The following is a 288358-nucleotide window of genomic DNA, read 5'->3' on the forward strand; positions in this document are numbered from 1 at the left end:
CGCAAAACTCTTTCTTCTTTACTGTCACGCGCTGCTTGCTCCTCTGCTCTACTAATTCGCAACTCGTCAGCTTGTCGTGCCCATTCGAGAGAACTTGGCCCTGTCGGGATGTGCATCTCTTGCATAAAGGCCAGCAAGGCAAAAGAACCTTCATTGAAAGTACATGCAGCTACATGAGCTGCAATTTCAACGATTGTAGCGGTGCCACTGACAGACTTTGGCTAATTTTTCGGGGCATTTTTCGATGTACGAACACGAACGATAACAAAGTAACACTTTCGATGTACGAATTGAAGGAAAACAGAGTCAAAATTTTAGCGTCACTTGTTACTGCTCAGCACGGCGTACAGTGTTTAACTGATGTATATACCATGCCTCGAATATTCTTGACTCTACCTGAACAGACCCGTTTGGTTTTAATTGGGCCGGGTGAGCGCGTCGCGTAACTGTCGGTCAGGTATAAAACCTCATCCCGGAGCAACGGACGCTTACTCATAACTTCCTCAATTTTGCTTCAATCGACTTGAAATTTTAACACAATATTCTTGACATATTGTGCAATCAATTAGAAAAATAAAAAAAAATTGAAAAAAAAAAAAATTTAATACCTTACCCCCCCCCTTAAGCAAATAACAAACTATGTTTTATAAACAATCGCCATTGTACTCCAGGTTAATAACGACAGTAGTCGACTATAATACATATGTAACTCTATATAGAAACAGCCATAAAACTAACAAACGACAGGTAACCAAAATGAAATATGGGCTTTGTAACGAGCAAGATAGCAAAAACATTAAGAGGTAGACAGGAAGAAGTTAAGTGGCTGAGGGGGTCCAGAAAGGGGGCTGGCGCCTCAACGAAAAGCTCACCCAGTTCGGAGAACTACGGAACAAAGCCCACGCACCTACACCACCGCACCGAGCAGCGTTATACCATACAAGACTCCATAATATATTATACCATACGTAAAAACCTACAATATAGTAATAGCTAATGGACTAAGATAACAGGGGTGCATGCACGAGGATGTCGTGCCCTAATTAGTTCCTAGGAAAAGGAGGGAGGTGCGCAAAGGTGACCAAAAAACTAAAGAGGGGGATCGTTCTGCGCAACGATCGCCCCCTATAAAAACGGCGACCGATCACTCGATCGTCCTCTCGGTTTCTACCTCCAGATTCGTGATCTTGTTCCGGTGCAGTCTCGCGGTAAAATCCTTTAGCCTTTTGCATTAAAACTTTCATACAACGTTACTCTGCCCAAAAGTTCAGCGAGCTTCAACTCCATTTTGTCATACTAAGTTTAAGATCTTACACTGTGTAACTCTGCGTTTGTGACTTTTAAATATCAAACTTATAAAATAAACCAAGTTAGTCAAAATATCCAAATATTAAAGTCAGTTATTCCGCTAAAACCTCTCACCAATCTACAAGCCATCGCATCCAGAATACTCTCAAAAAGGTAAGCCAAATTAAATCTTTTATCCAACAATTTCTCCCTCTTCTGTTCGTTCGACTAGAGCGACAGAATGCCCGTTGTCCGGTGTATTTCAATACTTAATCGGTAATTGGTGACCCAAACTACTGATGTGAGTCTAGCTGTAGCTGCGTGTGAATGTTTCCGGTGTCTAACATCTGGAGATTTCCACTAGGTACTGTTCCGACGTCACAGGGGGTCGCAGAGAGAGACAGCTCAACAGGGAATATTTGTCCTTTTCTGTACAGTCCCAACCAGAATGTTATCCTTGTAAACAAAACGCATGACCTGGCTATCAGCGGCATTAATGCATATGGCATGTGAATGTCACAATATTTCAAGCGGTGTACAATGTATTCAGTCATTCGCACTATTGTAAACTATTAGCCATCGTTCCTGTACACCTAAAACCACGGACTTACCCAACACTATCCTCACGCATTTCACGTGTACAAGTATGCGTTTTGATTACGAGGACAACTTTCTGGTTGGGACTGTACAGAAAAAGACAAGGATCCTCTGTTGAGCGATCTCTCTCTGCGAGCGAATATACTACCCCAACAGCGAGAGTAAGCGGTTCAGTATATCTCTATTTCAGTAGTTCTAACGCACGTCATTGCTAGATTTTCAAAGCACTAATGATCAGATTTGGACGTGTTACTTACAATGGATGGAATAGATTCCACCTGCGGCAGTTTACAACTAAATCATCACACGATACCGACAACTTCACTTTGGTTGTAGACAATAAGTCCATCGAACAACTGGAAAGGTTATCTTTGGTAAACTTCGGCAGCGCGGAAGGTATCGCCAGACTAGAATCCGCAATTACTTTTGCTAAGCAACTGTGGTTGGTAGAACTCAACGCCGACATCCAGCCAATGTATACCGTGCTCGAAAATCAAAAACTTAAACTTAGAGACGATCAAGTTTTCGATGGTGGTTACACCAAAAAGGTGTTGAAGAACGCCGCTTTAACAGAGGAAGATTACTTTATAGCTCCACCGGGCAACGTTCCCGTTAATCTCACTACCAACAAATACTAGCTACTGTAAATTCTATATGCAAACTGAAGCAGCGTGATGAAAGCCAATAAAATATTGTCTCTGCTAGGCACAGACTTTCTGACCGTTTCGGAAACAGAATTTATTTATGGCCCTTCTGGACGATTCCTTCTACGAAATGTCGAAGACGTTTGGTGGAAATATTGTGTTGTATCAGAAAAATACAACGTTTATCCAACTCAGATTTCTCAAGTCTCGAGAACCCTACGATATCTCAGGGACTCGAGATGTGACGGACTACCGTTCGGTCTAGCATCAATAGAAACAACTGAAAATGACCAAAGACAAAGCAAAATGCTTGACCTTCCGCTGCCTCCTTTATGCACAAGAATGAGTGTAATGACGTTCGGTGAGAAAACTTCGGCCAAAGATTTATTCTACAGGAAACAGAGAGAGCGCAAGGCTTGGTGGCGCAAGTTCAGCAATAATCCATCCCGATTTGTAACGACAAATTCTGAAAAAAATGAAAATCGTGAAGTTATGAGTATTCAAGCTCATTTGCCATCTCAAGATTTAAGTGTTGAAGTTGTATCATTTGGCAAAGTGGAATGTTATTTGCAGGTACGATGTAAATTCTTAAATCTTAACTATAATATCTGAATCTAATATATTTATTGCTATGAAGATGAAGTTAGTAACGTTACTGTAATGATGCATGTTTACGAAAAATCATTACTTCGCACGTTTTCGAATGTCTGAAATTTAGTCGACTATGATAAACAAGATATACTCATATTTTATGAAGCCAACTCCTTGCAAGTCATTCTAAAATGGCGCAATAATGATTTTTTCCCCGATGTTTTGTTACGTTAACGTTACTAACATCAGCCTCATTTATTCCTTTCTTTATACGTATATTCTTGATGTACAAATGATTTTTTAATATTATAAGGTATATTTGCTAGTATTGCAGTTATCCTAGTGCAAATATTTTTCTGAAAATTTCACATTTTGTGGAGTTTTTCAGAAAACTTTACATATTTTATTTTTAAAGTCAATTCCTGTTACATAAAATTGTAAAACTTTACTGCATTTTTTTACACTTTGTAAAATTTCACTTCAAGTCCTCGCAAGTGTTTAACTTAAAATCTATTCCTTTTTTATTTAGTAGTATAATATCTCAGAAAAGCTCTGCAGATTCTTATACAGTTTGCGTGATTCGTACAAACATTCTTGCAAATTCATCACTGTCGTGCAAGCTGTATCAACACTAAAAAATGTCTAACCTAATTGCATAGTCTCGTGTTCAACATGCACTTTTAACTCAAAGTGAACTGAAAATGGCCTTTTGATTGCTCGAGCGAATTGATTTAGTCGATATCCAATTGCTTCGGGAAAGTACACCAGTTCTTGGAAACCAAAATAATTATGTAAAAAAATTCAGTCAAACCAGGAGAAATTTGGCAGAGAATGCGGAGTATTTCAGTCATGGATAATCCCTCGGTATTTAAATATTGTAAAAGTATCTACAGAGTCAGTTGTGTAAAAAGTTACTATGGGTTTCAGAAAATTCTGGAGAAATGCAGATTCTATTTAGAATGAGTCCTTCAGTATCTGTTTAGCGTCAATAATTTTTCGAGACTTTCAGCTGATTATGTCATAAAATTACAATGTTGCATAGAAAATAAGGTAAAACATTGGCACGGAATTTATATAAATTAGCAGAGAATCGCATTTTTGCTGTATGAATTTGTTTCAGCAAAGTTCAGAGTGTTTGAAGACTTTTTGGAAAAATTTGAAGAATTTCAGAATTATTCTGAAAAATGTGTATCTAGAAGTGAAAACCGTGGTGTAATTAATTCTTTTTTTTTTTAATTTATTTACCATTTCAAACCTACATCAAGGTTTATATCTGCTATACAGAGAGGTAGATTACAATGTAGTTATGTTTTCTTTTGACAATCTTTTTATCCAAATTAATTTTTTATACTTTTAGAATACAATTTTTAAGAAACCTAATCATACTTTTACAGGTTTGTACATTGGGTTCTGTAATTATAGCTTCTACAGATATAGGAAGTTGTAGCTTTAGTTTAACAATTCGTTAATAAAATCAGTGCGTTGTTGGTCGTGAAGCGAGCATCGCCAAAAAATGTGATTGATGTTTCAATTTTCTTTACCATGTTTGCATAAACGAGATGCAACTACTTTTATACTAGCGAGTGATTCAGCTAAGTTATAGTAATTAGTGTAATAGCATTCTCTTTGAATATTTTGTAGAAATCTGTGTGCGGTATTTTAATTATGTTGCAAGAAGCTTCGTTCGTGGCAAATTTGGCAAGTGAGTCGGCATTTTCATTTCCTACCAAACCTATATGGGATAGTAACCAGGAAAACTTGAGAATGTAGCTAGAATATATGTTTATAACTTCATTATACTTTCTTTCAATATCATACTAGGATGGGAGCCCATCGTCGGAAAGTTTACGTCATCAAACAACCGGTTAATACATACTCTATTTGAAAAGATAATTACTAAATGATATTAAACAGTCGGTCTACCTAAGCATATCCTAGTGGGACATCCTTAATGAAGGTAATTTACCTGGCATAAACAGGTATGTGACCTACATTACAAAACATGCAGCGGAAATTTATACAGAATACACAGAAATATGAGTTATTTGAAACTACCTTGATCTGTCTTACTTCACCCTGGTGATTACCCACCTCAGCTAACCAGCCTAAAGGGGTGCATTTTTAGTATCTCACCTACCTCATCAAACATCCAGTTTTTTTTAAATTTTATTTCGAAGTTCTAACCATATACTATACAAATATCTTGGTCTGCCTAAGTAAACACTGGCGCACATGTGGGACAGACCAGATTTATAGGACTATTTGCCTTATCAAGAATTTCAATTGAAACACTGTTCATCATGCAATATTAATACGTAGTATAAGTGCAATATTACCATGCAATTCGGGTAATGAAAGAACATCGTTTTTTGTGTGAAATTTATTGGTTATAATAATAACAGATTAGCGTGAAATAATAATAGATATGGGGACATATTCAACAAGTATTGCAATATTAAAATTAATATTATGTATTATTAGATATGCAATGTGTACAAAACAATGGAAAACGTAAACATATAGTATTATGCAATTATGATTTGAAATTATTTTTTCACACTTATTTGGTAGTATTGGAATCGTAAATGTCTACCGCCGATTGTGAATCTTCATCTTCGCCTAGTTCTCCTTGACTGCATTCCTTATCATCTATAATTACATCATCAATATGTAATGGCGTTCGCTCTCCTTTACACCACAATAGTGTAAGTTCATTATGTTTTAAAAATACACCATGATCTTCTGCAGAAAGATAAATGCATCGCCGATTGGTAGCATTTTACCACATCGTATTGACAAACATAGTTCGTAAAATTTTTTGTTCCAAAAATCGCCAGTAAGGGAGGATGAGACTTGAATTAAATTTTTTTTAATTGTTCATAAAATTGTGGTCCTTAGTTGTCAAAGCCTAGAATTGCTGGAACATTTCTAGACGGGCAGCATTCACACTGATACAGTATTTTGCGTTATATAACTGCACTGTATATTGTTTAATTACTTCAATTTTTTCAGCGTCGAAAATATCATGAGCAGAAGTTAGAGTTAATCACGAATAGAAATATTTCAGCGATTTTATGCTTTGACAATTAAAGCCGACAATTTTATAAACAATTTTAAAAAATTTAATTCAAGTCTCATCCTCCCCTTGCTGGCGATCTTTGGATGAAAAAATTTTACGAACCATTTTTGTCAATACAATGTGGCAAAATGCTACTAATCCGCGATGCATTTATCTTTCTCCAGAAAATCGTGGTTTGTGTTTACAAGATAATAAACTTACACCATTGTGGTATAAAGGAGAACCAACGCCATTACGTATTAATAATGTAATTATACATGATAAGTAATGGCTTGAAGGTGAATTATACAAAGATGAAGATTCATGATCTGCGGTAGACATTTACGATTCCGATACTAACAAATAACTGTGAAAAATTAGTTTCAAATCATAATTACGTAATACTCTATGTTTACTCTATTTTTACTCTTCCATTGTTTTGTACACATTACATAATTTATAATACTGTAATTTTAATTTTAATATTGCAATACTTATTTAACATTTTCTCGTATCCATTATTATTTCACGCTAATCTGTTATTATTGTAACCAATAAATTTCACACAAAACATGATGTTCTTTCATTACTTGAATTGCATGATAATATTGCACTTATATTACATATTAATATTGTATGATGAACAATGTTTCAATTGAAATTCTGGATAAGGCAAATAATCCTATAAATCTTTACTGCCACGCATGTGCGCCAGTTTTTATTTAGGCAGACCAACATATTCGTATAGTATATGGTTAGAAATTTAAATTTAAATTAAAAAAGCCAGATGTTCGATGACGTAGGTGAGATACTGAAATGTACACCTTTAGGGTAGTTAGCTGAGCACTTCCACCAGGGTGAAGCAAGACAGATCAAGGTAGTTTCAAATAACTCATATTTCTGTATAAATTTCAGATACACGTTTCGTATCGTAGGTCACGTACCTGTTTATGTTAGGTAAATTATCTTGATTAAGGATGTCTTGCTAGGATATGCTTAGGCAGACCGACGGTTCAATATTCTTTAGTATGTTTCCGTTTTAATAAAGTAAAAATTAATCGGATGTTTAGTGACGTAAGCTTTCTGAAGGTGGGCTCCTGTACTACATGTTAAGTAGTTTGATGATTTGCTAAGTTTTGAATTTTTTAAGGTTTGAAGAGCACTCAGAAAATCAGAGAAAAGGAATACGTTACAATTGTTTTGTTGGAGAGCAATATCCATGGTATTATTCAGAGCGATACATTCAGCAATGTAGACCGATGCATTAGTGTTGCTACTTTTAGTTACACCTGTATGAAAATTTGCGAGTGAACAAGCAAATCCGACGAATTTGTTTTCTTTGTGTTTGCTGCCATCAATGTATATTGCTAATGCATTACTGTTGTGTAAGAATTAGTCGCGTACAGAGTACGGATTTGTACTGTTCTTAAGTGTTTTCCTAATTCTGTTTCTATAGGTAGAGAGGTTATTACAGTTTCATTATCATGTTCATATATAATGTAGTTGTTTTGTGTTTTGATAACTAACTCATTTTGTCAGGTCATTAAGGTTTGCAATGCATTCTAGTAAAATACGTTTTCTTTTGCATTTCATTGGGCAGGTTTGATACGCTATGTTAGCGTACATCGAAGAGTTTCTGTGAGCAAGCACATTTGTTACGTAACAATTGCCTAGAAGCTTTGCTCGTTCAATTAGTAACATTTTCATATGTCTCACCAGATTTTTGAAAAAATTTGCAAATTTTTCACAATAGATTTATTTTCTTCATTTTGCTAATTAAAAACAAATGCAAATGGTATAATTCCGAAAAATCTGAAACAATGAAATTGGAAACAGTAAAAAGGACTATCCACTCCGGCTCTAAGCTTAAAAATTTTGATTGCTGACACACGATTTTTCAGATTTTTAAATTGTCTTGATTAATACCATGGGTTCGAAAAATTGTAGAAAATAAAAACCGCGTCTGAAAATCTACAAAAAAAATGAGTGCCTTCCGACGTGAGAACAATCATATAAAAAATCGCGGGCCAAATCCGGAGGTCGAGGAACTTTTTTTTTCGAATGCCAAGATCTACAACATATCAAAAATCCAAACGAATTCACTGAAACCCAGTTCTCGTAAGATTATTGTGGGGTTCTTTGTCTAGATCATACTCGAAAGATGAAAAAAGGCTACGCAATGTAGAGCCAAATTTTGCTAGGTACTTTTAACTTGTCTGCAACAAGTTTTCCTTGTGAAAGTGACATGACATCTGGCAGTGGTTCAAAGATAATGTTTTATATTTTCGCGTACATATTCGTAATCTTGTTGACAGTCATTTTTAGAAATTCATATTTTTCTTCAAAATTCTACAGAAAACAATTTTTTCGTTTTCGAGTTGTAAATTTCCTTGATACTTCCAAAAATTCACAGTCTCTATTCGAAGCTATAGATTTCCATGGAAATTCGAACAATTCTATAAATTCACGAAATTTTACTTTCAATATATGATGGCTGGTGGACTTTTATATTTAGGTTTTAGAAGCTTGTTTTTAAGAGAATTCATGGATTTAAAAAAAAAAAATTTCAATTCATTTCTTTATTTGTAATATTTCATGGTTATACATAAATAAATAATCCACACAGAAACAACTATTTTCAATGACCTGCACTTTATTGTAATTTGGTGTAGAAATTAGTTTCACCAGGGTATCCCAATACATATTTATGTACACATGGTATTATTATGGAATAAAGTATGATGCGAATGTTAATATTTGACGAATAAGTATTTGTTTCTTAGATATGCAGGTCAGTGAAAAAATTTCAATTTGTTTACGTTTCGGTTAATATTTAATGTGATAACTAATTAATTTCCAGAAAAATTCGTAGGTATAGTAATTTCCACCAGGGGTATATTTTCTGCGAGTTTAAAAAAATCCGCGGTGTATTTGCATGGGTAGCGCCATATCATTTTTATTGCAAGATTGTAAAATGTATACTTTTTGCATAGTAGCTTTTGTCTTTCGAAACTTTGTGATATTCTATTCCATGATTTTGTAGCAGCCGCAGAGGACTCTTGCAATCTCGTACGAAATACTACGATTTCTATAGCGAGTTGTATAAATTTATGAAATTGGACAAATTTTTCTGAGCGAAAAATTCTGAGTTGCTTGACTAACGCGACTGGTAGTAATTCTTCTTAGAAAGCTGCAATTCATGTACTTTTTTCTCAAAGACTTTTATTTTTTACGCAATTTTATGAATTTGCATTCTATAATTTTTCAACTTGAAGACTGTCTTAGATTTTTCAGTTCTATTAAAGTGAGTATAATTATTCTCAGAATCCTACGAATTATTTATGAAGGAAAATTTTGTTTTGTAGTAGTAGCGAGGGATAGTTATGTTTCGTAGAAAATTTTAACGATTGCAGTTTTTGCTCAAAACATTGTATTTTATTTTATGAAATGTAAGGGTTTATAGGAAATTTTATGAAATTCTGATTCACGATTTTCACATTTCTTTAAAAATTTATGCAATATTGTAGAGAAATTTTACAGAGTTAAACAGAGTTTAATCTTTAAACGGTGGGACTAGTCGACATATCCACCAGCAGTCAATTCGGAGACTCTACATAAGAAATTCATTGTATTTATTTATAAATTTCACGTCTAATAAAAAGTCGATTTTAACTTACATTTCCTCGCCATCGAAAGGTTAACAGAAACATTTTTACCCGGGAAATTTTTAATTACACTTAAAAATTCCTGTGAGAGTGTTTAATCTTCAAGCACTCCTGCAATTGGCAAAAACACCGAGCATGTAGCACATACTTTTGTTAAAGGTAGTCGTTCACGATTTCTGTTGTCGATTATAGAAAGCAATTACACAAGTACTGCCTGATGAAAGAACATCACAGTTTAAGTAAAACAGTGAAATATGCACTTTTTCAGGTATATGCTTCTGAAAGTGAGCAGTATTTCCTACAGCAGTATTTGATAGTATGTGTTATTTGTATGCACCTATATCCTAAAAACTGGTTCAGGCTTCATGCTGCTACACTGGTAGATGAAGGTGAAGTTGGCGGCCAAATGTGTTAAACTTCTTTTCAACTTAATAACACCTTATGGCTTAATGCTTGTGATTCTATAAAAGTGTTGAATTTCTAGAAAATTTACTAATATCTTCAATTTTTGGATTTCGTCACCCTTTTTCGACCTATAGTAGCACGTGTGAGGCCACTTACTCTGGTTGCTGAGTTTGGCGGTATCACTGGCTGCACTGAACCCATTTTTCAGCAATGAGTTCGTTGTGTTTTTATAGCGACTAGAGCAATACATGTATTATCAAAATCCTGCAAACGTTGACTTGCAGGCCTTGAAACACATTATTTCTTCTTCAGATTCAATTTCAATTAGTATTTTTCATTTTAACTCCAAGTTTGAAAATTGACTGATTGTAACTGAAAGAAACTATGTAGAGATAGCCAAGAGTTGCATCAGTTGAGTTTGTTTAATGCGTCGTCTTGAAATTTTGAGGTTTGCTCTCTTGAGAAACTACGCAGTCTTACACGGAATTTGATATATCTTACTGTCTTGTTCGTCATGAGATTGAAGTGAGTAAGATTAACGAAACGAAATATTGAGAAAAAAATCAATTTTTTCAAGTTTAGTAGTTGACCAAGGTTTTAAAATGTGAGTATTCCTTGCTTCATTACAGTTTACTGGATTTCGAACAATTCTGTAAAGTTATGGAATAATAATTTCGCTAAATATAGACTGTTACACTAATGTTACAAACTTCAATCTCATTATTTATTACAAACACACGATGAGGTTGAAGTTCCTAACATTGATGTATCAAAACGTTTTTTGTTTCTACAAAATAATTCTGAAGTTGCAAAATACAGATTATTTTTCAGAGTTTCGTAATGTAGCATGTTACATGAGATGTGAAACTTTTACATTTTTTATCATAGGCTGCAGAGAAATGTTTCATCCTTTTATCATATTCTGTATACAGGGTATTCTATCTCAAATTATATTTTATGCTCTATCACATAAAGCATGCAGGCATAGGAAGTGTTGACCATGAATAATTTTTAATTTGTTTACTTAGCCACATATAAACAGAATAATCAATTTAAGGTACCACCTTGGATTTATTTGCTCCAACATTGATATTCCGCTTTACTGTTAATTTTTTATATTCTACAAATAATTCAACTAAGCAACTAAGTTTTTTTTTACTGAGTCGTTTTTCATGATAAACGAATACCATTTGGTTTTCATTTTACAATCTACATCATGCTAAAAGTTCAGATCATGTTATCTCAAAGTATGAAGTGGAAGCCACTTGCTGATAAATATAGTGTCGATAATATAGAGTTGCTAATTTACTGAAAAATCCTGAGAATAGACTGCAAACCATATGTCTATTTGACTTTTGATAGAGCTGTGTGATATGTTCTCGTTATTGTTTAACCAATATGTATTTAAATTGCAGAACTGTCAGAGCGGCAGTATCAGTGAGGCGTACATCGTTGAGCACACAACATCTCTAGAGCTTGCTGTTTTAACACTTTTATGTGACGGGTACGCGGAGGATAAGAAATCATTACATCTTCACCCAAAACTTGCTCCATACAAAGCATTAATTATGCCAGACAATACTGGCAATGAAGAGTTACTTCAGCTTGTCGTGTACCTCAATAATCAATTGAAGGCGGAGAGTCTAAACACAATTGTTTCTTCAACTAGCAATGATGTGCATGTTCTTCAAGTTCCATACATGATCTTAGTAGATAATGACAGTCTTAGAACTGGTATTGTTCAAGTAACAAATCAGTTGACTACTATCAGTGAAAGAGTGCACATAACTGATTTAGTCAAGAACATTGCCGCATGTTGCACTTGAATGATGAGCGATAATGTTTGTAAATGAACAATGTACTTGGAAATAATAATAGAAATAATGATAACGATGATGATGATAATAATAATACCACATAGCTCCAGCTGGGGGTGGTCACACAGGAGGTGGCGGTTTAGTGGGTAGGCCAATCGGGAGTCGCACATGAATGCCAGCCCATACGACTGGCGCGATTGTGTTACTTGGATTCCGCAACTTCACAGATAAAAAAAAAAAACAAAAAAAAAATCGATATTGATGGTGATAGCAATAATAATGATAATAATAATAATAATAATCACAACTAAAATCCCCTATATCCGATAGGGTATGACACCAGGAAGTTTTCTATACACTTGTGCGGGGCAAAGGAGGAGATGGATCAGTGACTATCATAATGTGTTTGCAGCCATCTTAAAATGTTCAATAGAAATACCCGCATGTATACAAGGGACAAAAAAAACTATAGAATATTCTGCCCAATAGCTGGACTGAATTGAAAACTCGACTCGTCGATCCCATGTCAGAATGGCGTATTTCACACAGCAACCATTAAAAAAACGTTTCAGAAATTTCATAAGGTTTTTTTCTTGGAGAATTTTTATGGAAACCATATATAATTCTCACTACTCTAAGTACAAAGGACTGTTACATCCTGTTAGTGTTTCTTGTTATGAAGCAGTGAGAATAAAAGTAAATCTGGAACTGTGGGAACAAATTGGTTTAATTGATTGAATATTAATTTAGAATGTCTGTGAAAAGTGATATATTGATAGCAGCTCAAGAGGACACAATCGAGATGTTATTAAAAATGGTATGACATACAGTAAAACCTCGTTTATCCGAGCTAATGTGGGAAGGAGGTGTCTCAGATAAGCGAAAACTCGGACAACACCAAAGAAATGAAAAATTTGAATCAGTTTTTATGTATTTGAAATGGTAGAATGAAATTTAATCACAAAAGTATATAAAAGTGAATATCTAACGAACGTAGATTAATCTTTAGGGTACAAAGCATTGTTACTACATATAAACAACAAAGTAGCAATCGCAAAATATTTCGCGCGTACAGCAGAGACACAGCGAATTATCCGAATTTTTCCGTATTATCCGAGCGTATACCTCAATTAATGCGGAGTTCTTGGATAAGTCTGTTACCTCGGATAACGCGGAGACTCGGTTCATCGAAGACCGGATAAACGAGGTTTTACTGTACTTGATGTTACCATTGTAGTATGCTTCTAGCACTAGAATTTTGGTGTATGATTTACAGATAATCTCGGCTCTTGGGGTACAGATCAGTAATCAGGGTGACGACAATTTTATTGAAATGATATTCCCTGATTTTTCCCTGGCTCTTCCTGCCAGAAATGTTAGTATTTCCTGATATTTTACCAACGAGCTTTTGAAATATCAAGCAGCTTTTACGTTCAACAGCGCCTAAAATTGTGTACCTGGAAAGAGGCAGGAGGTATAAAAGTTGAACACGTTTATTTTTAAAGGTAAGTGTGGCTCAATTTACGAAGTAAAATTGAAATTTGCAAATGACTGAGGAATAAAGCAAAACATGAATCCATTATTGCCGGTAGGACAATGTAACTCCCTGACTACTCCGAATGTTCCCGGTAAGTTGCCACCCTGGTAATTGAGTGATATTAAATTTTGTTTGTATCATAGGCTTCGTTTCAATTAGATGCAATTTGGTCGGCATTACTTACACTCTCGAAGCCTACGATTTTAGTATCAACGATCACTTATTAATTATTGTTATGGGCGCAATGGAAGCATTCAAAAAGATTTATCATTTACATTATATATTATTTGTATTTATATATACTATATTTTGGAAATTTTATATGATAGTTTTGAAAAGTATTGTAACAAGCGTTTGCGAAGACAGCTTTGAATCTTTAAATACTAGTTTATTTTTAGAATCAAATCTACAAATACGATGATTTCTTGACTAGGTAACGCAAGCCGCACGATTATCTTCCATTACACGCACTGACATAAATAAGTGGCTCTTGGATGGGTTCGTTAATCCAGCTATATGTCGGGCATTTTAAGCTTAATAATTGTCTTTTAATTAGATTACAACCGCGATTATCCGAATTATTATGTGTGGATTGTGGACCCACCTTAGATAGAATCATTGAAGGACTTGAATAATATGATTTACAGAAATAAAGCAGTTTTGTATAACCATGCAAATTATTGCTCGTGCCTGTCAATACTCACGCGGATACTACGGCAGCATATAACTCGCAGACAAGTGTGAATAATCGAGTAATCGAGGCTCTGATATACTGTAACGTGTGCGGTTTCCTAGAGGCTTGTACTTAAGAGAAAACCCTGTTATTGTGTAGTTCTTTTGCCTTAACCCTTGAAATTAAGGTAAATATGAATAATATGAAGGACCTCCTCTGATGAGCAAAAAGAAGGATCGGTCTTTCCGACCCAAATACACCCTGAATCATTAGTTATACGGACTTAGGTGATTCCAAAGCCGTCTTGGTTTATGAACAAGCACTTCCTTATGCTCCCTCACGTGAGACAAGAGCTGTATTGCTGTTGCTACCGATCGGAGACAAGAGAGTGAGGTGAGGCCACATTTATTATTGTGCATCCTTTGCATGATTGATTCAATGTGATTACCATTTTTTCTTTATCAAAAAAGCGTATCGATGGAATTTTAATTAATCTCTGGTCTTTCGATTCATCATGCATTTCATTTTCACTAATAAATTGTCGCTATAGTCACATACATTCATCATACAATTATTTTATTTTGTTAAATATTAATGTATTCATGTAATCTTCAGCAGCAGATTTGATTTTCCACATGCAAACGCCAAACTTTCGTGAATACTGTCTGCTAGATCGCCGCCATTATTGTTTACCTCATCCTCACCGACGCATGAGGTCTCTGGCGGATTTCCGTCGTACTAAGACATAATAATCACAGAGCTCAACGCAGGGAGTATAGGGTAGCCCTCTGACACTCACCACTGCTCGTATACTAAAAAATTGTACTCGTCTTGTCCCCATTTTTTAGTTCGTCTACGTGGCGCTAGTAGACTCCTGGTAGACTTCTGACACGCTCGCTGAGTTCCGTATAGTTAGCAGATAAATATAACAATTATTATTTTTTATTGTTGTTATATTTAGGGAATTATTTAGGCAATTTAATGCCACTATTATTATAATTTATGACATTATATTTTGTTAATAACAAATAAAAATCTGTTCAGCGTATAGTTAGCAGAAAATGATTGGATATTCAATTTTTTTCCCCCGAATCAACTGGAAATCATTTGGAAAACGCGTATATAAGGTTGAAATAATTTGCGAAATAATTGTTTTATCACAAAAACACGATAAATAAGTCGATCAATTTTTCTGGTATACCCAGTCTCTCAGTCGATATCGCATACCCGATGCGCGCAATATTGTGGGGTGTGATTTGGCTATGTTGACGCCGCTCCGTGAACGGCGTGAACTCAGCGGTTCTCAGTATTCTCACTCTCGGATCTCGGGACGTACGACCTCCGTGAAGTTGGCCCCCCGAAGTTATTATTTTTAAATCTAATTAATGCAATTCGTTTGAGAATCGTTTGAGAGGGTTTGAGAGTAAAGAAAAATCGTTTGAGAGTTGATAGTTTTTCGGGAAAATTGATTTTAATTTTGGGTGTGAAGTTGGCCCCCATATTTTCTATCTCCTCAAAAAATGGACTTAGACGTTTAATTTTTTTTTAATCTTTTGAGAATCGTTTGAGAGGATTAGAGAGTATAAAAAAACTGTTAGAGAGTTAATATTTTAATTGATATTCCATAATTATTGAGTGATTGATTTCCCCATGATTTCCCCTAGTTTCCGAGAACTTCCGACCTGCGCAATGGATATGCGCGGTGTACATGCGCAGTGTATCTAAAATCGGCTGGAGGCTGGTCGTGAGTATTCTGCGCCGAAGAAGCTGGCGTTTCTGTTTCATCGTGTGTTCTCCAGTAACAAAATCAATTAATCCTTCAAAAAATTGAGCAACATTCCAACGAGAGCAATAATGTTCAAAGAGCGAAAGAACTTTTGGAATAAAGTGGTATAATAAATTTATCCGACGTTTTTTCAATGATCTTGCCAAACATCGTCGAGTTGTGAACAAATATTGAAGCTTGTGGGAATTCAGGGGTTATAAACACAGGGAAACGATACGTGATATGGTGAGAACTAAAAAAAATGACGTTTATTTTATAGCTTTGTTGTGAAATTTTGAGTCAGAACCCTTTCGTCGACTGCTACACGACCGTCGAATATTTGATACTGACGAAGGTGTTCCGATCTAAAAACTTACGGGCACCGATCCTAGCACTTCTGACATTATTCCTTCTTTGCTTTTTCTCCGACGTAGGACTCTTTACTAACATCTTACACTTCGTTCGTCCAATATTTAACACAACAAAAACCACAACTGCACATTATTATTCATTCCGCGACCGCCATTTGCCAACTACGCTGTAACATACCATACTCTATCAATGTATGTTATTATACTGTCCGACATTATGCTCTCGGCTGCTAGAGCACCGAATATACGACTCTCTCTCCGTTCCCGACGTTTTTCTGGTCTTGGCCATCTCGCGGCTGATCGGTCGTTACGACGTCATGACGACGCACTGCAGGGATCTGCCGAAAGCGGTCACGACGTTCAGCTGTTTTCGACTTTTACATCTTATATTCTCATTTGTTTGTTTCGTTTTTGTCCCGAAATCAAACGATAGAAAACATTCCTTTTCTGTGCACTGTTTTCGACGCAGCGTGCTTTAGTAAGTTATGATGGTTGTGTCATTTGCGAATTTTGTTAAGTTATCTAGACGGATTCGAATTCTTGTTTCAGGCTTTCTACAGGTATTCACGATCACATCCGCAAAAAAGCCACGGATTAGTATCCATCGTCATACTCGAAAAAGCCCGCAAAGATGACTTGATACTAAATCTATGCTCGATACGTGTACCTCAACTTAAAATAGACAAATGACCATCACAGTAACACACATGAAGACTGGACTAAAGGAGTGGACACAGCATAGGAGAATAAGTAGTAACGGCGTCCTCAAAAAACCGTCCTTCAATTAGTTCTCCGCTCTGCCACTAGCATCGCATGCGTCGAAAAGATCGTAAATATAGTAATAAAATTGGTCCACACGATGAAAGTAACCGATCCGCGGTAGAATGAAAAGTGACGCACCTAAATGATAGTATTGTGACGTCGGAACGGTACCTAGTGGAAATCTCCAGATGTTAGACACCGGAAACATTCACACGCAGCTACAGCTAGACTCACATCAGTAATTTGGGTCACCAATTACCGATTAAGTATTGAAATACACCGGACAACGGGCATTCTGTCGCTCTAGTCGAACGAACCGAAGAAGGAGAAATTGTTGGATAAAAGATTTAATTTGGCTTACCTTTTTGAGAATATTCTGGATGTGATGACTTGCAGCGTAGATTGGTGAGAGGTTTTAGCGGAATAACTGACTCTAATATATTTGGATACTTTGATTAACTTTGGTTTATTTTATAAGTTCGATATTTAAAAGTCACAAAAACGGAGTTACACAGTGTAAGATCTTGAACTTAATATGACACAATGGAGCTGAAGCTCGCTGGACTTTTGGGCAGAGTAACGTTGTATGAGAGTTTAAATGCAAAAGGCTAAAGGATTTGACCGCGAGACTGCACCGGAACAAGATCACGAATCTGGAGGTAGAAACCAAGAGGACGATCGAGTGATCGGTCGCCGTTTTTATAGGGGTCGATCGTTGCGCAGAACGATCCCCCTCTTTAAATTTTTTGGTCACCTTTGCGCACCTCCCTCCTTTTTCTAGGAACTAATTAGGGCACGACATCCTCGCGCATGCACGCCTGTTATCTTAGTCCATTAGCTATTACTATATTGTAGGTTTTTACGTATGGTATAACGCTGCTTGGTGCGGTGGTGTAGGTGCGTGGACTTTGTTCCGTAATTCTCCAACCTGCGTGAGCTTCTTTGTTGAGGCGCCAGCCCCCCTTTGGCCGCCCTCAGCCACTTAACTTCTTCCTGTTTACTTCTTAATGTTTTTACTATCTTGCTCGTTACAAAGTCCATATGTCATATTGGTTACCCGTCGTTTGTTAGTTTTATAGCTGTATCTATATAGAATTACATATGTATTATAATCGATTACTGTCGTTATTAACCTGGAGTACAATAGCGATTGTTTATGAAACATAATTTGTTATTTGCTTAACATTATTAGAATCGCGCTGCTGCGAATATCCTTAGCTGTTTGTGTTATAATTATCTTAACAGATTTAGAGTATTTAGTAATTTGATAATTCATAGCTTTAGAGCAGGTTTACATGTGTGCTCTTTGTATATAATTCTCTTCTGTAATTGTTAATTCTTATATTGATATAAATCGGCTTGGAAGCTTCTAGAACGTTTTCGTTTCGTCGGTAAGTTTCCTAATGTATTCTCTAGGTGAAGCTCTGTATGGCTCCACATTGGAGATCTGCATTGCCTTCAAAACTTTGCGCGTGTTGCCTACAATACGGCGTTACGGAAGAAGGTCTAGTTCATGCTGGATAATTAGTATTCACGGTTTTGATGGTTTTGCAGTCTCTGGTTTTATGGGTTATTGCAGCAGTGCTATCTTTACATTATATTGGTTATGCATTTATCTATGGTTTTACAGTCTTCTATACTCCAGACTATATAGTAAAGCGTATGTTGCTTATAGTATAGCTCTCAGCTCCGAATGCACAAATGGCATTGTCGAGTGCTATATAATAATTGGGTATAATCGTGTTAGTTAATTATGGTGTTAATATGATAGTGAAATATAGTAACGTATAATAAAATTATAGTTCTCTGTAGTACGAAGATATCGTAACATGGTTTTTAAGCCTTGGCTAGTGAATTTCATAGTTATTTCCATCTAGGGATATTCCAAATAGTTAGACAGTTGTTTTAATTTCTTATGGTTACAAGATTCTCGTTCTTCGAGTTTGGTTAGTTGATAAAAGTAACATGCAGTAATAATAGTCGATAGAACATACGGACGTTCCGGTCGGATGTTACAGTATATTGGAGGTTAAGGAGACTATTTTTGTGTGTTCGTATGTTCTTTTCGTTTGTTGTCTGGGAGCATTACATCGATGTTTATCCTAATGTTTCAGCTTATTTTTATTCTACGAAATTTGATTCACCCATTTTAATAAACATAATAAATTAATTAACACTGCACATTAATAACAAAAAGTTTTACACAGGTAAACATAAACACTGCACGAATTTTGCCACATTGAGGTTCGGAAATAAGTAGTAACAGTATGTCTGATCTAAATATATATATATATATATATATATATATATATATATACGATCTATTTGATCGCAGCGCCGCCGTTTTAGCCGGGATTTCGTGTACATTTCTGAAGCACGCTGTGTCCACTCCTTTACTCTAGTCTCCATGGTAACACATTTCGTTTCAGACATAGAATAAGTCTATGGTTTCAAATCCGGAAACCCTGGGCTGAGTTCAGAAACCTCACCCGAGTGAACTCAGATATCATACTGTCTCTGTCTAACGCATGAGATTAAACAAAGACACAACGATACTCGAGTCACTCGAGTAAGGTTTCTGAACTCAGCCCTGGCGGTTGACTTTACTTTACCTCCGTGAAGTTGGCCCCCCGAAGTTATTATTTTTAAATCTAATTAATGCAATTCGTTTGAGAATCGTTTGAGAGAGTTTGAGAGTAAAGAAAAATCGTTTGAGAGTTAATAGTTTTTTTTTTTTTAATGAGCGAGCTCTACAACCAACTCCAATTTCCCGTCAAGGTAAGAATTTTCACATCAACTTTTTTCTTTCTCCAAATTATCGTCATTTTCATTCTGTCAATGAATTTTTTTCTCCCTATTTTTGCATATCCGCTTCATGGTTTTGCAAATTGCCAAAAAGAAATGCTCCACAACTTTTTTGATGGATCAAAAAAATCTCGACAAATTGCTCAATTTCGAAACGAAGTTTCTCGCGATTTATTAATTGTATCGTTTTTTTTTTTTGTTTTGTAATTTACGAGAGTTCGTGAATTCTGAAAGTTCTTGAAAATCCTTGGACGTACGAAATACTCAAGTGTTTACTTTTTTTTTTTTATTAACTTCATCACGCAGCCTGCCGACCTGAAGAAGCGAATCGCGTCGTTAATAGACAGAGACTACATGGAGCGTGATAAGGATAACGCTAATCAGTACAATTACGTTGCGTAGCCTCAACCAATTGCCAAAGTTATGTTGAGCCGGGTAAATCCGATTTTTGTTGGAGAAAGAACAACGAGAAAGGAGAAGCGAAAAGTTTCCGGTCCGAAAGCATCTTTTCAGAGTGATTTTCGGCTCGATTGGATCAGAAGAAAAAAACGAGGAACGAGAGACTTTCGAGTGATATTTTCTTCGATTTTTGGTGAATTTGAGATCCGTCAATTGCTTAGAAGCGATTAGAATGCACGATTATCATTTGTTTTTCCTGCTACGAAGGAACTCTAGTGAACGTTAAGAGGAATGAAAAAAAAAAAACAATTCCGAAAGGATTTTAGTACATTGGCTGGAAAACGACGAGCGAGTTAAATTGAACGATGAAATCGGTCATCGAATTCGCGAACGGTCAGTGCGCTCAGTGAAAAGCCATTTACTTTTTTTTCTTTTACTTATGCAGCTGATATGTTTGCCCTTCTGTATTATTATTGAGAGGATTGTTCTCAAGACATTCTCCTCGAGAAAATCAACAGATTTCAAAATAAAACAATAATTACGTGCTGTTAAGATTCATACGTGAAGAATTTTTTAATGCCACTTTTCCACAGCTCGTGCAAAAAACAAACATTTGCTTTTAGCTGTTCGTAGCAAAAGAGATTCGAATTGTCGAAGGAATTAAAAATAAAAGACTTTGGAGCGAGTTCAAGTGCACTAATCGTGACACGTCTTTTTGTTTATCTTTTTTTCATTCTCATTTCGAATAATAACGAGTCAATGAAGTTTCGCGCTTCGTGAAATATCAGTGACGAAAGATTCGAAAATTTTTTTCAAACAGCAAAGAGCCTGAAAGGTCGAAAACAGAGAGAAAAAAAAGATTGTGAAAAAAAAAAAAAATTCTGTGCTTGCATCTCAAAACTGGAGGCTTATCGTTGTCGATTAATTTTCAATCTAGCGAGAGAATATCCAAGAAAAAAGGAACAAGATAAAAAATGTGTCAAATAATTGGCTGTCACTGAATTCCCCTGGCCAATAACTGCGAAGATTACACGAAGCAACGATGGCCAGTTCTCAACGAATATTATCCGTGCTGAATTCGACCATTTTGTAAAAATAATGATGAATGATTAAATAAAAAATGAAGAAAATAAACAAAAATGCGCTCGACTACGAAAACGTATTTTTCTGTAATATTTCGTAGATTTTTCTCAACATTGTAAATAGGGCAAGGTTCCGTACTTGTAATAAATGACAACAGAAAAAGAAAAAGAACAACGAAGATGATGCGAAATTCGGAAAATTTCTTCATTGAATTTACAGCTTTTGTACATTGTCAATATTTATTATTTTTCATTACGCAGTCGATTTCTTTATCGATTTCCGTAACGAGAGACTTTGCAAAATTCGTCGCACTCGCTTCTTTGCTGAGGAAATCTGAGACCAATCGCGATGGCGGTTTTCCACCACCGTGAGCAAGACACTCGCGACGGTAACGCTCACCGCAACTTCTGCTCAATGGATCCGCTTGGAAATACGTTTGACAAATCCAAGAAGCAACCGCTCGTGATGTCAAATGCGCGTAATATTTTGCTCCGTATCCAACAATGTGGGTAAATCTCAATTGCCATGCCTAGTGAGAAACAGAAATTTCATGTTTTTTTCCCATTTTTTTTTACGCCGTTTTCTTGAATTATTATGGAAATTTTTCATTTTTATGGCGTTCGGTAAACTTCGCCTGCAATAAAAAGAAATGTTTTTTTTTTGGAAAAAATGGATATTTTGTTGGATGCGTTCGACTAAACTTTTTTTTTTGAAAAATTGCAAAAATTCGATCGAGTTAAAAACTTTCTCGATCTCGATTGACTCGAATTATTTATATTCCGGTGATTTTTATCGACTGTGAAGTTGGTTAATATTTTTATTTTCTCATTAATAAAAAAAAAATCATGCGTTTTTACCGTGTTTTCCACGTAAAGAAGTTCATAAAACTTGGATCGGATTTCCTTATAGATTTCTGTGCTCGAACCTTTCAATTCTTTCGAGTGATAAACTTGGTCCAGCATACCGTAAAAAACTTGAAGCTGAAGTTCCGAAGCTGGAAACATGTTCTTGGATGCGCACAATTTTTGCAACATATTTTCAGGCATTGGCTCGCCCGTTTCAAAATGTTTGGCGAATATTCGAACGACCTGAAAAAGAACCTTCTTCGTTTTTGCGAAGAATGAATCGATTGACCTTGTTTCAGTTTTCTCAATTTTCAATGATTCATCCCAAGAAATTCAAAATGTTCACTGAATGAAAAAAAAAAACAGAATTTCTAGTAACTTTAAAGAAAAAATGGAAAAAAGGAAAATGGCATTGCAGAGTCACGCTGTTTTTTAAAAATAGCCAAAAGTTAGAAAAAGAAAAAGTAACACGGAGCGAGAGGGACAAATTGTCACGTCTGATCCATCGCCCTGCACTTTGCGACACCATCACCAACTCGATATCTGCAAGACTAATGTTTTTTACCAACAACATTTTACCAAAGTGTAGAAAAATTCATAAGCGATAGTTCTAAGAAAAGTATTGAAGAATAATTTCGAAATTGTAATTTAATAAACGAACGACAGAAATGCAAGATTCGATGTACCTTTTCAATTCAACAAGTGCGGTATTGTAGTATCCCAACCGTTTTCCCAAGTTATCTTTATCCGTTACCGTTAACCGTTATCCAAGTTATACAATATGTTCGCAAAAAGCGAGATTTAATTTAATTCTACATTCAATTTGATGGAAATTTGTAAACATTGTTTTGGTCTGCTGTTACATTGTATGGTGCACCATACAATTTTCATCGCTTAGAAGAAGCGAGATCAGTCTTGGTTCTGACGCGACACGGTGATAAATAAAACTCCCTTGACTTTATTATAAAAATTTTGAAGCTTCCGTATAATCATTATTTCAGTGTTTCATTCCTTTTATGATCGATTTTTTAATTACTAATAACTTTGTTCACGTTCTTTTCGATCGCGTTTTTTTTTGTGTTGTTTATCCCAAGTTTTGTGTTGTTCTTCCCGAGTGTTCATGATTTTTTTTTAATTTTCGGATTGATTTATTTTTGATTTAATACTCGCGTATAAGACCACTTGATTCGCAATATGCCACGGAAAGCTGCTGTGACAGTGGAAGAAGCTGTGCGGAGCTTGAAGAAATTCATTACGCGCTTCGCAACATCGGAATTGCCGAATTATTCGGATGAAATATGGGGAGAAATCTCCGAAGATTTAAATAAGAAGTGGAGTTTCACAATGTTTATAACAACGTGGTCCAGGATCGCCGAAAAATTCTCTCCCTTGCACGAAAGGAAAAGGGCATAATTATTCCATCGTCGAAGGACAAAACCGACACGAATCCGAGCAATTCGTATTCGTCAAATGAATCGACAACGTTCGAAAGTTCCGACGAGTTTTACGCAGCAAATCATGAAAATGAACCGGAAGATGGTCAAGAATTCTTCACGGTCAAGCTCGCAAGCCAAGAATGGGATGCCATCAAACCCACGAGTACGTCTCCGATACTTTTTCTTTTAATTAAGCGAATAAGGCATTTAATTTTACAACATATTTTCATATTTTGAAGCTTGTTTCTTTTTTTGGGAAGTAAAATTCAAATCCTTTAAAAAAATAGTATTTTTTTGATATTTTAATATTTTTTTTAGCTCATTAAAAATATCTATAATTTCAAATTTAGTTCAATTTTTTATTTTCCTTTAGTTAGAATTGAAAAATTTGTTTATTTTTATTTTCAAACCATTTAATGTACGGAGTATAATGAATAAGGCGGACTGAGCAGTATGGTTTGTGCGAAATATATTGGTACAAAAATGAACAAAAAAACTAAAAATATAGGAATAGGTTGTTTATTAACTGAATTTTGTCGAACCAGGCTGTTTAGCAACGAGAAATTGGCAGTCCTGTAAAAAAAGTAAAATTATTATGATTCCGTAGAAAGCGTGTTCGCGGTTTTTATCCAATAGTTGAAATTCGAAATGTTATCCAATTGTACTACTGTTGTAAGCGCTCTCTCTCTCTCTAAAGCAAATCTTGAAAAAAAAATGAATTACTTGAATCAGTCAGTAAAATATAACTACAATGGCCACCTTGAAATTGGGCCAAAATAATAAGGCAAAATATTTTGTGATTCCTATTCTTCAATATTACTTGCACTTGCAGGTCTGTCCTCCGGATGCCGACCGACGCTACAGAAAGGAGTCTGGAATAATATCGTACCGATTGCCATCTCACGTCAGACGAAAATTCCATGTGCATACGTTTTCAAGCGTGCCAAAATTGCAAACGGTCCAACCTGTATCGGTAATTATGTCACAATTCAGGGTCAATGTAAAGGAAAGTCGTGTCAAAATAAACTAAAAGTGACTATCGAAAAAGAGCCAACCAATAATGACAGTGTTATACTGAACGTATTAACGCGGGATACTCGGAATATCACGCACGAAGTGGTGAAACGTCCTCTAAATGGAAAATACAGAGAGGAGGTCCAGAAAAATTTAGTACATGAAGGTGCATCCAATTTCCGAAAACGCACGGCACGGGAAGAAATGGTTTTGGGGGATGCGGAGCCACCATTTCTTGCAGATGCACCTGTTCTGCGGCAAGCAAAAAAATAGCGAATTGATAAGAATTTGGGGCTCGACCCACTGAACAAAACTAACTTGAATGCTTCGCTAGAAGCTATATCGCAACAACCAGAATTTCTTGGAAAAATTGAGTACATCGCATCAACCCCTTTTGTTGTTGTCTATCGCAGTCCATCACAGCTTCACGCATACAAAGAATACTGCAGAAACAGCACAATCAATACGGTAATGATTGATGCGACAGGGAGCTTAGTTACAAAAATCGATCGAAACGACAAATCAAGATGTGGTCCAATTTTCCTGTACACTATGGTTATTAATTTCGATAAATTGACTATTCCGATCCACCAGATGCTCTCGGAGAGACACGACGCGCATTCCATCATAAATTGGATCCATCTATTTATGCGAGCCGGTGCGCCCAAACCGAAGCTTGCGATATGCGATTATTCCAAAGCGCTCCTGTATGGAATGTGCAAGGAATTTAACGACAGAACATTGAAGAAATACATTCAGAACTGTTTTGAACTTCTGGTGGCAAAGGAACCGATAAAGGTAGATACTCACCTACGGGTTGACGTTGCGCACATAATTCATGCTGTGTCAAGGTGGAAATGTTGGAAAGTCGTTACGCACATCGAAGTGAAGCAATTCTTCCTCCGGTCCGTTGCGTTAATGATTCAATCTTCAGACATCAACCATTTCGAGATGTTATTGACGCGAACATTCGTTGTCGCAAGCCAAAAATATTTGGACTCTACCGTGGCGATTCCAATCAAGGACGACGAGGCTGCTGAAAAGGTTGAAAGTGTCCTCGCAATTAGAAATCATCTGGAGAGTATAATGGCAAAGACAGGCATTGCCCTAAGAAAATTTGGAACCGACATCGAAGAAAATAAACATCTCCGTCCAGTTGATAATCTCTCAAATTATGAGAAAAGTCAGTGTGATGGGTGCGAAATAAAATCCATCGCGGAATGGGTTGACAAAATTTTAAAAACAAGTGCTACAACTGGAAACGAAGGGCGTGAAATGAATGCATTTTATGTACCAGGGTTCATTGCGTCGATGAAGCCACTTGCCGTGGAATTTCCACTTTGGACCAATTGCACGACGCCAGAAATGAATAATAATACCTCATCGGCGTCCATTGAATCTTACTTCAATGACCTCCAAACAAATGTTTTAAAAAACATTGTGGTTACTCACTTACGAGACATAGAAGGTGGTAGTCTTCTCTGCGTGGCCAAGACTGCAAGACAATGCAGAAGCAGGGTTCGAACCGGGCGATCTCAATGTCTCTTCTTACTGCGAGGTTGATTCCGAAACTCCGCAGATTCCACAGCATGACCCTGACCAGTGGTCTGTGGAGAATTGGGGAGGCCAAGTGCCGAAGACCGAATTTGCCATTGGTGCTGTTGTTGAAAGTGCAGACGAAGAAGATGTTGTAGAAGTCGCTGATGCATGGGATCATTCGTATAGCCGAAGTGAGGACATTCCCGAAAACGAAGCACACGAACCACAAAATGAAGTGAAGACAGAAGAGACGTCGAAAAAAAGTACATATTTCGGAGCATTACCAGAAATAAGGTACATAAACAGCCAAATTCATAAAAAACCAACTGCAAGACAGAGAAAAAGGAAACCATGTTTTCTGGAAAATGGTTCGAAATTATCGAAGCCGGTTAAACTGAACAGCAAAACGTACTTCGTACAGTCGACGTGCCCTTTCGACTCTGTGGCACAAGTGCTGATATCTGGAGCTATTGACCACACGGCTTACGATTCAGCAATCAAAAAATGCAAGAACCCGACGCTCCAGTTTGTTGTGAACACGTTAAATACGGGAGTCACCAGTAAAACGTACAACGATCGAGCGCGCGTTCTTTTAAATTTGTATGTCCCGGAACCGAACGTAAAAACAGCGAATAAAGTTCTGTCCTATACTTTAAGCGCATACGACAGCGTATACAATTTCGTCGATAAAGCAATGAAAACGGCACCAAGTGTCCACATAACCGAAGAATGCTTGCAGCTGTGCAGACGAGAATATTCATCGGCCCTTCTGTCACCAAATCACGAAACAGTTGCGAAATCCGGATTTGGCGCCCTGGGAGCTACGCTCAACTTTTAGGCGCGTCTTACAAAACTCCGCTGTTTTACAAAGGGCTGTAATGGATCGATGACCCGTATTAGTCGACCGGGAATTCATCTGTTCGTCGATGCGGACATCCGTAAAAATAGCAGCGACAAGCAGGGAATGCGATGCAAGCTCTCCGAAATACCATCACTTTTAAAACTTAAAAACAACGAAGGGATGAGTGATGAGCAATACCGGTAAGATATTTTCAATACATTTGACGCAAACCGTGCGTATAATAAATCACTTATAATAATTTCATACCGTTTATGCTAATTTATTAAAACTAATTCTAGATTATGTGGGTATACTTCGGGGCACTTCACCGCATATTCATATCGCAACACCATGAATTGGGAGCAGTACGACGATTTGAAAATAGAAAAAAAACCTGAATCGGCTACGACAGAAATAGAACCCCATCTCATCGTCTACGTTCGAGTTTTGGGAGCGTAATTTCTTGTGAGGTACGTATAGTTACAATCTAGGGTCTAGTGCGGCAAAGGTTTGAGTTACTCGATAGAAAGAAAAAAAATTCGATATTGTCTTTTTTCTTTCATTTTCATTGATGAGAAAAAATTACAATTCAACCTCAGAGCAAAAATCAGGATCAAAATGATTTTTTTAAATTTTTGTCGAACAATTTCATTTTACCGGTCAAATCCGAAATCCATATGGCAGAATAAAAGAGAAGGAAAAGTAATTTCGTGACTTGAATATCGTAAAATGTAGACAATATTCTAAGGAACAACAACAATGTGGTTGATTCCATCTCGAGAAATAATAATAACAATAAAACGTGATGTGTCGTCGATCGAAAGGTTTAACCGTGTTTTGTTTTTGGTGAATCTCGTAAATGCAGGTGCAACCGAAGTAAGTGACATTGAAAAACTGTTACTGTCGTCGCGAACGATCACTTCCGTTTCCGACAACTCGGAGTTTCCATCGGATCTCAGCAAGGACCGGAAATGAAGGCACGAAATAGCGCGACAAGTAGAAAACTGAAAAAGGCAAAAAAAAAGGATGAGTGGTCATGAAGAATTTGTCGATTGTTTCATCGTCTCGTAACGGGATCAAAAAGAAGAAATGAGTAAAGCGAGAGTGCAATAAGAGAAAGGAAAGAAAATAAAGTGTGTACAGAAGCTCGATTATTTAATAATAAGTGGCTATTAACATTGTTTATTGTCGTATCTTTATGCTTCCTTCTGAAGTAGAAATTCATTCTAAGTATTCGAGCTAGGTGGGTCATCAACCTTTTTTAAATTGGAGTTGAAAAGAGTGATTTTCTATATTTCGATTTTTTTTTCATCAAAATATGTCAAAACACCAAATGTCTCGTTGGTGTAACTCCGCTCAGCGTCAATATCGACGTCTGATGAGGTGCCGTGGCCACTGGCGTTGCCGGTGTGGTGTCATCGAACCCGTCTCACCGTCGCTCCTCGGGGTCATACGTTTCTCGCGTTCTGGAAAATTCAATCAACCCCAAAATTTGAATTTTCTTCAAACTCCATAAATTTGCGAGGAGCAAAAAGTCCACTTTGGGTCAATCTGTCCCGAGGCTTTTTTGAAACCGTTCAATTCCGGAAAATATGAACTTTTCGTTTTGTTTTTTTTTCAGCGAATTTATAGGCCTGAATGTATTTTTCACAAAAAACAAAATTCAATGCCAAACGACCGGTGGGAAAAAATTCTTCAGGTCAAAATGACCCAATGTGTCCTCGAAGGGCTTAAGAAAAAGAAAAAAACCTCCTCAAGTCCACAGTGGATCAATCTGACCCGAGACGTTTTTCAAATCATTTAATTCCGGAAAACATGAATTCCTCGTTCTTTTTTCTAGTTGCGAATTTATGCGAGACTGAATGCATTTTTTCACGAAACAGAAGAGAACAAATTTAACGGGTCAAAATGACCCAGTGTGTATTCGAAGGATTTGACGGAAAAAGAAACAAAAAATCGATAAAAACTGACTGTGACTCGTGGTGATGCTTCCGGTATCGCTGCACGTGCTCGAGGCCGGCGAAGGAGGCGGCAGCATGTCCAAATGATCTGCGGTTTCCTTGTGGTTCGATTTGCTGCTGCCGCTGGCACTGGCGTTTCCATTGGATTCGCATTTATCGACAGATTCTCCGGTGTGGAGAGACCCAGCGGGCAAAATTTTAAAACGGTAAGTTGAATCGAGGTTCCAGGCGGCCAAGAGCAGCTGACTGACCTTGGGAAAGCCGTTGGCGATGGTGAAGCCTGAAAACGATCGAGCCAGCGATAAAATTGAAAGAAAATGTCGAAAAAACGATTAACATGGTTTTTTTTTAGAAAATTGCGAATTAACGATCGCTCCCGGTTGGTACATTGGACTGTTTTTCATGCAAACGTGCGTCCCGTAACTGATGTCCGTCGAGACGACCATCGAGGGTCTGTGTTTGCGAGATTTCGCCTTGTATTTGTCCCACAATTTTTTTCGCTGCGCAAAAGCTACACAGCTACAGCTACACAGCTACAGCTACACAGTTTATTTACCTTGTAAATGCGACAAGGGATTGTACGCCTAGCCGAGTAACATGGATCGTTCGCAAGATCGTTGCAAGCACGGTCCAAGATTTACAAGATCTGAGAACACAGAAATCTTGGGATAGACAAACAGGAACATCGCTGACATATATTATAAGCCCATCGACATTCTACGTTTCGTCCAATTATGAGTGCATTATTCCTTATCTGCAAGTAAATATCAATTTTGGCGTTCTATAAAAGATTCCACTTTCTGTTGCACTGCGTTAAAAAGATTTCGTCAAGTTTCCCGTTTTCGACTCTCGTGTCTTTTTCCAATAGTTTCATCCAATTCTTCTCTTACCATTGGTGTCATTGAGAGAAAATTGCTCAGCTTCGTCTCCATGTCCATCTCGAACCCGTTCGATTTACGATAATCCGCATCATCGAAACTCGTATTTCTTCGTCAATCTCGGTCGCTACATCTGATTTCAGACGCACTGCGCAGACATGTTGCGCATATACAGTGCGCACACACAATGCGCACACCGGAAGTGCTCTAATCCTAGGGAAGATCGCGCATTGAATAATTATTTAATATCAATTAAAATATTAACTCTCTAACAATTTTTTTCTACTCTAAAATCCTCTCAAAGGATTCTCAAAAGATTTAAAAAAAAATTAAACGTCCAAGTCCATTTTTTGAGGAGATAGAAAATATGGGGGCCAACTTCACACCCAAAATTAAAATCAATTTTCCGGAAAAACTATTAACTCTCAAACGAATTTTCTTTACTCTCAAACCCTCTCAAACGATTCTCAAACGAATTGCGTTAATTAGATTTAAAAATAACAACTTCGGGGGGCCAACTTCACGGAGGTGGACGTACGTATCAGCCATAACCTGTTCGTGTCAATTGATAGTAGTTTGTTATTTATTTATTTTTGATTTAGTTTTTGTCTAATAGTTCGCTAATCGCCTCTCGAACTTGAAGCACGCCAGCGACAAGTACGACAAGTTTCTGTACATTCCACGTTTCTCGTTTAAATCGATGATTCGAGAGAGCTCAGGCAAATGTGTATTTGTTTTTCTCGCGTCGTGTCACCATCGAAGATTTATTGTTCGTTGAAAAATCGATGTAGGGCACGAGGCAGTCGGAAAGGATGGAAAAAGATGCGAATGTTTCGGTGCACCGTTGGCTCGGAACTGTTTGCTCAAAGACGAGCCACGGCGAATTATATAGTTTCGCAGTGTCTTTACGTATGGTTTTCAGAAAGATGGTCGAGCAGGAGAGAAGAAGAGGAGAGAACCGACGAAAAACGTAACCGAAGCGTTAAATCTATGCTGGGCCTCGTTGCAAGCCTCTTGCTGCTCCACAGAAAATAATAATAACGTGTCAAGAAATAGTATGAAATTGAGTTGAGAACTCGCGAAACTCTCATTGTTGTCCCCAGGCCTTCTAGGGCAGAGCGCAAAGATACGAGGTCTCACTTTCTACCATTAAACTATATACGAGAAGCCCTCTGGCTAGCTGCTGTGAAAAATCATTGAAAATACAAACAAAAAAGATATAGAAACAGCTTCTTCACGCTTATACACACGTTTACAACTCTCTGCTGAATTTGATGTGACGATACACTTTTCAATTGACGAGGATAGTGCTTCTCGAATCACAGTCCGTATCCAGTTACGAGTGCCTAGTTTTTCAAGACGCGTTCCACGTTTTTTCCTCTTTTCCACACGCACCCAAAAGCAAACGATCCTCAAGAGTTTTAACTCTCCTCGCGAATCCACTTTCGTTAGATTTTATCATGATCCAACAAAAAGGCAATAAGTGGGTCGTTTCAAATAATTTATAAACAAGTTATATTCTAATGAAAGTGAAACTTTTCATCATTCATCTTTATAATCTGATTGTGTTTATATGCTTTACAGATTAACGTCGAAACCCACCTAAGGCTGTGTCGTGCTCGCAAACGATGTAACACAAAATAAAAAATACGAAATAACACCAAAACATAATTAACCCTCCGAAGAGATAATTAGCACACCTCCATAGACACACATGGGTCCAGGGTGCCCTATACCTTTTTTTAATGTACTTGGGCTCGTTGAAAAAATCGAAAAAAAATTCAGGAAAGTAATTTTAGATCTACAGAAAAAAGGCTGCATTCTGTGATGGATAAAATTGCGTTTTTTTATTATTTTTATTCAATGGTAATCGATACGAGAAACGAGAAATTTACGGCATTCGCTGAATGGGCATCCCAGACCCATGTGTGTCTACTGAGGGTCAAAAGTACGTAATATTAATTCCGGGTAAATTACATGTTTATTAAATTCAAGATTTATTGTTCCGCGATGGTTTTTTTTCGGCTGGTCCACGCCACATTGTAAAAACGGCCACGAAAAAGTCTTGGACTCGACGAAACAGACGCCAAAAGTGTCTGTTTGTGGCAATTTGTGAAATTCTTGGCAAAGGCATTCATCAGCCGGAATCATTGTTTACAATCAATCAAATCGTCGCAAAATACGCGGTGCACAAAAGGAGATTTTGTTGGATAATAAAAAAAAATACAATCGAGTCTCTCGTCCCCTTGGCTTACCAACAAAACTGCCGAAACACAGAGCCACTTTCACCAGTTTCTTCTTCTCGGTTTAATTCGCTTATCCTCAACGTGCCAGCACCAAAAACGAAATTATTTTTTTTCGGCCAGGTTGAGATACATTTTATTTCAATCGTCGAAGGAATCAACGAATTGGTGCAATTCTTTCTGTTGATAAAGTTATCGTCAGGGCAAAACAAATCTTAAAGAAATATCGTAGAATTTTTTGCTGTCTCTCTCAATTTATAAACGTACACTGAGTATTTTTGTCTAGTTTCCAAAGGAACCGAAAAATGGGTCGTACAACTCGAACCGCATTGAAATGTTGCTTGTCTTTTTAACTTTATTCTTCCAGGCACATTCCAATGCATCATGTAAAAAGGATTAAACGAAATACACAAATTTTATTCCTCCGCCAATTGAAAAATTTTATTCCTCCGCTATTAAACGAGGATTCCTAGACAAAACAATTAGTCATTTTCTCTCCGACACTGATGAACTCGTGAGTTTCAATGATTTTCGGCAATTTTGCCGAATATTCCTGCGTTTTAATGAAATAACCATTGTATTGGGAATTGCAGATTTTTACGGATTCGATGGAGCAACGCCGGCTCCATGAACAAGACATTTTATTGGTCGGCTCGGTCGTAACAGCTCCGAACTAGTTAGACCTGCTCCGTTTTTACGTATTTTGTGCGGAAATGTACAAGCTAATATCACGCAAGTCCGATAATATCGTATGAAACGCCAAGCGTGATATTTTCATCGGTTTTTGTTAATTTCACTTGCATCAATTCTTTGAATTCGTCGTTCATTACGTATATAAAATTGTTTGATTAGCAAAAGAGTGAGAGATTAATTGGCGGAACAACTAGTCGGAGCTTGAGAGAGCAAAGCTTAGAAGTTAGAAAAATCGAAGCAAAATTATCATGAATTCGAAAATTTGAATTATTTACTGACCATTTTTCAAATATAAAATTTTTCTTGCTCTCAATTATTTTGAAAAAATCACACCCCACAATATTCCGCGCATCGGGTATGCGATATCGACTGAGAGACTAGGTATACCAGAAAAATTGATCGACTTATTTATCGTGTTTTTGTGATAAAACAATTATTTCGCAAATTATTTCAACCTTATATACGCGTTTCCCAAATGATTTCCAGTTGATTCGGGGGAAAAAAATTGAATATCCAATCATTTTCTGCTAACTATAAGCTGAACAGATTTTTATTTGTTATTAACAAAATATAATGTCATAAATTATAATAATAGTGGCATTAAATTGCTTAAATAATTCCCTAAATATAACAACAATAAAAAATAATAATTGTTATATTTATCTGCTAACTATACGGAACTCGCTCGCTGCCCTCGATGACCGCGCGCAAGCTCATCGGGTAACTACTAGCGCCACTAGTGATGGAAATTGACGGGAGAATCGAGGGACATTTTGCGAACCACTTTGAGCAGCATGTGTCAAGGGGCTGGTATAGGGCAGTCGGACCACCTCTTATTCTTACACCATGCACGTATCCTAAGGTTAGATTCACGGTCTTATATACAGGTCTGGAAACTCCTATGCTGGGAGCCACGATTATTCGTGTCGCTTAGCGAGTGCAAATTTCGATTCTAGCGGTATCACCAGTTGTCGCTGCGGTCTAGTAACTAGTTACCAGGATAACAATAACCTCAATAAATACGATGAGCGAGCGTGAGTGAGCGAATACCATATATGTATATGGCGAATACCACGGTGTTGTTTGGACCCCCCCCTCACGGGCCAGCCACCGCTGTTGATAAGATCGCAACGAACCTAGTGGCGACTCGTGAACACAAAAATTTGCTTCAATAAGCGACATATCCCCTCCAATGGAGTTTCCAGACCTGTATATAAGACCGTGGTTAGATTCGACGGCCATGGGTTATATTATTGTTACGTTCCGAGAGGAACGTTTCGAGTCGATTCTGACTCGCCGCGTGATTTAAATTGTTCTCCTGTTACGTGCCAGCCGGTATCCACGGCGGCGCCCTCTCTGCGCTCTACCTGACCAGCGTGCAGTTACCATAAGAGAGCCGTACGTGCTCTTACCGATGGTCGTAGATTAATACCAACACACATAGTTACCATCATAACGTCCAAATTCTTCTATCGATAGTTCTCATACACTAGATTAACCGTTATTTCATCAGTCAAATTCATAACATACATGGTATACATATATTTTTTCCCATTCAACCGTAATAACCCAAAATAATAAAAACCCGCAACAGTTAAGATAACCAAAAAGACAAAAACACCGGAAACGTGGGAAGAGAAATCACGGATAGCTCACAGAGAAAGAAACCCCTATTCTTAGAATTCAGGATAGCGCCCTCATTTTAACGATAATAAGACCAATCAGCGATTTGCCGCTTGCTTCTCTAAACCAACTACCTCGCGCCAATCCACCACCGAGATCTCACACACGAACCAGAAACCTTACCCCCAATTATTTCATCATCCTTAACCAATCATCCGAGACCCGCGAGAAACCGCGACTCCTTTTGAACTCCTCCTACTTTCCCTCTAAGTCAACCTTTCCAGAAAACAGAATAGAACAGAAGAACTTCAGACATCATAGAGAACAGATCAGATCTCTACCGAAATCCTAGAATCAAATCATTATAAGTCATTCAGAACCTTCGAGACTTGTTAACAGTTTGTCACTGTGACAGTGATTAACACCAATCTGTACCACAATTGTAATCCCACCATCGAGAACTAGAAGGAGACCGTTAATAAATGTGTAATTAACCCAAGTGTTGTCATAAATAATTATTTCAATCACGCATAGTGATGGTTGGCACGAGCCTTACCTAATAAACTCTCAGAATTGTAGGCGAGTTGAACGAGAAGATCTGAGGAGCTGATCAGCGGATTCCCGAGATTTACATACACCAACTACGTAAGTCAGGAGAACAATTTAAATCACGCGGCGAATCAGAATCGACTCGAAACGTTCCTCTCGGAACGTAACACTCCTGACTTACGTAGTTGGTATATGTAAATCTCGGGAATCCGCTGATCAGCTCCGCAGATCTTCTCGTTCAATTCGCCTACAATTCTGAGAGTTTGTTAGGTAAGGCTCGTGCCAACCATCACTATGCGTGATTGAAATAATTATTTATGACAACACTTGGGTTAATTACACATTTATTAACAATCTCCTTCTAGTTCTCAATGGTAGGTTTACAATTGCGGTACGGATTGGTGTTAATCACTGTCGCAGTGACAAACTGTTAATAAGTCTCGGAGGTTCTGAATTAATTATAATGTGATTTGATTCTAGGATTTCGGTAGAGTTCTGATCTGTTCTCTATGATGTCTAAAGTTCTTCTTTTCTATTCTGTTTTCTGGAAAGGTTGGATTAGAGGGAAAGTAGGAGGAGTTCAAAGGGAGTCGCGGTTTCTCGCGGGTCTCGGATGATTGGTTAAGGATGATGGAATAATTAGGGGTAAGGTTTCTGGTTCGTGCGTGAGATCTCGGTGGTGGATTAGCGCGAGGTGGTTGGTTTAGAGAAGCAAGCGGCGAAGCGCTGATTGGTCTTATAATCATTAAAATGAGGGCGCTATCCTGAATTCTGAGAATAAGGGTTTCTTTCTCTGTGAGCTATCCGTGATTTCTGTTCCCACGTTTCCGGTGTTTTGGTCTTTTTGGTTATCTTATCTGTTGCGGGTTTTTATTATTTTGGATTATTACGGTTGAATGGGAAAAAATATATATACCATGTATGTTATGAATTTGACTGATGAAATAACGGTTAATCTAGCGTATGAGAACTATCGATAGAAGAATTTGGACGTTATGATGATAACTATGTGTGTTGGTATTAATCTACGACTATCGGTAAGAGCACGTAAGGCTCTCTTATGGTAACTGCACGCTGGTCAGGTAGGGCGCAGAGAGGGCGTCGCCGTGAATACCGGCTGGCACGTAACAGTTATATTATGTTTATTGAGATTGAGTTTGTTTCGTGCTCGACCGACTATCGCGCTGTAGGTTTCTCTGTGTTGCCAACATAACTGTCTAGTGTAAAAAATTAACCGTCTCAGCACGGTCTTACATACAGGTCTGGCATTATAACGACCACGGTCTTACATACAGGTCTTGCGACTCAATAGAATTCCAATGGTAGAGAGTGGCTCCTCTGTTGAAGAAAAATCCAGATGGAGCTGCGATCGAGGGATGCATCAACATAACCTACAATGTTTGAATAAGACCGTGGGGTTAGGATTCCACGCCCATGTGACGCGCGAGCGCGACTATCGTCATCCTTGTCGCACCGGGCATCCCTCGATCGCAGCGACGCTAGCGGCTTGACACGTTAAGAGGCCCACGTCGAAACTCAGAGTCGCAAGACCTGTATGTAAGACCGTGATAACGACCAATAACGACACTTTGCACACGAGCTAGAGGAGTGGTGTGCGTTTCCCATATTTTTCTCGACTCCGAGAAAGTGCTTCGAAAAGTGCTCCGAAAGTGAAAAATAATTACGCCGTTTGAAATAACAAGTAAGTAAGTTGAATTTTGCAGTAATTAGGAATTATCAATGCAGATTGACTTCAGAAAAAATTGTAGAATAGATTTCATTATTTTCTAAAAAAGAATAACATAACCTATAAATTGTAGTATTGCTCCGAAGAACCCACAAAGTTGCTTCCACAAATATAATTATTCATTAATTTCATTAATAATTCATTTCTACTATTAAGTCTATTATTTACGCTGTTTCTTTGATTATCTTCAATCTCAAAGGATCATGGCTATCGAATACCTTGCTTGGGATGTATTTGTTCTTGAGGAAAGATGACGTCGACTCGAACGTCGTGTGGAAAGAAGGCGACTGAGAGATGCTCAGAATCCTTTTCAGCTACCACGAGAAGAGTTTCTCAGCCTTTTTCGCCTGCCTCAAGAAGCTGTGATGAATCTCATTAATCTATTACGTGCAGAGTTGCAGAGTGAATGGGTTATTGGGTTAAGCCCAGAAATCAAGGTAATTTTGGAATTATTGTATTTTTTCACCTCAAAGAAATCGTGTCAGTAAAACAATGTTCTTAAAATTAATCTTTCAATATTTTTCGCAGGTGTTGGTCGCCATTCGATTTTACGCTCAAGGTTGTTATCAACGGAGTGTCGGCAACCAACAACAATTTAACATCAGCCAGTCATCAACAAGTCGTTGCCTGCATGCTGTTACCGAAGCAATCAACAGGCGCTTGCTTCGTAGATGGGTAAAATTTCCAATGACTGCCATCGATCGGCAGCAAGGAAGGGAAAAGTTTGCAACTGCTCCATAGCCATTTGAGGGTGCAATAGGCGCAATCGACTGTACGTTTGTACACATACTTGCCCCATCGGAACATGAGGAGGCATTCGTCAATCATCATGGCCGGCATACTTTGAACGTGCAAGCAGTAAGTATGAATAGAAGAAATATGTCTCCTTAAACATCCATGATGCAGTTCTTCCAAATAAATTATTTAAATTTTACAATTTTGCTTCAAATTTTATCATTGAAAATGATAAAAATGACGAGAAAAATTACAAATGAGAATTTCAAGTGAAATTGCCTAATTGTGTCATTCTTGTATAAGAATTTATTATAAATTTTAAAGGAATTTCTATTTTATTCCGTGCGTAACTGAATGTAATGTTTTGTCTTTCAACTTCTTTATTATTATTCTTGTTGCAGATTGTTGATCCAGATCTCACAATATTGAACATAAATCCACGATATCCAGGTGCTCGAAATGATGCGTACATATGGAGCACATCACCTATCCGGAGGGCTATGGAATTCCATTATAATCGAGGAGAACGAAGAACTTGGCTAATTGGTAAGTTATGATGTCATACAGTGTATTTTGCATATATCTGAATGCTGCATAAGCGGCCGAAAAATTGAAAAAAATTTATTTTCAACGACTGTGCTTAGGGTTTTGACCAAGCGGAGTTGTTGTAAAATATTGTCACTCGACTGCGCATAGGGTATTGGCCGAGCGCGGTCGATGTCGAAAAATATGACCGCGAAAATATGGTCTTGACCAAGCGCAGTCAGAGCCACAATACTAACACTACATCGACTGCGCTTGGTTAACACCTTAAGCGCAGTCAAAGCGAAAATATTTTTCACTGTTCAGCAAAGCAGCATAGGTTCAGTTTGAGTTTTATATACATAATATGCATATTATATTTAGTCTACTTTTTTCTAAATCAACATATTTTCCATCAGGTGATGCTGGATATCCGTTGGAGCCTTGGCTGTTAACACCTCTGGCCAATTTTCCTGAAGATACGCGACAACATCAATATACACAACAACTATGTAAGGCTAGAAGCGTCGTCGAGCGGTTTTTTGGAGTTTTTAAATCTGTATGGAGATGCTTGTCATACCAGCGAGTCTTGATGTACGAACCAGCGTTCGCAGCGAAAATTGTTAATGCGTGTGCAGTACTGCACAACATGAGAGTGCAACTACGATTAAACAATGAAGATGACGAACAACTAGCACCGATAGCTCATCCCGTAGAGAATGATGTTGATCCGATGGATCAAGATGAAGAATACAACAGACGAGGACCACGCGCTTTGGCTCAACGAATTCAACAACAAATTATGAGAGAAAGATTTCCCAACTTCCGTGATGCGGAAGAATAGAATACAGAATATGGAATGATGTTTATGGTTAAATTGCCAACAAGTATAATGTTTAAAGGTGATGAGAGAAATTAACGACAACAGAGTCAGAGCGGTGTTACGCCCCGACGTTCTGCCTTGGCGTACCTTTTTCAAAATTCCATTTCATTTCATTTCTTTAATTTCTTCAATGCACAGATATTATTTCATCAAAATCTCATATTCTAATAACGGCGAGTTCCACCCCTCCTGGAAAAAGTCACATAGAGACCAACAATGATCCCTAATATAAGGTTCAACTTTCTTCTATTTAACTGGTACCAAGAACGGAAATAAGGGACTGCTGAATTAGCATCAGTAGCGCTCAGTCTGAAAATATCCCTCTTTTTAAGTTAAAATTATAATCAATAATCGCGCTAATTCGTCAAATTTGAGCTTTCAGTTATTCTGTTAGCTGCAAAAGACTCACTATCTTCTACGTTTCCATCTTTTCTGTGCTTTACTAAATCTCATCATTTCGAGAATAGACATTTTTATGCCATTCCATTTTCCATAATTAAATTGAGTTCGGCCCTGATTCAACCGAATCAGGTAATTTTAAGTGCTAATAATAATAACTACATTAGCGTTTTGATAAATAATCGTTGGAATCATTTTTAACATGTATCAGAATCAGCAAATTGACACTTTCAACTATATCTTTCGATAATAAGATATCATTCTAAATCTACAAAGACTAAGTGACCGACGTTCAACATCGTTCGATTGATCAACTCTTCCGAACTTGAGGTGAGGCCCTGGTCCAGAATTCTACTGACGCAGACCGACACGATCCGACGCTCAGTACACTCTTACCCCCACGTAACAGCGGCTAGGTGGTGTAGTGGAATAAGGCTCCGGTCAAGCATCTCTAGACGCCAGGTTCGATTCCTGGCTCCGTCATTAATTTTTCGAAATCACCAATTTTTCGAATTTACATTCTTTCAACTATAATGGTTACAATTGATTGTACATAAAGAAATATTCAATTGTGTTTTTAAAGTATAACTTTATTTCATAAAAAATATTCACCTTTTTTAACCCGAACAAAAAATAAAAACGCGAAAAATCTTTATTCTAAACTAGACCTCAATTTTTTTTTCAAGTGGTATTGTTTTTAAATAGCTTTGCCTCCATGAAATTAACAAACTCAAAGACTTCTTGAAGTATTGAAAATATTACAGCTACAGTTATGATTTTTAGTAAAAAATGGGAGTAGTTATATAATTTTACTCTTCAGAATATTGGTTCTACGCGAAGAACCCAATGGTGGTCCATGCAAAAAGAATAGTGAGGAAAACGTAGAAGCAGTAAACGCTGCATGGGGATTCACGACACGTGGTCAAAGGGCTCCTTTTAAGAGTATGAATGCAAATAAATTTTTTTACTCGTATTAAAATTTATTAAAAGTATTAAACGGTGTTAAGATATAATAACAATGATGATATTTATATTTACAATGTTCACTATACGATGGATTTGCACTGACTGTGACCAGGGGGAGCAGTAGCGCGATTCTGTAACTCGTTATAAGAATAACGATTCGGAACGCTATCGTAACGATAACGAATTTCGCCGCGTGTAACGACAATCTCATAACGACGGTGCGATTCCGTAACTACGAATAGCGACACTTCGACGTTACAGAATGGGACGTATTGTGACAAATCCTTAGTAAGTAACTAGAATTTTATCGAAACTCGCCTTAAAATAGTTGAAATTCGTGCCGCGGTGGCGCGCATGAAGGTTTAAATCGAGGCGCGCACAATCACTCAGTCACAGGCAGTGCAAATCCATCGTATAGTGAACATTGTAAATATAAATATCATCATTGTTATTATATCTTAACACCGTTTAATACTTTTAATAAATTTTAATACAAGTAAAAAAATTTATTTGCTCTCATACTCTCAAAAGGAGCCCTTTGACCACGTGTCGTGAATCCCCATGCAGCGTTTACTGCTTCTACGTTTTCCTCACTATTCTTTTTGCATGGACCACCATTGGGTTCTTCACGTAGAACCAATATTCTGAAGAGTGAAATTATATAACTACTCCTATTTTTTACTAAAGATCATGACTGGAGCTGTAATATTTTCAATACTTCAAGAAATCTTTGAGTTTGTTAATTTCATGGAGGCAAAGCTATTTAAAAACAATACCACTTGAAAAAAAATTGAGGTCTAGTTTAGAATAAAGATTTTTCGCGTTTTTATTTTTTGTTCAGGTTAAAAAAGGTGAATATTTTTTATAAAATAAAGTTATACTTTAAGAACACAATTGAATATTTCTTTAGGTACAATCAATTGTAAACATTATAGTTGAAGGAATGTAAATTCGAAAAATTGGTGATTTTGAAAAATTAACGACGGAGCCAGGAATCGAACGGCGTCTAGAGATGCTTGACCGGAGCCTTACTCCTATGAGCCTATGAGATTTTGATGAAATAATATCTGTGGATTGAAGATATTAAAGAAATGAAATGACATGGAATTTTGAAAAAGGTACGCCAAGGCAGAACGTCGGGGCGTAACACCGCTCTGACTCTGTTGTCGTTAATTTCTCTCATCACCTTTAAACATTATACTTGTTGGCAATTTAACCATAAACATCATTCCATATTCTGTATTCTATTCTTCCGCATCACGGAAGTTGGGAAATCTTTCTCTCATAATTTGTTGTTGAATTCGTTGAGCCAAAGCGCGTGGTCCTCGTCTGTTGTATTCTTCATCTTGATCCATCGGATCAACATCATTCTCTACGGGATGAGCTATCGGTGCTAGTTGTTCGTCATCTTCATTGTTTAATCGTAGTTGCACTCTCATGTTGTGCAGTACTGCACACGCATTAACAATTTTCGCTGCGAACGCTGGTTCGTACATCAAGACTCGCTGGTATGACAAGCATCTCCATACAGATTTAAAAACTCCAAAAAACCGCTCGACGACGCTTCTAGCCTTACATAGTTGTTGTGTATATTGATGTTGTCGCGTATCTTCAGGAAAATTGGCCAGAGGTGTTAACAGCCAAGGCTCCAACGGATATCCAGCATCACCTGATGGAAAATATGTTGATTTAGAAAAAAGTAGACTAAATATAATATGCATATTATGTATATAAAACTCAAACTGAACCTATGCTGCTTTGCTGAACAGTGAAAAATATTTTCGCTTTGACTGCGCTTAAGGTGTTAACCAAGATTCATCACAGCTTCTTGAGGCAGGCGAAAAAGGCTGAGAAACTCTTCTCGTGGTAGCTGAAAAGGATTCTGAGCATTTCTCAGTCGCCTTCTTTCCACACGACGTTCGAGTCGACGTAATCTTTCCTCAAGAACGAACACATCCCAAGCAAGGTATTCGATAGCTATGATCCTTTGAGATTGAAGATAATCAAAGAAACAGCGTACATAATAGACTTAATAGTAGAAATGAATTATTAATAAAATTAATGAATAATTATATTTGTGGAAGCAACTTTGTGGGTTCTTCGGAGCAACACTACAATTTATAGGTTATGTTATTCTTTTTTAGAAAATAATGAAATCTATTCTACAGTTTTTTCTGAAGTCAATCTGCATTGATAATTCCTAATTACTGCAAAATTCAACTTACTTACTTGTTATTTCAAACGTCGTAATTATTTTTCACTTTCGGAGCACTTTTCAAAGCACTTTCTCGGAGTCAAGAAAAATATGGGAAACGCACACCACTCCTCTAGCTCGTGTGCAAAGTGTCGTTATAATGGTCGTTATAGCGTACCGAGGGGGTCTCTGAGCCTCGCTATCCGCTCGCACCGTAACGACATCATAACGAAACTTTTCGTTACTAATAACGACAAAACTCGCTAAGAATAGTGTACAGAATCGCATTTGTCGTTATAATAGCGATGCGGTCGGTAGCATAACGAAACTTGTCGTTATGAGTCCATAACGACAGCATAACGAGTTACAGAATCGCGCTACTGACTGTGACTGAATGATTGTGCGCGCCTCGATTTAAACCTTCATGCGCGCCACCGCGGCACGAATTTCAACTATTTTAAGGCGAGTTTCGATAAAATTCTAGTTATTTACTAAGGATTTGTCACAATACGTCACTTCCTGTCGGTATCCATAACGACGATTCGTTATCCCATTCTGTAACGTCGAAGTGTCGCTATTCGTAGTTACGGAATCGCACCGTCGTTATGAGATTGTCGTTACACGCAGCGAAATTCGTTATCGTTACGATAGCGTTCCGAATCGTTATTCTTATAACGAGTTATAGAATCGCCCTACTGTGAGCGACAGAGATAGAAAAAATTTCTCTCTGTTGGCGCAATGGCGCTACAGCCTACCCGCCAAAAATAACGAAATTTGAGTTTCTGTAACTCAGCCCTACTAGATAGTTGCGACGCAGTGCCGAAACCGTAAACTACAAATTGATTCAATATGTGAGTCACTCCTAGCCTACCCCCACCACCAGAGTTGCAAGACCTGTATGTAAGACCGTGCGCCATCCAGTGTAATATACAGATCAGTGAGCTTAACCCACGGTCTTACATACAGGTCTGGCAACTCGGTCAAAACTTCAGTGGTGGGGGTGTTCACCGTGCCTTGGTGCTTGTTGGAACGCTTCGAGGTTCTTAATTCAGTCACTAGAGTCCGCTCATGCATTAAACGAAAAATCTAAGATCATTGAGCGCTCCAGGACAAAAAAAAACATTTGTGAAATGCGTGTAGATTATCATTGCATTTAATAAATAAATGTAAACAATACCATGCGTCGAAAATAAAATCTCTAACTAAAAAATTGGCAGCAATGAATCCGACACAGTGTCCAACCTTGCTCTGCAGCTGTGTCCGGACGACTGTGTCGTTCTGTGTCGTTGTTGGAAAGCACCATGTTCGACACAGTGTCGTTCTGTGTCGCTCTGTGTCGTTGCTGGAAAGCTCCCCATATGGGGAAGGGGGTGAGTGCGCTATACGGGCTTACACCGCAAGAGGCGCTTAAATCGCACCTTGACAATTCTTACGCTGTCCCAAAAACTGGGCCAGCTTTTGAGCAAAGTGCTGCTCGAGTGTTGTTCCTTCCTACTACTCCGTGGTCTCAGATTCATTGTCCCCAAGTGTACACACAAAAATACATACACTGTTGTCATTCGTCAAGTAGCACGTGTCAAGCAAACATTTACGGCTTTCCGTGCAGTCTACTCTATTTAATGTCATTTGCGTTGGATACAAGACGTCTAGTTGATTTCTTTGCGTTGATTTGAGTATTTTTTGACTCGACTATAATGGAAAATCGCTTGGCGGAATTAGCTGTGGAACTATTCGAGATCAACGCCATGAAGTTCGGCAGCTTCGTAACAAAAGCCGGCCGGCCGACACCCGTCTGCTTTGATCTAAGAGTAATTATTTCACATCCGCGGTTGATGGTAGGTAACTTATATTTCGTTACTTCTGTTCCAATTATCAATTTTGTTTGAAAATAAATAAAGGCCAAAATATACGCGAAGAAAACATCATATAAAACGAATCAATGACTACGGATTGCTGCACAGCGCAGTTTCATGACTGTTTAAGTCCTGAAGTCTGCTAGAATCACGTGAAGCAGTTACTGCTATGAAGTCTCATAACAGTAATGTATGTCCAACTTCCAGATGGGTTATCCCTCAAATGTGGCTGCATTTCAAAAAAATGTGCAAACTATGAGTTTCGACCACCGATTATCTATACCCAGTGCAACATTGAATGTTCTGTTGAAACTAACGTTTCTTTATCTTCTTACGCCACACTTCTTTAATTGACGAAACTAAATATCACTTGTTGACTAGTATCCAAAATTTGCAGAAGTCTGTGTCCACCTTACTGTGGACCCTGGCAGAAAATGGCAAAAGTGCATCACAAATTTGTGGTATGCCTTACACAGCGTTGCCAATTGCTGCTTTGATATCTGCACAATCAAACATACCTTTGCTGATAAGGAGGAAAGAGACTAAATCCTATAGGACAAAAAAAATAATTGAGGGCCAATTCAAAGAGGGCGAAAATTGCATCATAATTGAAGACATTGTGACGACTGGGAGTAGCGTTTTAGAGGCTGTAAAAGACCTAACAGATGTAGGGTTGAAGGTTGAGGAAGCTGTCGTTATTCTGGATCGACAGCAGGGTGGTGATCACAATCTAAGTGCAGAGGGCATCCGAATGAGGAGCTTATATTCTCTGACTAGTTTAATGCAATACCTATTGAATGCAGGCAAAGTGACGTCAGCCATCGTCCAAGACGTCAAAAGTTATGTGGAACAAAGTAAAGATCAATTAAACAGCGAAGGTGAGTCGGTGTAATTGAAGAATTTAACCTGACCAAGGAAATTAGAAGCTAACGAACTAAAAATCATTCATATTCTGGGGGTTTTTTGATCAAATAGGGAAATAATCTTAGTATCCTTCAGACGCGTTATCATACTCCAAACATTTGGATTTTTTTTTTAAGCACAGTAACTAAAACTTAAATATAATTTGATTTTCTCTTAGAAAACTCGGTGAGTCGATTGAGAATCGACTTCGCATCACGGGCAAAACTTGCCAAGAACCCAGCGGCAGCAAAACTGTTCAATATAATGTCGGCAAAGAAAAGTACTCTCTGTCTAGCAGTAGATTTGACAAAAGCTGATGAAGTTTTAGATTTGGCCGAACTAGCAGGACCGCACATAGCTGTTTTAAAAACTCATATTGATCTACTTGAAGATTTTACATCTGAGTTTATCGATAAGTTGAAACAGCTGTCCAAAGAGCACAACTTCTTGATAATGGAGGACAGAAAGTTCGCTGATATTGGTCACACGGTATCCTTGCAGTACAGAAATGGGGTTTATAAAATAGCAGAATGGGCAGATTTTGTTACTGCCCATACTGTTCCTGGTTCGAGTATTGTTTCTGGTTTACAAGATGGACTGAAGGGGATTAAGGAAAGTCGGGGGATATTTTTAGTTGCAGAAATGTCTAGTGAAGGAGCCTTAACCATTGGAGAATATGTGAAACATTCTGTTCTTTTGTCTGAAACGTCAAACCTAGTAGCTGGTTTAGTGTGTCAGTACAATGTGTTCGACGATCCAGGTTTGATACAACTCACGCCAGGAATTAGATTGGAAAAGTCCCGTGATGATTTGGGACAGCAATACAAGACTCCTCAAATGGTGATCAATGCTGGGGCAGATTTAGCCGTTGTCGGTAGAGGTGTTACAGCCGCGCAGGACAAATTATCAGCCATCATTCAGTATAAAGAAAAACTATGGCAAGCCTACAGTGAAAGGATTAGTAATTGAAATGACACGTCAGTCTATTCGTTGTGATTAGAAGTGTGAAATACAAGTTGAAAAACTCATACTTGACTTGGATAAAGAGGTGATTTGTATTCAACAGGATTGGAAAAGCTAATAGTGTAATTATATGCGTCAATCAATGAAATATGTGATCATGTACAACATACGTAGCAACAATTAACTGGAAAATATATTTCTCGTAAAGTGTTGGATCAAATGGATATTCAAACGGTACACCAAGTAGAAGTTATTTTTTACAGAGTAAATCAATGGAAGAAATCACTCGTGGAAAGTATTAGTCATGAACACTGTCATATACACAGGTCTGGGCACTCCAACCCCTTTCCTATATAACGCGGCATGACCGTCTTGAAGCCTGTGTTTCTCAATTTGTGCACCAAAGATCGGAACGCTGCAATCCCCGAGGCCGGTGTGCAACGAAGAGAGGAATATAGGGCAGCCGTCTCTCTCCGTGCGCTTGCGTGCTAAGGCCGTGTTCGAAAATTGACTGACAGTACTGTCGGCAATCTTTTATCTCTTTTGCGCTTCCAAGTGCGTAAATAGCTCTGACTCTGTCCTAGGGAATTTTCAGTACTGTCAGTCAATTTACGAACACGGCCTAAGTCGGCCTCTCCCTCATTAGCGCTAGCGGCAAAAATTCACAACATCGGCTTCATTTTCGTGCACGGTTTTACAGCCGGAGTGCCCAGACCTGTCTATAAGTCTGTGGTCATGAAGTTACTCTGCTAATATGTCGCAAAACATTAGGATGAAAAACTTGAGTTATTCACATTAATTATTCTAACAATAATACGTAATGTTGAATAATGTTGAAAAAATTCACGATAGGATTTACAGTGCACCTCCTTCACATTACATTACAATTCTGCAGCATTATCTTAAATTCGACGTAAAATTTTGCTGGATGTATGCAGTAATTTTGAGCTTTAATTGAAAAGTAAATGTCTAAATTTACACCACATCGTTTACCACAGTTAGAAGCTAAAGTGAAATCACCTGTTTATAAACAACGGATCTCGGCGTATCTGAACCCAAGATACAATCAGTATGGTATAAGATTTCTTTTTTGCTTTTAAATTTTTTTTTACTTTTAAATCTCATTGTCATTATCATTGTTATTTTTACTATCCATTGTTACAATTTGTGCGCATATGAAATTGTTGAATACAATTTTTTTCATATCACTTATGGTATTCATTTACACAAGCTTTACAAGTAATCAAACAAACCTGCCAAGAAAGTAGAAAGTTAAGCGACTTGTTACCTTTGTAAGTACTTTCATATAATACTTGATATTCAACTTGAAAAACACTTTTTCGATATATTTTTGGGAAATACAAACGAAATAGAATAAGTAAACAGACAAGGACAAGGTTTGTTAGATGTATCATGACGTATCGTACCTATCTACGAGCAACAAGGTACAAATGAACAAGTTCATTGGGATAAGCAGAGACACGATTAAATGCTACAAAAATAAGTAAGTAGACAAAGCGTTATAACTATATTTGTTAAAACAGGGTTTATTCGCTTTTTGCAATCTGAAATTCCCTGACTTCCAGGTAATCCGACCTGAATATAGGATTTTTCTAGCAACCTCTTAAGAAATATGCCGCTGATTACTGACAATTTTTTTACAGATTAATATTAATACCTTAAATATTACCTAGTAACTAACTGTTTGAATATCAATTTACAAACTACAGCCTGCAATTTTCCGTAAGAAAAAAACAGAAGTAGGTATGGTCTGTAATATTATACATAGAATTTATGAATTGGTGGTATGAAATAAAATTTCAAGTGCAATTATTTTTTTTCTTAATTGATAGTACTATATATAAGACCGAGTTTGTTTCTTCCACAGATTCAAAATTCCAGTCATTTTCGAAAATCCCAGACTTCCTTGACGTAAGAAATCCCTCGAGTTTTCCCGTTTTTCCCTGTATACGAACCCTGTGAAACATCGACCAAACAAGGATAAGGATATTTAAATTTCCTCGAATAAAATTTCTATTTTACTCGTAAATGTACGAATTGTTACATGCAAGTGTTTTTTTTTCGTCAATTATATTTTATATTCATGTATGTAAATATCACCTTACCATAATAATATTACTTGCGTTTTTACTTTCAACCTTTGTTATTATAACTCAATGTCAATATTATTACCTTCGAAATAACACCCTTAAATGCTAGCGTCCTAGATGGGTAGAATATAATTGGCCAAATGAGTTTTACTAAATAGTTCCATCACCTAGTATTTGCAAACCTGTATACAAAACCGTGAATAACCTGTCATCTAGAGAATTACCGTTTATTTGCCAGAATACTTTTTTCCGAAAAATTGAGATGGATGATGTGCGTGCAAGTCAGGCATGAATAATCGATATCGTGAAGAGTTATTGGTTCACAAATTGAATATGTAAGGCTGATTATTAGTATGTTTTTCTCTTGAGTGACTATATTGTCTATACCCAGAGAAAATGGTGAAACACAGCGCATTGAGCAACCGACTGCTCATGCAAGAACTCTTTTGTCAGTTCATGCAGACTGGCATCTCAAGCTTTAGCTATCGAAAGTGGTTTATAGAGGCTTATGTAGGTGATGCACGTTCTTTTTGGTTAACAATAAGTACACCTTAAATATTTGATGTGGTGATTCGAAAATTCTTGGCAATAAGTTTTATTGTTAGCTGACTGATAATTGTTACTTGTCATAACATAATTTTAATTCGCCACTTGACGCGGAAGAGTTTGACATCTCATGATATGTTTCCAGTAAATTGGTTCATCCTGCCTTTTAAACTAAAGTATTCCTGCGGTCTCACCAACCAATGAAGTCCAATTAATTTATTAAGGTTCACTGTTTCCTCTCGTTATATGCAAGAAGACATCATTGGGAACCCACGCACCAACGAGCTTGGAGTAGCTTAAATCAGGCTTAAATCTTCAATGAAAAATTTTTAAAAAGAACCATTTTTCTCCCTGCGAATTCAAATTGTTTATTGACAAATGTAAACAGCTTGTGATTACATTTTTGTCGAATAATCGTCGTATTCTGCACAAAAAATGCACTCAAACACATCTGAGAAACAAAATTTTTGCGAGCAATTTATATTTTTTGTAAACAATTTTCTGTACCTGATTGTGAGAATCAACTTTAAATGGGTTAAAATCAGGTTTCTTGATGCAAGGGCTTTCATCGATTTAGGTCGTTAAACATTGACACATTAGTTTTGAACGATTTGGAGAAGGTTTGGAAGTTGTTGTGATCAAAATTTCCCCACCAACCCCAATTAAAGACCACCTGATGGTCACATGTTGGTATAAGTGCATTACACAAAGCCGTAGTCATCTTCAGTGCTGTTAATTATGCATTGATAAGGGGCTATGCTCAATTTTCTGCGAAACTTGTAGCAATTCAAAGCTGTTGAAAACATACTGGAGGATATAAAATGTGTCACACGTCGAAATATAAAAGGTACGTAATTATTACAAATTCGATTAGTATGATTTGTGAAGATTTGAATAATAGCAATCACAGCATTGAATTTGCTGGAATGAGCAAAAAAAATATAGCCTATGATCTATGTAATAAATTCTTATAATAGTATAAACATATATTATATGAAACACCTTTGGATTAGAGAGTTCCGTATACTTGTGCTATAGTACAACTTGTAGTATAGTACAGCTGGTAATTACAGTGATATATTATAGAATAATGATATTACAGGTCCGTGAATATTTGTTAGATCTTGCACGACACTTAGTAATCCAGTGCCCATTCATTTTCTTGAAGAAATGCATCAACAACTTCCTTCATGGATAGGTTGGGTATGAGCTGATCTTGGGTCAGGCGAACTCGCGTCACAGGATCAAAATGACCCACCCTCTGCAAATGCTCCTCGATATCTTTTCGTTCATAGGTGATACCACTCGGCGTTATTACTGGTTCCTGAAGGATTTCGAAACTGATCTTGCCACAGAGGTAGTCTGGTACTTCCCGCACCTGTTTCCCAACAATCAGTGTGACTTTATCGACTAATGCAAGTGCAACATTTGTTTCAATACACGAACTTAAAAATAATCTGAAAATATTACACGGTGAAAATGAATTAAAATAAATATAAAATAATAAAATCTCAAAAGTAACAAAAAATCGAAGAGATCTGAGGGTAGGCAGGTCAAAATTTATTTTTGTTCAAAACAAATATGTAATGTTGCATGAGGAAATATCCTGAGAGTATACCACTCAGGATCTTCACAAGAAGGCCAGATTCAAACAAAATATGTCGAAATATTTTTTCAATTTATTTTTTTAAAAGGAATGTTATAAACAAACTCGCAAGCAGTTGCAAGAAAAAAAAATACCCAAGGTCGAAAACATTGCAAGACTAATATTTGATATATCATCATTCCAGCTCTTAAGGGCATGCAATAGTCGATGCCGAACTTTTAATCATGCAATCAATTAAAAATAAATTTGGGGGGGGGGTCCAAAGTTTGACGATATTCGACACTCATGTTCAGGCATAAAAGAATGGGGGTACGAAGATTTAAACAAGGAGGAAACCGAAGATAGGGAATCCTATATATAGTGTGCTCTATATCATTCTATCTCTCCATAACTTCTTGGCCGATTTCAGGCGGTATTGCTCTATTTTTACTAAGTGAGATACTTTCCATCATTCCATTCCACCTCAGTAATTTACAGTTCTGGTTTAGATCGATTCCGTTCATTCGTTTATCAATGAAACGAAAAACTGTACTTAAAAGGCTGGTAAAGGACTATTGCATGCTCGTAATAACATTTCATATGTGGAACATACAATCACTACTATGTGAATCATTATACTGATAAAAAGTAAGCAATTTTATAGCGATACTAACTCTTCGTCGTTCATCCACTTTGGCGAATAAATCGTTCAGGTGAGCAATACAGTTGTCCCGATACTCTTCAACCTGTTCTTTCGTCGTTCCTGTTCTATCTGTTTCTTCCTCATTCTCTGTGCCTTCACTATCGTTGGCCTCAAGACTAGCAATGTTCCGGTCGGCATCCTGGATGATCAATTGATTAAGGTAAGATTGCAGTTCAATATCTTGCGCCACCCTTTGTTCTTCCCGCAATTGAAAACGCCGTTTTCTTGCCTGCCTCAGCATAGCTGTCACATCATCTCCATAATTCAACTTTTGTTCTTTGGCTAGATCCACCGCTAAACATGACACAACAATTGATGTTAGCCTTAGCATTTCTACAATGGTGTGAAGTATCATCGTGGAAAGAATACCAGGTGAGCCATTGCGCATGTCATCGATCCGGCCAGTGAGCGGTCAAATTGTTGAGCAAGAATGTAGCCAACGTTTTTAAAAATCATAGCATACACATAGCATATTTACATGCACTGAGTTGCGTGCTATAAGTTACTAATTCTCGTAACTTGCGCTATTTGCCAAAAGGTAAACGGGTCGCATCTTTATGAGCACGGAGTCACGTGTCATGAGTCCGTGATAATCGGTAATACTCTCTACGGATCATGCCGTGCACCTTATTCAAGCAACCGAAGTTACAGCTTTCATTTCAGGTTGAGCACTGTATCCCGCCACGACCATCTAAAACGTCAAAATAAATAGTATTCGGATGACTATGGCAGGTTACGATGTTCAATCTGAACATAAGCTGTACTCTGATTGCTTGAATAAGGCACACGCATCGTTCTAAAGATAGCAAAACTCATAGCATATCCAGCTATTGGCTCAGTCATGTGGGATGCATAAACCGAGTCGAATTTGGACCACGAGGCTGAAGCTGGCAGCTGAAATTAGCAGCCAAACGTTCTAATGTTCACTCGAATAAAGTAGTGAAGTCCGAAAATCAAAATTTTTTAAAATACCTTGAACCCCCAATATTTTCACAGATTTATGAGTATAAGACTAAACTATATTTTTCTATTTCCAAAAAGTTGAACACGTTTCGCTGCTAACTCTGACTGCTAGTTTCAACTTCATATTTGGACCCCGTATTGTCATACCTGATATTCTTGTTACTATGATAAAGTATGTATATGTGCTGAAAGGTGAATGGGGAAAGTAACTGAGAGGCTAAAGTTAGTTACGTTAACGAAAAGAAAAATCTGGGAAAAAATTGTCCTAGTAAGAATTTTAGAATGACTTTCAAAAAGTCGGCTTTTCAAAATATCAATGTGTTTTGTTTATTATAATTTATTGAATTGCAAACAATCCTGAATGTGCGAGGTAACGATTTTTGCTAATCATGCATTGTGTAGTACTGTTACTAACTTCAACCTCATAAGTAACTGACTGCCAACACTTGCAGTGGCGAATCTGATCCTTAACTCTTTGACTTTTAACGATGTGATAAATCGCGTACCTACAACAAATTTCAGATAATTTGGCTAATTATAAAATGTTACTCAAAGTATAAAAATTAGAAGAATATTTTCGAGGTAGTGAGTTTGCATGAGTATTATCCTCTCCCGTTTTGGATGCATACCCTAAGGCCGAACAGGATGTAAGATGAACCAAAATCATCATTGCAGTCAAATATTCTGATACAAATAAAACTTTTAATAGATTTTTATAAGTCTGAAATGCAAGGTGCAAATGATTCCAAAAATGTGAACTGCTAAGGAATTTAAAAAAAAAACAGTTTCTGGCACAGACTCAAATGTCAAACAATACAGAAAAATAACCACTGTAGAATGAAGTTACGAAACAATGTATACAGAGTTAACATAAAAACGTATAATTGACTTTTGAAATGAAAAATATATCTCCCAAATTATTGGACACTCATGTAGTACTTCCATGTGAAGTAATTCCTTTTTGCTTAGTTATCAACATTTTAATATATTAAGACACAACGTAAGGATTTGGTCTAAAAAATACGTAAATTTTCAACATTTTGTTGACAGCGGTGTTAGAAGGACAAGGTCGGATTTTTACACACAGATAGTACAAGGTCTTACAGAGTTTCAGTGTTTTTTATCGAAATATATGAATTGAAAATGGATTTATTGTTAATACAAAAAAAAAACATATTTGGCCTCGGTGTGGTCCAACAGCATGGACTATTGTAGCTGTTACAGTGATCAGAAATCAAAAAAACCGACGATGTACTTTTAGAAAAGCAATAAAACTGTAGAATGACCAAATATTGTGTAAGAAATTGGAAAATGGGAACAACATGGTGACCCAGTGAAAAAAAATTTTGGTTTTCGACAATAAAAACGACCTCAATAGTTTGTTAGTAACAAATGAATGAACATTTTGTAAGTCCAATCGGTCATTTTACAGAAAATGTTATAATCGTGGAACTGACCAAATTTGAAGTCAATCGGACAAATAAATTTCGGGATCTGATCCACGCCGTTGGACCACACGCTGTTGAATATCTTTTTTGTATTAACAATGAATCAGTTGTTAATTGATATTTTTTAATGTAATAAAACTGAAACTTAAAAGAAACTACAACATTATAATATCATACCATTATTGCAACATTGTGTGCTTCAAAACAGAATTTTTTCACGTGCAATATTTATGCAAATTTTAAGTATTTTAGTGAAAATACCACATGTACAGCGTAACTTTGTCCCACTTCAATCAGTAAATTGATTTTCGAAATTGGTTTAATGATAAGTAAAATTCATAATTTGAAAAGAAGCGAGAATTTAGAAAGCTACTACCATTTTTGAGGATAATATAATTATCTACACAATTATATCCATTTAATAGCGTACTTACGATTATTTATAAACAAGAAACTGGAATAAGTATGTATTTTCAACTTCCTACTTATCTTTTCCTAAGTTATAATAAACTCAAAAATGAAAAATACAGTTTTTACTAGATCTCCGCGTTTCAACATCTAATGAATTACCGGGCACAGGAAAACAAATTCGAACTCACTGGTGATGAGAGAAATTAACGACAACAGAGTCAGGGCGGCTAGGTGGTCTAGTGGAGTAAGGCTCCGGTCAAGCATCTCTAGACGCCAGGTTCGATTCCTGGCTCCGTCGTTAATTTTTCGAAATCACCAATTTTTCGAATTTAAATTGATTGACAAAATGATTCATTTTTGGATTGATGAAGAGTGTGCGTGCGTACGTATGCGTGTGTGAGTGTGTGTGAGAGAGAGAATAAAATAAATTGGAATAAAAAAATTGAAATAAAAATTTCGTTTGATGTTTTATAAGCTCAAAACATATCTGATCGTGAGTGAGGAATTCTGAGTTTGACCTGTCTAAGTCAGTGAGATTAACCACTTGTTTTATAAATTATTTAAATGGAAAATAGTTACATAATGTGAGGCACCTCCTACTCTTGAGCCGAGCATCCAGTACCTTGGGCGGATGTTTTGTACATCACTTTTAAAATTACAAAGGCACTCAATAAACTAGTCTGAGAGTAGTCATCCAGATTCGAATTGTAAGCAGAAACCAATAACTAACATGAGGTACAAATTATTCAAGAATATATCTTATGTACAGGACAATGCAAAAAACTGCATCATATCACGTACATTGGAAAAGAACTCAAGTACAGTGAGACAAGTATAAAAGTATAAAACATATGTAGGTCAATGATGTAAGAGAAATATGCTCAGAGACTGAGAAAATGACAGTGACACTGACAAGCGCACCAGACAAGGCGTTGGAAGAGGCAATATTAACTCGAAAATAATAAAGCATACATGGTACAAATGATCAAAAGCCTAGATAGTGTGCAGCAAATAGAAGAAGCTGTCATTGTAGGCATCAACGAAAACAAAGTGATGAAGATCTCGCTTAATGCTATAAAAGAATCCACCATGAAATTTTATTGTGACAAAATTGATTATTTCCTGTAGAAAATAACAGATTATGGTAACGCAAATAAAATTTTTTAACCAATGATCACAAAGCTTAAGAAGTGACATTTATAAACAACAAAAAGATGCCAGATGCTCATTGCTAAAGTAAAATGTATAAAAAATAACGAGATCAAAATAGTCAGTATACCAGTCGCTAAATTACAACTTGAGAAGAGTAATTTGCAACATTGCCAAAGCAATCCAGGCAAAGAATGTCAACACAAACATCGTCAATATGTAGTAGTCGGAGAGCTGGTGAATCAGAGCTACAAAAAAAATTGAGAAAATTTGAAAATATGTATGCAGCTGAATCTCGGTGTATATGTTAACAATCCTTAGTCAGTTAGCGAGATTATAGGATACCTGACCATGTTATCTAGTGAATATGCAAAAATGATCGGTCCAGTGCAAAATCCGAGGAGAGGCTGAAAATTGGTATACTGGTGTATTGAAACATCACGCATGCACATACACTAGCTAGTTCGTTTGATGCCAGGATAGGGCTTAGTCAGTCAGCATTTTGATGATGCGCGAAAGCAGACAACGTGCCAGGTATTCGTGTTGTAAGATTTCCTTGTAATATTTATTTTTAGTACAGTGTTATCTACAAGACATTAAATGAACAAAATCTTACTCACAAAATTATAACGAATGAGACGAAGTAACCTAAACGTTGGTGGTTATAAAGAGCAGTCAATGTAAGTTCTACTACTTCAAACAGTCTGGTTCTACTGCAGTTAATCTAAACTCTATTCACACAAAATGCATATTATTTCTATAACAATTATAAGATATCTCGTTTTTTGGTTATCGTTCAATAAAATCGGTACCGTTGTTTAAAGAGAAAGAATTAAAGAGAGAGAGAGAGGTGTAAATGTATCGCAGCCGCCTTGAATGGTTTTTAAATTGATAAATGGATTTTCAATATTCTTAAAATTCTTTATATATTTATTGACCGTTATTACTAATACCGCTTGTTACACCAAACTACTTATGCTGCTTCTGTAAGTATTAAATTACTTTGGATAAACGCCCGGGGGAATGTGAGCATGTTCCATGCCTTGCACTGTAACCTGTATGCATGCTACCTAGGGTGTAGCCTATTTTCGGGCATCATCAAAATGCTGACTGAATAGGTCGGGTCCCGGAATTAGAGTGACTAACAAGTGGATGTGTATCCCTAATGCTTCAATACACCAGTATACAAATTTTCAGCTTTTCCTAAGATTTTGCACGCTACTCATCATTTTTACATATTCAGTAGGTGTCCCAGAACATCGCTGACTGACCGAGGATTCTTTAAACTACATGAATTTATTCAGATTTTCTCAATTTTTTGTAGCCTTGAGCCACCAGCTAGCAGACATATAAATCTGCAAAAACAGCGAGATCTGGGAAGGAAGGAAGATTACTGAAACATGGTGCTTGAGCATGGATACACATCAGCGGTTATTACACCAATACACGAGACTGAAACAAGCAGTACATGTATAGATCACATATACAGGGTGAGTCAGTTAAAACGGCCAGAATGGGAGGAGCTCAGTTGACGGATCAGGCCGTACCTCTTAGCCAATTTGGAGCGAATCAATTGAAACACCGAGAATGGGAGGAGCTTTGTTGACGGATTAGGCCGTAGCCCGCGTGTTGATATCAAAGTAAAGTTTGCAGTCTGCGTACAGATATTCAGTGGTAATACGAAATAAAGTAACGATATGACAACAAGTGACGGATCATAATAAGAGTTTATTCCCTCACTTGGTGTCATATCGTGACTTTATTTCGTATTACCACTGAATACCTGTACGCAGACTGCAAACTTTACTTTGATATCAACACGCGGGCTATGGCCTAATCCGTCAACAAAGCTCCTCCCATTCTCGGTATTTCAATTGACTCGCTCCAGATTCGCTAAGGGGTATGGCCTGATCCGTCAACTGAGCTCCTCCCATTCTGGCCGTTTTAACTGACTCACCCTGTATGTTAAAAGAGACAATACCAAAGAAATAACAGCAGCAGTATTACCAACGAAGATTGAGTCCCATAGAAGCGTACGGCCTGCAGGCTATTTGAAGCAAGAAAAGTTGGGGTGCTCGGACGAGCTATCCCCCCAACAGCTAGGTGTCGCTAGTGGCGCCTTTGCTTGTGTGGCTCACGTACAGCGCTCTATACTAATGCGAACAGTGTCGGTGTGTTGGCTCCGACTGGCGAGTTGGGGTGATCGTGCTAACTCTCTACTGTCGACCGACGGTAGAGCCATCTTACGGATTTACGAGTCGTGGAAAGTTTTGCTTCAAGCGGCCCATAAGCCGTACGCTTCTATGTGACTCGATCTTCGTTGGTATTGCAGACGATGACCACGGATCACTACACGACCATAATCAAGATTGCAAATGATATGATGAAGTAACTTTATTATGGACTCATACAACCTATGATATAATATCGAACAACAGTCTGGGAAATTGTGTAAAAAATAAGCCATTGACCATCTGTAAGTGGTCCAAGATCTACAGAAAATAGCAAACATCCCAAACATCAGGTAGACATATCTAGCAAACATAATGATAAGGCTCAAAAAAAATCGACTGAAAACTGAGGAAAGAAAAGTACAGTAGGAATATATAACTCGGGCTAGCGTACAAGGAAATCTTGTACATCAAAGGGTTGACACAACCAGAACACATTGCCGTAAAAAAAGGATTGCAGTAATTTTTTTTTTCAGTTTTTATAAGGAGGATGAAGGTACTGAACGGAATATTTATTATGAGATTAAGTTTTTTAAAATAGTTTCAGTAAACAGGCTTCCGAATAGCTAATTGACTCTGCAAGTTAATTTACTGTGCAAGATTCGGGATGTACAATTACCTACATGTATAATAGGTCGATTTCTGTGTAACAGTCATGAATCTTTAGAGATAAAAATTACGCATGGCTCAAGAGTTCATTTACACGCTAGTCAATTGTGCTTAGTCTTCAATTCAACAATCATAATTTAAATATTCTTAGGGTACATAATTTTGAAAACGAATATGAGCTGTTACCTCTCTGAAGATGCTTGACAGCTTCGTCAAATAGTTCCAGTTCAAGAAGTGCTTGGCCTAGGAAAAAATGACCCTTGACTAGACAGGGATCTATATCAAGAGCTCTTCGACAGTCTTGACAGGACGAGTCCCATCGTTTGAGTTTGAGGTGGCACAAGGCACGATTTGTGAAATATGTAGCTTGAGTTGGATTTTTGATCTATAACAAAATATAGTGAATAATTGTCTTTGAGCACTGATGTGAACCTTCATTCAGGTGGAGACTCCAGTCGAAAACTGAACCAATGGTCACGATAAAATGTTAGCATTTGTGGTGACTATTGTACACCTCTATGTTTTGGAAGAATCCTCTGCACATCACGCAGCACAAAGCGCACAATTAACTGTGGCATAAGAACTTCGTCATCCACTTGATCCTAAATCAGGTTATTCCACTAATACAAAACTGCACATGTATTCAAAAGTCACAAGGTTCAAGTTTGCAACATTAAAATAAAACCCTGAACAAAAAATCACTCTTATGATCAGAATGATTTTATGGTAGCTAAATTTGCAAAATATGAACACGTTCCGCTTCATTATGATATATCTAATGTTAGACAATTCTAGAGCAACGGAATAATAATTTTTTCTCCAATTGTATTATTATATCAATGCTATGAACACCAGTTCATCAAAAGTTAGTCATATATAGTTATCATCAGCTGGTGTGTGTGGGATCCTTCTAAATATGAAGGCGTACGAAAATACGTACACGTGATATAATAATCCAATATCTCTTGCTTTTAGTCATCGAACAATACCTACGATTGCTTTTGTATAACAACTGGCTGCATCCTCATATTTGTGCAAATTGAACAAGCGGTTCCCCTGTTCTTTCAACTCCTTATCAGAAAGGTTAGTTGTTGAATACATCTTACTCATGTCGCTCGATATGTCAGAAATAGGGCAGATGCTCAATTTTTAATACACTATAGTGCTATGCGCGGTTCTTTTAAGGGAAATAAAACTGGATTTGAATTAAATCTGTCATTGTTGTATAACCTCAAGTACGTTCGCTTCCATTTTGGTTATCCATACAAACCACGGTAACAAACCATAAGTCACGGCCATCAGCATTATCAGCTCCACCCAGCCGCCGTTGCTTAAGGGTGCTATTTCATGAGCAGTAAAAAGCAGCAGTGGTTTAGTAACTTACAAGTTTTCACTAGCATCAGTCTGGTAAGTTTACGCAGCAGCAGCGCTGCTCATGAAGTAGATCGTGGCTTCTTGTGATCTTATGGTGCCGCTGACCTGGATCTGAAAGTTGTAATCGAACGAAGCGCCCTCTGCGTAAGTTTCCTCGGTTCCAAACCATTCGAAGGTGGTACTCTCCACCGGGGAGTAGCGCAACACAATATTAGACAAAACACGGTCGGTAAGAGGCCTGAATCTGAGTCGGTAACCATACCAACAGGATTGACCCGAATTTTGCATGCAAATGATGACGTCATGTGTGTAGCGATTGCATCACGACCGAACTGATTATTTTGATAGTTTTACGCTGAATATAGCAAATTCAATTTATTGTTCCGTGAAACACCCTTGAATATGGGACATTCTTTGACGAATCGGAGAGATTTAGATAAAAATCGACCGACACAATTTTGATGTAGCTTAAAATTTTTTCACGGGTTCTATATCGAAAAAATAGGGATACGTATTCGAGGATTTTTTTATTTTACATATTTCGTAACATAGAGGGGATCGAAAATTTGATAATTTGGTGTTTTTTGGCTTGGAAGACTCACTTTCAAAAATTCATAACGCCGGTTCAGTTTGAGCTGAAAAGTTCGTTTTTTGAACCCAAAGCTTATAAAATGAATTTTAATGCAACAATTGTTTCATTTACGATTATTCCGAAATTTATATTGTTATAAATAATTAATATGTTTAAATCGATTTTTAGCAATTGCCTTCACCTCGTAGCGAGTTCTCAGCACGACCATCGTATTCTCCATCAATTCAAAATACGTTATGGATAAAAAATTTGACGTAGAATACGATGGTTGTGCTAAGAACTCGCTACGAGGTTGAGCCAATTTTTAAAAATCGATCGGAACATATTAATTGTTTATAACAGTATAAACATCGGAATAATCGTTAATGAAAGAATTGTTGTAATAAAATTCATTTAATTAGCTTTGAGATGAAAAAAACGAACTTTCCAGCTCAAATAGAACCGGCGTTATGAATTTTTGAAAGTGAGTCTTCCAAGCCAAAAAACACCAAATTATCAAATTTTCGATCCCCTCTATTTTACGAAATATGTGAAATAAAAAATCCTCGAATACGTATCCCTATTTTTTCGGTATAGAACTCGTCAAAAAAAATTTCAGCTGAATCAAAAATGTGTCGGTCACAAAGGTGTTTGGTTGTAAAAGAATGTCCCATATACATTAAAACATATCGCGCAATATTAATTTTACACAGCACGAAGTATTTTCAAAATGATTTCATAAATATCACCATTCACCATTTGTAAATATTTGGAAATATGTTCGAAAAATACGATTGAAACAAAACGGGTACGAATCGTTGTGGTCTCGTTTTATGAAGTTACGCCATCGGTCGCCCCCCCCCCCCCCCCCCCCCCGCCCAACTCCGCTTCTCCTTGTCGCAAACTTGAATGGTCATGTTTATTTTCCGTCAGTGCATTACATTGTATTCGATTATTCGCTCAGTCTACGGATAGTGACTGTGCGCGAGAAAAAAAAATCTTTGTGTCGGCAGACGACTGTGCTCGAACATTTTGCATTTCCAAAATAAAGAGTATTTTTCATTCTTCTTCAGAGGTTTTCTATGAGGTATATACATGATTATCTCTGGTGAGTATTTATACATATATATATATATATATATATATGTACATTATACAGTTGTATAAAACGTGCACCCCGACTTACGTTTTTTTCGACTTACGCCGTGAATGCCGGAACGACCCATAGCGTAACTTCGGGGTATTACTGTTTCGGAATCATTCTGAAATTGTACATCACTTGTTACACACAACTCTACTGACAACAATGAAATAATTTTATGTTCGAAGCTATTTTACTAGTGAAAAGGGTTTCAAAAAATGATTATACATAATATTGGAACACTTTATTCATGTTACTATGGATATATGAAACAATTGTTGACATCGACGTTGAGGATTATTTTTATACCCTCTGAAATATTAAATGCAAGGAAATAGTATCTGAGATTCGAGGTAACTATGAAGCTGCGGGTTGTGCGAAACAGTTCCTTCTCCCGGTTGATGGGAGTTTCTAACATCCTTTGCGAAGTAATGTAATTTGAACATAGTTCACCACTCCATGAAGATATCCTCGCGGCATGTGACATTGCGTCCGTCCAACGGTTACGACGGCTTATCCTGTAAAATATAAGCGTGTTCATTTGGTTGTTTCGCTTTTTCAATGCAGAATCCATAACATGATTAGTACTTGTCGATAAAAATATACTTTGGCAGAGAATTCGTACCCTCCCCTCCTTATCTTATAAGGACACATACAAATACATGGGTCCTCTTCTGTTCTCTTACAACCATGTGTCGGCGCCATCTCACTATACCCAAAAATGTTAAAAGTGAATGGTCGAATCTGATGAAATGGAATAGTGTGATTAAAAATTTTGATCATCTTGAATAATCCGAAAAGTTGAGATAATTCTTTCGAAATTAAGATATTCATTTTTTACGAATCACTCTAAATTTCACCGTGTTCAATATTTTACTACCGATAGCAGATATCTAATGTACGGTCATTCGGAATGAATATGAATGGGAAATTCCTCGTCAAACCCGACGGATTATTTGTAATCGGAAAGATTTTTTACAGAATGTATAAAATGGTAGAAGCCTCGCCAAAAAATGGTATCATTAAACAATTCGTTCGTTAATAACAATTACAATGTTCAATGTTTCCGGATAAACCAAAGTTTTCTACGAAAGCTTATCCTCTCTGCTCGCGAATGTGCTGTGAATAATTTTTCTACGTTAAGTAGAACCGGAGATGAGATATTGATTCTTCAAGTTTGCTGCGCGCTCATTTTGCAACAAAATTGAATGACTCGGCGCTTCCGGAAAAAAAATCGTAGAAATAGGTTTTGACTTTTTATGCTCACATATTGTCAGAATAATATTTCTGACTCAAGAACCTAAATTTCGTCCCAACTGACTTTGTATGGTTTACATGATGAAATAATAACAGTCGTAATATTTATTTTCCTTAAGATTTGAAACTTCTCGCATATTTGCATCGTACTTAGGGTATATGTCAACACGTGTAAATTTCTCCAATTATCGGAAAAGAAAATTACCGTACGATTATAATAATTGAACTCTCCGAGCATTCGAATCTAGGCTCCGATAAAATTGTGGTATTCGCAACGAAGCATTCAGCAATTCTTATGTTCTGCACACTCCTAACGAAATATCAAAATGATTATATATGAAGAGAACAGAGAAAAGAAAATTTGAAACACGTATACAATTTGGTTACTCAATATTTTGAAAAATGTATAACAGAACGACGATCGAAACAAATGTCAACAAAACCACGATCTTTCGAACGCCACTCTTTCGAAGCAAACGTAAACAAGACGATTTGATTCCTACATTTTTTTTCTGTACTATGAAAATGCTGGAAGTCCCTCCCCACTCCTCAACGGTATACATTTTCGTAGAAATACAATGAGCATCATGGGTACAGTGAGAACACTCTGGGGCGAGTTTTTCCATACTTATGAACGGTAGTGTATATTCATTTGAAAAAAAAACGGCAATTTCTCAAATAATGAATTGAAAAATCTGAAAAAATTCACGCAGAGTACCTTTTAGTAGTACTTTGATGTAACCAATTATGTGGCAGATCTGAGATGGTCGAAAAAAAAGTGGCCGAGTTGACGGAGAATCCTTCCTTTTCGGGTTGAATTCCTAAAATATCGATTTTTGGAAAAAAAGGTGGGAACCGAAGTTGTTCAGAATTTGATTCTCAACAAGTTTGTTGCTATTAATTTATGCCAAAGTTGAAAATAAACGAGATAATGGTAATATTTCGAATTTGTCGCTTTTTTCAGGTTTAATTCCAAAAATCTTGATCCTAGAAGAAAAACTGTAAGAACTAAACTTGTAGGGAATTAAAATTTATACAACTTTTGTTCCTACGGTTTTTCTGTAAAATCAAAACCGGCCGAGTTATTCAAGAAAAACCATTTTAACCTAAAAAACCATTTTTCGAATATACGCATAAGCATGATTTGGTCGCTATTTTGAATTTACACTCCCAGTGACCTCTGCGAGACAGCTGTGAGAAAAAAACTTTCGTACAAAATTATTTACAAATTAACCGGGGAATTTCGATATCAATTCTGACGATGCCCAAGAAATTAAAAGGTTGATCGAAACAGAAATCCGAAAAAATTAAATTTCCTTTTCTTTGAATGAAAAAAGGCGTTTTTCCGAAAAATTTCTTAGGAACTTTCGAGTCCAATTTTGACAAGGATTCGCCCTGTCAAGTATTTGCTGTGAATTACGAATCACCCTGCATAGCAAGTGCAGATTTGGCAGGATTCTTGTAAATGATATCTATAATTGCATAACAGAAATTTGCAGTATAAAACACTTACCATCGCAACGAACGATTCGTTCGTCGGCGCGTCAAATTTAACCTTTTTTCGGTTCAGCCGTGGGACGTAACTTATCCATTGTTGCACTCACAAGATTATTTTTGTTTGTGACAAATATATGTATACACACTGGCCGCGTGAAAATTTGTACGTGATTAGAACTTGTGACACGGCAAATTACCAAAACACTCGCGTTTACTTCGTTCGCCGCGAAAAGTGGATGTGGACGGTACGCGAGGAAACGCAGAAGTAACGGCCGCGCGGATAGTGGGGACAGTGGCGCGTGAGGGATAGTACTTGGAATCCGAAGAAGTTGATTCTTACGAGAGTTCCAAATTTCTGTGAAATATTATAGGATTGTGCCGGACTTTGATGTACAGCAGTAACACATACCCTGACTTTTCGTAGGCCGTATACGATGCAGAAACCAACCCAAAACTCGCTAGCTTATCCGTAGCGTATACCATCTACGAGAAGTCACGGTATGTAGTTTTATAACGATTTCCACCTAATGAGTAACTTTCAGGTAATTCGTCTGATGTAAAAAAAAATTTTGGTAGCATCATTCAGAACTAGGCGTAATTGACAAATGAAACGAAGCAAATAAAGTATGAAATCCTTATTTGTTGAGAATTAAAAGCAGAAAAAATTGGCAAGCAAATATTCATCAGAGTTTTAACAAGGATCGGCCCTGTAAAATATTTGCAACGAATCTTGAACCATTGTATGCGGTAAATGTATGTATGTACAGTGACATTGATTTTTTGCGGGATGTATTTCTACTATTGTTAAACACATCCGGTTCAGAAACAATTTCATGTATATAATAGGGTAATCTTTAAAACAGGTTTGGACGATTGTCAACCGGCCCCCCCCCCCTAAATTTGCTATAAATAAATAAATAATGGTCTGTTCAAGAGCACAATTTTTTATCTCAACCCTAAACCCTCACGCCTATACTTGCGTGTTTTCTGCAATTTCGGTATTAATTTTACTGCCGCATCTAATCTTTCGGTCAATAATCTGTAAGTATGACAATTTTGCGGACATCGATGCTACTATTAGATGAGGATATCCGGAGCGTATATGGGGCATTCTATGTCAATTATTCGCCATTTATATCTGCCTTTTTGACGAACAGGAATTAATGGATAGGTATTTTCGTTTTTGTTAATGATTTTCTATCAAATCGATGAAAAAAGGCAGATTTAAGTGGTGCGTACTCGATGTAGAATGCCCCAAAACCCTTCAATAAAATGAAAAAGAATAATTTTTTTGCGGAACTACGACTCAAAACGAGAAAAGAAACAGTATGTTATTTTAATACCGGGTTTTGGAAAAGCCAGGAGCATATAAAAAAAAAATTGTGCGAAATTTTGATAAATTTAAGATGTTTGGATGGGTTGAGACAAACATCTAAAATATTTCAGAAAGACTGCTTTTGGCAGGTACAAGAAAGTGTAAAATTTTCGATAGAATCGAAATTGGTCGGGGTCACGGGTTGGTCGGTTTCGCATGGAATGCCTCGTTCACATACAGTCGGGCTACGTGCGATTACGAATAGTTACCGCGATTGTGAACTGATGTGACAATTTCCAAACGATGCCTTATGATGTGCACGAATTTCAAAATCTAGCGGTTATTCTGAGTGAGTTGTACATTTTTTCGTATCCACCTAAAAGCCTATGCTCTCGTCGGCACTGCAGATTGTTGCTTTAGCAGAAACATAGGACGTGTGCGTATTACCATGTCGTTTTACCATCTGGTACCGCTTCGGTCGACTACAGCGCTTCTGGAGGTTCAACGTTGAACTAAATTACAGACTTCTCGTGCATCAGACGGGCGCCTGTCACCTGAAAATCGCCCGCACAAATCGTGCCATATTTACAGAAAACTGACTGGTGCTATAGGTTTTCCCGGATTACGTGTGTGTTTTTGTACGTCGGTATCTCCCTGGCAAAAGTGATAGAAATTCTGATATCGTACAAACGGTGAATATTCAACAAGTCGCTAGCCCGATCGGCCATGTTTGACGCGACGTGATTTTATTGAGTTCATCATTATTTTTATTAGACGTTATCAGTGATCTGCGATAGTAGTGACTGAGATACAGACGTACAATTTTATTCAAGCTATATTTTAAAAATTTTCCCAGTCAGATTCCTACCCCCGTTTTATCAGGATTTGTGCGGGCGATTTCCCCGCTTCTGACGTCACGAAATATATATAGGACATGCCAGGTCAGCAGCACCTTATGGCTTGTCGCTCGAAAAACTACGTTTGTTCGTGCTAGCTACACTCTACACTCGCGAGTGTAAAAAGAACTAGGGTAGTGTACTAGGGATTGCTGGGGAGTGTACGTCGGCTTCTCGAGTGTAGTTAGGATAGCGCGAACGCAATAGTGTAGAAGGTGCAGAAAAGTGGGGACAAGAAAATGGCGCACGTTACGTACAGTCGTTTTTTTCCTCGAAACACTGATTAATACAACAAATTAATATATAAGATAAAACATTTTTGGAATTTGTTGACGAAATCTTTCATACCTTATGTTTTAAGTACACCGTTATCAAATTGAACGTTGTTTTTTAAGTAAAATACTGTACTGCTTTGTTCTGATTTGTAGTGAGGTTATGGGTTTGTTGTCACTCGTGAGTTTTAAGGTATATATCGCATCACAGTTCACTAACGTGGTGGAAAAACCTGTAGCATTCATGGTAATTGAACCATTCACACTTTTTACACTTTTTACACTTGGTCTCGACCGAGTGTAAAAAGTGTACACAAAGGCCGTGTTCGAAAATTGACTGACAGTACTGTCAGCAATCTTTTATCTCTTTTGCACTGCCGAGTTCATGGACAGCTCTGTCTCTGTCCTAGGGAATTTTTAGTACTGGCAGTAAATTTACGAACATGGCCAAAGTGTAACGAAAGTCTAGTGACATTTGTAAAACGAACAGCGCCATCCGACGTCACGTCCGCTAAAACGAACGCGCAAGTGTACACTCCCCTCGAAAGTGTAGAAAGTGTAACTAGCACGAACAAACCTACTGAACTGCGAGCAACAGAAACTTGCGTCAGAAGTGATAGGGGAAAACTGCTGCTGCTGCTTTTTACTGCTCATGCAATAGCACCCTAACAGTGCGTTTCCAAATTAGATCTCAGCGTTGTCAGCAATCTTTTATCTCTTTTCTGCCAAGTTCGCGACTAACTCTGCTCTTACGTATATATACATGATAAGAAAAGATGATGGGTGACGGCAGTGTAACATCCGACCGGAACGTCCGTATGTTTTATCGACTATTATTACTGCATGTTACTTTTATCAACTAACCAAACTCGAAGTACGAGAATCTTGTAACCATAAGAAATTAAAACAACTGTCTAACTATTTGGAATATCCCTAGATGGAAATAACTATGAAATTCACTAGCCAAGGCTTAAAACCATGTTACGAGATCTTCGTACCACAGAGAACTATAATACTATTATGCGTTATTATATATCACTATCACATTAATACTATAATTAACTAACACAATTATACCCAATTATTATATAGCACTCAACAATGCCATTTGTGCATTCGGAGGTGAGAGCTATACTATAAGCAACATACGCTTTACTATATAGCCTGGAGTATAGAAGACTGTAAAACCATAGATAAATGCATAACCAATATAATGTAAAGATAGCACTGCTGCAATAACCCATAAAACCAGAGACTGCAAAACCATCAAACCGTGAATGCTAATTACCCAGCATGAACTATACCTTCTTCCGCAACGCCGTATTGTAGGCAACACGCGCAACGTTTTGAAGGCAATGCAGATCTCCAATGTGGAGCCATACAGAGCCTTACCTAGAAAATACATTAGGAAACTTACCGACGAAACGAAAACGTTCTAGAAGCTTCCAAGCCGATTTATATCAATATAAGAATTAACAACTACAGAAGGGAATCATATACAAAAGCACACATGTAAACCTGCTCTAAAGCTATGAATCATCAAATTACTAAGTACTCTAAATCTGTTAAGATAGTTATAACACAAACAACTAAAGATATTCGCAGCAGCGTGATTCTAATAATGTTAAACAAATAACAAACTATGTTCATAAACAATTGCTATTGTACTCCAGGTTAACAACGACAGTAGTCGACTTTAATACATATGCAATTCTATATAGATACAACTATAAAACTAACAACGACAGTAGTCGACTATAATACATATACAATTCTATATAGATATAACTATAAAACTAACAAACGACAGGTAACCAAAATGAAATATGGGCTTTGTAACGAGCAAGATAGCAAAAACATTAAGAGGCAGACAGGTAGTTAAGTGGCTGAGGGGCGCCAGAAAGAGGGCTGGCGCCACAAAGGGGGCTGGCGACACAACGAAAAGCTCACGCAGTTCGGAGAACTACGGAACCAAGTCCACGCACCTACACCACCGCACGCAGCGATATACCATACGTAAAAACCTACAATATAGTAATAGCTAAAGAACTAAGATCACAGGCGTGCATGCGGCGAAGATGTCGTGCCCTAATTAGAATTCCTAGAAAAGAGGGGAGGTGCGCAAAGGCGACCAAAAAACTAGAGAGGGGGATCGTTCTGCGCAACGATCGACCCCTATAAAAACGGCGACCGATCACTCGATCGTCCTCTTGTGTTTCTACCTCCAGATTCGTCATCTAGTTCCGGTACAGTCTCGCGGTAAAATCCTTTAGCCTTTTGCATTAAAACTTTCATACAACGTTACTCTGCCCAAAAGTTCAGCGAGCTTCAACTCCATTTTTACTAAGTCTAAGATCTTACACTGTGTAACTCTGCGTTTGTGACTTTTAAATATCAAACTTATAAAATAAACCAAGTTAGTCAAAATATCCAAATATTAAAGTCAGTTATTCCACTAAAACCTCTCACCAATCTACAAGTCATCGCATCCAGAATACTCTCAAAAAGGTAAGCCAAATTAAATCTTTTATCCAACAATTTCTCCCTCTTCGGTTCGTTCGACTAGAGCGACAGAATGCCCGTTGTCCGGTGTATTTCAATACTTAATCGGTAATTGGTGACCCAAACTACTGATGTGAGTCTGGCTGTAGCTGTGTGTGAATGTTTCCGGTGTCTAACATCTGGAGATTTCCACTAGGTACCGTTCCGACGTCACAGCAGGTAGCAGTTTCCAAAAATTCCAGAAGTTAGTCCAGTTAGTCATTGGGATTCGTTGACAAAAATACAGTGGGTACTTTCCATTTACTAACACAAGTCGACTTGTGTCGCCTAAAGTGCTTTCCATTTAATTTGTGTCGCCGCGTGTTAGCGACACAAGTCGACTCTTCTAAAAAGTATTTTGGACCAAAAAAATACTTTTATACGTCAGAGTGCTTTATATATTAAAGCGGTTAACTCTTTCAAGACTGAATGTATTTCATAGTTTTGTTACAGAGTTTATAGTGTTTTAATACCAATAGTTTCATGCTTGTAGTTAATACTCATAGTTATGAACATATACTGTTATTGTATTCTTGATCAAAACAAGACTGTTATAAGTTAGAGTGCTTTATTGATTAAAACGGTCAACTCCTTCAAGACTTTAAATATATTTTATGGTTTTGTTATCGACTTATAGTATTTTAATATCTATAGTTTCATACTTGTACTTAATACTTATAGTTTTATCAATCCAGTTTTTATGTACTTAAACCCTAAGATGATATTATTGTTTCTGCCCAAAAACAAAAGAAAAAAAAAACTTTTGATACAAAATCTACTCAATTCATACCCCTACTATAACTTACAGATATGCAGCATCATATCTTTAGCATATACATTTAAAATTATACATCTATTGCTTAAATTTATATAATATACAATTTCATGAAGATGAAGTGGGGTTCATATGATAATTTTGGAAAAATAAGTTCCGTCAAATATTTAGCGGAAAAAATTTTGAATTATACATCTATTGCTTACATTTATATATTAGTAAATCAAGTCATCGGAATATCGTTGGATTCCAACTCTCAATTTCCTATTACAGATTTTCTGGAAACATATTGTTGAACAAGTATCCCCGAAGATTTCTTGGGTCTCTTTGTGGAACATCCCAGTCCTCATTTACATCTTCATTATCTGATATGTCATTCCATTGTTGATCAAGTTCGTCATTGAAGAAACCTTCCCCATTATCTCCGTTAATAAAACAAATATTGTGCAATACGCAACATGCGACAACAATGTGTATCATAAATTGAATATCTCGAAGTGGCATCATTTGCAATAAACGAAAACGGCCCTTGTGAATGCCGAAGGCTCGTTCGACTACTACACGTGTTTGAGAAATTTTCGTGTTGAACTCATCTTCTTGAACTGTTAAATTTCCGTTGTCCCGAAAAGGACAAACCAGCCACGTTTGTGCTACACCATTATATCCTTTATCGCCTAATAAAAAGCTATTGTTAGAAAAAATTCTTTCGCGATTCTGTTCGGCTGCTACAAATAGATCGGATCTTCTTCATTCTGGCATCGTGAAAAGAGCCCAGGTCCCCGCAATATAAATTCGTGAATTTTAGATCACAGTGAACCACAGCTTGCAGTAGAATAGAATAATGTTGTCTCCTGTTGAAATATACCCAACCATTTCCTTCTGGCTTATTAATATGAATATGAGAATCATCTATTGCGCCAATACAACCACGAATACCTGCTACATTTTCAAATCTCTCAGATATTCTCACAAGGTTATTTCCATGAGCCAATTAATGACTTCGCACTATGCGAAATACAGATGAAAATGAAATATCAAAGAGATTTGACAGTAACCTATGTGACTCTTTGTTGCCGAGAAACCAAAGTGTCATTAATAAACACAATTCAGCAGGTTTCTTTTCCTTTCCAAAGGTATGGGTTGGAATGAATCCACTATTTCTTCTAAACTTTCTGCAAATATATTGACGTATATGTATTAGCTTTATCCTTTAAAAATATCAGTATACAACTACCATGGTGAAATATGTGTACATAATTACCTAATAATATGTTAACAATTGGTTGCTCCAATCTGAAATCTTCCTTAAACTCCTCATTGCTTTTAGCATGAACTGTTTCGAGAAAATTTCGCACACACTGTCGTTCACGTCCATCATCGCTTGAAGAATCTGAACTGCTGCTGCTGCTATTATTGCTGCCGCTACTACTACTACTGGATTCACTCATCAGGATAGCTAATAGAGCCTCTTCCATCTAATAAAATCAGTAATATTTAATTTTGAAATAACATACAATTATAAATTGCAAAAACATATTTTAGCTCTTAAGAAATGAGCATGATTAATATGAATACGTTATTCTATGGATTCATTCATATTGTAATTATTTATGTAGTATATATCATGTTTGCTTCATTTAATTATAATACACAGAACTTTAAATATATAATCAACTTATTTTTACATTTTTATTTACTCACCGCAAAGCTTAAATTTGTTGAAACCACGCTTTTCACATTCTAACCTTACTGTGTCGTGCGCATCAACTCTCGCGCGAATGTGTGATGTTCCATTTATTCGTTTTCGAGAGTCGACACGAGTTGACACGAGTCGACAAAAAAGTCATGAAAATGGAAAGCACCCAGTTAGACGCACTGTGCAGTCAGTAGTTTTGGGTCGCCAAAAATTGATTAAGCATTAAAATGCACTGGACGACACAGTTTAATCGTTCGTTTCAAATAACCGGGATTAAGTCCTAATATAAAATTATTAATTATGACCACTTACCTTTTGGAATGTAGATCTCCGCTGGGTGTTGCTCTGTTTCCATGATGACGTGGAGGAAACAAGGTTTTGAGAGCAAATCATTTAATCTACAATTACTGAAAATATATTATAAAGTGTTTCTTCTGTTAATAAACCGTTTACAAATAATATATATTGGATAATTACTTAAAAGTTGGGATGGAGAGATTGACAGTTGTTCGGCCAGAACTAATGTTCGAAACAAAATGAATTGTTTTAAGTTCGTGACAAAGAATATTTCATCAGAATTTCTACGACGGCTTTTGAACTCGGAGCGTTATACGCGAATGACAAAGTACCAACAGACCAGGTAAGGTCAAGAGTCTACAGGTGGGACCTGAGGCACGATCCAAAAGTAACGTTATATGAAATGGGAGTTTTTAAAACGTAGTAACAGAATTTTAAATGCAGGCGAGCAAAAGAATTATGCCACAGGACTGAACGGTGAACAAGTTAGCAAGTCTGGGGGCACGAGTCGAGAGAGCGCTTTGACAAGTGGTGATATTATTTATAGGAAACGGTAGTGGCTCCGTATAGTTGGCAGGCAAATAAAACTATCTTGATTTTTTATCAATGCAGTCATTTGGGAATTGTTTGGACAAGTTTAGGAATGTAGTTTTATAGTTTAGGAAATGATACTGTATTCGTTATTAATAAAAATCTATCGAGCATGTAGTTAGCAGGTATAATTGAAACAAAAGAAAAATGTTGTCCACATTTAAGTCGAAATCGTTTGGGAAACACGTCTGTGATAAACTCAACGTTTGGAAAATTTTATTGTATTACATAATATAAAAACATTAATTTACCATCAGATAATTCACGAGAAATGCACGCGTTATCGAATGCGTGTGCATTTTCATACTCTATCGACTGTACTCACTGTACCGATTGAATTATGGAACCTTATTTCCAATTCCGGTTATTTCTATTACGTCCAACCATTTTGGAGGATTGGAGCTGATTGAAGCTTTAGGAAATGATATTGTTGCACATACAGTAAAGTGAAATGTCAAATAAAATTATTTTCATTCGTTTATTACCTGTAAACAGGTAGGGTAGACCGAGGCGAATCGGATCAATTTTTTTTAGGAATATGAAAATCATACTAAAGTGAAATATATGTAACTTTTATTGACACAATGGTAATCGGTACAATCCAGCTACGCAATAAACATTTTAAAACTTAAATTGTCGATAAATTCTCCAAAATATAAACCAAAAACTTAAAAGACAGAAATGTCCGAATCGCCCCAATTCTCGGGGCGAATGGGATCATAAATAACATTTAATTAAATTAAATGTTTTTAACACTATAAGCTTTGGAATCATTAATAAAACTTAAATATAATGAATAATGCGATCAATATTAATTACAAGCACATAAATCACATTTTTTGTCAGTCTTAAGTTTTTTCTTAGCATCATTGTTTTTCTTTTGTAGGTGCGAACCATCTACAATGAAATAAAAATGCATCATTAACCTCAAATATGAAATAAATCATTTTAAAAAAGCGATCCAATTGGGTATTTGTATGATTTTTATATTTCTTAACTTTTGATGTTTTTCGATTCTATAAATTTTTTTAGAATTTTTGAAAAAAAAATATTTTGTTTTTGTTTATAAGTATTTAAATAATTTAATAAATAAAAAAAAGGCAATATTTAAATGAATAAGTAGCTCCATCTCGCGTATGTGACGTCACGATGCTGAATTTTTTTGAAATTTTTAGCGCCAAGTTCTCCCTTAAGCACGCCGTACGTGTAATCAGCTGTTGCTCTGTGTTGTGATTGATGAAAAGAACGTCTGATAGTGCTGTTTATTATAAACTAAAGTTATTAAATTATTTAATATGTCATTAAAAAACGATTTTTGTTGGTGTATAGTACCAACTTGTGAAAATACTCAAACTAATGCTTGCTTAACATTCTTAGTATAATAACATTGACGTGATCATAACCTCCACACAATTATCCGTGTGAGTTAAAAAAAAAAAAACACCACACAAAAATTGATTTCTATTTTAATTATTTTCACCGAAGTCTGACATTAATTATACAATGTATCAAACTTAAAGTTTAAAAAACTTACTTAAAATTTTTTTAGCGCTAGAAAATATTGTACATTACTCTTTGTGGATTCAAATAAACGCGCCAGTAGCAGCACAATGACGTCAAACCAATCACATTCCGTTTTATGTCACGTGACTTTTATGTGATTTAGGACCACTTTTATCTATTAAATTATTTAAATATTTATAAACAAAAACAAAATATTTTTTTTTCAAAAATTCTAAAAAAATTTATAGAATCGAAAAACATTAAAAGTTAAGAAATATAAAAATCATGCAAATACCCAATTCGCCCCCGATGACGCGATCCAAATAACCCCATATTAAAGACTTATGAAATAAATATTTTACACATTAACCTATAATATTTTGTTTAAAAACTGAAATGTTTTGTAAAATAGACCTCTACCCAATCAAGATAAGCCATATAATTCAAAGTTTTAACACAAATCCTTAGAATAAAGCAAAGAAATCGTAAGTACGTACCTTAGATGAGCGCCAAAATTGTGACGCATACAAACACCCGGACTCACTCTCGAGAAGCGCTGACACTGATGGACTAGCCGAAACCAAATACTACCGATTGCTGGAGGTGCGGGGCGAGAGGGGGTCGTAAGACGCCAGTCGTTTGTTTTCTGTGTCTATGCGTTGTTCAAAATATTAACGGATTTCTTATTTTGATCCGATTCACCCATTGATCCGATTCGCCTCGGTCTAACCTATCGGATTATTCACGTCTTCATTCGTCCAACAGATATATTAAAACGAATTCGACCATGGCTCGCCTTGCGAAAACCTCGTTTTTTGTTCTTTTTGATTTATTCGAAAACTGTGCAGAAGAAATTTGTCAAAATAATAGAGCAACAAGGAGTAATTAAGCAGAAATTTAGAGCTCATCTTGTTCTGATGGAACGTTGAGTGAAGATGGAATAACGAAGGCAATGAACAAGTGTTTTGGCACCAAAATATATTTGAATATAGCGCCATTTTACTGGAAACGTTACCGACTCACGGTACCTGCAACGTTTCTTTGGATTTTTTCCAAAACCGTGAGGGAGCAAATAACAAAAATGACGGAGCAATTAAGAACATTTGAAGAGCAATTATACGAAGCACGGACTTGCCGGAAATTCCACGATTTTGGAGAATTCGTGAAACACCTGGCCGCTGCCGGATATCCATTTTCGTGTTTTTCGATTTTCTAGAAAACCGCGTGAAAACAAATTATAAAAAAAACATGTATGCAGTTCATACGTGATAGAAGTGCAACCTTCAGAAACTAAACTGCGAGAGAATGAAGAGAATGCAGTATAAGGAGTGGAATAATTACTTGTTTCATCGATAGTCGTTTCATTTCGTTTCATCGAGTTTCAAATCACTGCGGCGCTAATTAAGTTAAGTCTTGCATTTCCGTTTCATCGTTAGTCGTTTCATTTCGTTTCATCGAGTTTCGATTCACTCCCGTGCTTGAGAAGTTTTCACCAACGGTGCTAAAGAAGTTTTCACTTCAAAAATAGAGAGCAATTAAGAGCAATACGAGAGCAATTTTTTGGCATAAATTTTTTTACGAAATACCAAGTCGCAGACTGTTTCATATAAGGGTTTGGCTCGGATGAATCGGTTAAAGGACCAAACTGAGTCTGCGGGAAGAAAAGATATATTGTAAAGAGAATTATAATAACTGAAGTAAGATAAGAAAATTGTGGCAATTGGAAGAGTAGTCGTGGTGTTATAACATAGCGTGAGTAGTTCTGTATTGGAAGAATCTGAAAAGTAAAGAAACAGCGTTAGTTCGTTGTTGATTGAGGAGGTTTGTCCAGAAATGTAGGCACAAGTTGGTTAATTTTCAAAGGTAAGTAGACAATATCCAGACTTCAAGGAAATAGTACACATAATGGGTTTCATGAATGTAAGCGAACGAGTCGTCTAGAGAAAAGAGTCGCGCTCTAGGCGCAGCGGACAAGATTGCACGAACTAGGTGCAATCAAGTACAGTGCATGAATTAAATGCTCTCAAGAAGGTTGCACGAACTAGGTGCCTTGGATAGAGTGCAAGAACTAGATGCAATCAAGTACAATGCATGAATTAAATGCTCTCAAGAAGGTTGCACGAACTAGGTGCATGAACAAAAACCAATGCACGAACTCGGCGCGGTAGGGTAAAAGCACTGATATATATATACACTGGATTGGATATTACCGTATACTCTACGTGTAAGCTCGTGTGTCCAATTGAACACTTGAATTTCCGCCATCTTGTACAGAAAGTTGTCACAGAATGCGCGCTAGATTTGAACTGCGTAAAATATGCTATTTAAATCTAACGATATATTCGTCACACAAAAAAGTTTTTGACGAGTAAAATAATGTTTGATACATTAAATGAAGAACAAATCATTTTTTCGAAGGTATATTATTATTTACAATTATATGATGTAAAAGATCATTAAATAATATGACGAAAAACTTGTATTTAAGCGTGATTTTTCTTTATGTTCAAAAGAAGTCCTCAATTCTAAGAAGTTTCCGTCCATTATCCTTTATCCTATGGTGGGCTGAATTTCATACGGATTATTCAAAAATTTGTATAACACTAATTCAACCGTTAGGGAATTCATTTACCATCCATTGATCATCAAAGTGGAGCTTAAGACATGTAAAAAAAGTTTTGAATTAAACTATATCGAATTGGGTGAGTAAAAACTTTATTCAAAAATATGGAGAATAAAACATTCCTTGCAAACGTTAAGGAATTTTTATAGAGTTGCGTGCGATAAACCACAACAATATAATTAGTAGTATCAATCCACAATCCATTCACATGAAGAAAAAGTTACAAGCACAATCAAAAGAAAATAAAAAAGATGTACATATCTGAGCATGCAAATCAGGTACAAATGTGTAGGTGCTCATGTAATTTGGTTACATTCACTGTGGTGGGCCGATCGGATTCATCCTGAAATTCGGTCTGCTGCAAGTTTTCACCTACAGATAAGTTACTAATAAATAACGACAATGGAAATACACAGAAATGTGTCACACACGATTTTTCTGTAACAGAGCACTTTATAATCTGTAGGTAATTAACCGCTTCGACGACATTGACGCAATAGTGCATCACATCAACGTGTCTTTATGCACACTGAGTTTTCTCTGACCTAAAAGGGATTAATAGTTTCAGATCTTACCAAATAACGTTGGGATACTGCCTTTTCGTAAAGTTATATAATTTTTACTTTTCTTCTGAAAGCAAGAGAGTTCAAAGTGGTCGGAACACAGAAAGCTATCACTTGATGGAGACCACGGACCAATGTTTATATTTGCGATCCACTGCTTCATAATATCAGGTTCATCCAATGGGAACCTACATAACAAGCAAAGTTTAAATTTATTAATTCACACGTTATGTTGCATTGAGTAACGGTACTTACTTGAAGAATGAATAGCCACGTCCATATTCCCTTAATCGGTGACAAGATGAACACTCTGATTTTGGGTTGTCAAATATAGTTGGTACACTGTTCTTTTTCAATGTAATTAGGAATCCTGTCCTATCAAAGCAGTCATTTGTAAAAAGAGCCGAACACAATGTGCTATTTCGGTTTGGCTTCCAGTCCTTCCTCTTCATTTCTTTTAACCACTGCTGAAGGCGCAACACGTCTTTCACGGGAAATCTACATATCGAATTATAATTTAATCCCTGAGTCAATAATACCCGAGTTTTCAATTTCAATTATAATAAGATCGGTTCATAATTCAAATATTGTGAATTTTTACTGACACGATTCGTACGTTATAATACTCGTTAAATATAATTAGTAAATACTTCGTATGCTGACATAACCTCTGCAAGTTATCATTTGCAGAACGCTTCAGCGTTGTATACTCACTTGTGAAATGATCGCCCACAATATTTTGATTGCTTTGTTTTGCAAAAAACGCAGGTACTCATTGTTACCTCAATAATTGTTACTGTAATTTTCCAACACAATCGATTATATACACATACATATATCACGTATATATTTATATATATCTGAAGTGACAAGAATCTGTACAAAATGGCTACCGTTCAATTGGCGTGACGGCACCACGCTTAAATCCAATCCAGTGTATATATATATCAGTGGGTAAAAGAGAGTACTCATTGTCAACCTGTGATTTAACCAATATGGGTTCTTGTTACACTCAAAACTGAAGTCAACTCGGCGGTGGTCAGACTAGAAGTGAGCGTCGATCCGCGGTGGCGCTTTTGTAAGAAGTGGTTGGTCGTATCATCGAGCGTTCGGCAGTCGTTCGGTGACGTCACAATTGGGTATTTGCATGATTTTTATATTTCTTAACTTTTGATGTTTTTCGATTCGATAAATTTTTTTAGAATTTTTGAAAAAAAAATATTTTGTTTTTGTTTATAAATATTTAAATAATTTAATAAATAAAAGTGGTCCTAAATCACATAAAAGTCACGTGACATAAAACGGAATGTGATTGGTTTGACGTCATTGTGCTGCTACTGGCGCGTTTATTTGAATTCACAAAGAGTAATGTACAATATTTTCTAGCGCTAAAAAAATTTTAAGTAAGTTTTTTAAACTTTAAGTTTGATACATTGTATAATTAATGTCAGACTTCGGTGAAAATAATTAAAATAGAAATCAATTTTTGTGTGGTGTTTTTTTTTTTCACTCACACGGATAATTGTGTGGAGGTTATGATCACGTCAATGTTATTATACTAAGAATGTTAAGCAAGCATTAGTTTGAGTATATTTACAAGTTGGTACTATACACCAACAAAAATCGTTTTTTAATGACATATTAAATAATTTAATAACTTTAGTTTATAATAAACAGCACTATCAGACGTTCTTTTTATCAATCACAACACAGAGCAACAGTTGATTACACGTACGGCGTGCTTACAGGAGAACTTGGCGCTAAAAATTTCGAAAAAATTCAGCATTGTGACGTCACATACGCGAGATGGAGCTACTTATTCATTTAAATATTGCCTTTTTTTTATTTATTAAATTATTTAAATACTTATAAACAAAAACAAAATATTTTTTTTTCAAAAATTCTAAAAAAATTTATAGAATCGAAAAACATCAAAAGTTAGAAATATAAAAATCATGCAAATACCCAATTCTGGGAATAGCGACTTGACAGATTATCTGCTCCCTTGCCAAATTATACTCTTAGGTGACCATTCACTCAGTGTAGGCGGAAGCGAATTCGACAGCGTAAATCCACACATACAGAAATTTATTAGTTCAATCATAATAGAAGAAAACATACAACTGTAAGGTTACTAAACACAGACCCATTTCACATAGGTTCAGACCCGGCATATTGCTATGAAAAATAACCCAGAGTTATTAGTCTTTACATATCCTTAGTCGACGCTTTTGAGTCTATTCCTTGGTGATCGTGCAATATTTGTAAAGACCTAAGACATAATCTTTCACTTTTCACCTCAAAACTGGTATAAGTTCTGTTCACTTTAAGGGCTTCATTATTATTGTATTAATACATGATTGTAAGATTGTTTGGATTAATGTATGGTACAATTGTTTCGCCTCACGGAATCATGCCGTGAGTTGGATTATTTACAATCGTTTGGTCATTAAGCTTCCTGACATGCTGTCCTGTAGCGCGATTCTGTAAGTCGTTATGAGAATAACGATTCGGAACGCTATCGTAACGATAACGAATTTCGCCGCGTGTAACGACAATCTCATAACGACGGTGCGATTCCGTAACTACGAATAGCGACACTTCGACGTTACAGAATGGGATAACGAATCGTCGTTATGGATACCGACAGGAAGTGACGTATTGTGACAAATCCTTAGTAAGTAACTAGAATTTTATCGAAACTCGCCTTAAAATAGTTGAAATTCGTGCCGCGGTGGCGCGCATGAAGGTTTAAATCGAGGCGCGCACAATCACTCAGTCACAGGCAGTGCAAATCCATCGTATAGTGAACATTGTAAATATAAATATCATCATTGTTATTATATCTTAACACCGTTTAATACTTTTAATAAATTTTAATACAAGTAAAAAAATTTATTTGCTCTCATACTCTCAAAAGGAGCCCTTTGACCACATGTCGTGAATCCCCATGCAGCGTTTACTGCTTCTACGTTTTCCTCACTATTCTTTTTGCATGGACCACCATTGGGTTCTTCACGTAGAACCAATATTCTGAAGAGTGAAATTATATAACTACTCCTATTTTTTACTAAAGATCATGACTGGAGCTGTAATATTTTCAATACTTCAAGAAATCTTTGAGTTTGTTAATTTCATGGAGGCAAAGCTATTTAAAAACAATACCACTTGAAAAAAAATTGAGGTCTAGTTTAGAATAAAGATTTTTCGCGTTTTTATTTTTTGTTCAGGTTAAAAAAGGTGAATATTTTTTATAAAATAAAGTTATACTTTAAGAACACAATTGAATATTTCTTTAGGTACAATCAATTGTAAACATTATAGTTGAAGGAATGTAAATTCGAAAAATTGGTGATTTTGAAAAATTAACGACGGAGCCAGGAATCGAACGGCGTCTAGAGATGCTTGACCGGAGCCTTACTCCTATGAGCCTATGAGATTTTGATGAAATAATATCTGTGGATTGAAGATATTAAAGAAATGAAATGACATGGAATTTTGAAAAAGGTACGTCAAGGCGGTACGTCGGAGCGTAACACCGCCCTGACTCTGTTGTCGTTAATTTCTCTCATCACCTTTAAACATTATACTTGTTGGCAATTTAACCATAAACATCATTCCATATTCTGTATTCTATTCTTCCGCATCACGAAAGTTGGTAAATCTTTCTCTCATAATTTGTTGTTGAATTCGTTGAGCCAAAGCGCGTGGTCCTCGTCTGTTGTATTCTTCATCTTGATCCATCGGATCAACATCATTCTCTACGGGATGAGCTATCGGTGCTAGTTGTTCGTCATCTTCATTGTTTAATCGTAGTTGCACTCTCATGTTGTGCAGTACTGCACACGCATTAACAATTTTCGCTGCGAACGCTGGTTCGTACATCAAGACTCGCTGGTATGACAAGCATCTCCATACAGATTTAAAAACTCCAAAAAACCGCTCGACGACGCTTCTAGCCTTACATAGTTGTTGTGTATATTGATGTTGTTGCGTATCTTCAGGAAAATTGGCCAGAGGTGTTAACAGCCAAGGCTCCAACGGATATCCAGCATCACCTGATGGAAAATATGTTGATTTAGAAAAAAGTAGACTAAATATAATATGCATATTATGTATATAAAACTCAAACTGAACCTATGCTGCTTTGCTGAACAGTGAAAAATATTTTCGCTTTGACTGCGCTTAAGGTGTTAACCAAGATTCATCACAGCTTCTTGAGGCAGGCGAAAAAGGCTGAGAATCTCTTCTCGTGGTAGCTGAAAAGGATTCTGAGCATCTCTCAGTCGCCTTCTTTCCACACGACGTTCGAGTCGACGTAATCTTTCCTCAAGAACGAATACATCCCAAGCAAGGTATTCGATAGCCATGATCCTTTGAGATTGAAGATAATCAAAGAAACAGCGTAAATAATAGATTTAATAGTAGAAATGAATTATTAATGAAATTAATGAATAATTATATTTGTGGAAGCAACTTTGTGGGTTCTTCGGAGCAACACTACAATTTATAGGTTATGTTATTCTTTTTTAGAAAATAATGAAATCTATTCTACAATTTTTTCTGAAGTCAATCTGCATTGATAATTCCTAATTACTGCAAAAGTCAACTTACTTACTTGTTATTTCAAATGTCGTAATTATTTTTCACTTTCGGAGCACTTTTCGAAGCACTTTCTCGGAGTCGAGAAAAATATGGGAAACGCACACCACTCCTCTAGCTCGTGTGCAAAGTGTCGTTATAATCGTCGTTATAGCGTACCGAGGGGGTCTCTGAGCCTCGCTATCCGCTCGCACCGTAACGACATCATAACGACACTTTTCGTTACTAATAACGACAAAACTCGCTAAGAATAGTGTACAGAATCGCATTTGTCGTTATAATAGCGACGCGGTCGGTAGCATAACGAAACTTGTCGTTATGAGTCCATAACGACAGCATAACGAGTTACAGAATCGCGCTACTGGTATAATGATCTCGTAACATGGTTTAAACTCCAGTAATGTTTTTTCTTGTTATTTTTATATAGGAATGTTTTAAATAGTTGGACGCAGCCCCCTGACACACGCTGCTAAAAGTGGTTCGCAAAACGTCCCTCGATTCTGCCGCCACTCTCCGCCACTTGTGGCGCTAGTAGTTGTCTGAAAAGCTTGCGCGCGGTCAGCGAACGTGTCAAAAGTCTACTAGTGCCACGTAGAGGAACTAAAAAACGGGGACAAAACGCGTACGATTTTTTAGTATACGAGCAGTGGTGAGTGTCAGGGGGCTGGTGAGTTCTACGGTTTTTTGCTCTCCATACTATTAGTATGGCCGTGTTCGAAAATTGACTGACAGTACTGTCAGCTATCTTTCATCTCTTTTGCGCTTCCAAGTTCGTGAATAGCTCCGACTCTGTCCTAGGGAATTTTGAGTACCGTCAGTCAATTTACGAACACAGCCTATATTACTTATTCGCGCTTCTGTGGCTCACGTACTCTATTCTTATATCTCTACGGGTCCGACTGCCCTATACTTCCTGTGTTGAGCTCTGTGATTATTGAGTTTTAGTACGACGGAGATCCGCCAGGGAGCTCATACATCGGTGAGGATGAGGAAAATATGAGGAAAATAATAATGGCGGCGATCTAGAAGACAGTATTCACAGAAGTTTGACGTTTTCGGGAGGAAAATCAAATCTGCTGGTGGAGATTACATGAATACATTAATATTTAACAGAATCAAATAATTGTATGATGAATGTATGTGACTATAGCGACAATAATTATTAAAAATGAAATGCATTATGAATCAAAAGACCAAAGATTAAATAAAATTCCATCGATACACTTCCTTGATAAAGAGAAAACGGTAATCACATTGCAGAATCAATCATGCAGAGGATGCACAATAATGAATGTGTGGGTTAATGATAAAATAGTTACGCATTATGTATAATATTATCATTATTATAGTTTGTATACAGTATAGTTTGGCTTGATTTTTTTTCACCCTACTAGTCTTTACCATTTCCCTACTTTTTGTTTTAGTTGATTGACGCATTCTCATAACTATATAGTAAATTAGACAGTATGCAATGACTTCTTCCTTATGCAAATCACATGGAAACGAGAACTTACAATTTATGAGATCATCATCAATTGTCACTTGATATAAATTAGGTACGGCATAGTTAATTTGCATTTCGCGAATAAAATGATTGAATTTAAGATCGACGCCAAATTGTTTCACAGCACTGGACCACTTTTGAAATATACAGAACTGTTTCGTCTGCTCCTAGACATCCGCTTCGACAATTGGGCAAATAACAATTCACCATTTTCTTACCTTTTGAGTAAGTGACAGAAACCCAAACGTCGATCCCGGATTGCCTGTCAACTTCGTTATTATTACGCCCACACATTTATTATTGTGCATCCTTTGCATGATTGATTCAGTGTGATTACCGTTTTTTTTTATCAAGAAAGCGTACCAATGGAATTTTATTCAGTCTTTGATCTTTTGATTCGTCATACATTTTATTTTCACTAATATACTGTCGCTATAGTCACTTACATTCATCATACAATTATTTTTTTTTGGCAAATATTGATGTACCCATGTAATCTTCAGCAGCAGATTTGATTTTCCACATGCAAACGTTAAACTTTCGTGAGTACTGTCTGCTACATGGAGACTAGAGGTAAAGAGGCCGAACGCATATGGCGGAAACGTCAAAAAGTGGATCGTGAAAGTGATGAAAGATCTTGTAGTTCGGGATGTATCCGCAAGCAATACCAGCGCCTGGTTACGAATAGTATACATACGTGAGGATCGACGATTCAAAATCACTGCGCTGACGAAACCCGTAGTGGTAGCGCTGCCAGGCGGTTACAATCCGCGGATCGTTCATTACTTTCACCGATCATTTGGCTAGCATTCTGTTCGGCCACCTTACCTCTAGTCTCCATGGGGAGCTTTCCAGCAAGGAGACACAGGCCGTGTTCGCAAATTGACTGACAGCACTGTCAGCAATCTTTCATTTCTTTTGCGCTTCCAAGTTCGTGAATAGCTCTGACTCTGTCCTAGGGAATTTTCAGTACTGTCAGTCAATTTGCGAACACTGCCACAGTGCGACACTGTGTTACACGGTCGAGCACTGTGCCTTGGTGCTTGTTGGAACGCTTCGAGGTTCTTAATTCAGTCACCAGAGTCCGCTCATGCGTTATACGAATAATCTAGGATCATTGAGCGCTCCAGGAAAAAGAAAAAAAATTTGTAAAATGCGTGTAGATTATCATTGCATTTAATAAATAAATGTAAACAATACCATGCGTCGAAAATAAAATCTCTAACCAAAAAATTGGCAGCAATGAATCCGACACAGTGTCCAGCCATACTCCGCAGCTGTGTCCGACTGTGTCGTTCTGTGTCGTTGTTGGAAAGCACCATGTTCGCCACTGTGTCGCTCTGTGTCGTTGCTGGAAAGCTCCCCATATGGGGAAGGGGGTGAGTGCGCTGTACGGGCTTACGCCGCAAGAGGCGCTTAAATCGCACCTTGACAATCCTTGCGTTGTCCCAAAAACTGGGCCAGCTTTTGAGCAAAGTGCTGCTCGAGTGTTGTTCCTTCCTACTACTCCGTCGTCTCAGATTCATTGTCCCCAAGTGTACACACAAAAATACATACACTGTTGTCATTCGTCAAGTAGCACGTGTCAAGCAAACATTCGCGGCTTTCCGTGCAGTCTACTCTGTTTAATGTCAATTGCGTTGGATACAAGACGTCTAGTTGATTCCTTTGCGTTGATTTGAGTATTTTTTGACTCGACTATAATGGAAAATCGCTTGGCGGAATTAGCTGTGGAACTATTCGAGATCAACGCCGTGAAGTTCGGCAGCTTCGTAACAAAAGCCGGCCGGCCGACACCCGTCTGCTTTGATTTAAGAGTAATTACTTCACATCCGCGGTTGATGGTAGGTAACTTATGTTTCGTTACTTCTGTTCCAATTATCAATTTTGTTTGAAAATGAATAAATAAAGGTCAAAATATACGCGAAGAAAACGTCATATAAAACGAATCAATGACTACGGATCGCTGCACAGCGCAGTTTCATATGACTCTTTAAGTCCTGAAGTCTGCTAGAATCACGTGAAGCAGTTACCGCTATGAAGTCTCATAGCAGTAATGTATGTCCAACTTCCAGATGGGTTATCCCTCGAATGTGGCTGCATTTCAAAAAAATGTGCAAACCATGAGTTTCGACCACCGAATATCTACACCCAGTGCGACATCGAATGTTCTGTTGAAACTAACGTTTCTTAATCTTCTCACGCCACACTTCTTTAATTGACGAAACTAAACATCACTTGTTGACTAGTATCCAAAATTTGCAGATGTCTGTGTCCACCTTACTGTGGACCCTGGCAGAAAATGGCAAAAGTGCATCACAAATTTGTGGTATGCCTTACACAGCGTTGCCAATTGCTGCTTTGATATCTGCACAATCAAACATACCTTTGCTGATAAGGAGGAAAGAGACTAAATCCTTTAGGACAAAAAAAATAATTGAGGGCCAATTCAGAGAGGGCGAAAATTGCATCATAGTTGAAGACATTGTGACGACTGGGAGTAGCGTTTTAGAGGCTGTAAAAGACCTAACCGATGTAGGGTTGAAGGTTGAGGAAGCCGTCGTTATTCTGGATCGACAGCAGGGTGGTGATCACAATCTAAGTGCAGAGGGCATCCGAATGAGGAGCTTATATTCTCTGACTAGTTTAATGCAATACCTATTGAATGCAGGCAAAGTGACGTCAGCCATCGTCCAAGACGTCAAAAGTTATGTGGAACAAAGTAAAGATCAATTAAACAGCGAAGGTGAGTCGGTGTAATTGAAGAATTTAACCTGACCAAGGAAATTAGAAGCTAACGAACTAGAAATCATTCATATTCTGGGGGTTTTTTGATCAAATAGGGAAATAACCTTAGTATCCTTCAGACGCGTTATCAAACTCCAGACATTTGGCTTTTTTTTTTAAGCACAGTAACTAAGACTTGAATATAATTTGATTTTCTCTTAGGAAACTGGGTGAGTCGATTGAGAATCGACTTCGCATCACGAGCAAAACTTGCCAAGAACCCAGCGGCAGCAATACTGTTCAACATAATGTCGGCAAAGAAAAGTACTCTCTGTCTAGCAGTGGATTTGACAAAAGCTGATGAAGTTTTAGATTTGGCCGAACTAGCAGGACCGCACATAGCTGTTTTAAAAACTCATATTGATCTACTTGAAGATTTTACATCTGAGTTTATCGATAAGTTGAAACAGCTGTCCAAAGAGCACAACTTCTTGATAATGGAGGACAGAAAGTTTGCTGATATTGGTCACACGGTATCCTTGCAGTACAGAAATGGGGTTTATAAAATAGCAGAATGGGCAGATTTTGTTACTGCCCATACTGTTCCTGGTTCGAGTATTGTTTCTGGTTTACAAGATGGACTGAAGGGGATTAAGGAAAGTCGGGGGATATTTTTAGTTGCAGAAATGTCTAGTGAAGGAGCCTTAACCATTGGAGAATATGTGAAACATTCTGTTCTTTTGTCTGAAACGTCAAACCTAGTAGCTGGTTTAGTGTGTCAGTACAATGTGTTCGACGATCCAGGTTTGATACAACTCACGCCAGGAATTAGATTGGAAAAGTCCCGTGATGATTTGGGACAGCAATACAAGACTCCTCAAATGGTGATCAATGCTGGGGCAGATTTAGCCGTTGTCGGTAGAGGTGTTACAGCCGCGCAGGACAAATTATCAGCCATCATTCAGTATAAAGAAAAACTATGGCAAGCCTACAGTGAAAGGATTAGTAATTGAAATGACACGTCATTCTATTGGTTGTGATTAGAAGTGTGAAATACAAGTTGAAAAACTCATACCTGACTTGGATAAAGAGGTGATTTGTATTCAACAGGATTGGAAAAGCTAATAGTGTAATTATATGCGTCAATCAGTGAAATATGCGATCATGTACAACATACGTGGCAACAATTAACTGAAAAATGTATTTCTCGTAAAGTGTTGGATCAAATGGATATTCAAACGGTACACCAAGTAGAAGTTATTTTTTACAGAGCGAATCAATGGAAGAAATCACTCGTGGAAAGTATTGGTCACGAACACGGTCATATACACAGGTCTGGGCACTCCAACCCCTTTCCTATATAACGCGGCGTAACCGTCTTGAAGCCTGTGTTTCTCAATTTGTGCACCAAGGATCGGAGCGCTGCAATCTCCGAGGCCGGTGTGCAACGAAGAGAGGAATATAGGGCCGCCGTCTCTCTCCGTGCGCTTGCGTGCCAAGGCCGTGTTCGAAAATTGACTGACAGCACTGTCAGCAATCTTTCATTTCTTTTGCGCTTCCAAGTTCGTGAATAGCTCTGACTCTGTCCTAGGGAATTTTCAGTACTGTCAGTCAATTTGCGAACACTGCCACAGTGCGACACTGTGTTACACGGTCGAGCACTGTGCCTTGGTGCTTGTTGGAACGCTTCGAGGTTCTTAATTCAGTCACCAGAGTCCGCTTATGCGTTATACGAATAATCTAGGATCATTGAGCGCTCCAGGAAGAAGAAAAAAAATTTGTAAAATGCGTGTAGATTATCATTGCATTTAATAAATAAATGTAAACAATACCATGCGTCGAAAATAAAATCTCTAACCAAAAAATTGGCAGCAATGAATCCGACACAGTGTCCAGCCATCAGAGATGAGTAGGGAGATCTCCAACGCTCGGCTTTTCGTGATACCAGCTAGGTTGGAGCGTCGACGTGACACCTAGGCGGCCACGCACCGAAGGTGGCCCATTTCCGACCTGACACCTAGGCGGCCATGCACCGAAGGTGGCCCACAATCGTGCATATATAGATATACTCGGTCGCTCGAGCAAGCGGTTGCCAATCGCATCCTTGTCCCCGCTCGCACAAATGTTTCCAGGAATGCAAGAATTGGGATTTTTTTGTTTCAATTATGAATGTCAGCGAATAAAAGTATCTCCAGATTTGATAAATTTTGGATTCAATTAGCGGACGCTGAACTAAAATAATTAACCATTCCCAGCCCGAAAACTTTTTTTTTTTTTTTTTTTAATAAATATTATTTTTTTATTGATATGAAAATATGTGACGCCTGGTGTTCTCGAATATTTGTACACGCAGTCTATGGAAAAATATACGAAGCCAGCTCGATAACATTTATGCAAAATGTGCAATGGGCAAGTGGTTGGAGGAAATTTTGTTTTTTCTCGAACTGAATCTTCCAGAGAACCATCAGCGAATTCCAAGCAAGCTCCATAAACATACCGAACAAACGCGCGCTCACGGACGTAGCTGTGGTGTGGCTGAGTGGATACCGCATGAGGATGAATTTTCAATCACAGGTTTTTGCGCGAAGTTTTCCTGTATTTAAGTTAATTACTGCTGCATTTGCTATAATACTGCATTCAAGTCTTAAACAAAACACTAAAAAATTGGTTAACCAATTAATGTAAAACAAAATGTTAGATTGAGCTTAAAATTTAAGCCGGAGTTACATAAACTAAGATAATTACAAGTGCAATATTGTAAATATTGAGCATTTATTGTTCATCTAAATGAATATGGTTTCCTCCTCAAAAAAAAAAAAAAAAAAAAGAGGATGGAGTGATGCGGGACACGGGTTCGATCGCAGTTCACTCTTTTTTTTTTTTTATTTTTAAATTCAATCCCGGCTTTTTTTTTGTATTTTCGGAGAGAAAAAACAAATCAAAGAAAGAAAATTTCGAGAGCCGGTCGATTTTTTCCTTCTTTCCTTTTCCTTTTTTTTTACTGAACCCACCTTTTTTGTAGTGGGGGTAACCCAGAAGAGAACAAATAATTGAAACAATAAAATTCCGAGAGCGAATCGATTTGTTCCCCGTTTTTGGCGCCTCTTTTTTGATAAGGAAAAGTTTTGACAGTAATGTAAAATAGAGATTACTAAACACAAATGTGTTGTTTTTTAATAACACTGGCCCACAAACAAAAAAGTGGTCTGTACTTTTGACCGGACCTACCTATCTTTATGTATTTTGACGCGCTGAATCCGAATCTGAAGTCAGTTTTGCCCGTACACACTCAAAACTTTGAGTAAATTGCAAAAAACCATAAAAATCGCCAAAAATTAGCATTTTTGGTAAGAAAAAAATTTATGGAACAATAGACCAAGTATGATTTTTATGCATTTTGGTCCGCTAAACCCAAATCTGAAGTTTATTCAACCATAAGCCTTTTAAAATTTAATTGGGCCGGTGTTATTAAAAAACAATACATTTGTTTTTAGTAATCTCTATTTTCCATTACTGTCAAAACTTTTCCTTATTAAAAAAAAAACGCCCATTTTATATCAGTCTTGACGAGCATTTCTTAAGAAGTTTGAGAGATGCGAGATCGGAACGACAAAATTATTTCAGTAGCAACAATGTATGGACCCCTCTCCTTTTCTGATATTGGCAGCCAGTTAAGAGGCTTCACAGTGTTCAGTTTAGTGCCAGCAGCTCTCGAGGTAGCAAGATGGTAAGTGAATTACATAATTATTTTACATGTGTGGAAAAACCGGCAGGTTTGACGATCGTCTATTTACTTTATAGATTAAGAAGAGAAAAAAAGGGAAGGACCTGTAGTCGTATTTTATACTTTATTTAATTTTCCTTGAATTGTCAGACGTTTTTATTTTTGATTGTATTGGAAGAAGATGTGTGGGGATTTCCATTCTAGTGCCCAAGAATATAGTACACATTTTCGATCATTTTTTCTTTTTGGAAAACATTTTCCTCAATTTCCAAATTTCCTTAATTTTTTGGTATTCAAATCAATTCTTAACAATTTTGCGCACAGGTGGGATTTCTTTAATTATTTTTTCCCTAATCCTGAGGATATTTCCTATCTGAGACCACTGTCAATAGGCGAGATTCCGAATATCATAAAATTACCTTTTTTTCTAATTAAAAAGAAAATCACATAAGGCCACTAAGAACTCGAAATGAAAATCTGAAAAAATTAGAAATGTTTTTTTATATTCTAAGCCATTAACGTAAATAATCCGTTTAACGACCATCCTAATAGATATACATTGTATATAGGGCATTCCGCGTCAAATATGCGACCCTCTTCGATTTCGATAATTCTTTAGTATGATGTTAAAACCACGGTTTCAATCGACTTGTAACAGTGTTGGAATTTTTCGCAGATTTCTTTAGCCACCACTGAAATAGAAAAAAATTGTAAAACCAATTCCGAAAAAGCTTCTTTTAAAATTCTGAAGAAATTCACACTAATTTTATAATTAAGAATATTATTTGTAAGCACGACACGATAACGGGATCTCAACATCTACTACTTTTCTAGCAAGTTTTTAGTTTTCTTGGATCTTTGGATAACTTAAAAAAAAAGAATGAAATGGTATGAACTGTATTCAGGCCTTCTGGCATTCCTCTAAATTTCAGAAAAATTGAAATCCATTAATAATAGAGAAATTTATGACCGAACAAATAAATAGAAACTCCAATTCCGGCATGAGAAAAAAAAACTTGCTAGAAAAGTAGTAGATGTTGAGATCACGTTATCGTGTCGTACTTACAAATAATATTCTTAATTATAAAATTAGTGTGAATTTCTTCAGAATTTTAAAAGAAGCTTTTTCGGAATTGGTTTTACAATTTTTTTCTATTTCAGTGGTGGCTAAAGAAATCTGCGAAAAATTCCAACACTGTTTCAAGTCGATTGAAGCCGTGGTTTTAACATCATACTAAAGAATTATCGAAATCGAAGAGGGTTGCATATTTGACGCGGAATGCCCTATATACAATGTATATCTATTAGGATGGTCGTTAAACGGATTATTTACGTTAATGGCTTAGAATATAAAAAAACATTTCTAATTTTTTCAGATTTTCATTTCGAGTTCTTAGTGGCCTTATGTGATTTTCTTTTTAATTAGAAAAAAAGGTAATTTTATGATATTCGGAATCTCGCCTATTGACAGTGGTCTCAGATAGGAAATATCCTCAGGATTAGGGAAAAAATAATTAAAGAAATCCCACCTGTGCGCAAAATTGTTAAGAATTGATTTGAATACCAAAAAATTAAGGAAATTTGGAAATTGAGGAAAATGTTTTCCAAAAAGAAAAAATGATCGAAAATGTGTACTATATTCTTGGGCACTAGAATGGAAATCCCCACACATCTTCTTCCAATACAATCAAAAATAAAAACGTCTGACAATTCAAGGAAAATTAAATAAAGTATAAAATACGACTACAGGTCCTTCCCTTTTTTTCTCTTCTTAATCTATAAAGTAAATAGACGATCGTCAAACCTGCCGGTTTTTCCACACATGTAAAATAATTATGTAATTCACTTACCATCTTGCTACCTCGAGAGCTGCTGGCACTAAACTGAACACTGTGAAGCCTCTTAACTGGCTGCCAATATCAGAAAAGGAGAGGGGTCCATACATTGTTGCTACTGAAATAATTTTGTCGTTCCGATCTCGCATCTCTCAAACTTCTTAAGAAATGCTCGTCAAGACTGATATAAAATGGGCGTTTTTTTTTTAATAAGGAAAAGTTTTGACAGTAATGGAAAATAGAGATTACTAAAAACAAATGTATTGTTTTTTAATAACACCGGCCCAATTAAATTTTAAAAGGCTTATGGTTGAATAAACTTCAGATTTGGGTTTAGCGGACCAAAATGCATAAAAATCATACTTGGTCTATTGTTCCATAAATTTTTTTCTTACCAAAAATGCTAATTTTTGGCGATTTTTATGGTTTTTTGCAATTTACTCAAAGTTTTGAGTGTGTACGGGCAAAACTGACTTCAGATTCAGATTCAGCGCGTCAAAATACATAAAGATAGGTAGGTCCGGTCAAAAGTACAGACCACTTTTTTGTTTGTGGGCCAGTGTTATTAAAAAACAACACATTTGTGTTTAGTAATCTCTATTTTACATTACTGTCAAAACTTTTCCTTATCAAAAAAGAGGCGCCAAAAACGGGGAACAAATCGATTCGCTCTCGGAATTTTATTGTTTCAATTATTTGTTCTCTTCTGGGTTACCCCCACTACAAAAAAGGTGGGTTCAGTAAAAAAAAAGGAAAAGGAAAGAAGGAAAAAATCGACCGGCTCTCGAAATTTTCTTTCTTTGATTTGTTTTTTCTCTCCGAAAATACAAAAAAAAAGCCGGGATTGAATTTAAAAATAAAAAAAAAAAAAGAGTGAACTGCGATCGAACCCGTGTCCCGCATCACTCCATCCTCTTTTTTTTTTTTTTTTTTTTGAGGAGGAAACCATATTCATTTAGATGAACAATAAATGCTCAATATTTACAATATTGCACTTGTAATTATCTTAGTTTATGTAACTCCGGCTTAAATTTTAAGCTCAATCTAACATTTTGTTTTACATTAATTGGTTAACCAATTTTTTAGTGTTTTGTTTAAGACTTGAATGCAGTATTATAGCAAATGCAGCAGTAATTAACTTAAATACAGGAAAACTTCGCGCAAAAACCTGTGATTGAAAATTCATCCTCATGCGGTATCCACTCAGCCACACCACAGCTACGTCCGTGAGCGCGCGTTTGTTCGGTATGTTTATGGAGCTTGCTTGGAATTCGCTGATGGTTCTCTGGAAGATTCAGTTCGAGAAAAAACAAAATTTCCTCCAACCACTTGCCCATTGCACATTTTGCATAAATGTTATCGAGCTGGCTTCGTATATTTTTCCATAGACTGCGTGTACAAATATTCGAGAACACCAGGCGTCACATATTTTCATATCAATAAAAAAATAATATTTATTAAAAAAAAAAAAAAAAAAAGTTTTCGGGCTGGGAATGGTTAATTATTTTAGTTCAGCGTCCGCTAATTGAATCCAAAATTTATCAAATCTGGAGATACTTTTATTCGCTGACATTCATAATTGAAACAAAAAAATCCCAATTCTTGCATTCCTGGAAACATTTGTGCGAGCGGGGACAAGGATGCGATTGGCAACCGCTTGCTCGAGCGACCGAGTATATCTATATATGCACGATTGTGGGCCACCTTCGGTGCATGGCCGCCTAGGTGTCAGGTCGGAAATGGGCCACCTTCGGTGCGTGGCCGCCTAGGTGTCACGTCGACGCTCCAACCTAGCTGGTATCACGAAAAGCCGAGCGTTGGAGATCTCCCTACTCATCTCTGCAGCCATACTCCGCAGCTGTGTCCGACTGTGTCGTTCTGTGTCGTTGTTGGAAAGCACCATGTTCGACACTGTGTCGCTCTGTGTCGTTCTGTGTCGATGTGTGACGTCGTTACGGTACCTGGTGGAAATTTCCAGATGCTAGACACCGGAATCATTCACACAGCTACGGTTAAACTCACATCAGTAGCTTGGGTCACCAATTACCGATTAAGTATTGAAATACACCGGACAACGGGCATTCTGTCGCTCTAATCGAACGAATCGAAGAAGGAGTAATTGTTGGATCAAAGATTTAATTAGTTGGCTTACGTTTTGAGAATACTCTGGATGTGATGACTTGCAGCGTAGATTGGTGAGAGAATTCAACGGAATAACTGTTTCTAATATATCTCAATACTTTGATTCACTTCGATTCATTTTATAAGTTCAATATTTCAAGTCACAAAAACGGAGTTACACAGTGTAAGATCTCAAACTTAATATGACAAAATGTAGCTGAAAGCTCGCTGGACTTTTGGGCAGAGTCACGTTGTATGAAAAGTTTTAATGCAAAAGGCAAAAGGATTTTACCGCGTGACTCTACCGGAACAAGATGACGAATCTGGTGGTAGAAACCAAGAGGACGATCGGGTGATTGGTCGCCGTTTCTATAGGGGTCGATCCTTGCGCAGAACGATCCCCCTCTTTAGATTTTGTCATCTTTGCGCACCTCTCCCTTTTTCTAGGAATTCTAATCCTGACACGACATCTTCGCCGCATGCACGCCTGTGATCTTAATCCATTAGCTATTACTATATTGTAAGTTTTTACATATGGTATAACGCTGCACTGGTGCGGTGGTATAGGTGCGGGGTCTTTGTTCTGTAATTTTCCATTCTGCGTGAGCTTTGTTGCCGAGGCGCAAGCCCCCCTTGGCCCCTTGGCTACTGAGCTTCTTCTCCCGTCTTGTGCTTTCGGCAGCTATTTCTCAATATGTGGTAATCGCAGTGCGTATGCGCTAGTGGTGACTCATGTTTTATGTTAGTGCCGTGTGCATTTTCAGGGTCACGATGCGCCTAATTCTAGTTCCTGTTTACTTCTTAATATTTTTACTATCTTGCTCGTTACAAAGTCCATATGTCATATTGGTTACCCGTCGTTTGTTAGTTTCATAGCGTGTATCTATATAAAATTACATATGTATTACAATCGATTACTGTCGTTATTCACCTGGAGTACAATAGCGATTGTTTATGAAACATAGTTGCCATTTGCTTAACATTATTAGAATCGCGCTGCTGCAAATATTCTTAGGTGTTTGTGTTATAACTATCTTAACAGCTTTAGGTTATTTAACAATTTGATAATCCATAGTTTTAGAACAGGTTTACATGTGTGCTTTTGTATATAATTCTCTTCCGTAATTATTAATTCTTTTGTTGACATAAATCGGCTTGGAAGCTTCTAGAACGTTCACTTTCTATTTGTTGGTTGCCTGTCATTGGGCGTTGCCACGTATGCATCTTGAGTTTATTGCGAGTTGATTTTCCTTCAATCGTTTCGTCGGTAAGTTTCCTAATGTGTTCTCCAGATGAAGCTCTGTACGGCTCCACATTGGAGATCTGCATTGCCATCAAAACGTTGCGCGTGTTGCCTACAATACGGCGTTACGGAGGAAGACATAGTTGATGCTGGATAATTAGTATTCACGGTTTTGACGGCTTTGCAGTCTCTGGTTTTATGGGTTATAGCAGCAGTGCTATCTTCACATTATATTGGTTATACATTTATCTATGGTTTTACAGTCTTCTATACTCCAGGCTATATGGTAAAGCGTAAGTTGCTTATAGTGGGTATGTTCCGATATACACTGCGAGCACTGTCCAGTGCTCTTACTGGGGAGAAATTCGTTCCGTTATAGACTGACAGTATACAGTCGCAGTATCCTAGGGAAATATATGACCTCATAAATTGTCGCCATTTTTCTACTGTGAACACTGGTGGTTTCGAGGTAAGGTGCTCTCAGTGCTTTGATCACGTGATCAACAGCGTTCAGAAATTTAACAGCTTCCACTATTGATAATTATTATTATTGAATATTGTCATTTAAAAATACCGGCCGTTAAAACCAAAATGGAAAATTTGAAGAAATTGTGTTTATTGCAGTGTGAAACAAATATTATGTATGAAATGAAAGTAACGCCAAACATGTCGATCACAATATACTGTACCAGAGATGAGTAGGGAGATCTCCAACGCTCGGCTTTTCGTGATACCAGCTAGCACGGAGTATAGATACAAGGAGTCTGAACGGTATCGGGGTTTTCATAGTATTAATGTACGCAATAATAAACCTAAATCATAGTTCTCTTTTCTGCCACTGGCTGCGCAAGTACTCAGGACGTACCGTTGTTATTATTATTATTACACGTAAACATACACCATATACTAGCTCGCGAATGTTAAAATTAATTAAATTAAATATAGAATAAAAATTTATCTATTTAAAATTAATTTTAAGAAAACAATGGGTAGGTGTTGTGCTGTTCATGGTTGTCTTAGTGGCCGAAAGGCAAGTGAGAATGTAGAGAAAGTAGCTTTATTCAAAGCACCAAAAGTGAGTAACCTCACAATAATATTGAAAATTTGTGTTATTAACAAATAATTCTAAAATTTATGTAGTTTTCTAATATTTGAAAAATATTTTTATTTATGTGCTTAAATATAAAAATATATATTACTTTTAAGGATGTTGAATTGCGTAGTAAATGGAGCTCAGCTTTGGGACAAGAATTAAAAGCTAGCAGTTTTATTTGCAAATTACACTTTAATCCAGAGAATGTGATTAAAACTGATCGAGAGATTTTAAAAGACGGTAGTGTATATGTGTATGAATACCAGAAAGTTCATTTGAGGAAGAAAGCTGAGGCAAAATCACATACTAATGACGACAATGAAAACAATTGTAGCTTGCTATTAAATAATGATTCTTCAACAATCTCTGATATAAATGACGATACGACAAGAAATATATCAATTTTTGTTGGCTGTGACGAGCATAAAAAAGAATTAACAAAAAAAATAATTAACAATTTCATAATAATGCGGGGGCATTTTCTAGTCAAATGTTTTAATAAAAGTGCTACGGAGAGAAAAGTTAAATGTAAATCCTAAAACTTTGTATTTAATTCCACATTTCTCAGAATATTTTTTTCCAGAGAGGTGTCAATAGCAACAAGACTTCCCGCGTAAGAATTTAAACGAGTGCTTCTTAAAAAGTGGCGCACTCTACCGGCAAAAAAATCTGTCCCCTAAATTACGACCATTCGTTCAACATTACGTTCAGACTCCTTGTATCTATACTTCGTGCCAGCTAGATTGGAGCGTCGACGTGACACCTAGGCGGCCACGCACCGAAGGTGGCCCATTTCCGACCTGACACCTAGGCGGCCATGCACCGAAGGTGGCCCACAATCGTGTATATATAGATATACTCGGTCGCTCGAGCAAGTGGTTGCCAATCGCATCCTTGTCCCCGCTCGCACAGATGTTTCCTGGAATGCAAGAATTGGGATTTTTCTTGTTTCAATTATGAATGTCAGTGAATAAAAGTATCTCCAGATTTGATAAATTTTGGATTCAATTAGCGGACGCTGAACCAAAATAATTAACCATTCCCAGCCCGAATACTTATTTTTTTTTTTTAATAAATATTATTTTTTTATTGATATGAAAATATGTGACGCCTGGTGTTCTCCAATATTTGTACACGCAGTCTATGTAAAACTATACGAAGCCAGCTCGACAACATTTATGCAAAATGTGCAATGGGCAAGTGGTTGGGGGAAATTATTTTTTTCTCGAACTGAATCTTCCAAAGAATCATCAGCGAATTCCGAGCAAGCTCCGTAAACATATCAAGCAAACAGACGTACACGGACGTAGCTGTAGCGCAGCTGAGTGGATACCACATGAGGGTGGGGTATTGCGGGACACGGGTTCGATCCTGGGTCGCTTTTTATTTTTTTATTTTCTTTTTTATTTACTTATTTTTTTCTTTTAGAAGAGAACAAATAATTGAAACAATAAAATACCGAGAGTGAATCGATTTGTTCCCCGTTTTTGGCGCCTCTTTTTTTTACTTAATCCCCGCCCCTTTTTCATTACGGGTAACTCAGAAGAGAGAAAATAAATGAAAGTGAGAGTGGACCGACTTTTTTTTTCCTTACATTTTTTCTTATTTCATATTCTTGCTTAATCCCGCTTTCTTTTTTGTGTTTTTGATAACCGAGAAGAGAAAAAAAGAATGAAAAAAAACAATTCCGAGAGTGTGTAGATTTTTTTCCATTTTTTTTTTTCCGTTTCGTTATTTGGTAACCCGGATCAGAAAAATTTCAGCTATCTTTCTCGCAATCATGTGTCGGCTGATCAATCCTCGCGTGCTCTTAGAAGAGAATATATATATATATATATATTCCCGGTTTATTGTTTTTTGCAGTATACTTTGACTTCGCCGGTCGACTCTCGATTCAAATATTTATGAGAAATTGTGCATGTATATCTCGAAATATATCCCGAAATGATGAAGTTTACAATGTATTACCATAAAAGTTTGAATCAAATATCGAGGACCCTGACTTGTGTCTGGAATCAGTAGAATCACCGACGTATCATTAATTGTCATTGCAGTTGATTTCTACTTTTCCTAAATATCATTGAATACCCTGAAAATGTTCTGAAAATATCCTTGAATTTTTTATGGATTCTTTAGTAGGCACCACGAATAAAATGCGTATGCTCTATTCGAAAGGGTGACCAATGTAAATAATGTCGCACGAAAGCTGGTTGTGTTGGGATAATGGTCAACATGGAGTCGAATGCACCATGTCCACTCCTTGTGCTGTCATTTCAAACAGAACAATCTCTAGGAAGACGTGCACTTGGCCAAACAATCAACGAACGTACGTCAGAAAATAGAATAAATGTTGTCATTACCCAATATTATTATTATTCTTATTACTATCAGGAATATCATCATTATTATTATTAGTCTTTTTTGTATGGTTTTTATTTTTACTGCAGAAATTTTGGTTACATGCGATTGAGGATAGTGTTGACCACTACTGCCAACGCTCGTTCCTCCGTCGTCCGCGGGTCCGAAGACGTCTGCTTCGACGGACCGTCAGTCTGCTTTCGGAACCGCGGATTCCGAGACACTCGCTTGTCCCGCTTGTTCGAGGTAGATCTGGCCACCTTGTATAATTGTGGAGTATCTGACGCAGATGCGGACGTTTTTTCTTTTTGTTTTCTGGCCTTTTTTTTGTCCCACCATCGCCAATTTTTTTTTTTTTCTTATTCTCGTTCGGGGTAGCTGTAAAAGCAGAACAACACAACTGAGAGTAACCTATTGCAGTCCACTACAATCATCTACGCTGGTCCGGGTGGAAAATTAAAAAAAAAACCATATAAGGTCGTATACGACTTCACCCGATTTCTTTTTAACTTTCTTTGAAGTATTTGTAAAAAAAAAAATTGAAAGTAAAAGTTGTAGTTTTCGATCTTCTTTTTAATAACATTGGCATCATAATTTTGACGGCCCTGTAAACTCTATTTTCCATGAAACAATTTTTTTTAAATAGTTTTCTCCAGACAGACCACTTTTCCGTAAGATTCCATAAAAAATCACCAGATCGGGCCCGCCTAGAGTTCTGGACTTAAAAAGTAAAATCTAAATCAAATCATGCGACTGTACAATGTTTTTTTTAGAGTCCACAACCCTACACGACTGCATTCTGACGATTCTTTTACTGAATCTACACATTTCGCCGAAGATTTACTAAAGTTGGTAACAAAATAAGTGTATTCTTTTTATTAAAAAAACAATCTAAATATGCAAATTGCATAAAGTATCCATCCGCGAGCAGGGCTTGCTATACCTCTTACTCTTTCGCAATACCGAATGGAAAACTTACAACCTTCTCCAGCATTGTCTGTGTAAGCTATGTGTAAGGCTCCACTGTATGTTTGGAATGCCGATATTGAAATGGTGAGTAAAAAAGCGCACCGCATGCATCACACAAGTACTTACGATTCGGAGTTTTTGGGACCTCCGCGCTGTCCGAGGCAACACCAGGTTGAGGCGTTGTACTTTCATCCATCCTGCAATGAATGAAATATTCTTTGTACAGATGGGGTGTAGGGAATAAGACCGGAATAAGTCGGGATGCGAACATGTCGGGTCAATTGTTATTGAGGAAGGGGGACTCTGCATAGAGGCCTTAACATTTTTTTATTTATGGAAACAAAAGTCGTATCTACAATCCGAAACGATAGATTGTTCGAAATGCTTCAATCGGCGTGTTAGAAAAATTGAAATTGGTATGTAACAAATTGTCGGAAGCGTTGTTTAGGAAATATTTTTTTTTGTTTAAAAAAAAATGCATCTCCTACAATTTATTAGATTCCGATGTGAATATTTGATGACATGATTGTTGACCGGTTACCAACAAACGCTGATTCGGGATTTCCAAAGCGATTTGTGCGCGTACTCACATTTCGTCCTGGTTGACGATCCGATTTAACGCCTCCATCTCCGTCGCCAAATTGTCAACAGGATTCGTCTGTACATAAGACAAGGAATATGCGATAATTCTGTTTGCAGCATTCAGTTTATTACGACTGCCATTGTTTCGTCCTATGAACGATTAAAATGCTAATCGACAACGCATACTGAAATGTTGATACAGGATATTCTTTCTCAACTCTTACGATTTTGCGTACGCGGGTTAGCGATTTTACCGTTCGTCTGAAAATGACTTTCGTTTTACTATGTACACAAGGGTGGTCGTTAGATGGCTTTTTTTGGAATTTCAATGTTGGATGGTCGTAGATCAGCTTGAAATATATTTTTTTTAAATCTCTAATTTTCAAAAATTTTTATTCTGAGCCCTTAGTGACCCTGCTGGCCCGTAATTTTCTTCGCTCAAAATAAAAATCTGAAAGAGATTAAAAATTTTTTTTTTATATAGTTAAAGCCGATCTACGACAATCTAACATTGAAATTGCAAAAAAGCAATTTAACGACCAATCTAATATCTATGGGGCATTCCACATCAAATTGCAACCAATGTACCTCACCTCCTCTCATTTTGATAATTTGTTAGTAGGATCTTGCAACCGACCCACAAGGGTCTCGGAATTTTTTTCAGATTTTTTTAGCCACTGGTGAAATTTAAAAAAAAACGGAAAACCAATTTCGAGAACGACATTTTTAAAAATCTGAACAAATTCACACTGATTTTATGATTTAAAATACGATCCCATTATCGTGTCGTGCTTACAAATCATATTTTTAATTATAAAATCAGTGTGAATTTTTTCAGAATTTTAAAAGAAGCGTTTTCGGAATTGGTTTTTCAGTTTTTTTCTATTTCAGTGGTGGCTAAAGAAATCTGCAAAAAATTCCGACACTGTTTTAAGTCGGTTGAAATCGTGGTTGCAACATCATACAATGATCAAAATCGAAGAGGGTGAGGTGCATGGGTTGTAAATTTAACGTGGAATGCCCCATATACAATATATATCTATTAGGATGGTCGTTAAACGGATTTTTTACGTTAATGGCTTCGAATATAAAAAACCATCTCTAATTTTTTCAGATTTTCATTTCGAGCTTTTAGTGGCCTTATTGGTCAGTGATTTTCTTTTTAATCAGAAAAAAAGGGAATTTTATGATTTCCGGAATCTTGCCTATTGACAGTGGTCTCAGATAGGAAATATCTTCAGGATTACGGAAAAAATTATTTAAAAAATCCCACCTGTGCGCAAAATTGTTAAGAATCGATTTGAATACCAAAAAATTAAGGATATTTGGAAATTGAGGAAAATGTTTTCCCAAAAGAAAAAAAAGAAAAAATAATCGAAAATGTGTACTATATTCTTGGGCATTAGAAGGGAATTCCCCACACATCTTCCTATACAATCAAAAATAAAAACGTTTGCCAATTCAAGGAAAATTAAATAAAGTATAAAATACAACTACAGGTCCTTCCCTTTATTTCTCTTCTTAATCTAAGTAAATAGACGAGCGTCAAACCTGCCGGTTTTTCCATACATGTAAAATAATTATGTTATTTACTTACCATCTTGATACCTCGAGAGCTGGCACTAAACTGAACACTGTGAAGCCTCTTAACTGGCTGCCTATATCAGAAAAGGGGAGGGGTCCATACATTGTTGCTACTGAAATAATTTTGTCGTTCCGATCTCGCATCTCTCAAAATTCTTAAGAAATACTCGTCAAGACTGATATAAAATGGGCGTATGTTTTTTTAATGAGGAAAAGTTCTGACAGTAATGGAAAATAGAGATTACTAAAAACACATGTATTGTTTTTTAATAATAATTTTCTGTATCTCTTGTCGTTTACGAGATAAATGCGAAAAAACGCGAATTTCATGGAAAAATCAGGTTTAGTGGCCCGTACTACCACGCCGGTGTGAGTTACGACTTTTCCGCAATGGGCACTTTTGTAGAGCGTTTAATTCTGAGAAATACTTGTCTATGGTCAAAGCAATGCCATTAAATGCCGCTGAGCTACAGAAATTTAAAGATAAAAAATCCGAGTTTCCGTGTATTTTCAATGGGAAATCTTTACACGCCTTGGTCTAGGACTTAATATTAATATGAACGGCTCAAACTTTCAGGGAATTTTTTTTTTTGTCTTTCCAAAAAAATTTCCTGATGGGACCGAAGAAAAAAATAGTCGAAAAAAAGCACCCTAATATACCCCCCTTTGGTCGTTTACCCACCGAAAATGTTGGATCCAAAAATTGAAAGCTCATTGATTTTTTTTTTATCACAATCGACTCGGTTTATTGTTTTTTGCATTATACTTCGACTTCGCCGGTCGACTCTCGATTCAATTATTTATGAGAAAATTTGCATGTATATCTCGAAATATATCCCGAAACGACGAAGTTTACAATGTATTACATTGTATGCGATCACGGCTTCCCCCAAATCTAGCTAGCAATTTTTCGATCGTCAGTCGCAACTCGTGTTACGAATGCTCAACATCGTAATCTCGTAATAAGGGAGTGACTTCTGTATGTACTTTGCTGCGTCGAAAAACATACAAAAATGGATAAAAACAAACCGCAACGTGCGCGCGATCTCTGCGCTTACCGTGGTTGTAAGAATTCTAAATTTACGGGAACAAAACTATACAGATTTCCTGTGGCAGGAGATTGCCGCCTTGATGCGTGGGTAAAAAATACCGGTAAGTGTTGCATTGTAATTATTCGCATTTTTTCTCGAAATGGAAAAGTGCGAGAATCTCGGAGAACAGTGAAATCCAAAATAACTAACGCTATGCGAAAAAGGATGTACTGAAGAATGCTTGGTATATTTATTTCTTAATTTTTTTAAAAATTTTTTTTTTATTTTTTTTCGATTCTATCAAGCATACAAATTTTTTTTTTTTAAATTTCATTTCCTAAATGAAAAATGAGTGCTTTCATGCATCATGAGAAACGTCTGCCCTGTGGCAGACGTCTGCCGAGAAACGTATGCCGTGTTTCTTGATAATGCAAAAAACTTGTAAAAAAATTGTGGTGGGAAAAAATTGTTGAACAAATTTCCGTTCATGTTCCTTTCTTATATTATAGAATGAATTTGTTCTTTTCTCTGAACATGTATGAAATTGTTCAGAATTTTCACTCCATTTTAAATTCAATTTTTATAATTTTGGTAAAATCGTGAAGGGTGAATTTTTGATACATGTTAGGAGAAATATTCCGTGTTGCATCTAAGAAGTATGCCGGGTATTAAACGATCAGAAATTAAACCTATATGAATTCTCGAAAACAGAAATTTTCGCAAAGAGACAATTAAAAAAAAAATCATTGCACTTGCTTGCAAATATATTTACATTAATTTCATAGTAGAAGAAATAAAGTTTTCTGAAGGTTTTCTGAACAACATTTTTTTAAACGATTGATTTCAAACTTTTTCACTTTACGATGACAACAAAAAATGTTCTTCGCATCTGCAGAATGTTTTTTTTTTTACTGATTTTTACCTTATCTCAAAGTACTCAAAATTATCACCAAAACTCACTTTTGGTAGGAAAAAAAAATTCTTCTATCGAGTTTCAAAGTCAATATATTCACACGGCGCGGTTTGGCGTAGATGAGTCACTTGTTAATGCAGGTACATTTTTTCCGAAATCGCAGGCAATAAGTACTTGCTGACTTTATCACCGGAAACATTACGGACGTGGGGGTTATGCCGGGAGCATTTCAGCCCGATGTACTTCATTGGCAACAGACTTTCGCAACAGGCGATTCCTCTTATGTTTCTCGAGAGTGTTGACGATTCGAAGGCCAACCCGGAAGTCCGACCTTCATCCACATATGTGGAAGGTCCAGTGGATGATTGCGCAGTCCGTACAATGGTAAGTGATGCAATTTCTCTTGCAATGCCGCACCCGGTCGAGTTTGAGTCGTTGATTCTCAACGATTCTGCCGATGAACCGGTGCCGTTCATTTCCGCGTTTGCGGCGAACCACTCTGTCATACCGGCGGGTACCGTTTCCTCGGGTTTGACGGAAACGGTGCTTGTTATGCCTTGTGACTCTGTAGAGGTACAAAGCACAGGTGAGTCCGCCTTTGATACGGTTCACTCGTCGGCATCGGCGTGTATGCCTACGGGCGTAGGTGAAGAAGATTTGCACGTTTCGGAGCATGCGCGTAAGTATAGGAAGACAGTGGTGAGCTTTGCTGATTCGGATGACGAAAATTGCACGTGGATGAGCGTAGAACCGCAACCCGATGATAGTAACCCTGCATGTCAGACGCCTGAGGGACACATGTCATGTCCACACATGATCTGTCACTTCATGCAAAAGTGTTGCGTCATCTGCGTAAACAAAATGCCGCTTTGATACGGGAAAATGCATCGAAGACGAAAACGATTCGACAACTCCGTCAGAAGCTGAAACGAGCTTTGAGGACAGGTGCACGTGTGGAGAGAAAAAAATTGTCCCTCGATAGTTTTCTTGATCAGCAAAAGAGTTTGCGGCCGGCAGCAAAAATGATGATGAAGCTCCAATTGCACAGGAAAAATGCTCCTTACTCGGAGGAAGAAAAAGATCTTGCAAAGCAGCTTTTTTATTACTCAGCGTCTGCGTATACGCGTTTGAGAGATGCAGGATGCATGTTTCCGGCGGAAAGTACCGTGCGCAATTGGATCTCGGAGATTGACATAAAACCCGGCTTCTGCGATTTCATATTCCAGAAGTTGAAAGTCAAAATTGAAGAGTTGCCTATCGAAAATAGGGTATGCGCTCTAAAATGGGACGAGATGACAATCAAACAATTTGAAGAATATTCGGAGAAATTCGATTGCATCGAAGGTCTGGTTGATCTCGGCCCACTCGGTCGAAGGGATGAACGCGCGCGCTATGTCTTCGTTTTTTGCGTCGACAGTTTGAACGCAAATCAATCATGGCGTCAACAACTCGCGTATTTTCTTCCCGGGACTGGCATGAAGGCCGAGGAGATTCATACCTTGGTCGATGAATGCCTCCGTCGATTGCATGAAGCTGGAGCCGTAGTTCACCTCGTGACATGTGATCAGGGTCCCTCGAACCAAAAATTGTTCAATTCTTGTTTAAAAGTGTCAGAGGAGAGTCCGTGCTTTATGAGCGGTGGCCGAAATTACTTTGCGTCATTCGACTTTCCTCATTTGATAAAACGTCTTTTGAGCACGTTGCGAACACACAAAATACTGTACTGGAGGGGTCAGATTATCGCTTCGTACGAAGATTTTGTAAAAACTTGGAGATACGATAACTGCAGTACTACCTCGAATCTACTCTCTCACATCTCCGAGGCGCACTTGTTTCCATCGTCCTTTGAGGCGATGAACGTTAAGCGTGCTTTTCAAATTTTGAGCCGCCGTTTTGCAGCGGCAATAACAACTGCAGGCAAGGATCCGCACGGGCTCAACACGGAAACGTGGCAGGCTAGCGCAGCTTTTGCTGAGCGTATGAATAAAGTCATCGATTCATGCAATGCCTATGAGCTTTTGTGCCGAAATCCTGATAAGCGTCCGCTTGCCGACAAGAATCCCGAGATCGAGGAAACGCTGACAGAGTTCGTGAAGTTTTCTTCGGAATGGACGATTGCTGACCCAAGGAGAAGGCTGAAAATACTTCGCAACCACCGGTAATGAAAAAGGTGCCTTGTCTGAGAGGTCTGCCTCTGACAGGAAGAGCTATTCTACTTACGTATACGACGATAAAAGAGAAGTATCCTGGATTCGAGTTGGCAGCCGGACTGTGCAACCAAGATTCCGTCGAACACCTCTTCTCGAAATTTCGCCAGCGAGGTGGTCACAACCCAAATCCCACGGCTCGGATGGTTCGCTTGTCTCTGAGACACATCCTTTCTACCGGATACATCGGCAGCGGCAGCAGAGGAAATGTACAATGTCCTGACGCCGTTGCTTTGATAGAACCCTGCACGATGGTAGCTCGGGCTTTCGATACGCCAGAGAGTATGCCTGCGGATCCCACCGAACACGAATTCGACGAGGATACGGCAGAAGTTGAAAATGCTGTGGAAGCTCTGAGGCAAGAGCAGGAAACAGAAATGGCGAATGCGAAGACGTCGAAAGAAACGAAGTTACCGAGCTACGAACTTTGTGCAATCAATTATTTTGCTGGTTACGTAGCTCAGCGCAACCTGCGCAAATTTTCGTGCGATCGATGTCGTTTTGAAACCCTTAAAACTCCGATGGAAGCGTCATCGCCGAATGAGGTGTATACTGAACTTCGGGAATATGAACATGCTGACGCTGATGCGCCATCGGTGTCATATCTGAGCCGGCCCACAGACAAGTTCGAAGGCATCGTCAGATCGCAACTCGAAGCTTTTTATCGATTGTGGAAGACGCACTGGGCTTGCGAAGGTCTTTTGATCAATCTTATAGATGATATTATTACAGATACTGCCAGATTGTATCCTGACTGGTTTCACGAAGGTGATGAATGCCTTCAGCATCGCATAGAGCTTCTACGCTTTATGGTCAAAGTGAAGGTTTTCGCTCAGACTACATTCAACAATCGGGCAGTAGGATCATCTCGTACTATACACAAGCTGAACAGTAAGTTACAAAAAATTAAAGGTATTTAAATTGAATCGAAAGCTCTTAATGCGAAGATGTACCCTGACGTCAACCGGAGGCTCCATAGCTGCGCTTCATGACACTTTCTGTTGTGAAGACGTACCCGGGGAGGCTCAGTGAGTTGCGCTTAAGTATTCTCTTATTGAAGTCGTACCTGGCGATTGCCAGAGGCTCTATGAGCTGCGCTTCATGTATTTCCTTTTTTTGAAGTCGTACCTGGCGATTGCCAGAGGCTCTATGAGCTGCGCTTCATGTATTTCCTTTTTTTTTGGTTTGAAGTCGTACCTGCCGATTGCCAGAGGCTCTATGAGCTGCGCTTCATGTATTTCCTTTTTTTTGGTTTGAAGTCGTACCTGGCAATTAACAGAAGCTCTGCGAGCTGCGCTTCAACCCGCATATAAATTTTTTGGTTGAATATCGGAAAATGGCATACAGCCCTAATGGCTAGCTAGTTTACATGCTATAATAATTTAACTGGCGAATCACTGGCTCTATACGTAATGTTTCTATATTTAACCCAAAAATTTAAATACGGGAACGGGGGGTGGTGTTGATTGCCTTCTCGTGGTGCCCCCCGAAAACGAGTGCATTAATTTTTCTTGCTGAATATCAAGTTAAATGTTCATGCTTATTACCCTGATTCAAGAATAGTTTGGAATATTATTAATTTCATTCCAATTATAGTGCATTCGGCTAAACAATCAACAAAAGTATGATTCACAGAATTCTTTCAACACTTTTCTTATTGACGTTCTGTGAAATCCAGATTTTTTCTCATCCGGGTTACCAAATAACGAAACGGAAAAAAAAAAATGGAAAAAAATCTACACACTCTCGGAATTGTTTTTTTTTCATTCTTTTTTTCTCTTCTCGGTTATCAAAAACACAAAAAAGAAAGCGGGATTAAGCAAGAATATGAAATAAGAAAAAATGTAAGGAAAAAAAAAGTCGGTCCACTCTCACTTTCATTTATTTTCTCTCTTCTGAGTTACCCGTAATGAAAAAGGGGCGGGGATTAAGTAAAAAAAAGAGGCGCCAAAAACGGGGAACAAATCGATTCACTCTCGGTATTTTATTGTTTCAATTATTTGTTCTCTTCTAAAAGAAAAAAATAAGTAAATAAAAAAGAAAATAAAAAAATAAAAAGCGACCCAGGATCGAACCCGTGTCCCGCAATACCCCACCCTCATGTGGTATCCACTCAGCTGCGCTACAGCTACGTCCGTGTACGTCTGTTTGCTTGATATGTTTACGGAGCTTGCTCGGAATTCGCTGATGATTCTTTGGAAGATTCAGTTCGAGAAAAAAATAATTTCCCCCAACCACTTGCCCATTGCACATTTTGCATAAATGTTGTCGAGCTGGCTTCGTATAGTTTTACATAGACTGCGTGTACAAATATTGGAGAACACCAGGCGTCACATATTTTCATATCAATAAAAAAATAATATTTATTAAAAAAAAAAAATAAGTATTCGGGCTGGGAATGGTTAATTATTTTGGTTCAGCGTCCGCTAATTGAATCCAAAATTTATCAAATCTGGAGATACTTTTATTCACTGACATTCATAATTGAAACAAGAAAAATCCCAATTCTTGCATTCCAGGAAACATCTGTGCGAGCGGGGACAAGGATGCGATTGGCAACCACTTGCTCGAGCGACCGAGTATATCTATATATACACGATTGTGGGCCACCTTCGGTGCATGGCCGCCTAGGTGTCAGGTCGGAAATGGGCCACCTTCGGTGCGTGGCCGCCTAGGTGTCACGTCGACGCTCCAATCTAGCTGGTGTAACGTCCGACCGGAACGTCCGTATGTTTTATCGATTATTATTACTGCATGTTACTTTTATCAACTAACCAAACTCGAAGTACGAGAATCTTGTAACCATAAGAAATTAAAACAACTGTCTAACTATTTGGAATATCCCTAGATGGAAATAACTATGAAATTCACTAGCCAAGGCTTAAAAACCATGTTACGAGATCTTCGTACCACAGAGAACTATAATACTATTATGCGTTATTATATATCACTATCACATTAACACTATAATTAACTAACACAATTATACCCAATTATTATATAGCACTCAACAATGCCATTTGTGCATTCGGAGGTGAGAGCTATACTATAAGCAACATACGCTTTACTATATAGCCTGGAGTATAGAAGACTGTAAAACCATAGATAAATGCATAACCAATATAATGTAAAGATAGCACTGCTGCAATAACCCATAAAACCAGAGACTGCAAAACCATCAAACCGTGAATGCTAATTACCCAGCATGAACTATACCTTCTTCCGCAACGCCGTATTGTAGGCAACACGCGCAACGTTTTGAAGGCAATGCAGATCTCCAATGTGGAGCCATACAGAGCCTTACCTAGAGAATACATTAGGAAACTTACCGACGAAACGAAAACGTTCTAGAAGCTTCCAAGCCGATTTATATCAATATAAGAATTAACAACTACAGAAGGGAATCATATACAAAAGCACACATGTAAACCTGCTCTAAAGCTATGAATCATCAAATTACTAAGTACTCTAAATCTGTTAAGATAGTTATAACACAAACAACTAAAGATATTCGCAGCAGCGTGATTCTAATAATGTTAAACAAATAACAAACTATGTTCATAAACAATTGCTATTGTACTCCAGGTTAACAACGACAGTAGTCGACTTTAATACATATGCAATTCTATATAGATACAACTATAAAACTAACAACGACAGTAGTCGACTATAATACATATACAATTCTATATAGATATAACTATAAAACTAACAAACGACAGGTAACCAAAATGAAATATGGGCTTTGTAACGAGCAAGATAGCAAAAACATTAAGAGGCAGACAGGTAGTTAAGTGGCTGAGGGGCGCCAGAAAGAGGGCTGGCGCCACAAAGGGGGCTGGCGACACAACGAAAAGCTCACGCAGTTCGGAGAACTACGGAACCAAGTCCACGCACCTACACCACCGCACGCAGCGATATACCATACGTAAAAACCTACAATATAGTAATAGCTAAAGAACTAAGATCACAGGCGTGCATGCGGCGAAGATGTCGTGCCCTAATTAGAATTCCTAGAAAAGAGGGGAGGTGCGCAAAGGCGACCAAAAAACTAGAGAGGGGGATCGTTCTGCGCAACGATCGACCCCTATAAAAACGGCGACCGATCACTCGATCGTCCTCTTGTGTTTCTACCTCCAGATTCGTCATCTAGTTCCGGTACAGTCTCGCGGTAAAATCCTTTAGCCTTTTGCATTAAAACTTTCATACAACGTTACTCTGCCCAAAAGTTCAGCGAGCTTCAACTCCATTTTTACTAAGTCTAAGATCTTACACTGTGTAACTCTGCGTTTGTGACTTTTAAATATCAAACTTATAAAATAAACCAAGTTAGTCAAAATATCCAAATATTAAAGTCAGTTATTCCACTAAAACCTCTCACCAATCTACAAGTCATCGCATCCAGAATACTCTCAAAAAGGTAAGCCAAATTAAATCTTTTATCCAACAATTTCTCCCTCTTCGGTTCGTTCGACTAGAGCGACAGAATGCCCGTTGTCCGGTGTATTTCAATACTTAATCGGTAATTGGTGACCCAAACTACTGATGTGAGTCTGGCTGTAGCTGCGTGTGAATGTTTCCGGTGTCTAACATCTGGAAATTTCCACTAGGTACCGTTCCGACGTCACACTGGTATCACGAAAAGCCGAGCGTTGGAGATCTCCCTACTCATCTCTGGTATAGCTAACTATAAAGGAACGGCTTCGCAGTATACTAAATTGACGTCACACCTTACAGTGCTCGCAGTGTATATCGGAACATACCCAGTATAGCTCTCAGCTCCGAATGCACAAATGGCATTGTCGAGTGCTATATAATAATTGGATATAATCGTGTTAGTTAATTATGGCGTTCATATGATAGTGATATATAATAACGTATAATAATATTATAGCTCTTTGTAGTGCGAAGATCTCGTAACATGGTTTTTAAGCTTTGGTTAGTGAATGTCATAGTTATTTCCATCTAGGGATATTCCAAATAGTTAGACAGTTGTTTTAATTCCTTATGGTTACAAGATTCTCGTACTTCGAGTTTGGTTAGTTGATAAAAGTAACATGCAGTAATAATAGTCGATAAAACATACGGACGTTCCGGTCGGATGTTACAGTTGCTTAAAGCTCCCATGGTCTGCTAGATCGCCACCATTATCGTTTCCCTTATCCTCACCGACGCATGAGACCTCTGGCGGATTTCCGTCGTACTAAGACAAAATCACAGTAATCGAGTGCCAGTCGGACCACCTCTTATTCTTACACCACGGACCACGGATGCACACGGATGTGTACGCACGTGCAGTTGTTTATTATTATTGTATAGGTTAGGTCAGAAGGTAGCCGATCACGCACTGAGAATTCAGAATAATACAACATGCCTTATTGTGTAGCGTCTAACTGCAAAAACAGATCTTTCTCAAAATCACAAAAACAATGTGAGGTCGAAGTAGAGAATAAGGTTACATTTCACCTGTAAGTATAAGTAACGCTTCTGGAACTGTAAATAATGTGAATGCTGTGATACCAAGTAATGTATTTGTACCGATCTTCATTCAAGTTTTCCGAAAAATATTGAGAGGCGTAGGATATGGCTTGATACGATAGGGTTGACGAACAAAAGTGTGCCAAAGTATGCTTACTTATGTTCATGTCATTTTTCACCGGAAACATTCGATCGAACATCTGCCTTCAAAGTTAGGCTGAAAGATGATGCTGTTCCAAATGTGAGTTCAATTCATAGTTTTTGAATACAAATATATTTCAGCATGTGAATATAAATAATTTATTAATGTAGGTTTGCATTCAGGACAATGCTGTCTTGCAAGAGACATGCAGTGTTGATAGAGAACGCGAATGCTCTGAATGCATAGAATTTTTTCTCGCAGATGAAGCCACATTGCACCTTGATGCAGCGGAACCTTCATCTTCAATTGATCAAGTTTGTGAATCGGCTAATAAAAGGCCGAGAATTGATAGCCGTGAGTTGATATGAATTCTATGCTGACAATATCTAATTGTTGAGATGTATGGGACCGTTGTTAATACAAATATTCGTTCCATAACTTTCATCTTTTCAGCATCAAAGGATTTTAAGCAAAAAAATGTATCTTGTCAAACGCCACAACCGCCAAGATGTATCGATAAAGGTACGTGGGTATCGAAATCGTTGATTGCAACTTCTCCCACAAAGGAACGCCCACGTCACATCATCAAAGAGCTGATGGAATCACATCGAAACGAGATCAAACATCTAAAAGAAACAGCACAACGGACAAAGAAACGCATTGCTACCTTACGATATGTGATGGGTGAATTAGGAAAACGAAAAGATCTCAATCTTCAGGAGCTGGATGTTTTAATCGATATTGGTAAATCAAATGCAGATCTGCTTAAACGAGTGGTTAAAAAGTCAACGCATGCCACAGTACCCAAATAATTCACACCTGAGCTAAGAGCATTCGCTCTAACCCTTCATTATTACTCTGCATGCGTGTACAATTATGTACGTAAAAAACTTGACTCCTGCTTGCCGCATCCAAAAACCTGATCAAAGTGGTATTGATCTGTCAATTGTGAACATGGCTTTAATACCGAATGCCTGAACGCTATCGAAGAACGTGCAAAAATAGTCGATGATGTTTTGATTGGCTCTCTTGTTTTGGCCGAGATGTCCATACGTCAACACATAGAGTACGATGGACAAAAGTTTAGCGGGTATGTAGATATGGAACTAAATATTACTACCGATCATGGGACTGTTGCAAAAGATGCTCTAGAGTTTCTCTTTGTTGGTGTAAATAGTTCGTGGAAGTTACCTGTTGACTTTTTTCTAACCAATGGTATTAGTGGAAATTTATTATAGAATCTTGGTGATCGGTCAATTAAGTAAAGTTTACTTAATTGACCGATCACCAAGATTCTATAATAGATTATATACGAAGTTGAGGCTTCTTATTCATCAGTTTAAAATTGGATTACTTCTGAGAACATGGGCTTTATTCACAACATCGAGCTTACACACGGGAAAGCTACAGCTGATTACCTACGCCGTTGGATCCGGACAGCTGAAAAAATGTCGAGGATGAAGAACCACAGGATCTTTCTTCTTCGATGTAAGAAACAAGGAATAATGCCTAAACATTTAAATTTCTCAAAGACTACCTTTGATAGTATTAATTTTAACTTGTCAAGATCAAAAACCAAAGCCAAACAACTTACAACTTATTTCCAAATATCGCTACTGAATTTAGAAATCAATGAATAAAACCTATTTACTTAATTGACCGATCACCAAGATTCTATAATAGATTATATACGAGGTCGAGAATTCTTATTCATCACATTAGTGAAAATTGTAACGGTCTTTTCGTTTTCGCGGTTTGCTTCGACCAGGATTAACTCCAACTGCGGAGCCTCTCGCAATTAACAAAAATCATCCGTTATCAATTTACTTTTTATTGTTATTTATTTTTTTTTAATTTAAACCGGAATTTCGGATGTCGGTATGACCGAATGACATGCATCTATAAATGGAAACCGAATAAAAGAAAAGTATAAATATGAGAGAATAAATTGTATAAATAAAATGGGCACGGCGGACATCTAGGACAATAACAATTCCATAAACGGCATACTCGTAAAATTACAGATAAAATAGTACAGGTCAGAATATAAAACTTATCATAAGCGTGTCTTTGGGGATATTCTTCAAATCCCAGTTTCCATTTCCTCAGTTGCGCTCGCTAATTCCGTGCCCGGCCAATTTGACTCCCCTCGTCCGTCATATCTAGGTGGTTTTTCCTTGATCGGGAATCCGTAAAAGATGGGTCGCTGCTAAGAGTCCTTCGTTCTCGCAATAGAATCCGTATGCGTTTTACTTCATTTTTCGTCGGTTGGATCAATTCGTTCGTTATGATTTCTTTATTTTAGAGCGCACTCTGATGACGATCGATTGCTCACCCGTCGTCTCTCGCTTACACTTCTCGATCGATTGCTCATCCGTCGTCTCTCGCTTACACTTCTCGATCGATTGCCCATCCGTCGTCTCTCGCTTACACTTCCCGATCGATTCTATACATCTGTCATATAACCGCTTAGGTGAAAGCCCCCCTCCCTACGGACCTACCTATTACTGAGTCCCGTAGTCACTGCTTTGGCGGCTAAATTCAACTGTTACAAAATCAAAAGGCCACCTTAATCAATGAGTGCCTAACTCTATTGCAAGAGTGTAATGTTACTGTCAAATCGATAAAGTTCGACGGAGCTTCTGCAAATATTTCAATCGCAAAACTACTTGTAATGTACTAATGTACTCGGGGATTCGAGAATAACAATCTTAAACGGAAACGGTGAATCCATATTATGGGGTTACATTGCCAAAATTTATGAAATTCCGGAACAAGGCCTTCTCATCTGGGAAATAAATTACGATCAAGTCACATCGAGTATTACAAACAAAAGATGAAAGTCAAATTTGCCACCCAAGTTCTCAGCATATCTCTTGCTCATAGCATAGAATTTTGTAGAACTATTTTAAAGCTCGATTATTTTCAAAAATCAGCAGCCACAGAAGAATTTCTGAAACTGTTCAATGATCTTTTCAATATATTTAATGCGAAGAATTCGGCACAGTATAATTTCAAGAAACCAATCCATTTAGAAAATAAAGTCGAAGTGGTAAACAAACTGGATGAATGTCGAAATTACATCTTGAATTTGAAAGAAGAAGGCACCGGACTCAGTATTGTTAAAACACAATGTCGAACCGGCTTCTTGGGCTTTTTGATTTACATTGAAAGCCTGAAAGGTATGTTCTACGAACTGTGCGAAGAGGCTAAAGTGCTGACACATATACCCATTTACAAGTTGAGCCAGGACCACGTGGAATTGTTTTTTGGGTGCATACGATCGCATCGGGGGCATAATAACAACCCGACCGTTCGACAATTTAAGGCAGCATTTAAAAAAATACTGATACACTTCGAAATGTACGAAATGGATTCAGGAAACTGTATACCATTGGAAAACGTCGCTATCTTGCACGTTCCATCTGCCTGTAAGCCGGAGAATATAATTAATTCATCCATCCCATTGCTCAACTGGTCGGTAGCCTCGCAATCTCAAACCTAGAAAGTACAGCAAACGTGTTTGATGACCATTCTTATTTACCAGACATAAGAGCAATATCCGAATTTTCTGACAGGATTATTGTGTTTATAGCTGGTTTTGTGGTTAAATATTTGAGCAAAGTCATAATCTGCGAGTTTTGCGTGGGTGCTCTGTCCGGCAGTGTTTTTAATCCGCAAAGTGAGCTGATTGCATTAAAAAGTCGAGTTGTGTTACACTATCCATCTGATAGCGTAACAACGATTTGTCGTGTAGCGGAAAGAGTTATCCGGTTTGCGTTGAAAGAGAGCGGTGGAAATTTTTAAAGAAGATTTTTTCAGAAGATTACCTTACAACTTGCATTCCCTCTAATTTAACAGAAACGAATATTTTATTCCGTTATCTCAATGATCACTGCCATGACCAAATGGCTCTGGAAAACTATTTGGTGCATTTAACAACCGCAGTTGCACGTAAATACGTCAAAATCAAACTTTTTTATATCGGGAAGCAATCTGTAAACGCTGCACGTAGCGACAGGCATAAGTTGAATAAGCTCACGCTCTTTAGAGGGCAGTAGGAAGCTATCGATCGATACCCAAGGCTACCAACTAACACTTCTTCTTTTATTTGATATGGATGGTTTTGTCTCTGTTACTAATCTAAGTATTGCTATTTGTTTATTCGAACAGAACATTATTTAAGAAATATATTTAGTCATGTAGTATAAGATGCTGGTCATAATATTATTAGATTTGTTGTCTTGTCATTTCGTTAGAAAGATGCCTAGTCATTTCGAGTTCATAAGGTGTTGTTCATATTGTTGTTAATTTTGTCACACATCTTTAAATGTTTCAACATATTATTTAAAGTAGGTACACAGAGAGAAAAAAGTCGTTAATTCAACTAAATGAGCAATGACATGGGGCAAAATAAATATTTAATTGTATCAATTCAAAATTTGTTGGTCTAACAATATGTGTAGTTGATTTAACTAGTCCAACTAAATATTTTCTTAGACCAACAGATTTTTAATTCCCATAATTACATATTCATTTCACCCCCGTGACCGTTCATTTAGTTGAATCAACGAATTTTTTCCCTCCGTGTACGTATTAAATGTCATGTTTTAGTATTTTCCTTTATTGTAGTTGTTTCTTTCTTTCGCATAAGGCAAACGTTTGCAGTATAATTTTTTTGGTCCAATAATTTCAGTTACCCAAACCTAATAATTAATTCCTCTAACCATACATGTTTTATAGGTATTTCGTAACGGGAGCAGGTTGAACTGGAGCTGTTGAACGAGGGAATTTGCTGTACACAACAGAAACTGTTTTCATATTCTGTGTAGAAGACGTAATCGATTTGTATATTTGAATGTACCATGTCTCATTATTTAACATAATGAATTATTAATTTGAAGCTGAATCTGCTTTCAAGGGCCAGTTTTACCAACTCTGAATACCGTGATTCTTCGGAAAATTATATTCAACGAACGAAATTGAATATTTTCCATTCCATCGAACGACAAATAGCAACAATTCAGCACCTATTCAACAAAATTGGATTTAAAAAAAATGTGCTTATCTGTACAGTTTCTTATACAAAAAGAATTGAAACTGTGTTCGTAAATACCTATACAGTTCGAGGAAGTAGTTTGTGGCAACGATCTGACCGAAAAACTAATACTGCCTAAAGTGAATCATTTAAACGTGGCGCCCAAAACTTAGCTCATCAATATCGACGTGCTACCCATAGAGATATAAGAATAGAGTGCGTGAGCCACAGGAGCGCACATAAGTGAAAACCAGCACGCGATAGGAAAAGAGAGAGCAACTAGGGAGTCTGGTTGTTTTGTCTAATTACGCATACGTTGGCGTGCCGAAGGTTGTTGACACAAACATAACCTGCTTCCTACTCTATTTGAACATGGTTATCATTCCCTCTTACTTCGTGGTTATCATAGAGACTAGAGTACAGAGTCCAATCTCTGTATTGAAGATGTGTCCGCGAAATCATGAGAAATAAGGGTTCCGCTACAGCGGCGCTGTCGTCACTCTGGACCGATAGCTATATGTATGTTAAATATAATAGTCTCCATGATGCCGCACATATTTACGTTTATTATAATTATTATAATTTTGGTCATTACATCACTGTATTACTATATTTATAGGATCAGAACGTCCGGAGCGACGCTGGTGATAAAACCGTGCACTATTGAATCTCGTAGTTTCACGGACGCCTTTTCCGCCTCTCCGCCTTAGAGATTGGACTCCTGTACTCTAGTCTACATGATGGTTATACCAAAAAAGGAGGTTGGCGTTACACAGAATATATCGATGAAGTAGTCAAACATATTAGCGCGGTTCTATAGTATTTTCATTAACGAATAAAATTCATTGTAAACAGTGCGTTGCTATGATAGAAGGGAATACTGATAACAGCAGCAATTCCAAATTAACTATACTAAAAAATCGTGGAGGCTTGCACTTTGCATCTGACGACGCAAACTTTATTTGTATTAGTGCTGAAAAAACTTTACGTCAAAATCGACATTTAACATTTTCTTCAAATATTATGGATAGAGTTGTCTCGGAAACTCTGAAAATATCACCAAACACGATATTAGATGATGGTAAACATTCTTTGTAACAAGATCCCTTGTGTGACCACAGACATAAATTGATTTCACTTATATTGTATATTAGTTTATTTAAATTATAATAATACTACTATTCATAGTCTTACTACTGATTACATTATTTTTTTATATACTTATGTTTTCGTATTGAGTGCGACCGAGACTCGCCTGCTGCGCATGCGTGATTAGACAAAGACAACCAGACTCCTAGTTGCCCTCTCTCTTTCTATTGCGTGCTGGTCGTATCGGCTGACTCACGTACTCTGTTCTTACTGGTTCTTATATCTCTATGGTGCTACCACATGTACCATGGAGCCTAGAGTAAAGGAGCCCGAACCTTTGCCCGAACACCTCCGTGAAGTTGGCCCCCCGAAGTTATTATTTTTAAATCTAATTAATGCAATTCGTTTGAGAATCGTTTGAGAGGGTTTGAGAGTAGAAAAAAACTGTTAGAGAGTTAATATTTTAATTGATATTCCATAATTATTGAGTGAATGATTTCCCCATGATTTCCCCTAGTTTCCGAGCACTTCCGGCCTGCGCAATGGATACGCGCGGTGTACATGCGCAGTGTATCTAAAATCAGCTGGAGGCTGGTCGTGAGTGTTCTGCGCCGAAGAAACTGGCGTTTCTGTATCATCGTATGTTCTCCAGTAAAAAATCAATTAATCCTTCAAAAAATTGAGCAACATTCCAACGAGAGCAATAATGTTCAAAGAGCGAAAGAACTTTTGGAATAAAGTCGTATAATAAATTTATCCGACGTTTTTTCAATGATCTTGCCAAACATCGTCGAGTTGTGAACAAATATTGAAGCTTGTGGGAATTCAGGGGTTATAAACACAGGGAAACGATACGTAATATAGTGAGAACTAAAAAAAAATGGGTGCGTGTACTTATGTACGCGAGTGAGAAGTTATACTTCTTTGGCATCATTGAAAAATACACAACATGTCAAAATCTTCTGTCACACAATGATAAAGAAAAGAAGTATGTAATAAAAAACAATAAAACAAATAACGGGTGTCTTAAATTATATTTAAATAATCTATTAAATTTTTGTCACGAACTTTTTATTAAATGTTCTATTAAATTTATTTCTTTATTTTGTAAATATTAAAAAACCAATAATAAATACTCAACATTGATAATTTCAGAATATCTAGTATTAATTATATCAAATAATGATATTTCAATTTATATCAATAAATAATACATACGGATAACTAACCTCAATTATATTGGAGCACTTGAAAAAGTATTTTAGCACAATTTTTTCACTAATATTCACAAATAGTAAATAATATTAATCCAAATATTCAATTTAAATCACTACTGAATATATTTTATTGCCACATATATAATTCGCACTTGTATGAAAATAAAACACGCGTTGTGACTGTAAAAACTAAAACCATGTGGATAAATATTTAGCTTTCTTTCGAGACTTAATGAATTCGGTTGAGTGGGCAACTTCATCCTGTTAATTTTGGGTTACAGTGATGCGCGCGCATAAATTCGGTTGAGTGGGCAACTTCATCCTGTTAATTTTGTGTTACAGTTTTGTGTTACAGTGATGCGCGCGCATCCTGAAATTTCGCTCTCATCAGTTTTTCATAACGCGCCTAAAGAAGTATAACTTCAAAAATGACGTTTATTTTATAGCTTTGTTCTGAAATTTTTAGTCATGGTATTTGTCCCACAATTTTTTTCGCTGCGCAAAAGCTACACAGCTACAGCTACACAGTTTATTTACCTTGTAAATGCGATAAGGGATGGTACGCCTAGCCGAGTAACATGAATCGTTCGCAAGATCGTTGCAAGCACGGTCCAAGATTTACAAGATCTGAGAACACAGAAATCTTGGGATAGATGAACAGGAACATCGCTGACATATATTATAAGCCCATCGACATTCTACGTTTCTTCCAATTATGAGTGCATTATTCCTTATCTGCAAGTAAATATCAATTTTGGCGTTCTATAAAAGATTTCACTTTCTGTTGCACTGCGTTAAAAAGATTTCGTCAAGTTTCCCGTTTTAGACGCTCATGTCTTTTTCCAATAGTTTCATCCAATTCTTCTCTTACCATTGGTGTCATTGAGAGAAAATTGCTCAGCTTCGTCTCCATGTCCATCTCGTACCCGTTCGATTTACGATAATCCGCATTCTCGAAACTCGTATTTCTTCGTCAATCTCGGTCGCTACAGCTGATTTCAGACGCACTGCGCAGACATGTTGCGCATAGACAGTGCGCACACACAATGCGCACACCGGAAGTGCTCTAATCCTAGGGGAAATCGCACATTGAATAATTATTTAATATCAATTAAAATATTAACTTTCTAACAGTTTTTTTCTACTCTCAAATCCTCTCAAACGATTCTCAAACGATTAAAAAAAAAATTGAACGTCCAAGTCCATTTTTTGAGGAGATAGAAAATATGGGGGCCAACTTCACACCCAAAATTAAAATCAATTTTCCGAAAAAACTACTAACTCTCAAACGAATTTCCTTTACTCTCAAACCCTCTCAAACGATTCTCTAACGAATTGCATTAATTAGATTTAAAAATAACAACTTCCGGGGGCCAACTTCACGGAGGTTGCCCGAACGCTGTACTGCGGACGTGGACTATGAAAGCAGTGAAAATTTTTACTGAAATACCCGCTGGCGCTGCTGTACCCAAGAGAGGATGACAGAGACGGAATGAAAAAAGAGAGAGTAGAGAATATTCATATTCGTAGCGCATTTATACGTAAACAGATTAGAAAAACAGTAAATTGTTAGTTTGTCGATTAATTCTGTCATCATGCATTTGTTACTAGATAATATTTTTGGGCATAATTCAAAGTCGAGTTGACCTACACCCTAGAAATATTTATTAATAAACATTATTTTTATACAGTACGCGTCAAATCCAAACGAATTAAAAAACAACAACAAAAAGTGCGAATATTTATTATTTAGTGCACAATAGGAACGTGCTTTTTCATACAGAAAGGAAACAAAAATTTTTAAACAACAAAACATTACAATTTTATTAAAACATTATTATTTACTGCACAATAGGAATGTATTTTTTTCGTACAGATAGGAAACAAACATCTTCCAACAATAAAACAAACATTTTTTAACAATAAATAATATTATTAATGCGATAAACTGCGGAACATTTGGAAATAAATCGATTTTTACCTAAATCGAAGTTCATCCGCGAGCGAAATTTTCATCGTAGACCCTCGACAATTACCGCATTATCATAAAGAGTTGTCCAGCTCCGGATGGCCCGACGAACTCAATTGTTCTTCTAGCCGACGCGATGAAACTAATGTTTCCTCGGTGAATAATTTATATGGAGCATTCCACCCGAATTTGACCAGGCTCCGACCCTCACCCTTTTCGATTTGACTCGAAATTTTGTATGTCGTTCACTCGCATTGGTAGAGGCTAGCATATTTTTTTTACATTTTTTGTTCCATCCCGTTCTCGAGTGACAATTTTTTGAAAATATCTATGAAACCCAATTCAATCAGTGATATGTTCTAATTGAAAAACGGCTTTCTGACTCCAAGTGTATTGTCTAATGATGTCTTCGATCCATTCGCTTCCAGGCTCGAATTTCGTCTTGTCCTCGTATGGAAGACGTTTTTTTTGAATATATGCTGGAAACATTGTAACATCACGTTATGATTGTAAAAGCTTGTAAAGAATCCCTAAAAATTCTCAACTATCAACTTACGCTTTGGAAATAACAATCGAGGACAAGAATTTCCCGTTCTGAGTCGTAAGTTATATTAGGCGGACGAGTTTTTGTATCCACTCAGTCAAAAAGCGCCCGAAGGTCCATCTCAACTAATTGGTTGCACCACAGGATGCACAGATGATCAGTCGAGACACTGTCCAAGGACTTCGCTCCATCGTTGTTGCATATTCTACAGACAAAACAAAAATTTTATTGTAATTAATATGAAGATACAGGTAAAAACAAAGCGGATCAAAATTTTATATACGCCAAGTCATTGAACAAACATATTTTCTTCTATCGGCAAAAATTGGTATGCAATAACTTAATATTTCGTCAACAAATTATACGCATTGACTCATTTCACAAAGAGAAAAAATTGTGACCGGAGATTTACCTTTGGTACCTTGAAGCCAGACAGCTGCCGTCGTCCGAAGCGCTTGCAGTTTTCTCTACTGGCATCTCGCCCAGTTGGGCAGCCTAGGTAAGAACAATATTTCCCCATTGTGGACTCTGCTACCAGAAATAAACTTAAAATAAAATTTGTGATTACACATGACAATATATGAATTTTTACCTCACTTTCATGCTCGTTTTATTCAATCCGTAAATTACAATTTGATAAAGTATTGAAAATAGCATATGTATTTAAAAAATACCATTTTCTCACCTGTTTAGATACAGTGTGGGGCAATCACTCACTACACCTTACGACGCTGATTTTTATGACAATAAAAAAATCTTTGAAAAACTCGTTTATACGGGCAAAGACGAAAAGCCAAGAATGACGTGTAAATGCAAACCCATCTCCTATCTTCGTAGCACTAGCGCTTCCCGTGGCTCCATTTCGAACCCAAATTTTCACCACTTTCAGGGTCCACGCAAAGGGTCCACGTTTATAATATGGCGTTCTCCACTGGTTGTACTGAGTGCGCACTGGCTCGAACAAGGGGCACTCGTTCCGTGCATGCGTCGCTCGGCATCAGGGCAAACCAGTCCCCTGACACTCGCCACTGCTCGCATACTAAAAAATTGTACGCGTTTTGTCCCTGTTTTTTAGTTCCTCTACGTGGCGCTAGTAGACTTCTGACACGCTCGCTGCCCTCGCTGAGCGCGCGCAAGCTTGTCAGACAACTACTAGCGCCACTAGTGGTGGAAATTGGAGGCAGAATCGAGGGACATACGCGTTTTGTCCTCGTTTTTTAGTTCTCTACGTGGAGCTAGTAGACTTCGACACGTTCGCTGCCTTCGCTGACAGCGCGCAAGCTTGTCAGACAACTACTAGCGCCACTAGTGTTGGAAATTGGCGGCAGAATCGAGGGACATTTTACGAACCACATTTAGCAGCGTGTGTCAGGGGGCTGCTTTTACTATAGGCCTTCGGACTTCTTTACTCTAGGCTCCATGACATGTACACTCCCCAAGGCGCATACCACGGTCTTATATACAGGTCTGGCGACTCCATTGGAGGGGGTAGCTCGCTTATTCAAGCAATTTTTGTGTTCACTAGTCGCCACAAGTTTCGTTGCGAACTTATCAACAGCCGCGGCGGAGCCGGGGAGGTCCAGACAAGACCGTGTTATTCGCATATATGTATATGGGTATTCGCTCACTCACGCTCACTCATCGTATTTATTGAGGTTATTGTTATCGTGGTAACTAGACCGCAGTGACAACTGGTGGTGCCGCTAGAATCGAAATTTGGCCTCGCTGAGCGACGCGAATAATCGTGGCTCCCAGCATAGAAGTTGCCAGACCTGTATATAAGATCGTGGCGCATACCCCTCGCCATCAAGCCTAGCTTACGCTTCGTCCTCTCCGTCGGATCGGAGCTTTGAGTTTTCCCCGCCAAGTCACCGATTAGAGTGAGAAGGATGCTTGGAGTTGTTGATCTCTCTGTCTTATGACCGCTTGAGCTTAGTGCATAGAGCTCGTAGTCTATCTCCGTATGGCTAGGGATGGTGTTTATGGACGATTCAAAATGGTTACTGCACGTGTGTAACCAGTGCGTGCTGTCGATCGGTTTGCTACGTGGATTTTAATAATGAACAGTTTATTCATTTGATAAATAATAAACACTATTAAACACACAGTAGTAAGATGTTGAGGCTTTTGAGATGTTATGCGATACCTGTACAGAACTTGTCACTCACGACAGTGCAAATAAATTTACAACAAAATAATCACGTTTGTTCGTTCTGCAATTTTCATCACCTGAAGCCAATCACGTGTACGTATAAACCTGGAGTTTCCATGCATATATGTTTCAATTTTCACATTCTTTAACTCACATTTAAATTGAATAACTATTTCGAAATGTATTTTTACCCCTCTTTGAATCTGTAAATTTCCCGAATGTACCAACCGATTCTAACCTAACTACCTGACTAGACCTCGCGCTTTTTTTTATCATAAGTTTAATATTCACCCGGTGTGTTGAATTGTCTTTGATTTTAATTTGTATACAAAATTTGATCGTTCATCATCAGGTGCTTTGTTTGAGATTCTTAGACACATCAGAGTGCACTAATAGATAGAGACATGTAATTACATAGTAACTGGAGTCAAGTTCAGTTTGATGAATCTGTTTCAACTAAGGTATTGAGTACTATTCAATGTCGAAGCAAATATGGCCCACTGTGCTTCCTTCGTTTCACTTTGTATATAATGTTTACAAAACTACAATTGACTCTATAAAATCTGGGTTATAACGTGTCAATGTTTCGTAATGTTGACTTGTTATATATGCCTGAAAAAAATAACTGAGAAACGAACGTCATTAACTTTAGGCACTAAAAGTTTTAATTTACAAGCAGCTATTCAAAAATGCAGAATCATTGTTTTTTGAGCATTAACAGTACTAGAGAAATTTCATCCAAAAGATCCAACTGCGATGCAATATCGTTCTTTAATAATACGTACTAAAGGCCATTCAAGTATTGGGTAACGATAAAACAGAGGTAGGCCATTTAGAGAAATGTTATGAAATGTTATCCGCTAGTAGTAGGCATTCCAGGCAAGCGTTAGCTAACCTAGGAAATTCGATGTACGTACTTAAAGCTTGAGAAAAATAAAAAATTTTCCCTAAAAAGAGATGTTATTAACATTTAGACGGCCGGCAACACCACTATAACACCACGATTCGAACATATCCGGGGAACATTGGGGGATGATTATATGGAAGTATCCCACCAAAGTAGGCATGTATCAACGAAAAAAAATCCCGAATGACTCAATAATATGTTAGCAAATATAATGTTTATTGCATGCATTTACGAAGAAAGGTAATACATAATGTATTTGATACTCAATGAGTAAAAAATTCACGTTTTACTGAACATATTAATGTGTATTAATAATTAATAATAATTAATATTTAATAAAGTAGGGATAAATTGATCAGGATGTGACTATAAATCGCATTTCTACCATTTCCAGATAAAGAATCGATTTACCAATAAACTTTTCCAGAAGCGTTACCTAACGTTAAAAAACAGTAGTGGGCAAAACAAACCTCCATAAAGCTGGCCTCCCTACCTGCTCAAGAAAATTTGAAAAAATCATAGATTAAAGAGCTATTTATAAGCTCTGCAATGCCGCAGACCGCGATTATTGAGCTCGTTTCTGTTACGAGAAAATCAATTTTGAAAGGGGGGCGGATTGAAAATCAGAAATTGTCACTGTTGGTATTTAAAAGCTATGAATAAATGAAGCAAAATGCCAGTACTCATCATTTCGATTTTTTTTTCTCTTCTTGCCTCTCATCGCGATTGGGCATGGATATATCCATAGGGGTTGTTGTTACGACATTGTTTCCAACGTACATCAAGAGCTTCTAATTAGTTACTAATTCTCACGTGGTCAAAATAATTCTAAAAAATTTTTTCACTCTGGGGAGGCTAACTTTTCGGTAAGCCTCCCCACTTTTCAAAATTGGTTTTCTCGTAACAGAAACGAGTTAAAAAATCGCGATTCACGGCATTACAGAGCTCATAAATAGCTCTTCAATCGACCATTTCTTCAAATTTTTCTGAGCAAGTAGGGGGGGGGGGGGGGGGCAGCTTTACGTAGGTGCAAAACAAGCAAATTTTACCAATCGTTATCACTAAAGATAGAATGCAAAAATTTGCAAAAAATGAGTTAGCTAATTCTTGAATGGCCCCCATGTGTGTGAAATTCTTCTCATTTACTCATTTTTTTAGTCAAGAAGCATGGAAAAACTGTAGTGTTTTGCGGGTACTGCTGTCTCAATGAATACTGAGAACAGTGCTCTCTCTAATGCTATTTTAGATGTATGCAAAATATCAAAAAGTCGCACAGGGTCTTTTTTCGCATGGGCTCGCTGGGCTGAGCCTAGAGCCCTGCATTTCATGGAGTCCTCTGGGCAAGTAAGGGATGTTAGCCGCCCATTTTCAAAATTTTCGAATTTAAAGAGTTGTACTGGTTTGCTCCGAAGTTGCTCTATATTGCTCCACAAAAGTATTTCGGCAAACCCAAAATTGAACAAATAAACGTAAAAAAACCATTTTTCACACCAGCCCTCGTTTTTAAAAAAGTGATTTTTTCGCGGTTGCTCTCAGCTGCTCTAGTTGTTCCGAACATTGCTCCAGAACCACAATGCTGTCAAATGAATAGTGCTCAAACGTAAACCAAAACTTGACGGGGAGCTTATTTTTGATAGGTGAAAACTTGCTCTGCATTGCTCCAAAGCCGTAGGATTCTGAATCGAAAATTCATCCTGGAAATTTGGAGGAGCATGCCTGGAAGTGAAATAAATCAACCATAGAATACCCAGATACTGAACAACCCCGGAAAAATAGTAAAAAATGCCGTTCTTATTTTTGTTGACAATGGCGCACCAATGCGAAAAATCTGAAAAAATTAGAGGTTCTGTACTTTGAGCTCATACTCTTTCTAAAAAATAATGATTGGTGCAAGTTTATTTTATCATAGTGAAAACAGGAAAAGAAAACTTCTTCATTTTTTTCTACTCGGAATTAACGCGAAGATGGGTTAAAAAAATACTTTGTTTACGTATTCTGACCAGTTCCGAGTTTGTGATTTTTTTTAGTACGATAGCTCCAATGAGGTCGAAGAAAAAAGGAAAAACGCCAAAATGCACTACTTGACAGTCTGCAATAAATAGGAACATTAGAAGGTTCAAATTTCGCCGAAATGTGTTCCTTTGGATGACATATCTTTTGCCCCTATTCCCAGCTGAAAAGTTTCGGGGGCATTTTTGACATGCGTATTCGGTTAGACCCCTCACAGCTTTCTGCGTCTGATACTTGTCGCATTTCTTTATCCAGAGCTGCTCCAGTCGAAAAAAGGTTAAAATGTTATTCTAGAACAAGAGGCACTCCAGCCTGGAGTGCTAGGGATTCCAGTAATTTCCATCAAAAGCTAAGACTGATAGTTTCTCTACCATTCGCCTGTATAGTTTGCCCGTTTCCTAGATTTATAGGCCATGGATCCTGAAATGCTTCGTATTAACCAAACCAAGTTTTCTGTTTACACGTATGATCAGTCGCATTAGAGTCTATAAACCAGATCGATATTCTCGAGCTCTCAGCTTGCAACGTAGTAAAAGACATGCCAATTAAAGCTTCTTCTTTTTCTGTTATTTCATTTATTTTCTTCAATTTAAAAAAGTCTTGTTTCCTATGTCCTGGTTTTTCGCAATAATTAAAAGTACCTGGTTTGCGTTTTGAAGCGGTTGTGCTCCGATCTCTGTTGGTCCTTTCGTTTTGGGGGCGAGGTTATTGGTACCTTTCAGATCCGCCTGTCTGCTTTGACGCAGCGAATGCTCGACTCTCAGATTTCTCTTGATTGTTCATTCTGATCTCTTCTGCCAGCAGCCTTTGAGCCATATTACTGAGCGTGCGATGTTCTTCAGCCGTCGACTCCCACACTGTGAGGAAGTAGTTGAAAGACGCACGTAAAGTCATGAAAATTTTGGTCATGAGCATTTAATCAGAAATGATTTCACCTAATGCGTTGAGTTTATGCAACAAAACTTCAATTTTTGCTATATGGACTGCCATATTATCTGACGGATCTTTCGTTGTTTGATACTACTTCTGGTGCATCATATGTATGCCGGTCTGATTCTGTTGTTCATATACATATACTATGAAGTTTGCTCTACATTTCTGCCGGCAATCTACTTTTCATGATATGCAGCAATGGCGAATCCTCAACACTGGTAGCAATAATCTTCTGAGCTGATAATTCCTTTTTGATCCGTGTAGAACGTTCTCCCTCAGCTTGAGGTTGAGCTAGACTTCTATAAGCTACTTCATAAGCTCCAGTAGCTTTAAGCAATAAAGAGACTTGAAGTTTCAAGGTTGACCAGTTCTCGACGCCTTTTAATTCAGTTATTCTAGTTGATTCGTTCCCCATTTTTTTCTTCGATCATCTGCTCTTACACGCGGCCAGATAACCTCCAAAAGTATTTTCTCGAAATTTAGGTGCAAAACAGAACGCAATCCCGAAAATATCACACAGCGAGGCTGGGCCCATAACCTGTTGTAGGTCCGTGGATATTTTGAGAACAAATCTTGCAGGATGTCAAGATTATTATTAACAGATTACTTTATTAAACTCAGAACGAGCAGTCTTTTACATTTCTTTTTCTTATAACGGTATATCGAAACGCGACTACTTGGCGGCGTAGCCAACCTATCAGACGAATATTTCTTTAAATGGCTTCCAAACATTTCTTTAGATTCCTTATTTAGATGGCACTACAATAATTCTTCAGATGTCTACTTGGTGCCACAATAACTCTTCATATTTCACATTTTCAACAGTGATGTTCGACGGTATTGAAACTCAATAAATACAGAAATACATGATATACTTCAGTTTTTTCGCTTTATAACGTAGAAAACTTTGCTATAAATATATAATGGTAATTACCGAACGAGGTAACACAGAAAGGTTTATATCCTACAACAATCTGAATTGTAAATATACCGATATTAGGAACTTTTACTTGTATAATATGTTTTTATTTTCAATTACCAACTTGTCAAATAAGTGCGTTTGAAAATTGCAGGCGCTATCTAATTGGTGAATATTTTCTGAGGAACCTCACAATTGGTTGACTTTTAGTCTGTTGTTTTGATTTTTAGATATTTTGCTATCAGTCTTGAGATTTCGTCAGAGATCTTCTGTTTTTATCTAGATTTCGGCTTAAACTACAATATTTTTTAATAAGAAAACAAATTTTATTTTATCTTTGAACGGACTCTAATTTTTTTCGATCCAAGGAAATTTCTTTAGGGTTGGCGACGCTGCTACTTACAATTAGATCGAAAAGTGAGGGTAAGCAGGTACTCAATCGATATGTATCGCACAAGGCTAAACTTGCTCTTTTTTGGCGCATATATTCAAACTAGATTTTTGATCATTCATATTTAACAATTTTCTTCCGCAGCTATCACGTCTTCTCAGTTGTTCATTGTGGAATGCTCAATTGTTTACAATAATTCTTGTAGTTAATTTTACAGACTTTTAACCCATTATTCATATTTCTACCTAACATCAAAGTGATACTCAAAAATGTTGTCTTTAAAGTTTTCTTTCTTTAAGTAGTCAACCCATTCTGAAATTTTTTCTTTTAATTTTTAAAGAAATCTAAAAATGTGCATAACGTATGTCCTGGGTATTCTGAAGGAATACAGGCATTTCTGTTACCCTCGGTAGACAGGCAGCGAAATCGCAGTGTTCGTTAGCTTGGTTCAGAGACTTACATACACAAGTGGCATTTAATAGCTGATCATCCGTAAAGGTTGAAATCGGTGGTGATCATTCGAAAACGTAGTCTACTAAACTTGAAATGCTACATATGTCAAACATTTGAATATTTTTTGGACAGATTTCAGAAATGGTTCTCTTCATCGTCGAACGACAAGTACAAATACGGCAACTGCGGATAAAACAACGCCAAAGAAGATTAAACATAAGAAGAAAAAGTATGCAGAGCTCCTGGAAGGTAAGTTTCCTATTGGACCTTCATTCCTATTCATAGCCTTTTCTGAATTAATAATTTTATCACTACTATGAAAATTTGTTATGACTTCAAAAATTTCCACTCGTCAAGCCAAAGAAACGTTTCAAAAGAACCATGTGTTTAAATGATAGTGAAGTTTGTAACACTTGTGTAACGATGTATTTTTGGGAAACATTATTATTTTGCTACACTGAAGTAAAAAATACTCATAATTTGCTAACTTGTCTGCTTTAAAATATTTCTGAATCTGTGAATAATGATTTTTCTTCAATATTTCGTTATTTTAACCTTGCGAACTTCAACGTTATGTTTTGAACCATTCTCGTTGAAAAACGCCGCTCATGATAAAAGAACTTATCGAAATCAAAAAGAAATGAAGAATTGATTAATTAATAATCATAAAATGATAGTGTTGTTTGACTGGATAAACCTTTTCAGTTTCTTAATGAGTACGTTAAGGGGGGAGACCCAGTTGGAATGCCCCAAAAAAAGGGTTTGTTTCCGAATTTTTTTTTGGCCAAACGACAAAATAATTTATAACAACAGTTTGTTCATATGAAAGATATATATTTAAAGTACACATTACAATTGTTTCAAAGACAAATATTTAAAAATAAGCCGGTAGAAGGCAATGGGCGAGACGTCTGCAAAAAAAAGGGTGTTGCGGTGATCACTCTCGCGCTACAATGGATCATCTGAATCCAACAAAAGAGGGGGGGATCTTTAGTTAATGATATAATGCTCCACATGAACGAATGGTTTCGAAAAATTTCAATTTTTCAGAAAATAGCGGACGTTAAAAGTCAAAAGTGTTGTTTTGACCAAAACTTCACTCACATTTTTGGCTATAAAAAAAAATAATTGTCCAGAAAAAAAAATCCTTCGTTCATCCGAAGGACAACTATGTATATAATAAGTGAGACAAATTTCAAACCGATCGGTAAAGTCGTTCTCGAGTTACAGTGATCATCGACGTCGAAAACATGGTTTCGAGAAAAACGCGTTTAAAGTCTTGAGTACGATTTGCATGCAGATATAAAAATTTATTTTGTGACTTTCATTGAATCGTCTATTTCTGGGCCATATACTGCGCATTCCTCCGCTTTGTTAGCTGCATCTGCAGCAATTTTTCGTTGACGACGAGCTACCCTTGCCTCTCGAGTATTTTCGAGGGAGCGCCGGTTAGCTTTGTCAGACACGGCGCCCTTCAAATTTATATATCTTCACGAATAACGGTCCGATTTGCATGTAATTATTCGGAAAATACTCTTGAAATATTGTACTTTTAGAAAATGGAAAAAAATCGATTTTTTCAAAATGCTTACTGGGTCTCCCCCCTTAAATCATGAAAACGATATCATCAAATTGTTATTGTGTATATTTACATTTATAAAATGGCTGTTGAGTTGAAAATTAGCAGTTTAAATTACAATTAAATTAGCTGCCTTGTTGTTGTATGGTAATAAGGAAAAAATCGTTGTAATAAACAAAGAAATGCGACAAATATTAGCGATATATATGACGGTTTTTACCTTTCATCACCTTTGTGATGTAAGAAAAGTATTGGTTTCGGTCTAAAATCACTTTTTCTAATTTCGCCGAATCTTTACGTTTTCGAACCTCTAGAATCCGAAAAACAGGTTTTTAGAGAAGTGTCCGTGTGTCTGTCGGTCTATCGGTCTGTTCGCCAAGCTCCCGCGACGATTTCGGAAATATAAGATGAAAAAGTCTGAAACTTACAAGCTTTTACAACCAAATGATGGGCATGAAAAATTCTCACGTCACATTTAATTTGAACTTGCGATTCTACAGACAATGAATCGATTCTCAATGTTTCACCGAAAAACCTATACTTTTCCTCTTTATTACTTTTTCTGAATAAAGGATCATATTGCTTTGATTTTATTTATTAATTAAAAAAAAAAATTATAACTTTTGTTTTTCATGAAAATAATATAAAAGTATATTATGCGTCTAGGGAAGGAAGAGGGCGTTTTTTGTCGAGCGCTGATCGCGTCCTCGACTCACAACTCGTTCTGCGAATATCGTGCGAAACAAGAAATACTTCCTTCCCATGGTGCATACGATATTTTCTACGACAAATGTATTGAAAACGAGTGAAAACGCATGTTTGAAATTACGAATTACATATTGTTAGGTTATGCTAGGTAGCGAACTCGGAGCGAATAGAATATGGAGAATTCAATAGTATAGGTAGGAAAGTTTAAAAAGGCAACCAAAAGGGTCCAGGAAGCGAAGCCCTCGGTGGAGGGCTTAGGGGGGCTCCGCAAAAAAAAAAAAAAAAATTAAACATCCATCAGTGTTTCTTTTATTTTCCACTGATGCAGATGAACGCGAGGTTAGAATGTGTGTGAGGCCCAGCACTTTTTGAAAATAATAATTATAAATATTGTGCTGAGTTATGTTAGACTTGTGCTTACTTGTGCCGTGGATCCGCCTCTCCTAACTTCAACGGTTTATCAAAAAATCGAGAAAATTGTTAATTTGATAAGCCCAGCACTTGTGCTGTACCCTGTGTATCCGAAAAAATTATAAAAAATCGGAACGTACCGGAAAAATGCTGAAAAAAATATAAGAAAAAACGTAATAATCAGCACCCAGCCAAGCACTTCCAAAATTTCACAATTGTTACGATCGTGCTGATCATGCTGAGTTGTGCTGAATTTGTGCTAACTAGTTATGTACTCAGAATTGAAGTACGTGATTCTTGCACGAGTACAATTTGCTGGCCGAGCGAAGCGAGGGTAACAAAAACACGAGTGCGAGGGTCGTGTACTCGCACGCGTATTGTGTACTATTTTTTGTAACACCTGTAATGGGAAGTTCGAGAAAATTGTAAACGTAGTTACAGCAGACGTGATGGTAGTCACGATTTATCATGTCCGATTTACGTTTGATTTGCTCAGGTTAGTGTGCGGGAATAAACATTATCACATAGTTTTTCAACATTACCTAACAGTTTTGGAACTGTTGTGGAATCTGTCGACTTGCGTATCATAGCGCGCACCCTTTATTTTGCGCGATGTCGAACTTCCCATGCAGTTGTTACAAAAAAAAATTTCAAACTTTTTTTTGTCTCTATCATACATGTTAGTTCTCCAGACCTCAGATTTTGTTCCCACACTCTCACAGCTATCTCATATCCTGCATGCTCTTCTGATTATTACCTCACTACTTCGGGTCCCATACCAAGTTAGTAGAATGCTCCCTTTACTGCTGAATTTACTTCAAGAAGTCGGTTTTTTCAGAATAAGAGTATGGTATGTTTATCACGGTTTACTAAATTTCAGACATTCCTAAAGGTTCGAAGTAACGATTTGTTCTAAGCTGGTTTGGTTATAGTAACATTAGTTAGGTAACTTCATCTAGCCAACCAACTTATTGTTAGTCAACCTCTTATATCCTTTCGTCCATATACGCACTCTCAAGTCATCTTTTATTCGACCAACATCTAAATTCATCTCTCGTTCCGAATCTAAACTGATCTCTTGCCTTTTTCCTTCTACAATTAATTCCTCCACATCTTCTCATTGTATTCTTCAGATCTTTCACAATCAATCAATTATCTCAATAATTATTCAACTCCTCAATATTAGTTCCCTTCATTTCTCTTATCTTTCCTACGTATGCGTGGTCGACAGGTTACGAACCGAATATAGGCTGTAATACCATCACGGCTGCATCTGCATATTATATATACTGCAACGTACCGGTTACACGACATACTCGTATACGTAAACGAATACACGCATGATAGATCAACATAGCAGAACCAACCTAACATGAGCGGGATAACTTCTACACACGACGAGGCGACAACACCGGAATAATAGACCGAGTATACCGTGAGTAGATATACAAGGCCGGTTCTGGATAGAAACACCTTCTTTACCGACCAAGCCGACCAGTCCGCCTATACATATATGTAAGGAAAATCGTGCTCATCGAGCGGGGATCGATAACCGCATTACCGAGCGCACTCCGTGAATCCTCAGGCGTTCGAGCGGTCCCCGTGGATCCTCGATCGTTCGACCGAGAATCCTGGCGTGTGTCTGGTTTCGAGAGCTTCCGGAAGGTTCGAGAAGATTCTCACGGCGACGTTGAATTTGAGACAAACAATTCTCGGAATCGTCCGACGAAAACAATACTCGGAATCGTCCAACGGTGAGCGGCATGCGGTCAAAGGATTTCGGTGCGACGTTGAATTTGAGACAAACAATTCTCGGAATCGTCCGACGAGTTTCGACTTGACGGCGAGCGGCCTGCGGACAACGGATTGCGATGCGACGTTGAATTCTGGAAGGTTCTGAAATAAACTCTTAACTAGCGGGACAGAGGTTCTGAATAAACGGTTGTTATTGACGATGCAAAATATTTTATCGAAAAAAACAACTCAAGATTACAGTTTTACATGAAATTCGTAATGCTAATGTATGAGTGTTCTTACTCAACGGTATCGCACCCATGCTTTAGGCAATGAGAATGAATAACTGTTCGAGGAGATACCGATTGTCTTTTGTGTTTGAGTAAAAAATTTCGCAGTAACAATACGTTTTGGGCTGCACAGTTTGGACGTAATATAGCGTGATGCGTACAGTTTGAATTCGTGTCCGACATTTTATTCAACTTCTGCAACGACGGACAACCCAAATCCATCATTTCAACGACTTCAACTTTTTTACCCAGAAGTTTCTGCAGCCAACTTTTCTTCTCCAAACCTTTTACGTAAACTGTTGAAGCCTCACGCAGCGACATACATTCGATGGTGAAGTCGAGCTTCTCGAAAGGTAAATCACCACCTTCCCAGGATAGTCCATGATAATTCCGTGACAGCCACAAATTTTCGCTTTTGAACGGAGCGAGTAAACAATTCCAATCGTACGGAGGTTCGAAGAGAAAAATTGACGGGTTGGTCTCTTCGTCGAGTGACACAACTGCCAACTCTTTTGGTGTAAAACCGGGACCCGGTCTTCTGAATCCTTGTACGTCGACTATGAACTCCATCGTGAAAAAAATACTGAATCGATTGTCACAACGTTCAAGGTTTTTATACCAATTTTCTCACCCCACCACTCAGCGGGTTATATTCAATTATACGATCATGTAAAATCAAGCAGTAGGCAGATGTACCGGTAGGAAAGTTATTCTTCACCTCAAATTCGATACGAATATCTACCGGTCCAGATTTCAGAACCTCGTTTTGTTTCGAACAGTCGATGAAAATCAAAGGTTCGTACTGTAGAAATTCGCTCTTCGTCAACAGAGGCTCGGGTTCTTTGCCGTAATAGGTGGCTTGAAAGTTTGCGTACATCTAGTACAGTAATGCAAAGCGATTGTGACTCATGTCCAAGTTCAGGTTACCGTACGGATAATACTCGGAATTCAAGAAGAGCTTGACGTCAGTAATGTTACAGTGATCAAGATGACTGGCATTTTTGCCGGCTTTGTTTTTTCGATTCGTTTGAAAACCGAGCATGACAAATCGCGGTTTTTCCAAATGGGTGGACGTTTTCACAGTCCAAACGTGTTTCGTGGTTGCCGGTAGCAAAGGATATTCGTACAACTCCCAACTGCGGAAGCTCATGGAGACTGGTGTATCTTTCTCAATGAAATTCAACAGTGCGATTTTTCGTTGATCCGAGAGCTTCACGTAGGGTACTAACCATTCCACCTGATCGATCACGATTCTAAAGTCTTCGTCTTGATTTTGAACGATGGCATTCAAATCACTTTTTGATCTTGTAAGAATCAGCTCGTGTTTCGCGTTAACGACGATCTTGCGATAGTCTTCAGCGAAGCCCAATATCATGCACAAGGGAATAACTACGTCAAAGTTACCATCGGCATCAGTTAATTTTTTCGTTTCCTGAACATCGAGCCATCCAGCATTTTCCATAAGCCAACTTTGACCAGGGTTGAGCGAAGCGAAACCTTTCAGCAGGCTGGTTAGACCAACTTTTTTACATTTATCAATCTCTACGGCGTTGAGTTCGTACCGTACATCTTCGAACAAATGGCAGATGGCGTTATTGACCAAAGTTGTGATCGCTGCTGCGGTGCCGTCCGATTTGAGCAATTTTTCAGAGATATGCAGCGAACTCTTGCTCGGTAATACGCATAAATCCTGATGCTGAACGGTGATGCGAATCTCATCGCTGTTGTTGAAAGTTGACGATGCGTACGGTTTGTGTGCGTGTATTTCTTGGTGTGCGATTGATTCGTCAAAGACGACAGGTGTTTGAATGCTCAAGATTTCCTCCTCCATGGTACGTAGCATACAACGAAACAGCAGAATCGCAGTTTTATTTGTCGGAAATTCCTTTTCCAAAAGGTGTCAGCTTTAGACCCAGAGCTATCAGGAACTCCACGTTTCGACGTGTTAGCGGTTCGGGAATCGATCGATGACTGACTTGATCGGGACATGCTGACTTACTGATATAACACTTTTTGGCCAATCTGTTATATACAATACCCATCTTTTATTGCGATTTGATGGGCAGTCTCACAGTTATAACTTCTCCGCGAAAATTAACGATGTTCAGGAAACGAAAAAATTAACTGATGCCGATGGTAACTTTGACGTAGTTATTCCCTTGTGCATGATATTGGGCTTCGCTGAAGACTATCGCAAGATCGTCGTTAACGCGAAACACGAGCTGATTCTTACAAGATCAAAAAGTGATTTGAATGCCATCGTTCAAAATCAAGACGAAGACTTTAGAATCGTGATCGATCAGGTGGAATGGTTAGTACCCTACGTGAAGCTCTCGGATCAACGAAAAATCGCACTGTTGAATTTCATTGAGAAAGATACACCAGTCTCCATGAGCTTCCGCAGTTGGGAGTTGTACGAATATCCTTTGCTACCGGCAACCACGAAACACGTTTGGACTGTGAAAACGTCCACCCATTTGGAAAAACCGCGATTTGTCATGCTCGGTTTTCAAACGAATCGAAAAAACAAAGCCGGCAAAAATGCCAGTCATCTTGATCACTGTAACATTACTGACGTCAAGCTCTTCTTGAATTCCGAGTATTATCCGTACGGTAACCTGAACTTGGACATGAGTCACAATCGCTTTGCATTACTGTACTAGATGTACGCAAACTTTCAAGCCACCTATTACGGCAAAGAACCCGAGCCTCTGTTGACGAAGAGCGAATTTCTACAGTACGAACCTTTGATTTTCATCGACTGTTCGAAACAAAACGAGGTTCTGAAATCTGGACCGGTAGATATTCGTATCGAATTTGAGGTGAAGAATAACTTTCCTACCGGTACATCTGCCTACTGCTTGATTTTACATGATCGTATAATTGAATATAACCCGCTGAGTGGTGGGGTGAGAAAATTGGTATAAAAACCTTGAACGTTGTGACAATCGATTCAGTATTTTTTTCACGATGGAGTTCATAGTCGACGTACAAGGATTCAGAAGACCGGGTCCCGGTTTTACACCAAAAGAGTTGGCAGTTGTGTCACTCGACGAAGAGACCAACCCGTCAATTTTTCTCTTCGAACCTCCGTACGATTGGAATTGTTTACTCGCTCCGTTCAAAAGCGAAAATTTGTGGCTGTCACGGAATTATCATGGACTATCCTGGGAAGGTGGTGATTTACCTTTCGAGAAGCTCGACTTCACCATCGAATGTATGTCGCTGCGTGAGGCTTCAACAGTTTACGTAAAAGGTTTGGAGAAGAAAAGTTGGCTGCAGAAACTTCTGGGTAAAAAAGTTGAAGTCGTTGAAATGATGGATTTGGGTTGTCCGTCGTTGCAGAAGTTGAATAAAATGTCGGACACGAATTCAAACTGTACGCATCACGCTATATTACGTCCAAACTGTGCAGCCCAAAACGTATTGTTACTGCGAAATTTTTTACTCAAACACAAAAGACAATCGGTATCTCCTCGAACAGTTATTCATTCTCATTGCCTAAAGCATGGGTGCGATACCGTTGAGTAAGAACACTCATACATTAGCATTACGAATTTCATGTAAAACTGTAATCTTGAGTTGTTTTTTTCGATAAAATATTTTGCATCGTCAATAACAACCGTTTATTCAGAACCTCTGTCCCGCTAGTTAAGAGTTTATTTCAGAACCTTCCAGAATTCAACGTCGCATCGCAATCCGTTGTCCGCAGGCCGCTCGCCGTCAAGTCGAAACTCGTCGGACGATTCCGAGAATTGTTTGTCTCAAATTCAACGTCGCACCGAAATCCTTTGACCGCATGCCGCTCACCGTTGGACGATTCCGAGTATTGTTTTCGTCGGACGATTCCGAGAATTGTTTGTCTCAAATTCAACGTCGCCGTGAGAATCTTCTCGAACCTTCCGGAAGCTCTCGAAACCAGACACACGCCAGGATTCTCGGTCGAACGATCGAGGATCCACGGGGACCGCTCGAACGCCTGAGGATTCACGGAGTGCGCTCGGTAATGCGGTTATCGATCCCCGCTCGATGAGCACGATTTTCCTTACATATATGTATAGGCGGACTGGTCGGCTTGGTGGGTAAAGAAGGTGTTTCTATCCAGAACCGGCCTTGTATATCTACTACCGTGTGTCCATGAGGAAAGTGCGCATAAGGTATGCGCGTGCGTCAAGTCGTTCAAATTTTATTGACTGATAGTTACCGCTTGATTGAGCAGCTGACGCGATACCAATCGCGACTGTCAGAAAATGTCCCTAGGACCCCCCACTACCTGTGGGCTCTGACCATTTTCTGAGAGTTGCTATTGGTATTGCGTCGGCTGCTCAATCAGGCGTTAACTGTTAGTCAGTAAAATTCGAACGACTTGACGCACGCGCATAAGGTGCGCACTTTCCTCATGGACACACGGTATAAGGACCACGCTGAGCAGCACCGATCAGCAGTGTTCCAGTAAAGACCGGACCTGGCTCAATAGACGGACGTTAGGAGCAGTGTCGAGCATAGCGCCGCCTGACTCATTGTCAGATATAGTTGCAAGAGTAGAGCAGCCGAGGTAAAGCACCCGCCTGACTCAAGAGGAGGAGAATAGTATACACGATAATTTCGAGTCAAAGCGACTAAATTCATCAATAGATTAAAAAAAGCGGGAAAAAAGGCAATAATAAATAAGCCAGGACAGCTTCACGTTTGAACCAAATTTATTTTTATGTTATTTCTCTTTTGTATCACTTTTTGTTAGTCAAAACAACGCCATATTATTTTGTAGAATGTATAATTATTATTCGTCGTACATTCGGCGCGTTATAAACTCGGAAAAATAATAGAATCTCGGATAGTTATGGATTCAGCTACGGTGACATCATTGTGTGTGCGTGTGCGTGCGTGCGTGCGGGCGTGGGCGTGTGTGTGTGTGTGTGTTTTTTTTTTTTTTTTTTTAATATAGAGGTTTGGAAAATACTTTTACGTATCATCAGGCTAAATGTTTCGTCCGGTATGTTGGACTCAAGATATTAATACCGACTAAAACCGTCATCTTTCTCTGGCCTCTCAATCCCCGCGGAAACCGCCGTTAGGCATTACTTCACAGGGAGAGGATCTAGCTCTCGCTCTTTCTTCTAATTGTTGAAGTCATTGCTTCTATTTTCTAGGCATAACTGTTTTGGCTCTCTCTTTCCGTGGAGCGCAGGTCTTTGAGCACTTCCGTCACAAATGCGCTGGTCGCATTCCAGGCGTCCTTCGATGTAAGCATCGCACTTACTAATGTCTCAGGTTGAATTCACTGTTCGAGGACAGGTCCCAAGTCATCTCGCAGCATAGTGAAACAGGAGCACACAAAAAACACGTGCTGCGCGTCTTCAGGGACTCCTGGACAGGTTGGACACTCCGGAAAATCATCGTGCTTAAAGCAGTGAAGATATGCTCGAAAGCAGCCGTATCCTGACAACATCTGCGTTAGATAGTCGTTGACCTCACCGTGATTCCGGTTCAGCCAAGCGTCGATCCTTGGAATGAGACGGTGCGTCCACCTACCGTTTATTGCGGCATCCCCCTGCGAATGCCATCGAGCGATGTTATGTTGCCGTTCTTTTGTTCTTAGTTCATCAGGGCTCAGTGTAGTTGACCCCCTTCGTTGGTAAAGGGTCCGTCTTTCCTCCGCTAGGACTTTAATAGGCAGAGCTCCAGCAATAACGCACACCGCATCCTCAAAAACTGTGCGGAAAGCACTGGCGACTCTCAGAGCACTCAAGCGATGTATTGGTGCTGCTTTCCTTCACGATTCTTGGGTTCCTAAGGCATCCGCCCAAATAGGTATCCCATAGGTCAGCACTGATGTGATCACTGATGACAGCAATAACCTCTTACTCTGTTGAAGATATAAATTTGAAAAACTGGTAAATTCGAAAAATTAACGACGGAGCCAGGAATCGAACCTGGTATCTAGCGATGCTTTACCGGAGCTTTACTCCACTAGACCACCTAGCCGCCCTGACTCTGATGTCGTTAATTCCTCTCACCACCAGTTAGTTCAAATTTGTTTTCTTGTGCTGTTGTATGTGTGAATAGAAAGTGTTCTTCCTCTAGAGCACAACTGTAAGAATGTCTGTAAGTGTGTTTACATTTTGGAATCTTACTAGACGGTCATTGACTGTCTTACGGGCTTCGCATCAGAAGCGTAAGATTCCAAACTGTAAACACACTTACAGACATTCTTACAGTTGTGCTCTAGAGGAAGAACAACCTCTTACTCTGCTTCGGACCTCCAACATTCGGCATCAACCGTGATAAGCTTGTTCTCACGACTGATGCTTTGGAACTCACGTGTTCTACTTGCTGCTTGAAGTTGAGTCGGGCATCAAGCATCACTCCCAGGTACTGGATGTACGGTTGCGATGTGATTTCTTGCTCTCCAACTTCCAAACTGATCATTTCCACTGTTTTTCTACTGGTGATGAGCACTGCTTCGGTCTTGTGTTTGGCTAGTTGCAACTTCACCGTGTCCATCCATTGGTTTATTCGTCTGAACGTGATGTCGAATGCCAGGTTTATTTCCTCAAAGTGCTTAGCGACGATCACCACAGCTACGTCATCTGCATATGCCACCAGCTCGACATTCGTTGGTAATGTCAGTCTCAGTAGGCCATCATACATAATGTTCCGTAACAAAAGTCCCAGAACTGAGCCCTATGGTACACCTCCAGCAATATCATACTGCTTTGGGCCATTCTCCGTGTCATATTTCAGGACCCTATTTCCAAAGTAGCTAGCTACTATCCTGCGCAGGTATCCCGGTACGTTCTTCTTTTCGAGGGCCCGCATGATGCAGTCCCAGTTAGCGGAGTTGAAGGCTTTCTTGATGTCAAGTGTAGCCACGAAGCAGTACTTCTTCGTACCTCCTTTCCATCTTTTCCCTCCGATCGCATCCCTGGCTCTGTTGGCGGCAAGATTGATAGCGTCTAGGGTTGATCGTCCTTTTCGGAATCCACATTGGTTAGGCGCCAGGAGAGGCTCGACCACTGCTTCGATTCTCTGGTGGATTATGCGTTCTAGTATCTTACCTGCTGTGTCCAACATGCAGAGTGGTCGGTAAGATGACGGTTCATCTGGTGGCTTCTTCCCTTTAGGAAGCAGTACAAGTCGTTGTTGCTTTCACTTTCTGGGGTAGGTTCCTTCATCAAGGCATGCATTGTAAGTGTCTAGGAATAATGCTGGCGCTGCTTTGATAGCTGTTTTCAGCGCTATATTTGGGATTTCGTCCAATTCCGGCGCTTTGTTATTCCCAACACGATTACAGGCTTCCATCAGTTTTTTATAAGTGACAGGTGGAATGTCTTCTTCCTCACACTGCACTAGTGGATAGCTAAACTCACGTTGTTTCTGCTAAACGCAGAAACGATCCTCTGTAAGAGTATCGGGCATGTAGGTGACGGTATTGGCTGGCGTTTCAGGTGGGAAATTACCACTTTATACGGTCTTCCCCATGGGTCCTTTTCCACTTCGTCGATGAGCTCCTTCCAGCAATGTCTCTTGCTGTCTTTGATGGCCTTGTTAAAATTCCGACGTGCCTTTTTGTACTCTGCAACCAGCTTTGCAGAGCTAGGTCGTCGATAGGCACGCTGGGATAGTCTTCTTTTTTTGAGACACTCTGAGTGAAGAACGCTAATGGTGTCGTTCCACCAGTGCATCGAAGGTCTTTGATTCATGCCACGTTTCCGAGGCATGGTAGCGTCGCAAGCCTGGGAAATTCTTCTCATTAGTTCCTTCGTCTTCAGCACTCCTCAGCACTTCCAGTGGTGATCGGGTCGCTGTCTAAGGCCACTACCAAGGCACCTGAGTCAAAAGATTTCACTTTCCACCTAACTGTGTTGGTTTGCCTATTTGCTCTTCTGGGATTCTGGCCAGTCGATATTTCCTAGAGTATTGACCTATGGTCGCTGGCTGTATAGGTGTCCATTACTTTCCAAGAATAGCTTCCTCTAGTTAAACTGCTGCTAATAAATGTAAGATCGACAATTGAGCTTGCTTCTCCTTTAGTGTACGTTGGTGTATCTCCGATGTTGAGTAGGACCACATCAAGTGTAGCCATAGCCTCGAGTAGTGCTTTTCCCCGTGCATCAGTGACCTTGCTTCCCCAGTCTGCCGCCCAGGAATTGAAATCGCCGGCTATTGCTACGGGAGAGTACTGTCTCGCATCTTCCGTTAGTCGATCAAGGAAATCTGCATATTGTTCAGCCGTGAGACTAGGCGGTGCATAGCAACTGTAGAAACAAATACCGTCCACCCATGCTGCTACAAAACCAGCTTCTCCATTATTGACCGCACTCTGGAATGGAAATTTTTCACAAGACCAGATGACAGCCTTTGCGGTGCTGTCCGATTCCCAAGGTTGGGTGCTCAGGTGCTCGTATGGCTCTGCTATAAGTACTAGATCTAGCTTTCGTTCGCGCATAGTCTGCGTGGGCAAGTCGTGCGCAGCCTCACAGTGATTGAGGTTTAGCTGTAATATCTTCATGCTCGTCTGTTTTGTATCTTTAGATGTGCCTCTTTGAATACCGGGCATCTACTAGTGCCGGCATGGTGGGCGGTATTCTCTATGCCGTGATGTTCAGCACATAGTGCACATCTAGCTGAGTTCTTAACAATCAGCTACTTTGTGACCATCTTGTCCGCATTTAATGCAGTTTTGACCTGTCTGCTTTGCTGTTACATTGGGCCCCAACATGCCAGAAGTGGCACCATTTGTAGCATTGCGTGGGTCTCTTTACTGACCTCACTCAGCAATTGACCCAACCAATCCTGATCTTGCCATGCTCGCCAAGTACCTTCTGAGGTGTTGGTACTGCCAGTGTTACTAAGGCAGTTTGAGTACCTCTATAGGCCTTACGGATCTTGATTGCCGCAAGTGGTATCTCGCAGTTCTCTCTACCTATCTTTTGCAAGGCTGTCTGTATGTCCTCCCTTGTCGTAGTGTCGTCCAGGTCCCGGATATCAAGATCGTCTCGAGGCCCCTGCCTTATAACTTTGGCGTCCTGTTTTAGGACCCCTTCAATAGCCCTCTGCAAGGCCTGGCCTTTGTCGGTGCTCTTCTTTGAACGCGTGATAAGCACGTCTCCAGTCCTGGTCCTGTTGATCTTCTCTACCGTGGAACAGACCTCGTCACCATGAACTTCCTTTTTGATCCGGCGGAGTATCTCGGTATACTTATCCTTTTCAACTGGACGGATGATCAGTGCATCAGGTCGGGTGAATTTCCGCGGTGTTCTCGGCATATACACCGGCGGGTCCTCCTTTGGTGGTCGCTAGGTGTGCTGCTTTGGAGCCTGTTCCTTGTTTTGTTTCTTCTTGACCTTCCTTGTTTGGACTACTTGCCACGCAAACGCCTTTTTTTCTAGTTTCGGAGCCAATTTATGACCATCCAACATGATGTTATATTTAACGACCACCATATGTCGAGGATAACGAAATAATGGAGTTGCCGTCCGTCGTTGTCTTCTATTGCTCCGAAGGGCTGCTGTATTAAAAAAAAGAGGAACGAAGATTGAGTAAAACAAGCAAGCCCGGAATTGAATTGACGTGTCGATCAAATATTTAAAATATTGAATCTCTTTCAAAAGTTCTGTCAGTTGAAGTTTCCAGTTTTGTCTTGTTAATAAACGGTGGTTCAAAATGCGTTCCACACGCCAAACACGTAGTTTGAGAGTGTCATCCGGTCTTTCTCTAACATATATATGAGGTATTCCATACCATTTCGACCTGGGTCTGACCCTCGACCCCTCAAATCTGGTTCCCGATTTTTCCTATCATTACTCTCACTCTATCAAGCAATTACAATTTTTTTCAGATTTTTCAAAATAAATTTGAGCGCGTCATGAATTTAAAATTTTTTTTTTTTGGAACACCTTGCTGGCCGTAATCGAAAAATCTGAAAAAATTCCCAAAAATACAGTGTCAGATATAAAAAATATTGGTGCAAAATTCATAATGCTATGCTCGATTTATCTTACCTGGCATCGTCATCGATTCTGTCGAAGTGGTTCGAGGAACAAACTCGGGAATGGGGAAACATATCAGCAGCTAATGAGCGCTAAATCCCTATTTTAATCCGAATCAATTTTTCTGAGGTGGTCAACTTATGATTAGAATACTTTAATTTTCTGTCTCCAGTTTTCGTCAAATCGGTCAAGTCATTCACCTGGATTCGTGCTTACAAAAAACTCGTCCTCGCACAAATACACATATACATCCGTTTGTGCAAATACCTGCAATCGATTTCATGGATGATTAAACATATTTCCTATTAGGTTGTTTTCGATTTTTTTGTCAATCGAACCTTACGCAGGAATTAGTTGGTCTTTAGGAAGTAATTAGGTGCCCTATTTAAAAATTAGGTGCTCGATTCTGTTACCGATAAAAAAGAATTTACACTCTGAGCTGCTGATGCATGTCATACTAACAGCGCAGGATCTAAAAACGCGGAATATTGGCTCTGGAAAAAATTGTTATTTATTTAAGAGCCTTTAAATACCAGCGCGTAACAATTTTTGATTTTCAATCCTTAGTAAATAATAAAAAAAAATCCTTCAAATTCATCGCAGTGAATTTTTTTTACGGCAAAATGTTTAGCGAATTAAGAGCTAACAGGATATGTATGATTTGATTTTTGACCTACTGCCCCCGAAACACCCCCTGTTCCGATTTGTTTCCGATCATCAAAAAACTAACTTGAAAATTCAACGCAGTGAATTCTTTTTTACAAGTCGCACAACATGCTAGTACTCATCATTTTGAATATCTTTTTTCTCTCCTACCATCGCGATTGGGCGTGGATACATCTATAGGGGTTGTTTCCACGACATTGTATCCAACGTATATCAAGAGCTCCTAATTACGTCCTCATTCTCACGTGGCCAAAATTATTGACAAAATTTTTTTACTCTTGGGGGGAGGAGGGGCAAGCTTTCCGGTAAGCTGGTCCCCCCATTTTCCAAAATTGATTTTCTCGTAACAGGAACAAGTTTAAAAATCGCGGTTTGAGGCATTGCAGAGCTCGTAAATAACTCTTTAATCTATGATTTTTTCAAATTTTTTTGAGTAAGTGGGAGAGGCCAGCTTTACGGAGGTATAATGTTTCTATTGTTCTCAAAATAAGCGGGATTCTGAACTCCATCTGTTTCGTGGGGCGCGTCCTCTTTAATAAAAATGAGGCCGCGTATTTTTTAATTTGGTCACGATTTCCAACTCTAGAAAACAAGGATCTAGGGAATAGGAATAAATGAAATAAACACGTATTTTGAGCCATCAGTTCTATGTTTTATTATGGTTCAGAGAGAAAAATCTTTGAGGTATGAACCTCAGAGAAAAAACCCCTCGCAAATGTTGAATTTACAATGTGTATAGGATATTTATCATATGAAATATATTTCGCACAATGAATTATTTCGGAGGTGAAATCTACGATTATGAGACATTATATATATGTATATATATATGTGTGTGTGGTTGTATTGGTTGCTGGTTTCGTTTGAAACATCCGAATTGAATCTCTATATTTATATATAGTTGCGCTGGGCGTCTTGACAGTTTCGTGCAGTATAATCGTGGTAAATGAAGTCGCTGGCGACTTCGTATAAGCATTGCGCTTGTGCTCAGGTATCACCGCTTGATTCGGTGTACCGGAAGGATTACCTTGTGTGAATCCAAGTATGTACAAGCAATCGGTAGATTACTTGCGTCAAGCATTGCGCTTGCTCATTGGTACAACCGGGCTGCGCCGCGCCGGTGTGCTTGGCGGGACGTACCGCGCTTGTTGTTAGTGTACTCGTACTTACGAGGTTATTCCGGCTCCCCAGCATGCAACAATCAGGAAGGATTTGAAGATACAAGATACCACAAGATCCGAGTACCGATCGAATCGCAGTGAGACCCCTTAGATTTATCCATCTCTCCGGAAACGCACAGAGAAAAGAAAACCAAAAAGAATGAACGACTGACCCCGAGTCGCTCGACTACTTGACTGACGCGGCCGGGCCCGCGCTATTCCCTCCTCCTTCATGCTCGTCTAAACACATGCAAGACAAAACAGAGAGAGTCTTCAAACGGCTCATAAGAGCGCGCAGTTTATCTTATAAGTCTAAGGCCGCGCGACGCATGTGTTCGTATACACGCGCGAGCGACCATTCGTGCCTGGGCACCTCTGATTATTCGTTCGACCGCACACTATCCATATCTGACCCTCAAATTTCTGTACTCCTAAAGGCAACAGAAATGTTCAAGGATTTACAAAAATTAAATTTTTCAAAAAATCAAAAATGTTAATACATATCAGAAAAAATCATTTTCATGGCGATTTATAAAAATTTGGATGTTTTACTCTAGGTCAAGAAATCAGGACCTATACGGAGGTGCCCGTTCATGCTGGAACTCGGATTGGAAAATTAGAATTTTTTTGTTCAAACACCCATTTTGCACAACCTAATAAACGCAGAAGGATGGGGGTTTGGAAATAGATTAGGGATGGAATGAACCATTCAATCCACGATTTTCAAAACCATCTCTTGAAATTGAATATTGTTTCAAAGCCGCTAAAAAAACGATTTTTTATCTCTAATTTTGAAATTATAAGTTTGGAAATCATTTCATCTTGTAGGAAATTTCGTAGCAAACAAGAAACGTGTACATTTTTATGCTTACAGCCCTTATTTTGGAATTATTTCAATCAAACTGATTGGAAAACTTTAGTTTTGTACTAGTGGAATTTATTTAATAACTTGCCGTCGGATTCAGCCCAGCGCACATCAATATTCTCAAATTTTATATTTTTTGGGAAATATTCAACACAACAAACAAACAATGAGTTCTCCGATTTGGTCAAATCATTAGTAAGAAGCTGCTTGGATGACTGGTCTGAAACACACTTTAATCTGTCAAAAAACGTTTTAAAAGTTATGAAAATTGAGTTTGAGATTTACAACTTTTTACCTAAGCTTCAAATGATCATTCGAAGAAACCAAAATATGGATATTGAGATACCTTCATTATTTCGAAATTAAATAATTTAAAACTGTCTAAAAATTGAATATTTTTCACAGCAGTTTTCTGTGTGAAAAGTCACCCAAAAAAAAAAAAAAAAACACAAGGCGGGTGACTCTACGTTAGCAACCGTACGTAAACAACAATTGCAATTGATAGAAAATGGGGCACCTAATTTTTTAATAGTATACCCAATCAGAACCTAAAGGGCACCCAATTCCTGAGTAGACCAATTTTTTTCTACCGTCATTATTTAACGATTTTTCGAAGTGGATATATATTTTTTAAGATAATGAATTCGGGCACTTAATTTTTGAATAGGACACCTAATTAGCATCTAAAGAGCACCTAATTCTTGCGTAAAGCAATTTTTGCCATAGCCAATATTCCGCGTTTTTAGAATATGCGCCGCCAGCATGACATTTCGTCAGCAGCTCAGAATGAAAATTCTTTTTCATCGGTAACGGAATCGAGCACCTAATTTTTAAGAGTGAAAATTCTTTTCTTATAGGTAACGAATCGAGCACCTATTTTTTTATTACGGCAAATAATTAGCACCTAAAGAGCACCTAATTATTGTATCTGTAATGCTCGATTTTTCCAACATGGTTCTGCTAACATTACAGACGTGAGCTATATTTCGCGTTAGGTCTGTTCATCATTAACTGTTTATCTAATCAACCGATTTAGCTATCGATATAGAAATGATAAGTTGAAAGGGTCGATTAATCAATTCGTTGAAAAAAACTATTAATTCAAAGTACCAATCAATCAATTAATTGAAATTTTGATTAAACTCACGAGTGTGAATTTTCAGAACTTGTTCTAGAGGAATCAGATAATGATTTACATGATTTTATTATTGCAGTATCCGGTCAGAAAACAACGAATACAAAAGCTACCGTCCAAAAGTTGAACGCTGTCAGTGTATCAAAACTTGCTAATGAGCCTGAGATCAGATTGGATCAAGTTCACAAAATCAACAGTTTAAATAAACTACCGAGTTCCAAGACAGTTGATGCAGAATGTAAGCAAGACATGGAGCAAAAAGAATCTGAGGTATTTCCACTTTTTATACACCTGCATATAGCAATTAGTTGTCAGAAAGTAACTCCTCCGTTGATTCCAAACAAATGAAAACTGTCTATGTCTACGCAAAAAACTTTTTGGGCAGATGATCAATCATGTCTTCATTATGAAGGATGGCTGTTTAAAAATCGATACATTTTATTAATTTTCTTTACGAGTTAGTCGCACATTGAGTACTCGTTAAATTATTATAATTTTAAGCTAAAACGATCTCATTCAATATAAAAAAAATAAAAAATACTAAAATTATAATTAAAATTTCAGCTGTCGATGCTGAGTCGATTTCAAGTCGCTTCAAAATTGTTAAAAACTCAATACGGTCGTTGAGTTCCAAACTACGATGGCTGGTTTCATTTCGAAGACTATAGTCTACAAATTTGAAAAAATGATCTTGACCTTGTAGTATTCGTGTTTTTGTAGGATCTTGGAAATGTAGGTCATTAATTTAACAAGTTTTTGCTGTCAACGTTTCGACTTTGATTGTAGTCATCCTCAGGATAATTTAATGCATCTATTGAAAACATCTGATTGTAATACATTGTTGGTACCGGGTCGGAACAACATTATGATATATAATAAGAAATTAGAATAATAATAAAATTAACAATGAACTATGTATATAGAAACAAAGGGACACTAACCTTATATAAAGTAGTCAAATGTTATAAACAGTGTGAAGTAATTTGATAAAATAATAACGCAGTTATGATTTTTATTGTCACTTTTTTCTCACTTTCTTTATGTCCTGTCTCTATATTTTATTGATAGTTAAAAGGCGATCTGGTCAAAAGGCAACTACTCTGTCTAAAGATCGTTACTGAGAGGGGTTGGAGACAGTGGGTGGGTGGAATATAAACCCTTTGCTTGTGGAGAATGAGTGTGGATGAAAAGAAGAAAGTAAACAAATATGTATATAAACGTGTGAGCTAAGTGGGAGGTCGTTCACATCACACAAATAAGAAGGTCGTACGAATACCTTGTTGATGATTAAAATATAAACAATCAATTTTTCAAATACAATAACATTCTGTTATAAATATTGACGACAGAAAGTTGAAGGATATGAGTAAATAAAATAAACCGTTTCTTACGCCGATTGAACCATAGATAAGAAAGAGGAGTGATTAGATGTGTAACCGTGTGAGATAATTGAGAAGGTCGTTCTTAACTATATGATGAAGAGGTCGTTGAACTGCCTAAGCCTTCATATCCTTGATTAATTTAATATAAATTTCGCTTAAATTTTCAATGTCTTGTCTAAGATTGACAAAATTGGTATGATTGGCGATGTTACACATTTCTAACACTAGTCTATTATAATATCGAGGTTCTTTATGTAATATCTTAGCATTATCAAAGTCAAAATGGTCGCTTAAGGACATTGCATGTTTTGTTAAAGCCGTATAGTGGTCGTCTGAATCTTTGAAGTTGTTTTTAAGTTCATTGATTCTTACATTTAAGCAACGGCTAGTTTGTCCAATGTATGGCTTTTTGCAATCTTTGCAACAGATTTTATATACTAAGTTTGATTGTTTTTCCAGTGGTAATTTATCTTTCCCTGTATCAAAAAACAAGCTTAAGTCGTTGACATTTTTTCCTACAAATTGTACGTTGTATTTTTTAAACGTTCTGTTTAGTGATTCAAACAAACCTTTAACGTATGGGATAGAAATGAAGGTTAAGTTGTCTTTATCTGTTGGGTTTAAGGAGTTATTGTTGTCTTGTTCACAGATTTTTTTGTACCTTTGATTGGTGATTCTATGTAAAAGGCCCGGCGGATAACCATTCCTAATTAAGACATCTTTGATTAATTTGAGATTTTTTTCGTGATAACAACTGTTGGCTAATCTTATTCCCCTATCAACTAGATTAATTATTGTGCCGATTTTGTACGATCTGGGATAATGTGAATAGAAGTTCAAATATCGTTCGGACCACGTGATTTTATGGAACCAATCGGTTTCAATGATGTACGAGTTGTTGATCATTGTTACATCCAAGAAGTTGATTTTGTTATTAAGTTCAATTTCTATTGTGAATTGTAATCTTGGATGAAAGCTGTTGAAGATTTTCAATAGTTGTGGGATGTAATCTTTAGGAACTGCTGTTAATATGTCATCCACATATCTAAGGTAAAACGGTAACGAGAACGGCAGTTTTTTTGTGCAGTGGTCTTCAAGTTCATCCATGACCATGTCTGCTAGTATTGGGAATAAGGGAGAGCCCACTGGTAATCCAAAAATTTGAGAAAATATCTTATCGTCGAATTTGAAAATAGAAGCATCGAAACATATGTTTAAAGCTAAAAGAAATTGTTCAAGTGGTACAGGGATGTTCGGTGATAGTTCACGCCAACGTTTTTTTATCAAATCAATAACCAAGTTCAACGGTATATTAGTGTAGAGTGATATTACATCTAGGGACACCAAACTGTAATTTGGTGGTAATTTGAATCCCTTGATGGAGTTGACCATATTAAAGCTGTTTATTACATGTGAAGGTGGTCTTTTTAGGCCCATTTTTATCCATGAGTTTAAAGTTTTGGATAATTTGTAAGTTGGACTATCTAAAAAAGACACTATAACTCTCACCGGGACATCAATTTTGTGAATTTTAGGTAAGCCATAAGCTCTAGGTGGCACACTGTTGTTGGTATAGATACTACGTTTGACTTGTCTGGTGATTAAATTTTTTTGTTGTTGTACGTGTTTTCCTCTGATAGTTGTTGTGACATTTTTGTTCGGTAGTCATTACGAGTAATACAAACGGTTGCGTTACCTTTGTCAGCTTTTAAGACCAACAGACCAGGGTGAGAAGCTCGGAAGTCTTTAATAGCGTTGAGTGCTTTGGTGTTGAATTTACCTGTTATTCGTGGATTGTGTTTAAAGTTGGAAATTTTATTAGAAAAATCAATTCTAGCTCGATTGCGTGACATCAAAGAAATTTTATGAGCGTAAGATTCAAAATCAGCTATGAGATTAGATGTAGGTATTGCATTGATTTTTATGGAAATTCCATGTTTTGGTCCCAAACTTATAGTTTCAATAACTTGTGGAGGTATAGTGACATTCGTTAAGTTTACGAACCATTTTGATTTGTCAGAGCTGTTTAGTTTTCTTTCTGAGTTTGATTTTGACTGTAAGAGATTTTTCAACTTTTTAATGTTAGAAGCTTTCATTCTTTGGAATTGTTTTTCTAAGCTGCGATTTTGTGAACTATAGAACTCATTGATCATGTCTAACGGTAATTTTTTTCCTCTAATTGTTTTATCTAGGTTGTCAAGTGTTCTTTGTGTTTTAATGATAGTGGAGTGAGTGTCGCTTATTTCTAGATTTAAAATACTTAATTGAAAACTACGTAGATTGCATTTGAATTTATGTTTATAAATAGATGAAATGAAACCTAACCTAATAGGATTAAATTTTGAGAATTTCAAATGTGTAGGCAACAGGTCTTTTTTCTTACACGTAGGTAAAAAGATCCTTCTATTCTTCATTTCTATCAGTTTCTTTGAAGTGGACATCCATCTTCTGAGTAATTTCGTCGTGGTAACGCCATGAATCAAAGAAATGTTATGAACAAAGCCCATCTTTCTCTGTGGCAACTACTTTTGACCAGATCGCCTTTTAACTATCAATAAAACATGGAGACAGGAGATAAAGAATGTAAGAAAAACGTGACAATAAACATTATAACTGCGTTATTATTTCATCAAATTACTTCTCACTGTTTATAAAATTTGACTACTTTATATAAGGTTAGTGTCCCTTTGTTTCTATATACACAGTTCATTGTTAAATTTATTATTATTGTAATTTCTTATTATATATCATAATGTTGTTCCGACCCGGTACCAACAATGTATTACAATCAGATGTTTTCAATAGATGCATTAAATTATCCTGAGGATGACTCCAATCAGAGTCGAAACGTTAACAGCAAAAACTTGTTGTTAAATTAATGACCTACATTTCCAAGATCCTACAACAACACGTATAGTCTACAAATTCACTGAAACATTTTTTTTTTCTTTAGATGGATTGGCATCGTGGAAAAATTAGTCTTACAACATTGCATCGATTTTCATTACACTGATCAACAGTGATTTTGTTGTCTTTGATATTTGAGTTGGTCTTAGGAAGATTTGATGTCAACGACCTTAGGAGTAGGCGTATTTTTTCGAAATTGGCTCTAGTTATTTATTTTATCGATATTTTCATGTATGACTCAAAAACGCGATACTTAGATGAAAAAGTCAAATTTTTTAAATATCTCAAGTTAAAAAAAAATAGTATCATTGGCTTTAGTTATGCTTAATTTATTCAGACAAAAGTGAAATAAATATATAATATATGACACTTTTCAGGTACTTCTCTTATACAGTGTTAGGCCCTACTGATTACTTTGTGCAATTAATTACATCGAAATTACTAATTGCATTGGTAATTTGTTATTGTGAGAAAAATCAATGCTAATATATTTGTAATCAGAAAAAAAACTATTCTAATTACATTTAGGATGTGTAATTAGAAGAAAAATCGATACTAATGTTACTTCCGTGGACGTCGTTTATTCCCGAGCGGTAAGGAACAAACGGGTTCGCCTTCGCCTTTACATCCGGGGACAACCAGAACTTGGGATAGGGTTGAATAACGGTTGGGATGTTTGAGCTATCAACTATATATTAGTTTCAAGAATTTGTGGAATAGTTTAAACGCAGTGTGTAGTTCACAATATCGGGAAGAAAAGGTATACGTGAGGTTGTTGAGTGTTGAAATAGACTTAATCGTGTCGAACGTTGGAATAGGAACAATACTGAGGTAAGAGCAAAGTAGACGGAAGGTGCGCAAATGTTGGGGAATAGAAGTAGCAGAGTCGACAAAAAGCGAGTGGCATAAGTCAGAATAGAAATTGGAGGACAAGAATGAGATGATGATAAGGATCGTGGGAGGGTGATGAGATGAGGGTGACGTGTGGCGATATGCCGGACGTAACAATAATTACATTTCTAATTTGTAATTAGAAGCAAAATCGTTGTTATTTGCATTTGTAATTTGTAATTAGAAAGGAAGTCGATATCAATTACATTTGTAATTTTTAATTCGAACAAAAGCGAGAGTAATTATATTTGCGATTAGAAGAAAAATCGATACTAATTATATTTGTAATTTGTAATTAGAATATAATGAATTAAAAAAAAAACGCCCAACACTGCTCTCTAAGATTTTTGGGAACTATGTCTCTGTAGAGTCCAGCTATATCAAGCTGGAACTGCCTCATTCGAAAACCGATAAATCTCCTACGGAATAATTATGGTTTAATTAATGTCTAATTAAATGCTCTATTTTCGAATTAAATCCTCTCCATTTATTTTAAAAAACCTGTGGTGGTACCAGCTCTAGATAAACCTGAGATTGGATTTGCGAAATTCAAGATTGCAGACGAAATTTTACAAAACCAACCGATATATGCCAAATTTGATACACGGGGGTTATCGGGACCGCTGATTGCGAATCTGACGTTACATTTGCGAAATTCGAGATGGTGGATCCAAGATGGCGGACAAAATTTTAAAAAATGAACCGATTTATGCGATATTTTATATGCGGGGGTTTTTGGAGTCGCTAATTACAAATCTGACATGAAATTAGCAACATTCAAGATGTTGGATCCAAGATAGCACCTATTATTTTCAAAGTCCTAAATAAAAAATGAAATATGGCGCTTACTCTCCCTCTCAGCGTGACCCAGAACTAACGACGTGGACGTGGGAAGAAACTAGGTTTTTGTTTGGTTTTTTTTTAAATATTTTTTTTCTTGTTTTTTTTTTATTTCTGTAATTTTTTTGTTTTGTTATGATTTCTCATTTTTCCACTTAAATGGAAAAAACGTAAAGAAAAGACAAAGTTCTGTGCGACAATAGCTCTAGTTGTAAGTATTCAAGAGTTAGTTTTTGATTGCGGGTTCGTATTCACCACCTAGTGGTGGAATATGGAATCATTCGTCATTTGCCTTGTGTTTTGCCAATTATATTATTTACGTACTCAGCGCACCGTAAAACATGGGTATGTCAAATTTGATTATTGAGTTTTGGGGTTAACCAAAATTGAATTTTTTTTTTTTTAGAAAAAATCGGCCTATCAAAAAATTTGAAAAAAATATGTATAATAGTACTAGGCATAGAAAAGACTTATAAATTTTCAGAGCTCTAGCTCTATCCGTTTACCAATAGCCGATTTTTTCAGAAGATATTGATTTTTTTTAATTGATTGTTTATAAGCATCAAAAAAACTAGCCAGTGGCGTAATTCTTCATAATAGTTACATTATTTACCAACCTAAGTCTAAAAAATGCCTTAGTACCTACAGGTTAAAGCCACGAAACATCGAAGAAATAAAAAAAAACGAAAATAAAATAGGTAGGAAGTATACTCCTAGTACCCCTCAAAGGGTTCAAGGCTCTTGGTATACTGCCCGTGCGAATTAAATGCTCCACCTCCAAGAGGGGGAAACCACCCCTAAACTCGAAAATCATTGTAAAATTGATTGTTTAATACTATTACGACTTTCAGTTATAGCTGAGAGCTCAAGAAACGAGGAGATATTTTTCAGTATTTTGGGTATTATAAAGTTTTAGGTTGTTTAATATGCCGCAAATGCAAACGGCTCATGTTTACCTGTTGTGAAGCACAAAAAAAACAGAGTATGATTTCAGGGTAATGGCTTCCATCGCTTTACAGCACATGCTGTGAATCTATGTCGACGTATTTTCGTTTAATGTGCACACCACAGAATAAAAGTTATAAAATAGCAGTTTTGGTTATTTGGAAAAATCTTTCGATTGAAATATTTCTTGGGATGTGCGGTGCCGTGGTAGCCAAAATCACGGCCGCCTCCACACAATTCTCAGTCTATTGAAATTATACACGCGGTGTGTACAAATAGGTATTCTTCTACGATTCTCTGATATAACTGTTGAATAAATAAAATTGATTCTTTCCTATTAATGAAATTTAGTATTTTCAATGTGTAATATTAGCAATTGATGTGGAGTAAAATTGGTGAGTTTTTGACACATAATGAAATTTAATACAGGTTATTCGAATGAATTCGCTTCTAGCGTTTAGGCATTGACAAGTTCATTGTGCTAAAATTATTGAAGTACCCTTCGTTCACCTGCATTTTTATAATCATTAATAAATGATATGTTATTATTAACATATTTAATATAAGTTATCACTGATTCATGATTCTGATTCGTGAATGGATTCGATTCAATGGATCAGGGGGATTACGTCGGGAATAAACCGAGTTAACGTAGAGTGAAATATGGTTAGGATGACGGTGACTGATTTATACAGGTGGAATATATTATTGCAACAAATTTATGAGAGACGAACAGTTTTCAATAATGTTGACACCTATTCAAATAGCACTCCATATTGATGCACCGAAATAAAGTTACGGACAAAACCAGAAATCACTCCATGTCAATTATTCTCGGAGATCATGAATTGAATAGGGGTTTCATGATTTCTGATGGCGTCAAAATAGTAAACTATTCTGACGCTTGTGATTTTGGAAATTCTTCTGTTATCCGAGACAATTCAACAATTCATTGGTTTAGAGAAATTTAAAAATTAATATAGAATTACTTTAAAATTTGAATGGATTCTCTGGAACACAGCCTTTTAAACTGTACAGCAGAGAGCCTATGATTGTGAAATTAATTTAACGCACCTAGGAATCCTGTAACTTGTTCCGTGAAAGAGGTATACCGATTTTTTGGGTTCGGGAGTGGTTTCCCCCTAGGACTTGGCTTTCAAAAAATGTTTTCAACATGGATTCCTAGAGTCTTTAATAAACTTTTAATTTTGGCGCGAACAGTTTTTAAAAATTTCTCTTCGTTTTTAGCGTGGGGGTTCCAGGTTTATCTCGAGTTGGCACCGCCACTGGACTTTTTTAAAAAACGTGGAACAATTAATTTGAAGATAAGGCACTTAATGAGCTTTTAATTAGTCTCTAATTCCGACCTCAACATTTTTTCGAAATTAGTCTCCGCGTCCGTTGTTTTTGGCGTTTCGGTTCCAGCTTGATATAGCTGTAATCTCGTCCGTTAAGCTGGTTATGCCAATATAGCATAACAAGTAGATACAAATCGGAAAGTTAGTCGCTAATTAAACGCTGTTTAATTTATATTTACTACATCACTTGTGTTTTCCAGTGGCTCTGTAACTTTGATATGCCGCGTGTCAAATATTACCACATTTTATATTAAACATTGAAACGTTTTTTTCATTAATTCAAAGGAAGATGTCAATTTTACCCATTAGTATGCACCACACGCATTTTTCGAACAAAAATCTGGATTTCTCTACGTTCTACTGAAAACATACTAAAGTTTAATGTATTTTTACCGTTTATTCATACAGATGGTCTCTCAGTGTAAGTACTGTTTGATCGGCTATGTCGATAAAATTAAAAATTTTTGACCGTCACGTGATCAGTTTGCTTGTTCGACGTCAGGGGCGGAACATTCGGGGAGGGGGTGATTTCAGGCAAGTGGAACTAACATCTATTAGCACCGACTAATCAGTGAATAATTCACGCGTGGATAAAATTTTGAATTTCTGGTCGTCGTGTGAACAGTTTGATTTTTCGAGGCTGGGGGTGAAATATTCGGGGAGGGCTGGTTCCTGGAAAGTGGGACTAACGTCTATTCGCAGCGATTAATCAACGAATAATTTAAGCGTGGATATATCAACAAATTTACGTACGTACAAAAAGTTTTGCGTATTGGATTGGTTGCGGGTGGTAGAACATCAGGGGTAAATGTGGTTTTAGGGAGACAAAACTGATCGCAATTAACAGCACAGCTATTAATTAGCGAATAAAGCTTGCGTTGGATTTTTTTGAATTCAGCTTAACCTGCGCTCTTTTCACTACGTGGCGATGCTACCTTAATAGTAAACTGGATCTGTCGCGGTTTTTTCAAAAAGGGGTGAAGCGAAACATTTTTTTCTGTAGTTAAAAAGCGTTTAATTAACAACTAATTTTCCAATTTATATGTACCTGTTATGCTATATTGGCATAACCAGCTTAACGGAGGTGCAGTAATCTGCCATCATGTGACTATCACATCGACCCTGATATCGTTTGTCCTTCCGTTATCTACCTTCCGTTTTTTATTTGCAAAACTTACAGAAACTACCCCCTCCCCCCCTACAATACTACAATAACATATAAACTAGAGCCAATCTTATATTACCATGATTTTATTAGTAAATTCTACGTTCTCAAAAACACTAAAATTCATGGAAAAAACAGCGGCGGCTAAAATTTTTTTTTTATTTTGTTGAACTGTGTTATGATCAACAAATACCGAAACATACAATAGAACGTCGATTATCCCAACATCGATTACATAGGTCGAAAAAAAAATTCAATTAATATTTAAATAAATAAATTATGATTCTACACATCGAATAATCACCAAAATCTTCATTTATGACTTAAAAAGTTTGCTTTTGTCTTTTTTACATTGATGTAAATAACACTGGTCAACAGGAATTTTGAGTCTGGGTTCTAGATGTCTAATTTCTTCGACCCAACTAATAAAAGACGAAATAGTTTTATTATATAGTTTGCTTTTGTATAATATAAACCAGAACAATATTTCAGAGTTTAGGAAAAATTACCTATTTTCTCAAACATTTATTGTAAATAACAAATGAACAAACTTCAGCTTCGCACTTAAATCACTTTAATTGAAATATTTAAATGCGAAACTGAATTTTGTTCAATTGTTCAATATTCAAAATGTAAAACCCAAAATATCGTTTCGGTTTTCTATAGAAGCAAACATTTTCTAATGGAACTATTTATTCTTCTATAAGTTATGTGGAAGAAGTCAAAATTTTACATTTAGAATCCAGACTCTTTCATGTTAATTGGTGTTATCGGCATGATGGCTTGGCTTATCCCGTTTTTCGAAGTGATTAGTTATTCGAACATATGGATTTTTCATTCGGTTTAGGCTGTCGGTGAAAGTTAGAACGTTGGAAAATTGGAATAGGCAAACTGACACCTTACATCTTGTAATGTAATGATTTCCGATATACCCGACGTACACGCTCGCTTGCGTTTACCATCCAGTCTTCACTCTTCTGTTTCATTTCTTCACGTCACAAAGCCGTAAAAGAACGCGCCCCGGCATTGAATTTTACATTTTATTTCTTAATTTACGTTCTTAACTTTGAAGCCGCCTCTTGGCTAGTATACTGGCTAAGCTGTAGTCAAATAATATAAATGTAGGTATATTTGAATATACAATAAAATCACCGGTGGTCTAAAGGTTAATGAGTTCGACGTTCAGTTTTTCGAATTCGAAGAGCAAACCTCATATTCTTGCGCACCTCTTTCACGCGGAATATTGCTGTTCGGTTATCCCAATCTGCGATTATCCAAATGGTACCCGGTCCCAATCAGTTAATCTAATCGACACTCTATTATATTTAACCGTTTACAAAATGGTCTTCTGAATAATTGGATCCATTGCTCAAAGCGATTCAAAATGAGACGCAAATAAGTAAGCTCTTAATGATAATTCCATTATTTTCTGTTTTTGAATTTTCAAAGAGATCTTCGTAGCTTATTAATATGATACTTTGATAAATACTCAGTGTACAATTATCTCGTGATAAAATCTCCAGCCAACTTCCTTAAGCTACTTGACAGACTACAATAATTTCACTAAACTAGTATCGAGATTTTCTTTATCTCTCATGTTTTATGTTTAGCAAACTGCTCTTGATCATGATTAGCAAACAAGCCGATTATCCACAATGATTTGAAATTAAGGATGTACGGGATATATATACATTCTCAACCAAATGTGAGTCTCGTCGACGATATTGATTACTTTATGATAATATGAAAATCCGAAAAAATGAACTACAATAAAGACGAAAAAAAAATTAAATTTGAATAATAATAATGCTCAAAAGTTATCAATAAATTGCTTAAACAAAACATTGTTCGACAAATTTTCAGGGAGGTTTTTTTTATCATGTGAAATAAATTAGTAGATTTTTGGAATACACATGAATTTTCGAAGTAATTTCTCATTATTTTGAAATTTCCCTTCAAAAATTTCAAATTTCTAAAAATGGAGGAAATATCGTGAATTTTGGTTACGTTGTCGTAAAAATATTGTACATTACAATTAAGAAGTTTCCAGGACACTAAACGAACAGTTTTGTAAATACAGCTTTTACAAAGTTTCGAAAATGGGAATTTCACAATAATCAGAAAATTCTTTGAACATTCACGTGTATTCGGAAAAATCAATGAATTCAGATCACATAACGCAGAAAAAAAAATGTCCCCAAAATTTGTTGAACAATGTTTTGTTTATACGATTTATTGACAAGTTGTGGGCATTATTATTATATTATACAAATTTAATTTTCTTGTCGTCTTTAGTGTCGTTGATTTTTTCCGATTTTTATCTTATCATAAAGCATTGAATATTGTCGACGAAACTCACTTTTGGTTGAGAATTTATAACCAGTACATCCTTAACTCTTACTTGCCACTTAAGGGTGTAGACCACTCTAGGCCTTTTTTCCCTTAATTAAATGCTAAAAAAAAAAAAAAAATACAATCAAATGATTGTTACGTTCGGCGTATCGCCACACGTCTCCTTCATCTTGTCACTCTCTTACGATCCTTATAGTAACCCTATCCTCTCATTTCTGTCCTCCTAATTCCATTCTGGCTCACGCCACTCGCTTTTTGCCCACTCTGCTGATTCTATCCCCCACCGTTTTGTCCACCTTACGTCTACTTCTCTTTACCTCAGACTCATTCCTATTCCAACGTTCGACACGATCAATTCTATTTCAACATTCAACAACTTCACGTATAACTTTTCTTACCGATATTGTGAACTACACACTCCGTTTCAACTATTCCACAAATTCTTCAAACTAATATATAGTTGATAGCTCAAGCATCCCAACGGTTATTCAACCCTATCCCAACTTCTGCTTGTCCCTGGACGTAAAGGCGAAGTCGAACCAGTTTTTTCCTTACCGCTCGGGAATAAACAACGTCCACGGACGTAATATAATAATTGAAAGAAATTAAAAATTTTGATTTTTATTTTGTAAAAATAGCCATTGTGAAAAAATTTCTGTTGCGTGTTGTTAGTATACTTAAATTTCATTTTTCACTATATTTACTACATGATCCTTGAAAGTGAACTCTTAATATGTTTTTAAAAAGATTTTAAGTTAAAATGTTCAACAGTTTTTTTATAACAATTTTTGTCGGCGGGGTGTGAAGCACCTCAGTCTGGCAAGTACGTGATTCTACAGAAGTGTGGCAAGTAAGGGTTAAGTCTGTAATATTCTAGTCTTTGATTAACAACTTTTATGTCACATCAAATGAACTATTGATCAAAATAAACGTAGCTTCCACAATCCGTTTTTAATTTTGTTGCTCATTTCGAGTGAAACATGATAGTCCTTTTGTTTTCAAATTCAACTTTAGATTTTAATTTTCGAGACTTTTCCGCATCATATCGATTCATCACAGTCCACTTTATCGACCTCAAATCGCAAACACTAACACTAGTAATGTTTTACGTTCACAAAAATATGCATCAGTAAAATTGAAATCGGAGTGTCTACAATAGTTTTACACCGTCTAAAGGATGAAAATCCATCCAAGTAATTCACTAGGTTTCTTTTGTCTAATTATTCATGTGTCAGACTATTTTTGACGATACCTTCTGTTATTTACCAGTATCTTACTTATGAAATTTACAAACATATCTGATCTACACCACAGGATTCAGGCTATCAAAGTAATTTGCACAACGACGATATTGAAGAGGACCATATGGTATACGGTTCCTCGGATCAAACTATGCTGATCAAGAATGCATTGGTGTTAACCACATTAGAAGATTATTCGCAAGATGCAGTAGACGGAAGCACTTCCGATTCTCAACCTAGCAATGCGACGAAATCGAAAAAGTAAGTATGAATATATAGTGGAAGAGAGTATATCAACTTTTGTTCACTTAATTTTCACTGGGATCTCCTTTTCGTCACACACAATTCACTCGTTTTTGTTATTCAAGAATTGCCTCTCGTTGTTTAATAATTGCTGTGAACAATAAATTATTGTCACAGTCCTCAAGCAAGTCACAAACTGGGTAATTAATATTTTGAAAATACCTGATGTTCGATACCCTAATATTGGTTTTATAAAACAATGTCCATTAGAAATAATGATTCAAAGTTAATAAAATATAACTGCTATCAATAAATCAAGCCAACCTTCTTCGAACCGTTATGAAAAGCAGACGTTTTTGACAATCTACGAAAAAAGCTCATAAAGATGTTTTGTGTAAGTCGTATGCGAATCACCTGTACGAAATCGACGGAGAAAACCCTAGGGACTCACTCCACTTCTCTAATACTTTACCCAGATTCATGACTAATAGAGGATACCCGGAACGACTCAAAGCAAATAATACCGTTTGATGCCTACAGACCTGCTACTCAATTTAGGTTGCTGAATATTACAAACTTTCGGATAATTATAAATGCGGAAAAATATGCGGTACAGAATGAGAACCACTGTGAATTCTGTAATAATATCAACAATTTATTGCCGGTCATCGCGAAATGCGATTTACACACAAAAAAAATTAGAGTTTTATTCATAGGAAAGTCATAAACGAAAACTTCAATACACTAAATGTTCTGTGAAACCCAGATCCAAGCGAACTCAAAAAATTCATACTGATCGTGACTAGCCAAGCCAAACCTTCTCAAGAAAGGAGGTTGTATATTAGACCTGTCCTTAAGAAGGGCAAAATCGAATTTTAATGGCCTTACCCCCCAAATTGGTTCGAAATAATTAAAAAAAAAATGTCCGAATTTTTAACAAATTTTCCCTCCATATTTACCCACGCCTAGGAAGCCTTACTTTTTCCCATAAGAAAAGCATTGGTTATTCGGGATTTTTAATAGTTTTTTTACCGCTGCCGTAATTATCAGCTAAAAAATCGCAAATTCTCAGAAAATGTTGACAGTTATGTTACCATTTTGTCCAATTTTTTGGAATTTGATACAAGCATTTTTGGGCTAGATCGATCACATCTTTATTCTCTAAAAACGCGGAAAAGAGTCGATCGATCTAGCCCAAAAATGCTTGTATCGAATTCCAAAAAATTGGACAAAAAGGCAACATAACTCTCAACATTTTCTAAGAATTTGCGATTTTTTAGCTGATAGCTACGGTAGCGGTAAAGAAACGATTAAAAATCCTAAAAACCAATGCTTTTCTTATGGGAAAAAGTAAGGCTTCCTAGGCGTGGGTAAATATGAAGGGAAAATTTTTCAAAAATTCGGACATTTTTTTTGAATTATTTCGAACCAATTTGGGGGGTAAGACCATTAAAATTCGATTTTGCCCTTCTTAAGGACAGGTCTATTGTACATAGACGTAGGCATAAAATTAGTTATAAGATGATTGCAACTTCAAATTTTACGATTCATACTTACAACTGCAGCAAGAAAATCTTACGAGTATATTAGGCTGTTTGAAAAAAGCACCACCTTCCAATTTTTTTTCGCGAACGCCTTTTGAAATTTTCAAGATGTAAAATGTTTGCCACAGCCGTAAGGAAGACGTATACAATCAACTTTGTATCATAAAGAGCGAGATTGCCTCGATCGATATGTCGGAAGAATAAACTACATACATACACTATCGAAATGTGATACACGCGCGACAATTCTGTCTCGTACTTAGAGGGCGCCACCGGCAATCGAAGCGATCAAAGTGAAGATCGGAGCGCTCGGCGCGAGAGCATTGCACAATTATCACCCTGCGCAACAAATCGCTGTGCGCGGTACTCGGAGCAGCAGATACACCCATTAACAAAGTGGTGTCGAAACCCGGGAAATTATAGAAAGAATTCAGAACGGTAAGGGTGTGAGTCGGATAATTGTGCAGTGCTTCAAACGAGACCAGCACTAAGTTCTCGGATAAACCATGGTGCGTGGACGTCCGCGTGACCGACCACCTGCGCGAGTGCGCGTATGGCCGCGCGGCCGAATGGTGCGACGACTCCCAGCTCGCGAAATGGACAAAAGAAACTGGGAAAACGTGACTGACCCGACACAGCTTCACCCTCAAAGGCGCGCTCGGGACAGGGAAGACAACGAGCGGGACAGCATAGCGGCGGAGGAAATAAATCCAGCGCCCATGGACCTGTCAATAGAAGGGCATAACGAGGTCGTCGAGCATCGTTTAGGCCAGAACCAACTTCATCGAGAAGGGAGCAACCCCTAGATCGCACATCAACCGCTTATTGTCGTTACACCACGTGAATTGCGCGCTACAAGTGTGATTCCAGAAATGGCTTGTAAACGACGGCTGAAGCTAGACGCATCAGAACAACGCTTATCTATCAAACGCAGAGCCATCGATAAGAGAGAACGACTTAAGCTCGAGCTGGATGATAGAGGCTTGGCGGAGCTATTGGAGGGAGATGCTAAGTCAAGTTGTAGCGGAAACCTAGCAACGCGGGGTCCGACGGGCAATCATGTGAGCTCGAGCCCACTGTATATGACCTTGGACGACGCGAACGAAGACGACTGCCATAGCAAGGCAGGGACACCAGCTGTATCGGAGCAAAGCGCGCCAGCAACGGTGGGGAAACACGGGATCAGTATACGAATCCCACGATTTCGGACCAAGCTATACACAGATTGTCAACCGTTAAATCGCCACCGATCTTCAGTTGAGATTCGCGAGAGGCTCAGATTCAAACACACCTTCGATTTGTCGATCCAACTCGGCGGATATACCGATGCCGAAAACATCATCCGATCATACGATTGCCTGAAGAGAACAGCGATGACAACAGTAAAGTCGCTTATGTCAACGAAGATCGAGTCACATAGAAGCGTACGGCTTATGGGCCGCTTGAAGCAAAACTTTCCGCGACTCGTAAATCCGTAAGATGGCTCTACCGTCGGTCGACAATAGAGAGTTAGCACGATCACCCCAACTCGCCGGTAGGAGCCAACACACCGACACTGTACGCATTAGTATAGAGCGCTGTACGTGAGCCACACAAGCAAAGGCGCCACTAGCGACACCTAGCTGTTGGGGTGATAGCTCGTCCGAGCACCCCAACTTTTCTTGCTTCAAATAGCCTGCAGGCCGTACGTTTCTATGTGACTCAATCTTCGTTGCTTATGTTGACGGCCGCGAGCGCCAAGCCCTTAATGAAGCTCTTAGAGATGAAATACGGGAACCCGGACAGGATAGTGCAACAGATCATTGAGGATATGAGGGCCGTACCCAAAAGTGGAACGAAATCTGGAGATATCTTCGAGTTGTCGACCAGGGTAGAAGACTGTGTGGTGTCTATCAGGGCCGTCAATTACATCGGTTATTTTCATAGCACCGAGCTAGCGCAGAAAATAGTTGATAAAATGCTACACCCGTTGACGCTATTTTACAATCGATATGTGAGTACTTCACCGTTAGAGAAGCCCTGACTCATTACAATATCTCAGTTCCTACGGCGGGAGGTAGAGATGGCGTACAGAGCTGGCACGAGAGTTTCGAGAAGCGTTGCGAGTCGAAATGTCAAAGAAAACAGGGCAACAAGGGCAAGTTGTGGGCGTAAAGGTCCGATGCGACGCGCGCTATCGGTATTGCACTTAAATTTAGAAGCGAGCAAAAGCGACGCGCATGGATCCAATACCGTCGAAACACGAGGAATTGCGATTCCGACGAGCCCATGTGTGGTTTGCGATAAATTGGGGCATGGCATAGCAAACTGCAGAAATTCTGCGAGTGTATCGGTCGGGGATAGGTGAAAATGGGTCGTGAAACTCTGCTTCAGGTGCCCATCGAGCGGCCATGCTAAAAAAATTGCAAAGGTAAGATGCAACATAAGTAACTGCCGAAAACCAGACCGCAACCTATTGCATAAAAAGGTTACTCGAGCGGTAGACAGTAAGGAGGGCAAGGTCGACAAGTTCCAGAGTTGGGGAGGCACAGGACATGTGACTAGAACGCGTACGCAACATGTACGTGATGGAGTCAGGAAGAGAATTATTAAAAATACTCCCAGTAACATTGATCGGCCCTATCAATAAAAAAACTGACTTACGCGCTTATGGATGAAGGGTCTACCATAACGTTGATCGACGCCGCGATTGCGCGCAGTGTCGGCGTGACGGGTCGACGAATTAGAATAACGCTAAGTGAAGTGGTTGAAGTACAAACAAGATATCCCACAAGTGAGTCCGTGAGCCTGGAGGTCCGTGGTAAATGGCAGAAAGAAATTTACACGTTGAAAGGAGCGAGAACAGTCACCAATCTCTCGTTACTGCGTCAAAGCCTACTATCGGAAGATGCAAAGGATATTACCCTGGGCGGCGTCATACTAGACTTCTACGATAACGTCACCCTGGCAATACTTATAGGCCAAGACAATTGGCCTCTTACAGTCACCAGAGATATTCAAGTTTCGAGGAACAACTCATTGGGGCTCTCCTAGACACTATTGAGTTGGACGCTACACGGAGCCCCCCATAGACGCAACAGAGGAGCACCATCCGGGTGCGTAATGACGCTAGGCGGGCTTGCGAACAGATTCCCTTGCGTCAGACAACATGGATGATAACCGCGTACACGAATTAGTAAAGTCAAGTTTTCAATTGAAATCGCTGGGAATAATGCGGTTAGACAGAATCAACCGATGAGACGAACGCGTGATCCAGCTAATAGAAACTTTGACACGCGGTATACCGAACGGCTGGGAAACCGGGCTACTATGAAAAAGCGATTTCACCTCGCTACCATCCAGCAGATAAAACGCGTATAACAGGCTCATGACCTTAGAGAGGAAACTGGGCAAAGATAAGACTTACGCGGAGGCGTACTACGCTGAAATGCAGAAACTCATCGACCGTGCGTACGCTCTATTGGTAGACAAGCTGGAGGGTGACCCGAAGACAACCTGGTATCTGCCGCATTTCGGGGTCAAGAATCCGAATAAATCAGGCAAACTTAGATTAGTGCTCGACGCTGCCGCCCGATCACAGGGCGTATGGATAAACGACCGGCTGCTGCCGGGCCCAAACTTACACCCGTCTCTCTTTAGCGTGCTGCTACGATTCAGGCAAAGATCAGTAGCGCTAAAGGGAGACGTGCGAGATATGTTTTTACATGTAAAAATACGACCAGAGGATCAACACGTCCAACGATTCCTATGGCAAGCTCATAACCGTATGAAGTCGCTGATCTTCGGAGTAAAATCTTCTCCGTCAACAGCACTTTACGTCAACAATAAAAATGCAAACGAATTCGCGAATGAAAGACCAAAGGGGACAGCAGCTGTTGAAGCGAAACTTTACATGGACGACTATTTGGACAGCGTTGACACGATAGAAGAGACGATCGCATTGGCCAGGGACGTCATCAAAATCAACGACTCAGCCCGGTTTAAAATGCATAGCTGGGCGAGTAACCGATGTCCTGGTAGCTGCACCAGCCAAATCAGCCCATTAAAAAAAACCAGGCTGAAGATTTTCTTACTTTTTTATGACTAATTTATTACCACAATACTAAATTTATTACCCCTACTAGTTCAGCGTAATCGTCTTGTGGCGTGGCATTGGTCGAAGCTGCATCAGCCATATCGTAACTTACCTATATTTCACACCATCAAGGTGTATCCTGTCACAATTTTTTACTTTTTCATTACTTTTTGAGGATATCAATCTAACATAAGGAATGCGAACCCATAAGGAGGTAAACAACCCTTATTTCCTAATTCCATGAGTAAATCAATTGATTGCATTCGACGTTTGTTCGCACCTGCAGGCATACAGTTATGTGCACTGAGACATTTTGAGTTATTGGGGGTGCAGCAGGATCCGGTAATAAAAAACGTGCCCCGACAATGTCCGGTTTCACCGAATTCCGTCGACATCTCGCGCGACTGATATATTTTACCCACCTCTGAAGATCTTTCCAGTTTCAAAAACCAAAGTATCCTTTGCGAACGGAATCGGGTGAAAACGGATGTTACTGGGGTCAGTCATTTTATTACCACAACCCGCTGCACCCCAAACATGCAAAAATGCTTTCCGGCACAACTGAGTACACCTGGAAAAGAGGTGCTTTGGTTTCTGAAACTTGAGAGATCTCCATAGGTGGGTAAAAAATATCAGTTGCGCTAGATGTCTACGGAATCGGGTGAAAACGGATGTTATTGGGGTCAGTCATTGTATTAGCACAATCCACTGCACCCCAAACTTGCAGAAATGCTTCCTGGCACTCCTAGGAAAAGGGTGCTTAGGTTTCTGAAACTTGGAAGATCTCTATAGGTGGGTAAAATGTATCAGTCGCGCAAGATGTTAAACGAATTGGGTGAAAACGGAAGTTTTTGAGGTCAGTCATTTTATTACCACAACCCACTGCACCCCAAACGGCCGAAAATGCATCCCGACACAACTACGTACTCCTAGGCAAAAGGTGCTTTGGTTTTTGAAACTTGAAAGATCTTAAGAGCAATCAATTTCTGTCAGTACTTAGCCTGAAAGATGATTTATTTATGGAATTAGGGAATAAGGGTTCTTGACCCCCTTATGGGTTAGCATTCCTTATGTTAGGTTGATATTCTCAAAAAGTAATAAAAAAGTAAAATATTTTGACGTAAGGTACACCTTGATGGTGTGAAATATAGGCAAGTTACGATATGGTTGGTGCAACTTCGACCAATGCCACGCCACAAGACGTTTACGCTGAACTAGTAGGGATAATAAATTTAGTATTGTAGTAATAAATTAGTGATAAAAAAGTAAGAAAATCTCCCGTTCGGTTTTTTTTAGTGGGACGATTTGGCTGTTGCAGCTACCAGGACGTGAGTAACCGTGAGGTAGTCTCGAAAAACATATCGCCACATGATCGCATAAAGGAGACGGTCAATCTCACGGCAAAGGAACACCGGTATCATTGTGAAAGAGTGCCAAGCTTAACTTGGGACCCACGAACGGATATGTTCGGTTTCGAGACCGATTTTACGATGATACCCACTAAATTATTCACAACTGAAAAGAGGCCCACAAAACGCGAGATGCTACAAATCTTCATGTCTGTCTTCAACCCGCTAGGCTGTCTGTCGCAGTAGAATTAAATTAGAAGAGGATTTGGGTGACGCCGATTTCGCAAGTTGAAAAAGGTGGATTGATGACCTTCCATCCATTAAAAAGGTGGAAATATCGCGTTGCTACCTGATCTGTAATGTGGAGGTATGCAAGAACAATCTCCACGTGTTTTGTGATGCTAGCAAATTAGCCTACGCAGCCATGATTTATCCTAGGATTCAATACGTCAATAGCCGCGTAGACATTAAATCAGTGGCAAGCGAAGATCTTGTCTCTACGATAAAGGTGCTCTCCATTCCACGTCTAGAGCTACAGGCCGCGCTAATAGCTGGCCGGTTGACGACCGTGGTTCAAAATGAATTGGACATCACCATACAGAGTCGAAAGAGATTCGCGTACTAATACCAAGCTGTCGTCTCACACCGCCTGCCGAAATGCCGCCTGAACATGGACCGAAGAAAACATCAGTAGACGAAGCTGATGCGCAAATACCAGCTTCGGAAGAGAAAAAACCTGAAACAAGAACCATAGTATCGGAGTTTATTGGCTGCTGTGTCGAAAGCCCGGCTGCTGGACTGCCCGAGCTCCAAAGGTTTTCTTCGTGGACACGGCCTACACGCAGCACGGCCATAGTCCTGCTCTTTGCGAGCAAGTGCCTAAGGCGATACTACGAAAGAAAGGACGGTTCGAATACGCTGAAAACCCAACGACATAGGACAGCTCGTCAAATCGGCGGTGGAGAGGCAAAGGACATAGTTTGCATAATAGACCCAAAGTTCATAAACTCCGTGGAACATCTATAACAAATCCATTCGTGGAACAGATTGTGAACGGTTTGCATAGAGACGTTATTTCTTCTTCTTCTTCTTCTTCTTCTTTTTTTTTTTTTCTTGTCTAGAATAGGATTTTCCTTGATAAATGTTATTTACATTGTATTGATTTCTCAAGGAGCGGGTGCACGTAGGGACAAGCTGCTGCGATTAATGGTGTTAATAAGTGCAAGTAGAAAAGAAATATCGGTATTCCCATCTTAATTTACTTTGAGTTGTTAATAAACTGGAACAAAAATGTAATTTTCACCTTAGACATAAGACATTTCACCGACTCAAACCTCTCATATAAATGCAAGGTGACGAGGCTGAATGTTGAGCATATTATTACTTGAAAGTGTAATCTCGAAATTCCAAGGATATTCAGTCAACTTTTCCTGAAGACATGGTCAAAATAGTAAAAGAATGGCAAAAATGTGCAAAAATCGCAATTTCCGACGTGGCGCACCACTCACAAAAATCTGTAATAATTCGTAGGGGTACTATACCTACACCTAAAGCAATGAAATGAAGAAAAAAAAATGTTTGTTACACCCACTCGATTTCAAAAGATAACAATTTCTAACTCAAATGAATGTTTTTCGGCACCTTGGGAGTGGTCCTTCGCGTCTAAATTAATTCACGTAAATGGTCTTTTGGTAATGGATATTCATAATTTTCTTCATAAGGATCCGTCAATCGAGTCTTGAGATAAAATATGAAATGCATTAAATGTCATTTTTCGTGAGTGAGAAGCTGGTCGGGGAATGCCAGTTTTTGATGTGAGTAAGACCGTTAAGATTCTTTTGGCGACTTTACGGCTGGGCCCAGCCAGCCATCATCAGGCTATTTATTGGAAGAAACAATTTATATAATTACAAAGACTTTAGTAGGTGTTCATAGAGTATAAATATATTGAGAATTTATATTTAATTTTATAATCAAAGTTGAAGAAAGGAAACTTACATTAAAAAAAAATATTAAACATCACCAAAAGAATCCTAACGGTTTTACTTCCATCAATAATTGACCTTCCCCGACGAACTTCTCACTCACGACCTCTAAAAGTTGATTGTATACGTCTTCCTTGCGACCCCGGCATTCATTTTACATCTTGAAACTCTCAAGACGCATGCACGAAAAAAATTAGATTGTCATATTTTTTGAACCAGCCTGTGTTATACATATTAGAGTGGTCCTTGGAAAGGTCATGATTGAATTTTGACTGTCGTACCTCCCGATTCGGTTCCAAATAATTCCTCCATTTTTTCAGATTTTCACCTCAACTTTTATCCCTGCCGCCATCGGGATGGATTTCCTCATTTAAAATACACATGTTTCAGATACATCCTTCATATATATTTCATTGTAAGAGTAATAATGTTCAAAAAAATCTGTGACTGCGAGGTTTTACTGAGTATAAGTGCTACTATCTGAGAAAAATTCAAATCACCCTACCAGACAATCTAGACGAATTGCACTTCCTCTAAATAATTATAAAAACAAATCACATTTCATGGGTGTACAATTGGTCGCTATTGCCTGATATGATGATGTGACTTTTTTCTCAGATATTAGCACTATCGCCCACTAGAACTTCGCAGTTACAGATTTTTTTGAACATTATTACTCTCATGATGAAATATATACGGAGAATGTGTCCGAAACATGTATATTTTGAGGGGAGCGTTCGGTGAAATATTCGTAAAAAATAACCGAAAAATTGACTTTCGGTTTTTTACGGAAAAACTTTCTTTAAATGAGGAAATCCATCCTGTTGGTGGCAGGGTTAGAGTTGAAGTAAAAATCTGGAAAAATTGAAAAATTATTCTTGAATTATTTGTTGAGATTGCCTGGTATAATGATGAGACTTTTTTCTCAGGTAGTAGCACTAATGCCCACTAAAACCTCGCAGTTACAGATTTTTTCGAACATTATTACTAATACATCAAAATATGTGCTGAGAATGTGTCAGAAACACGTGTATTTTAAATGGGGAAAGCCATCCCGTTGGCGGGAAGGGTTAGAGTTGAGGTAAAAATCTGAAATGGTTTGGGAATTTTTTTTGAATGATTTGAAACCGACTTGGGGAATAGGACAGTCGAAATTGAAAAATGACCTTTTCAAGGACCACCCTAATAAGTGTATTATTCTCATATATTTGCATTATATACTACTATTCATAAAAGCAAAGATTTATACTCTTTACTCTAAATATTGAATGTTTATTTAATCTATTCTATATTCGTGTTTTGATAAGTATGTTCTGTTTCACTCGAAATTCGTTTAAATAACAGGAAGAAAGAGAAAAAATCAAAAGCTCACACCGATGGACACAACAAAGACGAGAATATGAAAATGAAAATTAAGGAATTAGAAGAGCTGGGTAAAAAAACGAGTTTTGAACGCAACCTGCATGCATATCTGAACGTTTGCGTCAACTGTGGATTGACATCCGAAGCATCACGCACATTATTATGGTATAGAAAACGAGGAAAGTACTTGAAGTATGTACTTAGAGGTCTTAATATTGTTCACTACAACACTGTATTACATGGATTTGCGTCAGTCGGTAACTTAGAGAAGTTGAAAGTGTTTTTGCGAATCATAGCTCAGGATTCGTTGAAGACCAATTCACAAACGTACGCTGCTGTTTTCGAATGTGTGGGGCGTATCGCAGACCATCAAAATCACCAAGGTAATTACTCAATCGTTTCAAAAGTTTGACTCGCTGTATTCCACCGTTATACAGGGTGGAAGACATATATAGGGTATATGTATCCCTAAATCAGGGAGATGTTAAATTTTTTCTTATTTAAACTTTACAGGTACCTGTATTTAGTGCACATCTAACAATGTATCATGGAAAATCACAAAATCTTAAAATTTATTGGGTTCCCTTAGAATAATACAATTATATACTATGATTTTCTGAAAATTGAACTCAGAAAATAAAAAATATGAATAATAGCTTGACTTTTTATTGCTGAGTTGTATTCTTCGGTGACAGATCATTCTAAAGAGTACTTGAGAATTTTTCGAGAGAAAGAAATATTGAAATTGGATCAAAAACACCAGAGTTTACTAATTTCGAATGTGCTAATAATAAATACTTTCCTGATATTGTTGATACCTAAGTTTGTGTTATTAGAATTTACTTATATGCATTTCTGTCACATGGTAAGAATGTTTTTTCTTTTGCGTTCAATATTATTGACGTAAACGGCACTGGTGAAGATTTTTTGAACGGGGAAATGGCGCCGTTAAAATATTACGTAATCCTCGCAATCCGAGGATACCAATCGTACGTTGCTTTAAAGTTACATAGAATTTGCGGTGATATATACGCTCAAAATGTATTTATTTTCGACTCAACCATAATGTTCACTTTTTTTTTACCTGAAAACGGAACGAAAGTGGCATATTATTCCCTCTTTATTTGTTTCCCTCATCTGTAAGACAAAAGTAGCACTTTTCTCCCATATTTGCAATTACTTTTTCAGTTATTTTGGCTTTTTCTTATTTTCCATTTTGAAGTACATCTCTCTGTATTATTATAAACTTTCAATGTTTTCTTTTTCTATCCTTTATTTTACTACAATCTGTCTCTGTTGACAATAAGAAGTATGTATAAAATAATGACATGGTATCATGTGAACTCTATCCCAGTAGTCCGTGTTCCTTCAAAATTTATATACGTATAATTTTATTTAAATATTGAGTTATTAGTTGAATTTTCAAGGAATAATTATTTAATTATTTCAATATCTTGTATTTCTTCAGTTTTGTAACATTGATTATTTCAGTAAGTAGATATGTTGCTAATTCGTTCGGATGTATTTCTAGTTTCTCCTTATATTTCTTGAAATATCTTAGTCGCTTCTTTTACTGTAGGTATTCCCAAGTCTTTTCTGATTATCTGATTCGTCAGGAACCATGGACCATTTACTGGTACTCTCGGTACTTTCGCTTGAAATCTTTCCAAGATTTCAATATTTGAATTATATGTAGATTCCCACAGTTGAATGACATACGTCCAAACTGGCTTGAGTACACTTTTATACAGTAAGATTTTGTTTTTAAGTGTGATTTCTGATCTTCTACCTAGTAGCCAATATATTTTTCGAAATTTCGAATTCAATTGTTTTCGTTTAGTCCATAGGAATATGAGGTCTCCATGTTAATTTCTGATCCACGTAGATTCCCAGATATTTAATGTGGAATGATTTTTTTAGTAATAAATATTGATAGTTTTATTGTTTTCCTTATTGTGAATATGATATGGTTTGATTTTTCTTCGTTTACTCTGATTCTCCATAATTTCAGTCAGTCTTCTAGTTTATTCAGCTAGCCTTGCATTTTGTTTGTAGCTAAAATTTCAGTTTGCTGGCAACAGAGTACTGCTGTGTCATCTGCGTACGTAGCAGTGTTTATATCATCTGAAGTTGGTATGTCTGCAGTATATAATAAATACAATATTGGACCAAGAACACTACATTGGGGTATTCTTGCCTTGATTTGAAATAGTTCAGTTATTTCATCGTTTATCTTCACTTAGAATGTTCGATTTAATAGATAGAATTCAAGAAAGAGAAAGAAAGGCTCCGAATAATATTTTTTAAGTTTAATTAATAAAATAATATTTCGAAATCACCAATTTTTCGAATTTACATTCTTTCAACAATATTCTCCTCGTAAAAAAATGATTTGCACATCCGCATATCATTCATTAGACGGCTTTGCTTGTCTTACGTGGCTTCTCATCGGAAGCAAGGATTCAAAAGGGTAAACACAACATCTACACATTATAGTCCTCCATATACACAGTGCTTGAAGAGAAGAAACTTCTTATTCACACATAAACCGGGCACAAGAAAACAAATTCGAATTCACTGGTGATGAGAGAAATTAACGATAACAGAGTCAGGGCGGCTAGGTGGTCTAGTGGAGTAAGGCTCCGGTCAAGCATCTCTAGACGCCAGGTTCGAGTCCTGGCTTCGTCGTTAATTTTTCGAAACCACCAATTTTTCGAATTTACATTCTTTCTTAATTAATAAACCTTTGTGCCAAACTTTACCGAATGCCTGAGCCACATCTAGAAAAGCAGCATTGCAGTACATTTTGTTTTCTAATGCATCTCTTATTTTTGCAGTAATTCTGTTCAATGGTTGCGAAAACCAAATTGGTGATCAGGAATCAATTTTTTACCAGTAATAACTTCGTTTAATCTTTTTAAAAATATTTTATCTTATGACTTTTGCCAATATAGGTAAGAGGCTTATAGGTCGATAAGGTGTTATCGATCCAGGCTCCTTACCCGGTTTAGGAACAACAATTATTTGAACAACTTTATATTGATTAGGAAAGTCATACAATCGAAAACAAGCATTGACTAGTATAGTTATGAATCCCATCGCTTTTAGTGGCACGACTTTTCGCATTATTCCATTTATTTGGTCATAACCAGGAAACTTCCTGTACTTATGGAAGTGTTTTTATAACATTGATTACTTCCTCAACTTTGACGCTTTTTATTGGTGTCTTATCTCGAGTACCTATAAGTAGTATATTCGTGTAATGGATTTTCTTCTTCTTCATCTGTAACTTCCTGGATTGGTGCCTGGAAGACCTGAGATAGATTTTCAGCGAAACATTATGCCTTCTCTTCATTTGATCCAGATCATTTACCATTACGGCATTTTATTGGCTCCATAAATTTTTGTAGTCTACTGAGTTTTTTAGTTGCTCTCTATAACGAATAATCTGCTGCTTTTGTTGGCGATAATTTACTCAGATATTCTTGAATACTGTTATTCTTACCTCTATGAAGTAGTATTTTAAAATTTTTGATTGCTCTAACGAGATCAGTTTTTGCATGTTTTGACCTTGTTTCTTGCCAAATCTTTTTCAATTCTCTCTTCTCTTGTATTGTATCCCTTATGAATTTTTGTATTTTTCGGGTACAATATCGTTGTTCGAGGGTTGGTGTAGCTTCAGAAACAGCTGTGTGTAATAATATGTTAAAATGGTCGATAGCATTTCCTATATCATCGGCTGTGTTGAGTGGAATATTACATAAAAGGTTATTATCTATAATTTCCCTGTATTTTATCGAGTCCGTTTTTTGTTATAAAGTTGATTTGATTTCCTTATTTCCAGTATTTACGATTCAACTCAATGATAACCGGTGAATGTCATCTTACCATTCCAGACAAGATTCAGCCGTGATATAATTACATTTGATACCTCCAACTATTGCAAAGTCGATCAAGTCTGGTTTTTTACCTAAGTCAGATGGCCAGTACGTTGGTTCTCCGGTTGATATTGCTTTGCGATTATTAGCTTGAATAGATACGTAAAGTTATTTACCCCTTGGCGTTGGAGTATTTGACCTTGACCCCTACCATGCATGTTTGGCATTATAATCTCTACCAGCTATAAATATATCTCCCAGTGTATTGAAAAATGTGCTGAACTCATTTTGATCGATTTTATGTTTTGGTAGACAGTAAATTGCTGATATCACTAACGATGCGTAATTACTTTAAAAAATTGGCGTTACTTAATATTTGAACGGTGCCTTATCTCTTTTCCCAACTTTCATTCCAACAGTTGGGCTCATTCATCCTTAACTAAAAAATAATGTAATTGCTAGAGAAAACATTTTAGAGTATGATTGGATCGACGATTTCTTTTGAAATTATCGAAGTTTATGACGAAATTCACAGCAGTATGAAATGAATCTTCTCAATTGTTGCATTGTCCTTACCGCTGATATAACAATTACATGTCACTTTAGGTTACCTGGAGTCTATCTCATCAGATATGGCAGCACGGCATATTAGTTTCAATGATGTTTTGGACAAATCAGTATTCATAAACGATCAACGAGAAATGGTTCTTCGAGGAATTCGCATCTTGAACCCAGATTTCGAACCAATATATACAAAATCAAATACTTCTTACGCAAACCATCTACTCGATGAAATATCAAAGACTGATAGTCAGCAGACTACGCCAGCCAAAGGATTGTTTTCAGTACCGGAATTGTCTGAAATGGCTAGACGTCAAATGGAACTTGAATCACTTGGTCATGTTACTCTGAAAAGCATCGCCACAAATGCCGAACCCTCACCAACAGTTTTACTTTGTGTAAGTCAGTTATTAAACATATTTATTTTACATGAAATAATATTAAGGGGTGTCCCAGTCGATTTCGACGTTGATTTACATATCTCCAAGTATCGAAGTCGATATATCTCAAACGCAAAAAGGGCTTAATAACCTCATTCTATACGCAATTCTGAACAAGAACACTCCAATATATTTTCATTTGGCACAGCAATAAAGAAATGGCATTAATTCTACGAATTTACTGTTGCGATTTCGTAGAATCCGTGCCATTTCTTTATTCCTGCTTCAAATGAAAATGCATTTGAGAGTTTTTGTTCAGAATTTTGTGTAGAATGGGACCGTCACTTCCCGGTTTTTGGGTTTGAGATACGTGGAGTTCGATATTTGGAGATATATACGTCGTCAATGTCGAAATCGACCAGGGTTTTTGTCTAGGGCACTGCAGCTTTTGTTATCTCAATGCTGTGCGTTCCCCTTTAACGCTACCTGGCGTTTTTGATTTCTTTTCCCTTTCTGATCCGAATATATACTCTATTCTACACAGCACCACTTGCTACAATATTACAGTACTGTATAAACGAATGGAGAATTTTCCTTGAACGTCTACATATGTATATTGATGCATACAAGGAGTTTTCGGTAAATTTCACAATGAGTACAGTATGTTACGATAAAAGTGCGCAAAGTATGTGATTATTGCACAAGTATAGTTTGTCGACAGAGCGAAGCGAGGGTAACAAAAAGCAAGTGCGAAGGTCACACACGTGCACGCATATCGTATTCTATTTTGTGTAATACTTCCGGGGAAGTTCGTCTTCGCGCGCTGTGGCGGACGCGCGAAATACACGATTTCCCACAGTTCACAAACTGTTCAGAGATATCACACAACTGTTAGTAAATGGTATTTTCCTAACAGTTTTCTGAGCTAAACCGGTGTAACTAGCACCATCTGACGTGATGAGTCGTGACTACGATCGCGTCCGCTGTATTGCAGCAACACGTCTACGTTTAGTTTAGACTTCTACGCTTTGAATTTTCTCGAGTCGAACTTCCTATGCAGGTGATAAAAAAAATACATTAGATGTAATTTCGGTTATCTATCTGTTGCCGGTAGATTGTCGGTAAAACAACGTTCGCGTCAAGATCCTTCACTGAAAACTCGTGATACATAGTTATGTGATTGTGAGAAATTCATTTTCTATGTTTAATATAATCGTAAAGTTATTCGATAAAATAACATAGTACACTACAATACAAGTGCGCGAAGTACGTGAATTGATTATTGCACGAAGATTACGTGTACACACATGTATCGTATACTACTTTTTTTTAACTCAGTGTGCAAAATTCGTAACCGGTAGGAAGCTAGAGTCAAAAAAGAAATCATGGCGACTAGAGGTAAGGAGGCCGAACGCAATGCTGGCAAAATGGACTGTGAAAGTGATGAACGATCCACGGATTGTACCCGCCTGGCGGCGCTACCACTGCGGGCTCCGTCAGCGCGGTGATTTTGAATCGTCGATTTAATACGTATGTATCCTATTCGTAACCAGGCGCTGGTATCGCTTGCGGATACATCCCGAACTACAAGATCTTTCATCACTTTCACGATCCACTTTTCGACAATTCTGCCATATGCGTTCGGCCTCCTTACCTCTAGTCTCCATGAAAGAAATATTGTGATATAAGTGTAATGTATATACAAGTATAAGAGAGGCGGGGTTCGGTAGGGGTTTAGGGGTGTCGCCCCTGGTGAGGGCGCAGGAGGCAGAACCCCCGTTGGGGGTCCGGTCGCAAAAAATACTATTAAAATTACTACAAAATTTTTCCAATTGTTTTTTTAGAGTTGAAGACGTCTTTTTTCGTTTCTTCCAACTTTTAAATTCACTGTATGGACGCGGACGCTTAGATTTCGCCGGAAATGACTCCAGTGTGTATCATTTACTACTTCGAGCACGTTTTCCGGTATAATAGCTTCGATTTCAAAAGCTAATTTTTAGGGCTTGTCATGGCTTTTATCTCTGACCACTCACAAAACAGACCTATACGCACGTGTTTACAAAAATACGATGTGTCGCGTGTATCACTTGCAGAGTCGAACTGACGTCTTTGTTTTTCTAGCGATTGCAGTATCTGTCCGGATGACCTTGAAGCCTGGCACAGCTCATATCTCCATGTAGTCCAAAATTCCAGTAATTTATATACATTTCAAAAACCAAATGAACCGAACAGGCTGATTATTATATAACATATGGGATTTGGGGGGAGGGGGGGGGGTGCTTAGACTCAAATTGTCGACCAACATTTCCTATGTGATGTCTCCGCCATCTTGAAAAAGTGGCTACATTTTTTTTTGCTATAACTCGGCACCCCGAGGGGATACAAGAATTTTCACTACATACTTTTTTATTGCTTTTTTTACGTTCTACAATTGAGGTTCTATACATTTTTCACTTACTGTTGATTGTTGAAATATCGAAAGCAATTGAGAAAAATGAAGAGAACTGGTTTTTTCATTTTTTCAACTTTCTCGTGATACATATCGGAACAATGCTTTTATCAAACTTATAGAGTGTGCTAATACCTACAATTTTTTTTTTGTTTTTGTTAGATGACAATTACCACTAATAGTGCATCGTATTCGCAGAATCTAGTCGTTCAGTATTAGAGTCGTGGAGAAGAGACATATCAACAAGCTAGGTAGCGAATATTGTCTCAATCTGAACATTCATTATATCATTTTTATTTTTCAAAACACATCAAATTACAACGTTCCACCTTCATACCCGATTGGGAAACACAATTTAAAATATTACAATTTTATAATCCCTAAAATTTCAACATCTGCACTTACAATTTTTGGCCAGCCATAACATAGAAAATATAATTCGGAAACTCAAATGTCCAACAAGACTTCTCTGTATTTCTTGGCTCTCAAAATATGGAATAAAAAAAGTTCAATCAATATTCAAGGTTTTTGTCGCGTAATTAATTCTGTGAGTCGCCTTACATCCTAAAGTATCACTCCGGAATAATCGATTTAAGCAAGATTCTTGTTCCTCTTTCGATACTCTGAATGAAAATTTTTTGAAAAAAATTTATACCTAATTTAAAGATTTTTTCGTTGTTTTCATACTCTAGGTCGCGGTATCTTCTACCCTATTACTAGCAGAATTTTTCAATCAACATTTTTGTTCTTTTTTTTTTTTAATACAATTTACACCTAATTTTAAGATTTTTGTGAAAATAAATTCTACTTCAGATTTTGTTTGAAACTTTCAGATTTATTGAAAAAAAAAATGGGTGCGTGTACTTATGTACGCGCGTGAGAAGTTATACTTCTTTGGCATCATTAAAAAATACACAACATGTCAAAATCTTCTGTCACACAATGATAAAGAAAAGAAGTATGTAATAAAAAACAATAAAACAAATAACGGATGTCTTACATTATATTTAAATAATCTATTAAATTTTTGTCACGAACTTTTTATTAAATGTTCTATTAAATTTATGTCTTCATTTTGTAAATATTAAAAAACCAATAATAAATACTCAACATTGATAATTTAATAATATTTAGTATTAATTATATTAAATAATGATATTTTAATTTATATCAATAAATAATACATACGGATAACTAACCTCAATTATATTGGAGCACTTGAAAAAGTATTTTAGCACAATTTTTTCACTAATATTCACAAATAGTAAATAATATTAATCCAAATATTCAATTTAAATCACTACTGAATATATTTTATTGCCACGTATATAATTCGCACTTGTATGAAAATAAAACACGTGTTGTGACTGTAAAAACTAAAACCATGTGGATAAATATTATAAATAAATATGAAAACAGTGATCAGAGGCGACAAGCGTACCAACATTAGCTTTTTTTCGAGACTTAATGAATTCGGTTGAGTGGGCAACTTCATCCTGTTAATTTTGTGTTACAGTGATGCGCGCGCATCTTGAAATTTCACTCTCATCAGTTTTTCATAACGCGCCTAAAGAAGTATAACTTCAAAAAATTTTCAAAATAAATTCGCATTTAGAGAATTAAAAAAAGCAATATATGATGGTGATCATAACGAGCGGCTAGCAAGGATCGCATCCACATCCAGCCGTGATGTTATTACGGCTTACTTTGGATTCTTAACTCGTCGATCGATAGATAATAAAGAGATTATCTTATTTTATTTAGCCTTGTATTCATATGATCCGTCTTCAACAAGTAAACGTAATACGTTTGCATAGTAAATATACGCATGATTCATCATTTTACTGTTTTATTTATTTATATTCTACTAGGGGCTTCGTCCCTGCGCGCTTCGCGCGCCAACCCCACCTTGGCACTACGCGCCTCACTATTTCCTTATACAGTGTCTGTTAGACAGGTGAATTTATTTATGCTGTTTTGATGACAGGTCTGCAACTGTTGATCGGTTGTTTCCGATCAACCCGATATTGCTATTGGCTCTCTATGCAGGTCTGCTCAGATTGTTTTCGTAAACGAATCCACTCACATGTACAAAATCCCCGATGCCACGCATCCCCAATTGCATTTGGCGACTTATTTTGCTATAGTTATTATTTTCCCCATAGTAGAAGAAATTCATAGCTTTGCTATAAGTAGAATTTCTATGGCTTCAGACCAATTATAAACTCGTTGTGATATTCGAGCCAGGGATATGAAATTTAATCCCAGAGATTCTGTCTGGCTCTTTCAACCTCGAAGACAGAAAGGACGATGTCCGAAACTACAAAGAAACTGGGAAGGCCCTTACTTAGTGGTTAAGGGCGTTGCCTATGCCTCGAAGAGCGCGCGCAAACAGAGACTCACGATTTTCCTTCTCATTTCCTCATTTTTGAAGATACTTAGATTCTTAGGGAGTCATTTTGAAGATAAAGAATAGATCTGTGTCGCCACTTTCGCCGAATTTCGAAAAAAAATTCACTGTCCGCTGTGTCTCACTTCAAAGATAACGTACTTTCAAGTACGTTTTACGCAAATCTGAAAGCGAAATCGAAAATTCGGCAAAAGAGGCGACACAGATCTATCCTTTACCTTCAAAATGACCCCCTAAGAACCTAATTATCTTCAAAAATGAGGAAATGAGAAGGAAAATCGTGAGTCTCTGTTCGCGCGCGCTCTTCGAGGCATAGGCAACGTCCTTAACCGAATCAAGGATTTACAGGATCCGAAAAAACCTATTTCTTCTCTGATATAACTCTCCTTGAGTTCTGTTTCATTACCTCTACTGACATGTTTGCCAGTATGATATATTTGAAACCATACTCAGTCTCACCTCTGGGTGTCGATCTTGAGTGTCGTATACACAATACGCCAGCGCGCGAAAAAGGCAATTCCCGTTGGGAATCATCTTGATAATTCTCGTTTGCATGTTTATTTTTTGCGTGTCAGAAACAGATACCTATAAAGATGTTTGTCAAAGACTGTCATAAACAGCCGATGGCAGCTGTCAAAGGAAGTTTTGTTTGCTAGATGCTTTTTGTTTTGTTTTCGGCATCTCACTCCACCGCCAACTTCATGCGTATACTATTGTTATAATAATCTTTTTGTACTATTGTTATTATAATATTTTTTATACTATTGTTATTATAATCTTTTTCACCTGTTGCTACTTCTTTTTTATTTGTTCAGAACTTTTTTATTAGATAGAGAGATGAGATTTTAATAATTTTATCTAGAACGTTCAACCTGTTACAACATACCTCTGGCCCAGTGCATATGGGGCTTTCCACGTCAGATCGACCTGACCAAAAGCCTGACCCTCTTCGAATCTTATTAAACTTCATGAAAAGTTTCTGTTAGGTACTTGTCGAGAGTGTTTGTGATTTTTTTTTTAAATTTTTATTCGACGATGCTCAGACGTTATCATTCGGTTATCAATAGTTTTCGAGTAATACTTAATTACACTTCGGACGTTTCCGATTTCCGCACATATTATACCGAATGCTGATGTCTAAGCTTCGTCGAATAAAAATCTTTAAAAAATCACAAACACTCTCGACAAGTAACAGAAGTTTTCGCGGAGTTTAAAAAAATTCGAAGAGGGTCAGGCTTTTGGTCAGGTCGATCTGACGTTGAAAGCCCAATATGCATTCGCCAATCCTTCTATGGTAACCGCCTTCGATCGATTTGTAACTTTGGCATTTCAATCTTGAAGCGATTTCATGAGACACTTATTCATGCGTTTTGACGAAAAACGAATTTTTACCTTTGTTTCGCCATTTTGAAATTTTCATGAAAGTTGTGTTTTTCCGAGCATAAAAAATATATGTTCGCCTCAAACTGTCGCCATTTTCAATCATGCATTTACAACGATTTTTTATAAAAATTTACTGAATTTTATAAGCTTTAAGCTCGTTTCTAGGATTCACTGTGATTCAGTGGGAATTCTCCGAAATAGAGGAGAAAAACTGAAAAAAGTCAATTTCAGAGGCAATTGATTTTTTTAAAAATACCACCACCATCATCATCTTCGTGTTGCAAATTATCTGCAGTTGCCTGAATTACTTTATTAGGAAAGGAAATGGTTAAATAAATTAGAGAACAGTTTATATATATTGTGAGAGAAATTCTGTACGTCTGTCTTGTACGTTTATTCTGTAACGACTAACTTTTCATACACAAGAGTTAAGTATCAAGAAGGAGGTAAACATTGTATACCTTGTGTATTTGTTCCGTGTAAATGTGTTGTCTGTATGCGAGAGTGAATGTGTATGTGAATCTGTGTTGGCCTTTATGATTGTGTCGTTGACACTTTTATTTAACATTCCCCCTCAACGACGCATCTGCCTTCCAGTTTCCTAGTCCGATCTTCTCGCATATCATCTTTATCCTGTTTCGTCCAAACGGCTTTGTCAACATATCGGCTTCGTTTTCTTCGGTGCAGCAGAATTAAAAATCAACAAATTTCTTGGCTTTAGCATCTTTTGCGTAATAGTACTTTACGTCAATATGCTTCGTTCTGTTTTTATAGTCACCTGATTTTATTTTATTCAGGCAACTTTGGTTATCTTCGTTTATAATTGTCGGATTCTTTTGAGGCTCTCCAAAATCCGTTAGTATTCTGCAAATCCAAGTTACCTGCTGACATGCTTCGGCTAGTGCCACGAACTCAGCTTCTGTGGATGATAACGCCACACAACTCTGTTTTCTGCAATTCTAGCTGATGATTCCACCGTTGAATTTGAAGATGTGTCCACTATTTGATTTGCGATCATCTCTGTCTTCTGCGCAGTTCGCATCCGCAAATCCGATCAGTTCTTTAGAATTTTGATCCCCGTTGCTCAATTTTAATTCGTAGTCCACTGTTTTCTTCAAGTATCGTACACATCGTTTCGCCTCATTCCAATCAACGTTCGTAGGTGCAGTGATCTTTAGACTCAGAATAGATACAGGTCCGTTTGGAGAAATGGGCCGAAAATACCGAAGCAATATCAGAAGTCCAAGCAGACTTCCGCAAAATGGAACGAAATCCTGAAAAAGGAGAGGAAACCTCAAATGAACTTCGATTCAAACAAAGTCTAGTTTACAGGGGCTTTCGAGGTCGGTGATAACGAATCCGAGGTCAAAAATACTGCAAATAAAATGGTAGACCTAATGTAGTGTACATATCCGAAAGAATTAGGTCAGATTTCAAAGATAATAGGTACAAGGGTGTTATTGAGGTTAATGATTGCAAATTCAAGGTCAACATTTTCCAAAATCTTATTACCAAGATAATGACGAATGTTATGTGGCTTAACCCTTTCAGTCATGCATTTTTCATCTGCACCGATTTCGATGAAAATTGGTACTCGGAGGTTTTCGGGGTCACTAATTACGAATCCGGCATTAGATTTTCAAAATTCAAAATGGCGGATCCAATATGGCGGACGCGAAATTCCAAATACTTATTAATTCTTCTAAAACTTTGTACTCAGGGGTTTTCGGGGTCGCTGATTACGAATCTGACATTAGATTTTCAAAACTCGAAATGGCGGATCCGATATGGTGGACGTCAAATTTTATATCTTATATCTTTCTGCTCAATATTTTGGCCTGAATTTAGTCATTTGGGGGATTTTCGAATGGCTGATCACGAATCTGAAGTCATAACTTTATGATTTCTAAATCCAAGATGGCAAATGCCATCTTATCTTTCTTTGTCTATATTCGTGTCTCTTTCTTAGTCCTACCCGGAACTAACGACGAGGACGTGGAGAGCATCTAGTTCCACTTTTTTGTTTGTTTTTTGTTTCTTTTTCTGTTTTTTGTGTTTTTTTATTGTTTTTTTTTCAATATCCCTATTATGACGCACGCACGTACATATATCTATCAATGATAATGATAAGGAACTACGGATTTTAATTATCTGAAATTTTATTTCAAATTAACTTAAATATTTATTTCTAATGTATATTTGAAGGAATATTCCTGATAAAGTAAGATTTTACGTGATTGAAAATTTTATTGTCACATTGCCCAATTGGATCGACTATAGCGGATCCACCATTTTGAATTTTCAAAATCTGACCTCATATTCGTGATCAGCGACTCAAAAAACCCCTAGATTCGTATTTTCAGAGGTCTTGGTTCAATATCAGAGCTCTGAGGTGATTTTTTAAAAGGTGGGACCGTAGCGGTCCCACTATGACTGAAAGGGTTAAAGTTGAGAAACAGAGGGATGATATTCATGTGTATTATATGAAATCAATTCGTCACTACTTGAAAAAAATTTAGATACACAAACGAAAAAAGCATTTCTCTTTTAGCAAAAACATAGTCAAAAGTTACAATTATTATAAAATTAATTAATACAATACAATTTCCTCGTCAAATCGTCGTCAAAACCAGAATCAGTTTTTGTAGTAATTGACGTTGGTGTTACGAGGTTTATAATAGTGATCACGACGAGCGGCCATCGATGACCGCATCCGTGGATCAGAGAAAATGTGAGGAACTTGCATTAAGGAGTTGAATGATTGAGTGTATAATTGATTCATTGTCAAAGATATGGAAACTGCAATGAGAAGACGTGAAGGAGGAAAAAGGGAAGAGAGGTAAATTCAGAAGTTGGCCGAATGAAGAATGACTTGTGTGTGCGTATATGGGGGGAAGCATGCGAAGCAGTGGCTAGCTGCAGTGCAGAAGTAGGAAGCATTCCGCTAATGCAAACTAAAGCACTGAGGTGATGTGATTGTAAGAGTGTGGGAAAAGAATCTATAGTCTGAAAGACGTAACGTTGAGATTAACAATTCTACAACTACTATAGATAAACTGCGCGTTTTTTCTCGGGTAATTTACGGAAACTTGAAATGTATGGATAAGATGTTATACCATGAGCCAGTTGAAAACACCTTCTATTGCTTTGGATCTCGAACACTTTCGTGATAAATTTTCTCGAATACTTTTGATGTCTTTGTTTTTAGTTTTTTGAACATGTTTGGATAGCTGGCCGATGGATAATAATGGATTATCTATTATTTATGCACCATGAATTAGAACTTTGTGCACTGAGAATACCACGGATATAGTTCAGCAAATAGTCGCGCAGTTTCATCCGCATATTCTGAAAATTTGTCATTATTCATCTCATGGCCGCTTGAAATAGCTTACAGAATAACGTAAAATCGTTTGATTAAATTTTCTTTGACCCCCGTTATCATGGCAAACACAGTTAAATTTTCTAAAAAGCACCGAGCTGTACATTGCTATCATTGGTACTGCCGAATCCAGGCTTCAAATAATCAACGATTAGTCCTAATTTGGTACGGAAGGCCTTTTTAATAATGCTCTTAGTCTCTTGTACAATTCGTTTTTCTTCTTTAGTATGTGCTTGCGATTTTTAAATTTTCAGTTTCTAGGACAATTGCAAACGAAATTCGAAAAACCGTATTCACCCATGTAACATATATAGTCCAAACCTGAAATTGGCCTCGTTGAGTTTTCTTTGTATAAAAGCGTCAATCTTAATAAAATCTTAAGATGTAGCTCCACATAAGTAGCATCATAGAGTGAAGAAGAAGAACTCGAAGATGTCACTGCGGTGCAAAGTTTCCCATCGATCATCGTTAACCCAATTTATCTTCAACTGAAATTCCGTTCTAATTTAGTACTGTTTCACAAGGGAGAAGTGTCTTTATCTGATCTTTAATGTAGCGTTCTTCGTTTACAATCGATTCTATGTTTTCGTGCAAAAGCTGTAATCTTAGCGGTCTACAGAATGGAGGAGACGAAGACCTAGGATTCTGCGACATCACAATTTTTGCATTCGATTTGTCATCGACAGACACGAGTTGTAATTGCACGACTAAAGTGAAAAACACACTTGAGTCGGATTGTTGTCGTCGTGAAACTTTTTTTTATATACACTTTGTCCAGGGCTTCCTTCGCAGACGCATTTACATGTAAGGGATATTTTCTTAACATTTTCGTCCGCTGTACTCGAACTAATTTCACGTTGAAGTACTATAATACGCTGAACTATTTGGTTCAGTAAAGCCTGTAGCTGAACCTCTGCTTCGCTCTCTGTAATACTCATAGCCGTACGGGGTGAATAACACAGATTTTTTCTTTTTGCCACGGAAATTTTCGTAATGCTGCCCAATGCCTCAGAGATCTCAGTTCTCGATAGTCACTCTTTGACATTTTACGGTCCACTAAATAGAAAAGTGTAACATCTGCGGATGATGTAACTTCGGATGTTGTTTCCAAAGCCTTTCGGTACTTGAAGCTCTTGTTCGACTCGTCAGTGTTGCATTCTTCATAACGTTCGATGTATTTAATTGTCCGGAGGAGCGAAGGCTCATTGAACAGCATATGGAGACTCGTTTGTAGTCAACATTGCACAGACTGCTTCAGTTCTCGTCCGTTTCCATCTCTCACTTGGTAACTCAAACTCCTTGGAAGGGCAATCACTCTTATTGGTCGATGTCTTCTGAGAAGTAGCAGGTGCGGGAAAGGACACGTGCACATTAAGCCACGACTTATATTTCTTGTAAAACTTATTTTTTTCTCTACAGACCGATTGCTACATTGTTTTCATTGTGTTAAATAACATTAAAAAGGATTGCTTTATATCGTTCGATATAAAAACCGAACGTCCACTCTCCTCGCGACTTGCAACTCAAGATGTTCCAATAAAGCGGCAATCCATTCTTCAAATGTTCTTTCACCATGTTCGAAACCTCTTTCCGTATATAGAGTAACGCTTCCATACTAGACCTTCTAGCAAATCCACAGAGAATTTAAAACTGATTTTCATATGAAAACTTCAAATATTTAACGTAAGCCATAGTGAATAAAGTACTATCTAACTCATTTGATAAACTACGCTTTTCTATAGCGATTTTCATTTTATTTGTAAGTTTGTTCTCCAATATTAAGGTCACAAAAACACGTGGCCGTAATATTTATTCATATAATTTTTGACAGATAAAACAATAATACATATGCTGCTTCTCAAGAAACCTTGAACACAAATTATTAATAACATTTACTATAAACAATGCGAATATAAAATAACCGAGCTGGTTTTTAGTCTCCTATTGTACGTACTGAAAACCTGCCGTAACATGCTGCGTACCCCCTCAAGCTGTGCACGAATTACGAACAAAAATCGTTACAGCCAAAGGAGCAGGTGGGAGCAGCCGAATTTTGTAAATTTCATAAGCTAATAGACTAGACTAAAAAAAATAGACCTAAAACCCTCAAATTGGGTCGTTGCACAAAATGGTGCAAAATGGTACTTTATATTTGAAAATAGAAGTTGATCCGGTTTTTCAGGACTTCGTCCCACTGTGTTCCGCAAAGGAAGAACTTGTATAGTATAGACTTATAGAGATAGACTGTACGGTCTTGCGGGGCGGCTAATGGTAACTGGGAGTTGTACCTACGCCAACTGGTGGCGAAAGATTGAACTAGTGAATTCGGGTCAGTTGATGGACCAGTGGTCAGGAAGTAGCCATCAAGATACAAATGCATTTATACACTGACCTATAATTCAGTGAGTCGAATAATGTAAAAAAATTTACAGCATATTTTTACAAGAACAATAAGTACGATGTTTTTGTCGTTGTGTGAAATTTTGGTTCATTTGGGTTCTACACCGAAAAGCCGGAACTTTATTGAAGGAGAGCAAATCGTTACTTCTAATCATTTAATTTATACAAGAATATTAAATGAAAATAATGAATACTATGAATTACTGTCTTATTGTTTGCAATCATCAAAAACTCGAGGAAACCCTCATGAAATAACTACAGTGATAGCTAAAACAGGCAAAGATTTCTCTGATCATCGGATTCATAAGTCGAATTAAGATTAGTTGAATTAGTTGATGCATCCGATTTTGTAAAACAAGCAGGTTGATTGGTTGAAAATATTTTATCTCTTCATAATCTTCTTGCCTCTCTGTCATTATTTTTAATTTCAATCCATTCTGTTTTTTTATCATTACGACGCAAATTGCAAGAATGTACTGCATTTTGTTTCAAAACGTCTTTTACCTTTAGAACCTAAATCTGCATAGCAAAATAATGTTTTGAGTTTATTTTAAGAAATAAAAAAATTAATATCAAATAATGTAGCCGAAAATAAATATAATTACCTGGTAAAAAATAATCAGACTTTTTAAAATGCAATGAACAAACTTGCATGTAATCTGTAATGTCTTTGTCTATTTTTAAAACTCGTTGCCATATTTTTCTACAGTCAATTTTTCCATCAACTCCAAAAGCATTTTTAATCTTGATAAAATTTTTATTTTGTTTTTGAAAATAATGAAACCGAACATCTGAGTTTTTACAAGACTTACTACTGCACCCATAAACACAGAAAAACATTTTGCTTTTATTTTCTTTTGGAGAAAATCGCGCTCCCGTAGTATCTACGGTATTTTCCATCGTGGTATCGAATTTGTTCACTTAATAGAAAAAATACAAAATCAATAATAAGTGCAAATAATACCTAATAAGGTTTAAATAATTAAATACAAGTTCAGTATTTTTTTATTATGCATAAGCTGTTCGTGACAGCTGACCCAATTTGAGTAGTTTCAATTTCTACCACCAGACGGCAACACCGTACTTACCATTTACCAAAAGCCAAGACCGAAAGACAGAGCTAGTTCTGTCGGAGTCCTCTTTATGTTGAATGATCAAAAAGGTAGGGAGCAGCAGCCAGGCGGCCAAAGCGATAAGGCAAGCAGGGTATATTTGTATAACTATGTGTTTCCCCTGCAAACTCATCGATTTCAGTGAGAGAAAATTCCCGCAGCTATTGTTCTCTCCGTCTTGTCACGTCTTCAGAGTTCAGCTCGGAGAACAGAGCGCACAATCTATCTTCATAAGACTATGTTGTATCGACAACGTCTTCCCCGTAAACTCGATTATTCAAATAAGCCTAAGCCAGGCAAGCGAAAAATTCTTCTGTTTTTTCGTAGCCAAAATTAGAGCATACGATTCGGTCAAGCACAAGCTGTTATGGATGAAACTGTTCAAGATAGGAGTGAGTGTGAAATTCTTTAGAATATTCCAAAGCTTATACAACCAGGCAAACAGAACTCCCAATGGTACGTCGATAAGGTTCGATGTAACGGAGGGAGTTCTCCAAGGTGAAATATTAAGCCCACAATTTTTCTCCCTATTCCTAAGTGACTTAAAAAAATTCTTTTACGAAAACTGTGCTCGCGGTATATCAATCAATCAGGCTAATTAAATATTTTGCATGACTTACGCAGACGATATCGTCGTGCTATCTGATTCAGTCCCAGACTTAAAGAAAAAGATTAGAATCTTGAAAGCGTATTGCAGAGAAAACAACCTCGTAACAAACTTTAGTAAATCAAAAACCCTCATTTCTCATAATGGTCGGTTTAAAGCGCAAGTAACTTCTACTGTGATGACTAAGAGATAGAAACTGTTAATTACTTCAGTTATCTCGGGCTCACTTTTTCTACATCTGGCGTGTTACTCAAAAATAAAGAAAAAACAGTTAGTAGCACTCGAGCCGTCATGTCAAGCGCACTAAATATTATAAACTTTGTAAAATCGAACAACTGAAACACGAAACCTTTCTAGCACTAGTGACAAGCGGTCTTCTTTACGGGATGGAAATCTGGGACCTTCGGTACTTGAAAGATATTGACCGAATACAATTCTCATGTTATACAAAAGTACTTCACCTTCTAAACTTCTCTTCTAATTACGGGATTAGAATTGAAACGAGCGCCACCTCGATCTCGTGGAACGCAATGAGGAACAGCCTAGCTTGGTTTCAGAGAGTCAATAAAATGAACGAACATAGTATGTAAAGATTTGCCTTGATCGCCTACTAAAAATCGCAAATAAAAACAAAAATAACATCAAGTAAATCGGGTCAACCAAAAGATCTAGCCGGGGTTGCATATGAAATGTACGCTTGAACCTATGTGGATTTGCTATACGCCACATTTTAGAGCAACCTCAAAAACCTGGTCGCCCAAATTTAAAACCTCTATGTATATGATTGTCTTGACCTCGATGATGACGAATAAATATTTATTTCTTGGATATGAAGGTCAATGACACAGACGTCAATTTGTTAACGTTTCGGCCCAGGTGGGGGCCCTCCTCAGAACGCATTTTTTTTAATATGATAATCTGGTGCAAGAATTTTTTGGATAAAAAAGCATGATGTGGAACATGCCGATGAAACAGTTTTGTAGGATAAAATTTTAAAATACACTATTACATTGTACAGTGTAATACGTAACTCCCAAGTACACATCATGGAGCAAAATTAATGGCAAGGAAGGCATGACATTGAATTTAGATGACCGTTAGAGAAGTTGACACAACAACGGTCGGACTAGAAGAATTAAAACCTCTATCTTCATTATTATGCTGGAAACTCAGAATAACGTGGATTTCGGTTTTTTCGGGATTCCTACGCCATTTGTACTTTGAAAAATATGAAAAAAATTTGAGATCTAGCGGATATCGATATACGTACTCGTGAAATTTTTCGTGCCAAACTCGAGCTGTGAAAAATCATTTTAGGTTTAAATTGTCGATCTACTGAGTTTGCAGAGTGACTAACTTCTTTTTTTCACAGTATGTAGATGGCGTCATACTTGCTTTCCTATCATTTGTTCAGATTTTTCGGAAAGGTGCGCCATTGTTAAAAAAATCAAAACCCGATTTTCAGTCATTTTTTAGGGAAATCCTTAAATATGTGGAGTCTTTGGAGTCGTTGCCGATGACTTATTTGACAATGATTGCTCTATAGTGCTACACGAAGCGAACCTTCCTGGATTAAATTCGATTCTGTTTATTTTTTTATTATTTGTTTTTATTTGAAAGGATTTGAGTTCCATCTAGATTATGCCCATGCCGCCCCGCCGGTAAGATAGTTTTCCTACCGACTGACAAAGATCAAGCTTTATAAATTTTCATACTTGTTTATTCATTTTATAAATTCTCTTGATGCGCTATCTGGTGGTTGATATTCAAGACAATTAACAGTTTATGCGTGGGCGTCAGGGACTTAATTGTTTCGTGTGGTTTTATGCGATATTGGGATCTCTGGCAGAAGCGTGGCTTAAGAAATTGCACCTAGCGGTGAAAATATGCACTAGAGTGAGTAGGTCATAGTTTACATAAACAAATGTAGACAACTGTACTTTTATAAAAAAAAACATCTTGTTTTCGTAATTTTAAAATATGTAAGAAAAGGGCAATGTACTGAAAATCAAAGTCAAATTGCGACACATAAACAGTAAAACTTATCGATGCTACATCGATTATGTGCCCAACTCAAATCGATACGATAGCATGAAGCGCTATTATCGCGAATGTGCAAACGGGAGTCGTATCGTTGGGTGTTGTTCACACGTAGCAGCAACAATTTATTATTTATCTAATGCTCGATATCGCGAAAATTATAAGGCCTGCAAAGGTATTGAGTAGAATTTTCGAAACCGAGCAGGTCAATCCTGTTATCAATGATGATAATGATGAAGACTGAATAAATTATGTTGTACACAGTTTTTATATTATATAATTTCGAATCCGTTTGATGTACTTCTTAAACAGATGAAAAATTATTAAATCTACAATATTATAAAATCAGAAACGAATTTGTTCACTCATTCAGTAAATAAGGGAGTATTTTCAACTATGTCGAGGAATTATTCGATCACGGAAATATGTCCCCGATGATTCAATTGAAATTAAGTTACTTTTCCCTCAAAAACTATTGAAAAATCAGTTTTTGAATTTTTTAACAATGACGCACCTTTCCGAAATTCTGAAAAAATTGAAGAAAATGAAGAATGACCCAATGTGCAAACTGTGAGAAAAAGAGGTTAGTCATTTTTCAAACTCAATAACAGATCGACAATTTAAACCTGAAAAGATTTTTCACAGCTTGAGTTTGGCGCGAAAAAATTCTCGAGTTTATATTGATATCCGCCAGAGCTGAAATTTTTTTCATATTTTTTAAAGTCGAAATCGTGTGGGAATCGCGAAAAAACTGAAATCCACGTTATTCGGAGTTTCCAGTATAATAATAAAGATAAAGGTTTCAAGTTTGGGTGAACCAAGTTTTTGAGGTAGCCTTAAAATGTGGCGTATAGCAAATCCAAATTGGTTCAGGGGCATATTTCATATGAAACCCCGGCTAGGCCCTTAATGACTTTTTTGTAAAAAATAATATCGAAGAAAAACATATACCTAAAAGTATACAAAAAATGATTTAGAATTAAGATATCATCCTTAAAAAATACCACTCAAACTTCTGAATGAAAAAATACTCTTACTAAAAACAAGGATGATCACACAAGTACGTTTAATAAACAGTACCATGAGAAGAGTAATCTTCAATCAAAAGATTCACAGATTTTCGCTAACGTCGGATTGTGAGTTTTGTCACAGTGAAATGTATTGCCCTTGCCGCAATAGTCTAAGGCCGGAATTTTATTATGTTAAAAGCGAAATAATGGGTGAAAACGACTTTTGGCGAAACCTTCACTACAACGACTCAACACAAGAGCTGCTCAAACTAGCACTGTATATGGTGCGTGCTTTAGAATTAAGGTCAAAATTTGCGAACGAGTGGCTACAAGCGAACACGTCATAATTGTAAAACATCTTCTCCACCTCCGAATTCACCTGTACTAAATAGAACACCTAAACATGTGTACTGACTTCATTGTGAGAGCAAAATTTAATAAATAAATCGAATTGAATATTAAACTAATAAAATTATTGAGAAAAAGAAATAACCACGAATGGTTCAATCTTTTCTTTTTAGTATAGTAATTTTATACGTTTAAATTATTTGAAATGTAAAATGTGGAATGAAAAGATATTTATTTTACTTTACTACTTTCTACATTAATTATGACTTATATGAGTCAAAAACATCTGTAACAGGATTTCAGCTTGCACGCTACGGATATAACGCTAAAACGTGAAAAATTTGCATTTTTCATCGCGAGGCTGGAACTCACGTGATAGGGAAGATGGCATGTTGCCACTTGGCAGAAAGATTGCTTTTTGGGTGCTGAAAAACACATGAAATTTTTGCGATGATCGAAGGTGACGTTTTTGGAAAACTCAATTTCAAGAAAAATTTACTTATTCAGTCTTTATCTTCCATTTCAGAGAATTTCCACTGAATCACAGTTTACTAGCAACAAGCTTGAAACTTATGAAATACAGCAAATTAAAAAAAAAAAAAATCGTTGCATTGGATGATTGGGGACGAAATAGCGCCAAGTTGAAGACATGAATTTTTTACACAATTTATTTGCAAATTTCAAAATGACGAAACAGAAGTAAGAATTCGTTTTTCGTCAAAACGCAAGGCTACGTGTCTCATAAAATTGCATGAAGATTGACATGCTAAAGTTACAAATTTACCGAAGGTGGTCGCCATGAAATGGTCGGCGATTCAGATCATCGTGCGAGGTATAAAACTTGCCGACTTTGCAGTACGCTAAAAGTGGTAATACTGATCTACAAGAAAAAAATGACATTTTAGAACTTAGCTTGCTGTACAAATTTGATAAGAGACATTTTTTCGATATGTATCACAAGAAAGGAGAAAAAATGGAATGCTAAGTTTCAATCTCTCAATTTTACGCCCTAATTGTAGAGCGTAAAAAAGTAACCAAAAAGTATCCGGTGTAAATTATTGTATCACGACGGGGATCGAGTTATCGCAAAAAAAGAAAATTTACCTTTTTTTCAATATGGTGGAGAAAGCACACAGGACATCTTGGGAATCTTTCTAAGCCCCCTCTACACAATATATAACGATCAGCCTGTTCTGTTCACTCACATTTTTTTGTCTTTTTTCGGACAGAATAACTTGACTACTAAGACTAAACTCGAAAGATCGGTATAGAGACTGTGCGCGAAATTGACGACAGCGCCAAATCGACCGTATTTGTCCCAACCGATGGGCATTTTGCCCTGTCCAATCCAATGGCTCAGCAAAATTATAAATTACCGTTGCTACGCCATGGCACGAAAGTGATCAATCGTTATGAATCGCCCTTTTACTCGGTATTTATGAGACTATTATAACAACTGGTAGCGCAACAATTAACCTTCACTTTTCTTACACTGGGAGAAAGCATTTTTTATACATAAACTTTTGATTTTTTTTTTTTAAATTACGATAAGTAACTACCGGACGTGTAAGTCCCATCAATAGGGATAAATTTGACCATTCGTAGCGCTAGTTGCACTCACGCTCGGTCCGTGTAAGTGTAAAGTTTTTGATGCAACAATATTCGTCACGTAGAGATCCCCTATCCTCGATCTGCTCTTTGTGCGGATTTTCGTACCCCCATTTTCGCTTCGTACACTGCGCGTCGAAATGCGTGAATCAGGCACTTCGCACACTACCAACAGGTATGAAAAATCAAATCTCGGACATTGAGTTGAAGACAATCCTTTTAATGGTCTGCTTTCATCTCAGCTGTAGCACATCCGATAATTCTAGTTCAATTTTATAATTAAAGGTATTCTAGCTTCCTGTAACAATCACTTCCATGAAAATTTATATAATATTTCTTTGTATTTTTATGGACAGAGAAAGAAAGTCATGGAGTCTGAGAAGATGTGGAGACGTATCATTGCAGAATCCTTTCAAAGAGATCTGGATATTTTGAAAAAGCAATGCACCACAGGAGAAAGTCTGCAACGGCCAATAAATATATATCCCTACCTAAAAGTTTTGGATGAGCATCATTACATTGATGTTATTGCAAAAGAAATTAAACGATTAGCTACTGGTTCCGAAATGTTCAGTCCTTCTTTAAACACGCTGACTCGAAATCTTGGCCACAATATATTTAGAAAATATGAGGTAATGATATTCCTATTACCTGGCTTGTGCTTTCAACGTATAAGTTGTATTGTTCCAACTAAAAATTTTCATCAATAGTGCGTAGCATCAAATTATTTTTGACGCATAAATCACTAATTAAATTTGTGATTAATCTCGTATTAGATTGAAATGAAGTCAAGATACGGCGTGAGTAAAAAGATATTCCGAATATACGGAAAATATTGTGATCGGTATTTAAACGGATACAACGGAATGAATACACGATCTATCTGGCAAAATCTCCTCCATGAAGAAATACACAGTGGCCCGACCACAGACATACAAATTACAGAGTGGCCATCAACTGTTTTTGGAAGTCTCGGTCGATTTTTGTATGACATCATTTTGAGGGATATCAAAATTGATGTCAATTGTATAAAAAACAAAAGTAAAACTGAAAGATATTTGCCTGCGTTTTACACTGTCTTTAGAAACACTCGATACGTAATTACGCAAGAGGTAAGTGAATCTACTGAATATTCATATAACTTACGTTGTACAGAGAATCCTACGAAGCTTGATCATGTTTATAAATAAAACATTTAATACTGTAGATAAAACCGCATCCAGTCTTGTCACGAATATACAAACAAGCGCAGCTCGATACCTTGGATTTTGATACCACAGATGTACCATCAGTGATTCCACCAGTACCCTGGCATACTGTCCACCATGGAGGATACTTGGTAGCTGGTCAAAAAATTATAAGACTGCCTTACCAAGCTGTAAGTTGTAGATTTTCACAGGCCACTTAATTTTTTATATCTTGAGCACAAAATTGTTAAACATCTTTCATTAAGAAATGCGATTATGATAGTATTTGTCCTATGGACAAGGCGACATTCGGACTGTAAATAAAGTAATAAAAATAAGGAATATAATTGGTTCTGAGTTTAGGTTCAGCAATGGCGAATACTCCAAAGTATACCACAACAGCAGATATACCCTGTTCTAGATTGTTTGAATCAACTGGGTAGTATACCCTGGAGAATAAACCAACCTGTTTTGGACATCGCTGTGAAGGTAAGCGTTTTTTGATATATTTGCAGTTTCAACGCGTTCGCATTCAATTGCCCAATTTTTCCAGGTATTCCAGAATGGCGGATCAAAAAAATTAGATATTCCAGAACCACAGTCTCCCGTAGTCCCAACTGTAACGGTTGATGCGAATGCATCAAAGGAAGAACGAGTCAAGGCTTCGAAAGCCCGACTGAAGGAAAGGCAGAAAAGATCAGATATGTACTCTCTCTGGTGTGATACTCTTTACAAACTGTCCTTGGCTAATCACGTAAGAAACTATTTTCTCTTTTAAGGGCATCGGCAGGGGGGGGAGCACCCCTTCCCTGGAGATTCCAAAAAGTTTGGATAGCGCAATGAGAATTAAATGAAAACGGTGTCATTTGAAATAGCCATTAAAAACACATACTGAGAAAAAAACGTAATTGACTTGAACAAAAACTAATTGAGTAGGCCAACAGGGTAGTTTCTTTATTTAAAATATATGTGCTTCGGACACATGCTCACTATATATTTTATTGCAAGAGTGATAATGTTAACAAAAAATCTGTAACTACGAAGTTTTAGTTCGAATTAGTGCTACTATCTGAAAAAAATACACACCATATCAGGCAAACTATAGGAATTGCACTTCCTCTAAATAAAAAAAAGTTGAATAAATGTATATTCGAAACTGGACTGTTTTGTTTGATAATGTGATCAATCCTGGAGAAAAATGCGCAACACATTTGCTATGTGCTGCATTACTACTTATTGTTCACTTAAATTTGAACGTTTTACTCTGTTGCAGTTCAGGGGCCAAGTATTTTGGTTACCACACAGTTTAGATTTCAGAGGACGTGTATATCCAGTCCCTCCACATCTGAATCATTTGGGTTCTGACTTGGCACGTTCCTTGATGGTCTTTGCTTTAGGAAAACCCTTAGGTCCAGATGGGCTTGATTGGCTAAAGATCCATATTATCAACATAACAGGACTTAAGAAAAGAGAATCTAACGACGAGCGACTGAAATATGCAAATGAGCTGTTACCAAAAATCTTAGACAGTGCAGAAAACCCGTTTACGGTAAGCTATTTTAATTTCCTATAAAAAATTTTAGACCAGCAGTGGTGAGATTCAAGTTCTATAAAATAAAGTTTGAATTAACTAATAGCGACGTTCCCAAACGTCAGTTCTCTGAAACACCGACCCCCCAAGCCCTGAAGGTGCGAAATCCCAAATGTGCAAATTTTCGAAAAATTTAGCTCTGATATCACTTAGTCTCGAAAAGTCAAATTCTGAAATAGCCAGCCTGTATTTAGTAGCTTTAATATGAAGGTATTTTTATAATTTTGTGGTACAGTAGAGCTGTTAGTTAGGGTTTAGACAATTCAAGATTCTATTTTGGAAGTTGCGTATTTGTGACAGTTGCACTTTTGAATTTCCGAAACGTTTCGAGTTTTGGTTTTGAGAAGTTTCAAACCCAGTATTTTGGTTTGTCAGAGCTGTTGTTATTCGAAACATCAATTTTCCCTGCCATGCGTTTATGTTTGGTGAGAACAAATATGAACCTTGTAAAATGCATAGGTACAGTGCACTCCCTCAACAGTACCACTTCTCTACTTTCATACTTGGTTGCGGTCCCCCACCCCTCCCTAGACCAATTTTTTCTGTCAAGCGTAACTCTTAATGGTGCGGCGCATAAAATGCAATATCTCGCACGCTCGCGGGTCCTCCAATTAGCGGAAAACCGCTTCTCCTTTTATACCGTAGCGGCACTATTGAGAGAGTGCTTGAAGTAATCTTAAGATTTGGTCAGGTTTAGAAATAGTATTTAAAAACTGAATGATAATTTAGCCACCTCCTGATTCGGGCTGAGAGATAATAAATGCGGTATTTCTGGGGACCAACTTTTATCGTGCAAAAATTTACCGAGCGTATAATATTCATTTTTAGCGTGATGACGCGATCGCGAAAACGGTTTCCGAGCTGCAGCCATCACCGCGCAAGTCGGTTTAACGCGCAAAATTCAACCACGCAACAGCAATTACCTACAATCTACACTGTTAAAAATGTTTGATGGAAATGTGCTAAAATTGTAATGGAAGTTTTATCCTCTTATGGAAGAGTAAATTTACTCTACTTTTTTCAAGTATTCTTCGAAAACTAATTTTTTGAATTGACTGTAACATTACCGCAAACTTACTAGTATTAGTGCCGTAATTTCAATAAATCTGGGTATTATTTTTACAATTATGGATTGCAAATTTAATGGATGAGGAAAAAATAGATGTGGAACGGGTGTATAATTGGTTATTAATTTTTTGTGAGCACAGACAACATCTTAATAACTTATCATTCCTTACAATCGATGAAAGCGCATTTTAGATCGATTAGAAAACCTATCGCATTATTTTTTCCTAACCGGGGCTCAAACCCCGTTGTTTGCTCGCAACTTTCGGATTACTAGTCGGACGACCTACCTACTACACCAAACTATGTACTTCATTTGATTATTAATGCATTGTACAGTTCACACGAGCATGATAGATAATACGGTCACCAAAAACTCAATAATAAGATTATAGTTTTACAATTCGTACTCACAATACAATTTCAATGAATATACAAAAATATTTACTGTTGCTAAATAATTATAAATCGCGCAACTTTTCCCGTTGATTGAAATTCTCAAACTCATTGGTCAACGTAAATTTCAAACATGTATCTACGACATATATGTTGTTTTCGTATGTTCTTAATCATGTATAATCTCATATTGTCATGAAATTGTTCACTCGGATACGTTCGAAGACAAGCACTTGAATACGGAAGTGTCTGATCAATACACCGCAATGCCTTTGGCAACATTTTAACCAGTTTCGAAGGATATCTGTATCGTCGAGACAAAGAATACGAAGGTAAACGGTATGTCAGTGCATTAAATATGATGTGTATTCGTGCGCCGGCAGAAGCAAACTTAGTAGTCAAGGAGCTGGCTGCCATTTTAGTAAATGATTTGTTTGTTTTTCATATCGATAGGGATGAAAGTTCAGATCAATACAAATCGATTTGGTCCAGTTAATTAAGGTCCTACGTCCCTGCGTTTTTGAGTTACAGCGCTTCAAAAATGTAAAAAAAGGGTACTAAATCATGTGTTCGTGTCTGCCTCTAGGACTGATGGTCAGAATCATCCTCAAAACGTTGAAAATCCAGAGGCAGACATGCAGGGCCCTGCATTATCACGGGACGTACTTGTAAAAATGTAAAAAAAAAGGTCTACTAAATCATTTGTTCGTCGTTCTAGTTGCGTCCATTCGATTCAATAGGACTACCCGAATACAAAAAAAAAGTTGGCAGACATTTTGGTTACTGATTTTGAGGTGTACCATTTTTTGAAGTTCACGCAGAATCAAGGGAAAGTGGGTATTACGGCTATTTATTGTTGGTATTAATAGTTTTAGTATTATTATATTATTCAGTGTTTTTTATTGGATCCAATAAAAAGAAGAAAAAAAAACAGTTTATTACAACGTCAGAAGTAACACAACAGAAGACACAAATAAATTTAAGGATGTATGTCATGGATCGTCCCAGCCAAAAATTGTATACGATCAGACTTTTTGTACTTTGTTACTTAATAAAAATCTAAAACATTCGGCATGCTATGAACAACAATCATCAATAATAATATTGCCGAAAAGTAATTAAGAAATTGTTTAAACAAATAATTATTCAAAAATTTATTATATATGTATAGGTGTATACCTACACATATATCTATAATGTATAGGTACGCCCTAACTCTCTACGGAGTTATAACGTTCTCACTTTCTTCTCTCTAAGAAAGAAAGACAAACTATACAGTTCATTTTATACCTGCGGGACGGCAGGTAACAGATTTAGAACCCGAATATTTGAAATACGTTTTTAAAATTGTTCCTATCAGTTGCTTGTATGTAACATTAATTATTTTCATTAACATTTTGTAGGCGCAGAATTTTTTACTTCTGGCTTGGCGCGAGCGTAGAGTTAAAAAAAAAATTATATTCAAATGGTCTGCCTTTGGAAAATCAGGGGTCTGGATGTCTGCCTCTGGATTTTCAACGTTTTGAGGACGATTCTGAGCATCAGTCCAAGAGGCAGACACGAACAAATGATCCAGCACACCTTTTTTTTACATTTTTAAAGCGCTGTCAATTGACAACTCGCGCTACCATGGTGGCAGACCATTTTTCTGTGGCCCTTCACATTGTTTTTAATCGAACAATTCAAGTCTGCCGAGCGAACATTTTGTTACCTCCTCCAGACTTCATATTCCTTTCCCACACTCTTAGTTACCTTACGCTCTGTAGTCTACTCTTATCGTCCGCGAGTCAGCAGATTCTTCTGTAACTCGCGGCTAGCTTGCCTTCTACATCCCGCTAAACTCGGCAGATCCATCCTAGCACTCAAGCAAGACACCTCTCCCTCTAAACCAAAACCATACCTTTTTCCCTCGACCGACTCCGTTGCATTGACTACTAATAAACAATCAGATACTTTAAATCGTTTACCTTCCCTTAATACCGATCCCGTTCTATTCCATTCACTTCTTGCATTGGGAGTAGTAGCACGCGAGTGCATAGTCCACGTGAACGGACCCTATAATAGGCAAAAAACACCTTGGCTGGGCGTGGAGTAAGCTCCGATTACCGCTCATCGGAGCCTACGCATTCTACCCCGTAACAATTTCATATACACTTTTTTAAATCATAAAAAAAACTTCAAAAATTTACTACTACGAAAGTCAGAGGTCTGGATGTCTGCCTCTGGATTTTGATCGTTTTCAGGATGATTCTGACCATCAGTCCAAGAGGCAGACACGAACAAATGATTTAGCAAACCTTTTTTTTTTCAAATTTTTTAAGCCCTGTCAATTGACAACGCAGGCCTGTCAAGGTGGCAAACGCGGTCCTCAATGTTTCTCATGGTACAAAAATTGACATTAATAATGTCTGCCAGACGAACAAATCATTTAGAAAATTTGGCAGCCAGCTCCTTAACTATAGCATCATCACTCATAGAGCACTCAGAATCAACTTCTAAACACTGCTGATGCGGCTGCGTGCAAAGTATTGGAGAATATTAAAAAGGTTGCTTGTGAAACAACGGAATTACCATAGAACGTTGTTGCAAATTTCTGTAGTAATGTCAATGCAGCCGTTATCGGAAAGTTATCGAATTAGTAAACTCTAATTTCTACGTTATACATGTCGAAGAGTTGTATGACATCCACTATTATATCGATAACATGTGGATTGGACACTCGATGGGTAGTGGGTGACACCATCAGCCATTATACCCTACAAACATCTGGAATCAGTGAGTACGCTTACACGGCGCTGTTATTCCGGTTTTGCTGTGGTCGACATAGTAATGTCAGATTTAAAAATGCGTGTAAATGGCGCATTACCCCGGATATAACAAATTTACATGCATTTTTAAATCCGGTATTACTATTTCGGCCATAGTAAAACCGGAATAACAGCACCGTGTTAGGGTACTCAGTATCAAACTGTCGAAGCCGATCTTCATAAGATAAATAATTTCACGGAATCATGGAACAACACGTTCAATCGGTTACCAGGTGCAGCGCATTCAACAATTTGGAAATTTAGCGATGGGTTGAAGCAACAGTAAATTCTTACTGGTCTTCGTCTGGTACATGTTCGCAGTAAAGAAGTGTATAAAAAAAAAATTTGATCTTTTTCCGCACGATTGAAAGTTGTTATGGTGCGATACAACGAAATCGCGATCAGTTACCTGCGGGGAATCTGCCACAATACCGATTAAAATTTTGCGTTATAATAATATATTGATTCTTTTTCGCTGAATTTACCAAGGCATTTTATTATCCACTAATTTGTATAACTATCGACAAAGTTGTATGATTTATGTTGTAATTGCTTTTGCGCGGAATATGAATTGCGCGTGATAATTCAGGGCGGATAAAAGCTGCGCTGTAATTGTACCATAGCCTTATAGTAGACGGAGAGCGGGTGAACTTTTTAGTTACGTCATTTTATAAACAATATTTTCCATCTTGTCGTACTCTCTTAACATAGCTGATAATTGATTCGGAAGTCTGCCTGGCCTCCAGTACTGGAAAACGCGGTGGGAGGGGCGCAAAAGGGTTAAAAAAATCAATTGAAAAACGTCATTTCATAGCGCTAATTTTTTGTGTGGTAGCAGGGAATGATATTTTGAGTTGAATAGTAAAAATGGCAGACACCTCGGTCGCTGGAAAAATGGCGGCAGACAACAATAAAGACGCGCGAAAATGTATCCAACTTACGTCATACTATAAGGGTTGGAACAAAAATAAACTTCTACAGGAAGTCATCCAAATTCTATATACGAAAGGCAGACAAATATCTTGACCCGAACACCGTAGCAGACAACGAAAAAGACCGGTAAATCCGCGCAGATTTGGAAGCGGGCGCTATAGTTATTTTCGATTACCAGAATTTTATTTCGTTATATTGTTATATAGCAGGGTGAGCATATGTATTTTTAAGTATTATTCATAATTATTATTGTTATTATTATTATTCATTATTTTTTTTATTGTTATTATAAATAATTGATTGTGAAAGTATAAGTACATTTTTAAAGCAGAAATACGAAATACTATAGTGACAGACTGCGCGGTCTGTGCACCGAGCTGACAATGAAACGGTATAAGAGAGAGAGAGGGCAACTGCTGGGGCTGGCCCTCACATTCTAATCGGTGACTTGGCGCGGGAAACACGTAGACTTATAAAAATATACTTCCCCGCTTGCTTTACCGCATTCCTCGCCTGGCATCTGCTCCACACTAATTCGATCGTATAATATAGAGCGGGCCGGTCCCAGAGCTATCTCTGTCCTTTGGTTTGGGCTTCAGCAGCCCCGTAAAACCGCACAGTCTATTTCTATAAGTCGCTGAATTGTACTTGCGCGATAAGTGTCGCGCGCATAAAGTATGCGCATATAGTTTCTGCACTGTAACCGATCGTACCCGTAATCCTGTTTGGAACACTGTTTTGGACGTCGTTCTTGGAATTTAAAAATAACTATTCGAGTTTCTGTTATAAACTGCTTAATGCATTCACCTATGAAGGAGCTTCAAAATTCTTGAATTGTAAACAAAATTCATATATGTATTGTGTGTATTCTATACCTTCCTGCAGACTACCGTATAAAAAATTTCTGTAATTGGCAGGCAAATCTGCAAGCGTTACGTTTAGCTACAAAAAATATAAAATAGAACAAAGTAAAAAAATTTTGAATGGGTAAGAAATTATTAGAATTTAGTAAGTCAATGCGTCTCTATACTCAACCAAGATGTTATTTCGGATAGCTTTGAGTTTGATCTCGTCGCTGCTCTCGAGTTAGGGAATGTAGAAAAGAGTAAAAATTGACGCGAGGAAAATTATATTCGAGTGTATGATGGCTTATTGGAATTAGTTATAAATGTTGGAATGGAAGTTGACTTGTTGGGAATGGATTAGACGTATACTTGATGGAAGATGTATTAGAAGTCTACGTAATGAAAGTTAAAATTCAAGTGGTCTTAGGACAAAGAGTATGATTGTAAAAAACGTGGCAGAATCCAGAATACTGGAAAATAGAAATAGTGCAGTAGGCGCGATTACAGGTGGCGTGAGGTTAAATAGAAGTAATACAACAGGGTAAAGACTATGACGTTATTACGAGGAATGTAGACGAGTTGGCAAGTAGAGGTAAGAGGGGGTTACAAAAGATGGAAAAGACGTGTTGCAGTACACCGGATGTAACAGTGCATAACATTTTTTAAGTCGAAACGATCCATTAGTTATCTTTAAAGGGGTATTCCGATGTGACAGCTGAACTTTCAAGCTTTTTTTTTTTTATTTTGCGAAAAAGAAAACAAATCACAACGTTTTTGTATATTATTATTGATGTCTTGAATAAAACAAAAAAACACTTTTTTCATACCGTTTTCATAAGGCCCCCTCACCACATTAAAATATTTTCTGTGAGTTATGTACTCGTGCGATAACTGTTTGTTGGGTCGTTTATTTCAAATCTAAGGTTAAAAATTCAAAGTTCAAAGTAATGGATATAATACAGTGGACACAAAAGTCGATAATTGATTTTATTTCTAAAATCTGTATATTTATAATACTTCCGTTCAACAGTCTACCCTGGACTGTAAAGTATTCTTTTATCTGTTTCAAATCGAAAAGATGTTCTGTCGTCGATTTTCATTTTCGTTAGCAGCTCTGGCTTCTTTTAGAAGTAATGACGCTAGTTTCTCGTGAGGTTCAATTCAATGGAATATGAATGGACCAATGAATCCAAGTGTGACTGACTTCACTTCGAATACCTGACTTATTTTATAATAATCTGAGACTCATATTGACAATATCACTTCATCTTAGGGTGAGAAGTGGTGGCAAGAATCTGAAGAGCCGTGGCAAACGTTAGCTGCTTGTTTTGAAATAGCAAATGCTGTGAAGTCGCCAAAGCCGTCTGAATATATTAGTCACTTTCCCGTACATCAAGATGGCAGTTGTAACGGATTGCAACATTATGCAGCACTTGGAAGAGATGAACAAGGAGCTGAAAGTGTTAACCTTGTTCCACGGCCGAAACCTCAAGATGTCTACAGCTCCGTTGCTGCCCTGGTAATAATATTTATTGATTGTAGTTTAATTACTACAATAATAATCTAAGATATTTTTCATTAGTTATACATTTGCTTAGGTTGAAAAAGAGAGACAAAAAGATGCGGAAAATGGAGTGAAAATAGCACAAGTTCTAGATGGGTTAATTAAAAGAAAAGTCATCAAACAAACTGTCATGACTACTGTGTATGGTGTAACACGATTTGGTGCCAGACTACAAATCGCTAGACAACTGAAAGGTGCGTCAATTATATTTTACTACTTGCACATAACATTTGAATACGAAGAACCGTAACGGTAACTGACTCGTGTGGTTGTAACAATAATCAACCAACCCTTGCAAGATGCAAATACCTATCTCTTTAACTACTTATTACGTAATTTTAAATCTTAGTAAACAATTTGAACCGAGAACATTGGAATCACTAAGTAAAATTTAATTTCATATATCGGATTATCGGGGTCCGTGGGTAAAGAGTAACCCACAATTGATCGACACGATTCCATCGAAACGTGACAAAATTTATCAATTGAACACGCAGCAAAGCTTTTAACAAAAACAATGGGGTATGATAATTAAGAATAGGAAAACAAAGTAAACTATTTGGTGTTATGACGATCTAGAGCCACTTTGTGGTACGTGTTTGAGGTACGATCACGTCGCACTTTGACCGTAAGCTGAAGCATTTCTGGTATTTTGGTTGCTTTTAAAGCCCTGTAAAAGGAGCGTGCGCACTGAAGTTTTCAGGTACGTGACGCCTTAGTGTTAGTAGGAGGGTAAATTTATTTCGTAAGCAATTTTTTGCGAGGAATATAATGGCGATAAAAGAAAAACTATAAAAATGAAATTTGACCCGTTTTTAATTTTTGTTTCTTAACTAAATTAGTTCTTTTTTAATTCTTAATTAAATTACAGTGACTCATCCTCCGATTAAAATTCGGCTTATTAAATTACCTAAGTAATTCCAAGAATTGAAACTTATTTACCACTTGCAATGAACAGGTATCGTAGTGCATATGAAATAGAAGTTTTTCCTTATGCACATAAATGCATCGAAATTTTGGAGTTTCCATTAGTTTAAAGTAGGCTTTTGAACTGCAAACAGTACGGAGTGAAATTTATTTTTGAAGTGAGTGAACGAGAAACCAGGGTTGGCATGAAAATTCCAGGGGAGAGTCTTCGAAAACGAAAATTTGTTGGCAATCAGTATGTAATTGCAGAAAGTGAAGTTAGAAACGAACATAACGAGTCAGGATAGCGATGGTAAACTTTTGCATCATGAAAGAAATTGACGAGCATTGCTGATTTTTTGTAGTGAATAACGAAATTGGATATGAGATGATAAACTTTATTATCGATTTTACTGATATTTCCTCACTTGTGAAATGTAAAGAGAGTGCGAAGACAACGTCGATTTCGAAAGATACAATACACGTGGATCGGCTTTCAAATCAAAATTTCCTATCAGAAGTGTGAATATATCGCATCGCGCATTGGGCCCAACATAGGACAAGTGGTTGATATTATCATAAAATCACTCAAATGTGCTGCTTGCAAACAATGGAAAACTCATTCTAGCATTCAAGAATATAAAGAAAGGCTGGCAAACCACGAAGACAAATGTCAGGTCACACATAACGGAAGTTCGAAAGATCTTGGGAGAAATACGGAATAAAATTATCTTATCTGCTAATAAACGGTTTAGAGTCGTGAAAACAACCCTCCTGATTTCTTGCTGCGCTTGGTGGATTTGAATGAAACCAACGCTGAAGTGTTTCTATTCTTAATAAAACTTATTTAAAAAAAAGAGTCCATAGGTAGAGCCATCTTACGGACTTGAAAATCGCGGATAGCTTTGCTTCATGCGGCCTATAAGCCGTACGTTTTCATAGCACTACATCTTCGTTGACGGACCGTTTTCCTAATTAAACAATACCGTTGGTCGACAGTAGAGCCATCCGACGCTTCCCTTACAAAGTTCATTAAAGGTGCTGCTAGGGGCACCTGGCTGTTGGGGTGATAACAGGTTCGAGCATCCCAATTTCTATAGGACTTCATCTTCATGGCTGCGTGCAAATATATATCGTACGATCCGCTACCTTGCGGTTTGAATTCGAACCACTCTTTAGACTACGGACTGGATACTAATATGTAAAAGAAGAAACATAATTGGGCTCTTATCAACCGAGTATAATTACGAGAATATTATTTTAGCATATTAGTTTCTATTTTCTTGCTTACAATGCCCCAAGTAATTCCATAGATTTAGTTGTTTCGTAGATGTAGTAGAATTACTCGTACACATTTGTTGTTTATTTATTTTACAGAAACTGGGAATCGAATTTTCCATCTTGGACGGAACATTGTTATATGTAAAAAAAAAATACGTAGAATCCAAAAAAAAATTATTGAAAATTTTGAAAAATTCCATAATTCACAAAATTTTGATATTTTTCTTTGAACCTTAGCTACGACAGCCTAAACGTTGCGAAAAAATTTCGGAACATTTGTTTTTCAAAAAGTTAGATTCAAGACAAATCCAAACACCTCCTTGTTTTTGTTGATGCGACTTTTCAATTTGGAGATATCGTAAATCAAAAATTCGTGGATTTCGAATATTGTAAAATTTGGGCATGCAAGAACTCGGAAACGGCGGCTCGAAAAACTGGGAAATAAAACAGGGAGATTACTCTCACATAGTATAATAAAATTCTAGAAGAAAAATAAAATCGAAGGTATTGAGGTCTGAAGGTGGCTAACTTAACGTGGAATGCCCCATAGAGTGCTGTACGTAAGCCACACAAGCAGCGGCGCCACTAGCGACGACTAGTTGTTAGAGTGATAGCTCGTTCGAGCATCCCAACTGTTGTTGCTTCAAATAGCTTGCAGGACTCCGTCTTCGTTGCTTCTACGAAAGAAGCTTGCTATTTTCAACAAAGAGTATCTGTAACAACTACTTCGAGTAGGTTCGTCAATAATGAGGTGGATTACGAAAATGCTGTGTTTTATTGAGATTTAATAATAAATACAATTTACTGAGAAAACTTGAGTACATATGTCAGTGTTCTCTTCGCGCGAAGCTGGAATAACTGGCGTCTCTCGCGGAGACGGCTCTCTAGAGCCCGCTTGCTACCAACCAGGTCGATAGATGGCGCCACATGGTGCTACATATCTTAATAATTAACTCGAGTACGAACATTAAACACTAGGAGATTGACGATGAGAAGTTCTTCGATTCTTTCAGAAAAATATTGAAAAGAAAATGGAGTGTATAGAGATAGATTTTTTCCTTTTCATCCCGTTCTTTAAAGTGGTGAGGTGAATTTAAATTACAATTGTCTACTTGTTTGCTTGGTGAAAGAGTGCTGTATAATTTAAGAAAACAAACCTGCGAACTTCTAACATTCTAACAGGTGGAGAAGGAATCATGGAGGGAGAACAGCCAGCGAACGGGGAATGACCGTCAGAAGAAATGGAAGTAGATATGACACAAAATAAAACGAAACACTCGGCAAGCGACTTGAACAGTAACGATGCAAAAAATTATTTAAAAATGTACCCTTGGAAAGTAATTTTACCCATGGAAATCCCATACTAAGCCAAATAGCCAGTTTCCCGCCATAGCAGATTCAGAGAAACAAAGTCAAGGTCGAGATCTAAAAATAAACGAACGCCAATAAGTAGACTGCTATGAGGATAACAACAAAGGTCCGTACGGAATATGAGTAAGAAAAATCAAAATGAACAATACGAACTGAACCAATACAAACTAGGGAGCATGCTATTTATACAAATCTATACTAGAAATTAGAAAAAAAAGGTATAAACAGAGTCGAGGTTGTGTTCAAAAGCTCTACCGAAGCTAATAGACTTTTGACTGACAGGCAGCTGTAGAAGCATAACCTTGAAACGTTTCTCCCCTACTTTCGCTGGCATACACTGAAAGAAATTTTATTGCAATATTTGGTTTTCCGCATAGCATTTTAGAGACAAACGAGGTACAATCATAAATATTCCTAGAATAATATGACATTATACTATTTCTATATATGAGCGAAAGCGCCAAATGGAGACGACATTTTGGATAACCCATTCATGGAACTTTTTGAAATAATTCCAGGATATAGTCCTCGATAATTGACATGTACATAATTTTTTTTAGATTTTTTCCTCCATTATTTCGGCTGCAATTATACGGGACATTTCATCACATTTAGTTGTTTTTTTTTTTTTTTCATCGTTCAACTTTTCGGTATTTTATAGGAAAATAAAAATATTATTAAGAATGCTTGTTTTTAGGAAATTTTCTCAGCTTTTCGAAAACAATATTGATCTTTTTCTCGAACTTGCATAAAGTTCTCAAAGTTGAGTTTCAAATGTGAAAAGCTGTTTTTATGGTATTGCGCATGGATTGACATTTTTTTCAATATTTTTTTCCGAAAGCTGAGAAAATTTCACTAAACATATGTCAAATTCAAGTTGGGTTCTCTGTAAATACGGCGAAAATCAATAAAAATGCAGAAATTCAATTATTTAGAATTTTTATTTTTATGCATATTTAAAAATTGAAAACTATTGATCATTCAAGGTTTTTTCCGTCTTTTACATAGAAATACAATGTGATCATATGTTACCAATAACCCGCATCGGAAAATAGTTATTCGATTATTTACAACATTCAAAAAAAAATTATTTTTTGTAGTTCTAAGATATAGTATCATCATTTCTCAATCAATTTACACACGTGGATAATAACATCAGAAATAAGGCTTTAATATTTTTAAACATATTCGTTCAGTTAAATCGAAGCTTTTTAATTTTGCGGTGAGCAAAACAATTTTCATTTACATCTTGAAAACTTGCACGATTGAAGAATTTGACGAATTCGATATAGGCTTAACTGTAACGGAACCTAGGTTGTTAGGAATCGGTGAAACATAATGCAGCGCATGAGTCCCTTGCACTGTTTTTGAGTAAGATGCTCGTTTATCTAATAAAGGTTTTGAATTCAAATATTCCGTATTGTCGATAAACACAAAATCAATATTTGGCAGACCTTAAGTTGCCCACTTAAACAAGCCATACGGTGTAAGAATTTGTTCTTCCGTGCCCATTTGTAACGATTTTTTTCTCGCATTTCGCTTGATTGTCCCTGCCAAACCATCACACGGTCCCCTGCCATGCGAGATCGCAAAAAAATTCCAAACAGCCTCGATATCAAAGTCATTCTGATGATAACACAAATTTGTAAATGCGCTTTTATCCTTAAACTGCTGAGGCGTTCCATCACTAAAGTAATAAATCTTTTTGACTAAAGGGAATTTTTTTTTATCAAGAAAACGAAATAAATTCAATAAAAATAACAAACAAACGAGAATATTATGTTACGTTAATAGGAAATTGACTTTTAAATAATTCAAAACTGTATTCTTAAAAATTGTAATTTTTTTTAAATTTTATACATAATCAAATAACCATTTTCCGATGCGGGTTATTGGTAACATATGATCACATTGTATTTCTATATAACAGACGGAAAAAACCTTGAATGATTAACGGCTTATGTGGATTGTAAAAGAATCCATTAATTTTCAATTTTTAAATATGCATAAAAATAAAACTTCTAAATAACTGAATTTCTGTATTTTTATTGATTTTCGCCCTATTTACAAAGAACCCAACTTGAATTTGACATATGTTTAGTGAAATTTTTTCAGCTTTCGGAAAAAAATATTGAAAAAAATGTCAATCCATGCGCATGTAGTAGAATGCGTAGGCTCCGATGAGCGGTAATCGGAGCTTACTCCACGCCCAGCCAAGGTGTTATTTGGCTATTATAGGGTCCGTTCACGTGGACTATGCACTCGCGTGCTACTACTCCCAATGCAAGAAGTGAATGGAATAGAACGGGATCGGTATTAAGGGAAGGTAAACGATTTAAAGTATATGATTGTTTATTAGTAGTCAATGCAACGGAGTCGGTCGAGGGAAAAAGGTATGGTTTTGGTTTAGAGGGATAGGTGTCTTGCTTGAGCGCTAGGATGGATCTGCCGAGTTTAGTGGGATGTAGAAGGCAAGCTAGCCGCGAGTTACAGAAGAATCTGCTGACTCGCGGACGATAAGAGTAGACTACAGAGCGTAAGGTAACTAAGAGTGTGGGAAAGGAATAAGAAGTCTGGAGGACGTAACACGCAATACCATAAAAGCAGCTTTTCACATTTGAAATTCAATTTTGAGAGCTTTATGCAAGTTCGAGAAAAAGATCAATATTGTTTTCAAAAAGCTTAGAAAATTTCCTAAAAACAAGCATTCTTAATAATATTTTTATTTTCCTATAAAATACCGAAAAGTTGAACGCAGAAAAAAAAAAAAATTAAATGTGATGAAATGTCCCGTATAATTGCAGCCGAAATAATGGAGGAAAAAATCTAAAAAAAATTATGTACATGTCAATTATCGAGGACTACATCCTGGAATTATTTCAAAAAGTTCCATGAATGGGTTATCCAAAACGTTGTCTCGATTTGGCGGTTTCGCTCATATATTAATATTATCTTGACAAGCAAGAATTACTATATGATCTTTGAAACATTTTTATAAATGTTGTGCATTTCGTTACCCACTATTGTACTTTTCACGACTGTACCGCGATTGTCCCTAAAATGCTATATTTTATTGTACTTTTGTGCATGGGGAAAAGCAAATATTACAATAAAATTTCTTTCAGTGTAGAAAAGCGATAGCGAAAAACATTCCAACTGACTTCAAGTGATCATGTATACAGTGAGATTATTATGAGATTTCGCAGGGTTTTTATTTTTTTTTATCCTAACCATTGCAGGTACCATTCTGAAATTTTTTTTGCAGACTCTTTACCCGATAACAGACATCCTGTAAAATTTCTACCGAAATCGAAACTATGTTATTAGGTTTAAAAAAATGTTATTCTCATTTTTTTGCCAAATTTCAATTTTCCTTATGCAAAAAAATTACGATGTTGATTTTTTTCGATAAAGCGGAAAAAAAGCTTTTATTTTTATGTTTTTTTTGTTCGATGAATATTTTTTGAGATATAGTGTTCATAATGAAAAATTGAAAATCCTGAACGGACCCCATAAAAAATCTATAAAAAATCATAAACGTTCCTTTTGACTAATATTTCAAACTTGCGGATTCTGAAAAAAATTGGAGAGGTTGAAAAATAAAAGTGGCCCGGTTCATAAAGAATCCTTCATAGGCGTGATGGTGTCTCCGCCATGTGTCTCTTTTTTAATTATTTTACAATCATTACCGCTATTTCTCTAATTTTGGGTTTCGCCTAGGGTTCGGAGAGCCGTTTATAACGAGCATGAAAAATGCCACATTATAATACGTATAAAGTGTAAAGGCAAGGAAGTGGTCTGCTAATTTTCATAAAGAATCGCTACGGAGCACCATCTAACAATTAGTAACTAGTGAGTTGTTCGCTGTCTTGAAACTGTATAGACACATTTTATAGTCGCACATATTTTTTACATAGTAATGGCCGAAAAATGGGTTATATACACCTGGGATACCTAAAGCTAGGGTTATGTTTAAAAATTTGTTTCGTGCTTATACATTTTATACGTTTTATAACTCAGTTTTATTGAACAACCATTTATATATCTTTTGAAGTATGAGTTTATCTATATTGTGTGAAAATTTGGTTCGAAAATTTCAAACGGTAAACAAGTTGCAGTCGTTTTTCTGGGACGTGTTTTTGTTGCTAGCGACTGCGGTACCAGATGTGCCTTCGCTATATTTTATCTGAAACAGAAAAAAATTCAATTTTTCGGATAATGGTCGTCTTTGTAATAAAAAAGAGGACGTTTCGCCTCAAAATTGTTCACTACTTATGACGAAAAAAAATCTATGCCAGGCATTGAAAAACGGTTCGACAAGTGATAGATTATTGTATGAAACATAATTGTGCAAAATTAGATCCCGATCAGTCCAGTAGTCGCGGAGATATTTCTGGTACCGGTTTTAAAACACTGTTTCGAGAAGAGCGCATTTGAAGTTTTGAATACAGTTTCCACAGTACGACTACAATGAAATAACTGGATTATTTCAAACTTTCATGAAATAGTCGATTCCTACGCCATATGGCGGAAGATTTTCCGAAGATGTCGACGCTTCATGAGATCTTTTTTTTTTTTGGTGTGTCAACTTCATTCTTCCGTATTTTGGTGCCGTCGTCGATGCTGACCGGTTCCGTTACAAAACGCAATAACTTCGACATTACTGCGAATTTAATTATAAAATCTCCAGGTTAGACACTCAGAGGATAGTACTTTCGAATAAGCCCCTTTTTAAAATATCGATTTTTTTTTTACCAACCCAGGTGTATGTACCCCCTTAATCACAAACTGAGCATCTGAAATTTTTCAATTTGTCATATTACAGCAATCTGTATACCAATCGTATTGATACAAGACTTCAATAGAAGTTCTTACATTCTGTGCTTTAGAAAAATATGTATGAATAAAGTAATTGGTCTAGTCTTTTACATAGCTTACGTCATGTAGTAATCAGGATTCCTTAGTGGACTCGTGATATATTTGTAACTTATTGAGCGCAAGCGTCTATCAGAGAACCCTGCAATAATCTTGTGGGAATTGAGTTTTAGTGAAATCTTCTGGATTGTTTATATGTTGTAGATCGTGGAATTCTGGAAAAAATTCTCCATAGGCTCAACTCTCAGTTATGAATAATTTGGGCGTTAGAAAAATCTTCATCCGATATCCAGTATTCCTCTTTTCAAAAAAAAAAAACGTGAAAAAAGTAGTTACTTCTAATAAATGAAACTTATGCACGTAACCGGATATGGCCACTTTACGTCTATGGACTCATTCCTTCCTCTCACCCCAATGATCTTACCTATAGATAACGTTATCTGGGGGGACCTGATGCAAATAGGTGTTTTTCGTTTTCAGATGGGAAAGTAGAGATCAAAGAGCATAAAAAACGTCACCGCGTTTCAAATAAATTGAGGGGGGGGTTCATCTCCATTTTCTTATCGGAGAGTCAAAATTGCACCAGGTCCCATCAGATAACGTCATCTACAGGTAAAATCATTGAGGTTGGAGGAGGGGATGAGTCCATAGACTTGAAGTGGCAATGTCCGGTTACGTGCATAAGTTTCATTTATTAGAAATAACAATTTTTTTTTTCTTTTAGTTTTTTTGTTTTTTGCAAAAAGGAATACTGGGCATAGGATGAAGATTTTTCTAACGCCCAAACTATTCATAGCGGAGAGTTGAGCCTATGAAGACTTTTTTCCAGAATTGCACGATCTACAACATATAAACAATCCAGACGGTTTCATTGAAACCCAATTTCCACAAGATTATTGCGGGATTCTTGTAATTATTGAAAGAAAATGAACCTCCATTCGTAAGATTTAGGTTTTATACACTTGAGAAATGGATAAAACGGTAAATCGTAAAAACCACATATCACCTTTCGATTTCAAAGATATAGAATTTTAAGTTTTGTCACAAATCAACAATTTTTGCGTACGTAAATCATGTATATTTGTGTAGAAAATTCATTTACCTTTCCTGATTTTATTCATTACTTTAATTGCTTTTTTACAGAAATTGAATTCTCCGAAGAATATTTGTGGCGAGGAAGTAGTTATTTAGTGATCAAGACGTTTAACAGCTTGAGAGAAATGTTTACTAGCACAAAATTAATTCAAGATTGGTTGACGGATTGTGCCCGTTATATCGCCCTTGTATGCGCAGAGAATGTGGAGTGGGTTACACCATTGGGGCTTCCCGTTGTACAACCTTACAGTAAAGGCTACACAAATTATCAAGCCCAGAGACCTGATGCACATTTAATTATGGATATGTTCACGTAAGTGAAATAATTCATTGTGTCAATCGCCGAATAACTACCTACGATCAGAATGACTTCCTCCAATCATAAGCAAACAATCAATTACTATCACTTCGATTTGTCTGCAATTTTAATAAGTTATCATATCACCAAACAACTTGAGATGTGAAAACATTCCGTATTTTAGACTTCTTGACATCACCGCTTACGAGACACACATTGATCAATTTTTTGATCTAATTTTTACCTTTGTATTTGCAGCAGTACCTTTCTTGAAAAAAAAAATTCATCATTTTTCGTGCAAAAAAGTCTGATTCTTTCACATGCGAACTTCATTTTTGAATGGAGCTTCAGCAACAGCAAAAACATTATTCTGACAATTTCATTGAAAAGCTGGATTGATTTACGTCAAATTTCATTACTGTAGACAGTAAATCTAATGTTGTTGCTAGTAAAGTTTGTAGACAGGAAACTATTTTTGTTGTAAATGCATTGTCTGCCAATTCAATTATTGCAAATTCAAATAGAACAAAAAAAGGAAAGTTACTCTCGTAGGTTATTCATAAAACCATCAGAACCTATTACATACACATACATTTATTTTGACATCTATGAACATTACTTAATGTGAGAAGACGAATGTTGAACCTGAAACTTGCTAATAACGTTTTTTTGTGTCTTGCAGTAAACCGAATGTAATGAAACAAAAGAACGCATTTCCACCTAATTTCATTCATTCGCTAGACTCTTGTCACATGATGTTGACAAGTGTGCATTGTGAACACGCTGGAATCACTTTCGTGTCTGTACATGACTGTTTCTGGACTCATGCTTGCACAGTCCCTGTAATGAATAAGGTATGGACAAATAAAATGTATATGCAATCACGGAAGAATTATAAATGATGCTGCATTCTCGCAACATTAGATTTCATGTTGAAAAAATAATAGTAGAAACTCTTCAATGGCAGCTTTCAATTGTCCAATGCAGTTGCAAATGTGGTCCTCAGTGTTCTACAAGATTATAAGTATTATTATTTAAATGAAGATAAGATTCCTGTACAAAGTCATCTCGATAAGGCGAAAGATAGTTTACCATGCAATTATCTCTATTAAAGATGAAATTTTTTCATTTTCATTTAGAGAATCAATAAGATAACGCAAAAAACAAAAATATTTTTTAATCACTGAAAAAAAAGTTATTAGTTTAGAATAGTATATTATACTGCTAGGGAGAGAGATCATCGACAATTTATATAACTCAGGTACGGGGACATTCAAATATTACGTCGTGCTCTCAGGGGGTTGGGAGGGAGTTACATTTTTAGGGTCATGTCACACTCTTTTTTATGCACATTCATTGGTTTTTAGATCGGACAATTAATATTGTCTGTAATACTCTTAACCAATTTCAAATTGTACGAAGGAGGGAAGAGGGGTGGACGAGAACAAAATAAATCACATTACATCGAGAGAGATGTAAAAAAAAAACTGCGCGGTGCTATGTGAAGTGGGGGGTCCAGACTAAAAACGGCGAGGCGTAATATTTGAATGGTTGCTATAAATATGACGTTTTTTAAACCTATTGAGCGGGCGTAAAGTCTCACTTCTACTCCCGAAGGAGTAAAAGGCATGACGTCACAGGGACAAAAAGTTTGGTGTCAGCTCACTTCTACTCCTGCTCACGTGGCCCAGGTTGGTAAGTGGTACTTCATGCTCGCTTCATGGGTATTAAAAATTTCCGATGAGTGTAAAGTTCGCAGCGTAGGCCGCGAAAGTTATGTCGACACGGATACGAGTGCGAATAACGTGGCACGAGGCGAAGGAAAGTGTTGCTATCCCACGAGTTCTAGTATGAACGCAGCATGAGCCAAGGCAAGCGCTGTAATCACTTCCCGCACGTGTGACATACGCTACTTTTCCCAATAATTTTAAAGAAACGTTTGATTTGAGGAGGGATAAAGAATACCATTGATATCGCGTTAAATTAGGGTTAGGTAACTCAATTTGGAAGTGCGCTTACGCCAAAGGAAACTTAAATGAGTGAAATATAGCATTTCAATTGTGTGCATACTCGCTTTCAAATAACTCGTACCGTTTTCAACTGGTTACACCAGCGTACAACAGGTGTACACTGAAGTTGTCCACTGATTTTTATTCGTATTTTGTGTTATTTGTAGTGCTGGACCCACTTTGTACGCACTACGTCTCGCTGAAAAGATCGGTGCAAAAACGGTGCAAGATTTTTGCTCCTAGTGCAGGAGCTTGGATCAGTACGGTGTATACGGCGACCTCTATGACTGAAGTCACGATGGAACTCGTGGTGTATTGCTAGGTAGTAACGATTTTAGTACGGTAGCATTTTTTTCGCATTTACTTCTATAAAGACCTAAAAATACAATTAATTTAGTATACAACAATTTGTTCTACAATAACTAAACTCTACTACCTTGCAGTATACTTCAAATTCAATCGGAACTTTGGTCATGAAAGTTGCCGTATTTACACAGCACTGACATGAGCTCCTATACTCAGGGCAAAAATCTGGCACCATTCTTTTATCAATATTACCAGCAAAACATGATGCAACCGAAGTGTATCCGACATCACAAGTAGCACAGCACAGAAGTATTACAGTGCACGATTTCCGTGTATACTCACAATCAGTGTCTATTAGTGTAACCAATTGGAAACTCTATCTGTTTTTCGCACTGTGCCATTGAGCTTAAGACCCAGCTACAATTTTATGCGCCATTAGTAGCACCTTCAGTGCTTCTAAAATCAAATTTTCGTTCACAGTTGTCTCAAAAGTATAATTTGTGAAACACGTGCGGATGGGCGACATCAGAACTCACCATGGGTAGAGGGCGCACCCTTCACCAATCACGGCACAGAGCAAGAGAGACAGGGTATACTGGTATTACGTTTACTGTCTTTGCCACTCAGGCATGCGAGCATTGGAATGCTTCCAATACGTGTATAAGCTCGATGACAACAGATGACAGTTACGATTCTGTATTGCATGAATATTTTCTCAAGTTATGTTACATTCTGTCAATTCTGAAGTTCTGTGTAAATTTTTAAATCCCAAAGCTGCCTGTAACTACCATTTAATTCAATTCAATATCTTGGCATGCTGTGCTATGCTCATAGTCGTAGAGAATGAACCGCACATACGTACGTACGGGGCGCTCACATCGGGTTTCAGAAATATACAAGTGAGACAGAGCTAGTGGCGACTAGTGTCATTCTAGAGGTCTCCGGACGAACACGTAACGTCTTTTTGATTAGCTTCGCCATTCTCTACGATGTTGGATGTTCTATGTTGAATTCGTCGAAATTGGTAATTTTTCTTTACCTCAATAAATTAATTACAAGGTTTCACTCGGGCTTCTTAAATTCCTAAAAAATTCCATGATCACAAATTCTTCAATTATAATATATATATTTACTAGGGGGGCTTCGCCCCTACGTGCTTCGCGCGCCAACCCCCATTTTCGGGTTTTGATAGAAGAAGGGTGGAAAGGCGGTAAGGGATCAGATTTTTGTAGGTACAGGAATGTATATGTGTAAAGGGTTGAGTGTTGAATCCCTGATTCCTAGATGGATGTATACATATACAGAAGGTGAAGGGTCAAGTTTTCATAAGCATTACAGTATATACGTAGGGTAGAGGGTTAAATCAGCATAGGTATCATGGTATATACTCTGATGCTGATTTTTGCTGCACCGCAGCCACCCAGCGAAGTGACCGAGAACTTACTGCGCGCACAATAATTCGCCGGCCCGCGATGTAAGCTGGAAAAAATTAGATCTTACAAAATATATCGCGAGATTTTGTTCGGTGCCTGGCGTGGTCAACACGCCTCGAAATTTTCACCTTCGCTAAACCTCGGTTAATATGCTCGGTAGCTCAGTACCGCGGAAAGGGGAGGGGTAAACCTCAAATGCGCAACTTCCAATTCGAAACCTAGACATACGCAAGCTACCGCAATAATTGCTACGAAACCGAAACTATAACTGATTTCTCGACGGTGCGTCGCCAGGTTACCAAACAGACGACGTTGTCAATATCACCCGCGACTCGGAGCTTCGGGATGACTGCGGGATGACTTAAATCTAAATTCGACAACTTGAATTAAGATAAACCTTATTTTATTCTTTACTCAATCTAAACTGTCCTAAATATTATCCTGTACTCGATTCAACATCACGAAATCATAATGAGATTAAACACAATCTCAGTGGTACTCAAATCAACTTGAACGAAATCTGCACGGTACGCAACTCCAGACAACGAAAACGCAATCTTAATTCAACTCAAACTCAACTAAACGTCAACTTGACTAAACGCTATCGCAACGCATCCGAACTCAAATTTTCTCAACGTCCTCAAAAACGATATTCGTTAATTTCAACACTCCATTTCGGCAATTCGCGACCTACACGAGAGGTGACACTGAAAAACACGATACCGCGACTCGACCCTGTACAGCGGAATTCGGGCTGTACGAAAATTTAAAACGAAAACGACGCAACTCAAAACCGTGACTACTCAATATTCTCAACCAGCCCCCTGCAACTAGATCGAGCGAAAAAGTAAAAAGAGTAACCTAGTATGTCACATAATTTTAGTTCTTATTGAAGGCGCTAGTAGTGCAGTTGCACGGCTTGCACTCTGTAAAGGCCGTAAAGGTAATCGCGCAAACCCACTGATATATATCGCAAACCGCGCATTTGTACTACTAACGCTCTCTACTGAGTGTGACAACATAGACTCGTTTTCTGAAACACAGAGTTGCAGGGAGCTGTTCTCAACACAGCAAAATTTACACAACTCCATAATGCACAACTCAGGCTACGGTCGCGAAGCGAAAGAATCGGCAAACGAATATCGAGTACTTTTCGAAAATGCAAATCCAAAATGGCTATTCGTTATTCAGTAAGCCGTTACTCGATTACTCTTGAAATTCAGTGGCGAAAATATAAGCAGCGTTTACCGTTCTACATCCACGCAACAAATTCTCCAATCCCATTTTTTAGGCATCTCCATTGCTTCGCAGAACTCCAAAAAGAGACTACCTCGCACAATCACCAGAAATAGAATGATTTCGAATCTCGGTACGCTATGCCCTACGTGACGTCATAGCCACCACAATACGCAATAATTGATCCGTCATCGATTTCGTAAACTGCGCAACTCGACACGCACCTGTCATAGCATAGCGGCGCAGAACTTAACGCTAGATCGCAATTTCCACCTCCGCGCAGCTCCATGATATCCCAGGGGTAAGCTGGGTGGTGCTCCCTCGTCGTTAGTCGGTCCATCACAAATCAGCGGGTCAACTGTTGGCGGGGTGAGCGGGGGAAGCTACGGCGCGCCGGCCGTTAGCGGGAATCGCGTTCGCTTGGATTCTCGCGATGTAGGGATCTTCGTTGGTTCCCCTCCGCAGCCTTGACATCCTTCCTTCGAAATCATCGCTATTCCTCCACTCCGTAATTTCCTCGAATTCGTTGTTGACTTCCCACTTCATGCCGTTCTCGGAAACAAAAAAACAAAAAGCCTAAAATATCTTATTCGCTACTCGGTACAGTGTCGCCTCTCGGAATTTCGGATGCGTGACTTCAGTTCTGGCGCTCTTTTGTTAATGCCTCGCTACTTGATACCGGCAACCCCGAAATGTTGGTAGCGTCTGGGGTTCAGAGAGCTGTTTGTAACGGACTATCGAAATGCCACGTGACAATACATATATAATGATAAAAATAAAAATGTCAACAAATCAATTTGACGTTTTTTGCGATAACATCCTGAATCGCACGTGATCTCATTTCAATGATTCCATCCTATAACTTGGTCGAAGAATAAGAATTTAATTAATACACAAAATGAAAATATACAGTTATTTGAAAGCAATTTCTTCATGTAATTAAACTAACAATTCATATTTTCCGCGCGTGCTGCTAAATCAAAATTATGGAAAATAAAGTCGCTTGTAAAACATCAGTTTATTTCAAATCAAAGGCGAAGCATCTTCTTCCTCTTAGCCGACGAAATACGGATGAGTGGTCTCTCCTTCTCCCACCTTTCCTCAATTCTAAACAATACTATACTTATGTAATACCATCGCTACCAATGATCTACAAAATGGATTGTGAATCAGAACTGATCTTACCCATTGTTCACGAGACTGCTGGTTAGAAGAAAAAAGTGCAAGCTTCCGGTCACATTGCATCTTTTTCTATCGCATATACGACTATCCGAAAGACACCGTTAACAATTTGGTTTTCAGATTTTTTTAAATCAGTTGGGAAATATCTTCGAATCATTTTACTAAGGAACTAATGTAAATAAACTCTTTTTAACTTGCATGAGCCTTAGAACTTTACACTCACCTGAAGGAGACTGTAGAGTTTATTATAAGTAAACACATTTTTGTGTTCCTAATAATGAATTTATGTTATATTCGTGAGAATACTTTGGAAAGTGGTCACCAATTGGCGGAAAGCAACGAAGATGGCGTCCTATAGAAGCGTACGGCCTGCAGGTTATTTGAAGCAAGAAAAGTTGGGGTGCTCGGGCGAGCTATCACCCCAACAGCTAGGCGTCGTTAGTGACGCCTTTGCTTGTGTGGCTCACGTACAGCGCTCTATACTAATGCGTACAGTGTCGGTGTGTTGGCTCCGACCGGCGAGTTGGGGTGATCGTGCTAACTCTCTCGCTCTCGTTTGGAGCCATGGTGCGTTCTCTCTCGCGCCCGATCGATAATGAACCCAGAGTGGGGGGCCGGTATGATGTCTGTCATACTTTTGCCGATTTAAGCATTTATTATTTTTATTTTATGTAATAACAAGTACATTTTCGAGGGCTGTGAGACTCTTATATCCGAGACAGCCGATTCATGCACTGCAATTTTTGCTTCAGCTTTTCTGAATACATAATAGAGATAGTACTATATTTTTAAGGATTTCGTGAACCTTGCTCGAACTCATGAAACCTTACGGCGTTTTGTGAGTTCGAATCTCCTGGTATTTCTTTACAGATTTTTCTTCGTTTTTTTTTTTTTTTTATTTAAACTTTTTATTTATTCAATCGAATGTCAGTATCTGCACACAATTTATTAATTGCGTGTAGATACTATCATTTGATGTATTAAAAAAAAGAAAAAAAAACCGGTGCGGTCGGAGAAGCGGAGAAATTAGGGGAGAGTCAATGTAGCAGCGCGGCTCCCCGCCATGGCTCCGAGCACAAATCGCCGAGAGCACGAGCTTCGTAAGGCGAGCGTCGGATGGCTCTACTGTCGACCGACGGTAGAGCCATCATACGGATTTACGAGTCGCAGAAAGTTTTGCTTCAAGCGGCCCATAAGCCGTACGCTTCTATAGGCCTCCATTCTTCATTGCGGAAAGTAATGAAGTCAACAAATTTTATGGATCGTACACAATGTTCCGAAATATTTTTAGTACGCCTGTGTTACGTGGGGGTGAGGGTGTACTGAGCGGTGGTAGTTAATGATTAATTGAATAATCTAGCTCCCACGTAACGACAATGAATAATTATTAAAACTAAGAAAAAGACTTACCTTTCGATAAGCCTGTAATTTGTAGGATCGTGTTGCTATAGACCTATACAGGTCTGTGAGGTTTGTTTAAATTTTTGAGGCAATTACAATAATAAAAATAGGAAGAAGGTCGTTCAAAATAAATGATTAATATAATTTGACTGGTAAAAGATGAAGTATATTCTATTTCGATTTGGTTATTGAAATCTTTGGTAACAATCAATGGTGATAAATATATATATATGAGCCGAAAATAACAATTTATAAAGTCTTCAAGTTTATAAAAATCATGTGTTATACTATTCTAGAGGATATTATTATTTGGTACCAGGAACACCTACTCTGAACGATGGTTATAACTAGCTGATCGTGATTATTGTATTGTATCTCTCTTTTTAGATTATCTTAAATCGATTATATATATATAATTGTTAAGTCTTATTCGTTAATTCTTGGAAACAATAAGTACAATTTAATTGGGGGTAGTGAAGCTAGCCACCAATTCTAGACTTGGTTTTTGTGAATTTACTGAAGTAGTTTTTGATTATCAAGGTGAAACAAGAATTCGTCTAATTTCGAAGATTAACACTCGGATTGACTTAGCTTTTTGGTGAATCGGTCGACGAGATTGAGAGCCGTCGGATCGTGTCGGTCTGCGTCGGTAGAATGCTGGACCAGGGGCCTCACCTCAAATTTGGAAGAGTTGATGAATCGAATGATGTTGAACGTTGGTCACTTAGTCTTTGTGAATTTAGAATGATATCTTGTTATCGAAAGTTTGAAAGTGTCTGTTTGTGATTTTGATGATAAGTTAAAATTGATTGGAACGATTATTTATTAAAAATGATAGTGTAATTATTATTATTTTTACTTAAGATTACCTGATTCGCTTGAATCAGGGCCGAACTCAATTTTAACTAAGGAAAATGGAATATCATAAAAATGTCTATTCGCGAAATGACGAGCTTTAGTAAAGAACAGAAAAGATGGAAATGTAGAAGATAGTGAGTCTTTTGCAGCTAACAGAATAACTGAATGCTCGAATTAAACGAATTAGCGCGAGACTTTAGGCCGGTCACAACTAAGATTTTCCGAACGCTACTATTGCTCGAGAGGGCTAATCCGGGTTTACGTCCACGCACTTCGCGACTTGACAGACGAAAGACGCGGCTTCTTGGGCCCGAGGGTCCAAGGAGCTGCAGTTGTAATTAGTTACAACGGTAATTAGCCAATGAGGTGCGAGGGCGTCCTCCTGGCGCCCAAATCCACGTGGTCAGCGTTACTTCTCGCTCTTCGACGGTGTTCCGACGATTCTCAATCTCGTCGGTGACACATTGAAGATATGAACAAAATATATTTACATGCAATGTTCACACATTCATTCATACATTCCAATAAGTAATCTATTTTAATTTGGTGGTTCTAAAGGTAGTGGTTTATCCTAGTTATTGATTATAGTTTTAACTTAAAAAGAGGGATATTTCCAGGCTGAGCGCTACTGATGCTAATTCAGCAGTTTCCTATCTCAGTTCTTGGTACCAGTTAAATAGAAGAAAGTTGAACCTTATACTAGGGATCATCGTTGGTCTCTACGTGACTTTTGCCAGGAGGGGTGGAACTCGCCGTTATTAGAATATGAGATTTTGATGAAATGATATCTGTGCATTGAAGAAATTAAAGAAATGAAATGAAATGGAATTTTGAAAAAGGTACGCCAAGGCGGTACGTCGGGGCGTAACACCTGTGTGATTACTCGTAGACTTCAGTTATTTATTTTTTCCCCTAATCGATTAAGCCAAATTTTTATCAATCGACTAATTGGAAAAATAATTAACAGAAGACTACGATTAATTGATCAATCGCACAGTTATAATTTCTAAAATGTAGTCAAAACATTCTCAATATCTATATTCAGTGTTTTTCAACCTGTGGGTCGCGCGTCCTAGAGAGGTCGCGGTTGCAAGCCAGGTAAAAGTAAAAGGCAAGGGTGGTAGGTCTTACACTACAATAAAAATAAAACATTTTTTAATAAATTGTCGAATCATGGCTGTATTTTTGAGACGTAAATAATGAAATCTTTTTCTAATTGGAGCCTATTTCTCTTCGTAGTTTTTATGTTTACCATGGAAAATTAAATGCGTCGCTTCTGAAGTCACTAACATAGTTTTTTTTATGGAGCTTGGGGGTTGCCAGATTTTTTGTACTTGTAAAGGGGCCGAGAATTCAGGGTTGAAAAACACTGGTCTACATTATGATGATGGCAAGCAATAGATTCTAGGAATGCGTTATGTAGTGACATTTCTACAGGATCATTTATGAGTTGCTGAACTCTAGTGGTATTACAAAAGTAATCATTTTTTCGGTGTTATAAAAAAAAAATAGAAGTAACGTTCTCAGAGTGATTAAGTATTTTGTGTGTTGAGAGTGATTTAAAGCCTGGTTATCAATTGCCTTGAGCGCGTTACATTGTTACTGACTGTTTGATACATACGAAAAATAATTTGATTTCAGATTTGTCGTGAACAGTTTGTGGCACTGCACTCTGAACCAATTCTACATAATCTTTCAAATTTCCTTGTTGAAAGATTCGGTTACAAAGAAAGGTTTGTATGATCTTGTATTGTTGGGTAACTGTACCAGTAGTCGGCCATGCAAACGTTTTCTTTCGGATAAAGTGGAAAAGTTGGGTAATTTTTTAAACCAAATTGAGTGGCCACCCTGACGTTGGATACTCGGCTCCTCTTATGCATAATTGCAAAGTATAACCATAATTACTTTAACGAAAGTTTGGATAATGGTACAGTACTATTAGATAATATGATGCAGTACAGAACATTATACAGTATTGCATATATTTTGACATTATTCTCACACATACAATAGGTTTTTTTTAACCTTTAGGCCGCCGCATGGCCAGTATACTGGCCAAGCTATAGTCAAATACCTTGAAAGTGGATTATTTGAATAAACCTTAAAAACAGCTACTGAAACTAGCAGTTACACGCAAAAAAAATTTGTTGAATTTACCAACTGTGGCGTGTTAAGATGACGAACAAAATATCTTGTCGATTCAAATGAATGTGTTTGCACTCAATAACCGGTATAGTTATTCTAATAACTTTTTTTTTTTGTTGAATTACATAAGATTTCGTTAATTCAAAAAACATTTCTTCAACCATTCTTTATCGCCATGTTTACATATAAACACATCCTTTTTCTATCCATAGTAGTAGCCACACGCACTAATGTTTTTAGACAAGAGCAATCACCTCTAAAATTGATAATTTGGATAAATCTTATCATATTCTAACACTTTTATAGAATTATGAGCATTGAATTACCGTATACTTTTATTTGAACAAAGTTTAGCACGTTTCGACGGTAAATTTAGTCGCTGGTTGGAACTTATTCAGCAATAAAGAGGCTTGAAAAAAAAATTAATTTTTCAATATCTTTTCTACTATGGTTGATTACTGGTGACTTTGTTACACGTTCGTAAAATCTATCAATTTAATTTATTTTAGAAATTTCTACCAACAAATATGCATGAATCTCAAAGTTTGCCTCTAGTGATAATAGTCTTCAATCTCAGTTTCCAAAAATATATATCGTAAACACAGGTGAAATACCAAAAACCCCTCACCAAATTTCATGTAATCCTTCAATAGTCAACTTCTGTAGTAAGTAACAAAACCTTATAGTCAACACCTCCGAACAGATAATTATAGCTATGACCTTAGAATTGACCACCATCATAGAGAAAAAATGTTTCAATTCGTTTCAAATATTATACAAATACGAAACCGTAAACTTTTTTCATATTTTTAGCGAGTTACGTGATGACGAGTCTGTACCAGCATCTGAGAAATTAAAATTGAACAATGTCTTAAAACAAGTCCCGGTACAAGGTACGTTCGACCTGAAAAGCGTTTTGGCCTCTGTGTACTTCTTCAGTTAGACATGATACACCTATGCGAAAAGAGCATACAAAATGAACGTGAAAGGTAATATTTCAATTGATCACTTACTTTATTGATAAAAGAATCTAGGTAACCATAAAAGATAGCATCTGTACTTTAGTCTCACTATTTTCAATATTGTTGAAAATCTCTAACGGTAATTTCCATTTGAATGATCAATAGTAACATGAATTTTCAGTTGCAACAAAAATTAATCGAAGTAGCGTGCACAGTAACGTCACACTCGCTATCGGTGAGTCGTTTACACGCATGAATTGGCGGTACTTCACAAACGCAGTTGATGCAAACTGCGTTATATCCTGTTCCCGAGTTCAGTTCATCTCCAACGATCATTCTCAAGTCTAAATTTGCAGATGGAATCGAAAAACAGAATAGTAATCGTGACACAGTTCTGCAAGATTGCAGATTTATGGACGAAGAAATGTGAGTTTTTGTTGTAGTCCAAATAAATATTGTAATCCTATATGATACTTTAATAAAATTAATCACGACAATAATTGTTTGTACTTCATCATATTCAACATTTTGGAATACTGAAACACCCACTATTTGAAAAGCAATCCAAATCAGACCATATAATGTGGTTATACACTGAGGGTTGGGCGAGGTGAGCAACTCATGTACACAAATTGATAGGAGCAATTATATCAGTATCTATTTAATATATATATATTTTTTTAATCTATAAATTTACCTGCACCTGAGGTTGAAATCCCAGCAGTTACAGTCGCACCTTCAGTTACTAATACTATATCATTTTTATATTCTGAAATATCGAAAATCATTATATTGATTGGTATGGGTACCTACATACTGATTGATAAGGATTGTTAAGGATTAGTTGCGACTTTTGTGACGGAATCATTTAAATATCTGAAAATAAACCGGAAAAACAGTTTTCTACGATATTTTTCACCACTATAACAAGGGCAAATTTATGTGCAGAACATCGCAATACAAAATTAACATATTAATAAGTAATCCATAAATTCAGAAGGAGGGTAATATTAGTAATCTACAACTATAGTTTCCATTTATGAATACTGAATAAACCATAATCCTTTGTTTCGGCAAAGTAGCAACGTATAAGTTTAAACCAAAGTATTTCGCACTCATCATATTCGCATTTCACTTGCCATTTGAAATCATCCTCACATATGTACTCACCCTCGCGTGCAATGTTTACCTGTCCTCTCTACCTCAAATCGAGCCGCTTGCCCGTGTCGCGACTCAAAACAAATCAGCTCTGTATCTTTTGTCCTATTATCTACTGTTGCGAAATCATGTCTGCATATCATCTATGTATATTCTCGCTTTGTAAATCCTGAGTGTTCGTTCTGTTCTCTTGCGATACAGAACGTATCGCTTTGTATCTTCCTCAAATAAAGTATCCTTTATTGATAATTAAACACAATCCATTTCAATCGTCATCCCGCTTCCTCGCTATAGTCATTCATCACTAATTCGCGGATCCTACGTCAACGATCCAGTCTATGGTTGTCTTACCAAACATCCTTAAACACGCTTATTTTTTATACCAGGTTAATGAAACAAAATGTGAATTGTATCCTTTTACGAACCTCCGTATCCCGCAGAACAAACACAATTTAGTGTTGGATCTGATTTTGGTGATGATTGTTGATCATCCAAGTATGATTTCCTTCAACTATACAAGGTGCAATATTGGTTTCCTCTTCAGCTACAAAAAAGTAATTATTACGGTTAAGTCGCTATGTTGAACAGTTTACATGATACCTGTGAGTTTGGTATATAAGAACGTAATATTTTGTACAGCTGTCTGGTATAATGAGAATCGATGGTTTCTGGAGTTTGAGCTCTATGAATAATTTTCCCACGTGTTCACGCCTTAAGGGTCTCCGTGGTATTCTATATGCGTGATAAAATGTAAATTTATTCTTTAATTTAAACATCGCGCTCAGCGTCGAAGCCTTCGACCACACAATGTAAACCTAACGATGTAAACCCCGTATCATCGACGATATGCCCCGGTCGCGACCTTGACTCGTGGGTATTGTATACACAATCGTCGATGCGTACACACGTTGTATATACGCAAATAATAAAAATTATTGTTCACATTCAACACGAGCTTACCATTTTTCCGCCCGTTCCGTAGAATTAGAATCCTCTCCTTCGTGCAAAATTAACTAGCCACAAGTTCTGTGCTTAAATGTAAGTAATTATTAAATAAAATAAAATAAATAAAATAAAATAAATAAAATAAATTTGTCCACGGTCTGAAGGCGTGGACACCACGCCTTTATGTATTTTGCAACTTCGAACCGTAGTTAAAACGCAATTTATTTCCGTATTTCCAGGAACAAGCCGAGAAACACCGAGCAAAGTACTAGCTTATTTTAAATCTCTCAATTCGTATTGAAAATACCCGTCTAAAGACTCCCGAATAATCTCAAATTTGCAAAGCCATTTCAAAAAAAAGTTCCTTTCCATATTTTTGAGTTCATATCATTGTCTTCTTGAACCCCTGAAAGTATTGTTTTGCGTTTCGTAACTATACTGCCTCAGAACAACTGTTCGGGTTGATGTTGATGATGTTCTTGTCATCTTGTTCTTACACTACTTTTTCCCAGGAGAGGCACTGGACTCGCCGACACGCCGCCCCCCTTCAAAGATACTCTTTCAATAGTAATGCACATTAATTGAAACAAGTGTTATATCAATTTTTGTCTTCTTCAACCAAGCTAAGCGTCTTTAAAACAAACAAAACTTCAACCTCGTTAGCATAAACATGAAAATAAACGATTCCTTCATAGAGCAAAACATACTAAAGCTACTGACTTAGATAAGTATTTAAGTTATTAACGTGGTTCTTATAACTTAAAAAAGGGTGCGGGAATAATAATTCCGGAGTCCCAACGACTTGTGTTGAGGTAGAAAACGATACTAAAACATTATATTACCACCAATCACAAATAATTACATAAATAATAATAACACTTATTGTGCAGTTCTTAATTACCTAAATCAACAACAATGTCGGTTTTGATGATTGAAAATACAGGCTTAATAAATTTTACAACAATGAACAACAATATACAATATACACTACGGAGCATTCACTATAATGCTAGTGAATGTCCCGAGCGCCTGTAGCCCACTCCATTCTCTGTCCGAGGCGAGGGCTCCGCGGTGTCCACTATTAACTCCCCCTCCCGCAACCCGTTCGGCGTGTCTGTTGTGTCCGCGGATAAGTTTGGGTGACCAGGCCACAAACTTACAAGTATAAAATTAAATGAAAATTAGAATATTTTCGCTTATAATTAATCTTCTTCAAACGATAGCGAACAGAGCTTCTTGACAGCTTAAAGTTTTCTTGTACAGTTTTGACTGTCGCCACCCTGTTTCTACGCGCACAAGATTCCATCGAAGTGGTGGGACATGGTTCTCTTTTAGTAGGAATAGTGTTACAATCTCGAAGTTTCCGCCATTTGTCCACCATTTGTTTTGTTTTTGCAGTTGTTGCTAATAATACTCTTAGTGCCAACGCTTCCATAAGTGCTGACGTACTTTTTTCAGGTGTTCCCATTGCAACAACTCACGCGCTCAATAAGTTATGCTGTGCGGGTAAAACGAGTATGTCCCCTATGAGGAAATGGGTTGGAGTTAAAGCTGTCAAGTCGTTAGGATCATTGGATATTGGAGTCGATTGTCAGAAGCTAGAGATTGATTCAATTTCGACTAAGAGAGTGTAATATTCCTTGAATGTGGGAACCATGCCCTTCGTAACCGTCTTTAAATATCGTTTTGTCGCTTTGACGGCCGTCCTCCACAAACCACCAAATGCGGTGTTTTGGGTGGAATGAACTTCCAGTCAGTTTTTTGTCGAGAGAGATGCTTTGATATCACATTGTTTTCGTTTTTTAAAAACTCGAATACTTTTTTCAATTGTTGCGCTGCTCCAACAAAATTAGTACCGTTGTCGGAGATAATTTTCGAGCAAATGTCGCTGCGAGCAACAAACCTCCGTGTACCTACCAAAAACACTTCTGTCGTTGATTCAGTGAAGAGTTCCAAATGAATTGCCTTTACAGCGAAATAGGTGAACACAGCGATCCTCGCCTTTGAAGAGTGAACTCTACCACGTCGACGATTTTTTCGTACTTGCAGTGGCCTTACATAATCTACGCCCGTCGTAGTGAACGGTCTTAGGTATCTATGAACACGCTCGCTCGGTCGATCTCCCATCATGACTTCTGGAATCTTTGGTTTACTTCGGAAGCATTGAAAGTAACTACTCTTGACCTTTCTTGCTTCTCTTCTACCACTCAATAGCCAGTATTTGGATCGTAGCGAACACAATAAGTTCTCCGAACCACAGTGGTGCAGCCGGACGTGTCCTTTCTTAATGATTAGCTTCTTAATGATCGTTATGTGGTGTCGAGATGGCAATATTATCGGATGTTTTCGAGCTTTCGGAATATCGGCCTTTGACTATCGTCAGCCAACTCGGATAAGTCTTTGACCGTCGACAATGGAATAACCCTGCTAAAAAAATCCGACAGAAATCTGTCGGATCTCTGTTCTATACGACGTTTTGTTGTGGATCTGTGTCCTATTGTGTCGTATCCGACAGAGATCCGACAGATTGTGTCGGATTTTTTTTACTCTATGCAGGCATTTCAAACAACAAACAACTCGACGTTACGAATAATGAAATCAAATATGTTGAACTTTAATCATTAAACTCGTATCAAAATCATCACTTGAAAAAGTCTTAAACACGCACATTGCTTATTATCTTCGGCGACACTTTCGCGTATTTCCTGTACCGACGCGTCCAGCATTGTTGTGACTAACGCCACAACGCCTGTAACGGCACGCTCGACCGCCTTTTGTACCGTCCTTGTTGACTGATCGTCGTCGGCCATCTTATGGTGTACCCACGCCGCGCGTACCCGAAAACGAATCCTAATTTATCTCGGCAATCCTTGTGAAATTGCTGATATACTTTATCGTATTGGGCGCCTACACCTCTTAGCTTGTTAACAATCCAAACCGTGTTTTTTTATGTTCAATCACAAATCACACCGAAACCAAGATAATAACCGCCGCGTTCCCCACGCGCTACACCACGCCACGCCGTACCGTACGAATCTCGATAATAAGCCTTTGCAACGGCCGGCGTGATGCCAGCGTGACAAATACACCGTAAATAACCCGCCCGCACCGGTTTACAGAACGATTGATCAAGTTTTTCTACAAACACTCGCAATTTTCTGCAAAATCACCGCTATATGTAACCGGCCACTGCCGCCGACGCACGACGCGAAGTATGTCTAGACGCAGCCGCTCGTGTTTCAATCGCCACGCCTCAAACGGGTTACTTGCCTACCATGGCCAGAGAGCTTGCAGCGCGTATGTATCGCTCCCGGTAAGGACACAAAATGGCGGTTGATCGGTACGTCGGCGCGTCCATACAGCGCAAACAAAGCGAAGTGAAAGTGAAAATTCGTGCGGACGGTTACAATTGATTCGAAGGAGGCAGCTGCTGATACAGGTATTCACACAGACGATTCCAGCGTGTATCCGTTTACGTTTGGTATTGGCGACAGGAGTGTGTGTGGTGTCGTTATACAAGTATTGACTGTTGTTTATTGTTTCTTAAAACATTATTATATACCAATTGGTTCTTGTGCATAAACATATGTAGATTTAATGAATGACACCGATACTTATTGTAACAAGTCTAGTATAACGATAATAAACGTATGATCTGATTTGTTTAATTATGATGTGTGTTAATAAACGACCTATTCCCTCAATCCACCTTGCACCCACCCGACACGTTCCGACAGACTCGATGATTCGGACTTGGAAAAATTTAGTCGACGAGACGCGGAAACTGAAACCGGACACGTTCCGACAGACTCGATAATTCGGACTTGGAAAATTGTGGTCGTCGATACGCGGAAACTGAAACCGGACACGTTCCGACAGACTCGATAATTTGGACTTGGAAAAATTTAGGGTCATCGAGCCGCGTTAACGGAAACCGGACACGTTCCGACAGACTGGACGATCTGGACTAAAAAGTTGAAAATAATCGAGACGCGGGAATGGAAACCGGACACGTTCCGACAGACTCGATGATTTGGACTAAAAACTTGAGAATAATAAGGGCGCGGAAACAGAAACCGGACACGGTCCGACAGACTCGATGATTTGGACTTTAAAAAATTTCGGGAGTCGAGCCGCGTGCCGACTTCGTTCTCGACAGGTCCGACTAGGATCCGCACACGATCTTCTGTCCTTGTCTAGCGTATTCCGGACCGTTTCGGAAATTGTGTCTGAAATGTGTCGATTTAGACATAGATCAGACACATTTCTGTCGGATACCGTCAGCAGGGAAGAAACAGCAAACAACAGTCAATATACAACGACACCGCACACACTCCTGTCGCTAATACCAAACGTAAACAGGTCGAGTCAAAAATGCTCTCTTACAAATACGCGAGTCACTACATCTATATTACGAAATTGCGTAAGCATCCGCCTTTGAAATGGCCGCACGAATGTTAACCCCGTACGCATGGAGACTTTACTCTAGTCTCCATGCCCGAACGCTTAACCTACTCCACGTACCACTCAACCGCCATTTTGTGCCTTTACCGGGCGCGGTACATACTGCAGGCTCTCTGGCCACGGCACGCAAGTAGCCCGTTTGAGGCGTGGCGATCCAAACACGAGCGGCTGCGTCTAGACATACTTCGCGTCGTGCGTCGGCGGCAGTGGCCGGTTACATACAGCGGTGATTTTGCAGAAAATTGCAAGTGTTTGTAGAAAAACTTGATCAATCGTTCTGTAAACCGGTGCGGGCGGGTTATTTACGGTGTATTTGTCACGCTGGCATCACGCCGGCCGTTGCAAAGGCTTATTATCGAGATTCGTACGGTACGGCGTGGCGTGGAGTAGCGCGTGGGGAACGCGGCGGTTATTATCTTGGTTTCGGTGTGATTTGTGATTGAACATAAAAAAACACGGTTTGGATTGTTAACAAGCTAAGAGGTGTATACGCGCAATACGGTAAAGTATAACAGCAATTTCACAAGGATTGCCGAGATAAATGAGGATTCGTTTTCGGGTACGCATGGCGTGGGTACATCACAAAATAGCCGACGACGATCAGTCAACAAGGACGGTACAAAAGGCGGTCGAGCGTGCCGTTACAGGCGTTGTGGCGTTATTCACAACAATGCTGGACGCGTTGGTACAGGAAATACGCGAAAGTGTCGCCGAACATAATAAACAATGTGCGTGTTTTTTCTTCGTAACGTCAAGTTGTTTCGCTTTATAAAAAATCCGGCACACGTACAAAATGTAGCGGATCTGTGTCGAATTGTGTCGAATCCGACAGAGATCCGACAGTCTGTATCGGATTTTTTATACAGGGTTGTTGTTGTTTGAAATGCTTGTACGGCGATACTTTTAGTTTAATGTGCAATGTTGCAAATCATATGGTAATCGAAAGACAGCTGATAATGATATTGAAGAAATATATTATGTTATTGTAGTTTTAATCAGATCTTTATGATTACGTTCAGTATTAATATCCGTACAAATTAACTTTATATGAAGTTTTACATGTTAATATTTTTACATACGAGTTGAAAGATGAATGTTTCACATTTCTTTGTAACGATTCGGAGAAAGGTTTATGGTGTTTTGTTAGATATATACGTGACTTCGTATATGTGATAATACTGTAATAAGCAATTTTGAGTCGTAATGTTATAGACCTTCGGTGTTTGCAGTAATTAGACTAATGTAGTACTGTTGTCGTTAAGACTGATACATGCAAAGATTATTGTGCAGCTGTATCGACATTCGGGGAATGTGTAATCTTAACAAATATTTTGTATACCTGTTACGCCAATCATGTATATCGTGCGCAATATTATAACCTACTTGTATACCATATCCCACCCCATTTCCAGATTCGCACCGGATACAATCCGAATGCGGGGCGGTAACGTACTCGACAGAACCGGGTAGGATACGACCACGTAGTATACCGCCGTATCTCGTACACGATCCGACAGGAATAGCCGGCACACGATCCGGATGCGTGACTTTCACGAACAGAATCCGACACAATCCCGCGCAAAATGAATTCCTGGCATATTCCGTACACGACCCGACAGGAATCGCGATATACGACCAGGACGATCCAGATGCGTCATTTTACCGAACAGAATCCGACGCGATCCCGCGCTAATAAAATTCCTGCCATATTCCATATACGGTCCGACAGGAATCGCGCTACACGATCCGGATGCGTGACATTCACGAACAGAATACGACACAATCCCGGGCGAAATAAATTCCTGGCATATTCCGGAGACTCCCGAACAGAGACCGCCAGAAGCCGAAGATGAAAAATTTTGCAGACGGAATCCGAACGAAATCGTTGACGGCAGTAACACCGGTACGACACGGGTCGTACACAAAAGGGGAATAGAATTCAGTCACAAATGTCACACATAATCCGACAGCGAGATTTGTGTCGGATATTTTTTATAGGGAAGAGACGCTAGCCTGCTGGTTTTGATCACTTACTCTCCATGCTGTATTGAATGAAACTCGGTCAAAGAGCGTTCGCGCTACGTCATTTTTATAATTACATTTTCTGCATGATCGAAAGCTATAACTCACTGCAACTTGAAAATTGAGGAAAATTTTCGTAGCACTTCGAACGTCTCAATTTTCACACTCACGAGAACTGCTGACGCCTTTGTTTCTGTCATGTCTAGTTTGACTTCCGTTTTTTCGGGCTATTTTTCGGTCCTCAGCCATTCGGGGCCATATCAGCAGAGGTCGCTGAGTTTCCACTGATTGACTGCAACTGTTTGAATATACAGGGTGTCTATAAAGAAATGGTCGGATTTTTGATGTGAAACATCTATAGCCGCACGTAAAACAGATTTCTGGCGTGGCGACGCAAGCCGTGGCGACGCGTCGCCACGCTATATGATGGTAGTACGGTGTGGCGACGCGTCGCCGTGCGCAATCGACTGTCCATTGTATACTCCCGGAGTGTATACAGTGTTTTGTTTTTGTTTACTACAGTACACATAACCTGTGTTTTACTTGAAAACAAATTTTTATAATTAAAGTGTGCATTTATCTGTGCATTAAGCACGTGTATATTTGGTGTGTTTTAACGCCAGTAAATGTAAAATCTACTTTCTTAGTAGATTAAAATTCACATAAATTTCATTGCATACAATGTTTTTAAATTGATTATTAATTTTAATTAATTTTAATTTCATTCTAATTAAAATTAATGCATCAGAACAATTGCTTAAAGAATAAATTTTATAAAGACTGATAAAATTGTATTTCAAAATCATCTGATGGCGTGTAGCGCACGAATGTTTTTCTTATTACAAAATAATGTCGATGTTTCACATCTGCCAGGCGTCCCGTGACGGCTCACATTTTTTTTTTTTTGCATTTGATAGTGTTACGTGGAGGTGAGAGTGTACAGAACGGTAGTGGTTAATGATTAATGAATAATCAAAGATGCTCCCACGTAACGACAATGAATAAAAATTAAAACTAAGAAAGACTTACCTCTCGATAAGCCGGTAATGTGGGTATGTTGTTGCCTAGTCCTATACAGGTCTGTGAGAGTTGTTTAAATGGTTGAGGCTAATTTATGGTGAAATGGGATAGGTTATCGTTCAAAATAAAATTCAAAATATAAAAGAAAAACCAAATAATCATAACATGTCTGAATTTAAAGATAGACAACGTCGACGGACGAATTCATATTCAAATACAGAGAAGCTGTAGAACTAGTTGAATCCGATCGTTTACGCTTCTTTCAAAACGTAGGGTTATTTTAATAATATATGAATAACATATAACTAAACATAATGCTCGTCAAAAACATCTATCCTGAACGACTATTATTTCTACTTCTGGTCGGTTATTATTATACGGTATCTCTCTCTTTAGATTAAATGTAACTTATGTTAGTAATCCAATTCTACGCTACGGATCAGTCGATCCGTAGAATTATATGCGTTATTTAGCTCTGACTTGAGCTTGCAAAAATATGATTTGGGGGCCGAGCTGTAGACAGGAGAGTGTCTCTCTGAATAGCCAAGGTTATTATCTGGAGCTAGGCGCCAATTCTATCTTGCTCAACTTTGCTATGGAACTCTATGAGAAAACCTATATTGATACTCTCAGAAAACAATACTCGATGTTCGACAGTGGCTAGTGAAGCTTGCCACTTGTTTTTGTTTAATAAGACATTATGCAAAATTTGGAATGATGTTCAAGAAGACTACTCGAATTAACTTATCTTTAGTTGCGAAGTTCGGCGAGATTGAGAGCCGTCGGTCGTGTAGGTCGGTGTCCGTAGAATTCTGGGGCAGAGCCTTACCTCGAGATCGGAAGGGTTGATGAATCCGAACGATGATGAATGTCGGGCACTTAGTCTTTGTGAATTTAGAACGGTACCCTACTATCGAAAGCTATTGTTTGAAAGAGTCAATTTGATTCACTCACGGCTTATATATATATTGAAAATGATTTTAACGATTATTAATTAAAGATGATAATGTAGGTGGTTATTATTATAAGCACTTAATATTACCTGACTCTATTTGAATCAGGGCCGAACTTGACTTAATTGAGGAAGATGGAATGGCATAAAAATTTCTATTCGCGAAATAATGAGATTTAGTAAAGAACAGTAAAGATGGGAATGTAGAAGATAGTGAGTCTTTTGCAGCTAACAGAATAACTGAATGCTCGGTTTTGACGAATTAGCGCGAGACTTTAGGCCGGTTACAACTAAGATTTCCCAACGCTACTCTTGCTCGAGAGAGCTAATCCGGGTAGACGTCCACGCACTTCGCGACTTGACAGACGAAAGACATGGCTTCTTGGGCCTGAGGGTCCAAGGAGTTCAGTTGCAATAAGTTACAACGATAATTAGCCAATGGAGTGCGAGGGCAACCTCCTGGTGCCCAACTCTACACGGTCAGCGTTACTTCGCGCTCTTCGACAGTGTTCCGACGATTCTCAATCTCGTCACTTACACGTGTAAGATGTCGACAAAAAGTATCTTAAGATAATTCTCACGCATTCATCCACACATCTTAACAGATAATCTATTTTAATTTGGTGGTTCCAAAGGTAGTGGTTTATCCTAATTATTGATGATAATTTTGACTTAAACAGAGAGATATTTCCATGCTGAGCGCTGCTGATGCTAATTCAGCAGTCCTTTGTCTCAATTCTTGGTACCAATTATAAGAAACAAAGTTGAACATTATACTAGGGATCATTGTTGGTCTCTACGTGACTTTTGCCAGGAGGGGTGGAACTCGCCGGTTTGGGCAATACGATATTTTAATGTTATCTATGGCTGTAGCTTTTGTTACAGTATTGAAAGGGAATTTATAAAACACTTCACGTGAGTCCTAGTTATATTGTGATTTCGAAAAAGGTACGCCCGAGCAACACGCCGGACGTAACAATAGGAAATAGAATTCTGAGACGAAAAGTCCTCTGCCATTTTTGCATCTGACCCATAGATGATTAGTCACTAATGAAAATAAGTAGCCAATCAGATGCACGCTATAGCGGAAAGAACACGGGAGGGGGAATTACAGGGTACCGAGGCAGTGTTAGCTAGTTCGCACGGCAGTCCGTGGAAGTAAGGGAGCTTTGGAAAATAGCATCATTTTCAAAAATTATTTATTTTGTTTTAAATTAATATTGCATTCGAGATGCCATAAGGGCGTATAAAAAAATTATTTATCAGAAATAGGAGCAATTATTTAGTAGAGAGATAAAACTGCGAAACAAAACGTCTTTAAAATTTGTATTGTTTTCTTATACACCGTTAAAAGCCTCCAGTCTCTAGTAATTACTTAGTTTCACAGTGCCTGGGGGTTTTGGGCATAAAATTAACGTGATTGAATTTTTTTCGAACAATCACATTTTTTTTCTCAAAGTTTGTTACGCCCGGCGTATCGCCACACGTCTCCCTAATCTCGTCACTCTCCCACGATCCTCACAGTAACCTTATCATCTCATTACTGTCCTCCTATTCCCATTTTGGCTCACGCCACTTGCTTTTTGCTGACTCTGCTAATTCTATTCCCCACTATTTTGCGCACCTTACGTCTACTCCTCTTCACCTCAGTATTCATTCCTATTCCAACGTTCGACACGATCAATTCTATTTCAACACTCAAGAATCTCACGTATAACTTACCTTACCGATATTGTGAACTACAAACTCCGTTTAAACTATTCCACAAATTCTTCAAACAAATATATAGTTGACATCTCGAACATCCAAACGGTTATTCAACCCTTATTCCAACTTGTGGTTGTCCCCGGACGTAAAAGCAAAGTCGAACCCGTTTATTCCTTACCGCTCGGGAATACACGACGTCCACGGACGTAACCTTGGTGGCCAGCGGTGGTCTTCGGTTTCCGGAACCTATGTCATCGTAATCAAATCTTACGGGACTTATTACCAAATACACGTCAATTGGCAGACAACAGGCCGATAAGCACTCAAGATATTCGAAAATGACATCAAAACGAACGACATCAACAACAGCAACAGTTGGAAATCTCCCGGCGTGACTACGTGAATAAAAAACTAGTTGACAACAAGCAAAGAACCTTATCACGTCATCATCGCAGCTTGATGCATACTCAACATACTATCGCTAGCCAAGCACGATACAATACGAATCAATCGAGTACCAAGTACGAGACCAATTGAGGCACCCATCTTCCACGAACTAACTCATGACGTCTACCTCTGCTTCACCGACGATTCGACACCGGATACCTGAGACACCACTTCGCACTAACCCCAGGACAGCTACACCAGCAATCTACGAGCCTTACAGCCAGTGGACCATATATTTTTTTGTGATCTCATTCTGCATCCACCTGTAAGTTTATTATAATCTATCTTGTTAAGTTGACCTACGTTTCTCACTACCGCAAAATCTCTAAAAACCAATTAAGTACGGTGCCTGACACCCAAGACGATAACATGTCATACGTATTAGCCTAAGACGCTATGCAATGGGTTCAGCCCTTCGATGGGCATTACATCCCAATAGACAACTTTGTCCTCACAATACAACACGCGAACTCACTCGTAGAACCGAACAGAAAACAAATATTCGTGAAAAAGATCTTGTTCAAAATGACGGGAGATGCAGAAACAGTATTACATGGCAAAGAGATCACCACGGTAGATGATATTATTAAAATTCTCAAACGAGCTTTCCAGACTCTTAACGGTATAAGCGACATGTATATTACACTTATGGGAGGCAGCATAAAGCAAGGCTTATACGAGAGTGTTCTAGTTTTTGGCGGGAGAGTAGATCGGTTAACAACGAAATTGTTAACCACGATTGTAGCCAAATATCCGACTCACAGAGTCAATGGTTGGTTGGACCACAATAATCAACAAAGCCTACTGACCTTCATCAGAGGTCTTCACGATGATCTAGTATTAAGGGTAATGAGTCATAGACTAACCACACTCAGAGGCGCGATAGAAATTGCTTTCGGTGAAGACCGTGAATTGATGAGGCGGGGACTACCAAGTGCTAGTCAGCCCTGTACGGCCAATCTTCCTCCTCTGTGGCCGTCACCGGCCTCTTACCTTCCATCTGCATCTCTACCTCCGACCTCAGAATTACCATCACCCACCACCTCCGTGTCATCTCCGTTTCTGCTGTCCACTGCAATCCAATTACCTTACTCTCCTCCGTCCCTCGCGCCGGCTACATACGAACTAGCAACATCCGAAAACCAAACCAGTGACCAGCCTGGCATAGTTTGGCTATCTTGTAGCCATTCAGTTCACTCGGCCGCGAAATGTCGCCACGTTTCCAAAGAATTCTGCACAAAATGTAAACTAACCGTTCATTCACACAGAAACTGCAGATTTACCGATACTTATAGACAAGACCGTAGTCAACAACATTATTGTAATTACTGCAGAAGGTTCGGACATGTAATTGACAAATGTAGAATTCGCGCCTATAATAATGCCAACCGTACTTCAAACCGCGACAATGATCAGAAAATGACCGAACGCTCCTTAAACTCGAACGGCGCCCGTGCGTTTTCCTGGCGGCACCAACAATCAGCGTTCACTGCACCAAATCACGTCCTCATCACAAGATCAATAGACAATAAACCACCAGTGATTCAAATTAATGCCCCTAAACTATACGAGAATTCGACATTCATGGTTGATACAGGTGCCGACGTAAATCTAGAAAAAAATAGCTTTGGTAGACCAAAAGTACCGCGTACAACAAAAAAAAACGACTACCCCCTACCGGTATTACCATCTAGACAATGGACACAATTTCTAAGACCCAAACTCACACCAATGAAAACAGCCACACGTTTCATATGATCCCAGATAACATCCCTACTCAGCAAGATGGACCTCTCAAGGGGGTCACACCTTTAAATGCCTGTCGCGAAACAAAACCCCTCACGTTCGAAAATTTCCTTCACGATTGTACCTCTAACGCTACCAGATCAGGTGACATATTACACGTACGCGACTACGATCTTACTGACTCTGACGTAGTTGCACACCTTACATCAAGTAACTTTAAATCCTTTCACAACACATCTCAGCAGGATTTTCAAGTACCAACACTTGACCAATGCGATCTTACGCAATTAAACACTGCAACCGACAAGATTTTCAAAAGACAGAAAGACGCACACCAATACCTTCGACGAACTCGATTGAATACCGACGAATCAGGCAATCCGATTCCTCGTAAGAAACGGAGCAACCCACAACCTACAGTTATTGCAGAATCTTCCGGTTTTCAGGCAACGAATCTTCTGACGACGATGCACTCATGTTGTCAGTCCTCTACCGGCAACACAGCTCCCGCGATCCCGCAGTCAAACGTAGTCGAGAAATTTATACCTCCAGTAACTCGGAACCGCATAAAAGACCGAACTTAGCACACCAGGCTGAAATACCTGACAATTCCGATGACTTGATGACACCTGACTCCGACTCAGAAGGCTATGACGCAGACTGAGACGAACGACTGTCCAGATGTTCTAAATCAAAATACTATAATACACCACATACGCCGACTTCTTGCTAGACGAACGGTACCAGCCGTTAAGACGCGACGTCAATATCAAAGAAATAAATGCCGACTTATTCGACTAGAACGACAACTTAGCCCACTGCACATCAGCCGATTGCAAATTATCGCAAAGTGTTGCCTTAAAATTAGCGCAACGAAAAATCTTAAACCGAACCCAACTAAACGAATTTTCCCCGGCAGTTACCAACGTTATTCCGACTCCACACGGTGATAGGTACATATACAACTTGGTAATTAAAGCAAAGTATTATAACAAACCCACTCCGGAAGACCTCTTCCAAACCCTGTCCAATTTGAAGAATATTTTGCTGGAAAACAAGATGAAATCCATATCAATTGCAAGACTAGGCTGCGGACTGGGAAAACTAGATTGGAGTTCCGTAGCCGCATGATCCATTATATATTCAATGACTCTGACATTAACATTACGATCTGTAAAAACAACAGTTCATCCGGCACCGCTCGGAATGAAGTCGATCCAACAGCTTCGCAGGTCATCTAAAGCAGGTCAGAAATTCTTACGGTTAGGGCCAATACAAAAGACCCTTGGAGGGTCTGCTATCCCCTCTCTCTGACCCCAATCTTTACGAACATCTGCCGTCCATGCTCGGAGAAAATACGTTAGTGTGTTAGTATCATGGTAGACGCCAAGCGGAGTATATCCATTATGGCTGCTCCAGGAGATATTTGTTTTGTGTGCGAAAAAAGTTTGAATGAAGGTGCTGTGGTGACTGTGAAAGAAAGAGGCTTAAAGATTTTCCGTGAAAGTGTGAAACGAAATGACGGTAAAAGTGAACGTTTTTTAAGAAACTTGAGTTCTGTCGTTGTGCACGACACCTGCCGAAAACAAAACACAAACGAGAAATTAATTGCTGCATCGATACGTCGAGGAAACCAAGTTGCTTCCTCGCCGTCACAGTCAACATCATTAAGGTCGGTTGTGCCCACGTTCAATTTCAAGGAGCATTGTTTTTTATGCAATGAAAGAATAACCGATGAATTTCTAATGAAGCAAAAAAAGACTCGCTTGTGTGACCGAAGTAGTGTAGCAAGGGGGGTTCTGCGTAGAAACACCTTCTTTACCGACCGAGCCGACCAGTCCGCCTATACATTCTCCCCAGACTCAAACCCTTTTCCGCTCCGCGCAGCCCAGACGCAAACCCTTTTCCGCGATGACGTCACAGTCTGCCGTACCGAAGGTCAAAACCGTGCAACCTTACCGACAGTTGTATCGGTCGAAGGTCAAAATCGTGCTGTCTTACCGACAATCTTACCGACCGAAGGTCTGTAGTGCTCGCCTGCCAACGGTAGAGGGCGCAGCGGGGGCGAGAACTTTTTTACCGTCCCGCATTCCTTTCCCACGATAGGACTGCTGATGTGTAACATGAACCACTCCGAATTCCTTTCCCACGGTAGGACTGCTGATGTGTAATATCAACCACCCCACATTCCTTTCCCACCTTATCAACCACGCGACATTCCAAAATTAATAGTTCCGAGAATTGTTTGTCCCAAATTCAACGTCGCACCGAAATCCTTTGACCGCATGCCGCTCGCCGTCAAGTCGAAACTTGTCGAACGCATTGTTTCGTCTAACCACCTTATCAACCATGTGACATTCCAAAATTAATAGTTCCGAGAATTGTTTGTCTCAAATTCAACGTCGCACCGAAATCCTTTGACCGCGTGCCGCTCACCGTCAAGTCGAAACTTGTCGAACGCATTGTTTTGTCTAAAATCCTTTGACCGCATGCCGCTCACCGTCGAAACTCGTCGGACGATTCCGAGAATTGTTTTTCACTTACTCGGATGTCGGTTTGATATCCAAGGTCGACCGATAGCCGCGGTACATTCAAAGCCATGGATCTGCGGTGTTGGGTTACCATCGCTGTTGGAATGCCAAAAGGTGCGCGCGCATCCGTACAGCTGCCCTATAAAAAGGACGCTCATCACAGCAAACGATCATTACGTCACAACCTGTCAAGTATACGTGAGGAAAAAGCTCAAGATGGTATCCGCGAAGTGTTTGAGATTGATCGATATTATGGAATCGGCGTTCAAGATTTTATCGGAAAAATCGTAGCCGGCAGAAATTGCAAAATGGATTCGATTTGGAACCCAAAATATCAGGCTTTTGAATAGAATCTTACGCAACAACGCCTCAACGATCGGGGAGAAGACAAGAACTTTGACAACAATTGGAATTCTGAAATCGTTGGCAGTCAAATTTCAACAATTTCAAAAAGTGGGTGACGGATTACGAAGCCGACGAAGAAGCGATCGAGTACGGTGATAAGATTTGGAGACAGCTTCCGAGAGTCGAATTCGAACGGGAGCCATTATCAATCTGCGGCATAAAGATTTGAACAGGTTTTTGGAAGATGCGAAACACCTCGTCGTTGCAAGACCGAAGAAAATGCTACGAAAAGTGGGAAGTTTAAAAGCAAACTGTGTCTTGTGTTGTAAATTCAATATAACGAAAAACGCTGAACTTGTTGAGGAAATCAAATATTTTAACACCAGAAACCAGATCATCCTCCAGCCAGCTGACATACACGGGTGGTTCGAAGAGAACGTAAAGCAAAAAGTGTTGGCCAAGGTGGAAGATTTTCAAGAGAGAGACTCTGGTTGGTCGCTGACCGAAATAATCAATTTGACTGTAAATATCAACAAGTACGTGCCACTGCGAGGCGGTGTGTTCACATACACACCACTACCGAAAGATATTCAAGATAAGAAGGCTGTCGTCAACATCCGTAACAGAGACGCGTATTGCTTCCTCTGGTCGGTCACCGCAGCCCTCTTTCCAGCCAACAACAAAAATCCCAATGAAATTACTTCGTATCCACATTTCAGCTCAGTGCTACAATACGACGGGTTGCATTTTCCAATGTCTCTAGACAAAAACACCATTTCAAAATTTGAGAAGCTTAACGGTCTTTCAATTAACGTTTACGGTATAGACCAAGGTGATCGGAAAAAAAGTGAAATAGTACCGATTCACCTGAGTCAGAATGAGTCTGATAAACCTGTGATTTATCTTTTGGCGATCGAAACTGAAATCCCTGACGATGATGATGTAGATATGGAAAATTATGAAAAAAACAGAATCTTTCATTTTACTTGTATTCGAAATCTGTCTCGATTAACAAGATCTCAAATTTCTAAGCATAAATGTCGTACTTGGTTGTGCGATAGGTGTCTGTCTCATTTTAATTTCGAAAGATGTTTGTTGAAGCACCGAGCTGATTGCATGAATTTAAACAAAACCAAAGTTATTCTACCTACAGATGAGGAAAAAATACTGAAATTCAAAAATTTCAAGCACAAAGAAACCGTTCCATTCTGCATTTACGCGGATCTCGAATGTTTACTGCAACCCACACATGAAAGTTTTGGGGAAAATAGAACAATTTATCAGAAGCATCTTCCGTATAGTATAGCTTACTATCTACATTGTGCGTTTGACGATTCGCTTTCGAATTTCAAAATTAATCGTGGAGAGACTTGCGTTCAATGGTTTGTGAATGAGTTAGCGGAATTGGCACATTCGTTGGAAGTTTATTTCAAAACTGTTGTACCGATGGAACCACCAAATTTCAATCAAATCAACGAATTTCACTCAACAACAGTGTGTCACATTTGTGAAAAACCGTTTACACTCGCAGACGTGAAACATCGTGATCACTGCCATTTCACGGGAAAGTACCGTGGTTCTGCTCACCGAGGTTGCAATCTAAATTACCAAAATTCGCACATTATCCCAGTGATATTCCACAATCTGTCGGGTTACGATTCACATTTTCTGATCAAAGCACTGGCTACATCGTTCGAGGGCAGAATTGAGCTTCTACCCGTAAACAAAGAAAAGTACATTTCTTTTACAAAATATGTCGAGGGGACAGATATAAAGTTTAGATTCGTAGATTCGTACCGTTTCATGCCCAGTAGTCTTGAGAAATTAGCAACGTATCTCGGTGATGATCAGAAATCAATCACACGAAAATTTTATCATAGCTCAGATAAATTTCAGTTATTGACCAGAAAAGGAGTGTTCCCGTACGAATACATAGACAGTTGGAAGAAGCTCGAGGACAGACGGTTACCATCCAAACAACAATTTTACTCGAAATTAAATAATCAGGATATATCAGACGACGACTATGCACATGCATGTAAAGTTTGGCAAACTTTTAACGTTCAAACTTTGGGAGAGTATTCGGACTTGTATTTACAGACGGACGTGTTTTTACTGGCTGACGTTTTTCAAAATTTTCGACAGAGCTGTTGGACGACGTACAAACTGGACCCGTTACATTACTACACAGCGCCCGGTCTGTCGTTTGATGCAATGTCAAAATGTACAGGCATCGAACTCGAGCTTCTCACCGACATAGACATGGTTATGTTTATCGAAAAGGGTATTCGTGGTGGTGTATCACAGTGTTCGAACAGATACGCAAAGGCCAACAATAGATATATGGGAGAGGAATTCGATCCTGAGGTCGAAGAATCTTATCTCATGTACTTTGACGTTAATAATTTGTACGGTGCTGCTATGAGCTTTGCTCTGCCATACAGTTCCTTCGAATGGTTATCAGACTTCGGACAATGCGACGTTCTTACCATCTCGGACGATGCGGAGTTTGGTTACATACTGGAGGTGGATTTGGAATATCCTGAGGAACTGCATGAAATTCATAAGGATTTACCACTGTGTCCGGAGCACTACATACCTCCGATCTCGAATAGTAAGCAACCGAAATTGACGCCCACGCTACTTTCCAAAAAAAACTACGTTGTTCACTACAGGGTTTTGAAACAATGCTTACAATTAGGCTTAAAATTACTCAAAATTCACAGAGTTCTCAAATTCAGACAAACCCCGTGGCTCAAAAAATACATAGATTTGAATACCGATTTGCGCAAAAAATCTCACAACGAATTCGAGAAAAATTTTTACAAACTGATGAACAACGCAGTTTTTGGCAAAACAATGGAAAATGTTAGGAAGTATAGAGATGTCAGACTGATCACGAAATGGGATGGAAGATAAGGTGCTAGAGCTACTATAGCCAAACCCAATTTTCACAGCTGCACCGTTTTCGGCAAAGATATAATTATCGTTGAAATGAGTAAGACGAAAGTCAAGTTGAATAAACCATTGTATGCAGGTTTCTCCATCATGGATCTGGCTAAAACATATATCTACGATTTTCATTACAATTACATTAAGCAGAAATTCGGCAATCGAGCAAAATTAATGTATACGGATACCGACAGTTTGATTTACAATTTTACCGTCCCCGACATATACGAACATATAAAGGACTTGCACAAATTCGACACGTCGGATTATCCGCTTGACAACGTTTACGGAATGCCTCTAGCGAACAAAAAAGTTCTCGGCTTGATGAAAGATGAGAATAATGGAAAAATAATGCTGGAATTTGTAGGATTAAGAGCTAAACTGTACGCATTCCGAGTCTTGGGAGATGAGAAAGACAATAAACGTGCCAAAGGTGTCAAAGGATCAGCGTTGAGAAAAATAACTTTCAACGATTATTTGGAATGTGTTTTGAACCGTGAAAATCTATCCTCAAATCAGCATTTGATATTGAGTCGAAAGCACGAGGTATACACCGTAGAACAGCAGAAAGTAGCACTGAGCTGGAATGACGACAAGCGGATCGTGTTTCAAAATACAACCGACACGCTTCCGTGGGGCTACAAGCCTACACCTTAGCTTTGTAATTTATAACTGTACCATGATGTATAAAATATTATTGTTATGTAGGATAGTGAATAAGAACGCTCCGAAATATAAGAAATTGTACAACGATGCATATGTCTGTCGATTGTCTAAAAAATAAAGACGCATACTTGTTGTGTGTCGGATATAAAATAAAGAGGGACATACGTTTTTACAAAAAAATTCATTTATTCAAATGTTACGTATCCGATTCGTTTATCCAACTGTTGTGTGTATTGTCAAAACCTAACCATTTAACGTATATTTTTCTTCCGCGCTTCTTGAGCACCTTCTCCACCAGATAGATATCCGGATGTTTAACCTTGAGGAGCTCTTGTTCGTAGAAACCACCAGCGATGGGTTGATCTCGGTAGTCTTTGAGCTTGTACGTCACAGGATGAGTATTTTCCACTCGACTTATCGTGAATATTTCAGTCGTCCAATTGGGAGTGTAACCTTTCTCGAAGACATTTTTGAATTTGCTGATTCGAACTTTGTCGCCGGATTTGAACTTTGCCGATACGGTAGGTATCGCTCGAAGCCCTCCGTACGCCTGACGTAATAACAGCCTCTCGTTTGCAACGGTAACATCCGACGGTTTCATTCTTATGGTTCGGTGTTTGACGTTGCTGTAAGCCGAAACCAAATCAGATAAGATATCGAGCCACTTGTAGCTTCCTTGCATGCTGAACCGTGTCCACATTTTACCTTTCAGCGTGCGATTGAAACGTTCACAGATCGAAGCCTTCAAATTACTGTACGTGGAGTAAAGTTTGATTCCGTAACGTGTCATAAGCGATTCAAATTTCGAGTTGTAAAATTCCGTTCCTCTGTCAACGTGTAAATTTTTCGGTACCCGTCCTTGAACAAGCACAGATTCCATTACCTTCGTAACATCATCTCCAGACTTGCTCTTTATCGGTACAGCCCACGCATACTTTGAAAAGATATCAATGACTGTGAGCATGTACTTGTAACCTTTGTTTTGTCCAGCGTATGACGTCATATCAACAAGATCCGCCTGCCAGGTCTCGTCGATGCCGCGCACGTCGACGCGGGTAATTCCGGCGTGCAGGCTTATGCAGTTCCGTCACCAGTGCTTGCTTTTCCTCGTTCATATTCCAACGCTCTTAGTCGGGTGTCCAATTTGGAAATGTTATCAGCGTTTCGAATCGACAGGTCTCTGCCTGTTTCAAAGTCTGTGTAAAAGGTATCCAAGGCTTTCTCCGTGGTGAGCTCTAAAGCTTTGATCATTTGATCGAGGTTGTCGATTTGTTTTTGCAGCACGTTGAATTTTCGTCTCAAGATTTTTAAAGTTACAGCATTGTTCGGCTCTGCGGGATCTGCGACATTGCACAGTCTCTTGTTCCGTATATTACGCTTCGACTGCCATGACTTTGACGTTGATATAAACTGAACTTTGTATAACTTTTTTGACTTGCATGTATCATGTAAGACTGACGAGTCTGCATCGGATGCGTTGAACTCATATATTGTAACGTGGCAGTTTTACTGCGCGTTCCACACGGCTCCCCGAACTCTGGACGGACCACCGACTTAGGGAGCACGCGAAGTAGACCGCGGCTCATTTCGAAAAAGAGCGCCAGGACAATAGTCACGCATCCGAGACTCTAAGAGGGGACCATCGCCGGTTTAGCGAATAAGACTTTTCAGGATTTTTGTTTATTTTTTTTTGGGTGGCGAGTAAATGCGGCTTCGGGCAGGGGATCGGCAGCAAATTCGAACGATGTTACTGGATGGCAATCGCGGCGGATCGCGACGAAAGGAGGGCCTCGCACGAGGCTACGGAGAGAGCGTCAACGGAGAGCTCTGCCGCGAGGGAATCCAAGGCGGACGAGATTCCCGTTGGTGGCCGGCGAGCCGTAGCCCCCCCCCCCTCCGTCGCCCAACTGACGACAGGTGCCCTCGCGAAGTCATCACCACGCCACTGCCAAGCTACGGGGTACACGAGACTGGTCAGCCAATCAACACCCCGCGACAGCGGAATCCAACGATAGCGATACGCTAGATTGTAAGAATTGCGTAACGAGAACCCCAATGCGAGCGGGAAAATTTTGACTAGGGATGACGCCTATGTTCGGGGCATGTTCGAATTGCGGCTCCGATTTGCAGGACCCGGCACTTGAGTCCTGGCGACCGATAGCGTTAGTGGCGTGGCGAGAAAGTGTAGAAAAAGTAAAGTTATTGTGTTTGGGATGGCTGAGACGGGCGTAGGGGAGTTTCTGGTGTGGCTGAGGAGCGGTAAGCGCTTATAATTCTTTGCGGGCATATTTCGAGCGCAAGTTAAATTGGCACACCGATAAACGGTCGGCCCACGCAATCTTAGAGTTAGAGTAGCGCTCGAAATCTGTTTGCCGATCTCCTTGAGGATGACCGTAGCCTGAGTTTTCGCGATAACGCGTAGAGTCACGGTTTCGCGTGGGGAACAATTTCGGAGTGAAATTGAGTGTGGCCAAATTCCGCTGCACAGGGTCTCGTCGAGTCTGCGTACGTAAAAAGGGTGGTGAACTTAGAGGGAATAGAGACTTCGACTTGAGCTCGGATGCGTCATAATACGCTATACACTCGCGCGATTAGAAAAGCTTTCTAGAGCGATTAATTTGGTCGCGATTAGCGCGTCGAGGCACGTCCTTTTTGATTTAGTTTAGGAATTATTGTGCATCAGCAAAGTGGCGACTAGCGCCTGTAGAAATAAGGTACCAGCTAGATGTAATCAGAACTGCGATTAGCGCGTCGAGTACGATCTAGATTACGTTTTTGTTTAGCAGTTTATAATTAAGTGACGATTAGCGTCGTAGTTGAGGCCGATCGCGGGCAGCGCGTCGAGTCTGATTTTGTTTTTGGTTTTTGCGAGTTAAAGTATTGTTAAGACGGCGACTAGCGCAAGAAGGCCGTAGAGGTCTCCTAGATTTATTCATTTTTTTTTAATTTTTTTTATTGGGTTTGTTTCTCCCTTTCTTATTTCTTTTGGATTAAATTTAACCCGTTGTATTTGGAATCGCGAAGGACGACTTGCGCAGTCGTATGATTATTTTTATTTTCAATTTTTTTTGTACCATCGCTAACGAGAAATATATTATTGGGATTTTATAGTGATTTGGCCAAACCACGCATTGGCTTACTTGTGTTACATCTCTCTCTACCCAAAATTTACCCCTCCCCTCTCCGCGGTACTGAGCTATCGAGTATATGGTCGCGATATTTCGCATTACCGATTTCGAGGCGTGTTAATCACGCCAGGCGCCCAACAAATCTCGCGGTATTGTTTTAGGTCCAGGGTACATCGTGTACGCCGATTTGTTGTGTACGAGGTAAGTTCTCGGTCATTTTTCTCCGAGTGATCGAGGTGCAGAAAAATCCACGTCACAAAATATATATATATATATAAGCCGATAGATCACCAGAATTTGGAAACGGTGCGCACTGCGTTCTGCGCATATCGGAAAGAAAAATGACGTCAGAGATGCGGTGCGCACTGCGTTCTGCGCATCTCGGAGGGAAAAATGACGTCAGAGACGTCTGGGTCCACCCTTTATCCGACCCGCCATCCCTAAATTTTTGAGTTTTATTGCTCTCCCGGCTCTGTAGAGATGATGAAATTCATGTAAAAAAAATGACGTCACAGACGGCGGGAGAGCAATAAAACTCAAAAATTTAGGGATGGCGGGTCGGATAAAGGGTGGACCCAGACGTCTCTGACGTCATTTTTCCCTCCGAGATGCGCAGAACGCAGTGCGCACCGCATCTCTGACGTCATTTTTCTTTCCGATATGCGCAGAACGCAGTGCGCACCGTTTCCAAATTCTGGTGATCTATCGGCTTATATATATATATATATTTTGTGACGTGGATTTTTCTGCACCTCGATCACTCGGAGAAAAATGACCGAGAACTTACCTCGTACACAACAAATCGGCGTACACGATGTACCCTGGACCTAAAACAATACCGCGAGATTTGTTGGGCGCCTGGCGTGATTAACACGCCTCGAAATCGGTAATGCGAAATATCGCGACCATATACTCGATAGCTCAGTACCGCGGAGAGGGGAGGGGTAAATTTTGGGTAGAGAGAGATGTAACACAAGTAAGCCAATGCGTGGTTTGGCCAAATCACTATAAAATCCCAATAATATATTTCTCGTTAGCGATGGTACAAAAAAAATTGAAAATAAAAATAATCATACGACTGCGCAAGTCGTCCTTCGCGATTCCAAATACAACGGGTTAAATTTAATCCAAAAGAAATAAGAAAGGGAGAAACAAACCCAATAAAAAAAATTAAAAAAAAATGAATAAATCTAGGAGACCTCTACGGCCTTCTTGCGCTAGTCGCCGTCTTAACAATACTTTAACTCGCAAAAACCAAAAACAAAATCAGACTCGACGCGCTGCCCGCGATCGGCCTCAACTACGACGCTAATCGTCACTTAATTATAAACTGCTAAACAAAAACGTAATCTAGATCGTACTCGACGCGCTAATCGCAGTTCTGATTACATCTAGCTGGTACCTTATTTCTACAGGCGCTAGTCGCCACTTTGCTGATGCACAATAATTCCTAAACTAAATCAAAAAGGACGTGCCTCGACGCGCTAATCGCGACCAAATTAATCGCTCTAGAAAGCTTTTCTAATCGCGCGAGTGTATAGCGTATTATGACGCATCCGAGCTCAAGTCGAAGTCTCTATTCCCTCTAAGTTCACCACCCTTTTTACGTACGCAGACTCGACGAGACCCTGTGCAGCGGAATTTGGCCACACTCAATTTCACTCCGAAATTGTTCCCCACGCGAAACCGTGACTCTACGCGTTATCGCGAAAACTCAGGCTACGGTCATCCTCAAGGAGATCGGCAAACAGATTTCGAGCGCTACTCTAACTCTAAGATTGCGTGGGCCGACCGTTTATCGGTGTGCCAATTTAACTTGCGCTCGAAATATGCCCGCAAAGAATTATAAGCGCTTACCGCTCCTCAGCCACACCAGAAACTCCCCTACGCCCGTCTCAGCCATCCCAAACACAATAACTTTACTTTTTCTACACTTTCTCGCCACGCCACTAACGCTATCGGTCGCCAGGACTCAAGTGCCGGGTCCTGCAAATCGGAGCCGCAATTCGAACATGCCCCGAACATAGGCGTCATCCCTAGTCAAAATTTTCCCGCTCGCATTGGGGTTCTCGTTACGCAATTCTTACAATCTAGCGTATCGCTATCGTTGGATTCCGCTGTCGCGGGGTGTTGATTGGCTGACCAGTCTCGTGTACCCCGTAGCTTGGCAGTGGCGTGGTGATGACTTCGCGAGGGCACCTGTCGTCAGTTGGGCGACGGAGGGGGGGGGGGCTACGGCTCGCCGGCCACCAACGGGAATCTCGTCCGCCTTGGATTCCCTCGCGGCAGAGCTCTCCGTTGACGCTCTCTCCGTAGCCTCGTGCGAGGCCCTCCTTTCGTCGCGATCCGCCGCGATTGCCATCCAGTAACATCGTTCGAATTTGCTGCCGATCCCCTGCCCGAAGCCGCATTTACTCGCCACCCAAAAAAAAATAAACAAAAATCCTGAAAAGTCTTATTCGCTAAACCGGCGATGGTCCCCTCTTAGAGTCTCGGATGCGTGACTATTGTCCTGGCGCTCTTTTTCGAAATGAGCCGCGGTCTACTTCGCGTGCTCCCTAAGTCGGTGGTCCGTCCAGAGTTCGGGGAGCCGTGTGGAACGCGCAGTAAAACTGCCACGTTACAATATATGAGTTCAACGCATCCGATGCAGACTCGTCAGTCTTACATGATACATGCAAGTCAAAAAAGTTATACAAAGTTCAGTTTATATCAACGTCAAAGTCATGGCAGTCGAAGCGTAATATACGGAACAAGAGACTGTGCAATGTCGCAGATCCCGCAGAGCCGAACAATGCTGTAACTTTAAAAATCTTGAGACGAAAATTCAACGTGCTGCAAAAACAAATCGACAACCTCGATCAAATGATCAAAGCTTTAGAGCTCACCACGGAGAAAGCCTTGGATACCTTTTACACAGACTTTGAAACAGGCAGAGACCTGTCGATTCGAAACGCTGATAACATTTCCAAATTGGACACCCGACTAAGAGCGTTGGAATATGAACGAGGAAAAGCAAGCACTGGTGACGGAACTGCATAAGCCTGCACGCCGGAATTACCCGCGTCGACGTGCGCGGCATCGACGAGACCTGGCAGGCGGATCTTGTTGATATGACGTCATACGCTGGACAAAACAAAGGTTACAAGTACATGCTCACAGTCATTGATATCTTTTCAAAGTATGCGTGGGCTGTACCGATAAAGAGCAAGTCTGGAGATGATGTTACGAAGGTAATGGAATCTGTGCTTGTTCAAGGACGGGTACCGAAAAATTTACACGTTGACAGAGGAACGGAATTTTACAACTCGAAATTTGAATCGCTTATGACACGTTACGGAATCAAACTTTACTCCACGTACAGTAATTTGAAGGCTTCGATCTGTGAACGTTTCAATCGCACGCTGAAAGGTAAAATGTGGACACGGTTCAGCATGCAAGGAAGCTACAAGTGGCTCGATATCTTATCTGATTTGGTTTCGGCTTACAGCAACGTCAAACACCGAACCATAAGAATGAAACCGTCGGATGTTACCGTTGCAAACGAGAGGCTGTTATTACGTCAGGCGTACGGAGGGCTTCGAGCGATACCTACCGTATCGGCAAAGTTCAAATCCGGCGACAAAGTTCGAATCAGCAAATTCAAAAATGTCTTCGAGAAAGGTTACACTCCCAATTGGACGACTGAAATATTCACGATAAGTCGAGTGGAAAATACTCATCCTGTGACGTACAAGCTCAAAGACTACCGAGATCAACCCATCGCTGGTGGTTTCTACGAACAAGAGCTCCTCAAGGTTAAACATCCGGATATCTATCTGGTGGAGAAGGTGCTCAAGAAGCGCGGAAGAAAAATATACGTTAAATGGTTAGGTTTTGACAATACACACAACAGTTGGATAAACGAATCGGATACGTAACATTTGAATAAATGAATTTTTTTGTAAAAACGTATGTCCCTCTTTATTTTATATCCGACACACAACAAGTATGCGTCTTTATTTTTTAGACAATCGACAGACATATGCATCGTTGTACAATTTCTTATATTTCGGAGCGTTCTTATTCACTATCCTACATAACAATAATATTTTATACATCATGGTACAGTTATAAATTACAAAGCTAAGGTGTAGGCTTGTAGCCCCACGGAAGCGTGTCGGTTGTATTTTGAAACACGATCCGCTTGTCGTCATTCCAGCTCAGTGCTACTTTCTGCTGTTCTACGGTGTATACCTCGTGCTTTCGACTCAATATCAAATGCTGATTTGAGGATAGATTTTCACGGTTCAAAACACATTCCAAATAATCGTTGAAAGTTATTTTTCTCAACGCTGATCCTTTGACACCTTTGGCACGTTTATTGTCTTTCTCATCTCCCAAGACTCGGAATGCGTACAGTTTAGCTCTTAATCCTACAAATTCCAGCATTATTTTTCCATTATTCTCATCTTTCATCAAGCCGAGAACTTTTTTGTTCGCTAGAGGCATTCCGTAAACGTTGTCAAGCGGATAATCCGACGTGTCGAATTTGTGCAAGTCCTTTATATGTTCGTATATGTCGGGGACGGTAAAATTGTAAATCAAACTGTCGGTATCCGTATACATTAATTTTGCTCGATTGCCGAATTTCTGCTTAATGTAATTGTAATGAAAATCGTAGATATATGTTTTAGCCAGATCCATGATGGAGAAACCTGCATACAATGGTTTATTCAACTTGACTTTCGTCTTACTCATTTCAACGATAATTATATCTTTGCCGAAAACGGTGCAGCTGTGAAAATTGGGTTTGGCTATAGTAGCTCTAGCACCTTATCTTCCATCCCATTTCGTGATCAGTCTGACATCTCTATACTTCCTAACATTTTCCATTGTTTTGCCAAAAACTGCGTTGTTCATCAGTTTGTAAAAATTTTTCTCGAATTCGTTGTGAGATTTTTTGCGCAAATCGGTATTCAAATCTATGTATTTTTTGAGCCACGGGGTTTGTCTGAATTTGAGAACTCTGTGAATTTTGAGTAATTTTAAGCCTAATTGTAAGCATTGTTTCAAAACCCTGTAGTGAACAACGTAGTTTTTTTTGGAAAGTAGCGTGGGCGTCAATTTCGGTTGCTTACTATTCGAGATCGGAGGTATGTAGTGCTCCGGACACAGTGGTAAATCCTTATGAATTTCATGCAGTTCCTCAGGATATTCCAAATCCACCTCCAGTATGTAACCAAACTCCGCATCGTCCGAGATGGTAAGAACGTCGCATTGTCCGAAGTCTGATAACCATTCGAAGGAACTGTATGGCAGAGCAAAGCTCATAGCAGCACCGTACAAATTATTAACGTCAAAGTACATGAGATAAGATTCTTCGACCTCAGGATCGAATTCCTCTCCCATATATCTATTGTTGGCCTTTGCGTATCTGTTCGAACACTGTGATACACCACCACGAATACCCTTTTCGATAAACATAACCATGTCTATGTCGGTGAGAAGCTCGAGTTCGATGCCTGTACATTTTGACATTGCATCAAACGACAGACCGGGCGCTGTGTAGTAATGTAACGGGTCCAGTTTGTACGTCGTCCAACAGCTCTGTCGAAAATTTTGAAAAACGTCAGCCAGTAAAAACACGTCCGTCTGTAAATACAAGTCCGAATACTCTCCCAAAGTTTGAACGTTAAAAGTTTGCCAAACTTTACATGCATGTGCATAGTCGTCGTCTGATATATCCTGATTATTTAATTTCGAGTAAAATTGTTGTTTGGATGGTAACCGTCTGTCCTCGAGCTTCTTCCAACTGTCTATGTATTCGTACGGGAACACTCCTTTTCTGGTCAATAACTGAAATTTATCTGAGCTATGATAAAATTTTCGTGTGATTGATTTCTGATCATCACCGAGATACGTTGCTAATTTCTCAAGACTACTGGGCATGAAACGGTACGAATCTACGAATCTAAACTTTATATCTGTCCCCTCGACATATTTTGTAAAAGAAATGTACTTTTCTTTGTTTACGGGTAGAAGCTCAATTCTGCCCTCGAACGATGTAGCCAGTGCTTTGATCAGAAAATGTGAATCGTAACCCGACAGATTGTGGAATATCACTGGGATAATGTGCGAATTTTGGTAATTTAGATTGCAACCTCGGTGAGCAGAACCACGGTACTTTCCCGTGAAATGGCAGTGATCACGATGTTTCACGTCTGCGAGTGTAAACGGTTTTTCACAAATGTGACACACTGTTGTTGAGTGAAATTCGTTGATTTGATTGAAATTTGGTGGTTCCATCGGTACAACAGTTTTGAAATAAACTTCCAACGAATGTGCCAATTCCGCTAACTCATTCACAAACCATTGAACGCAAGTCTCTCCACGATTAATTTTGAAATTCGAAAGCGAATCGTCAAACGCACAATGTAGATAGTAAGCTATACTATACGGAAGATGCTTCTGATAAATTGTTCTATTTTCCCCAAAACTTTCATGTGTGGGTTGCAGTAAACATTCGAGATCCGCGTAAATGCAGAATGGAACGGTTTCTTTGTGCTTGAAATTTTTGAATTTCAGTATTTTTTCCTCATCTGTAGGTAGAATAACTTTGGTTTTGTTTAAATTCATGCAATCAGCTCGGTGCTTCAACAAACATCTTTCGAAATTAAAATGAGACAGACACCTATCGCACAACCAAGTACGACATTTATGCTTAGAAATTTGAGATCTTGTTAATCGAGACAGATTTCGAATACAAGTAAAATGAAAGATTCTGTTTTTTTCATAATTTTCCATATCTACATCATCATCGTCAGGGATTTCAGTTTCGATCGCCAAAAGATAAATCACAGGTTTATCAGACTCATTCTGACTCAGGTGAATCGGTACTATTTCACTTTTTTTCCGATCACCTTGGTCTATACCGTAAACGTTAATTGAAAGACCGTTAAGCTTCTCAAATTTTGAAATGGTGTTTTTGTCTAGAGACATTGGAAAATGCAACCCGTCGTATTGTAGCACTGAGCTGAAATGTGGATACGAAGTAATTTCATTGGGATTTTTGTTGTTGGCTGGAAAGAGGGCTGCGGTGACCGACCAGAGGAAGCAATACGCGTCTCTGTTACGGATGTTGACGACAGCCTTCTTATCTTGAATATCTTTCGGTAGTGGTGTGTATGTGAACACACCGCCTCGCAGTGGCACGTACTTGTTGATATTTACAGTCAAATTGATTATTTCGGTCAGCGACCAACCAGAGTCTCTCTCTTGAAAATCTTCCACCTTGGCCAACACTTTTTGCTTTACGTTCTCTTCGAACCACCCGTGTATGTCAGCTGGCTGGAGGATGATCTGGTTTCTGGTGTTAAAATATTTGATTTCCTCAACAAGTTCAGCGTTTTTCGTTATATTGAATTTACAACACAAGACACAGTTTGCTTTTAAACTTCCCACTTTTCGTAGCATTTTCTTCGGTCTTGCAACGACGAGGTGTTTCGCATCTTCCAAAAACCTGTTCAAATCTTTATGCCGCAGATTGATAATGGCTCCCGTTCGAATTCGACTCTCGGAAGCTGTCTCCAAATCTTATCACCGTACTCGATCGCTTCTTCGTCGGCTTCGTAATCCGTCACCCACTTTTTGAAATTGTTGAAATTTGACTGCCAACGATTTCAGAATTCCAATTGTTGTCAAAGTTCTTGTCTTCTCCCCGATCGTTGAGGCGTTGTTGCGTAAGATTCTATTCAAAAGCCTGATATTTTGGGTTCCAAATCGAATCCATTTTGCAATTTCTGCCGGCTACGATTTTTCCGATAAAATCTTGAACGCCGATTCCATAATATCGATCAATCTCAAACACTTCGCGGATACCATCTTGAGCTTTTTCCTCACGTATACTTGACAGGTTGTGACGTAATGATCGTTTGCTGTGATGAGCGTCCTTTTTATAGGGCAGCTGTACGGATGCGCGCGCACCTTTTGGCATTCCAACAGCGATGGTAACCCAACACCGCAGATCCATGGCTTTGAATGTACCGCGGCTATCGGTCGACCTTGGATATCAAACCGACATCCGAGTAAGTGAAAAACAATTCTCGGAATCGTCCGACGAGTTTCGACGGTGAGCGGCATGCGGTCAAAGGATTTTAGACAAAACAATGCGTTCGACAAGTTTCGACTTGACGGTGAGCGGCACGCGGTCAAAGGATTTCGGTGCGACGTTGAATTTGAGACAAACAATTCTCGGAACTATTAATTTTGGAATGTCACATGGTTGATAAGGTGGTTAGACGAAACAATGCGTTCGACAAGTTTCGACTTGACGGCGAGCGGCATGCGGTCAAAGGATTTCGGTGCGACGTTGAATTTGGGACAAACAATTCTCGGAACTATTAATTTTGGAATGTCGCGTGGTTGATAAGGTGGGAAAGGAATGTGGGGTGGTTGATATTACACATCAGCAGTCCTACCGTGGGAAAGGAATTCGGAGTGGTTCATGTTACACATCAGCAGTCCTATCGTGGGAAAGGAATGCGGGACGGTAAAAAAGTTCTCGCCCCCGCTGCGCCCTCTACCGTTGGCAGGCGAGCACTACAGACCTTCGGTCGGTAAGATTGTCGGTAAGACAGCACGATTTTGACCTTCGACCGATACAACTGTCGGTAAGGTTGCACGGTTTTGACCTTCGGTACGGCAGACTGTGACGTCATCGCGGAAAAGGGTTTGCGTCTGGGCTGCGCGGAGCGGAAAAGGGTTTGAGTCTGGGGAGAATGTATAGGCGGACTGGTCGGCTCGGTCGGTAAAGAAGGTGTTTCTACGCAGAACCCCCCTTGCTATACTACTGACCGAGAGATAATTTATAATGTTCAGAAACTTTCAATAAAAGACAGCATTATAACATTAGCGCGAAACCGGAGTGATGCACGGGGTGAAACAATAATTGATCGCGTTCAACACGTTTCCGATTTAGTCGCGGTCAATGCTAAATATCATAATTCCTGCATGAAAAAATTTTACTGCCCGCCATCATCTGGAAAAAAAGAGGTTATCGACCAGCTACAAATGTCGATGAGGCAATGGAAGCTGTCTATTCTTATCTCGAAGAGAACTCCGAGAATACCAGTTCTCTATTGACGAGCTGATGAATCAAATCGAAGGAGACCACCGCCCGGATAGCAGAACAGTGAAGTCAAGGTTACTTCAAAAATATGGCGACGACATTGTTATAGCAACAACAGCCTCAAGACCCACGACTGTCTGCTTTTTGAACATAGGATTTAAAATTCTTACAAACTCGTGGAACGAAAGCAAGAAAACCGATCCACAGGAAGAACGACTACGAGTTGTTGAGAAGGGGTGCGGTTGAGCATGTGGGTGTAGGAAAACGGGCTTGAAATGTTCTGTTATCTGCACATGCTGTCACGGAGACGCGTGTGAAAACAGCGCAGATATTTTTGCGGGCTCAGGAGGAGAAGAAGAAGAAGAAGACAACGTCGACGACGAGAATAGAGACCTGAACGTTGCGAAATTATTGGCACAGGAAGTCGGAGAAGACAACGAAGATGAAAACTCGGAAGAGGAGGGAATAAATTCGCAAGAAGCTATTGATATGAGCGAGCCCGGACCATCTAGAGCATCGAAACGGAAGAAAAGACATGAGTAAATAATGAATCGTGGATTAGGCCTACTGGGGATACCACATTAAAAAAAACGCGCCTCTCACTCTACCTCATGGTGGTGCGGAAATGAGTAAAAAACGATAGTACGTATTAAATAATCGGTATTTACTGAAAGTTCGAGAAAAAATGTAGCGATTTTGCGAATTATAGAAATGTGCTAAGTTTGAATCCGCTGTGACTCGTGAACTCTTCATCTGATTAAAAAATATTTCATACAAAAGTTGCAGGAAATTGCATGCTCTATGATTTTTCTATAACTATTTTTGACCTAGGTGGCACTGGAGAGAAGATATTCTCGAAAAATGGTTTTTGGTACCATTTTTCCAATATGGCGGCGCGAGCGGCGGTCGCTCAAGGTCGCAAATTCGGAATATTAATTAGGACACCGAACTTTACAAATCTGCCAAATTAGAACTTTCCTTGACCTTTTGTAAGTCAGACCCACCGCCATTCCCTCTCCCTGCCAAGAGACGCTCTTACAATCCACCCTTCTCACCTTCCAATCACTCCTTCTGTCCCCCTCCGTCACCTCCACCGGTAATTTCTTACGACAGCTCCGCAGATGAGCTACAGCAAACCCTGCAGCAGCAAAACACAAATCTGACACATACTATGACAGGCATTCCCGCCCTCGTACCTTCGTCCTCAGTCAACAAGTTTACCTACTCAATGAGACCAAAACGAAACTCTGAGACGATTACAAAGGACCGTACTAGATAAAACGTATCGTAAACGGCATCAATGGCGAAATATATTTTCCGAATAACAAGACAAAAGTAGTCCACGTGAATAAACTTAATACAGCACACTGACGTTACTGTAAATCAAGCCCGACTCTCGTTTCTAAAATCGCCCCGCCACGTCGCGCACATCCTACTCCCAAAATATTATTTCACTACACTGCATCATGAACAACCAAACATCGATAATGAAGTAATTGACAGCTCCACAATGGATTGGTTGACCGAATCCTAATCAGATCGTATTTTCATAACGTATTATTACAGGTCCTTCATAACTGATAAATGCACTGATAACTCAGTACCATACTTCATGAAGCGAATCGAAACAAATCCGGGTATCTATTTCGAACAACTAAGAAACCTTCGGACCTTTAACAAGAAATGGAGAATGATCAACTTTATTGACCTCAGTAAAATGTTCCAGGAACTCGATCGCATCTCCGAATATTTAGACATAATTCGTAATAAATGTACCGCAACACAGAATCATTGCAACACAGGTGACCATATACGCATGTTGACCCAGAGATTAAATTCGTCCAGGAAATACCTCACATAAACGAATTGATAGGCCACCGCTTCAACAGCAAATCCCATGCAGAATTGGCTAAACTCGTAACACATCGCAACAAACGAGGTGCCGTAAACTTCATAGGCGCGATCACAAAATCACTTTTCAGGACGCTAGACGCAGAAGACGGACAATACTTAAACGATCAAATTGACAACTTATATAATGACACAAAACACTTAGCGACACTATTTAACAAACATAAACACGTTGTACAGTCAACTCTCGGAATGTATAAAAATAAACTCGATAACATTATACAGCATGGTCATAACGAAGACGATGTACTCATGATACTTACGAACCAGGGAATTACTTCTAAAGCTCAAATATCAAATAACAAATTCGCAATAGCTCTCATGAACCGTCTAGTCGAGCTAGATGTATACATGAACGAGTTCGAAATACATCTAAATAACCTAGTTGACGCCATCTTGTTCGCATAAAATTTTATCGCTTACCCAAAGGTCCTGTCCCCAGCACAGATCATATCCAGTCTCCAACGCATTCAAAATTTCAATCCCCAACTCGAATCACCAATACCTATGGACGCCACCCACCCTGAATAACTGATTATAATGTCGAGCTCGGACATTGCTGACATCGAACCAAGACTGATTTACGTCATAACTATCCCGTTATTAAATAATGACGCTTTTAACCTTCATCACCTACTTTCAATATCTGCAAAACAAAAATACGACTCGAGAGATAGCAAATTCGCGTTAATACAGCCCGCAAGCGACTAGGTAGCGGTAGCCCTCAACCGCGCATCGTACTTCCTATTATCGGAACTCAGCTTTTCAAAGTGCATCCAAACTCAAAACATCCACATATGCAGACTAAACCACCCTCTGTTCCATACCGAAAACCATAAACTTTGCGAAGTAGACCTATACTTGAATCTTTCGCAATTAGCAACCACAAACTTCGACATGAGACTGACATCCTTCACTGGCACGTAGTGGACTGCATTGACCAACTTGAATTCATGGATCTATTCTGTTTCCAAAACAGAACGCTACATATCTTATGTCCCAACGACTTCACATACCGCGTCCTGATTTCAGACGCCGGCACTACACATCTTAATAACACGTGCACTGGACATACTGGAAAGACGACTCTGACGACTAGCAGACGTTTCCAATCAATCGAATCCAACTCACATATTCCTGACTTCCATCTCGATGTGCAAGCAATCTACAAAAATCTGAATTCAAACACTTCGACCAATCTATCAATGGTATCTATTCCTCAATTCAGGAAGACCTCGCATGTTAACATCCATGACTTATCCGCCACTGGTATAACTTTTCGCGAGATAGAGAGACAAGCCGCTGACATAAGTACTCGCCATCGCGCGCGTCAAGGTACATACCTCCTCACGAACAACCTTACCTACGCCCGTATGTCCCTTATCGCTTTTACCTCCTTATACGTGATCTAAAAATTTTCGTTGTTCCCCAATATCCTGAAATTGTGTGTCGCATGTAAATGCCACAAAAATTCGAAACCAAGGCAATCGCAGCCCCACCATTTCACCAGACCTGCTGTACCCACTATCTCACATTCTTACGTGTTTCCTAAAAACATTGAGCTTACCCAATAGTCTCAAAAACCAAGGCCCCACTCTCAATCCCCGGCCAGGCTAGCGCTATCGGCTAACGACGACCTTGCACGTTCTTCGTGGTTAGATTACGGGATGCTTGACTGACCTTAACACCTCACCACTATGGCTACTGTACCACAGTGCATAGCATATACCGCGTTGTCGTCTTTAGCCCACCTCCGGCTCTTACACGACAATATTTGCCATGAATTTACGCTCCTATTTAAAAATTTACATTACCATATACTTAGCACGTAAGCCAACTCCAACCATACCTGCATCAAATAAAATAAATCCTACGCTGCCTACAAAACCCCTTAAATTCTCTTGGCAGTTTTAAGAAACATTGTAAACTAGAAATAAGTATACTAACCCGCGTAAAGGCGCAATAGCCCTAGGCGCTCAATCGTAAAATCATTCGATGTACCATCAAACCGTGTATATACTACCTTCTATACCGAATATTCATCATCATAATAACGCTAAAATGACAATCCAACCAATTTGTGACGCGGCGTAAACCTTGCACGAAATGAGTATAGGGAATGAGGATGAGGAAGACGAGACACGGGGTTGTGAGCGAGAGTGAGACTCGATGTTTAGAGGTAAAACTTTGTGAATCTTGTAGAATCATTGTTCATTGTAGAATCATCTTGTAGAATATTGTAGAACAAGCAAGCTTAAATCTAGGGTAACAAAATGTATAATCCCGCGTGGCAACCAGTCACACCCTGGTCGATTAGCGTTCAACGCTTAAGATTAATTATACCTACAATTATCGGGGGTGTGTAGGTGTGTGTGTGGGTGTGTGGGTGTGGAAAGGAATGGTTCTTGGGAAAAGGAGTGTCGACTGGATCGGCAGATCGGTTTTCAAAGGCTACGTCTAACCTTTTATCAGCTCGTGGATGCACCTAGGTGTTGCGTCGTAGTCCGGTTGTAGTTTCAAGTCGTCGTTCTCCTCGTGTCTTTTTCTCTTTCTCTCGATTCTCGCTTTCGTAGGGGTTGTCCGTTCTCTTTCGTCGCCGATATTAGAGTGTTCGCCCGCGTGATCAAGCCACACAGTTGCGGGTTATTTCGTGGGAGCGCGGAGCGCGGCACTGTTCGGCCCCGCTCCGCTTATTTCGGGCTTATTGTGACGTGCATTTGGTAGTACCATGTCACACAACCTATACCTAGGTTAAGCTCATGTTCAATAAATATTTGCATTGCTTTCCTCTAGTATAAACCCAATTTGTAAACACACATGAATTAATTCTCAAATATCTAATTCGTACTGGTAAATATTTCGAATAATCTTTAAGTTTAATTCACAATGTAACTACATACTGATAAGAACACATCTATTGTCATATCCAGGTATCATTCAATATACAACGTTTCAAACTGAATCGCTATAAACATATTCACTTTATAATCATACATTCTCAAACTATTTTATTCACATCTTTCACATATGCATATCATGAACCATCTTAATTATCTATAATAATACGATGACACACGCAAGTGTAAGCTTCACTCACTCACTATAAAGCAAACACATTACAAAGTTATGTACAACACATTATAACCAGTGACGTCAATCCTTTCCGGCTATCCGATCCCCTTCTTCTTCTCATTCTAAACATTCGCTCACCATACCTCAACGAACGTTTCCTTCAAGGAGGGCGGGGGGGGGGGCTGTTACGTCCCGCGTATCGCCATACGTCTCCCTCATCTCGTCACTCTCGCACAATCCTTACAGTAACCCTATGATCTCATTCCTGTCCTCCTATTTCCATTCTGGCTCATGCCACTCGCCTTTTGCCAACTGTACTACTTCTATTCTCCACCATTTTGCACACCTTACATCTAATCCTCTTGACCTCATGGCATTCCTATTTCAGCGTTCGATACGATCAAGTCTTTTTCCAACACTCAACAACCTTACGTATAACTTTTCTCACCAATTGTAAATTATTAAACCCTTTCCCAAGTTCTGATTGTCTTCGGACGTAAAGGCGAAGGCGAACCCGTTTGTTCCTTACCGCTCGGGAATAAACGACATCCACAGACGTAACAAAGCTATGGATTGGAAACCAGATCCCGGCCTATGATGAAGTTTACAGAAGTTTTCGAACAGTAAGAAACGAACATCTTCTGAAATTTTGGTCGGAAAAAATATGCCGCTTTTAACAAATCTCAAAAACTAATATTCTTTGAGTTTTTACGGGCTATCGGCGATCCCGACAACTTTTTGCATAATTTGTTGTTGAAGTTCACTCAAAACTAAAACTTTTTCGTACGCAACTTTTTTTTATACAATCAATAGTTTTCGAGTAATACTTAATTACACTTCGGACGTTTCCAATTTCCGCACACATTATACCGAATGCTAACGTCATCGAGTAAAAATCTAAAAAAATCACAAACCATCTCGAGTTACAGAAAGTTTTCACGAAGTTTAAACAAATTCGAAGAGAGTCAGGTTTTTGGGTAGGTCGATCTGACGTGTAAAGCCCCATATTATAGATTGAAAATGATTGAAACGATTAATTAGAATGATAATTTATATGATTATTATTATAAGTACTTATTATTACCTGATTTTGTTTCGAATCAGGGCAGAACTTGATTTAATCAGCGAAAATGGAATAATTATAAAAATGTCTATTCGCGAAAAGTAGTATACCAAGGGGGGTTCTGAATACAAACACCTTCTTTACCGACCGAGCCGCTCCACGCAGCCCAGACGCAAACCCTTTTCCGCGATGATGTCACAGTCTGCCGTACCAACTTGCGACATTCTCCCCAGACTCAAACCCTTTTCCGCGATGACGTCACAGTCTGCCGTACCGGCTTGAGGGCGCAGCAGGGGCGAGAACTTTTTTACCGTCCCGCATTCTTTTCCCACGGTAGGACTGCTGATGTGTAACATCAACCACCCCCACATTGCTTTCCCACGTTATCAACCACGTGACATTCCAAAATCGGATGTCGGTTTGATATACAAGGTCGACCGATAGCCGCGGTACATTCAAAGCCATGGATCTGCGGTGTTGGGTTACTATCGCTCTGGGAATGCTAAAAAGTGCGCGCGCATACTCAAACATACGTACAGCTGCCCTATAAAAAGGACGCTCATCACTGCAAACGATCATTAAGTCACAACTTGTCAAGTATACGTGAGGAAAAAGCTCAAGATGGAATCCGCGAAGTGTTTGAGATTGATCGATATTATGGAATCGGCGTACAAGATCTTGGATAAATCATCATCAACAGCAGAGATTCAGAAATGGATTCGATTCGGAATCCAAAATATCAGGCTTTTGAATAGAATCTTATGCAACAACAACGCCTCAACGATCGGGAAGAAGACAAGAATTTTGACTACAATTGGAATTCTGAAATCGTTGACAGTCAAATTTTAACAATTTCAAAAAGTGGGTGACGGATTACGAATTCTCCTCTCGAAAGCTGATTCCAAATCTTCCCACCGTACTCGATCGCTTCTTCGTCGGCCGAGCGCGGAGCGGCTCGGTCGGTAAAGAAGGTGTTTGTACTCAGAACCCCCCTTGGTATACTACTGCGAAATAATGAGATTTAGTGAAGAACAGTAAAGATTGAAACGTAGGAGGTAGTGAGTCCTTGCGGTTGAAAGAATAAACTGAATGCTTGGTTTTAACGAATTAGTGCGAGACTTTAGGCCGGTCCAATGAAGATTTTCCAACACTACTATTGCTCGAGACGGCTAATACGGGTTGACGTCCACGCACTTCGCGACTTGACAGACGAAAGACAATGCTTCTTGGGTCTGAGGATCCAAGAAGCTGCAGTTGCAGTAAGTTGTAACGGTAATTAGCCAATGAGGTGCGAGGGCGACCTCCCAGTGCGAGAATCCACATGGTCAGCGTTACTCCGAGTGTTTCGACGGTGTTCCGACTATTCTCAATCTCGTCGCCCATACGTTTAAGATGTTGACAAAAAGTATATTAGTATAATCCTCACGCATTCATCCGTACATCTTAACAGATAATCTATTTTAATTTGGTGGTTCTAAAGTTAATGGTTTATCCTAATTATTGATGATAATTTTGGCTTAAAAAGAGAGGTATTTCCAGACTGAGCGCTGCTGATGCTAATTCAGCAGTCCCTCGTCTCAGTTCTTGGTACCAGTTATAAGAAACAAAGTTGAACATTATACTAGGGATCATTGTTGGTCTCTACGTGACTTTTGCCAGGAGGGGTGGAACTCGCCGGTTTAGGCTATACGAGATTTTAATGTTATCTATGGCCGTAGCTTTCGTTACAGCGTTGAACGGGAATTTTGAAAAAAAAACACTTCACGTGTTGAGAGTTCTAGTTATATTGTGATTTCGAAAAAGGTACGCCGAAGTAATACGTCGGACGTAACACTTGAATAGGACGCGCCTGATACATGAAACAACTGCATCAGTACGAAGGTCAGCACGAAACCTTCGAGCCTTCGTCTTATGGCGACAATAAGATTATTATCAGAAAGTTTGCCTTCCTGCAACTTATCTTCGCAACGCCGAAGCTTACAATTAGTTTTGGTCACGATTAACTTAGCTTACAGCGTCTCATTCCTTTTCCGACGCTGAGCGATTTTGCGATCCTGGTCCTTTATGTCCTGAAGGTAAGACTTGGCCCGACGTGCCCACCGTTTTGCGCGGAAGACAGCAGCAGATTTCGTGCTGCTACTCGCGGTCGGACGTGGCTTGAACGGAATCGGGATTGCGTAACTTTTCAGTCGACCGGTTGGCAAGAAAGCATCGCGATCAAAATGCATACTGCAGATTCGAATTCGATCGAATCCCTCGGTTTTCTCAGCTAAATGAGGCACACCGATATTTATTAGCCATGTTAACACACGGGCAGGGTCATTTAATGGCAGACTATAAAATAGCAATCCTGCTGGCCTGTTTCTGTAACGCTCACCGCATTTGGCGTACGAATACGTATAACTACGCGTTAATTGATTTTTCCACTCATATCTCGTTAACTCCTATAGTCAATAACCTGGAATACAGATATTTAGGGAACCTGAAATACCGGCTTATCCCGTAGATTCAATCGGAATACTTGCTTTCTAAGTTATTTGCGAAAGCGGAGTGTTCGTTACAACGAGACTAAGGTGGACTGAAAGTAGGAGGTTGATCCCAATAAACACACGATAGTATGATAAACGGTGAGAAAGAGTACAAACCATAAGTTCAGAAAACGTTCATCAAACACTGATAACACTCTTCAGAATGTTCGCCACGTAAACGTTATTTTTGACGTTTATTAACCGAGTCTAGTAGGTATTGTCGGAAGGTTTTTGAGACGGATATTTGTATGAGTATATCAGTCATATTTATAGGTTGTAAGTACGTCACTCCGATTCACGTATAATAGTAACCCGGTTGTTAATATATATGGGATACGTATCTTATACGTATCGCAAGAACGTCAAGACTATCACTGGCTGATGGCGGATGTTTAATCATTAATAAGAGTTCTCTCTAACACTAATCGGGATGGGATGAGTGAGTGAGAGGGCGAATGAATAAAGCCCACAGTTTCACGAGAAATAAAGGATGCCTGCTTCGGCATAAAAATCCTCGCGGGATAGAGGGAAAAGCCGAAGCAAGTCAAATATTTATTAGACACAAATCAAATGGATAGAGTACAGAGCAATAAATTAGCAGATGCGTTGCTTATCAATTAAATTGAATGATCATTCAACAACATAAAACTAGCTTACCAAATACAGATAAGTAAAAACGCCGCAACTTCGGACGGTCACGTGGAAGCGGGGTAACGGGGAGCGTTCCAGATGGCCCACAGCCTTGCAAACATCGGTCCCGACGTCTCGGGGATCCAACGCTGAGGTGCTCGGGTAAAAGATCTGTCACCGCGTCGATGCTCGCCCCGGGCACCGGGAACGGATGACCTCACATCACCGGAGGCTGAACCGTGCCCCCACAACCAACCTAGACCCGCCCGAACCTTAAAACTACGCGGACAAAGAAATTCGACACACACGAACGAACGCGGAAAAGATGGTGCAATCGCAACGCGCCAGTAGAAAGAAAGCGTAAAACATAACACATCTTACCTATTCGAGCGCTCAATCCTAACTGACTCACGCTGTACCCCCACTAAGCACAGCAAAAATTCCATATTCAACAGTGATTGATGTAGAATGCAAATTCGAATATTTTAGGTGACTTGAAAAATTAAGGACGGAGCCAGGAATTGAACCTGGTGTCTAGAGTTGTTTTACCGGAGACTTACTCCACTAGAACACCTAGCCGCCTGACTACAATGTCATTAATTTCTCTCATCACCTGTATTCGAAATTTGTTTTGGTTCGTGTGCCGTGTATCTGTAGAAGTTAAAGGATTCGTCGCAGAGGCATATTTTGAGACAGTGTGTAATCGTGGCTTGTTTGTAAGTGTAACTCATTACACTCCTGTATTAAGTCATTTAGACCGGACCCGGCCGAATATCAGATAGATATAAAGAAGTCATATTTTTACGCGAGAAAAATTCGTAGAGAATGCAAATTCGAAAATTTTAGGTGAGTAATAGTTTTTTTAGGGTTCCATAATAATCGATTTTTCATTCAAATGATTAATTAGGTATAGAAAAAAACTTTTCTTTTTTTATTTTAATTTTCAATTTAAATAGCATGAATGCTGGCATTACTTTTTCGTAAGTTCATTACAAGAAATAACCATTCAACTTGTTTTAATTATAAAAAAATAACATTAATGAATAAAAGCGAATTGTTAATGGCATGTCAATTTATCTCAAATTAACACGGATTAATAAAAATTTACTGGAAGTGAATTGCATTACATGGTTTAATTGTATTGAATAAAATTAAAAACAAATATTTGAAGAATTCAAAGTAATTTGAATTGATTTGAATTAAGCAGAATGGACGGAAATTATTCTGAATTAATCAGAATTAATCTCAATCAATCAAAACCAACCGGAATTTCCATGCATTTCATCAACGTACGTTTAATTTTTCAATCAGTCCGCTGATAAGCTTAAAAGGAAGCTCGCAACAGAATTGGAATCTTGGGAAATTAATATATCAAGAGAAAATAACTCAGGGTTGCAAACAATATTAGATTTGCTATCCATGTGTGATAAACACACTCACCCTTACATACACTTTTTTTAACGACTTTTTGCAACAATTCCGATTTCTAATGCCACTGCAGAGCGTATTTTAGTTGCCTTCGATTACTAAAATCATGGTTGAGATCTACAATGGGCCAAGATCGCTTAACAGGAGTTGCACTGATGCACATGGCATTAACTATGACCACATAATAGAGATGAAAAATGTTATTGATATGTATGCTCAGATTAGAGAACACAGACTAGAATTTGAGTTGTAAATAAAATGAACTGATGATTTTATTATACATATTTTTATGTATAATTTTAAAAGTTAAATGTTTAAAATATTCTATTTTCATATAACATGATATCTTTTATTTTCTTGATGAATAATCTTTGTTATATGTATGCTGTGCAAGTACAAAACATTCAAAGTGTTATAATATATTGTACCTGATTACCTTAAAAATGGTATTATTATTGAATAATATATGTAAATAAAATATACCTCTGAAAATCACTATGTTACGTATATTATATTACTTTTCTGAAATGAAGTTTCAAAATTATCATGAGCTTAAACGTTCGTGATTATTCTTTTCATTTGTACCCCCCCCCTCCCCCTTTTACCGCACCTAGCTCCCCCCCACCCCCCCGAAAATCTGTCCTGGATTCGGGCCTGAGTACAGGGGTCTAATACCTTATCTCTGGATCGAGATTCGCCATTCTTACACGTGAGCGCTCTTCCTTTATTCAATATGAACATATCCTCCGAAGGAGATAAGTATTGTGCACGTGCAGTACTGTTTACTAAAATCTCAATGAACTAAATAAGGTGTTCGTTTTTATTTCATTCTTCTAAATATTCAGCTTCGTCTGATAGCTCTATACGATCCCAAGATTGTACCCTTTCATTTTCAATCTTCTGAGGACTTGGTTTTTCGAAGCAAGTTTCGAAGTTCCTCATAATTTCGAACCACATTATTTCAACAATGAGTAATTTCTAGAGCAAGGCTATGATTTTTGAAACGGAGGGTTGCCACACCATTCTCCAATTACGGCAAATGACTGAAAAATAATTGAAAAATCGAAAAATACGATTCTCAACTTATTGCTGGTGATAACGCCAGAAAAGACCAATATTGAAAGCAGAACACTCTTGAAATGTCCGAAGGGTCTTACGTCCTGTTCTCTGTTTTTTTTACAGAGATATCAAACTCTGCACGTGTCCAAACTACTTGCATCGACCTTTGACGCATTCATTCGAGCGATAAACTGTTCAACATGAAACCATTCGTATATAATCCATCAAGATTTGATTGCAAAAAAATCTGGAAAATCCATCTTTGGGTGATATTAGTCGTTTGTTTCTTATATTCAATTTAAAATTGTGAATAATTAACATCCCTTTTCAAAAACGTTTTATAAGTGGAACGAAGGATTGACGAGCATTAAAACAAGTTCAATTCTTATTAATTTGCTTTTCATCGGTGAAACCTTATTTGAATACTATTTATCAATGTAACTTTTTGTCTATGTATATTTGGATTGCATGTTCTAACTATTAGATTGATAATGTAACTTCCGTCTCTCAGACTTTCAACATTTAACTAGTAATTAAATAATTGTCTACCGATTGGTCAATGAATGATTTTCATTGACGTATATTCATAATAATTGATAAATTTAACCTCTACACTACAACGCTCAGTACACTTTCAACTTTCGTCCTCAACGACGGAATTGCTAATTATATCATTATTAATATACGGAGAAACGTCTTGTAACAAAAATTCCAGTACTTTCTGGTAATTTCTCGACACTCCGTACATTTTGACAATATTTCTTGGTGTAAATAGAAGAAAAAAAATATTTTCTCATGAATAACATCCTAAAAAAATGATTACGTGTTAATCAAACTAAAAAATATCGTCAAAGCTTACTCGGTGTCCGCAAATTACCAGTCAGTATGGGGATTCTTATTACAAATAGAGTCTCAATGATAATGTAGTTAATTTTCTTTAAGAATTAAAATTCAAAAATTACCCACACTCTCACAGGCATATTTCAGGATTTGAAATTATTACACAATTGTATATTCTGGGTAATATTATTATTAGAGGTTACCGGAAAAGAACTGAAATTCGGGATAAAATAATATTGACTTTGTCGGGAATACATATACTCAAACTCGAAATTCGCAATAATCAATACGCGGGCACTGCCACAAATGTACAATGGAGCGGACAGATAGGTAAAATTATAATCTGGGCTACTTGGTAATAACCTTCTGAACAATCTCGTGTTTGGGGGTCAACAGACAGAGTCGCAATCTAACTAATTGTAAGTAATATAAGTAGAAATTGAAAAAGCAACCTTGATCATCTTAACTTCGTTTTTCATTACACTTGAGATAATGATTGCATGAGGTTCATCGGGATTTCTTACATCATGGGCTTGAACATTAGTAACCATCGAGTGTTGCCTAATTTCCAAAAAATATTTACAAGTAGTGCTTTCGTGGAGTGGTCTGAGTTTTCCAATGCAAATGAACTGTTTTTTTTAAAAAACCACATATATCTAACGTAACTCAAGAAATTATTTTTATATGTCATCTGCATCTGTGTTCGCAATGAAGGTATGAGCGCGATTGAAGATATGATATATCTTCAATCAATGGTATAAGTTATGTATTAAACATATGTACACAAATTACACAAGGTACAACATATAGGAACAACTATATCAAGAAACGATTTCTAACCATATTTACAATGGATCAGATGTATGTTTATTATGCATCTATTCGGATGGCATTATTTTTGTCTATCTGATGGAGTTGTATTAACATTTCTGAATTTGGCTCATTGTCAAATGAATTTGCACAGTCGAAAAGTATACGGTGTTCTTACGGGGTTATATGAAAATTTCAGTCTGTTCCCGTTCGTCACTATAATGTTATCCATAAGAATATTCGACTCCGCATTATCATCAGTTCTTGTTACCTCTACATACCGACCGCTTGCCGGATTGACTTGCGCGTGCAAGAAAGGATACAGACAGCGCCGCTTGACGATGAATTTATCTCGTCAATTTTCCATTACGCAAAATCCCCTCAGTCATCGACTGAAGAATATAAAGACGGTTACTCTTTGGTAAATAGTGACCAGTTTTCGGCGGGTAAGTGGGTCAAGGTTGGCCTGGGAGCGTAGGAGGCTTCTGCTCTATCGACTCTACCTAACGAGCTCGTACTGACATTCGTATCAACCGAAGTAGCGTCGGTATAGAAGTTCGAGACCGAGTCGGTACGATGTGAATACGTGAAACTACGTATCGACTGTAAATTTTGGTACCGTATCTTTATCTGCACAGTCGTTATTCCAATAATACGGATTCGCCTTTTCAATGTGACATAATTTTCCTAAAATCGCCTGCACTTATTTCTCTGTATTGTCACCAAAATGTTTTGCAGAATTAAATAAAACAAATTGATTTGATACATACAAAAATTGCCATAAGTATCGAAATAATTATATTTGCTTCAATCATTATATAAAAACAACAGTTTTGCAGTAAATTGTGCAAAATTGATGTCGTAATGATAAGTAGTTTTTAAGATTGCAGAAATAAAATGTAATTAATAGATTTCAATAGTTTAACTGCTTGACAATCTTAATCAGACAACTCGTTACGTAACCAACACAACGAACATATAGTCCAGTCATTTTAATAGTTTCACCATAGAATTTGAGCTGCCCAGCTGTATACTTGTATAAACTTTTGTTTTGACATCCTAATACTTGTCTCAAAACCTACATATTGTAAGGTGTCCGCGTCTGTCAAAAATTAAGGTCAAAGGTCACAAAAATCGATTTTTTGGACATTTTTTGCAAATATCTCGTTTCTTTTGGGGTTTACGCTATTTGTATTCATTACCAATATTATAGAAAATAAAATTTTCTACAACTTTTGTCTCAAAAGTTTTTTTATACGTTGAATCGTTTTCGAGATAGAGGGCACTGAGCGCGCAGTGTTTAACTATGTAGAGTATCATTTAAGGTCAACCGGTAGTCCCCATCAAAAACACGCCTCATAAAGTTTATAAATTATTGAGAAATATATAATTATTAATAATTTTAATTTTTTTTAAATATTACATTATAATTAATAACTTTTTTCATTGCGTATCTATTGTTAATTAAGTATCAATGTATTTGATCACACTTACCTGCTTGTGTACTCAGAAAGTTATCAAGGGAAATACTTAAATTATATTTTAATTCTAATAAAAGCTATACTAATAACTTAAATAACTAAACAAAAAAGAAATAAATTTCAAATCAATGTTTTTATTAAAAAAATTAAATTCCATCCATTTATAAGTTCAAATTTTGATTTTCTTCTTCGTCAAGAACGTTCCCATATGGCAGCCATTATTGCATGACTTATTAAAGTGCATTTTGTTTTCAGATGATCAACCTTTCCCTTCCTGTTTTTGACGATGACTTCTTCTAAGAAATGCAATAAAGTTTTTGGTATTTCTTGATTAACATCATCCAACATCTTACTGGGAGGTGGATAAGTTTTGGTCTCAACTACGGATGATCGGATATCTTCTCTGATAATAGCGGCAGCAGCTTCTACAATTCTCAGCCTTTCTGCTTTGGGATCTATTTTTTTACTATTGTACCAAGCTTTCGATAAAATATTGGCGTGTGCATCACGAAAAGAAATGATAGTAAAAGCACCTACTTTCTTCGTAATTATTATATCGGTTAAGTACTTCTGTTGTAGTCTTGAAATAATAGCTTTATCATGTGGTACATACCCTGTCAAGACATCTTTAAGCTCTTTTAGTGTGAATTGTGAATCGTTATTATTTTCTACGTAATTAAAAATCTCAAGCATAGCTTCTGTAACTTGATTATCTTGACGAGGTTTCTGATGAGGCGATGATGATGATACTTTATTTGAGAAATTTGTGAAGCAAGGAGCATGGTATTTAGCTTCAACAGCAATCAAATCATGATGAAAAAGTACACGACTTTTTACTATTTCTCCGAAATCATCACCACGTTCTTCTGCTTTTTTGATAATAGATTCTTTAAAGTCAAGAGTGCGCAATTTTTTTATTTTGCGTTTGTACTTTTCTTTTTTCATTATCTCTGCAGCCTCATCAGCTGTTTCACGACAAAATAAACACAGATTCTTCAAATCAAACGCTTCACTTCGTCTTTTACGTGGTACAGATGTTTTGCCGCTTGAATACAGTATTTACTAATGTAAACACTTCGGGAGTTTTCATGCACTTTTACAGAGGTTACAGATTTTAAATGATCACTGAGACCATCGTTTCTTTCGATACTTGCATTTCTCAAAGTCTTTAAACCGTGCACTACTTCAACTAATGATTCACCTTCCGAATCTGAGTTATTACAAATAGAAATAAAACACAAATCAGCCATAATTCTTGAAATAGTACGTCCGTAGTTACCAGAATACGATTCTAAACTAACGAATAACCGAAGTTAGTAGAAAGTGGGTCCTTGAAAAAGAAGACGGTCGTAACTATACAATACAGTTGAACATCTGTCCCTACTGGCTATAAATAGAAAGGTTTGTACTATATAATAGGGGTCCGTATAATTCCCAGGTACAATTTTTAACGTTATGAAAGAATTTAAAAGTTTGCGGTTTTAAAGAAGATGTACTAAATTATTTTCTGCTTAAAATGTAATTAGTGTAAATGAGAATATAATTAAAATGTAATTAAAGTATTTGCCTTGATAATTTTTTAATAACATGAATAGGTTATAAGTTATAAATGTTATTGAATAGATAGCTTATGAATTAATGAAAAAAGTTATTAATTATAATTTAATATTTAAAAAAAATTAAAATTATTAATAATTATATATTTCTCAATAATTTATAAACTTTATGAGGCGTGTTTTTGATCGGGACTACCGGTTGACCTTAAATGATACGCTACATAGTTAAACACTGCGCGCTCAGTGCCCTCTATCTCTGTAAGGAATACAAATAGCGTAAACCCCAAAGGAAACGAGATATTTGCAGAAAATGTCCAAAAAATCGATTTTTGTGACCTTTGACCTTAATTTTTGACAGACGCGGACACCTTACAATATGTAGGTTTTGAGACAGGTTTTAGGATGTCAAAATAAAAGTTTATACAAGTATACAGCTGGGTAGCTCGAATCCCGTGATTCTTACCTTATTTTGACTAAGATGACTGGACTAATACGTGTATTTTTTCGTCGACGGGGGCTAAATTACGTATGTGCAATAACGCTTCAAACATCAGCTCGTATATTATGTACTATAGGAATTTATGTTTAAGATAGTTCTACCCCAAATGCGTATCCTTACAATCCTTCTAAAAAAATATATTCTCTTCAATTACATTATTTTACTTGAACTCCAAGTGAGCTTGGCCATGCCAATCTCGAAAAACTCCTCGTCAATGTTTCAACTCTCAACACGTGATTCTCATCCTTTATTCTCCGGCAACATACTCAAGATTGACATTTTGGTAAATTTCTTGAACATGCTTCTTAGAATCATTATGAAAACCGAGTGTGTTATAAAGGACACGGTGACTGAAACCACCCTCGCTGACAAGTTTAGTACGCTCCACCGTACCGTTTCAGAGTAATTTTAAGCCAAAGTTTATGATTTTAAGGTGCGAACGCAATACCAATCGTAACTGTCAGAAAATGTCCCTAGGACCCCCCGCTACCTGTGGGCTCTGACCATACAGACAGGGAGATTGCTTCCCACTTCTCGTTTAAGTTTTTGACAGGCAAGGGGGCAACGCTGGTAAAATACATCCTATGAGCTTCGCAAAAGCAATTAAGCGCAGTGGCCTTCTAAAAGGCGTCTCCAGCATCAAATCTTCCGGAATTATCTGTCATAACTTGTCTTCTTCAACTTGTCTTCTTCAACAATGTCGAGGATGCTAATTTTTTTTCGACCGAGGGATTAATCTGTTATCCATCTCTTGGGGCTTATATACTCGATGGATGTATTTACAAAGTTGGTTTAGTCAGGGGCGTGGACCCATCCCTCACAGAGGACCAAATCCTTGAAAACCTTGACATTCTGGGAGACACAGGCGCAGAATTTCTGCACATAGAGAGAATCCACTGGATATTCAGGGACGAAGATGGCGGTACTAGACGTGAACATTCGTCCCGTATTGAAGTTTTTTTTCGTGGCGTCACCATTCCCGACAAGCGATCTTCTTAAATATCAGAGACGTGGTACCATATGTACCGTCAGTCAAAATGTGTAGGAAGTGCCTGAGATTTGGTCATGTCGAAGCCCAGTGCCGGGGAAGAGCAGATGTGTGAATTGCGGCGGCTTACACAACCAGAAACAGTGTGAATTTACTGGGTCCCCCCAGAATGTTCGATGCGTGAACTGTGAGGGAAGACACAGGGCTTTGGACAGAAATGGCCCAGTCTTTATTAGGGGAAAAAAGGTTGTCCATGACAAATTCGACAAATTGGTAATGACATCCAAACTACTCAATCATCCCCCCGCTCAGTCCAATCTCTTCAACAGTAAAGAGTATCTCCCTTTTTTCTCCACTCCACATCCGATCCAAACAGATGTCAGTCCACAACTGCGCATAGGAGCAGCGCGGCTGCAACGAAAAGTATAGCCAAGCAGACCAACACTCTTCCTCCGAGTAACGCCTATATGGAACTTCACCTCCTCCTCAGTCGAGAGTGAAATTTTAACCACACTAACTCCTGTTGAGATAATTGACGACTTTGACTCCCCCATAGAGTACCTACTCGACATATCTCAGGACATCCCATTTATCTCAGAATCCGAAATGAGAATGAGGGATTAGGTGAAGATCGAAATTCGAAACTCCCTGGGCGATTTCACCAACTTCGTGTGTAAAAGAATCGCAGACGAATTCCCAATCTCCGACCAAATTATAGCAAATATCAAAGCTTCAGAGGAGCTATTTAGGCGACAATGCCACAGCCAACATGAATAACAAACTAAACATTTTACATATATATTTGAAATTCGTCGCGAGAGGCACATCTAAAGACTTGTGTATGTGACTTGTTGATATGTGCACATGAGACATCTATATGTGGCTATTAATGTGTGTGTATTATCATACATTACATTATGGCGGCTAGGTGGTCTAGTGGAGTAAGCATCTCCAGATACCAGGTTCGATTCCTGGCTCCGTCGTTAATTTTTTGACTCACCTGAAAATTTTAGAAATTGTACTCTTTCTAAACATTTTACAGTGGAATTGCCGTAGTATCACTAGCAAGGTCAATGAGCTTGAAGGTTTTATTTATGATTTCGACATTATCTGCCTTACAGAAACTTGGCTGACAGACAACTAATTACTAGTATATATGTAAAGGCTTCAATACGCTGAGGAGGGACAGGCCGCCCCCCACTTCGGGTGGTGGTATGGCCTTCCTCATCTCAAAACAAATATTCTACCAAAGACTGGACCATCTCCCTCTGCCCGAAAAACTGGAATGGGACATGGTCCAAATTAAACTTTCAGGTACACACTTGCATATCCTAAACATATACAGACGTCCTAACAAATTCCTTACGCGCGCAGAATGAAAGGAACTTCTCCAAATCCTCACTCAATTCGAAAACCTCCTTGTTTGCGGAGACTTTAACACACATCATTCTGCATGGGAGAGTAAACTTCTGAATCAAGATGGGAAATTCTTACTGGACGCGTTACAAAATAACGATCTCATCATCTTAAATGATAGATCACCTACTAGAATCCACGCAGAACCCAACAAACGCAGTGTCCCGGGCCTGAGTTTTGTCCCAGTATCGCTTTTTACGGATATCTCCTAGCAAGTAACGGAAGACCCATTAGGCAGCAACCATATCCCCACCCACACTTGCTGGGGCGGAGTCAGTCTCCATAGATTTCAAGGAAGGAAAAAACTTGACCTCAACAAAGTCGAATGGACTACCTTTAGTAAATCCCTCACCCTTAAGCTTAAAGGTATATCCAGGGAGACAAACAACTTAGACTCGCTATATAATCAATTTCTTGAATCTATGTATGTACGATTCCCTCCAGGCATCCGGAGGGAGGTACCCACATGATTTTCCTTTGAGGAAAGGATCACCTCCTGCTGCCTCCTAGTGGACTGAGGATTGCTCCAATAAGGTGGCGTCTAGAAGATTGGCGGCCAAGCGCTTCAGGAACAACTCCTCTGAGGAGAATCTAGAAGCATACAATAAAATAGATAAAGAGGTCAAAAATTTTCTTAGGGAAACTAAAGGAAACAGTTTTAGAAAATTTTGCTCCTCGATTGGCCCGCAGACTGACCTTGATAGGGTCTGGGGGTCAATCAAGGCCTTTAAAAGGAAATTCTACCTTCCCAAGACGGTCCTCACTTAGAATCCAGACGATAAAGATATAGCATCAGCATTCAGCAAGGTCTCCGTCCCTTTTGCATCCGAAAACTACTTTCTTGCAGAGTTCGGAAACCACAATCACACACTAGACACAGACATTACTCAAGAGGAGCTGTCTTGGTCAGTACAGGCTGCTAAAATTGGATCGTCTCCGGGAATAGATTTAGTCACAAGCGAGGTTCTCAGACGACTTCCCCCCGGAAGGACTGAGTTATCTGCTCTACCTCTTCAACCCAATTTTTAAGTTGGGTGAATTCCCAGACGGTTGGTCTCACTATATAGTATGTTTCTTGCCTAAACCTGGATCTAAGGGATATAGACCAATCTCCCGCTCCTCAATCATAAAACTCTAGAGAGAATAGTCAATTTCAGATTGCTTTGGTGGACTGAAAACCGTCATTATACTGCCGAAGTGCTTTTTCGGCTTTAGAAAAGCAAAATCGGTTAATGACAACATCACCATTCTCGCAACTGATATATACAATAGCTTCATAAAAAAGGAATATCGTGCTGGCGTTTTCCTGGATTTCGAGGAAGCTTTGATTTTCAACGAAAAAATATGAATTTTATACGTACCTCAAAAGTCGAAAAAACTGACGCCGCCGGCTATCGGTGACGAATTCATTCACGTTCAAAATTCAAACGGTCGTAACTTCGCAAGGTCCTGACGCATACTACCGTGCTTGCCCGTATGAGCGTATACCGCCGTGAAGTTTTTTTGGGTGCGGGTCCCAAGCCACATCCACTTTCCCCTCCCGAGATACCAGGATGTGCCAAAGTCAGATATGACCGCATCGTCATGAATAGCCGGCGGAGGGTTAATAATATAGGCTCAAATACTAAAGTTCTCACATATGCTGACGATGTGACAATATACTCCTCCCACCGAGAACTTCAGGCCGCCGTAGATGAAATTTCAGCTTTCCTAGATTCCGTAAAGCCCTGGCTCCTACACAAGAGCCTAACGGTTAACGCAAAAAAGACTCAGCTTTGCGTGTTCTCTAGGAGAGTTCTTGGTAACTTACCAATCAGCATTCAACTCAACAACTCCACGATTCACAATCGACCTTCAGTGAAATTCTTAGGCGTTCACCTGGACAGGAAGCTCCTTTGGGCAACTCACATCGAATATAATAGGGCCAAAGGCATCCAAGCTGTCTCAGTTTTAAAGGCTATCTCGAGTCTTACATGGGGAGGCCATCCCTCAACCATGTTAATAGTATTCAAGGGATTTGTGAGAGCTCTCCTGGATTGGGGGGCCTAATTTTTTGGTAACGCCTCCAAATGCTATCTGTCTACACTAGAATCGGTACAGGTACATATTTTCAGAACCTACTCTTGTCAGGGCAATTTAGTCATTCCCAAACTCAAACTAATGGAGATTTTGCTTGATAAGCAAGAGCAGAATCCCATCTACCTGGGATCCTATGTCTACAAGATATGGTCCTCGATAAGGAGCACTGCGTCTTGGATCAGATCCTCCAACATTCCCACCTGTTATGACCTGGAATATCCGGCTATCTTTAATCGAATCAACACGAACAACTCCATTGGATTTTGCATTAAAAAAGATCCATCTCCTTCCATAAGTTTAAAGTTGATCTGTAAGTCCGACTTCCCAGACTTTTTTCAAATTTACTGTGACGGCTCCAAAATCTCTTCACCACCTGAAGTTTCTGCAGCGGTGGTCCCCCCGGACGACGGACGGCCTCTCCTTTATAGTCTCAATGGTAACTTCAATTTTCTCGGAAGAGACTCTAGGCATCTCCAAAGCTCTGGACCTAATTAAGATCAGAAGTTACTTCAAAACTCTAATTCTCACAGACTCTCTAAGTGTCATCGCAGCTCTGGTACACCCCCTGATGAACAATAGAACTAACCCAATCTTGATTGACATAAAACAGAAACTATTCCAAATACAGGAATTCGGGGGTCAGTGCATCCTGGTATAGATCCCTTCCCATATAGACCTATCAGGAAATGAATTAGCTGATCGTGCCACTCGGTCGGTAGGGGATCAGCCAACCGAATTTGACGATAAAAAATTTTGAGCTGACATTAAACATCTCTCAAGAAGCGCCAAGATGTCAACAACACAAACTAGCATCCTCAACATAGGCCGCCATAAAGGTGTTAATTACTGTGCAGTGGCGGGACTATTTGCTAATTAGCCATGGTTCAATGGCTTAATCCTCGACAGAAGGAAGATTGCACAAATAAATTGGATAAAAACAAACCATACTAATGCTAATGAGCACCTAGCCAGAATGGGCTTGGTGGTTATGCAGACGTGCCGGTGCAGTCACCCTGCCGTACCTCCGAACCACCTATTTTGGGAATGTCCCTACTTTAATCTTCCTAGAGTTAAACTCAAGGATTTATTTCGGAAAAACAATATCATTTACGGCTCTGATCTGCAAATGTTATTCTTAAAACATCCAACACACGTTATTCTAGTTTTGGCCGACTTGTTATCAAAAACAATTTGAACCTGTAATCAACCAACGTCTGTCAAATAATTAATGCAACCATGTGTTTTTATTTTTTTTATTTTTTGTGTGTTTCGTCGAACTTACTCCGAACCCAGCCACACAAGTCTAACTTCACCAAGACACACCCATGAGTGGAGAGACGACATTTTGGAACAACCATAACCAGATATATATGGATGAAGTCAACCCACGTTTGAAACTCCTGGAGTTACCAGGAGTAATTAAAGAGTACTTTGGCATATCCTCGATTAGGGAATAGCCACTGGGAAGAAGAAGTAGAAGATACTGGATCGTTGACGTAAGATCCGCAAATTATTGATTGATGACTATAGCGAGCAAGCGGGATGAAGATTAAAATTGATTCTGATTAACTATCAATAAAGGATGCTTTATTGATGATGATACAAAGTGATACGATCTATATCGTGAGAGAGCAACTGACTATTTACAAGGCGAGAAAACACATAGATGATACGCAGATGTGATTTCGCAACAGTAGAGAATAGACATAGATACAGAGCAGATCTTTTTTGAGTCGCGACACGGACAAGCGGCTAGATTTGAAGTGGAGAGGACAGGTAAATATTGCACGCGAGTGTGAGTACATATGTGATGGTGATTTGGAATACTTTTGTTTCAACTTATGCATCGTTACTTTGCTGAAACAGGTATGTGTAAAATATTGTAAGTAGTTATAGGGGGGGGTTCTGGCTCAAACTGACTTACCGACCTCATAGGGTGCTGCAGGACACACCTCACCCGTAGTCGGCTTGTTACTGACCGAGCGTCGGCGTGTTACCGACCTAAGCTAACCTGACCCAACCAACGTAAACAGCAAGATGACTGACCAGCCTGCAAGATGGCGGAGTAACCCGCAAGATGGCTGACTGACTTGCAAGATGGCTGACTGACCTGCAAGATGGCTGACCAGCCTGCAAGATGGCGGACGAGATGACGGAGCATGTAGTCGGTGTGTGTTACCGGCCTAAGCTAACCTGACCCAACCCAATCTAACCTAACCCAACTAATGTAAACAACAAGATGGCGGGAGCAGGATGGCTGACATGTTATCGGAACAGGTTGCTAACCTAACCTAACCCAGCCCAGCCTAATTCGTGTGAACAACAACATGACGGACAGGATTGCAAAGCAGGATGACGGGGCGGTATTGCAAAATGGCTGGCGGAATATACCGTTTCAAAAATAATAGTTTCGGCATACTTCGAATACATTCTCTTGTACTAATTGACCGGATGGCGACACCGCAATTAAATAGGCTGGGAATGTTGATGATGACCCGTAAACTTTCACGTGCAAGAATTTATTATGGAGGAGGGTGTGGTTGGTATATAAATCGCGAGCTTACTCAACGCATTATATTGTTCTCATAGTTTTCCTATTGTGAACTGCAGTATCCATAGTACGAGAAATTTATAAAATCTACATCGAACGTGATGGATCTGAATAAAATCAACCTCGTCTGTCGCCTTGAAACGTTACCCAATAAGAGAATATCGGATCTGGAGGTTGGGTAGGAGTACAACGTGACGGGGGTAAGACGCGTCAATACTTAGTACGGCAAGAGTATTCTGCTCGCCCTAAATGAGCAATTCTAAATATTTTTACCCCCTAGAATCGTAAGTCTTATGGAAAATGATGTCGCGCAATTCAACGTAATGCAGAAGACGATAATCGAGGGCATTCTACGAATGAAATACCATGGGAGCGAATATAAAAAATTTGATGTTTACGTTGGTTGGGTCAGGTTAGCTTAGGTCGGTAACACGCCGACGCTCGGTCAGTAACAAGCCGACTACGGGTGAGGTGTGTCCTGCAGTACCCTATGAGGTCGGTAAGTCAGTTTGAGCCAGAACGCTCCCTATGTAACTACTAGTGTATGCAAATTAGAATGGGCTTTAATTTGAAGTAAGAAAATTGTGTTCCAAGACTGTTTCAAATCATAACAAAATAATGTGTCACATGGATTGGCGTGGATTTTCCCCATTAATGGTTGATTTTCAGGTAAATTAAAATTTCTGATTATCGCAAAATTTAAATTGATTATTGACAAATGCTCACAAAATTTGTTACATAATATGCCGAATCTGAAAAACGTGATGAATTTCTATCTGTTTAGATTTTCCAATAAACAAGTAAAATTTCGCAATCCCAAAATATCAACCCTAGATAGGAAAAATTCAAGCTAGGTGGTTCTCTGATGACCATAATTGTTGTAGCAGGGATAGATTCTAAACACATTATTAACGACGAATGGGGTATAGTGTTAGGGTGCAGAACGATAAAAAGTTCTCCGTATCCAAATTAAGAACCACTATTGCGAATGTGTATACATGTGCAAATATCTCATTTGTACAACAATAGTTCATCAAGTAATAATTGACTCCAAGCAGTCTGTGATTTGCAATTTATTTGAACCTGCGCAGAAATACCTCTTTCCAAATCTGTTGACTGGCTTCCGCTGTTCTTAGACTTATTGTTAAGTACCGATAATGTTTTCATCGTAAGTGAAAGGACAATGCATACCTTCGCATCATCATCGGGGTTAGATCAATCACGGCGACCAAAGTTTACCAGAAAATTTCTTTGATGGCTTCTCAACTATAAATCCGCCGACTCCTGAAGAGATAGAATGCATCGATGCCATGCACGATTTACAAAAACCAATGGCAGATATACTTTACAGTGAATTAAAAAAAAAAAAAAAAACGACGGGTTGCACTCCGGGAGTGCCGGTAGAAGTGAAAACTTAAACATCAACGTTGTGCATTTTTGATAATGTTGGAATGGTTAGGGAATAATTTCGCACGAATTGTTTTATTAATCAGTATAAAAGTACTATCATTTATGTGGTAAAATACAATATTCGTTTATTGCGCTATCGTAGACAAACATGACAATTTATATTACATAAATAATATGCCCTTTGATTTTCACGATGTCTTTTTCTTTTATCTTCTTCTTTTTCTTCCTTCGAATCTTTTTTCTTCAAATTTTTTTCTACGCTGACGCCATGCACATTGATATTTTTGATTTTTATTCCTTTTTTCTTTTGATTTTCTGAAGAACGAATATTATTTATTATTATTTTATTTCATTTATTTTCATTTGAAATTATTTGTTTGGTATCGTATTTTTTATGATTTTTTACGTAATACACGTTTTTAAACTCGTTTAGCAAAGCACTGGATAAGACAATGTGGTCAGTATCACAATTGATACTCCTAATATCAAGAACTAATAAGTCACGCGCGAATTGCTTTAATGTATTATTAAAAAAGAAACGATTTCCCTCAAATATGTCGCTAAAATTTGTCGCGCGTATATATAGGTTAGCGCTATAAAGTATCAACATATTACAAATATTACATCTATAATGTGTAGGTACATATGTATATTTTTATAAAGTACTCACTTAATTTCTTTCGATATTTCTTCGTCCCTTTTTTCGTTAATAAATGCACTTTCTTCCATTTCCATCTTTTAAGCACTTTATATACACAAATTTCACAAGTATACAAACGATTGACACATCAGCAGTCACCATCTGTGGATGCGCGTAGCAGGCTGTAGTACAAACACATGCGCGCAGGCGCCCAGCGCTACTTAAACGAGACAGACGGAGCAGGCATACATTTTCGCCGCACGGTAGAAAGAGAGGGGGATATTACCCCCTCTCCATCCGTCTTACGCTTTTTCGATCAGGCTACGGATCTGACGCGAATTTAACATTTTGTACCCATCTGAAAAAGTGCCAAGTGCCGCTAAAGAAGTTTTCACTTCAAAAAAAAAAAAAAATATGCTACACCGTGAACTTCAGTACACGTTCATAAATATATCTTTTGAATTTAAAGTACCTTGAGAAGAGAATGGGAGTTGTTTCAGCTAGGAAGAGCTAAAGTTACGATGAAAGATTTTTGCTGCATAGTTCACAAAATTTGCAAATATCTCATTGTCAGTAATACGTTGTCATGCACGTTTCTTGGTTATAGGAGTCAAATGTCCAATGATCAATATCAAAGACACTTCGAATTTCAGTTCAATCAATTTTTCTCAAATAACGGGAAACCTTATCAATTACGTAAGAAGTTTGTAGTCCCATCTATCTACATCTATTGACTTATAGTTTGATGACTTTATATGGGTAATTTACAGTTACCTGAATCAAAAAGATACGAAATTTCAGTATCATATTTCAATTGAAAATTTATTGGACGTCAGGTTTTTTTATCGTGAAACCACACTACAAAGCGTTTTTTACATCACGTCGATATTGACTACTCCACTAACAATTACCACAAAAACTGTAAATTGAAAAACTCTGATTTCTTAATTTTGTGTTTCTTTTTCAAAGCATGGATCGATCCACCAATTTAACTAAGGGGGTGCATCGGCTCTTCCAATTGTCGCGAATGAGAGACAGAGAGGCACAAGATTGTTGTCCGCGCGACCGGTGCGAGAGAGAAATTGCGCGATCATAAGCGACCACTGATATATATTGTAACGATCTTAGCCGTTACGGAAATAAATATGGATCCGTGAGTTTGATTACCAAGCCAAAATCAAAGGCGTAAATAAAATGTCGTGAAAAAGCTTTAATTGCAAGATATGTGTTTCTCGTTTTAAGTCTGAAACAAGACTGTTTTTACAATAATGTTAGTTGACACAGCAACCTTATTCTTTTTAAATGAGTTTTAAATGACTACTAGATCATTAAAAGGGGGCAAAACGGGTGATTTCACCCTTTGTAACGATATATACACCAGTGTAAGCGACGCAGCACACACGTAATATACATGCATACATCGTATGCCATGTGCTTTGCGTCTCTCCTCCGCTAGCCATTGTAGGGGGACGAAGAGAGGGGCACGGGATTGTTGTCCGTGCGACAAATACGAGGGAGAAATTGTGCGAGTCACAGGTAATTCGGCCATTCCGGAAACTAGCGAATTTCACACCGGCGTACGTCACATGCGTAAGGTTCACTCGATCTGGCGGGAATAGCCTGTCAGTGTTTAACCATGTTGTCATCCTATGCGCCGTACTCAGGTCAAACTAGGAAATGGTGCAACATGTTTTTCAAGAGGCACAGATAGACATCACCAATAATATGTTATGGTGTTGGTGGATCGATTTAGTTGGGTTTTTGGAGTTTACTCCTTAACCCTCCGTAGACACACTATAATTTGCGCACCTCCCTAGACACACACGGGTCTTCGGTGTCCTACCGTTTTTTATCATACATAGGCTTGTTCAAAAAATCTGAAAAAATTCAAGAGAGTAGTTTGAGATCTATAGAAAGAGAGCATGCATTGGGTTATGGATGAAAATCAATCTGTATTATTGTTATTTAATTAATGGAAATAGAAACAAAATGCGAGAAATTCACGAATTCACTTAAAAAATCATAACTTTTAATGAAATTAATTGAAGAAAGTAATAATACCCGATATGTTACTTGACATATAGGAGATGAGGAAAAAAAATATAGCATTATGAAATTGTTATAAAAGTATAATTATTTGAATAATTGAAAAAGTACAATTTTTTCGAGCGAAAATTGCGAAATTATGTAGTCCTCGTCGTTGTCTGAGGAGCAAGCACCAAACAAATCCTCCTCAGGCGCTTCTTGCAACATTTGCTGTCGTACTACCTCTGTTCTATCCATCGCGTCTCTAATTTTATAAATTGAAAAAAATGTTTAAAACAATTTTTTTTATATGTACAATTTTTTTTATAAGTATAATTTATAAATCAAACTTGTACTTATTTTTGAAGTCCCAAATAATGCACACAAACAAAAAAAATTTCACGTTTTTATACTTCCGTAGACACACATGGGCCTCTCGTGTCCACTGACAAAGTAAACAGCTCGGTGACTCACCAAAAACTGAGGGCCATAGCCGCCTTTCGGTACCTGGGTGCTTTTTATTATTGGTTTACATGAAAATAGTTGATTATAATGATTTATTTTGCACTATTGTTGTATACAAATGGTTGAAAACTGAAAGCAATCAATAACTATATACATAAATATTTATGTAACAATGAAGAAAGGTCAATAATAAAATCAGATAATGGAGAAAAAATAACTTCTATGTCGGTTCAAAGTGAAAACCGAGTTCTTCAAGTGCTGCCAAACGAAAGATCGGAAAAAGTACACATATCAATAAATACGATAATTTTTAAGGGAAAAGGTGATTGTCGGCTATTTTTTTTTTTTTTTCTTGATAGGCAGAGAAACAACGATGATTCGTAAATCTTCGAGTGTATTTCAACTCACATTTGGAATCTACAAGAAATTTTTTTTATCATCAATTGTCACAAAATGGCGAAGTTATTAGCTTACTATTGAAGCGCCTCGCCGCTGGAATCTCGAAGTAGCAGGAAAGATGAAGTGCGTAATTCGTGTCTGAAATGTAAAAACTAAAATTATTTTGAATTGACA

General features: G+C 38.2%; 8 protein-coding genes and 5 long non-coding RNA genes across 36 annotated transcripts; 7 read left to right on the forward strand and 6 right to left on the reverse strand.

The window, feature by feature from the left end:
- The first annotated feature begins 1739 nt into the window (after positions 1 to 1739).
- LOC107216808 (glutamyl-tRNA(Gln) amidotransferase subunit C, mitochondrial) lies at positions 1740 to 2522 on the forward strand. Its single transcript, XM_015654099.2, has one exon. It carries the CDS (start codon positions 2115 to 2117, stop codon positions 2520 to 2522), a length of 408 nt encoding a protein of 135 aa, XP_015509585.1. The 5' UTR covers positions 1740 to 2114.
- Positions 2523 to 2558: 36 nt separating this feature from the next.
- On the forward strand, positions 2559 to 12371 carry LOC107216807 (DNA polymerase subunit gamma-2, mitochondrial). The gene is made up of 2 exons (XM_015654098.2): positions 2559 to 3101; positions 11663 to 12371. The coding sequence occupies exons 1-2, from the start codon at positions 2559 to 2561 to the stop codon at positions 12071 to 12073; spliced, it is 954 nt and encodes a 317-aa protein (XP_015509584.1). The 3' UTR covers positions 12074 to 12371.
- A 16178-nt stretch (positions 12372 to 28549) lies between these two features.
- LOC124293605 lies at positions 28550 to 30020 on the reverse strand. Its single transcript, XR_006903482.1, has 4 exons — positions 29986 to 30020; positions 29652 to 29741; positions 29106 to 29375; positions 28550 to 28600 (listed from the first exon to the last, which is right to left on the reverse strand). It is a non-coding gene; the product is annotated as an uncharacterized LOC124293605 (long non-coding RNA).
- Positions 30021 to 38358: 8338 nt separating this feature from the next.
- LOC124293600 lies at positions 38359 to 38735 on the forward strand. The gene is made up of 2 exons (XR_006903476.1): positions 38359 to 38425; positions 38505 to 38735. It is a non-coding gene; the product is annotated as an uncharacterized LOC124293600 (long non-coding RNA).
- Positions 38736 to 41771: 3036 nt separating this feature from the next.
- Positions 41772 to 81883, reverse strand: LOC124293599. 4 transcript variants are annotated; one of them, XR_006903472.1, is made up of 4 exons: positions 43639 to 43666; positions 42563 to 42911; positions 42082 to 42318; positions 41772 to 42002 (listed from the first exon to the last, which is right to left on the reverse strand). It is a non-coding gene; the product is annotated as an uncharacterized LOC124293599 (long non-coding RNA). The 4 variants fall into 4 exon arrangements; XR_006903474.1 differs by having other exon boundaries at positions 42559 to 42911; XR_006903473.1 differs by lacking the exon at positions 43639 to 43666 and adding an exon at positions 43422 to 43437 and having other exon boundaries at positions 42563 to 42907.
- LOC107216518 (uridine 5'-monophosphate synthase) lies at positions 43892 to 46653 on the forward strand. Its single transcript, XM_015653731.2, has 3 exons — positions 43892 to 44362; positions 44778 to 45258; positions 45462 to 46653. Exons 1-3 carry the CDS (start codon positions 44222 to 44224, stop codon positions 46250 to 46252), a joined length of 1413 nt encoding a protein of 470 aa, XP_015509217.2. The 5' UTR covers positions 43892 to 44221; the 3' UTR covers positions 46253 to 46653.
- On the reverse strand, positions 49907 to 59360 carry LOC107216519 (E3 ubiquitin-protein ligase CHIP). 4 transcript variants are annotated; one of them, XM_015653734.2, is made up of 4 exons: positions 59286 to 59360; positions 58189 to 58387; positions 51163 to 51485; positions 49907 to 50281 (listed from the first exon to the last, which is right to left on the reverse strand). In XM_015653734.2, exons 1-4 carry the CDS (start codon positions 59286 to 59288, stop codon positions 50039 to 50041), a joined length of 768 nt encoding a protein of 255 aa, XP_015509220.1. In that variant the 5' UTR covers positions 59289 to 59360; the 3' UTR covers positions 49907 to 50038. The 4 variants fall into 4 exon arrangements, with proteins under 4 accessions (XP_015509220.1, XP_046590948.1, XP_015509219.1 ...); XM_046734992.1 differs by lacking the exon at positions 59286 to 59360 and adding an exon at positions 59233 to 59268; XM_015653733.2 differs by lacking the exon at positions 59286 to 59360 and adding an exon at positions 58996 to 59266.
- On the reverse strand, positions 69332 to 75323 carry LOC124293602. The gene is made up of 7 exons (XR_006903479.1): positions 75070 to 75323; positions 74226 to 74458; positions 71815 to 73122; positions 71650 to 71735; positions 71343 to 71516; positions 70903 to 71116; positions 69332 to 70813 (listed from the first exon to the last, which is right to left on the reverse strand). It is a non-coding gene; the product is annotated as an uncharacterized LOC124293602 (long non-coding RNA).
- Positions 76133 to 77875, reverse strand: LOC124293597 (THAP domain-containing protein 1-like). 3 transcript variants are annotated; one of them, XM_046735001.1, is made up of 5 exons: positions 77808 to 77875; positions 77629 to 77710; positions 77170 to 77412; positions 76927 to 77102; positions 76391 to 76723 (listed from the first exon to the last, which is right to left on the reverse strand). In XM_046735001.1, the coding sequence occupies exons 2-5, from the start codon at positions 77688 to 77690 to the stop codon at positions 76626 to 76628; spliced, it is 579 nt and encodes a 192-aa protein (XP_046590957.1). In that variant the 5' UTR covers positions 77691 to 77710; positions 77808 to 77875; the 3' UTR covers positions 76391 to 76625. The 3 variants fall into 3 exon arrangements, with proteins under 3 accessions (XP_046590958.1, XP_046590957.1, XP_046590956.1); XM_046735002.1 differs by lacking the exons at positions 76391 to 76723; positions 77808 to 77875 and adding an exon at positions 76133 to 76384 and having other exon boundaries at positions 77629 to 77801; XM_046735000.1 differs by lacking the exon at positions 77808 to 77875 and having other exon boundaries at positions 77629 to 77798.
- Positions 81884 to 84474: 2591 nt separating the features above from the next.
- Positions 84475 to 87578, forward strand: LOC107219312 (uridine 5'-monophosphate synthase). The gene is made up of 3 exons (XM_046734984.1): positions 84475 to 84864; positions 85286 to 85766; positions 85970 to 87578. The coding sequence occupies exons 1-3, from the start codon at positions 84724 to 84726 to the stop codon at positions 86758 to 86760; spliced, it is 1413 nt and encodes a 470-aa protein (XP_046590940.1). The 5' UTR covers positions 84475 to 84723; the 3' UTR covers positions 86761 to 87578.
- Positions 87579 to 110664: 23086 nt separating this feature from the next.
- Positions 110665 to 115936, forward strand: LOC124293595. 7 transcript variants are annotated; one of them, XR_006903469.1, is made up of 5 exons: positions 110665 to 110875; positions 110961 to 111126; positions 111198 to 111381; positions 111481 to 112515; positions 115771 to 115936. XR_006903469.1 is itself a non-coding variant. In XM_046734997.1 (5 exons), exons 1-5 carry the CDS (start codon positions 110778 to 110780, stop codon positions 115779 to 115781), a joined length of 750 nt encoding a protein of 249 aa, XP_046590953.1. In that variant the 5' UTR covers positions 110665 to 110777; the 3' UTR covers positions 115782 to 115936. The 7 variants fall into 7 exon arrangements, 4 of the variants coding, with proteins under 4 accessions (XP_046590953.1, XP_046590954.1, XP_046590951.1 ...); XR_006903471.1 differs by having other exon boundaries at positions 111481 to 112117; XR_006903470.1 differs by lacking the exon at positions 115771 to 115936 and having other exon boundaries at positions 111481 to 112117; positions 112366 to 112585.
- A 4329-nt stretch (positions 115937 to 120265) lies between these two features.
- On the reverse strand, positions 120266 to 121695 carry LOC124293536. Of its 3 annotated transcripts, none has more exons than XR_006903382.1 (4): positions 121559 to 121695; positions 121297 to 121412; positions 120897 to 121089; positions 120266 to 120819 (listed from the first exon to the last, which is right to left on the reverse strand). It is a non-coding gene; the product is annotated as an uncharacterized LOC124293536 (long non-coding RNA). The 3 variants fall into 3 exon arrangements; XR_006903380.1 differs by having other exon boundaries at positions 121297 to 121415; XR_006903381.1 differs by having other exon boundaries at positions 121297 to 121415; positions 121477 to 121695.
- Positions 121696 to 122855: 1160 nt separating this feature from the next.
- Positions 122856 to 228249, forward strand: LOC107225141 (DNA-directed RNA polymerase, mitochondrial). Of its 8 annotated transcripts, none has more exons than XR_006903301.1 (20): positions 122860 to 123129; positions 128782 to 128898; positions 147269 to 147459; positions 160344 to 160531; positions 170811 to 171211; positions 175313 to 175665; positions 194753 to 195028; positions 195173 to 195508; positions 195604 to 195774; positions 195947 to 196072; positions 196137 to 196337; positions 196857 to 197132; positions 204494 to 204739; positions 204819 to 204978; positions 214361 to 214625; positions 215293 to 215464; positions 224677 to 224768; positions 225994 to 226169; positions 226324 to 227854; positions 227940 to 228249. XR_006903301.1 is itself a non-coding variant. In XM_046734022.1 (19 exons), the coding sequence occupies exons 1-18, from the start codon at positions 123000 to 123002 to the stop codon at positions 226121 to 226123; spliced, it is 3831 nt and encodes a 1276-aa protein (XP_046589978.1). In that variant the 5' UTR covers positions 122859 to 122999; the 3' UTR covers positions 226124 to 226169; positions 226308 to 228249. The 8 variants fall into 8 exon arrangements, 4 of the variants coding, with proteins under 4 accessions (XP_046589980.1, XP_046589978.1, XP_046589977.1 ...); XR_006903302.1 differs by having other exon boundaries at positions 226324 to 226568; positions 227687 to 228249; XM_046734022.1 differs by having other exon boundaries at positions 122859 to 123129; positions 226308 to 228249.
- The last annotated feature ends 60109 nt before the right edge of the window (positions 228250 to 288358 follow it).

Source organism: Neodiprion lecontei, chromosome 3, assembly GCF_021901455.1.
Source record: "Neodiprion lecontei isolate iyNeoLeco1 chromosome 3, iyNeoLeco1.1, whole genome shotgun sequence".
Lineage (NCBI taxonomy): Eukaryota > Metazoa > Arthropoda > Insecta > Hymenoptera > Diprionidae > Neodiprion > Neodiprion lecontei.

What these genes read in the sequence shown, in the direction of transcription:
- LOC124293597 (XM_046735001.1), bottom strand. Translation starts at nt 77,690, where the DNA reads ATGAGTACCTGCGTTTTTTGCAAAACAAAGCAATCAAAATATTGTGGG. An exon ending in TGTGGGCGATCATTTCACAA is followed by an intron (nt 77,413 to 77,628) that starts GTGAGTATACAA and finishes TTCGATATGTAG; the next exon opens with ATTTCCCGTGAAAGACGTGT. An exon ending in CGTGGCTATTCATTCTTCAA is followed by an intron (nt 77,103 to 77,169) that starts GTAAGTACCGTT and finishes CTTGTTATGTAG; the next exon opens with GTTCCCATTGGATGAACCTG.
- LOC107219312 (XM_046734984.1), top strand. Translation starts at nt 84,724, where the DNA reads ATGGAAAATCGCTTGGCGGAATTAGCTGTGGAACTATTCGAGATCAAC. An exon ending in CTTCACATCCGCGGTTGATG is followed by an intron (nt 84,865 to 85,285) that starts GTAGGTAACTTA and finishes CAAAATTTGCAG; the next exon opens with ATGTCTGTGTCCACCTTACT. An exon ending in AGATCAATTAAACAGCGAAG is followed by an intron (nt 85,767 to 85,969) that starts GTGAGTCGGTGT and finishes ATTTTCTCTTAG; the next exon opens with GAAACTGGGTGAGTCGATTG.
- LOC107216807 (XM_015654098.2), top strand. Translation starts at nt 2,559, where the DNA reads ATGAAAGCCAATAAAATATTGTCTCTGCTAGGCACAGACTTTCTGACC. An exon ending in AAGTGGAATGTTATTTGCAG is followed by an intron (nt 3,102 to 11,662) that starts GTACGATGTAAA and finishes TTTAAATTGCAG; the next exon opens with AACTGTCAGAGCGGCAGTAT.
- LOC107225141 (XM_046734022.1), top strand. Translation starts at nt 123,000, where the DNA reads ATGTTGAGGCTTTTGAGATGTTATGCGATACCTGTACAGAACTTGTCA. An exon ending in AATCGCTAGACAACTGAAAG is followed by an intron (nt 204,979 to 214,360) that starts GTGCGTCAATTA and finishes GCTTTTTTACAG; the next exon opens with AAATTGAATTCTCCGAAGAA. An exon ending in AGATTCGGTTACAAAGAAAG is followed by an intron (nt 224,769 to 225,993) that starts GTTTGTATGATC and finishes TCATATTTTTAG; the next exon opens with CGAGTTACGTGATGACGAGT.
- LOC107216519 (XM_015653733.2), bottom strand. Translation starts at nt 59,112, where the DNA reads ATGAGTAAGATGTATTCAACAACTAACCTTTCTGATAAGGAGTTGAAA. An exon ending in GTTGTTATACAAAAGCAATC is followed by an intron (nt 58,388 to 58,995) that starts GTAGGTATTGTT and finishes ATTTTGTTATAG; the next exon opens with ATCAAAAATCCAACTCAAGC. An exon ending in TGTCAAGCATCTTCAGAGAG is followed by an intron (nt 51,486 to 58,188) that starts GTAACAGCTCAT and finishes TGTCATGTTTAG; the next exon opens with CGGTGGATCTAGCCAAAGAA.
- LOC124293595 (XM_046734995.1), top strand. Translation starts at nt 110,778, where the DNA reads ATGCCTTATTGTGTAGCGTCTAACTGCAAAAACAGATCTTTCTCAAAA. An exon ending in AAGATGATGCTGTTCCAAAT is followed by an intron (nt 111,127 to 111,197) that starts GTGAGTTCAATT and finishes TTATTAATGTAG; the next exon opens with GTTTGCATTCAGGACAATGC. An exon ending in AAGGCCGAGAATTGATAGCC is followed by an intron (nt 111,382 to 111,480) that starts GTGAGTTGATAT and finishes TCATCTTTTCAG; the next exon opens with CATCAAAGGATTTTAAGCAA.
- LOC107216518 (XM_015653731.2), top strand. Translation starts at nt 44,222, where the DNA reads ATGGAAAATCGCTTGGCGGAATTAGCTGTGGAACTATTCGAGATCAAC. An exon ending in TTTCACATCCGCGGTTGATG is followed by an intron (nt 44,363 to 44,777) that starts GTAGGTAACTTA and finishes CAAAATTTGCAG; the next exon opens with AAGTCTGTGTCCACCTTACT. An exon ending in AGATCAATTAAACAGCGAAG is followed by an intron (nt 45,259 to 45,461) that starts GTGAGTCGGTGT and finishes ATTTTCTCTTAG; the next exon opens with AAAACTCGGTGAGTCGATTG.
- LOC107216808 (XM_015654099.2), top strand. Translation starts at nt 2,115, where the DNA reads ATGATCAGATTTGGACGTGTTACTTACAATGGATGGAATAGATTCCAC.